The 253,203-nt window shown below is 48.6% G+C and overlaps 12 protein-coding genes and 1 long non-coding RNA gene across 31 annotated transcripts; 6 read left to right on the top strand and 7 right to left on the bottom strand.

The window, feature by feature from the left end:
* Positions 1-17,827: 17,827 nt before the first annotated feature.
* On the top strand, positions 17,828-20,653 carry MORN4 (MORN repeat containing 4; the record flags this gene model as incomplete). The annotated part of the gene is made up of 4 exons (XM_079700731.1): positions 17,828-17,894; positions 19,623-19,737; positions 20,148-20,257; positions 20,505-20,653. The coding sequence occupies 4 exons, from the start codon at positions 17,828-17,830 to the stop codon at positions 20,651-20,653; spliced, it is 441 nt and encodes a 146-aa protein (XP_079556857.1).
* A 3,447-nt stretch (positions 20,654-24,100) lies between these two features.
* Positions 24,101-45,201, bottom strand: HOGA1 (4-hydroxy-2-oxoglutarate aldolase 1; the record flags this gene model as incomplete). Of its 2 annotated transcripts, XM_079705314.1 has the most annotated exons (7): positions 24,101-24,250; positions 31,103-31,236; positions 32,946-33,042; positions 33,301-33,435; positions 33,929-34,056; positions 34,265-34,393; positions 44,991-45,201. In XM_079705314.1, 7 exons carry the CDS (start codon positions 45,199-45,201, stop codon positions 24,101-24,103), a joined length of 984 nt encoding a protein of 327 aa, XP_079561440.1. The 2 variants fall into 2 exon arrangements, with proteins under 2 accessions (XP_079561440.1, XP_079561441.1); XM_079705315.1 differs by lacking the exons at positions 32,946-33,042; positions 33,301-33,435; positions 33,929-34,056; positions 34,265-34,393.
* Positions 40,622-41,506, bottom strand: LOC307070151 (uncharacterized protein C10orf62; the record flags this gene model as incomplete). Its single annotated transcript, XM_079728383.1, has 1 exon — positions 40,622-41,506. One exon carries the CDS (start codon positions 41,504-41,506, stop codon positions 40,622-40,624), a length of 885 nt encoding a protein of 294 aa, XP_079584509.1.
* Positions 45,202-46,146: 945 nt separating the features above from the next.
* Positions 46,147-55,864, bottom strand: ANKRD2 (ankyrin repeat domain 2; the record flags this gene model as incomplete). The annotated part of the gene is given in 10 exon segments (XM_079709819.1): positions 46,147-46,296; positions 47,343-47,441; positions 47,552-47,650; positions 48,477-48,575; positions 48,924-49,022; positions 50,519-50,626; positions 50,734-50,892; positions 52,384-52,485; positions 55,681-55,770; positions 55,772-55,864. Coding segments are annotated over 10 exon segments (1,083 nt in total). The 5' UTR covers positions 55,850-55,864.
* A 1,534-nt stretch (positions 55,865-57,398) lies between these two features.
* On the bottom strand, positions 57,399-109,532 carry UBTD1 (ubiquitin domain containing 1). 2 transcript variants are annotated; one of them, XM_079701912.1, is made up of 4 exons: positions 109,389-109,474; positions 104,359-104,397; positions 59,876-60,103; positions 57,399-58,503 (listed from the first exon to the last, which is right to left on the bottom strand). In XM_079701912.1, exons 3-4 carry the CDS (start codon positions 60,048-60,050, stop codon positions 58,118-58,120), a joined length of 561 nt encoding a protein of 186 aa, XP_079558038.1. In that variant the 5' UTR covers positions 60,051-60,103; positions 104,359-104,397; positions 109,389-109,474; the 3' UTR covers positions 57,399-58,117. The 2 variants fall into 2 exon arrangements, with proteins under 2 accessions (XP_079558038.1, XP_079558037.1); XM_079701911.1 differs by lacking the exon at positions 104,359-104,397 and having other exon boundaries at positions 109,389-109,532.
* LOC307066886 lies at positions 108,405-108,886 on the top strand. The gene is made up of 2 exons (XR_013811396.1): positions 108,405-108,518; positions 108,594-108,886. It is a non-coding gene; the product is annotated as an uncharacterized lncRNA (long non-coding RNA).
* A 784-nt stretch (positions 109,533-110,316) lies between the features above and the next one.
* MMS19 (MMS19 homolog, cytosolic iron-sulfur assembly component) lies at positions 110,317-143,661 on the top strand (the record flags this gene model as incomplete). 5 transcript variants are annotated; one of them, XM_079696354.1, is made up of 31 exons in its annotated part: positions 110,317-110,428; positions 122,078-122,126; positions 124,090-124,190; positions 124,944-125,029; positions 125,410-125,484; positions 125,894-125,963; positions 126,343-126,471; positions 126,557-126,618; positions 132,914-133,000; positions 133,427-133,501; positions 133,910-133,987; positions 134,506-134,644; positions 134,896-135,050; positions 135,315-135,393; positions 135,792-135,917; positions 136,113-136,194; positions 136,503-136,600; positions 136,705-136,854; positions 138,624-138,779; positions 139,601-139,700; positions 140,192-140,294; positions 140,439-140,507; positions 140,735-140,861; positions 141,336-141,436; positions 141,576-141,632; positions 141,765-141,951; positions 142,272-142,354; positions 142,480-142,644; positions 142,727-142,786; positions 143,080-143,180; positions 143,260-143,661. In XM_079696354.1, the coding sequence occupies 31 exons, from the start codon at positions 110,317-110,319 to the stop codon at positions 143,285-143,287; spliced, it is 3,090 nt and encodes a 1,029-aa protein (XP_079552480.1). In that variant the 3' UTR covers positions 143,288-143,661. The 5 variants fall into 5 exon arrangements, with proteins under 5 accessions (XP_079552480.1, XP_079552479.1, XP_079552478.1 ...); XM_079696353.1 differs by having other exon boundaries at positions 136,500-136,600; XM_079696352.1 differs by having other exon boundaries at positions 124,090-124,233; positions 124,882-125,029; positions 136,500-136,600.
* Positions 143,662-143,892: 231 nt separating this feature from the next.
* Positions 143,893-149,410, bottom strand: ZDHHC16 (zDHHC palmitoyltransferase 16; the record flags this gene model as incomplete). 6 transcript variants are annotated; one of them, XM_079714271.1, is made up of 10 exons in its annotated part: positions 143,893-144,478; positions 145,211-145,281; positions 145,467-145,590; positions 146,247-146,332; positions 147,179-147,226; positions 147,366-147,499; positions 148,118-148,146; positions 148,549-148,637; positions 148,788-148,982; positions 149,163-149,410. In XM_079714271.1, the coding sequence occupies 10 exons, from the start codon at positions 149,403-149,405 to the stop codon at positions 144,364-144,366; spliced, it is 1,134 nt and encodes a 377-aa protein (XP_079570397.1). In that variant the 3' UTR covers positions 143,893-144,363. The 6 variants fall into 6 exon arrangements, with proteins under 6 accessions (XP_079570397.1, XP_079570399.1, XP_079570398.1 ...); XM_079714273.1 differs by having other exon boundaries at positions 145,467-145,536; positions 149,163-149,405; XM_079714272.1 differs by lacking the exon at positions 147,179-147,226 and having other exon boundaries at positions 149,163-149,405.
* Positions 149,411-152,946: 3,536 nt separating this feature from the next.
* On the top strand, positions 152,947-159,146 carry EXOSC1 (exosome component 1; the record flags this gene model as incomplete). Of its 6 annotated transcripts, XM_079706635.1 has the most annotated exons (8): positions 152,947-152,992; positions 153,100-153,215; positions 155,380-155,454; positions 156,905-156,993; positions 157,776-157,809; positions 158,314-158,364; positions 158,494-158,578; positions 158,914-159,146. In XM_079706635.1, 8 exons carry the CDS (start codon positions 152,962-152,964, stop codon positions 159,018-159,020), a joined length of 588 nt encoding a protein of 195 aa, XP_079562761.1. In that variant the 3' UTR covers positions 159,021-159,146. The 6 variants fall into 6 exon arrangements, with proteins under 6 accessions (XP_079562761.1, XP_079562763.1, XP_079562762.1 ...); XM_079706637.1 differs by lacking the exon at positions 155,380-155,454 and having other exon boundaries at positions 152,962-152,992; XM_079706636.1 differs by lacking the exon at positions 158,314-158,364 and having other exon boundaries at positions 152,962-152,992.
* Positions 159,147-163,614: 4,468 nt separating this feature from the next.
* PGAM1 (phosphoglycerate mutase 1) lies at positions 163,615-170,659 on the bottom strand (the record flags this gene model as incomplete). Its single annotated transcript, XM_079709336.1, has 4 exons — positions 163,615-164,704; positions 165,494-165,674; positions 166,353-166,627; positions 170,521-170,659. 4 exons carry the CDS (start codon positions 170,657-170,659, stop codon positions 164,535-164,537), a joined length of 765 nt encoding a protein of 254 aa, XP_079565462.1. The 3' UTR covers positions 163,615-164,534.
* A 12,685-nt stretch (positions 170,660-183,344) lies between these two features.
* RRP12 (ribosomal RNA processing 12 homolog) lies at positions 183,345-212,184 on the top strand (the record flags this gene model as incomplete). Of its 3 annotated transcripts, XM_079712644.1 has the most annotated exons (34): positions 183,345-183,483; positions 184,024-184,256; positions 185,996-186,079; positions 187,186-187,262; positions 187,794-187,899; positions 188,103-188,219; positions 189,298-189,436; positions 189,525-189,652; positions 190,592-190,690; positions 191,320-191,411; positions 193,303-193,414; positions 193,624-193,721; positions 194,937-195,051; positions 196,061-196,203; positions 196,421-196,542; positions 197,488-197,552; positions 197,639-197,801; positions 198,231-198,385; positions 198,652-198,719; positions 199,279-199,372; positions 200,219-200,377; positions 200,513-200,593; positions 200,792-200,897; positions 201,122-201,229; positions 201,747-201,904; positions 202,917-203,008; positions 203,183-203,341; positions 203,461-203,633; positions 203,828-203,956; positions 206,893-206,942; positions 208,967-209,036; positions 210,576-210,643; positions 210,956-211,038; positions 211,665-212,184. In XM_079712644.1, the coding sequence occupies 34 exons, from the start codon at positions 183,345-183,347 to the stop codon at positions 211,765-211,767; spliced, it is 3,888 nt and encodes a 1,295-aa protein (XP_079568770.1). In that variant the 3' UTR covers positions 211,768-212,184. The 3 variants fall into 3 exon arrangements, with proteins under 3 accessions (XP_079568770.1, XP_079568771.1, XP_079568772.1); XM_079712645.1 differs by lacking the exons at positions 187,186-187,262; positions 187,794-187,899; XM_079712646.1 differs by lacking the exons at positions 187,186-187,262; positions 187,794-187,899; positions 188,103-188,219.
* Positions 212,185-233,765: 21,581 nt separating this feature from the next.
* On the top strand, positions 233,766-234,458 carry FRAT2 (FRAT regulator of WNT signaling pathway 2; the record flags this gene model as incomplete). The annotated part of the gene is made up of 1 exon (XM_079699088.1): positions 233,766-234,458. The coding sequence occupies one exon, from the start codon at positions 233,766-233,768 to the stop codon at positions 234,456-234,458; it is 693 nt and encodes a 230-aa protein (XP_079555214.1).
* Positions 234,459-245,159: 10,701 nt separating this feature from the next.
* Positions 245,160-245,993, bottom strand: FRAT1 (FRAT regulator of WNT signaling pathway 1; the record flags this gene model as incomplete). The annotated part of the gene is made up of 1 exon (XM_079720964.1): positions 245,160-245,993. The coding sequence occupies one exon, from the start codon at positions 245,991-245,993 to the stop codon at positions 245,160-245,162; it is 834 nt and encodes a 277-aa protein (XP_079577090.1).
* Positions 245,994-253,203: the final 7,210 nt, after the last annotated feature.

Raw genomic sequence — 253,203 nt, 5'->3', positions numbered from 1 at the left:
TTTATTTCATCATTGGGAAAAGAGTGCATCAAAGACATTTGAGTTTGAACTCCAGCTCCACACTTATTATTTTGTATGTTACTTAACTTTCTAAGCCTCAGTGTCTTCCTCTATAAAATGAGAATAATCATCCCTTCCTCAACTAGTTAAATAAGAATCAAGATAATGTACATAAAAACTTAGCATAGTGTTTAGTACATAAAAAGCACTCAACAAATGGTAGCTTTTTATCACTGCTCAGGTTATTGGTTTTAAAAAAATATTTATTTATTATTTATTTATTTGTTTTTGGCTGCGTTGGGTCTTAGTTGCGGCATGTGGGAAACTTCATTTGGGCATGTGGCCTTCTCTCTAGTTGTGGCACACGGGCTCCAGAGCATGTGGGCTCTGTAGTTGCAGCACTCAGGCTTAGTTGCCCCTCAGCATGTGGGATCTTAGTTCCCCCACCAGGGATCGAACCCGAGTCCCCTACATTGGAAGGCTGATTGTTGACCACTGGACCTGAGGTTATTGTTGATGTTGTTTTTGTTTTTATGTTTAAAGTAACGAACAGACTAGAGGCATGGGTTTTCTCAAAAGATGACCAGACCCCTAGTAACCAATATTTAAAAATCATTCTTTCTTGAATCTAATTATTGCCACAACTAAGTGGGAGTACTGAACTGAAAGAATTGTTTAATTGTACGTATGGTGTTAAAAAACAAAATTCAACTGGATAAATTTTAAAGATCTTACGGGCTTTATTCGATGATTCATGAATTGGGCAGCATCCCACGTAGCAGATAGAAAGGAGCTCTGAGGAGCTGTACAACGTGAAAGACCTTTATAGGCAGCGGGTCAAGGAAGTTATAGCTGAAAGCAGATTGGCTGTGGCAACGTTCACCATCCTTTCGGGCCAGGATGCAGGGGTCTATCAGAAAGATTACCTCACTAGTGCTGACCAGGTGGGTCCAGATTGCCTCGTTTAAGATTCCATGTCTGGGAGAGGCTGAAACTGTAATTAAGTAAAGTATTAAGTTTGGGTTTAGTGACATAGGGCTTAGCATAAGTGACTCCCTTTGGGGCCTGTTGTCTTGTTTTTAACAATGGGAATATCTTAAACATTTTTTTGCCAAATAAACCATTCTAGGCAAAGGTCCATACAGATGGTTCAATTTCTCCTTTCAGTTACAAGACATGTTATTTCATTTTCCTAACAAGACATCAAATAATTAACTAATACTTGCCTCTTATGTCCCAGAGGCCATAGCCACAGAGATGACCTCTTAGTATTATTCATCTCATTTAGCCCTTAAGCTTCAAATTATGGTCAAGGAAAGCTCCAAGATTCAGAGTTCTCCCTTGAATTCTGAGTTTTCTCTATGGAAAACCCTCAGAAATTATTTCTGTATTTACTTCTTAGAACTTGATTCTCCTTTTACTGAAAAGTGTCAATACATTCTCTGTTGCCTTTTAAGAGCTAGCACCTACCAAATGCTAAGCATGTGGCAAATATTGTTTTTTGTCCACTACACAGATTAAGCCATGTAACCGGCATTGCAGCCCCTATGATGTTGGAAACTGAGTAAAGTAACTTGTTTGTGGTCATGCAGCTGGTAAGTGGCAGAACTGGATCAAAATCCAGGAAGACTAGCTCCATGCTTTTAACACTATATTGCTTCTTATTAATTATTTCTGCAAAATGTGTCTCATGTTTACCCCTTTCTTTCCATCCTCACTGATACCGCATTAGTTTTGAGACTCTCAGGATGTCTTAGCTACATTATTGCAATAGCTTCTGAGTTTCTCTGCTTCCAATCTCTCTCTGATCATCTCTGGGTATCACTGCCAGATTAATTTTCTTAAAACACTGGTTTTATTGTGTCACTGCTCTGATCAAGAAACTACATTTTTTTTATTGTGGTAAAATATATGTAATATTTATCATTTTAACCATTCATAAGTGTCCAATTCAGTGACATTAAATACATTCACAATGTTGTGTAACCATCACCACTATCTATACCCAAAGCTTTTTCATCATCCCAACAAAAACTCTGTACCTGTTAAACAATAACATCCTCTTCCCCTGGCTCTTGGTAACCTCTAGTCTACTTTCTGTGTGTACAAATTTGCAGATACAAGAAACTACATTTTGCAAACTGTATCTTCTACTTTTTCAGGTCTATCCATAATTTGACCACAATCTATTTAACCTTATTTCTTCATATTTTCTAAATACACATTCTCCAATCTAATATCTGTTTTCTCGACATTCCGTTCCTCAACTATTGTAATTATATCCATAGTTAACACCACACAGTTCAGCATGTTGAACCAGTGAGTTAGAGCTGGATTGAATCTTATAGGTTTGCTAGTGCAATCTCATTTCACAGGCTAGAGAGCTTACCACCTTTCTTGAAGTCACACACAGTTGGTGGCAGAGATGGGATTTGAAAACAGAATCCAAATCTTTTAAAACTACAGTTTATTGAGCACTTACAATGTCAGACACAGTACTGAGCACTTTACATTGTATTTTCATACAAGTCTTGGGGAGACTATCATTATTACTATTATCATCCTTTCTACAGATTAGGAAATCCAAATTCAGAGAAGCAATTTGCTTACTCTCTTCATTCGCCTGCCTTCTCTTAATAATTAAGTACATAATAATTAAATATAGACTTGGATTTTTCCATGTACATGAACCTTTTCTTCTCCACATCGAGGCCATAAATCCTATGAGAGCAGTGTTCATGTCTATTCTAGCCCGGCAGAACCTAGCATCATGCTGTATTTACATTGTTAGGTAAATAAACATATGGATAAACCGGTTGGTGTGCATGGTATTCGAGAGGATTTGTCCCAATCTTGGCACTATATTTTAAATACAAAGGATATGAGTCATGACAACGGCAACACAAATCCGGATAATGAATGCAAAAGTGCCCTGATATCATCACAATGCTGGCACAGGGCTGACACTCATGAAACTGCAGTTGCCCCATCCTGCGCTTCACAATTTACAAAGCCGCACCTCAAAAGTCAGTTTTGGGCTCTGTCCTTTAGCTCCGCGTCGGTGCCATTGACAACTGTGGAGATCGGAGCAGGATCGGAGCCGCTTGTGTAGGTGGTGACTGTTGCTTCTGACGCAGGTTTGGTTTTTGTTTGGTTTGGAGTTGACATTTCAGCTAGGCTACCTCTTGGTAGGCGAGACCTGAGTTCTCTGGGTGGCTGAAGTGGCACGGTGGGTCAGCCCCACCCCTCCTTCTGGTATTTGGCCCAGGGCTCCCTTAACACTCAGCCCCGCACAAAGATGGCGTAGAACCCAGGCTGGGCCAATGGGGAGTGGCGTTGCTCCCGGTTGCCTAGGTAACAGCCAATGGGCTGCGGGAATTGTGCCCAGTGCGGCTGCCCAGGATGGCGGCGTCAAGTGCGGCAGGCACTGGAGGTGGTGGCGGGGAGGCAGGTGGCAGGGGCGAGCCAGGCGGAGCGGAGGTCCGCCCCGCGTCAGGGCGAGACGGTCATCCTGGAAGGCCGAGCCCAGGTTGGGTGGCAGCGCGGGTGGGAGGGGGCCGGGAGAGTGTGGTCTGGGAGGAAGGGACTGAGGAGGCCAGCCCGAAATGACGGGGGCTGCGGGAGCGCTGCTCCATCCGAGGGTTGCTGCCCCGGAGGTCCCAAACCCGGGCCTCCCGTCTCTACCGCGGGGTCCGAGGCCCGAGCCCATGGCCTCCAGGATAGAGATCGGGGTACGTGGGCGCTGTGTGCAGAGGAGATCGCAGACCAGTGTGAGCAGAAGACCCCTCCCACCCTGGAGAGCGGACCCGGGGTGAGGGAAGTAGCGTGCTGGAAAGCCAGAACCGGGTGGGAGAAGGAATGGGGAGGTCGACGAGTAAGTGTTGTCTTGTTGCGGTCTAGGGCTTTGTTTGCTCTGGGTCCGCCTCTATCACACTCTGGTGGAGAGACGTCCCTCACACACATCCTTGGGAAGTAGGATGCTTAAATTAGTTGATGGTGGCATCCCTACTGTCTAGCATCTCCAAACTGCTTAGGTACCACCGGGAGTCACTCGGTTGTATTAGAACCCAGCCCAGGAATTTTACTTTCTCATGAAATAGAATAGTATGCTGGCAGTCCCCATCACCCCAAGGCGTCTGGGGTTTTTCTGTTTGTTTTGTTTTGTTTTGACCTTCTTTCTGGTGTCAGGATTTTCTTCCCACTTTCTTCAGTCTAGCTGTCCCACAGTCTTCCTAAATAAAACCTTTATCTAGTAGCGGTACATTTGTTTACTTTTCCAGTGGAAGGAAGAATTATAGTGAAAGAGACTTACAGACTTAAAACAAAGACCGTTATTTTAAGCTCACTTAAAATACTTTGAAAAGAACATTTGACTTTTTGTTCTAGGTCCATTACAAGCCTGATTTTTGTTCATCAAAGCCTTCATTTTCATCTCTTTAGGATTCTAAATGCCTAAGAGCTGCTTTCTTTATAACTGAAAGAACTTTCAAGACTGTCATACCCTGGGGAGGGTGGCTTTAGGGGGACAATGTGAAGCTATATGTAGATAGTTAAGGTGGATGCCTCCAAAAAATATTCTTAAACTGAAAATCTATTCTCTTTTATGTTAGTTTTTTTTTTTTAATCCTCTGGATTTGGACACAGGTTATTGTGGATGCATAAATATTTTTTAACCAGTTTGATTTCTGAAATTAAAAAAAAAAAGACAAATGGAATGGAAACAAAAGTTCTCATTCCTGTCTTCGAGTTCTGTTTGGAAATGTCTGGGGTGGGAGAAAATAAAGATAGCAAGGATATAGTCTATTGTGCAGACTAATAGTGTGTTGGTTTATAGGCACAAAATAGTCATTATCTTTTAGATAAATGTTTGGATTGATCCTTTGCAACCCATCTATCAAGAGAGAGGAAGGGTGGGCACCTGTTAAGAAACGTGAATCGTCTTGGCTTTGTAACTAGATTCCACATGTAAATCTGAAGCCTAAACTCCTAGGCCATCTGTTCTCTTTTAAAAGATTTCTTGGGGCTCGCCTGGTGGCGCAGTGGTTGAGAGTCCGCCTGCTGATGCAGGGAACACGAGTTCGTGCCCCGGTCCGGGAAGATCCCATATGCTGCGGAGTGGTGGGGCCCGTGTGCCACGGCCGCTGAGCCTGCGCGTCCGGAGCCTGTGCTCCGCAACGGGAGAGGCCACAGCAGTGAGAGGCCCGCGTACCGCAAAAAAAAAAAAAAAAAAGATTTTTTGAATAGCTGATACAAATACTAATTTGCATTCCTTATTTTTTTTAATATACATTTATTTATTTTTGGCTGTGTTGGGTCTTTCTTGCTGCGTGTGGGCTTTCTTTTCTCTAGTTGCGGGCAGGCTTCTCATTGCAATGGCTCCTCTTGTTGCAGAGCATGGGCTTAGTTGCTCTGCGGCATATGGGATCTTCCTGGACCAGGGCTCGAATCTGTGTCTCCTGCATTGGCAGGCAGATTCTTAACCACTGTGCCACCAGGGAAGTCCCTGCATTCCTTTAAAGTATTGGTTTTTTTAGCCTGCATCAGCACTGGCTCTACTTTATTAAACTAGATTTGTCCCAAGGACCCTGGTTACTGGTAGAGTTCTTTTTGGGGTCAGTAGCTATACAGCTATTAATTAGTATGGCTAACTACAGAAGTCATAAATGAAAACCCTGATTCTGCCTCAGACAGTGACAATATCAATTATTTGGACACATATAGAAGTTTCAAGTCAAGTGTGTTCAACCATGGCCTGAGACACATGGAGTGTACATGTGTTTCCTTTAATTAGCACTTCTAATTGTGTTCTTGGGAATGGACATCATTTTGACAAGCAGCTATTGAAGTTTGCTATATCTCCCTAGAACAAAAAGGAATGGGAATTTGTAGTATGTGTGTTTGAAAACAAATGGGAGAGGATGGTGGCAGGGATAGGTTGAGGGATGATGTTCCCATTACAATTGCTGTATAACCAATTACCCCAAACTTAGCTGCTTAAAACAACCATAGGATGCTCACAGATTCTGTGACTCAGGAATCGGGAGATAATCTCTCTCTGCTCCATGATACATCAGCTGGGATGTGGGCTCAGTGGCTGGGGACTGGAATCATCCTGAAGGCTCCTTCACTCACTCCTGGTGCCTGGGCTAGGATGATTCAGAGATGAGGACTGCCAACTGGAAGCACCAGCACATGTGACTTTTTATGTGGCTCGGCCTCCGCTGAGCATGGTAGCCTCAGGATAATCAGACTACTTATGTGGTGGCTCAGGTCTCCAAGCTCAAGTTTACCAGTTAGCAAGATGGAAATTGCATTACCTTGTATGATCTAACCTCAGAACACACCATCGCTTCCATCACGTTCTATTGGTTGAAGCAATCACAAGCCTAGCCAGATTCATAAATGAGGAGTTAGACACTACTTTTTTTTTTTGCGGTACGCGGGCCTCTCACTGTTGTGGCCTTTCCCGTTGCGGAGCACAGGCTCTGGACGCGCAGGCTCAGTGGCCATGGCTCACGGGCCCAGCCGCTCCACGGCATGTGGGATCTTCCCGGACTGGGGCACGAACCCGTGTCCCCTGCATCGGCAGGCGGACTCTCAACCACTGTGCCACCAGGGAAGCCCCTAGACATTACTTTTTTTATTTTTTATTTTATTTTTTTTACAATGACAGCTCACTCAAAATTTTTTTTTATTGAAGTATAGTTGATTTACAATGTTTCAGGTATACAGCAAAGTGATTCAGTTAGATAGATAGATAGATAGATAGATAACTTTTTCAGATTCTTTTCCATTATAGGTTATTACAAGATATTGAATATAGTTTCCTGTGCTATACAGTAGGTCCTTGTTGTTTATCTGTTATATATATAGTAGTGTATATCTGTTAATCCCAAATTCCTAATTTATCCCTCCCCCCGCTTTCCCCGTTGGTAAGTTTGTTTTCTATGTCTGTGAGTCTGTTTCTGTTTTGTAAATAAGTTCATTTGTATCATTATTTTTTACGATTCCACATATAGATGATATCATATGTTATTTGTCTTTCTCTTTCTGACTTATTTCACTTAGTATGATAATCTCTTGTCCATCCATGTTGCTGCAAATGGCATTATTTCATTCTTTTTTTTTTTAACATATTTATTGGAGTATAATTGCTTAACAATGGTGTGTTAGTTTCTGCTTTATAACAAAATTAATCAGTTATACATATACATATGTTCCCATATCCCCTCCCTCTTGCGTCTCCCACCCACCCTCCCTATCCCACCCCTCCAGGTGGTCACAAAGCACCGAGCTGATCTCCCTGTGCTATGCGGCTGCTTCCCACTAGCTATCTACCTTACGTTTGGTTGTGTATATATGTCCATGCCTCTCTCTCGCTTTGTCACAGCTTACCCTTCCCCCTCCCCATATCCTCAAGTCCATTCTCTAGTAGGTCTGTGTCTTTATTCCTGTCTTACCCCTATGTTCTTCATGACTTTTTCTTTCTTAAATTCCATATATATGTGTCAGCATACAGTATTTGTCTTTCTCTTTCTGACATACTTCACTCTGTATGACAGACTCTAGGTCCATCCACCTCATTACAAATAGCTCAATTTCGTTTCTTTTTATGGCTGAGTAATATTCCATTGTATATATGTGCCACATCTTCTTTATCCATTCATCTGATGATGGGCACTTAGGTTGTTTCCATCTCTGGGCTATTGTAAATAGGGCTGCTATGAACATTTTGGTACATGACTCTTTTTGAATTATGGTTTTCTCAGGGTATATGCCCAGTAGTGGGATTGCTGGGTCATATGGTAGTTCTATTTGTAGTTTTTTAAGGAACCTCCATACCATTCTCCATAGTGGCTGTACCAATTCACATTCCCACCAGCAGTGCAAGAGTGTTCCCTTTTTTCCACAGCCTCTCCAGCATTTACTGTTTCTAGATTTTTTGATGATGGCCATTCTGACTGGTGTGAGATGATATCTCATTGTAGTTTTGATTTGTATTTCTCTAATGATTAAAGATGTTGAGCATCTTTTCATGTGTTTGTTGGCAGTCTGTATATCTTCTGTGGAGAAATGTCTATTTAGGTCTTCTGCCCATTTTTGGATTGGGTTGTTTGTTTTTTTGTTATTGAGCTGCATGAGCTGCTTATAAATTTTGGAGATTAATCCTTTGTCAGTTGCTTCATTTGCAAATATTTTCTCCCATTCTAAGGGTTGTCTTTTGGTCTTGTTTATGGTTTCCTTTGCTGTGCAAAAGCTTTTAAGTTTCATTAGGTCCCATGTGTTTATTTTTGTCTTTATTTCCATTTCTCTAGGAGGTGGGTCAAAAAGGATCTTGGTGTGATTTATGTCATAGAGTGTTCTGCCTATGTTTTCCTCTAAGAGTTTGATAGTGTCTGGCCTTACATTTAGGTCTTTAATCCATTTTGAGCTTATTTTTGTGTATGGTGTTAGGGAGTGATCTAATCTCATACTTTTACATGTCCCTGTCCAGTTTTCCCAGCACCACTTATTGAAGAGACTGTCCTTTCTCCACTGTACATTCCTGCCTCCTTTATCAAAGATAAGGTGACCATATGTGCGTGGGTTTATCTCTGGGCTTTCTATACTGTTCCATTGATCTATCTTTCTGTTTTTGTGCCAGTACCATACTGTCTTGATTACTGTAGCTTTGTAGTATAGTCTGAAGTCAGGGAGCCTGATTCCTCCAGCTCCATTTTTCGTTCTCAAGATTGCTTTGGCTATTCAGGGTCTTTTGTGTTTCCATACAAATTGTGAAATTTTTTGTTCTAGTTCTGTGAAAAATGCCAGTGGTAGTTTGATAGGGATTGCATTGAATCTGTAGATTGCTTTGGGTAGTAGAGTCATTTTCACAATGTTGATTCTTCCAATCCAAGAACATGGTACATCTCTCCATCTATTTGTATCATCTTTAATTTCGTTCATCAGTGTCTTATAATTTTCTGCATACAGGTCTTTTGTCTCCTTAGGTAGATTTATTCCTAGATATTTTATTCTTTTTGTTGCAATGGTAAATGGGAGTGTTTTCTTGATTTCACTTTTAGATTTTTCATCATTAGTGTATAAGAATGCCAGACATTTCTGTGCATTAATTTTGTATCCTGCTACTTTACCAAATTCATTGATTAGCTCTAGTAGTTTTCTGGTAGCATCTTTAGGATTCTCTATGTATAGTATCATGTCATCTGCAAACAGTGACAGCTTTACTTCTTCTTTTCCGATTTGGATTCCTTTTATTCCCTTTTCTTCTCTGATTGCTGTGGCTAAAACTTCCAAAACTAGGTTAAATAAGAGTGGTGAGAGTGGGCAACCTTGTCTTGTTCCTGATCTTAGTGGAAATGCTCTCAGTTTTTCACCATTGAGGACGATGTTGGCTGTGGGTTTGTCATATATGGCCTTTATTATGTTGAGGAAAGTTCCCTCTATGCCTACTTTCTGGAGGGTTTTTATCATAAATGAGTGTTGAATTTTGTCGAAAGCTTTCTCTGCATCTATTGAGATGATCATATGGTTTTTCTCCTTCAATTTGTTTATATGGTGTATCACGTTGATTGATTTGCGTATATTGAAGAATCCTTGCATTCATGGAATAAACCCCACTTGATCATGGTGTATGATCCTTTTAATGTGTTGTTGGATTCTGTTTGCTAGTATTTTGTTGAGGATTTTTGCATCTATGTTCATCAGTGATATTGGCCTGTAGTTTTCTTTCTTTGTGACATCCTTGTCTGGTTTTGGTATCAAGGTGATGGTGGCCTCGTAGAATGAGTTTGGGAGTGTTCCTCCCTCTGCTATATTTTGGAAGAGTTTGAGAAGGATAGGTGTTAGCTCTTCTCTAAATGTTTGATAGAATTCGCCTGTGAAGCCATCTGGTCCTGGGCTTTTGTTTGTTGGAAGATTTTTTATCACAGTTTCAATTTCAGTGCTTGTGATTGGTCTGTTCATATTTTCTATTTCTTCCTGATTCAGTCTTGGCAGGTTGTGCATTTCTAAGAATTTGTCCATTTCTTCCAGGTTGTCCATTTTATTGGCATAGAGTTGCTTGTAGTAATCTCTCATGATCTTTTGTATTTCTGCAGTGTCAGTTGTTACTTCTCCTTTTTCATTTCTAATTCTATTGATTTGAGTCTTCTCCCTTTTTTTCTTGATGAGTCTGGCTAATGGTTTATCAATTTTGTTTATCTTCTCAAAGAACCAGCTTTTAGTTTTATTGATCTTTGCTATCGTTTCCTTCATTTCTTTTTCATTTATCTCTGATCTGATCTTTATGATTTCTTTCCTTCTGCTAACTGTGGGGGATTTTTGTTCTTCTTTCTCTAATTGCTTTAGGTGCAGGGTCAGGTTGTTTACTTGAGATGTTTCCTGTTTCTTAAGGTGGGATTGTATTGCTATAAACTTCCCCCTTAGAACTGCTTTTGCTGCGTCCCATAGGTTTTGGGTCGTCCTGTCTCCATTGTCATTTGTTTCTAGGTATTTTTTTATTTCCTCTTTGATTTCTTCAGTGATCACTTCGTTATTGAGTAGTGTATTGTTTAGCCTCCATGTGTTTGTATTTTTTACAGATCTTTTCCTGTAAATGATGTCTAGTCTCATAGCATTGTGGTCGGAAAAGATACTTGATACAATTTCAATTTTCTTAAATTTACCAAGGCTTGATTTGTGACCCAAGATATGATCTGTCCTGGAGAATGTTCCATGAGCACTTGAGAAAAATGTGTATTCTGTTGTTTTTGGATGGAATGTCCTATAAATATCAATTAAGTCCATCATGTTTAATGTATCATTTAAAGCTTGTGTTTCCTTATTTATTTTCATTTTGGATGATCTGTCCATTGGTGAAAGTGGGGTGTCAAAGTCCCCTACTATGAATGTGTTACTGTCGATTTCCCCTTTTATGGCTGTTAGTATTTGCCTTATGTATTGAGGTGCTCCTATGTTGGGTGCATAAATATTTACAATTGTTATATCTTCTTCTTGGATCGATCCCTTGATCATTATGTAGTGTCCTTCTTTGTCTCTTCTAGTAGCCTTTATTTTAAAGTCTATTTTGTCTGATATGAGAATTGCTACTCCAGCTTTCTTTTGGTTTCCATTTGCATGGAATATCTTTTTCCATCCCCTACTTTCAGTCTGTATGTGTCTCTAGGTCTGAAGTGGGTCTCTTGTAGACAGCATATATATGGGTCTTGTTTTTGTATCCATTCAGCCAATCTGTGTCTTTTGGTGGGAGCATTTAGTCCATTTACATTTAAGGTAATTATTGATATGTATGTTCCTATTCCCATTTTCTTAATTGTTTTGGGTTCGTTATTGTAGGTCTTTTCCTTCTGTTGTGTTTCTTGCCTAGAGAAGTTCCTTTAGCATTTGTTGTAAAGCTGGTTTGGTGGTGCTGAACTCTCTCAGCTTTTGCTTGTCTGTAAACGTTTTAATTTCTCCATCAAATCTGAATGAGATCCTTGCTGGGTAGAGTAATCTTGGTTGCAGGTTTTTCTCCTTCATCACTTTAAATATGTCCTGCCAGTTCCTTCTGGCTTGCAGAGTTTCTGCTGAAAGATCAGCTGTTAACCTTATGGGGATTCCCTTGTGTGTTATTTGTTGTTTTTCCCTTGCTGCTTTTAATATGCTTTCTTTGTATTTAATTTTTGACAGTTTGATTAATATGTGTCTTGGCATATTTCTGCTTGGATTTATCCTGTATGGGACTCTCTGTTCCTCCTGGACTTGACTGACTATTTCCTTTTCCATATTAGGGAAGTTTTCAACTATAATCTCTTCAAATATTTTCTCAGTCCCTTTCTTTCTCTCTTCTTCTTCTGGAACCCCTATAATTCGAATGTTGGTGCGTTTAATGTTGTCCCAGAGGTCTCTGAGACTGTCCTCAGTTCTTTTCATTCTTTTTTCTTTCTTCTGCTCTGCAGTAGTTATTTCCACAATTTTATCTTCCACCTCACTTATCCGTTCTTCTGCCTCAGTTATTCTGCTATTGATCCCATCTAGAGTATTTTTCATTACATTTATTGTGTTTTTAATCGTTGCTTGATTCATCTTTAGTTCTTCTAGGTCCTTGTTAACTGTTTCTCGCATTTTGTCTATTCTGTTTCCAAGATTTTGGATCTTGGAAATAGAATCTTGGATCATCTTTACTATCATTATTCTGAATTCTTTTTCAGGTAGACTGCCTATTACCTCTTCATTTGTTTGGTCTGGTGGGTTTTTATCTTGCTCCTTCTCCTGCTGTGTGTTTTTCTGCCTTCTCATTTTGCTTATCTTACTGTGTTTGGGGTCTCCTTTTTGCAGGCTGCAGGTTCGTAGTTCCCGTTGTTTTTGGTGTCTGTCCCCAGTGGCTAAGGTTGGTTCAGTGGGTTGTGTAGGCTTCCTGGTGGAGGGGACTAGTGCCTGTGTTCTGGTGGATGAGGCTGGATCTTGTCTTTCTGGTGGGCAGGTCCACGTCTGGTGGTGTGTTTTGGGGTGTCTGCGGACTTTTTATGATTTTAGGCAGCCTCTCTGCTAATGGGTGGCGTTGTGTTCCTGTCTTGCTAGTTGTTTGGCATAGAGTGTCCAGCACTGTAGCTTGCTGGTCGTTGAGTGAAGCTGGGTGCTGGTGTTGAGATGGAGATCTCTGGAAGATTTTCGCCGTTTGATATTATGTGGAGCTGGGAGGTCTCTTGTGGACCAGTTAGACACTACTTTTTGATGGGGCAGTGGCAAGGTCAAATTGTAGAAGAATGTATAAGACAGGAGATATGATCGCGAATATCTTTGGAAAATACAGTCCACTCTATTTGGTAATGAGAAGCTAATCTTTGAAGTTTCATTGGCTTCTTTGAAATATTTAGGATGCATTGCCCAAGAGCTAACAGCATACCAAAAGAGTGGCTAGGTTTACAGTTGGAAGGGCTGGGTAGTACTCGGTCCCTAGATAATCCACAAACTGGAGAAGAACAGTTCCCTTTCTTTCAAGTTCCTTCTACTGGTGGGATGCCACTGTTTGGAAGTTTCACATAGCCTTGAGAAGAAGTAAACACACAAGAGGCTGAGCCCCTCTGTAGTCAGTCTGGCTCCTCAAATTGCACTGAAATAACTCCTTCCAAAACTTCGAGTGAAGACAAGTTAGTCAGCTGCTGCTGAACATTGAAAGGAAATGTCCTTACCTTATCATCTTCCTGTGGAAATAATGATTTTGCATTTATGTGTCAGAACGGTTGTTTAGTTTTAAGATTTAGTAGAAGATGTAACCATTCATATTCTGACTTGTTTTGAAAGAATGAAATAGCTCAGATTTGTGCCATAAGCTGACTTTTAGTTCTCTGATGTAATTAGTTCTCAGAAGAGCTGATGGTGACCTCTAGCTATCAACATGCCTATCTGGACTGGAAAGCGTTTTCCTCTGTACTTTCGATGGAAAACTGCTTCTCTTCCTCTCATTAATGTTGTATTTGCAATGGAGTCATGTTGACCTCTACCCCAGGCATACTCTGATGCTGGGCTGATGATAAGAGGCTCATGAGCCTGAAATTAGATGCTGACCTTGTGGAAAGTGGATGGGACAGAGATGGCACACCAGGTGCCAGCCACTGAGAAAATAGCCCCCCAGAGGTACTGAGGGGCATTAAGACAAGAAAATGATCCTGGTCTTGGGATATCTTCTATAATGTGAGAGACCCTGAACATGGAGCTCCTGAGTAACTAGAAAAGTGAGAAAATCCCTGTTGTACCTATGGGAGTGACTCCAAACATCACCAAAAGAGCTTCCACAAAGCTGGCCTTCATTATGGGGGTAGAAATGAATGTCTCTCCATGTTTGGGTGAGAACACAGGGCTTCTGCTCTGTTCAGACCAGGCTGTCTTCACATCAGACCATTTCTGAGCTTTCAGCATCTGCATCAAAATCATTATGACATAGGCCAAAATTAGAATGTCCCATAGGGTGCTGATAAAGAACAGATGAGTGGCTATAATTTACTTTTCCCCTACTTAGTACTTACTTCATTAGTCAAAATTGCTGATATTTTTTCAAAATGTCATTTGAATTTGTAAGGAAACACAAAAGGTCCTGAATAGCCAAAGCAACCTTGAGAAAGAACAACAAAGCTGGAAGTATCATGCTCCCTGATTTCAAACTATACTACAAAGTTACAGAAATCAAAATAGTATGGTACTGGCACAAAAACAGGCACATAGATCAATGGAATACAATAGACAGCCCAGAAATGAACCCACACTCATATGGGCAATTAGTCTACCACAGAGGAGGCAAGAATATACCATAAGGAAAACATACTCTTCAATAAATGGTGTTGGGAAAACTGGACAGCTACATGCAAAAGAATCAAATTGGACTACTTTCTCACACTATATACAAACAAACAAACCCTCAAAATGGAGTAAAGATTTAAATGTAAGTCAAGACACCATAAAACTCCTAGAAGAAAACGTAAGCAGTATGCTCTTTGACATCAGTCTTAGCAATATTTTTATGGATATGTCTCCTCAGGCAAGGGAAACAAAAGCAAAAATAAACAAATGGGACTTAGTCAAACTAAAAAGCTTTTGCACAGTGGAGGAAACTGTCAACAAAATGAAAAGGCCACCTACTAAATGGAAGAAGATATTTGCAAACAATGTATTTGATAAGGGGTTAATATCCAAAATATACAAAGAACTCGTAAAACTCAACATCAAAAAATCACACAGCCTGATTTAAAAACGGGCAGAGGTCCTGAATAGACATTTTTCCAGAGAAGACATACAGATAGCCAAGAGGCACATGAAGAGATGTTCAACATCACTAACCATCAGGGAAATGCAAATCAAAACCACAATGAGATATCACCTCACACCTGTCAGAATGGCTGTTATCAAAAAGACAACAAGGGGCTTCCCTGGTGGCACAGTGGTTGAGAGTCCGCCTGCCGATGCAGGGGACACGGGTTCGTGCCCCAGTCTGGGAAGATCCCACATGCCGCAGAGCGGCTGGGCCCGTGAGCCATGGCCGCTGAGCCTGCGCGTCCGGAGCCTGTGCTTCACAATGGGAGAGGCCACAACAGTGAGAGGCCCGCGTACAGCACACACACAAAAAAAAACACAACAAAAAGACAACAAATTACAGGTGTTGGGGAGGATGTGGAGAAAAGGGAAGCCTCGTGCACTGTTGGTGGGGATGTAAATTGGTGCAGCCACTGTGGAAAACAGTATGGTGGTTCCTCAAAAAATTAAAAACAGAACTACCATATGAGTGGAAGTGGAGCACTTCCACTCCCGGGTATTTATCTGAAGAAAATGAAAACAGTACTTAGAAAAGATACATGCACCCCTATATTCATTGCAGCATTGTTTACAGTAGCCAAAATATGGAAGCAATCTAAGTGCCCATCAATAAATGAATGGGTAAAGAAGATATGGTATGTGTGTATATATTCCATATATATATATACACACACACACACACACACACACACACACAATGGATATATATATATATATATGAATACTACTCAGCCATAAAAAAGAAAAAGAATGAAATCTTGCCATTTGTGACAATATAGGTGGACATAGAGGGTATTATGCTAAATGAAATAAATCAGAGAAAGACAAATGCCATATGATTTCACTTATACGTGGAATGTAAAAAACAAAAAAAATGAATAAACATAACAAAACAAACAGAGTCATAGATACAGAGAACAAACAGGTGTTTGCCAGAGGGGAGGGGGTGGAGAGATCAGAGAAATAAGTGAGGGAGATTAGGAGGTACAAACTTCCAGTTACCAAAAAAAAAAAAAAAGGAAAGAAAGAGAAATAGGGATTGCATTTAAAAAAATATGTCAAATGATTCTATTTGTCTCTGTTTATATTTATTGATGTTTTGGGTATCTTAACTCCTTTCTTATAGAATATCCTTGAGTATAAATATTCTTTTACCACTCATATGAAGCTATACCTAGCCAGTCTCCAAATGTTACCAGGTTGTTTTTGTTTATCCTGTGATATATCTGTGATAATCATTCCTGCTCCCATTACCCTGTTATCTCCCTAGTTCAGGCTTTATGATCTCATACCTGGGTATATCAGTTAGCTTTTGCTAGGTGTGTTATTACACACCATCCCCAAAACATAGTGGTTACAACAACCATTTCTTTAATCCGTGATTCTGTGGGTCGGTAATTTGGGGCTGGGCTCAGGAGGGCAGCTCTTCTAGTCTTGCCTGAGCTCACCCATGCATCTGTGGTAGGCTGGGACAGCTGCTACACGTGGCCTCTCACCATCTGGCAGACTAGCCTGGGCTCATTCACATGGAGGCAGAACAGTTCCAAGTGCAATAAGAGAGCAAGCCCAACAAACAAGCGCTTTTCAAACCTCTGCTACATCACCTTTGCTAATGTTCCATTAGCGAAAGCAAGTCAGATAACCCACCCAGATCCAACAGGCAGAGGAATAAATAAGCTGCCTCTTAATGGAGGATCTGCCATGTCTGCAAGGGCATGGATGGAGGGAGAACACTTTGTGCCCATTTTTACAATCGACTAAATGATCACATCTCCTGTCTTGCAGCTTCTCTGGCTGTAGGCTTTTGCTGTTCCAGCCCATCCTGCTTCCTTCTGCCACATTCATTTTCCTTAGACTCTGCTTTCATATTTCATATTATAACCCCCAGAAGTTTCTTCTTTTCCATACCTTATCAGCTATCAACCCTTCTGCCTAGCTTTCAAAGGTCTCCTTAAGCTGGCCTGACCCTAAAAGCAGAGCACATGGTACAGGGGAAAAAGAACTAGCAGCAGTCAGGGGAGGCATGGGCACGAGTTCCATCATCATCATTGTTCACTAACTAGTTTTTAACCTCTTCGGGCTTCTGTTTTCTCCAAATGTTTCTCCCTCCAAAATGAGGGAGTTTGCATTAAATCTGAGAGGTTCTTTTCAGATTTAAGATTTAGGCCGGGTGTACGTGGATGAATTTGTTTCCTGTTACTCCCTAAATAAACCTTCAACGCGAATAAGACCTGGCTTCCTAATTCCCACTGCACATGTCGTGTTTATATTGCTCTTTGTGCTTTCACCCCCCGCGTTTTCTCAGTCTGGCATTGCCCTTTGCGTTCTTCACTGCTTGTTTTACGTTCTGCTCATCCCTTGTCTTTGTCATCTCTGCCATCCAGTTTGGCACTTCATTATATTATCTCTCGTATTATTCAGTGTTTCAGTTGTTAGTCTTATCAGGTAGCTTATAAACTCATCGAGGAACGAGACTATATTTTATACATTGACTAAGCACATAGTAGGTATCAAGCAAATATTTACAGAGAAATCCTAAATTTCCATCCCAGGTCTTAGAAAATTGGAACCGGCTGAAGACTTTTTTTCCTTTTTTTTTTTGCGGTACGCGGGCCTCTCACTGTCGTGGCCTCTCCCGTTGCGGAGCACAGGCTCCGGACGCGAAGCCTCAGCGGCCATGGCTCACGGGCCCAGCCGCTCCGCAGCATGTGGGATCCTCCCAGACCAGGGCACGAACCCACGTCCCCTGCATCAGCAGGCGGACTCTCAACCACTGCGCCACCAGGGAAGCCCTGGCTGAAGACTTTTAAGACAAGTAGGAGGATAAGACTGCTTGGGCAGAGGTGGCGATGATGGTGGTGGTGGTTGGACGGGGGGGGATTTTTGTTAAATGTACTCAAGGTAGTTTACACTTACCAGGCTGGTAGCCTTTAGGAGGTATCTATAAAATTGCTTTACAGGCCTTTCCTCCAGCCATCCTATGACACTGGTTCTCCTCTGCTTATTTCTTGCAGTTTTCATCCTTCTGTAAGCTGCCACCATGACCCTGACAAAAGGTTCCTTCACCTACTCCAGTGGGGAGGAATATCGTGGCGACTGGAAGGAGGGTGAGAGGACCCATGGGGAACATCCAGTGATGAACACTTCATTTGGCTGAAGGACAAATACATGAGGATATATATAAGACAACTTTATGAGTCTTCATTTCTAACTTCTAAAGCCAAAGAGTGCCTTTCCTTTATTTGATTTTAGGATTATAAATAAAGGAATTGGAAAATGCTATTGTTACTCCAATCTCCAGAAATAAGTTAAATCTTCCCACTTTTAAATTTAAAGTGTTTTAACACTTTTTTTTTTTTCTTTTTTTTTTTTGCCACGCCTCGTGGCTTGCAGGATCTTAGTTCCCCGACCAGGGATTGAACCTGGGCCTATGTCAGTGAAAGTGCCGAGTCCTAACCACTGGCCTGCCAGGAGACCCCCCCCAACACTCTTTTATCCTTTAGTGGTATTACTTGGGAATTGTTTTTATAAATGCTAACGTACTCAGCAGAACAAAATGAATTATTTTTAGGGCCCATAAATTGCAAAGTACAGATTCATTGTAATGACTTGATTCTAGTGAATCTTAAGGAAGAAATTAGGGCAGACACTCAAAAGCAGATGACATTCATTGCCTTGAATTTCCTGTGACAGCTCATTACATTTGGAAGTATCTATTCATAGGAAGGGCAGAATTCCTCCAAGCCTGAGGCTATACAGGAAGCACTTTAATGATGTTCAGTTTGGAAACAGTCTGGCCACTTAAAAGTCTCATGCGTCCAGCCCTAGCAAACCCGGAACTGCCCCGAGGAGACTTGACTCTTTATAGTTGTGCCCAGAAGAGCAGTTCACGCCCTTTCCAGACGCTTCATTCTTTTCATGGTAGATCCCTGCAGCTGATGAATTTTTGAGCCTTGAGAGGAGAAATTGTGCACATGGGACGTGACCTTGCCTCCGTATATCCCCAGCCTTTTCTCCTGCCTCCCAAACACCTACTGTCCCCTTTAACGTGACCTTTCAGAGGAGAGTCTTCTCGAGGCTCTGCTGGGCAGTCTCTATCCACCAAAAGAACGCCCTTGTACCCGGAATGGCATTGCAGCTTCTCCAGTATCTTGCTCTGTTCTCTGGTCAGTTCAGTGGGTAAGCACAGCCCTATTGATGGAGCAAAGCTCAAACTAGTATTGCCAGTCAGGCTGTTAGGTTTGCCCAGCAGCTTCATGGTGTCGGAGGGTACTTTAATTTTTTTCTCAGAGTGTCAAGGCAGTTAAGTGTCAAGGGCTCCAGAGTCAGTCTGCCGGCTGCATTTGCTGTCTTGCTGTACCACTTAGTTGCTCTGTGATCTTGAGTAAGTTTTTTATCTTCTCCTTGCCTTGGTTTCTGCATCTGTTAATGGGAATAATAGTAGTATTGGGCCTACCTCCTAAGGTTGTTGTGAGGATTAAATAAGATGATAAATACAAAGTGCTTAGAAGAGTGCATGGCACATAGTGAAGGCCCTGTGAAGTTAGCTATTGTGATTTTTATTTAAAATTTTTTTTAAGCTGTTGTGATTTTTCAGTGCTCTCTTATCTTCATACTTGGAGAGACCTGCTCCAAATCTGATGGTTGTGACTTAAGAAGGGAAGATCTTAGTAGCCAGCTTATTACTCTGGGTAATAGTTCTCTGCCCTGCTAGTGTCACTGCTTTTCTTCCTTCCTTTGTGGGTGGGGTGATGCGAGGCAAGGGATGTTGGACTGTGAGAGGGGACCCTGAAGCTGCCCCATCCCAACCTGACACCTGTCTTCTCTTTGCTCAGGCCGCAGACATGGTTTTGGTCAACTGATGTTTGCAGATGGTGGCACCTACCTGGGCCATTTTGAGAATGGGCTCTTTAATGGCTTCGGGGTACTAACCTTCTCAGATGGCTCGAGGTGGGTACTGGGTCATCATTCCTTTCTCAGCCTTAAACTAGGGAAGGGAAGTTCTGTTCTAAAAGGGATAGTGAGAAACATCTGGTCAAACCTGAGCTTGTCCCGGGCCCTCTGAAAACAGGCAAGGAGTAGCGTTTGTTCTTTTATTGTTTACTTCATAAATACATCTAAAATTTGAAATGGCAAGGAGATCAGTGACCTCCCACCCCACCACTGTTCTCTTAGGTTATTTCCTTGCGATTAGAGCCTCGTATCATACACACTCACTGACCCTTCTCTGCTGGCTGGGTGGGTGGGAGCTCTGGAAGAGTGGAATCAGCTTTGCTCCTTGGCATTGCTAAACCACACATTTGGTGTTGGCAGCTGCCTGACTGAGTTATCCTGAAGGCTGACATCTCGTGTTTCTGCAGGTATGAGGGGGAGTTTGCCCAGGGCAAGTTCAACGGCGTCGGGGTCTTCATTCGACATGACAACATGACCTTTGAGGGGGAATTTAAAAACGGCAGAGTGGATGGTTTGGGTAAGTTGTGGGCCAGCAGGACAGGGGACTGACGAGCATAAATGGGTGGAAGGACACCTTTGCAGCTTTAATCCTCCTGTGGATGCCCAGCAATGCATAGGGACCAGGCGCTGATGCCGGGTCATCGGACTCACCAAGAGTACCCAAGGGCTGCAAACTTTTCTCTCCCTCCACCTCTACGTAGCAAGCAGACCTCCCAGCCACTAATGCCACTGTCACACCCATATTTTCTCTGTCCCCCTCAAAGGCCTGCTGACTTTCCCTGATGGTTCTCACGGAATACCCCGCAACGAAGGTCTGTTCGAGAACAACAAGCTTTTGCGGCGCGAGAAGTGCTCGGCGGTGGTTCAGCGGGCCCAGAGCGCCTCCAAGTCAGCCCGGAGCCTCACCGCCTGACTCGGCGCTGCGCCCAGCTGACAGCAACGCCCCGCCACCCGCTGGGGGTGAACAAAAGAATCTGATGTGAGAGGAGATGAGAATGACCACGGAGCAGAAGTCCTGGGAGAGGCCCCGTCACCTGCCAGGCAGGGCTTCGGTCACAGAAGGTCTGAGGCTCGGGCCGCTGGCCTTGCAGCAGTGGTACCCGGTGTGCCCTGCCCTTGTCTCGCTCGTTGGCACTCTCTGTCCCTAACACCGTGGGTCACCCGGTGCGGACCTGCTGCTGCCTTCTACTTCATTTTCTGCCAAGTGATACAGAGTCTCTTCCTTCTGCCTCTATTTGGGGCGGATGATCCCAGCCCCAGATTAGGGCCAGTGCTCTGTGCTGCCCTGGAGAAATAAGGGAAACGATAGGAGTGGCTTAGACAGTACAGCGGTCCTGAGAAAGTCAAGGCCAGAGCTTTTCTGTATGTTACCCCTGCATTCGCTTCTGGTTGGCACCATGGCCCCAGGCCTTCCACGTTGTCTGACCAGACTGGTCCTCGTGTCTGTTTATTGCTCCTGTGAAGGGTTCAGTGAATGCTATTTCCCTCTCCCTTGACTTTACAAGCAGATAATTTGTGCTCCTCTCTCCTTCCTTAGACACGGGAAAGGATCCCTTTTGTCAGAAGGAAACCGATATAAACAGTCATCTTATAACTTGTATTTATAACTAACTCCAGGGCAAGGGCGGATATCTGTGGGTCCCATCAGGCCCTGTCATGGAGTGAACTAAATCCTTAAGGATAGCTTGGGCTGACACAGCTTCTTCCCAGTGGACCAGTAGGTCAGACCCACCTTAACCCCTTGGGGTTCAGGTAGAATTGGACCCATCTTGGGATGGCAGTGAACTAAAAGAGCATTTGGTTCACTGTAACTCTTCCATCATGAGCCTTGGCCATCAGGCCTAGGGATCAGATCTTGATCGACTGGATCCCTGCACAGTTCATCACAGAGGCCTCCAGTTACCCTGTGACCCAAACCTGCCCCTCCCCGTCAGCCCCTTATCCTCACACTGAATGTCTCCTCAACAGCAGATTGTGGTGGAAATTAGAGCCGTGTGCCTCTATTTATTCTCTGAATTGTACTGTAGAAACAAGTGTTTATGAGGAATCAACAAATCACCAGAACTGCCTATACTTAGTTTTCTTGACTCTCTTGCTGTACACCCTTATGAATATTGACCCATTTGCTATTTCTAAAAGTTAATTATAGATGGGGGCTTGAAACTGACACTGCACACTTTACTACATAATATCATCTAATTCTGCAAGGTAGGAACATTAAAAACACACACACACACAAAAAAAAGCCAGGCAGGGCTTCCCCGGTGGCGCAGTGGTTGAGAGTCCGCCTGCCGATGCAAGGGACATGGGTTCGTGCCCCGGTCCAGGAAGATCCCACATGCCATGGAGCGGCTGGGCCCGTGGGCCGTGGCCGCTGGGCCTGCGCGTCTGGAGCCTGTGCTCCGCAGCGGGAGAGGCCACAACAGTGAGAGGCCCGCGTACTGCAAAAAAAAAAAAAAAAGCCAAGCAGGCTCAGGTTGCCCAAACTAGTAAGTGGCAGAGCTGCGTGGGATTTGTATCTGGGACTTTTTGACTCCAAAGCAGTTTCCACTGAACTCCTCATCACCTTGAATGTCAGGGTGCCCAAGTCCTGAGACCATTTATTGTCACACCTGTTGGGTTACCTCAGGCAAGTCTTTCTCTGAACATTCACCTTCCATGCTAACCCATTCACTTGCATGATCTTACAAGCCCTGAGAGGAAGGTACCATTATTATCCCTGTATTACAGATGAGGTTCAGGGCAGTTAAATAGTTTTCCAAGGTCTTGTAGACACTAAGGCGCAAATCCAAGAATGGAAATCCCAGAGACTGAGCTCTTCACCAGTATACTAGGCTGCCTCCCTAGCCCTAACTTTTTGCCCCATCCTTAAACCTGATTCTCCTCTGAGCCCAGATCTTCCAGAAGTTGCCTGTGAGAAGAGCCCAGGTGCTAAGCCTCAAGTTTCAGTGCCAACCAGATGCCCAGTTTCTGCTGAAGATTGATACCTTTTATATTTGCTCCTTTAGCCCTTGCCCTAAACAGAGATCTGTTTACCTTTCTTTTAAACGAGAGTAGTTTTTAAAAAATTCATCTCAGGTTTTCTGCCACTAGTCAGATATCACTGAATACGGTTAAACTTTTTTTTTTTTTTTTTTTTTTTTTTTTTTGCCGCATTGCTTGTGGGATCTTAATTCCCTGACTAGGGATTCAACGCAGGCCCTCAGAAGTGAGAGCCGGATTGCTACCACTGGACCGCTAGGGAATTCCCAAGGTTGAACATTTTAGAGAAAGCAGCCTTTTAAATGAATGTGCTAAGTGTTTCTAAATATCTCACTTGAACCTTTATGCCTCTTACCTCTCTCATTTAAAACTTCAATAACTTTTTCCCTAGGCCTCCAATAATCTAATGGTTATGTTTGCTTAGTATTCTCAGGGCCTCTCTCAGAGCTGGGAAAACGCAGACCTTGGGAGCTAAATTGCCTCTGGGAAGGTTCTTGATATCTGGGCTGGAAACCTAAGATCTGCATAGCAGTGGAGTGTTAATCTGTACATAGCCACACTAATTTAACTTATTCAACTTTATTGCAGTAACAAAGTAATTGTTCCTAACAGTAAAAGCAGAGTGTGTATAGGCAAGGGGCTGGTCCTATCTCAGGCCAGGTCCCCTTTCCTAATGTTTCAGACCTGGGTTGGCTAGAATAGCCTTCTAGAATGTAATATTTATCCACCAGGTGTCATTATTTACCAGTCTGGCAAGCCACTGGGCTGTCTCACTGGTGCACATGATGGTTGGGATCAAGGCTAGAGACAATATGAGATCAATCAAAATAGATTTAGGAAAGGATTAGAATGCAGCTTGGAGGGGGGGTGGGTGCCTCTGAAAGACCAGTGACACCTTTCTGATCAGGTTTCCCAACCTATTGCTTCCCCTGGAAGGAGTCAGAACTTGGGTTCTCAGGAGTCACCCTGGCTTCCTGCTGCACTGTGCTGGACTCAGGTTTGTACCCCCAAGTCTAAGCAGTCTTCCTTTCAGTAAAACATGGCCTTTCTGTACCCAACTGCCCCCCTGACTTTCCCCTCTGGCTCCTGGTTCACGTGTCTCAGGGGATAGAAAAGCACAGTAGAAAGACAAGTAAGTCATTGCTCCTTCCCAGACTGAAGGTCTCTAGAGACCCAGAGTTCAGGATACAAATGCGAGAGGTCATGGGGCCGGGAGAACAGGAAACGAGCGTGCATGGCAGCGCCTGGAGACAGGCTACCTGGATGACTGAAGTAAGAAGAGGGGCCTTGAACCCTCGTCCCCCCGCGTTCCTCTTCAGGCTGCTACCGCAAGGCAGGAGGCTGAGATGGGCGCGGTCCGGCCGTCCCGTCCTCACGCTCAGAGCCAGCCGTTGCTGGTGAAATCCAGGCGCAGCGCCTCCTCCTGGGCGGCGCTCAGCTCCCGCAAGGGGGCGCGGCAGGGACCTCCGTAGTAGCCAAACCAGTCCATGGTTTTCTTCAGCCCCGGGATTCCGAAGCGCCGGGTCACCTGAGGAGCAGGGCCTGTTAGAAGAGACTGGGGAGTCCCCTGCACACTCACATCTGGGACCCAGACATGTGTCACTTTCAGAAAGTTAGGGTTCCCACCCTTCCCTCCCGGTAAACTAACTACCAAATCTATGACACCCAGGGTAGATTGGGAACTCAGAAGGCAGGTCGGCAGTAGAGAACACAATGCCAAAACCTAGAATGAAGGAAGGCACCTGCTTTGGTTTTAGGAGAGAAATCCGCCCCATCGGGGAGGAGAGTGGCATTCGGTCCTCAAACTGGGATGGGAGAAGGCAGTAGCGCTGTGGGTCTGGGCGGTAGAGCCTCACTGGTCTGCAGCCCAGTTCCCTGGAACCTGACCCAGGGCACACCAGGAGTGGGGAATCGGAACAGCCCAGACCTCTACTGCCCCCGCAGCAGGGTCCCTCCCCATGCACCCATAGCTCCTCCCTGACCCCAACTCCAAAGGCTCTCACAGGGAAAACAATGCATCCTTGTCCGAAGAAGTTTCACTCTGTAACCTTCTATCATCAACTTATCTCTGAGCAAGTTCACTTGCCTAAAACACGAGGGGGCCGGATAACACGATCTCTAAAGTCTTTTCCATTGTAGTGGGAGATCTAATTTAAAATCATGCATGGAGTTTTACAGAAAATGAAGAATCAATTTCTTTGTGTTTAGCATAGCAACGGGTTGTTTCATGCTGATGGGAAGTGTTAGATTAATCTTTGACTACCTAAAAACTAAGAAAGTAATTATTACTTAATAAAGTTTCATTTTGAGGGAAGTAAAACCTTAGAAATATGGGCTTCATGAAGGGTAAAACTAATAAAAGAGGTTGTTTGGGGTAAAGAGGTTGGGAACCACTGTTGAATGACTGACTAATAACTATTCACCACTAGAGGCCAGTAGACTTTAGCAAACCTCCTCCCAGGCCTGGCCCCCATCCTGTTCTAATAACCTGAGCATTTCACCCAAAACCTGACTAGGGTGGGAAAGACGATGGAAACAAGAAGTACCTAGAGGAAAGCTTTCTTCCACATAAGGGTCTGAAGATCTCTGATTTGCCCCTCTTCAGATGCTGAGAAAGGGTTGAACGCTTTGGAGGTAAAAACCAGGGAAAATCCTAAATATAGCCGGGGCAACAGGCCGGCTGGGTGGGAGGGCAGTGGACGCACATTGTGTTCAAGCAGGGCAGGGCAATAAGGTGACATCAAGCTGCTCTTGGGGTGGCTGAGCCTACAGCCCGGGCAGCAGAGAGGTGTTCCAGGCATTCCTGAGTGTGTGCCCAGAGTTGGCACAGGACGGGGCGCAGAGTGAATGGTAAGGCAGGATGGCATGCCAAGGGCTAGGAAGGCAGCAAGTATCCTCTCTTCCCAAAGGACAGCCCAAGCTGCTTCGTCTATCAAATTAGGAGGTAACAACATCTACCCCATGTCACAAGAATTGGATGAGAAAAATGCCACTATTAGGCCAGACCTCAAGCGGCCTGCAAACTCCTCCTCTTCCTATCCGGGTGGTCTGCAGGTTCTGGGACCTTCTCTCTCACAGGCAGATGGGAGTGGGAGAGCAGAGGTCCCACCCCAGTGGAATGTCAGAATGTATAGTACAGCCTGGGCCCTGATGGGGCTCAGCTGAAAGGCCCTCATTTCTGCAATTCTTACACCCTATCTGTAGCCTGTCCTATCCCAGGAGAACCTTCACATCCAGGGAAACTCGTGCTTGCCTCCTCAGCTGTCCTTTCTCTAAATCTGAGTTAATCTGTCCTTTTGAGGTAAAGATAAGCTGTGAGGGAAATCTAGAGCCCGCCCACCACTTTACCAAAGAAAACATTGCCAAGCTCTGTCTGGGACTATTGCCTCAGAGGCAAAACTCAGTCACAAGACAAATATTTCATGCAATATTTTTTTAAAAATGCAAAAAAAATCCATGATGAACAAAGTGTCAAAGCTTTAAATAAAGACAAGATCCAACAGAGCCGTGCCCTGTCATATTGTAGCCTGAGGCAAACTAATTATGTGTGCCCCTATATACATGTCTTGCATATTTTGAATGGTTAATTTTTTTCTAGAAGTAGATTTGGGGAAAAAAATTATTTTGATGTGTTTGCTTCCATTCAAGCCAGGGAAGTAAAATTCTAATAAGTTATGTTTTTGGTATAGATTAAATATATATATATATATATATATATATATATATATATATATATATATATATATATATATATATATATATATATTTTAGAATTTTTTTAAACAAATTTATTTATTTTTGGCTGTGTTGGGTCTTTAGTTGTGGCACACGGGCTTTGTTGCTCCGTGGCATGTGGGATCTTCCCAGCCCAGGGCTCGAACTCTTGTCCCCTGCATTGGCAGGCGGATTCTTAAACACTGCACCACCAGGGAAGCCCTAGATAAAATATTTTAAATGAAAAAAAATGCTACGAATTTTCATGTGCCTACTTTTAAATTTTTCAATATTTTTTTCCAGCTAATGTTCTAGGAGGGAAAAAAAAAATCACCATTTAGAAAACTGCTTAGAGCCTCCACTTCCAGGAAGATGGAATAGGTGTACTTTTCCTTATTCCTCCCAGTAAGTAGAACTAAAAAAACCCAGGACATTATATAAAAACCAATGTAAAATTCTGAAAGGCAGAGAGAAGGAAGACCAAGTAGGAACGCTGGGACCCAAGGAACAACACGGTGCTGAGTTCCCCGGTCCAGACTTGGAGCTGAAGGAACAGTGACCCTGAAATGTCAACGAGCAGAGACAAGAAAAGCCCCACAAACACCTGTTCTCTCCATCAGCTGAGCAAGATGGAGAACTTGTAGACAGTATTCACTCTACACTAGCCAAACCCCACAGGAGAAAGCTGTGGCTCCACCCCACGCAGGCCAGCAAAGGCTGAATTGGAAGCCAGAACTTCTACCCCACACTCAGCCGTAAAGAGTGCTCCTCCCCATCCATGAGGGATGTCTCAGAAGAGGCCTAATGAGGAGAGGCAGACCTTTGACCACTGCCCAGCCTTAAGGAGGCCACCCCACCAGACACACTCAAGATTCAGTGGAGGCCACACGGGTAGCAATAAGAAGGCACTTCTACCTCTTCCAGCTAGGGAGGTATCCGTAGAGGCCTAGTGTGGAGCCATTATTATTTCTAAACTCCCAAAAAAGAATTCTCCAGGCCCAGATGGTTTCACTGGAGAGTTGTTTTTCAATGTTTAAAGAAGACTTAACACCAATTCTCACAACCTCTTCTAGAAAACAGAAGAGGAGGGAACACTTCCCAATCAATTAATGAAGCTATTTTTACCCTGATACCAAAATCAGACAAAGACAGGAAAGAAAGAAAGAAAGAAAGAAAGAAAGAAAGAAAGAAAGAAAGAAAGAAAGAAAGAAAGAAAGAGGTGGGTGGGAGGAAGGAAGGAAGGAAGAAAGAAAAAGGACTACATATCAATATCTCTCATGAATATAGGCAGGAAAAACCCTTAATAAAATATTAGCAAATGGAATTTGGCAATATATAAAAAAGAGTTGGGCTTCCCTGGTGGCGCAGTGGTTGAGAGTCCGCCTGCCGATGCAGGGGACACGGGTTCGTGCCCCGGTCTGGGAAGATCCCACATGCCGCGGAGCGGCTGGGCCCGTGAGCCATGGCCACTGAGCCTGTGCTCCGGAGCCTGTGCTCCGCAAGGGGAGAGGCCACAACAGTGAGAGGCCCGCCTACCGCAAAAAAAAAAAAAAAAAAAAAAAAAAAAAAGAGTTATACACCATGTGCAAGTGGGTTTTATCCCAGGGATATAAGTCTGGTTCAATATTTGAAAATTATTAATGTAACTTACCATATTAACAGGCTAAAGAGGGGAAAAAATCACATGATCAAATCAATCAATGCAGAAAAATTTGACAAAAATTAAACACCCATTCATGATTTTTAAATACTCTCTGAAAACTAGAATGAGGGATAACTTCCGCAACTTGAAAAAGAGCATCTACAGAAACCTATAGCTAACATTGTCCTTAACAGTGAAAGGCTGAATGCTTTTCTTTAAGATCAGAAACAAGGCAAGGATGTCCACTCTTCCTACCTTATTCAACATAGTGCAGGAAGTTCTAGCCAGTGCAATAAGGCAGGAAAGGAAATAAAAGGTATGCAGATCAGAAAGGAAGAAATAAAACATCCCTATTTGTAGATGATATGATTGTCTATGTAGAAAATCCCAAGGAATATAGAAAAAACCTCATAGAACCCATAAGTGAGTTCAGCGAAGTCATATGATACAACATAAAGAAGCAAAAATCAACTGTTGTTCCTCTACATACTAGCAATGAACATATGAATAGTGAAATTAAAAATACAATATCATTTATAATCACTCAAAAAATATGAGCCACTTAGGTGTAAATCTCTCAAAACTTGTGTAGGACTGGTTTGCCAAAAACTGCAAAATGCTAATGAAATAAATCAAAGAAGGTCTACATAAATGGAGACATACCATATTCAAGGATTTGAAGACAACACAGTCAAAATGTCAATTGTTCCCAAATTGGTGTACAGGTTTAACACAATTCCTATCAAAATTCCAGCAAGTATTTGTAGACATACACAATATTTTTCTAAAATTTATATGGAAAGACAAAGGATTTAGATTAGTTAAAACAATTTGGGGGGAAAAAAACAAAGTGGGAGGAATCAGTCTAGCTTAAAATCTTAAAACCTGATTTTAAGATTTATTACACACCTACAATAATCAAGTCTGTATGGTACTGCAGAGGGATAGATCAATGGAGAGAATAGAGAATCCAGAAATAGACCCACACAAATACACCCAACTGATTTTTGACAAAAGTGCAAAAGTAATTCAGTAAAGGAAAGATCCATCTTTTCAGCAGATGGTGCTGGAGCAAGTGGATATCTACAGGCCAAAAAAGAACAGAAAAAAAATGAACCTTGATCTAAGTCTCATACATTTTACAAAAATTAACTCAAAATGGGTCACAGCCTTGTAAAATATAAACCTTTTAGGAAAAAAATAGAAAAACTTTACGATCTAGTGCTAGGCAAAGAGTTCTTAGACTTGCACCAAAAGCGTAAACATAAAAGAAAATATTGATAAATTGGACTTCCTCAAAATTAAAAACTTTTGCTCTGCAAAAGATCTGTTAAGAGAATGATAAGACAAGCTACAGACTGGGAGAAAATCTTTGCAAACCACATTTTTGACAAAGGACTAGTATCTAGAAGGTATAAAGAACTTCCAAAACACAACAGTAAAAAAAAAAAAAAATCCAATTGGAAAATGGGCAAGAGACATAAACAGACATTTCATCTAAGAGGATATATAGATGGTAAATAAATAAGTGACAAGATGTTCAATAGCATTAGCCAGCCATCAGAAAAATGTAAATTAAAACCACAATGAGATGTCACAGCATGCCTATCAGAATGGCAAAAAAAAAAAAAAAAGTCACAACACCAAATGCTGGTGAGGATGCAGAGAAACTGGGTCACGCATACATTTACACTGATGTAAATACAATATGGTACACTCACTCTGGAAAACAGTTTCTTAAAACACTAAACTTGCAAACATACGACCCACCAATTGTGTATTTATCCCAGAAAAATGAAAATTTATGGTCACACAAAAACCTGTTCGTAAATGTACACAGCAGCTTTTCAACCAGCTTTCCTTCACCAAGTGAAACGAGCTGTTTATGGCCACACCATGAACTACTATTCAGCAACAAAAAGGAACTATTGCTTACATGTGCCTGAATGAATCTCCAGAAAATTATGCTGAGTGAAAAAAGCAAATCTCAAAAGGTTACAGACTGAAAAAAAAAAAGATTTGTTCATAGAGTAAATAAAAAGGTTATAGGTTATCTGATTCCATTTATATAACAGTCTTGAACTGATAAAATTATAAAAATGAACATATTTGTGATTGCCAGGGGTTAAGGAGGGGGTGGGGGCAGAAGGTGAGTAGGTGTGGCTCTAAAAGGATAACACGAGGGATCCTCACGGTGCTGGAAATATTCTGTATCTTGACTGTATACATGTCAAAATCCTGGCTGTAATTTCATGCTATAGTTTTTTAAGATGTTACCATTGGGGGAAACAGGGTAATGGGTACATGGGATCTCCCTGTATTGTTTCTTATAATTTCATGTGAATCTACAATTATCCTAAAATTAAAAGTTTAATTTAAAATATGAATAAAAACATGTCTCCAGGGACACACGTTTTTCTTTATGCCTCAGACTCCAATATGGCTCAGCACACTGCCTGCAATTGACAAGCATTCCACCTTGCCTCTTCTCCTTGACTGGCCCAGCACAGAGTTGGGGTACACAGTCTGACTACAGAATGGATTATTTGAAGACAGGACTTTCCTGGGAAAGCTGCGCTCTGAATACCTCCAGCCTTCCCACTCCTTTATTACTTTCAATCATTCTATTTTTCAGGATCTGGCCCCTTATAAAGCTGACATAAAGGCCCACGGTTCCCTCTCTTCAGGCAGTGCATCTCTAAGTAAGGTTCCAGGATTCCTGATGTCACACTCACCCAGGATGCTTGTCTCAATGGCTGTTCCTGAGCCTAAAGGAGTAGAATTTTAACCAGCTCCCTAAATGAATTCTAATGCACACGTAAGTTTGAGAACCAATGTGGCTCGACTTTGTTCCTGAAGTCAAGATTCTCTGGGGAGGCACAAAGAGTTCCCACACTGGGATGTTCTCTAAAAGGACTTTCTGAAAGGGAAGAGACCAAGTGGGGACTCCTGTGCCAGCATTGGCTCCTGTTCCAATGAGGACACAGACCACCCCCACTCTGGGTCCATTGGCTGGGAACTCACCGCAGTGTTTGGCTCGATGAGGCGGTGCTGCAGCTTCTGGGCATCTTCCCATTGCCCTGTGAGGCAGAGTCGCTCCAGCTGGCACACCTGAGCCCCCAGGACATTGGCCAGGGCACACACGCCCCCCACAGCTCCTGCCACAGAGTAAGATGCAGAATACCAGCCAGAGCCTCTGCCTGCAGAGAATTCCAAATCCTGGTCCCCAGCACCTCTTTGTTCTGGGCAGACAGGCTGTGCATTTCTAGGCCACTGGTTAGCCACATCTGCGACATGCTCTGTGAGTTCACAGAGTACAGATTTCCAGAGAGAACATTTCCAGCATATTCAAAATAGACTCCCACAGGCTGAGGGGCAGGGAGCAGAGCCTGAAGGCTAACTCAAGGACAGTTCCTTCCCTGCACGCCCCCCGTCCCCGCAGAGTAAAGTCCCACCTGCCAGTTGACACCTCCAGGATCCTCCAATAGCCCCCTGACTCATCAGCCCTGGAAGGGGATGGAGTGGATGGGAAGCCTTTGCTCTACTGAAATTTTATTCCCCCCAGTGAATTCAGCCTGGGACAGCAGTGAGGGAGAGGTTAGGGGAGGGGAAAGAGCGCTAGACACAGTCAGGAGACCCGGCATTTCCTCCCACTGGCTGCATAAACTTGGACAAGTCATCACCCCTCTCTGGTTCTCTTTGTTCCCATATGGGCAATGAAAACGGGCTGGCTGAGATCTCAGAGGTTCCTGCCACTTCTGCTAGCCTGTGAGTGTGATTCCAAAGCTAGTTAGGGGTGACTCAAAGCAGAGTGGCCTCAAGACTGGAGAGAGAGTAGGCATTTCAAGCTAATGCTAATATAGCTCGAATGAGCTAATATAGATGCCATTTATTGAAAACCTACTATGTGCAGAGCACTATGGCAGACATAGGTCCAATGTTCTCTAATCTTCATAACACCTCCCTGCTTTGCAGAGTAGAAACTCAGGCCCAGAAAGGTCATGTACCTTGCCCTGTTGGTTCTCAGTGAATAAATGGCAGAGCTCAGATTCCAGCTCAGATCCGCAACTTCCAGAGCCTGTGATATTTCCATCTACCACACTCTCAGGAATGAAGCATAAATGGGTCCCTTCTACTCTCCCCTTTAGAGACTGTGACAAGGCAGAGGGGAGCTATGCAGGACCTATACTACAAGTCAAAGTCTGCAGAGACAAGAGAGAATAGGAACCAGCATTTCCCCCCGCATCGTTGGAAAAGTAACTCAAATCTACACTCACTGGGGCTTCAGCTGAAGGGAGCAGATGCTTCCCTCCCTTCCATGGCTCAAATCCAGTCTGAACCCAAGGACCCTGACCCCAAGCAGATAAGAGCAGTTGGTCTAATGGTGACATTCCTAGGATCCTGGACTGGAACAGAGTCTGATCAGGCAGCTGAAGATCCCCAGCCCAACCCCGCAGGCCTGACAATTCATTCTGGCCTGGACCCACGGAGAGAGGAAAATGCACTCCCAGACTAGTGGGAAGGGCCCCAAGGCCTCTTCCCTCAGAGAATGATTTACAAGGTAAGATTAAAGGAGCCAAATTTGTCACCTAAGCAGGGAGCTTGGGACTTAGAGCAAACTGTAGGCATCCCCCCTACAGGCCAGGGATTGTACTTGGCCACCCTCCTCTGCCCACAAGGTCACTCACAAGCACCCACTATTCAGATAAGTAAGCAGTGTGCCAGACCTCTGAGGTTTCTGAGCAGGCAGGCTGGCAAAGGCCCCCTCTACACCCAGTCCCGGCCCTCACTGTCTCTCCCAGCAGAACCCAGCTGCCTGCATATATCTTGGTCACTCATCACAGTTTGAGAGCAGTGAGAGGCCTACCCACGGCATAGCTGGCCAGCAGGAAGCCAGCCGATCCAGCCAACACCTGGAAATCCTGTCTCCTGGTCTTGTGGACAATCAGCCCGATCCTGGTCACCTGTAACGGCAAACCTGGTGTGAGAGCTGGGCCCACAGGCTCTGCCACCAGCCTGGATGGGGGCTGGGCAAGTGTGGGAGAATGAGAGCCCAGGTCCCAGAGAGATGCCTCAAAGTTCAGACGAACCCCAGAGAGCCCACAGGACAGAGGGAACCCACACAGGAGCCCAGGGCTGAAGCGGGTCCCACAGCTGCCCGGAAGTTGGTAGCAGAAGAGAAGAGGAGGAGGGCGCCCCAGCCGAGAGCTGCTGCCACTCACATCACCACCGCTGTCCTTGATGCCCACGATATTCGGGTGCTGGGAAAGCGTGATCACCGCATCCACAGGCAGGTCCAGCCCCGTGTTGGCTGGGACACTGTAGAGTACCACCGGAATTGGAGACAGGTCAGCAACCTGAGGGGCACAGAGGAGAGAGGAGAGGGCAGCTGCCCCAGGCCCGAGGCGGTCCGGGCTTGGGTCTCTGCAGGGCTACCCGGACTGGCCCACCTGCTGGGCTAGAAGTCACAGCGCTATGCACCCTGACTGCAAGCACTAGTCCTGGCTAATACTTAGGAGTGTTTTCCGTGTGCCAGGCACAGTTCTAAGTCCTTTATGTTTTGATTGAATTTAGTCCTCACAACCACCCTGGAGGGAGAGTCCATTATTCCTCCCGTTTGGGAGGGGAGGAGACAGCAATACAGCTTGGTTAGGTCAGCCACCCACTGTCACACAGCTGGTACCTGGTGGCATCCCTCCCCTTTCCCACAGCTGACGTTCATGGGAAGTAGGCTCACCACTCTGCTCCCAGCTTCTCTCATCTCCCCTCCCCTCCCCAGGCAGCATCTCTGCCTCACCCAGCTTCCTCTTGGCCCCAGACCTCAAGCCCACACCCACCCCTCACACCCACCTTGGTGTAGTGGTGAATGAGGGCGGCACTGTTCATGCGGCCGCGATAGTAGAAAGGTGTCACCACCATGGCGGCGTCAGCCCCGACCTGGGCCATGCTCACCGTCATCTCCACCGTGGCCTGAGTGGCTGCAGGAGGAAGGAGGCCGTCTCCCCTACAGGCCGCGGTGGGCGAGGGCAGGAGGCAGAGGACTGGGCTAGGACCCTGGGGCAAGCAAGGGGCGCAGCGCAGAAGAGACAGAGCAAGCGCTAGACCGGACCCAGCCCCAGGTCAGGGAGCCCGCCCCCGCCCCCGCCCCCAGCAGCTACCGCCAGGGCCGGGGCATTAAGGCCTCACACTCGCAGCCCGAGCCGGCTAGCAGGAGCTTGTCCCTGGGCAGGGCCTGGCGCACGCGGCTCACCACCTCCAGGCGCTCACTGCTGGTCAGGAAGGGGAACTCGCCATTGGAGCCCTGGACCACGAAGCCTGCAAGAGAGGCGACACCTTCCCACGTGCTTGTGAAAAAGCGGCTGTTGGACTTATGCTCACCCAGGCTCCTACCTCCCCGACACCACAGTTTATCACACATTTCCTTCCCATCTTTGTCCTGATGCAGGCAGAGCGTTCTACCCAGTTGCGGTGACAGTGTTCACACCATTTTTCTTTGTTTTAATGAGATATTTTAGGCATGCCAAAAAGAATAGTTAATAATAGAATCCACATCGGTGTACCCAGCACCCACGACACCCGCCCCCCACCCCGTCACCCTCCTCTTCCTCATCTCTGGCGTGTCTCAAGTGGTTATTGTTCCCATTCGTGTCTTTATACCCTTGAAACATACATCTGGACCCATAAACAATCTATAAGATGGCTTTTGCCATTTAAAACTTTATAGAAATGGAATCACGCTTACATAACATTCTGCAGTTTGCCATTTTTGCTCACCATTGTGTTTTGTACCTTGGCCACAGCAGTACAGGGAGCTCTGATTCATTCACTTTCATTGCTGTATAATATTCTCTTGTGAAGTTAGACCACAATTTACTTTTCATTCTCCCTTTGATGACATTTAGAATACATCCTAATTTTGCTATTACAGACAATGCTGAAACAAACACGTTTAAAAGTTTCTCTCAGTTTAGATACTTAGGCATGTAAAGGCTGAGTCGCATGTAAATGCATCTTCACGTGCCAAAATTCTAATTAGCTAGTTCATACCCCAGCAGCACATAGAAAAAACTGTTAGTGCTCATCCACACCAATACTGAGTATTGTCAGAACTAATTTTTGCCAATTTTCTGGGTGGAAAATGACATCTCATTATTTTATTTTGCATTTTCCGTTTTTAACCATCATCTGTGAGATTTTTAACTTTAGCAGTTAAAGGTGTCAACTCTTTTATATCCATGAGAGACCAGTAGAATTGATGCTCTTCAGCTGAATCTAAATGGAATGTTAAACCCTTTTCCTCTCAGCTTGTTTTGTTTTACTTTCTCTTTCCTGCTCTTTCTCCTCTCCATTCCATTTCAAATTTTTTTCTTAAATACAGCATACAATAAACGGAGATTATTAATAAATAGAAGACCGTTTGGGAGGAAGGAAAGAAAAGAAACCCAGGGGCAATGTTAGTATACAAAATCCCTGCCATACAGTTCTGATGGGCCAGAAATTTGATTTGGAGCTTCCTGACAGTCAAAGCTAAAAGGGAAATGTGGTCAGCTGACAGATATGTAGAAATCAAGATAAAGCAAAGCAGCTGCCCTGGAGAAACACAGAGTTTCCTGGCACTGGGACAAAGAGAGATTGTTCCTGTGAGTCATCCTTAAGGGGACACAGTGTGATGGGGAGACAACTTTACACCACAAACCTTTCTCTGTGCTGTTCACTCTACCATTAAAGTCCACTGAGTGGGTTGCCAGAAGAGCTCACCGGATACTTAGCATATTTCCCCCAGTTTTTTGCCTTGGTAACATTGCAGGGAACATCTTGAGGCAAATAGATTTTGGCTTCTGTTGGATTGCCTCCTCAGGATCAACTCCTCCGTGTCAGGCTAGGGGCCTATGGTAGGAGCCTCCTTCTGTCTTGCTCCATAAGGCCACAGTGATTTCCCAGTGCATCACCCCACTTGCAGAGTTGCCAACCCCAGAGGGGGCTCCAATCCAGCCACGATTGGACCAGCACCCTCTGGCTAAGAATTTAGAGATCAGGCTCTTGCCAGTGCCTCCGCAACATTTCCTGCCAGCCCCCTGGAAGGGGGCTTCTTGCTTCAGACATGTCTCCAGACGCAGTCACTCACTCCCAAGTCCCCTTTCATTCTGGTGGTCAGTTCCAGAAGCCTCCAGTCCCCACAGTTGGACTTGGCCTAAACAGCAGGACAGCTGGGTCTTGAGCTGTCCTGGGTGGGCAAAGCAGGCCCCTGTGCTCAAGACTCCTAGTGGCTTCTCCTCATTTCATTTAAGGCATCCGACCCAGGCCTGACTCCCAAGAAGGAACAGTTGCCAGGCTGGGGGAGAGGAAGTGTGATAGAGTCAGACAAGCGCTGGACTCCAGTCCCTCTGGCTACTGGGCAAGTCACATCACTCTCTGAGACCCCATTTCCTTTTCTTTGGGACGACAATAAAGCCACTTCAATCCTACCATATAGGGCTGTCTTAAAGGCTCAAATGAGAAAATGTACGAGAAAGAAAGCACTTTGAAGTCTGTGAACTGATACTGCCAAGACCCCCCTCCTTCTCCTTGACCAGACGTCCAGTTTCAGGCCTAATGTGCCACTGTGGTGTAGAGGTGGGGCTAAAGGAGAGGAAAAGGCCAGGGTTGCAGATGGGTGGGGAATGAGGAAAGTGAGCGGTGGGGAAGCAGGCAGCAGCACAGTAGGGTTGTCAGAGCCCGGGTTTAACTCCCAGTGTGGCCCCTCGCCAGCTCTGAGACCTTGGGCAAATGGTTTAACCAAACCTCAGCTTCCCCAACTGAAAAATGGGGGTAATATTGGTGCCCTTTTCAAGATTTGTGAAGTTTCAATGAGATACTATTTGTCAAGTGCTTAGAATAGCTAGAACCTGGCATTCAATATGTTAGCTGTAATCATTATATTAGTCAGAGGAGAGCTCAAGCCTTAAGTCAGGAGGGTGGCAACTTTCAGTCTGAGGAGGGGGAGGATGGCTGGTATGGGACGGGAGGCTGCACTCAGGAACCTCTCAGGCCCCCTCCAGCTCTAAGAGGTAAGAGGCTCATTTCAGAAGCTTCTTTCCCTTGCCCCCATGGTTATTCTGGCTGCTCTGGAGAACCAGAAAGGCATGGTAAGGGGAGTAGGTAGGGGCTGAGGACACACAAGCAACAGGGTGATTTACTGTGGCCAAAAGGAATCACAGTCTCTTTTATGTAAGGAGTATCCCCAGTCAGTGTTATGCCCCTTGGCCCATCATCATTGCCACCTCCTCTGAGAAGTCTTCCTGGGATCAAGCCTTCACTGGACATCTCTCCTCTGAACTTCCATTACCTATTCCTTGTCCTGTCCTGCTGCTCACTCAAAACTGCACAGAGATCCTCAGAACCCTTCAATCTGCCCAACCCCCACCTGTTGGGACTTGGCAAAATTTCTCAAACTGGCCTCTGCTGTGAAATGAGGAAATTGGATGGGACAGTCTCCTAAGTTCTCTTTGCCTTGAGGCTTTGGAGTCACTTTTCGGGCTTTTCCTCCTCCCTTTTGCCTATCTCTGAATGTTCCCCTCCAGCCAAACTGACTGTCAGAGTCCCCAGACACACTGCCATCATCCTGCCTCTACACCTTTGCTCCTGTACCTTTCTCTCTGCCCAGAACACCTCCCTAGTTGCAGCCCCTCAAATGCTGCAAGAACCACGAAGCCCTTCCCTAATCCCCCTCTCCCTTGTGCTCCATAGCATTTTGTCCTTGCCCGGCACTTGCCCTACCTTGTCTAGAAGCATCGAGATCAAAGATGGTGTCCTCCTCATTTTGGCCTCCTTCGTGATACCCAGCACACTGCCTGTTGACACGTGCGTTGACAATTTGTTGTATAAAAGAAAAATTGTCCCAAACCTGGTCTAGGGCAGAACTTTTTTGCATGATGTAATTCATAACCTCCCACTAGGAAGAAATGAAAGTTCCTGATGAAATGCTTAAGCAATTTCCTAATGAGCTTTAATGGAATTAAGCCTTGATCTGAGAAACCAGCCACTCTCCCAGCGGTCTCTCAGACAAGAGTCTAGTGACTGTTAACCTCTCTTCTTTCTATCTAGTCTAACAATGATTTAACCATTCTCTTTTCTTATAAAAATATCCTTACCAAGAGTATATACTTGAGTTGGCTGCTTAGAAGCAATTTTCCTTGCAGCACAACTGTAATAAAACTTTGATAGCACTCTTAACTAAATTGTCTGAAAACTTTTTTGACTTTTAATTTGAACTACTTTCCAATACAGGAAAGTTGCAAAAATGGTACAGGGCATTTCCATACATCCCTCCCCCAGCCCCCACTGATGACAACATCTTACCTAACTAGAGTACAATGATCAGAACCAGAGACTTAATATTGGTACAATACTAACTACAAACTTTATTTGAATTTTGCCAGTTTGAAACTTTTTAAAAGTTAAGATTCCAAAGTCATAATTAGCTAATCTGAAATTTTATGTAATAAGTTTTAAATAAGGGATTTAAGGTCTTCCAGATAAATGCATGCATTTTATGCATTTTAACAATCACTTGCAGAAGCCAAACCTCACTGCTCTCGCTTTCCGTCTAATTAGCAGCTTCCAACATTTTCCAGTATTATTGACCCCATTTTTTTCCAATTAAGATTTTTATTATGAAGTACTTTTTTTTTTTTTTTTTGGCTGCACTGTGCGGCATGGGGGATCCTAGTTCCCCAACCAGGGATCTTACCTGCGCCCCCTGCAGTGGAAGCGTGGAGTTTCAACCACTGGACCGCCAGGGAAGTCCCTATTATGAAGTCCCTATATTTAAATACACACACACACACACACACACACACACACACACACACATCAACATTTATATAAAGTCACTCATTATTAATGTCAAAAATATTCATATACTCCCAACTATGCTCCATAAAATCAATTGACAACATTTAGGGTGTTTATAGATTTACCCATCCTTTGCAATGATTCTGGACACCTTCTTCCTGGAGTTGGAGGCCCACAGATTGGGAACCACTGGTAAATCCATGAGAGATGCAAATGGTAAGAAATTTCTACGTAAAGGAGACACTGGAGGTTAGACAGTGCCATGTAGCTGACTTCTCTCAAGTTTCATGGGGGAGACAGCTGCCTCCCATTAACTGCCTAACTGGGGGTCACTGCTTGCTCCAGAAATGGCTTTGTGAAACCCAGGAAGAGGAGGCAAGGAGAGTCCCAGGCTTGCCGGAGGGCACAGTGAGTGTCAGGACATGTGGGAAGAGGACAGGGATAAGTATAAGAGAGATAGACCCATTGAGGGATGGTGGGCATTGGACTCAGGGGCAGCACAGGGCAGAGATTCGGGGTACAGGCTTTGGAGTCAGGCCAAGCTGGGCTCTGAGCCCAGCAACGTCACTTACTGTCTAGGCCGTCTCAGGAAAATTACACCTCTGAGCCTCACCTACAAAATGGAGATAACATAATACCTTCCTCATGGGGCTGTGCCGTAACACAACACAGAGCATGGCATATACTAAACACAAAAAAAGGCGGGCGGAGCTACTGGTAGTACCAATCCTACTACGGTTTAGCAGTACTGCAGCAGAGGCAGCCCCAGCAAGAGTAGCATGAACAAGAAGAGAGAGCAGGGCTTCCCTGGTGGCGCAGTGGTTGAGAGTCCGCCTGCCAATGCAGGGGACACGGGTTCGTGCCCCGGTCTGGGAGGATCCCACATGCCGCGGAGCGGCTGGGCCCGTGAGCCATGGCCGCTGAGCCTGCGCGTCCGGAGCCTGTGCTCCGCAATGGGTGGGGCCGCGACAGTGAGAGGCCCGCGTACCGCAAGAAAAAAAAAAAAAGAAGAGAGAGCATATCGCACAGTAGCTCTGAAGGTAGGCGGTGGGGAGGCACCAACACGGATCCCAGTGCGGGCAGGGAGAGGGCGGTAGTACACAGGGTGACCTACATCCCACCCCTGCTTACTTCCTGGCTTCTCAAAGCCTGTCTCTCCCCACTCCTCCCAACTCCCGGCTGCTCCCTCCTTCCTTGGCAGCCGCAGGTCGGTGGGGGTTGAGCCCCCTGGAGATTCCCCACGCCCAGAAACTGAGACCCGGGTGGCCGATTTATGGAGTCTCGAATCAGCCCGCACGAAGAGGACTGTGGGAGGAGGAACCCTTTCCCCAGAGGCCCGCCCAGACCTGGGGCTGGCCACAAAGCCCTCAGACTCAGAGTGACGGTATACAAGGCTTTATTGGCTCAGTTCCAGGCAGCTGGCATCAGTGTGGTGCTCTCATCTGCCTCGTGCATCTTCTCTTGGTGGGTCTTCCGTGGCCTGCGAGTCTGTCTCAGCTGCTTCCCCCAGCTCTCCCTCCATCAGGGGCCATCAGTGGCAGACCCCGCTCACAGAATCCAAGGGGCCTGGGACCCCTGTGAGGGCCTGACGAAGAAGGGATTTGAGCAGCATCTGGGCCACAGAGTTTGCCCCATCGGAGAGATGGACCACATAGGATGCCTGTGATTGTGTGCCAGCCCTGTGGGGGGAAGGGGCATCTCCATCTGTGGTTAGGTGGCTTTAAAGGGCTGGTAGGCCTGGCGGCTGCGGTTCAGCAGGCTGTGGCACAGGTGGCTCGGGTGGCTCGGATAACCCTGGTGGCCATGGTGGCAAGGGCTATGGAAGGTGTGCGTGTGGTTGGCACCAGCTGTGGTGGTTTCCTGCTGGGTGAGGAAATTCCCTTTCAGCTTCATCTCCACCTCCTCGAGAGCCTTCAGCTCCTCCTGGGTGATGTCCTTGGACTCCAGGTGGCCTGAGTTCTGGCAAGCCGTGGCACGCTGCAACATGGAGATAGCCAGCTGCTGCCCCTTGGTGTCAATCTCCTTGGTACAGGCAGCCACGGCGGCCCACGTGGCCTCATCTGTGGACGAGGATTTCCCAGACTCCTTGTGGGTCTCTTTGGTCACTGAGGTCCCAGACATCCTCTGCTTGCTGGTCAAGGGCTCCTGGTGAAGAGCCGTGCCCTCTTCTCCTTGCCTCGTGGTGAAGGTCTCTACACGAATCGTGATGCTGGCCTCCCCGCTGCCGCTCTCAGGCTGGGCAGCAGCACCGCTGCTGCAGGCCCCGGCACTGTGGCTGCAGGTGGGGTTGCTGCCGGCAGCCAGCTTCTCTTCGGAAAGACAGCTAAAGTGCGATTTGATCCAGCTCTCCTTCCTTGCTTTTTCGCTTTCTGGTGGCTGTTGCTCGTCTTGTGCAGTCTCAGAATCTGTCTTCCTTCTCCTCTTCCTCTGCATCCACAACAGGAGGCCTCCACCTCCAAATAAGAGGGCGGTCCCCAGCACCACCCTGCATGATGGTTGTTGGATGAGCTCCAAGAAGGTCTCCAGGACCCCACGCCAGGCGGGCAGAGCTAAGAGCACACTGGGAGTGGGGGAAGCCCAGATGGTATGGCTCATGCTTGAAAGGACAGGCTCCCCAAGGTTGTCTGGCAGGCAGGCCCCCCCCGCTGTGCCCTCCCTAGGATGCCCCTCCCACCTCAGCAATGAACCCCATTGTGAGGAAGGTGGTTGAGGGGCGGGGCGGGGAGAGGTCACAGGATCCTTGCTTTATCACTTCCTATCTTCCTATCCTATCTTTATCACTTCCACTTTCCAGCCCATTCCTGTCAGACTAGAGTCTGACAGGCATGGGCTGAGGCCTGGGACCTTTCTCCCACCCTGACAGCTGACCCCAAGGTCAGTGGAAGTGTAGCTTCCCCAATTCTGAGTCCCTTCTGCCTCCTGCTTGTGACCTATTCTGCAACTCAGGCCTTCTTATCCTCCAGTCTTTGGTTTCTCTTCCTCCCCATCTGATGGCACCCAAGGGACAGAAGCTGCTGGGTCAAGCTGGCCATGGTTGAAAGACCCCCTTGGCTGGGCTGGCATTCATTCCTGGCTGCCTAAGGCTAGTGTCTCCCTCCATGAAGGGCCTAGCCCCACTGCCAGCTCAGTGCATTCCATCCCCACTTACAGGCCCCAGCCCCATAACAGAGAGGGTCCAGAAGCCAAAGGGGTCCAGAAAGGAGCTCATTCTGGAATAACATGAGGTCACAATTGGGGGGAAGACAAGCAGTAGGCTGAGAAGGCAGAATACATAGGACAGGAGACTTCAGCCCGTCCCAGATCCCTGGGGCCATTGCAGGATGGGGGCTGCTACCTCTTGGCTTAGTGATGCACCTGCAAATCCAGAATTTGCCCCCAACTCCCCTGTAAGTGGGCACAGTTCAGGTTATGAGTGGGTGGGCCAGCTGGCCAGGCTCTCTGTGGGTACAGATACCTGAGAGTCTGACCGTCAATCCCAAGTTATACCCAGGGCCTCTCAGGGCAGAAACAGGCCTGGGCCACTCCCAGGGGCATATAACACATTTTTCATTGCCAAATAGGATTATAAAAATTGTGATATTTTAAACAAAATATTTTATTTAATGAACTAATGGCTTTAATATACACAAAATATTATACCTTATCACAAGAAACCATAGTCTTTCCTTCTTAATAAGGGAATAAGACAGTAGCTTAAGGTTTTCTGGGAAACATCATCTCCCTGATCCTGCTGGAGTAACTCCGGGGTCATCCACTAACCTCATTTGGAAATAACAATTCAAAGTTCATCTCTGAGGTTGTTTGTGGGTGTGAGTTCAGGGACCAATGGCCCTTCTGCAAAAACCCTTCTCTCTGGTCTCCGGTTATAAGTTTTATTTAAAAAGAATACTCTTTATTCAAATAATTAGTACAAATTAACTATGCTGGGAAAAAATAAGTAAATAATAAATAGAGCTGCACAGTTTCAGGCATTGCCTTTCAGAAGAATCTCTTAACTCTTCACTGATTCATCAAGGGCAGGTTCCCATCTCCTCTTTGGAGGACCTTTAACTCATTGCAGGAGGCCCTGGCAATGTGATATGTGATGGTTCCCTCCCCTGCCCCTGAGTCTGGGCTGCAAAAGGGGGTGAGGATCCAGCAAGAGAGACAATAGATTTTCGTGCTAGAGTGGCTCACTGGCTGCTCCCTTCCCAGGCATCCTGGCTGCATCCTGGGAGCTGTGACTGGGCGCTATGGCCCGATGTTATCTGTGCCAGGACCTCGGGTTTGGGTTCCTTGGGAGGACTAGGTTGAATGCTGTGGCCCAGTTGCCATTCTAAAATGAGGAAGCCGGATCAGAGAGGTTCAGTGATTTTTCCAAGGTCGCCGTAACTGGCAGAACCAGAACTCCTACAGGTCTTCTAACTCCAGGTGTTGGGCTCTTCTATACAGTGCCACACCCCGCCATGTGCGGGGGGGTAAGAGAGAGCTGAGGTAGGAGCTGGCGCCTGCGTAGTTTACCAGTGGCCAGCCTGCCAAACCCTCTGCAGCCTGTGCTCCTAGGCACCCCTGTCCCCACTGCAGCAGTGAGTTGGGGGGAGGGGGAAGGAAGGGTCCAGAGAAGAGCCTGGGGCGCAGGCAGACACTGGATGCAAAGTCTACCCTCCCCACCCCCGGCACTAGGGTGTCCTTCAACCTGGGAGGTGAAGCAGAGTCTTCGCTTAGAGATTCAAGGAGCTTCTCACTTTGCTTCAAGAGACCCGGGCCTCAGCCCAAACCTTTGGGCGCCAATGGGCTGAGCCCCAGCAGAAATGTACTTAGAGTTTGTGTCACTGCTCAGTGTGGACGTCCACAGGGCATTCACTGTCCGCTAGGGAAGGTTCACATCGCCTCAGCACTGAGATACGAATGGGGTCTCAGTCAGGCCAGCGGGCACTGTCACAATGCGGCTCTGCCCGCAGTGGCGATCATACTGCCATTCTAATCATCGTTATCATTGGAATCCACACCTTCTAATGTACATCGCCCTTCACAATTTACAGCATGCTTTCACTTGCATTCTCTCAGATGCTTCTCCCCACCCTCCTATGATGTGGCCATTGTTACATCCACGTGTCAGATGGGGAAACTGAGCTTTAGAGAGATTTATCTCACAGCTAAGTCAGTGGTCGAGCTGTGGTTTGAATCGAGAGTGCACGTTCCCAACTGCTCCACTGCATCACCCCAGTCGGAACCACTCCATTTCCAAGTAGGTGCCCATCAGGGTCTATTTATTAGAATCTGGCCTAGCGACTCATCAGTCAGTGCAGTGGAGTGAAACCAAGCATGGCTGTGCAGTCAGACCTGAGCTCAAATCCCAGCTCAGCCATTTATTAGCTGAGTGACCTTGGGCAAGTGACCTCATCACTCTGAGCCCCAGCTTCCCTTCTGTGAAATGGGGCTATTGAGAGCACTGCCTCAGTCAGGGAACGGTCACGGGTGATGGATGAGGTTGGGCAGGGCAGGATGGGCAGAATTTGCCACTTCTTTTATCTTCACTCATCGTGCCTGTGGCTGTGTCGTATGTTGAATGTCACAAATATGATCTGGTCCCTGATCTCAGAGAGGGGAGGCCCATGTGTAACAGGGGAAATGAGTCAGAGGATCCAGGACAGGAATTAATTTGGCCGAGGGAGGCTTTGCCCAGAAGAGAGTGTGCAAACAAGGCTTTGAGGGAGATGAGCCCGCTGGCAGGGCTGCCACGTGACACCCCGCTACCCTCACATCTGCACAAAGTGGCTGGTTGACAAAGGCTTTCACACCCATTATCTAGTTTGATCCTCACAATAACGCTGGGCTAAGAACTTCAACAGTTTACAGCTGGGGAAACTGAGGCAGAGGAGATTCAATCCAAGATCACAGGCCAGCAGTTAGCTTCCTGCCTGTCTCCTGACTCCAGACCAATGCCCCCTGTTCCTCTTCCGTAATAAAATGACTCCCAGGGTACCTGACTGACGAAGAGCACCTCAAAAGAGCCTGTGTACCCTCCTCTGGTTGCTGGCTGAGGAGACCAAGGTCATTCACATCTCCCCAACTCCCACAGCGGACAGACCCCACTTACCTCGGAAGGGAAGGGTGCCCAGTTTGTGCAGATTCTCCTCCAGTTTCCCATAGTCCACCTCGGCCGTGGCAGTGAAGGAGGTGGTCACAGGGGGGTAGATGCCTGAGATGTCCACCTTCCTCCCCTCCCTTGAGGCCCAGCCCCCCATGGGGCTGGACAAGGCCCTGCTCAGCCCCTGCCTCACAGAGGACCAGACTCGGGGGCCCAGCATCTCCACAGGAGGCTCAAAGCCCAGCTGGTCTCTGCCCCCGAGGGGTGCTGAGTTTGGACTCCTTCCTACCCCAGTTAATGATCAATGTGTCTGGTTAAAAATTTGCTGCTCCCTGACTTGTTGGCCTTCAGGCAGGCCTGGGCTGGGTGTTTCCAGGGTCGGAGGCTAGGCCTGTTGGCTCCAGGGAGGTCTTCCCTCCCCCTGGGGAGCAGCTGGAGAAATGCCACAACCCAGTGTCCCTGTGGCCAGACGGAGGACTGGTTCCTGGGGTTCTTACACAAAAGGGTGCCTCCAGTGGGGCCCGGCCCTCCTCCCACAATTCCCAGCCCCAAAGTCAGGAGCCAGGCTGGCTTCCCGGCTTCCGCTTGGCAGTTGCGAGCTTGGCGGAGCCGATTGGCTGAGCCGGCCCTTCCCTGTGGGAGGCGAGGCTGGCTGGATGAGGCCTGTAATCTGCTGCCCGCAACTGCCCCACTCCCCTGCCAAGCTCCTCCCACCAAGCCTGCCACGTGACAGGCCCCTGCTGGTCACACACAGCCCCACAGGACAGCTGTCGCCAGGAGGGGACCCCAGGACAAGTGCCCTGGGAAGCTGATCCACACTGGGACTTGGGAAGTGGGGTGGCAGGAAAGAAGCAAAAAGAGGCCTTGTTAGGAAAAGCAGCAGGGCTGGCTCAGGGGGGCCAAAGGGCTCCAAGTTCCCCTCTTGCCTGAGCCCGCCCTTGCCCCCAGTCTTCCTTCATTCCTAAATATTTCAGGCACAAATAAATAGAAATGAACATCACACACAGCAAAAATGACTTTTTTTTAAAAAATTGCGGTAGCTTGTGGGTGCACCCGGGGCGTACACAGAGGAATGGTGCGGCCCTCAGCTCTGGGGGCCGTTCTTATGACCCTCCGGCTGTACGCAGGGGACAGGCCAGGTGCCTGGCTGGGCTGGGACAGTCGTTTACTGGGCTGGCACAGGCTGGGGGGTCTCCCGCCCACTCTCGGCAGACCCCTCCAGCCCGTTCTGCTCTGACCCCGGCTCCGGGCTCTCCAGGGCGTGCCGGGTGTCAGCCTGCCACAGCTGCACCAGGTCCGTGGGGGTCTTTCCTTCCTGGGGGAAACAAGAGGATATCTAGTCACGGTTCAGAAGTCTGTACAAAGAGGTGCCCTCATCTACGCCAGTGGTTCCCAACTGGGAGCAACTGGCAATGTCTGGAGACATTTTTGGTTATGACACCAGAGGAGGGGATGCTACTGACATCTTGATTAGAGGCCAGGGATGCTGCTCAAACATCCGATAATGCATGGACCGTCCCCCCACGACAACGAATTATCCCACCCAAAACGTGGGAGGTTGAGAAGCCCTCATTTACACCTTCCCCTTATCTTCCTAACTATCCCATTATCTCCTCAGCCTCTCTTTTTTCTTTCATATAGCTAGCTTTTTTAAAAAAATTGAAGTATAGCTGATGTACAGTATTATATAAGTTACAGGTGCACAATACAGTGATTCATAATTGTTAAAGGTTATACTCCACTTAGAGTTATTATAAAATATTGGCTATATTCCGTGTTGTACAATATATCCTTGTAGCTTATATCATACATAACAGTTTGTACCTCTCAATCTCCTACCCCTGTGTTGCACCCCCAGCCTTTCTTGAGTCAAGGTCCCCCCTTACCCAATTCTCCTCTCTTTTGTGATTGCTCTGGGCCCCAAAGAAGAGCTTGGATGGGGGGACATAGGCTCCTAAAGGAACTGGAGGGCCACAGGAGCCAACACAGGGTGCTAGGAACAATCGTGCTGACTGAGTGCTTAGCTTCCTTCCGCCTCTGTCCCTCCACGATTTTGGCCTCCCTGAGCCTGGACATTAGGACCGCCTGTGGTCTACTTGGGGGCCTTTGGGAAATCCTCCTCCTGTCCCTCCTGGCTGTTTTCTCCACTAAGATTTTCTGGATGTAGAGAAGCACAGAGAGAGTTGGGAAGCCGGGTGGGCCCCCAATCTCCTGGGGCCCAGAGAAACCCTCCACTGTGAGACTGCCCCAAGGGCAGGCCGGCCGAGTCTTGCTCAGTTCTGTATTTCTTCCAAGTGCCCAGCACAGGGCCTAGGAGAGCAGTGCACACTGTTTACTGAATCAGGAAAGGAGTGAATTTACCAGGTTCTTGCTCATCATGTCAGCCCCGTGCAGGAGCAGCAGTTTGATGATTTTGTAGCGATTGAGCCTCACGGCGTCATGCAGGGCGCTGTCCCCTTCCTAGAACCAGTGAGACATTCAGTATGGCCCACGGGAGCATGTGGGAGCCCTCAGGGGGCATAGGGAGCCCCCTGTGGTGGGGCTGGGCATGAAGGAACCCAGACACTCACTCTGTCTTTGGCATTGATGTCCAGGCCCAGGGATAGAAAGTGTTCCACGATCTCCACGTGCCCCGTCCGGACTGCCACATGCAGGGGGGTGCTCAGCAGCTGGGTGGGGAGGAATCAGGAATTGCTGGCTGAAGGGACCTGGACTGTGATGCCTCTGGGAGGGGGCTGTCTTAACTCTAGCCTAACCCTTCTCCCAAGGAGGGGCAGGGAATGCTGTAATTTCCCATCACCCTATCTGATGATCAGCTCTAAGGCTTTACGTGCCACCTCCTCGGGGAAGCCTTCTATGATTCCCCTCTCACCGGGATGTGAGCAACTGCTCACTCCTCTGCCCTTTTAAAATAATTATAGTAGATGCCATTTATTGAGAAATGACTATGTGATGAGCACAGCAAAATCTTACAAAACATTAGCCTTATGTTGAATAAATAATTAATTTACATATATTTTCCCATCCAATCTATACAAGAACTCTGCAAGACGTTTTATAGATGAGCAACAGAGGCTCAGAGGCTGTCACTTGTTCAAGGTTATATACAAAGGATTGAGTGAATTAAAAATGGTGGATGAATAAATAAGTGAACAGATGAATAAATGAATGGATGGATGGATAGATAGATAGACAGATAGAAGGCTGATGAACGATGGCATGGGTGAACAAATCCTGCATCTTTAGGTGGTCCCAAAGCCGCCAAGCTAGTGGATCTCTTCTCCTCCCCTCTCCTCTGCTCTTCCTCCCATCCCCAGATGGTGGTCTCCAAGGGGCTGCAGCTGATGGCAAGGACCCATCCCTGGGCTCTGCAGCCACTCCAGAAACCAGACTAGCTCACTACCCTCCTGCTCTCTGCTTTTCTACCCTCTGCTTCTCTCCCCCCCCAACCTCTCCGCCCTGCTACCCCAACATCTGTGAACATTATGGCCTCACCTTATCCCTCACATTGGTGTCTGCTCCCCGGCTTTGCAGAAGCTTCACCACCTCCAAGTGGCCCCCACGGCAGGCCCAATGCATGGCTGTGCAGTCCAGCTAGAAAGGAAGGGTGGAGCCTAATTGCAGCGCTACAGGGAAGAAAGTGCCCTGGTGGAAACGACCCCAGCCAAGAGGGCAGGCAGATATCCAGGGAAGGATAGGGCCACTCCAATGACTGAGCAATGGATGGAGTGGTGACAAAGAACCCTCGGGGTCCATCTCGTCCAAGCCAGATTTACAGAGGAGGCTCAGGGAGGAGATGGGGCCCCCCCAAGGTCATACAACCTTGGCCTGGCCCCCGAGGCAGCTTGTTTATGTCCCAGTTTGGAGGTTTGCAGGGATAGGGAGTCTATGAGTGCTGGACCCACCTCCTGCCCCTCACTCAATACCTGCCCTCTTGCTCACCCGATCCTGGAAGTCCACAGTGACCCCACTCTCTAGAAGCTTCTCCAGGATCTCCATGTGGCCCTCCAGGGAAGCTCGGTGCAGTGCTGTCCGGTGGAACTGTCCCCAGAGAAACTGTCAGGGCCTAAACTCTGGCCCCAGGCCTGAGCCCATCGCCCACCCAAGTTGAGCCCAGGCCTTATCCCAGCCCAATTCTGACCCCTGTGCCCGGTCCCCATATCTTCCATGTTCCGCCAGCTCCTTCATGCTCTATCTGGACCAGCCTTGGAGGCCTCCTATGCACTGGGGACTCTGACCTTCTCACTGCCCCCTAAACACACAAGCTGTTGCCTGTGCCCAAATGCCCATTTTGCCCATACTCCCTGTGAGTGCTTGATGAATTCTTGTAACTCCATGAAGATGCAGCTCAAGTGTCATCGACTTCTTGAAACCTCTAGGCCATAGCTGTCCCAGGGGTCCAGACAACCCTCCACTGTGATAGACAGTCAAAGGCAAGCTGAGTCTTACTTGACTATTTCCCCTGAGTGCCTTGCCCAGGGCCAGGATGGGCAGGTGCACCCTGATTACTGATTCAAGGAGGGAATGAACTTCCTTTCCAATGCAGTCGGCTTTCTGCTTTGGTCTCTTGAAACACTCAGGCCAGAGGGCATATCTTTCCATATTCTAATGATCCAGTTGTGCATCAGTCTCCCAGCTACTGTCAACCCTGGTCTTTTTGGTTTTGTGCTCCTAGCACCTAGCACAACGCGCAGAGGCAGGAGATGCTCAGCTAGACCAAGAGGATTAAAACTCTGGAATCTAAAAAGTGGAAGGGACATGTAGTCTAAGCCTGCAGTAATGCAGGCTGAAGGGGGTGACCATTAATTTGCTCAATCCCAGGATATGGTCTCGAGAGAGCATCCTACAAAGTATGAAAGAGGCAGTTTCAGGGAAAACAAAAAGAAGTATGATGGGTGACGGAAACATTTTGAAAATCGTGGGGAATGGGTGCACAACATTATAAATGTAATTAATGCCACTGAGTTGTACACTTAAAATTGATTTGGCATCTCATGTTTTATATATCTATATTTTAACCTTAAGATAAAAATAATTGTTAAAAGTATGATATACAATGCAACACAAAATATCATATCCAAGCATGTGCTTTAATAGTTTTTTCATTGGATAAATATGTATTGAAGCACTAATATTCTATTTGATCCCCATAACATGCTCTGAGGGGAGGAGCCAGTTTTACGAAGGAGGAAACAGGCACAGAGAGGTGATGGGCCCAGCCACAGGTCCCAGAACTAGGGAATGGTACAGGTGGGATTAGAGTCCAGATCTCCTGGTCTTGGACTCTGTATTGGTTCCATTCCATTTTTTCCCCTAAAAATCCAGGTGTTTATTACTCTGGAGTTGGTTCAAGTTGGAAAGGGTCTAAGGATTTAGAAAAACTCCTGTGTGGGGAAGGGGGCATCCCACATCTTCTGAGGGGCCCCCTCCCAAAGGACACCCACGCCTCTTCTCAAAGAATGCACAAGCGGGCGGGGTGCGGGCGTCAGCTCTGAAAGGGAGGCCGGCACAGGTGCAGGGCCCGATGGGAACATCACCTGATCGCAGGTGTCGGGGGAACCCCCGTCCGCCAGGAACTTCTCAATGACCTTCATTTGCCCCTCCACCGCCGCTTTCAGGAATGTCTCCGCGTCCACAGGGCCGGTCTGGAGAGAGCGAATGCAGTCCCTGGGGGCCGCTCCGCTGTGATCTGAGCCATTCCCCCTCCCCTGGCTCCCCCTGCCCACACAGGTGTCCTCCCCAGGACCCTTACGATCTCCTCCGGCTCTGGAGGTGGCTCCTGGGAGGCTGCCAGGGCTTCCCGCTTCTTCTGCTTGCGTTTTTTCCGCAGCTGGATGAGGTTCTGGATCCCACCCACGTCGATGATCTCCCTCCGCAGGTCTAGGGATGTTTTACGCACGCGCTCTTGACCCTGCGTGGGGATAGCCAATCAAGCCCCGCACTGGGGCACAGAATGTGGGGCTTGGGGACCTCTGAGCTATGCTGGAGGTGGAGGACAGGGGGAGCCTCTCAAGGGAGAAAGAATCCAGGTCTAGCTCTGCCGCCTAGGACTAGGTGAAGCCAATGAGACTGAGACACAGATGCACGGGGTGGGGGGGCTTGAGGGGGCTGCCTGGGAGCTGCCCAGCTTCAAGGCTCCACATAGGGTGGGGAGTTGATGAGGAAATCTCAAGGGCAGTTCTTAGCCCAGGCCTCCAGAACAGGGTACGAATTCTCATCTCTCCATGCAACTCTCTCTCTCTCTGGCCATAAAAGTAATACAGAAACATAAAAGCTCTGAAGAGAAAGCCCTTCTCTCCCAGAGGAACTTCTATCATAGCTCCGTTGATGCCCTTTCAGACATGCATCCTACGGGATCATCCTCCACACAGTGGTCTGGAAACTCTGCTTTTCTCTTATCAGCGTGCAGATGTCTCCTGTCAGCACACACAGCCTCCCCCAGCCCATTAACACCTGCATCATGCCCTGTTGTATGGCTGCCCCAACACTGCCGCTTCCAAAATGAGTCCCGTAGGATCTTGTACACATGCAGATTCTGACTTAGCAGGCGTGGGGAGGAAAACTTCCCCCCTCTTCACTTCTAAGTTCTTTGGCTGGTCTAATAATTAAATTGATGTAAGACTGATTAATAGGAGAAAAACAAATTTAATTTCATATGTATGGTAGTCCATAAAAATATGAAACTCAAAGAAGTGACCAAAGCAGGCAGCTTTTACACATTTTAGACAAAGAAACAATAAATGTGTGCCATATTGAAAAGACAAAGGAGTTTGTTTTTGGAGGAACTAATTAGTGAAGAAACAAGTTTTGTTTATATAGCCTTCTCAGCCCTGAATTCCTGATATCTAGTGATAAGGAAGCTTTCTACTTTCCTGATATAGGGAGGGTAACTTCCCATGGCAGATTTATTTGCTACTTTCAGGGGAACAAAGGAGGGTCAGAGTGTCCTTCTTGCACTGGCTTTTTCTCAGATAACTTTAGTTAAAAATAATCAGTATGGGGCTTCCCTGGTGGCGCAGTGGTTGAGGGTCCGCCTGCCGATGCAGGGGACACGGGTTCGTGCCCCGGTCCGGGAGGATCCCACATGCCGTGGAGCGGCTGGGACCGTGAGCCATGGCTGCTGAGCCTGCGTGTCCGGAGCCTGTGCTCCGCAACGGGAGAGGCCACAGCAGTGAGAGGCCCGTGTACCGCAAAAAGAAAAAAAAAAATCAGTATGCCAAAGTGGTATATTTGGGGGTGGCATATTCTGCTCTCCTTCACACATATGAGATGGGGCTGAGATGCTGCATCGCTAACATCTCCCGGGGATGCTGAGCTGCTGGAGGAGCACCAGGAGGGGCAAGGCTGTAACTGCCTGGTCTGTCTCCTGAGAGCACAGATACTGAGTTCTCCTAGCACTTACCTTAACCTTTTGTAAGGATGGACTCTGAGGCCTGTGGTGCTTCTCATCCTCCAACACCAGCATCTCCATGGGCAGCTTCTGATGGGTGGTTCCTCGGAGTTTCTGGTGAGCCAAGGACAGGACGGGTTCCGGGCCTGCCTGCAGTGCCTGGGGGGCCAGATAGCCTAGCCCACAACAAATTCAAGGACCCCAAGGACCTCCTCCTGTGTGACCTCCCAGCCCGTCATCTGCCCCACTCCTCTCTGGTCCAGAAGGCCCCAGGTCAGAGCCAGGCTCCCCGGCCCCAACCCCAGTTCAAACACCTGTGTACTGACTGCCCTGGGTCCCCAGCAAAACAGGATTAAGGGCTACTGGAATGAGTTTTCATGAAATTAAACATACTCACTTTTTTCAAGCACTGAGGTTTTGGGGTTTTTTTGGTGTTTAATATTCACTTTGATGAAATACTTGAGATGAGATGATAGTTTTGTTTTTTGTTGTTGTTTTTTAGTGGGCTTACTTGACAATACAAAAATTTGGCAACGCTGTCAGTTACCAACTTCTTTCCCTCAGATTTTACTGATCCGTGAAATCCTAGAGCATGGAAACTGTTGCTTTCAGGGAACCTGAGGGGTGGGACCCGCAGCTCCCCAGCTCTCAGCTTGATGTGAACTCTAAGTATTAACCTTATTCTCGTTTCAATAATATGGGGGAAACTCTGTCCAAGTCTCCTCCCCACTTGTAGCTCCAACTTGCCTGGACTACTTCCTCATGGCCGCTTCCTCTCTTCTAAAGGAAAGCACTCTTTGTTAAGTGCTGGCGCCCCTATCTCTGAAGTCCCCATGTACCAGGGACATTTGTCCAGGCTGGAGGGTGCTGAGTCCAGGTGGCAGCTGGGGAGGAATGACCTCCCTTACAGAGCTCTCAGCTGCCTTTGTCGTTCGACACCGAGCTCCGGTGTTATGCTCTTCAAGTGTCAGTTGAGGGCTGATTTTCCAGGTCTTTATTTCGAATGTTCTGTTGTCCACTGGCACCTCCCTTCCATGTCAGGCTTGCATGGTTTGAGGTCTCCCCAGTGCCGGCCTTGCCTGAAATGCTGCATCCTCACCCAGGGACAAGATCACCTAGGGCTTCAGCTACTACTGCATGTGGGGCCCTGGCTGGGCTCCTGGAGCATCTAGAGTGGGCTTGGTCTTAATCATCTTGGCATCCCCAGCACCGATGACAAGAGTTAGCACGTAGTAGGTGCTCAGCAAATGTTTGGAGAATAAATGAATGAATGAGTTCACGGATGGTGGCAGGCGGGCTCAGCAGCTCTGCACACCTCCGAGTCCTCAGTGATGACCTAGCCCAGTAAGGCCCCCGCAAGAGAGCCTCAGCCCCTGGGCTGGTCTCCAAGACCCTCCTTCCCTACCCACCCCATGAAGAGGGTGCAGGCTGAACAGAGGTTCTCCTCTAAGAATGCTGCTGGGCTGGGGCCTGGTGGGAACAACTGGGGACTCTAACGCCTGCCCACGCCTTACCCAGACTCCATAGCGCCTCGCTTCAGATTTGTCTCTGTAGGTTGGCATACAGTAGGTGCTCAAGAAATGTTTATTGAATTGGGTGTTTGTCGGTGAAACACAACCCAACAAAACTTCCACCTTACTTCATAGATGGCTGCACAGAGGAAATGAGAGAATGTCTGTCCAATGCGTAGCACGGTGCCCGGCATGTAGGAGGCACCAGTGGTGAGGCTGGCTCTGTGGGCACCTGGGGCCCTGAAAGCCCTGCTGCTATATTTGTTGGATGAATGAATGGATGAGGACTGCTCCGTGTCCCCTTGCTGAAGGTCTCTGTGTCCAGTGGCGGCACTCCAGAAATGGCTCAGCAACATGACTCACCTGCCTGGCCCTGGTGCACTTGCCCTGGGGGAATGAGAAATGGCATTCCTGGAGATCCAGGGATGCCCTGGCGGGGACTCAGCAGGCTCAGTCCAGGTCCTTCCCAGCCAAACCTCTCCTCCCTTCCCTAGTCCTCATCTCTTCTTCCACCAGAGTCCTGACCCTTCCCTCTTCCTCACCTCCATTCAGTCACTCTTCCTTTTTAGAATGGAGTCTACATCTACACTGATTTATCTCTTCCCTCCCATTCCTGTTAGGGCCAGTCTTTCCCCCTCCAAGTCCTTCTCAGGGCTGTCAGAGCTGCCTTCCCAAAACAGGTCAGGTGGCACCACTATGCCTCACTCAACAACATGCAGTGGCTCCCCACTGCCCACAGAGTATCTTTGAGTATCTTCTAAGTATCTTCTAAGTATCTTTCATGTGGTCCTCACTGTCTGGTTTGTGCCCTGTCTCCCTTCCCAGCCTCAGCCCCTCCTGCCAGACTTTCTCCTGACAATCATGCATCCACTCACCCCAACGACAGGCACCTGTTGTTTCCTTAGCCTGGAATACTCTCCCCCCTCCTGACCTCCATCCTTCAAGGGCCATCCTTGAAGGCCTGGCTCAAATGCCCTCCTGTCTACAGAGAAGTCCTCGAGGGCCCACGGTCGGCATGCCTCACCCACCCTTTGTGCTCCTTCACTTCTGAGTTACACCTCTATTTCACCCTTTTCCACTCTGCCTTGTTTCTTAGTTGACCGTGCACCTGACAGATGTCAGCTAAAATGAACACAGAGCTGGTAAAGAGGAGGCAGGGGCTGACCTTCCTGAGCCTCTCATTCCTCCCAGCACTGGGCTCTTGGAAGAGTAGACTCTAGGTCAAGTATTCATTTCCATAAAATGAAGAGTAGGACCAGCCCGCACCCTCCTCCCTGACTTCTTTATTCCAGAGAAAATACAATTGCCCAGAGCCCCATGCTCAGACGCCTCCCCGGGTGTGGCTGGCGGTCCTAGAAAACCCATGCTTCCTTTGCCAGCATCCCTTTCTCACTCTGCTCCCCGTCTTTATCCTTCCTCAGGAACCAAACACTGGAGTTTTTCCTGTCCCAGCCTCCCAGCCGGCAGCTGGGGGATCTCAGGGCCCCAATCCGCAGGCAGCATCCCAGCTGTCCTGCTCTGTGCAGCTCAGCCTGTCTCCTCGAGGCCCAGGTGGGTGGACGTGGTCTCAGGGAACCCAGCTTGGCTCGCCCACTCCACTGTCTCTCAATTTGGGGGCTGAAGCCTCCGTCTCCCACTGACAGCAGCCCCCTCTCAGGAGCACCCTGCAGTAGAGCCAGCTGGGCCCCTGGGGACACCTGTCCTCCTTCCTGCCAGGTACAGCAGCCAGGCTCTTCCTTCCCTTGACAGCAGAGCTGGGTCTCCTCAGCACCCCCTTGGGCCCCACACCCCGCCCTACCTCTTTCTCCTCCTCCTGTGCCAGCCGCTCCTCGATGAGCGCCGCGGCCCTCTGCACCTCCTCGGAGCCCGCCATGGCACCACGCGCAACCCGCCCCTGCAGGCTCCGGGGCCCCAGGGGCTTTATATGCCAGGGCTCCCACCCCCGCCCCGCTAGGCGCCTTTGTCATGAGCTCACCGACCCAATTCTCCAGCTGCCTCCCGACCTGTCACCTTCACCCCAGGCAGCCCCAAGGAGCAGGAGGCGGCAGGGACAGTTGCCACCCCCCAAACCCTGGCCTATTGGAGCCGGAGGGCCCAGTGCCCCGGGACCGAGAGCAGGGACTGCGGGAAGGAGCCTGCCCAGCCTCTGTCCTGAATGCTGAGGCCCAGATGGGCCGGGCAGCCGCTCTGCACAACGGATCGCTGGCTGCTCTTAGCCCTGATGGCAGTGCCACCTGCTGGATGCCTGGAAACCCTGCCCAGCCAGTGCCAGTGAGGGAGCCTAAAGGCCAAATGTGGGGACCCAAGATAAGCCCACATCCCCAGGCCGTCCCGTGAAAAGGCCCTGCCTGCTCTGGGAAGGGGCAAGACTCTGCCTCATCTGGGCTGGAGTGCCAGGCGGTGGGTGGAGGTAACAGCAGCCGCCTCCCTCTTTGCCCGCAGCTCACGCAGGCCTTTGCCTCTCTGGGGTCCCACAGTGCCCCCTAGTGAAGCATCGCTGCATTTGGCTGCAAGTCCACTTGTCCCTGACAAACCTCACCCATCAGTCTGTCGCAGGGGTCCTCTGTGGGACTTACATGGTCTTGTTTCAGTGAGCCACTGGAAGGGCTGGAACACAGCGCCAAGCCCCGCTGACGAAGACACCAGCTCTGACTGATCATCCTTCCCTCCCCGGTTTCCCAGGCAGGCCACCCTGACCGGTGGTCACTGAGAAAGAAAAATACTCTCAACTGGAGAAGAAGCAGACCTGTACTGCTCAGTTCCACACCTGGAACTGTGGGAGCGAGGCCTGGGTCACCACGACCCAGGTTGAACCTGCCAGTGAACCACAGACACCACAGCCTTGTGGTTCTGTGACACTCACGTGGCCTGCCCTTAGCTAAACCACCTTATCTAAGGTCCCCCTCTCTGCTTACGTGCACATTTTCCCCTAAGGAAGCACAAGACCCGGCTCCTTCTTCCCTCTGGTTCCCTTGCTGGCAAGCCGACAGGCTCATCATCAAAATTTATCAGAGATTTTGCTTTCACGCCGCCAAGGGTGCATGCAGCATCTGCAGGACATCCGCACACGTCTCAGTCCTGAGGGCCCGGCTCAGGGGGCCGGAGCCGGAAGCCAGCACCCTCGTGCTGCAGGACCAGAGCAGCAGGTAACTAACGCCGCCTTCCCGGGGGGCTGCCTTCGCTTTCAAAGCGACTTCACACCTGTTATCCCATGTAATCCTGCCAGCAGCTGAGAGGGGAGGCAGGGCAGGCGGCATCACCTCCACTTTAAAGACAAGCAACCCGGGTTCGGAGGTTAAGTGGCTTTTCCGGAGGACCCACGAGAACACAGGCCCGCATACTGGCAGTTCACAGTTCGCTCCACTGTACTCTCTGCGGTGGAGAGTACGGAGCAGTAGCTGCTCTACCCGGAGCAGCTGGGGAGGCTGTGCACCCACCTGCTCCCACCCCAGAACTGGCTCCAGGGCTCCAGAGAGCTACAGGAGAACCCAAAGTCAAAGCCAGGCAAGAGAGAAGGAAGGAGCAAAAGGCTTTATTGATAAATATGCAGACATGTCTGCACACAGGGACCTGCTGCGGGGCCGTGAGCAGACTGCAGACCCCCCACCGCCGGGGTTACAGCCAGGAGATGGCCCTGTGCAGGCCTCTGCCACGACAGCCCAGCCATCGGGACCACCTCATCTCTGCCAGCTGTGCTGGGGGCTGGGAGAGGCAGAGGCCGTCCTCAGGCTCCCCACCCCCGGGGCTCACGAGTGGTCCCCTCCCCTCTGGGGGGCTGGCACTGGGCCCAGGGCAGAGTCAGGGGGTAGGGGCAAGGGAGGGAGACAGCAGCTGCTTCAGACCCTGAGCAGAAAACCGGAGTGAGCACAGCCGGCAGCACCAGATGACAGACCTGGGCTCCAGGGGCCTCCGGGCTGGCCCTCGTGGCTTGAACCTGCCGCGGGAGAGAGGCAGGGTGGAGGGCCCTGGTTTGCCTTTTCTCTGACGAGGTTGGCAAGGCCTGTGTGTGGCAGCACACTGTTTCCTGGGTGCTGGGCACTGGTGGCCCATGGAGTCCCTGGGAAGCAGGGTCCCCTCAGGGCTCGCCCAGCAGCCATACACGAGAGGCTCCCCTGGAGAAAAGAGCGGCTCTCAAAGGCAGCGGCAGGGTGGGGGTGACTAGTGCTCCAGCCGGGAGGCCTCTCAGCCCTGCAGAGGCCTTCCCTGGTCTCTCTGCCCAGGGGTCCGTGGGGTCCTCAGTCCTGGGGCGGCGGGGGCTGGTTAATGATGACCTGGATGACAAAATCTTTCTGGATCTTGGTTTCCTGGAGCCGCGTGCGATCTGTGAGCAGCTTTCCAGAGAAGAACCATCGCTGCCAGGATGGCTCGATGCCCTCCTGGGTGTGCAGCTGCCTCTTGAGCTGCCCCACCGTGTCAGGCAGGCTGGCGCTGAGCCTCACGTCCTTGCCCGTGGAGAGGCGTACCTTCAGTGGGAACTCTCGGCGCACGCTGGGGGTGGGCTCGGGGGGCTCCAGGCTCTCCTCCTCAGTGTGCTCCAGAAGCAGGTTCACGGGTGGCGACAGGCAGTAGATGGGCAGCTGGTAGCGATTGCCCAGCTCATCGTAGCATTCACAGAGGGTGCCTGTGGGAAAGGCAGGGTGGTCAGAGTCGGCTTGGGGACCAACTGATATGGATTAACTTGTGTCCCCTCCACCAATTTCATGTATTGAAGCCCTAACCCCACCCCCCCAAGTGTCACTGTATTTGGAGACAGGGGCCTATATGGGAGTAATTAAGGTTAAATGAGGTCATATACGTGGGGCCCTGATCCAGTAAGGGTTGGTGCCCTTACAAGAAGAGACACCAGAAAGCTCAAGCTCTCTCTCTTCTCCCACAATGAGGACATAGAGAGCAGGTGGCCATCTACAAGCCAGGAAGAGAGCTCTCACCAAAAACCAAATCAGCTGCCACCTTGATCTTGGGCTTCTCGGACTCCAGAACTAAATTTCTGTTGTTTAATAAGCTACCCAGTCTGCAGTATTTTGCTATAGCAGCCTGAGCAGACTGATACACCTGTCATTGTCATCCCACAGTCCTCAAACCCACCCTACAGGTCTTCCTGGGACAGCTGGTGGGAGCTCGAGGTAGAGGCAGGAAGACCTGGGCTGACATTCTGGCTCCAACAGGTACTGGCTCGTTCAACCCTAGAAAATTACTTAACTTTTCATTTGTTCATTCAACAACTCCTTCCTGAGCATATGTGCTGGGTGCCGGAGTTACAAGGATGAATGAAATAGCATAGGCCCTGCTTTTCATGACTTATACCCAGTGGGCCTCAATCTTCTTACTTGTACAATGTATTACATGTAGTTATATATTGATATTTACTGTATCTTGAGCACCTACTAAGTGCTGGGACTGGACTAAATGATGTTATGTGTATCTTGTTGAATCCTAACAGCCATCCGATGAGGTTGGTATCACCACTTTATAATTGTTTAGTCACTGAGGCTTTAAATTCAAGAAGCTCACGGTCACATAGCTAGGAAAAAGACATTCAGTTAAAACCCAGTCTCTGACTCTATAGAGTTTCCACTGTTGCCCTCTGCTTTACATAGTCCCAGGGGCCATTATGAAATTAAATGAGATAATGCAGTAGAAGCTTCTAGCTCGGTGCCCAGCACATAATAATACTCAACAGAAGGTTGTTACCTGAGATGTGCTGGGATCTCAAAGGGCCCTGAGCAATCTTTAGCTTGCTCTCATCACACTGCCTTGAGGTTTGCTGGTGTCTTTCCATGCCCTCGTCAGGCAAGCGGGGACTGTGTCTCATTTTTCTTGGTGTCCCACTCCTGGACCATGTTCATGAGGGCTGCTTGAATGAACAAGCGACTAGCCACACCTGCCACCCACCAGCCTGGATGGAAGCTCCTGACATGGGGCTGGCCACTGGCTCTCCTCCACCCTGACGGCCCCCTTGCTCCGGTGGGGAAAGCCCTGCCCTGCCCGCTCACCATGAGGCAAGGTGATGCTGGCTCCGTCCAGGATGGCCTGAGCCAGCTCGTGGTCGTTGGCCTCGGCTGCGTAGGCGGCAGCCTTGAGGGCGTCCCAGATCTCCTTGCGGCCCTCGAAGGCGGGCGCTGTGTCCCAGAACTCATCCCTCTTGCTCCGCAGCTGCCCATCGGTCATTGGGTAGTCGCTCTTCCACTTCAGACGCTCCTTCTTCAGGGGCTCGTTGCGTCCTGGGCAGGACAGAAGGGAGAAGCTCAGCATCTAGAAAGCCAGGGCTGTGGTCCACCCTCTCCCAGCCCTGCCTCCCTGGCCCTCACTGCAGTGGCTCCTGAGCGTTCGGGTCTCCGGGCCCTTTGCTGGAGTCAGGGAAGAGTCTGGAAACTGCACACACCCAACCTGGGGGTGTAAACCACTTCTGTTAGCAAACGCAGCATATACTGCCTTTATTGTTGTTGCTGCTGCTGTTTAAGTCTTAATTTTACTCTCTTTCTTTGATAATAAAGTAGGATGTGTTCAGTATTTTTAAAATCTGTAAAGAATGTAAAAAATTTTAAATCTGAAAAAAATAACTGCCACTGTTCACAGAGCCAGCTTGTGCCAGATCACAGGCTACGCATTTTAGCCTCAAAATGACCCAGCAGATGGGGAGACTAAGACCCAAAGAACTTGTCATTGGTCTAAAGCCACACAGGTACCAATTTAATGCCAGGCTTTCTGACTCAGAAGGCCACCCTCTGACCACTGTCTGTACTGTGCTGCCATTGGGGAAAACTTACTTAAGAATTCCACCATTCAGAGGTAACCACTGCTGACACTTAGACATATTTCCTTCCAGCTTTCTTTCCCCCATTTTTCTCAGTAGAGTTGGGCTCATATCATACGATTTATTTTAAAAATATTCCTTGTTATAAAGAGGATTTAAAATGTTTTCATGCCAATATACAACTTTCTGTTTATTTCACACTTATATACTGTCCATGTATATTCCCATGACTAAAAATTATAAACGTTTTTAATGTCTTGTTATTAATGTTCCACTATAAAGTTACAAAGCATGTTTTTAGAACCATAACCAACCAACCAAGAAATCCCTGCAGCCTCTGAAGAAGAAAACAATTCTGTTAAATGTCATGATTCTTGTTACCCAGCTCCAAGACAACTCCAGACCTCAGTCAAGATTGAGGGAAGAAGCATCTCTCAAAGGCTTTAGGAAGCTCAGTCACCTCAAAGCTGAAGGCAGAATGAGCCACAGGAGTGAGGTCTAAAGTACTTGGCTCCCGCTCTAACTCAGGTCCTGGGTGAGATGCGGAACTAAAGCTGAGGACTGCCCCCATGGGCTGGGGCAGGAGTGGCGGCTCCTCAGGGGAAGAGAAGGACATTCACTGTCTACCAACTGTGTGAAAGAAAACCGTGTAAGCACTTTACTTATATATATCATCCCATTTCACCCTTCCAGTGGCTTTAGGTGGTAGGTGTTATTATTACTACTTCACAGATGATGGGACAGGCAGAGAGATTAAATGACTTGCCCGAGGTCACACAGTAAGTGACAGAGTGAGAGTTCCACCTCAGGTCAGACTGAATCCACAAACGGCCCTCCTGTGGGTTTGCCGCTACCAGTGCAGACAGAAAACTCTCAAGCCAGACATTGAATCTGAAGTGTTCCTGGGTTAGCCGAAGGAAATGCAAATCCTCTTTGTAGGAAAGTAACTTCAGACCAGGCCTCAAAGAATTCCTGAGATGAAGTTCCAAGAAAAATTAATAATAAGGTCATAGTTTTTTTGTTTTTGTTTTTGTTTTTTAATCACAGCATACAAAGAAACAAGGCAATATGAGTCTGAGCCAGCAAAAACAACAGGCAAAAGAATCAGACCCACAAAGGCTTCAGATATGGGATTTATCAGACACAGATTACAAAATAACTGAGTTTAAGAAATGAGAGCCTTAAAAATATGAAGAGCGTATGGGAAAAACACCCACATAACTGTCATCAGAAGTAGTCTGTGTGAACAGTAGAGGAGAAACACTAGAGATTTTTCTTTATAATGGGCTACTGATAAATGATGTTGGGACTACAGGTTCTCCATAGAGAAAAACATGCAACAGGAGCCCTACCTCACGCCAGCCACAAAAATCAAAGCCAGGTGGCTCAGGACTTCCGTGGTGGTGCAGTGGTTAAGAATCCGCCTGCCAATGCAGGGGACATGGGTTCGAGCCCTGGTCCGGGAAGATCCCACATGCCGTGGAGCAACTAAGCCCGTGCGCCACAACTACTGAGCCTGTGCTCTAGAGTCGACGAGCCACAACTACTAAGCCCACGTGCTGCAACTCCTGAAGCCTGCGTGCTGCAACTCCTGAAGCCCGTGAGCCTAGAGCCCATGCTCCGCAACAAGCCCGCGCACCTCAACGAAGAGTAGCCCCAGTTCACCACAACCAGAGAAAGCCTGCACGTCGCAATGAAGACCCAACACAGCCAAAAATAAATTAAAGGAAAGAAAAAGAAAAAAAAGCCAGATGGCTCAAAGGCTTAAGTGTGAACGACGGAAAGGAGGCAGAAAGGCAGCACAGAAAATGACAGTATTGTCCATGTGCTTTTTTGAAAAGGTTTGGTCTGGAGGTGTTTCTGCCTGGATCAATCAAGTAGCTCTGCATCATGATTTCTACCCCCTTTCTCTTTGGTCCTTTAGCATTGATGACTCCCTGACAAGAGCTTTGATCCATCAGGACTCACGGGCATTATGCAGTGACACCCTCAGGACCTCTGGGGTGCGGCATTTCTGCCCCTCCACTCAAGGACCCAGACGTCGGGGCTTTTTAACTTCTTGAGCTGTTTTCTAAAGCTTTCCTTTCTCCTTCCTCTTTGCCAGATGTCACTTCTTACTGGTCTCCATCTAACTGCTGCTCCTATGGGGTAGAGGTCAGGCCCAGCTAATGGGCCACTCCTAATCTGCTGAGAGTTGAGAAAGCTTTGTCAGCACTGTCAAAATTGAGAACATATGGCTCTAGGAAAGAGGCTTCCTAAAGAAGAAACTAGGCTTCGGGACATGTGTTGTTCCTGCTCAGATGCCCCACCACCCCCTTACTTAAATGGTCAGGTTTTGGTTCTGTCCCTGACAATCAAGTCTGCTGGACTGGTGGCCTCAGGACACCTAACGTGTAACTGTGTATGCATGTATCTCACTCTTTCTTTAATATGAACACAGCCCCATGGTGTCACCTTTCAAAGCTGTCACCTCAGGAGGCCCCCAGTACCTGAGGGATGCTTTGCTCGAATACCTGGCCTTCAGAGTCCCCTCCCCTCCACACGGAGAACAGCATGCTTTCCTGTCTGCGCTGTCAGAGACACACTTCTCACCCCAGGATGGACACGATGCCGGTGAGCCTCCCCAAGTATTAACTGCATCTCCATCACCCAAGACACAAGGGCTTAAAAGTTCTTCGCCCTGCACGCTGGTCCTTTCAGGCTGAAAATATGAGAAAATATTAGAATGGGGTGGGGGTGGGGGTGGGAAGGGGGAGGGTTGATGTAAGAAAAGGGCAGCAGGAGCCCAGCCGTCTCAGCTGTCACTGCACTTCTTCGCCAGCAGGGGGCAGGCGCAGCACCTCTGGGCCAGGGGCTGGCTCCCTTCACAGTGAGTCAAACACAGCACAAAAATATCCAGCAAAGTTCCCCGGGCCCAAGGCAAGCATGCATAAGAGACATGCCAAAATGTCCAGATCCCTACACACTAATGCTTACAATTTTAGGCACAAATACAGACAAAACAGAAAAGGAAGTTTTTACTCCAAACATAAAAAAAAAGCAAATTGATGATGAGTATTTTAAATTTCATTTACTTAAAAAAAATGATTTTTAAAGTTAGTTGAGTCAAAAAATATTGGGCAGTGGAAGGGGTGTGAACACTTTTATATGCTGTACACATTGCTACAAACTTTCTGGAGGGTATTTGCTATGATACCAAAAAACTTAAAAGTGTGCATCCCTTTGGCTCACCGATTTGGTTTCTAAGAAAGTATTCTAAGAAAATAATCACAAGCGTGTGGGGAAAGTTCATCTACAAAGCTATTTAGCTCAGCCCGGTTTTCTAGAAATAAACTAAACGCACAGGAGAAAGGCTACATTAACATCTGTGCATCTCCAGCAGCCATTCTGTAATGGGGCAGAAGGAGGCTGAGTAACACGGGGAAATGTGCATCATACAGCGAGAAAGGTTAGAGAACGGCCAGCGCACCGTGCTCCAGTTTTTATTTCTAAAAACGTATGCAGGGCTTCCCTGGTGGCGCAGTGGTTGAGAGTCCACCCCTGCCGATGCAGGGGACACGGGTTCGTGCCCTGGTCCAGGAAGATCCCACATGCCGCGGAGCGGCTGGGCCCGTGAGCCATGGCCGCTGAGCCTGCGCATCCGGAGCCTGTGCTCCGCAACGGGAGAGGCCACAACAGTGAGAGGCCCGCGTACAGCAAAAAACAAACAAAAAAACAAAAAAACCAGAGTAACAGAAATGGTCCTTATCCCCAGTGAAGTTGACAAAAGAGAGATTTAAAAAACGAAATAAAAGATCAAGGTACACACCTGTATGGGGAGGGACAAAACACCCATGACAATCATGGGTCTCTGTGATTGTGGTGGGAAGGGAACTGAGCAGAGAATGTATGTTTCTGAGTAGACGCAAAAGCTGGGGTGTTGAGGGTTGCCTGAAACACCACTTGTGTTAGGACCTGCTGAGGTGCTGGTTAAAAAGGCAGATTTGGACTTCCCTGGTGGCGCAGTGGTTAAGAATCCGCCTGCCAATGCAGGGGAAATGGGTTCGATCCCTGGTCCAGGAAGATCCCACGTTCCGCGGAGCAACTACGCCCGTGCGCCACAACTACTGAGCCTGTGCTCTAGAGCTCACGAGCCACAACTACTGAGCCCACACGCTGCAACTACTGAAGCCCGCACGCTCTAGGGCCTGTGTGCCACAACTACTGAGCCTGTGTGCCACAACCACTGAAGCCCATGTGCCTAGAGCCCTTGCTCCACAACAAGAGAAGCCACCGCAATGAGAAGCCCGTGTATCACAATGAAGAGTAGCCCTCGCTTGCTGCAACTAGAGAAAGCCTGCGTGCAGCAACAAAGACCCAACGCAGCCAAAAAAAAAAACACACACACAAAAAACAAAAACAGAAAGGCAGCTTCCCAGGGCCCACCTCAGACCCACTGAGCCAGAGTTGCAGGGCTAGGCTGGAGTAGGTACTCGATTCTGATTGAAGAACGCCACTTGTGAGCACAGCAACACAAAGTGGAAATGGCCCGCTCATCCACATGTTAACATCAGCTAGTCCAATGGATCGCCTCCAAAGTTGCTGCTGAGAGGAGATTCGGAGGGTAAAGGGGGAAGAGAGTGAGAGGGCACGATGTCTGGGTTGGGGGAGGATAATGATGGTGGACGCTGTGGTTTGGCCTGGATAATGAATGGTGTCTGGCAATACCACCCCCAAGGGACGGTGGTGAAAGGAGAGTGAGAGAGAGAACACTAAAGATCCTTTCCAATTTGCATAGAGCTGGAGTGCATCTATGAGTGTGTGTGCATATGTGTGTGATTCACACTGCTTAACTCAGAATAACTACACAAGAGGGGATCCTCAAGAACCCAAGGAAGGGCAGTGGGCCTGGCTGCTTCCCTCTGAATATCCCTGGCCCAGTGCAGGTTCTCAGCAAGTGTCTGCTGAGTTGAAAATGGAACTGACAAATGCACAGTGAACGGTGTGGGAGCATGGTGGAGGAATCACAGCTGACAGCAGCAGTGGGCAGGCAGGGGAAAGCGGGAGAAGGGTCTGCTGTGAGGGAAAAGTCAGGCAGTCGCTTTGCTTGTTGATCTCAGACCCCAAGAGATCCTTATTGTGGCTTCGGGGACTGGCACATCTGAGTCACTGGGAAGTGACACCAAGTCTGAGACCAGCCAAGGGAACCAGAGATTTCCCAGGAGAGTCAGTCCACCCAAGCCAGGCCCTATTTATACCTGTGGCAATCCCCAAGCTCTATTTCCACACTCGGTTACCAAGCTGCATACCCAGGTCCCTGCTCCAGGGATGGGGCCAGCCATGTTCTCCCCAGAAGTACTGATTATGTGACAAGCCTGGGCTTGCTCTGGCTGGTGGGAGAGATGAGGCTTCAGGCAGAAGAAGGGACAAGGGCCTTCCCATCCCAACAGCCTGAGCTGCAATGGCCCTTTGACCAGGATGCAGACTCCAGTCTCTCCTGCCCTCCCCTTCCTCCCTGGCAGTCACAGCTGGGCTGCAGGGGGCTGGAGAGATGTGGCTGAAGTATGGCACCTGGCAGAGGGGATAAGAGATTCAAGAGAACAGCAGGCCCAGAAAAGGATCAGCCCAGCCAAGGAGGGTGCAGGCAGGGGAAGCAGAACGCAGGTAATCCCTTCAGGAAGCACAGTATTTATAGTTAGACTTAGCCCAGGATGACCCTCAGAGCCTGGGTAACCTTCGAAAGGAAAGTGCTAGCCCAGCTCTGCTCAGCTGGGGCCTCCCCACCTGGCCTCTTTACAGCCTGGGCCCATCTTCCCCATTCATTCCCTCTGGCCCACCTCTAGGGTTCAGGGAGGGAAAGGGGTGGAGCCAGTTGCTAAGTGACAGCCCAGGTTTCCTAAACTGCATCCCTTCCTAGGGCACGTTGGGTCCCAGGGGTCCTGGGCAGGGTTGAAGGACTCGAGGCTCCTCTGGGAGCCCTGAACTCAGCTCTGTGATGGCGCCCAGCCTGGGGCAACTGCAGTTCCCTGAAATGGTCCAGTTTGTCCCCCTGAGGCTGGGACCACCTCCAGTTCATCACTCTCATCCTGGGGACAGGCCCCGGTCTGGCACACAGCAGGTCTCAACCACCGTTTGCCCAATGAATGAGTGAATGAAGTGAACGAGCCATCTGGGAAAAGTGGGAGGAGCTGGAGAGGGCAGAGACCAGATCAGAGACGGGGAGCAGAAGAAATCTGCTGGAAGAAATCCCAGCAAGGGAGAGAGGCGAAAGACAGGGGGTGGCAGAAGTGGCAGTCCAGGAGGGACAAAACCAGTTCCGGAGGTGTACAGTGAGGAAACCCGCTGGAGAATGAGGGCCTGGGTGTCAGAAACCACGCCCAGTGAGGGCCTGGAAGCTTCATGGCAACGGGAGAGACGAAAGTGCAGCCAAGAAAAATAACCCTACCCAGAGCCCCCCTGCTTGGGCGGCTGTGAGTGTGGACAAGGGGGCACACAGAACCGTGGAGACAGTGTGCGCTTTCACTGTGCTTGCACACAACGCACACATTTACTGGGGCGGACTCAGCGGAGCAGGCCTTTTATCTGTTCCCTGCTCTGTGCCCCCAGCCCGGGGCCCCCGGCTGAGAGGCCAGGCAGGGCGAAAGGTGGCATCCCAGGCTGGGCTCTGACCAACTCTCCCGCTCACCCAAGCTGACTTCCCCCAGCCGTCCCCCTGTCCCATTTCCTGAGGGAAAACTGGAAAACTGGCCTTTCTGATCTCTACAGACAGAACCCCCAAATCCCCAGGGCCTACTCTGGGATCCAGCCTGCTATACAACCAACAGCTCCTTTTCTGGGGCTGGCTGGGAAAGAACGATGTATTTCCTAAGCAGAGTTATAAAACATCAGGTGTTTGGGAAATGACGGTGATTCTTCTTGTTTTAAGTTCATATGAATTTTAAACAAAAACAAAACCCCAGCCTGTTCCTTTCCTGTAGTGAATATGTTCCCATCTTCTTCATGTGCTGATTTTTGTTCCCAGGTGTAACAAAGTCCCGGCCTGAATGTGAACAGTTCCAGGACTACCAGCTCTAGAAAGAACCTAGATTACAGATAACTATGACTTGAGACACATTAGCATAGGCTGTCTCTCCAATCTGGCTACTTACTTATGCATGGGCTTCAGAGCTGGATGGGGTGGGGGTGGGGGCTGCTTTGGCTCCTGACCACCTGTGTGAGTGCAGGGGCCCAACTCATCATTCCAAGCCTCAGTGCTCCTATCTGTAAAGAGGACGTGACTCCCACCTCATGGGACTGCTGTAAGGATTACAGAGACCACTCTGCCCAGTACTTAAAAGACGGTAGCTATTGTAATTAGTGAGCAAGCCGAGTCAATCGTGCTCGTTATCATTACGCAATTAACAGAATGAAAGGTTACCATCTTTTTTTCCTTTTCCATAAAGTTGCTGTGATTTTGAAAACTGTGAAAACCCCTGCTGTAGTGAACGCTTGGTCTCTACCTCCCCCAGTGCAGGAGGATGCAGGGGCTAAATGAGGTTAAGTTTGACAGGGACAAAGAGCGGGCTTGATGGTTGCCCGCTTCCCTGTTCGGCTGCACAGCGTAGGGTCAGCACTTTTCCTGGGGCAGAAGAGTGAGGATGGCGGCTACTAAGTAAAACAGGGACTCCCCAGAGGTTGCTAGAAAGGTCTCCGGTATCTGGCCAGCTCCCCTTGCTACCTCAGGACTCTAGGGAGGAGAGACAGGCCATCTCTACCACTGCTTTCTACAGCCCTGCTGTCAAGGAGGGTCCCCACAGGGAGGATCCAGACCAGCACCAGCTTGGCAGCCAGGTGCCTAGAGGCCTGACTTCTGACACCCAAGACTCTGTCCCCCTGGCTGTCAAGCGCCACCTGTGCTTCACTCAGACATGCGCCACTCCATCAGGGCAGGTCCCCCGGAGCATGGCAGAATCCTGAAGCCAGGAGTGACCTTAAAGTCATTTACTCTAGCCCCTTCATTTTACAGATGAGGAAACCGAGGCTCTGAGAAGTGATGTGACCTGTCCCAAAACCCACAGCTTTTGCCCGTGTGTGTGTCGGGGTGGGGGGATGGTAAGTTGTTTCTATCAAACCACTCCACTGCCAGTGAAAGCTCAATGATAACTAGAACATTAAAACGATAGGCCTTTGACCCAAAGATGATGAAAACTCCAACAGGAAAAGCAGGAAGCAGAATACGCTTCAAGAGCAAGAGTGGAAGAGTTACGAGTCAGTCTGTTCCCGCTAGGAAAGAACGAAATCTAAGAGCGGGGCCTTCTCAGGACTCCAGGGCCTGACTGTGCATCCAGGTCTCCGGTGGGCTAGACAGAAACACAGACTCAGGCACTAGCCCAAGACTCTACTTCCGCATGGCTGGTTTGGGGCTCAGTGATGGAGACCAACCTCCCACCCATATGACACTCCTGCGGGGGGCAATTCAGCCTCTGTGGGCACTTCTGGAGACACTCACTATGCCAGGAGGAAACCTATCCCATTGTTGGATGGGTCAAATGGTTAGAAAGTTAAGTGTTATAGTCACCCTTCACTGAGCACTAACTATGTAGCAGGCAGTAGGACAGAGAAACACAGAGACCGAAGGTCCAGATTTTGGAGTCAGACAGACCAGGGTTTTAACATCAGCCCCATCATCAATTAGCTAAGTGACCTTGGGTAAATGTCTTAAGCTTTCTAGTCTCCTCTTCTGAGAAGCAGGGAGTTAGTAACGGCCCACTTCTTTTTTTTTTTTTTTTTTTACAACTTTATTGGAGTATAATTGCTTCACAATGGTGTATTAGTTTCTGCTGCTTTATAACAAAGTGAATCAGTTATACATATACATCTGTTCCCATATCCCTTCCCTCTTGCGTCTCCCTCCCTCCCACCCTCCCTACGGCCCACTTCTTAGGGAGGTTGGGAGGATTGAAAATCTACACATATATATTACATTAGCTAATAGGATCAAGAAGATTATATATAATAAATCAACTCACCTAACACCCCACACCCTAGGTGCAGTCTCCCTAGCACCATAGCTCTTGTTTCCTCAACCTGAAGACAGACAGACAGACAGACACACACACACACACACAAACACAAACACACACACACACACCCCAGCACCGTACTTGCTACAGAGGAGGCACTATTATTGTCACTGAAATTGTTTTTGCCATTATTAAGATTATTATTTTGACCTGGAATCCACTGGCTCTGCTCTCTGGAATGACACAGAACAAGTCACCATGACTGTCACAGGGTGACATTTTGCTCTTCTCCAGACTGAAGATCCCTGTTCCCTCTACTGTTACTCCAGCTTCTTTACCATCCCGTCCACCCTCCTCTCAACTAACCAACTCACCTAACAGCCCACGTGAGATCTGCCCAGCACCAAGCCTCCCTGGGCTCTGGCTTCCTCTGCCTGAGTGCCAGCCCCTCTGCCTCCATAGCAAACACAACAGCGAGTCTGCCCAGCACTGCTGGGGCTAGAAAAGACCCCACAACCCTTCCCCTGGCTGTGCCTCTATACTCTCTCTGGCCTGGTGTTAATTTACAGTCCACACCCTGTCTTTCTTTCCGGCCTGTCTTAAGTGGGTGAACTTGGAGTGAGAAGGCCTGAGTCTGTTTCCATCACGGCCTGTGCCAGGTGACCTGGGGCATGGTCCTTCACTCTCCAAACACATCTGCCCAATTCTGTGTACCTCAGAGACACTGAAATACTCCAGGGAGCTTCTGTGAGAAGTGCCTTGGTCAAGTGTGAGGTGTACACAGATGCCTGACATCCCTGAGATCTGGAACCCCACCTTTTTTAGGCTCACCCACTTCTTCACATGCCACAGCTCAGAGCCTGCAACATTCTGTTTGTGGATCAACAGAGAACTCCTCGTCTGAGCACGTTCATTCTCCTCCAAAGCCAGGCTTGGGCCTTGCAGGCAGCTAGCTGTGCCTGACTCATTCTTTCCCCTTCTTCCTCTACAGCCCGTGAATCACTGGCCCTGTCAGGCCAGCATCCTCCTTGTTTCCTTCCCATGCTTTGCCTGGTCCTGACCTCCATCCATCAGGATGCAGGCCAGAAGCGTCTTCCCTCCGGGGCCCACATGTACCTCACCCCTGGCCCCGTGGGGTGTGACTGTCCCACACCACCCTGAGTCACGTGCTGACATGTGTGCACGTCCCCTGCGCATTGTGCTGTCCCTTCAACTTGACCGTCAGCTCCTGGAGGGCAGGCTCTCGAGAGGCAATACAGTGTGTTGCATCAAAAACACAGCTGCCTGGGACCCAGCCCCAGGGATTCTGATTTAATTGCTCTGGGGTATGGCCTGAGCATCAGAGGGGTTTAAAAGCTCTCCAGATGATTCTAATATGTGGCCAGGACTGACAAGCACTGATCTGGAACTAGGCTGGCTGCTTTGACTGTTTAATGAGGCCTCTGAGAGGGCCTGGCAGGGGGTACTCAGGGAGAACCCCAGGCCTGCGTGAGGCTGACCATCTGGACAGTCCTCTCAAGGCTCGCAGCCAGACTGGTCATAAGGCAAGGAGTGGATAGCTCAGGGGACCCTGTGCCTTGGGAAATCCGGCTGCACTGTCCAGAGGATACAGGGCTAGGGCCCTCTTTGCAGATAGGAGTGGGTAAGCCAAAACGAGAGGCCAAGAGCAGGGCTTTGGAGTCAGACAGCCCTGGACTAGCTACCTTACTCTTCTTACTAATAAGGAGGGCCCCTTCTCTCTCCACTCTACTCAGCCTGGGGCCTGCTCTCTCGAGCCTGTGCAGCCAGCACCCAGATACCCTTTTCTGTAGGGACACAGGCTGAGCCACAGACTTTTGGAGAGAAAATATGTAGCTCCAAGGCATTGGGGGAGAGTGGAGAGCAGAGGGAGGGAGGTCCTGTTTCCTAACAAAACCCCCACCCTCTCCTCAGCTGCTCTGGGCAAGGAGAAGGGAAAAACCTGACTCATCAGTGCTGTGTGACTCATAGGCCAACAAAACTGACTTGCCAGACCGGCAGGGAGGAGAGCCTACTGCTCCCACCACAACCGGGGGGCCGGGGGCAGGTAAAGCCCATCCCTCCATCCCTGCCCACCACCAGCTGCCAGGCCTGAGTGGCAGCCTGGCAGGAGTGCGTTGCTCAGCTTGGCCCCCTGACAGCCACACCCTCCCGTGGCTGGCTCAGTAACTTACCAGCAAGAGGTGGCGCGGGGCTGGGAAGGGGAGAGAACTCAGAAGGTCTGGAACATAGAGAGGTGGCTTAGGGATCAGAGAGGACCTGGGTCTGACTCTCATGTCCACCCCCTCACAGGTGTGAGCCCAGGCAGCTGAGCCTCTGGACCTCAGTTTCCACATCCATAAAATGGGAGCAATGATATCCACCTTAAAGAACTAGTGTAAGGATTAAACAAGGTACTGGCGCTTCCCTGGTGGCGCAGTGGTTAAGAATCCCCCTGCCAATGCAGGGGACATGGATTCGAGCCCTGGTCCGGGAAGATCCCACATGCTGCGGAACAGCTAAGCCCTTGCACCACAACTACTGAGCCTGCGCTCTAGAGCCCGCGAGCCACAACTACTGAAGCCTGCACGCCTAGAGCCCGTGCTCCGCAACAAAAGAAGCCACCACAATGAGAAGTCCACACACCGCAAGGAAGAGTAGCCCCCACTCGCCGCCACTAGAGAAAGCCCATGCGTAGCAACGAAGACCCAACGCAGCCAAAAAAAATAAAAAATAAAATAAAATAAATTTTTAAAAAAACAAAACAAGGTACTGTGTGTAGTCTAGTATTGTGTGAGGCACCAAGTAGGGGCTCAAAAACGGTAGTGATTATTATTAGTCATGTAAGTACTAGACTTAGGATTATAGAGAGATTTTTTTACATCATTTCACTTAATCCTTACAACAACCCTGGATGGCAAATAATGTTACTCCCATCTTACAGATGAGGACGCTGAGGTTCAGGGACCCTGGAACAGTGGCAGGAATCCAGTGAGTGTGGTTTCAGATCCTCTCACTCTCAGCCCTCTCAGTGCTTGTCCCAGGCCCTGTCCTGCATGCCATCTCCCCAGGGCAGTGAGAAGAACACCCTGGCTGGGGCTGGGAGGAGGGTAGGAGAGGAGGTGACGCCCTCTCCCCTCCAACACACACCGTTTTTTTGTTTGTTTGTTTTTTTAACATCTTTATTGGAGTATAATTGCTTTACAATGGTGTGCTAGTTTCTGTTTTATGACACACACAGTTGACAGGCACAGAAGCAGTTCTGCCTCTAGCCCAAAAGGGGAGGCCTAGCTGGCGGCACCACTGACCAGTCCTGTGTGTAGTGCGGCATTGCTGTCAGTCCTGCCCTGCCTCTCACTCAGCCTGGCTTGACTCTAACCCGTGTGGTGCCTCCGGAAATTCACTCAGTGATGCCTGTGTGCGTGTTGGCCTCCATGCCAGGTGATGAGCTCTTCAAGGCAGCACCTGGTCTCGTTCGTGTTGGCACCTGAATGCCTAGCCCCTAGCCTGGGGCCAGCTAAGCAGCTCAGTCGGGCTGCCAAAAGCCTCAGACTCCAGGCCTGAGATGGAACCCTGGCTCTGCCACTTACGTGCATGACTTGGGCATGTTATTTAACCTTTGAGAATCTCAGTTTCCTCATCTGGAAAATGGGAACAATAACCGTCACTACCTTACAGGGTTACGATGAGCACTATGGTAAATACCAGGACATTAATAATCATGGCTAACATGTATTAAGTTCTTATCATATGTCAGACACTGTTCTAAGCCCTTTACATGTATTAAGTCACCTAATCCAAAGGTCACACAGCTAGGTGGCGGGCTGGCTCTGAAACCCCCATAAGATACAGCCTCTTGGACTCCCCTAGTGGTCTGGTGGTTACGACTCTTTACTCCCAATGCAGGGGGCCTGGGTTGGATCCCTGGTCAGGGAACTACGTTCCGGCATGCCGCAACTAACACCTGGTACAGCCAAATAAATAAATAAATAAATGTTTAAAAAAAAAAAAAAGATACGGCCTCTGCTGAGTGTCAAGTGCTTGGTAGGTCATGAATGCTCATCACATGGGAGCTAGTCTAGCAAATGCTCGGAAAGCATTTCTGAGCTGAATCAATGAATGAACCTCCTTAGGTCTAATTTCCTTTCCACCAGCAAGCATTTATCACTGAGTCCTATTTTGTGTACAAGCGAACTGGCTTATTTGAAGTTCCTGTGAAATATAAAGCAAAAAAAGAGAAACAAGTTTTTTAAAAAGCAAGGCCTCCTCACCCCTCTCAGGAGGGTAATGGGATCCAGATTGCTGGAGCGAGAGGCAGGGATCCCAACCCGGGAAGTTCCCCAGGTCCCTCCTCCTTCCTCAGAGAACATTCCAGATGGAAGGCGCCAGCCCTCAGGAGGAGAGGGAACAGAAATGCCCAAAGGTGCTGGCTGCGGTGGCCCTCCAGCGTGCCTCTGAGGAAGGGCCTCTGGGCGCCCAGGCACCTTGTGCTGTTTGTTTTGGCAACGCCTGAGGAGGCGGTGGGTTGGGAGGGCAGGGAGCTCACAGGGGCTGGGCGGCCTCCAGGAGTGGGCCTGGTGTCTGTATGGAGCGCAGGGCCCCGTCTTGCTACCAGCCAGGCCGCAAGGGCAGGCCCCCAAGCTAAACAAGGAGAGGTCTCCCCAGCCAGCCCTAGGGCAGCTCTTCTCTAAGCAGCAAAACCCTTGTTTCAGAGAAAAGAGGGAACGGTTTTCAGAGAAGCCCACCTACCATGGGAGGCAGGTAAAGTGGACCCGATCAGGGAAGGCGGGGAGAACACGGACACAACACACTGCCCACCCCTCCCGACACCTCCCCAGTGGCCCCCAGAAACCCCAGGCTCCTAAGGCATAAGTGAGCTTCAGCTCCCACCCACACTGCCCACCGGGCCTCTCGGGGACACACCCCTTCTTCCCCTCCAGGGCAGCTCCCGACTCAGCTCTGAAGGCTGCACACTTCAGCCCCAGGACCACCTGGTTCATTCAGCCCCCGTGACCTGGGGCAGGTCATCTCCCTGCAGGCCCTCTTCTGGGCCCCTATCTGGTAAATGAGGCAGCTGGACTAACAGATCCAGGGCCCCTTCTGGCTCTAAGACTCAACTCAAATCTACTTGTGGAGAGACCTATGCGGGGCCAGTGAGGGGCACAAAGACAACTAAAGCAAGATCTCTTCCTTCAAAAACTCAGGGGTCCCGCCCAAAACCACAAGGCAAACCATACGTGTGATCTTGCATGCACGCAAAGAGCTATGACATTCTGTGCACAAAAATGCTGCAAGACTGGCAAGAGAGAGAGAGAGAGAGACTCTCAAACACCCATGGGATCCCTGCTGAAGTGGAAATGGCTCGGATCTCACACAGCCATCCACCAGCACCGGGCACCGTGCAACCCAGGAGAACATGACACGTCCCAACCAGATGAGCTTCTAACGTCGCCTGCGCCGGGGCTGAATCGCGCAAGTGATGCATGATGGTCCTTTCTGGTTTTGTGATACATTATGTTCATGCTCCCTATTTTGAAAATACTTGAATGCATAATTTAGGAAACCCTTGTAGTGTGTTACTCTGCAGCACATTTTTAAAAAATAAACAAATGCATAATAAGTAAATGATATGCCCCCCCACACAAGCAGGCAAACTGCCGCGTGCTAGAGCAGAGGAACCTGGAAAGCATATCGGGAACCACACCCTGACAACCAGGCCTCATTTACGCAACTGTCAAAGGGGCAGGCAGGAGCTGGGTTAGAGCATCTCCACAGCTGGCAGCTTCCACCTACGACCCTGTGTGACAAGGACTCTGGAAATAAGCAGGCTCCAGTGGGCTAGGAGGGCAGGCTGGAGGAAGCCTCTCCCTCATCCTCACATTTCAGACTTCCCATTTCTCCTTCTCCAGCACAGTGACCCACTCTGGCCTCTGCTGCTGCTAGAGGAAGAGGCAGCTTCTGAGCTCTGGGCCTCAGTTTCCCTCTGGGGTTATGGGGGTGGCAGGGGAGGGGAAGCATCCCTGATGGAGGATCCAGATGCAAGAGGCCCAGTCACATGTAGAGCCTCCAGGCTGTCTGGAGGTCGTCAGCCCCTGCTCATGCTCTCTCTCTCTCTCCTGCCCCTGATGCTGCCGGGCTTGGCCTGGGAGCAGCCTTGCTGGCCCACACCCAAGTTCACAGGACCCTGCCACCCCACCCCCAAAGTAACCCAATTCTTCTCGGTCAAATGACAGCTGGAGGTGGGGCTAGGGAGCCCTAAGGAGGGAGAGGGCTACGGTTACTGGCTCCCAGGGTGCTGACACCCAGACAAAAGGGTCATGGCCTAGATTCATTTCAACACAATTCTGAACACCCACTGTGTTCAAGATCTTACCAGGCACTCAAGGGGCCTGGGACTGTGAGGACGTCATTTGAATTACCTTAAGGTTTAAACAGCACCTGCTCAGAGAGGCTTTCCCTGCCGACCTAGCTAAGGTGGGCTCCCCCGTTCCCCATCCCAGCCCCTTTCCTCCTAAGTAGTGTCGATCCCAATTCTGCTGTGGTTAGTTTACTCATTTTTCTGTCTGTCTCCCCATCAGAATGCCAGCTGCTCATAGGCAGGGCCCTGGTCTCTCCTTCACAGTGGCACCTGGCACCCTACACAGAGTAGGTCCTCAGTATTAGTTGAATGAATGAATGAATGAATGGACAAATGAATGAATGACTACACCACCAGACAAGCCAGAAGTGACATAAAAAAGATTCAGAAGGCTGTGGGGACAGAAGATATACAGACTGCCAACAAACACATGAAAGGATGCTCAACATCTTTACTCATTAGAGAAATGCAAATCAAAACTACAATGAGATCATCTCACACCAGTCAGAATGGCCATCATCAAAAAATCTAGAAACAATAAATGCTGGAGAGGGTGTGGAAAAAAGGGAACACTCTTGCACTGCTGGTGGGAATGTGAATTGGTACAGCCACTATGGAGAACGGTATGGAGGTTCCTTAAAAAACTACAAATAGAACTACCATATGACCCAGCAATCCCACTACTGGGCATATACCCTGAGAAAACCATAATTCAAAAAGAGACATGTACCAAAATGTTCATAGCAGCCCTATTTACAATAGCCCGGAGATGGAAACAACCTAAGTGTCCATCATCGGATGAATGGGTAAAGAAGATGTGGCACATATATACAATGGAATATTACTCAGCCATAAAAAGAAATGAAATTGAGCTATTTGTAATGAGGTGGATGGACCTAGAGTCTGTCATACAGAGTGAAGTAAGTCAGAAAGAGAAAGACAAATACTGTATGCTGACACATATATATGGAATTTAAGAAAAAAAAATGTCATGAAGAACATAGGGGTAAGACAGGAATAAAGACACAGACCTACTAGAGAATGGACTTGAGGATATGGGGAGAGGGAAGGGTAAGCTGTGACAAAGTGAAAGAGCGGCATGGACATATATACACTACCAAACGTAAGGTAGATAGCTAGTGGGAAGCAGCCGCATAGCACAGGGAGATCAGCTCGGTGCTTTGTGACCGCCTGGAGGGGTGGGATAGGGAGGGTGGGAGGGAGACGCAAAAGGGAGGGGATATGGGAACATATGTATATGTATAACTGATTAAATTTGTTATAAAGCAAAAAAAAAAAAAAAAAAAAAGAAGGCTGTGGGGAAACAAATGAGGGAGGGAGCACATCTGTGAGGCTCCATGGAGGAGGAATAACATTGTGAACTTGGCCTTGAAGTGGGTGACGGAGGAGGCGTTACAGGTAGAAGGTACAGAAGCAGCAAAGGCCTGGAGTCAGGCTGGGACAGTGAGTGCCGGGCAGCAAGATGGGCTGAAGTGTGATGAGTCCGCCGGGCCCTGATGGGTGCCCTTTCTCCGGCCCACTGGCCTCCTACTCAACGTTGCTCTTCACTCTTCATTGACAAGGTCAGGACTATAGGAATATCTGAACAAAAGTCTGCAGTGCGGTGAGCAGGGGTCATTTCTAAATCAAACTCTCGCTGTGGCATCCAGGCTGCGCCCCGCTTTCTTCTTTTCTAGTGTTCATCCCTGGCTGACTGGCTCTGGTTCTACACAGCTATGCCACCATTGGGGGACAGCGGGGCAACTCCCAACCTGGTCGTGACAAAGCCCTTTTATTACCCTCCCCTCACAAGTCTCGAAAGAATTTCTCTCCAACTACATTTAGATTATAATTTTTCTAATGGAAATGCTAAGACATCTGTCCACTAAAGCTTCTGATCAGCATATGGAAACTAGTGGCTCACAGAGCTCATAGAATTCCAGCCCAGAAAAGATGCTTTGGTCAATTCTGGAAGGTTGTGATGCTTCTGTGACTCAATTTCTTGAGGTCAGGAGATGGGGGAAGAACAAAGGAGGTGAGAGACGTGGTCAGAAGGAGGAGGAATGGGCAGAAAAACCCAGAGGTCCCACTTCTAGATCCAGGTGGGATCTCCCCACTGCCCACACGCTCCTCTTCAAGGGGAGAGGAGTCTGGGGTGCAAGCGGTGAAGGGGAGGTTGGCAAATGAAATTCTAGCCAATCAAAGGCTCGCCACAGAGCTTTAGATCCTGACTTGGTGCACAGTGGGGAGGGTCGGGGGAGGGAGCAAGGAGGACTGTGAGCTTGACGCCGTTTTTCTGGGTAGAGGTCTAGGGCTGGAGTAACTGCCAGGGGTAGGTGGTGGCCCTTGGAGGCTGTGTGCTCCCCAAGAAAACAGGCAGCTCCAAAGGAGCCCGAGTTTATAACGACAGCGTTAGCATCAGCGAGCAAAAGAATCTGGGGGATACACACCAGTCTTTCCACTGGAGGGGTGTGGTGATGGGCCTTTAACTTTCTAGAATATATATTTGTATATGGATTGACTTCTTAAAAAATAAGGTCTCGTGTGTGTGTGTGTGTGTGTGTGTGTGTGTGTGTGTGTGTGTTAAGCTTTTGTTTAAGTGTAGTTTGGTAGAAAACTTTATAAGCCTTACGGGGAAAGGCAATAAAAGATCCTTGTCATGACAAGGTGGAAACAGCTCAGTCAGGACTTTGAGTGTCTTCTGCCCACAAGGCACCTCTAAGGAAAGATTCTTCCTCACTGTCCTGGATCTGATAAAACTCCCATTTAAGCCACTCTGTAGGAGTTGCACCGCAAACAAATTGTAAGGGCAGGGTTGGGCCTTACCCATCTCAGGAGCTCTAGGGCTCAGGCCAGTGCCTGGCACACAGTAGGTGCTCAATAAAGGCTGAGAGAAGGATCGAGGGAGAGGATCACATGGTGGGGTGGTGGGAGCCCAGGTCTCCTGGACAGAGATGAGGGTGAGAGGGGAAAGGGGACAACGGAGGGGAAAACACCTGACCTCCTGGTGGAGCCGCCCTCAGGCCTTCGTCTCCGGGAAAGGCAGCCGGCTGTGTGGCTAGGAAAGATGCAGCTGGCCCTGCCTGCGGGGTTTCCCAGAGTAGAAGGCTGCAGGGCCCAGCCCGTCTCGGGCAGCTCGGCCGTGGCCCACATCACCTGCCCTCCCTGAGACAGTCTGATGAGAACTGAAGATCTGTGTCGAGCAAGAGCTGAGTCAGACTTGAGGGGACAGGTCAGGCCTCATCCTCTCAGGTGTGCTCCACCAGCCCGAGGCCAGGCAGGAGCAGCCTCTTCATCCTCCCCTCAATCCACCTCTGGGGCAGAGGAGAAAGGCAGGCTCCCAGGGTGCTAAAACCCAGGAGAAAGCAAGGCCCTGGAAAGGCCCCCTGGCAGACAGGATGCAGCTGGTAGCTGTGTGCTAGGAGACCACCTGTTTTGTCCCAAGCCTCCTCCCCGCTGTGGATTGTGTAGACAGGCTCTGGCAGTGGGGAGAAGGAGGCGGCAAACCCCAGGCAGCAGGAGGTATCTGTTTTCAGCACAGCCACTAAAGGGACAGGGAGGGAGCCCTGTGGGCTGGGCTCTCGGCTGCTGGAAAAGGCATCCTCTCAGTTTCAACTCAGTTGGGGTCAAGAACTGCTGAGACCGGCAGCCCTGCACGGGGGATGCTATTTACTTGCGTGCGAGCACCCTGTCGCCGTGGCGACCCTGAGAAGCACCAGGCAGGAGCCAGCCACAAGGCCAGGAGCAGAGCCCTCCCTGCTGTAGCCCTGGCCTTGACCTTTCCAGCTAGGAAAGCAGGTTCGAAGCACTCCTCCACCTTCCCTGGACCTGACCACGGCCTGTGTGGACCGCAAAGATTCATGAGACTTCATCCTGCCCTCAGGAGGGCCCAAGACACGCCCAGAAACAAGAACACAAAATCAGAAAGTGACGAAGGCCATAAGAAGCATGAACAAGGACCATCGGGGCTTTAAAAGAAAGAAAGAGCTCACCTTGATGGGGGACATAAAGGGAAAAAGACTCAAAAAGGTTGCTGGGAGGAAGACGGCATTAGATAACAAGCAAACACACCCCACCCCTACCCCGTGGACAATCCCAGCTGCCTGGTTAGCTCCAGAGCCAAGAGACTACAAGCCAAGAGCCCCTTGCTTCAGGGGTGCTCCCTCAATGGGCTGCTGTCCTCAAGCCAGTCAGTCCCCTGCTACCTGCTCCCCACCTGCCCCCCTTTTCTAACCCGCAGTGTCCCACTTGGCTGCCCCTGCCCTTCCTCATACCTATCAGGTGGCTCTCTACCCAGCCCCCAGTATCACAGTGAACCTACTGGTCTTGGCCCTCAGATCCGGGCCCCACCCCCATCCCATCCCAGCTCAGCTTTTCTGTTCTGGACCCATTTGGAGACTACCCTGGGGTGGCAAATTCTTACCAAATTCCCACCACATTCCTCACCTGGAGACCTGGAATGACAAGGCAGCCTGCTTCGGACCTAGGAATCATCTACGGCAGTTTCCAAGGTCCCCGGTCACTGGGCAGTTTCTCAGAGCACCAGGATGCTGGAGCTCAGAAAGGGTAAAGGGTCGGGTTCTAGACCCAGTGCCGGAATCAGTCGCAGGAGCCAGTGAAAGGCTGTGGCCCAGGGCCGACCCCAGGACCCGCCATGCCAAGCACGATCAGGACTCCTCTGTCTGACTGACCTTCTTTTCATTTTTTTTTGTTGTTTAAAAGGTGACATATACTAAATAGAGAAAAAGCACACAATAAAACACAAAAAGAAAAAAAATTATAGTCACCCAAATCCTGACACCCAACAAGAACCAGCAATAACATGCTGAGCAATTGTCTTTCTGTTTCTCCCAATGCACGCATGTATTGCTGGGATCACACAGTGTGTACAATCCAAACTCCCACCATTAGTATGTCCTCGATCCTGCTTTTATTTTAATCTGCTAAGCCAGTGATTTGCAGCCCTTGCTGCTCATCAGATTCGCCTGTGGAAGCTCTGTAAAAATGCAGATGCCCAGGTTGTACCCCAAAAGGTCAACTCAGGAAATAAAGGAAATCCAGAATAAATAAGACACTTCCAAAAAATCCTGTTGTTTTTTGCCTCACATAGAATCATTCAATAAATATTTACTGGGTACTTACTACATGTTTAGCACTGTACAGGATGTACTTTTTCATAACAAAAAGCTTACATCATTCTCCATTCATTCCTTCACTCATTCAAGAAAATGTATTGAGCTTCTCCTATGTACCAGACCCCATGCTGGGGAACAGAGGCACAAAGCCAAGAAGACAGGCTCTCAAGGTCAGAGCTGGTAAGGGAGACAGACACATAAGGAGATAGTAGAAAACGACGTACAAACGCAAGGACTGCGATCACACAGGATCAGGGGAACACAGGAGACGGGGTCTCACTCAGTCTATGAGAGGTCCTGAAGTCCGCTCCGAGCCTAGGGATGAGCAGGGGTTAGCCAGGCAGTGGAAAGAAGGGGAGCAGGGGCCTGGAGGTGAGCAGGGGAAGCACAAGCAGTGCTGCCAGAGTGTGACATGCAAGGCAGGAGGCGGCTGGAAACTAAGCCAAAGCAGAGGTGAGAGCAGGTTATGGAAGGTGTGAGGCCAGTGTGGACATTACCCCCAAGAGCTGGAAGAACCCAGAAAAGATGCTGCAGAAGAAGGACATGCATTTTTTTAAAAAACAAATTTATTTATTTATTATTTATTTATTTTTGGCTGTGTCGGGTCTTCGTTGCTGCGCACGGGCTTTCTCTAGTTGCAGCGAGTGGGGCTACTCTTCATGGAGGTGCACGGGCTTCTCATTGCGGTGGCCTCTCTTGTTGCGGAGCACGGGCTCTAGGCGCATGGGCTTCGGTAGTTCTGGCACACAGGCTCAGTAGTTGTGGCTCGTGGGCTCTAGAGCACAGGCTCAGTAGCTGTGGCACATGGGCTTAGTTGCTCCACGGCTTGTGGGATCTTCCCAGACCAGGGCTCGAACCCGTGTCCCCTGCATTGGCAGGCAGATTCTCAACCACTGCGCCACCAGGGAAGCCCAGGACACGCATTTTTGATCATTCATTCTGGAATCCATGCATAGGGTGGGTTTGAGGGGACTAGACTGGCAGCAGGAAGACCAGTTAGGAGGCTGCTGCATTAGCTCAGGAGAGAAAACAAGGGCCCGGACTCCGACTGCATTGAGTGCCTATTATGTGGCAGGCAGAGTTTTAGTGGGATGGAGATGAGAGGTACTTGAGTCACACATTTAGATAATTGCTAATTTTTCACACTGGGATGGAAGTCTTCATACATAAAACTTTGCACATACTTTGGCTTACTTTCCTGTGACAGAGTCCTCGTGGAATTTCTAGGTTAAAGGTATCTTTAACAATATCTTTAAGGTACTTGGTTACCTTTTGCCAAACTGCTTTCCAGAAAGACTGTATCAATTTTCACTTTCACCAGTGAAGTGCACAAGAGTGGCTGTTAGACCTTCTTTGGCCTCCAAAAAGAAAAGCAGAGGTCAGCTTACATCCACCCCACTGCTAGGAATGAAGACTTGCCAGAGACTGAATCTCTGCTCGGCCCCGAACAAAATGACCGTGCCCACGAAAAGGTTTCCAGGCTGCACAAATGGGGCACTAGGCTGAACAGTATATTGCTGCGGAGCTGGGGTAGGACCAGGGAAGGGGCACTTTCTCCCTGCTCCAACCCATCTTCCTGCTGCCAATAACCTTCCCTACAGTGATTGTGTCACTCCCCTGCTCAAAAACTTTCCGTGGCTTCCCACTGCCTACAAAGCCCAACTCTTTAGCATAGAAATCAAGGTTTTCCAAGAATGTGATCTTCAACACACATTTCTATTCATTCATTTATTCATTCAACAAACATCTGAGTACCTGCTATTTGCCAGGTACTGTAGAAAACAAAATCCTTGCTCTCATGGAACTTTAATGGGAGAGACAGATGATGCACAGGTCAATATAGATGTGCCAGGTATTTATGTGTTATGCTCAAAACAAAGCAGAAAAATAAAGTCATGAGGGGGGCACAATTGTAGAAAGGGTGGCCAGGGAAGGCAGGTGCAAGGAGCAGGTGCAGAGGCCAGAACGGAGCAAGGAATGAGCCACACAGACATCTGGACTCGCTCCCACTATGCCCAGACCACACCTGGGCCGGCAACCCTGCATGGGTTTGCAAGTCTGCATGCCTTCGCTGTTGGTCTTCTCTCCTGAAGATTCCCTCCTCTACCTGTTGAAACTGAACGCTTCTGTGCCTGGCTCCAGTGTCACCTCTTCTGTGAAGCCCTCCTCATTCCCCAAGCCAGCCCTGCTCCCAGCACTTCACTTCCATCTCCTAGACCACACGACTGCGCGCATATGGAGGCCATGTGTGGTCCTGTAGTTCTGTATCTGCAGTGCCTTGCACACAAGAACAAGAGGATCTCTGTGTTGGCACTTACAGACTCTCTGGCCTCCACACTTGCCCTCTCCAGACCACACTGAGTTGCTAAAAGGCAGGAATTGCCTTACTCAGCTTCTGGTTCACCCAGTTTGTGCAGCATTGAGTCTGATGCACAGATGTTTGCCAAGGAGGGAGGCATGTGTGCAAGTTATCAAAGAGAGTGGGCACATTACAGGCAGGGAAACATTCTTCATATCAGCACATGCAAAGGAAAATACTCTCCATCTTTTGTGCTAAGACTGGCAGTTGTCTACCCAAGTCCATTCTCCCCTCCTTCTTGGCAAGCAGCAGCCCAGCTGGACCACATTTCCCAGCCTCCCTTGCAGTCAGGGAAGTCCCTGTAATTACATTCTTTTTCTTGCCAATGGAATGTGAGCTGTAGGGACATGAGTCACAGAGGACCTGGGCCTAAGGTCAACAGGCTTGCCTCCTCCACCTCCTCTTTTCCATTCCCCTGCTTGGAAACCAAGCTTCAGCCATGCGGACAATGATGTCCTGTGATGGAGCAGCACTTCCAAAGGAAATGGATCCCAGAATGACCACGAGCAGCAGAGGTGCCCCTCTCACCAGGTCTGTTCACATCAGGGAGAATCAGGGCCACTACATGAGACAGAAAAATAAATTTCTCTTCAAGCCATTGTATCATTAGGCCCCTTTCATACGGCAGAACAGCTTTAACGTGAATAAACGCACTTGCCTTCACAGGGTGAGCCAAGTACCAATGGGACATAAATCTTCATCATCGTCAAATACCTTTCTCGGTGCCTACTGGGGAAGGGTGAGTCCTAACCCCCAGACAAGCCTCTAAGGTCTAGGAGTGTCAGGAGAGGAGGCAAGGTGAAAAGAGTGTACAAGTGAGAGCAAACACTCTGTGAGGCACCCATAAGGAGGCACGAACAGGGGAGAAGAGCTCTGTGGTGAGAGCAGGAAAAAGGCAGCATCAGAGCCAATGGAGGGGACCAGAAAAACAAAGCTGGTCCCCAAAGGTTTGAAAGCCTGACTCCTGCTGTTAAGAAAGGGTTAAGGTGGGCTTCCCTGGTGGCGCAGTGGTTGAGAGTCCGCCTGCCGATGCAGGGGACATGGGTTCGTGCCCCGGTCCAGGAGGATCCCACATGCCGCGGAGCAGCTGGGCCCGTGAGCCATGGCCGCTGAGCCTGCGCGTCCGGAGCCTGTGCTCCGCAATGGGAGAGGCCACAGCGGTGCGAGGCCTGTGTACCGCAAAAAAAAAAAAAAAAAAAGAAAGGGTTAAGGGATGCAAAACCAAATGCACACCAACATTTATTCTAGTCCTTAGATGGGTCCCCTCACACTCAACCTGCTGGCTGTCATGGGGCAGAAGGTGCGGAGAACCAGAGAAATGGGGAAGAAGTTGGCGCAGGAGATGGTGGACATAATCTCACCAATACCACCTCTCACAGAGGTACCAGGAAGCTGGTCTTCGTCAGCCTTGGGAGCCCGCCGAGATCAATGGCCCTGACATAACTCTGGGTCTGCTACACCCAGCACCACCGCTCCTTATTCCACTCCTGGATGCTCTCAACCGTGAGCTTGGGTGCCCACTAAGTCACGCCCAAACAGAAGGTACAAGGACCGAGGACAGCCACTGCCTTCCCCCAGCCCACAGGTGCCTCAGGCATCTGCCCAACCAACCCAGGTCTACCCAGCTCACCAGGCCCCAACCTGACAGCCCTATCCCACCTTCTACGACCACCATCACATGTTCATGTTCACGCCAGGTGCTGGGCTCGGCGCTAGTAGGAAACACTGAAGACAGACGCCCTGTGGAGAGGCAGCACAGACCAGGGGAAGGAGCTTGGGCTCTGGAGTCAAGCAGAAGAGGATTCACACTCTGACCCCACCCATTAACTGGCCCTGGGACCCTAAGCAAGCTTGAGTTCTCGAATGTATAAAACAGAGATGATGGTGCCACCTCACAGGCTCACTGGAAGGAGAAGCTCATCCTGTTCCTGGCACGTGGAAGGTACTCCACAAATTACTCATTTCCTTCTACTGCCCCCAAACGTCCTCTTGTTGGCATGCCACGATACATCAAATTCTTACCACCGGACCTGTCCTTCAGCATTAAGGCACTGTCGTGAAATGTCGCTGTGGAATAAGATGTCACCTGCAGGAGGTAATTAAATGTTCTGGGCAGGCTGTCAGCCAAGCATCCAGACTGTCTGGTTGAGGCTCAGTGTTAAAGCTCCCAGGTACAGACAGGAGTTGCTCTGAAGTGGCAGGTATGGCTGCAGAGCCCTGAAGGAGAAGACGTTATAAAGAAATATGATGTGTCAAGGATGCTAAATCTTAAGATCGGGAATCTCCAGGTAGACAGAAGAGAAGATGCTAAAGAGCTGGAAGGCAGAACAGCTCAGGGCTGCCTCACAAGAAGAGAAAAAGGAGAAAAGCCGAAAGAAAAAGGAGGCAGGGAGATGAAAGACCTCTGAAGGAGAAAAGGAGGGAGTTACCAGGGTGGCCCCAGCCTCCCGTGGTGGCGGCCCTTCTCTGAGGCACTCAGCCATCACACCCTGGCCCCCCTCCAGATCCCTCCTCCTTGCTGCTATGTCCTGTTCCTGGTACCATGTGGCTCCTACATGTCCATCCCCATACTCACCCCACCAGCCAGGTACATTCTAAAGAAGGAAGCCAAAAGCTTTAACCTTGCTGTTTGGAAATCTAAATCTTGCCCATAAAACGTGCTAGAGATCAGAAAGGAGGCAGACTGTGCCTGAGCAGCAAAGGACAAGACTGAGCATCTCGGGCGTTGCGGTCCTTGCCTGGCCACACGTGTGGGATGACTTGGGCAAGGCCTATGCCTTATCTTTGATCCTCACCATGCTGTAAGACAGGTCACCAATGCTTACCCTGGATTCGTATCCCAGGAGTGGTAACAGGAAAACTTCACCAAAGGGAAGCAGACGTGCTCATGCAGAACCAGTGGGTGGGAGACACAAAGAAGGCCTGCCCAGGATCACGCAAGCTCATTGAATACAGACCCCCTCACAAGGCCACGGTGAGAGGTAATAAGGCAGTGCATAGGAACACACTCTGCGGAGGGCCAGAAAGGAGTTCCTCCTCATTAGAGCCATCCAAAATTAGCCTTGTCGAAGGAAAGCCTGGCCGACTGCCTGGCAGGGGTGCTGAGTGGAGCAACTCCACGCTGGGTGTGTAGCTGGACAATATCACCTTTAGGGCCTTTCCAACTCTAATTTCTGGTCAAAATGCTCTGGAGTTGAAAAGGCGATCTCATCCATGTCTTGCAATTCCAATTGGTTGTCCCCTGCTCCTGCAGCCTCCTGTGTAAACCACTGATATCAACTCACTCCATGTGTGGCAGGGGCTCAAGAGCCAACCCATGCCCTTCTGCATCCTGGAGCCAGCCACATGGCCACCAGAAGTCAGTGGGGCAAAGTGAAAGGCACAGGACAATCAATGCATCCATGTAAACATCTGTAGCCCTAAAGAGCCCAGAATAGGTGCGTCCACTCCAATCTGCCCTCCCCTGAAGCCCAAACAAGTGCCAGCTTCCATGCCAGGGTCCAGAGACCTGGCCATGTGGTTGTGTGGCCCATTCCAAAGGGGGTCAGGTGCACATTGCTGCCCAGCTCCTTTTGGAAGAAACCTGAACCCAGCCTTATAGCTTGGGCTTCAGGGAGAACAGGGACCAGAACACAGAGTCCGGGCTGGGCTGACCCAGGAAGTCTGAGTACTGCTGCTCATGTCAGCTCAGCTCAGAAAAAGCCCCTACCAGGCTAAGGCAGGAGAGCTTCAGCTTTTGTAGAACCAGATCCCATTGAAGTTGAAGATCCTGGGAGGTCCTGCAGTGTTAGCTGGGCTCCAGAAGGCAGCCCATTCTAATTTCAGACTGCTCTCCTTTAGAAAGAGAAATCACCCTATGGGGAACAGGAAACTACCTTCCTGGAGCTCCTACCCACGAGTGCCAGCTCTAGTTTCTGAAACCACATGACAAAATCTCTAGGCAGTGCTGTTGTGTTGGTTAAAATCTCTCAGCAATTATGGGTCTGGGAGTCAGAGAGACCCATTCTAAATCTCAGGAAGACGATCTTGGGTGGGTCATTTAATCTAAGCCCCAGTTCCCTCCCTTATCAAATATAGATAATAATATTCTCCTTTTTGGATTATTGTGAGGATTAAACGAGATTGCGTATGTGAAGCCCCTAGCACAGCGCCTGGCACATAGGAAGGACTCAGTAACTGGTAACCATATCATGACAACAGTTCTTGGAGGATTTAAAGACCACGTTCCTGATCCCCCTGTGCCTTTGTGTTTTCTTGCCAAGCAGTCCCAGTTCCCCAAGACATGATTTCAAGTTCCTCAAACATCCCTTAGTTTTTCTGTCACTAGGTAGCTGTGGCCCAGTGGCAGGCCTCGGGCAAAGGGACAGAAACCTGGGTTCGAATTTGGACAGCCTTCCTGGAAAGATGTTGAATCTCCAAATAAATCTCTATATCATACTGAGCACCTGTGATGAGCCAGGCATCATGCTAAGCACTGCAGATTCACCATCAACAACAGGATCCCTCCCTCCAAGAGCTTAGAGTTTAGTCCACTCCATAAATTAATGGTCCATGTGCATCCATGCACCTAGGACTGAACTCAAATGCCACCTCCTTCCCCAAGGCGAGCAGAGCTCTCCACCCAGCAGCCATCATTCACATTTGAGTCCATCATCCCTACCTGTGGAATGAAAGGTTGTGTGTCCCAGGTAAGACAAGAAAAAGGTTAAAGGTTCATGATATTCCAAATTGGCAAGATTAGCACAGAACTTGGCACAGAGTAGGTACTTGTCCTGGGGTGGCTGAATAGAAGCTGGCAGGCCCTGGGCTTTGGTATCTGTCCTGGCTTCCCCAGAACTCCCTCCTAAGGGTCCTTCTCTCTTCCTAGGACACTGTGGAAGGGACACCTGCTGTGGGAAGAAGGTCGGAGCATACGTTCACCAACTAACTATGGCCCCATGGAAGCCAGAATCCAACTGCTTGTTGGACAGCCTCGCAGCTCTGGACAGTGCCCCAGACGCGGCCTCTCTCTCCTTGAAAGGGAAAATACCTCCTTACCAGGGGAGAAAAGCTGAGGTGGCAACTTGCTTCTTCCAATGGCTTCTTGGAAGGCATCAAGCTGTTTGCTGTCCAAGGGCCTTCACTCATGCACTTCCTCCTATCTAGCTTGGGTAATCCTCCCCCCACACCTCCCCACCTTGGATTGTACCCAGCACATAAGCACCAGGACCAGGGGCCAGCTCACGTTCAATCATCAGCAATGGGCCCTAGCAGGACTGCCTCTGCCCAAAAGCATCTTCTTCTAATTTATCTAGAGGTGTCTCGTGGGCCAGCAAGTAGCCCTGGTCAAAGTGGAGTGTGGTCACATGAGACAAACGTGGCTCCCTCAGTCTCAGCCTTCAGGTGTCAGCTTAGGTATCTTTGTCAGGGAAGTGTTTTTGATCGTCCACCCCAAAATAATTCATTCCCCCTACCCCACAGTTCTCTCCCAACACCCTCTTCTCCCCTTTGTCATATGCATTTTGATTATTTGGGCATAATCTGTTTCCCCACTACTCTGTGGGTTCTATGAGGGCAGGACCATACCTGTTTTGTTCAGTTGCATACCCAGGACCAAGCATGGGGCCAGGCATATACAAACTCAATGCACGCCTGAGCTTTATGAAGGTATGTACTTCAGATTAGCTTTGAACTCTCCAGGACCAGGCCTCCACACTAGATATCACCTTCATTTGGCATACAACAAAGCCATCGGGTAGGCCACCCAGAGCCCCAAGAGGGTTTGGTCCAACCGAGACAAGGCAGGCAGGATGCCCCCGTATACTGCAAGCCATCCTGAGGCACCTCCAGTAAATACTTGTAGGGCCGCAGGACACAGAATGACAAGACAATACAGTCTCCTGTTGGAAAACCACGTTTCCCAGCCTTTTTAAGCACACACCCTTTTGATAAATACAGACTTCACACACACACCCCCCACCCAAAACTGTGCCATGCCCGACTTGAGAATTACTGTAACATCAGGCAAGATTTTTGCCAAACTCTACCTTTCATAGTTTACATTTTAAAAATGGTTTATTTTCCAAACCTAAGATGTGATTACGATACTAAATATGCTCTTTCAAACTTCCTATATGCCCCAATCCCCAGAGATTTTGATTCAATCTCTCTCCCACTGATGATCACCACTCACAGACAAGAATAGAACACAGAGGGCCGACTGCAAAGAGCAGAAGTGTTCTCAACAGAATGTGTGGAAGAGGCAACCTCTGGGGCATATTTCTAGCACACTCAGAACAGAATGGCAACATGATCTCAGTGGGAAGAGTATCGGATGGAAGTCAAAGAGATTAGACTATTATTTCTAGTTCTGAAGTTCCTTTGTCAGGATAATGTCAAATTAAGTTCTTAAGACTAGGAGGATGTAGAAAACAAACTGATGGTTACCGGGGTTAAGGGTCGGGGGGAGAGGGATAAATTGGAAGATTGGGATTGAGATATACACACTACTGTATATAAAATAGATAACTAATAAGAACCTACTCTATAGCACAGGGAACTCTACTCAATGCTCTCTAATGGCCTATATGGGAAAAGAACCTAAAAAAGAGTGGATATATGTATATGTATAACTGATTCACTTTGCTGTACACCTGAAACTAACACAACACTGTTAATCAATTATACTCCAATAAGAATTAAAAAAAAAAAAAGATTAGGAGGCATTTTCCCATCTGTAAAATGGGACACTGGTATGGGGGAGTCCACAGCAAAGAGAAATACTATGAGCCCTGCCACCTGAAGGTCTTTCCATTGTTTGGCGTACGGAGAAAAGAGAAACAAAGCACAGCTCTGAGAAGGACACCGTAAGGGTTCCTTATCTGGGCTAGTTACTCGTTTCAACAGGCAACTGGGGGAAAGGTGAACTTGGAAGTTTAAGTGGGCTGAGGAGATGCCTGGCCCTGTGGCAACTGTCCTCCAGTGGAAAGCAGATAGGTCGCCAAAGTTAGGAGATGGGCATGGGAGTCAGCCCCACACGAGTTCTAGTCTTATTCTGCCGCTTTCTCGCAGGTAATGTCAGACAACTTACATAACCTCTGGAGCCTCAGTTTCCCTCAGCTGTGAGAGGATGACTATACAACTTATGTCTCTGGGTTATTATGAAGATTAAATGTAATAAGGCATGTAAAATATTTAGCAGAGCATCTGGAAAATGATAAGTGAAAATGCAGAGTATATGCATGAGCTTTATTATTTTTATTACTATTGCCGTTTCCCAGTAGGATTGCAGGCAGCTGGAAGGGGAGCCCAGAGGCACCGGGCAACCCTCTCATTCTCATTTTCTATTTATTGTCACAAATGACATGACCTCTGTGGTCAAGGACAAGAACAGCTGGGTAGGCCAGCAAGATGCACAGCTGCTGCGATTTAGGAAAAGTAATACTCCAAGGGGCCCGAGTTTGGAAAGGAGCTGGCAGGAGAATACAAAGTCTCGCTCGGGCTGGGAGGGGCAGAGGCTCTGCAGGAGCGAAACAGACAGAAACAGCCAAAGCGGGTGGAGGGGGGAAGAAGAGAAAGCACCGGGGAAAGACCCAAACCAAAGACAGGAGGGCACAGGAAGCTGCAGGTGAGCCAGAAGGAAGCCAGGAAGCACAGGATGTGGGCACAGGGGAAAGCCGGGCCACATGCTGAGGGAGGGTCGGCTGGGGAAAACGAAGCAGGCTATCAGGCTGCCGGATGCTACTAAATGCAGCAAGGTGGGGACAGAACGGGAAGGAGGGCCACACGCTCTCCCCTCATTGACCTTGGGTCCCCCCCTCAAGCCTCTGTTGCCCCAACTCTGCAGGCCCCAGGATTTCACCAGTACTCCTGTCACTGCCACCATCTGTTGTCCCCACCTGGGTCCTTCTCGCTAGGCCGGTGGCAAAACAGGATGCAGGTTTCATCATTTCCCTTTTTCCTGGGAACTTTGAAACAAGTGCTCCGTGGTTTTCTCTGTGGGGAACAGGCCAAGGAGGCCCACGCGTGGGAGAAATCACCTTCCAGCTCCACTCTGAAATGTACATGGTTCAGCCTGCCCACATCCGGCCCTTCCCCAGCTGCCTCTTCTCCTTCTCCCGGAGGGAGAGCTCAGCCTCAGTTGGCCCACTGGGCTCCACACACACACAGCACCCATCAGGAGAATGCTGGAAGTTGGTGAGGGGTGACTGATCTTAGACCTAATCGGCCATCCAGGTACCCCCAGGCTCAAGTTCCAGAAGGGTGCTGATCTCAACATGACCCCAGGTAACATGGAGCTGGCAGTGACATCATCCGGGAGGGAGTCGGGGGTGGCTACGGGAAGGAATGCTCCCTGACCCTGCAGAGGGGGTCACCATGCAGGCCGGCACACCAACAGCCACAGTAACAAGGCTGCCCGCATCTGTACAAGCTTTTCCTGTGCACAAAGCATCGTCGTGTGTGTGACCTTTGACCTTCCTCACATCGCTAGGAGGAAGATTGGGCAGATATTGTTCCCATTTTGAAGATGAGGAAGCTGAGCGCCTTGGGCAGGATCACAGTTCCTGAGAAGCAGAGCTGGTGGGCCCAGGACCCATTCTCCAGAAGTCTCCTTCCTTTAGCCTGGGACTTCCCTTTCCCTGTTAACTCCGCTCACTTCTCCCAACATAAAACAACAAGCACTCCAGCAGCTCTGCTGCTCTGTAAGGCTAACGATCTCTCTCCTTCGACGAGCCACCCTTCCCCAAGTTCCCAGTGTCGCCAGGCCCTCCCCCATGTTCCCACCCCTCCCCCACGCCTCTGGCCCTCCTTCTGCTTCCGACAACCTGTCACCCAATCCTGTGGATTCTTTCTTCAAAGGGACTTCCACTCCCAACATGTCAGGGCAGACCTTTCCCCTCCTCCTCCCAGTTGGCCTGGCTGTCTTCAGCCCTGCTCCATCCCTTCCCCAGCCATCCTTCTCAGCCTCTGAGTCCAGGGTACCCTTTCAAGTCCCTGGCAGCGCCCTGGCCACACGTTCCCAGTGGCTCCCCATGCCCTCCACACCCCTGGCCCACAGCTCAGCTCTCAAGGTGCCTTTCAGGCCTTGCCTCTTACTGTCACCACCCCGAAGCACGCACCGGCCCCCCAGCCCCTCCCTGCACCCTTGCTTCAGTTCAGGCTTGTCCCCCTTCCTGAGCCCCCTCCTCTCTTCCATCTTCCAGGCTCCCCTGACTGCAGGAGGTATGAGGAGGCCATTTCTTAACACCTGCCCTGCCCAGAGTCCTGAAAGGGGCAGCCCAGCATCCTGCAGGATCAGGCGCCCGCCTGCTGCTTGTACCTGGGTGGTCCCTGGCCACAGAGTAGCCAATCTACTCGCTGCCAGAACTTGGCACTGGTGTGCTCAGTCACGGAACAAGCCAATGAGTAAGAAGAGAAGGCTGGGTCTACAGAGGGGGAAGCCAGGAGCAGACGCTCAGACACAAGCAGAGAGGCCAAGAGCCCCCAAAAGACAGAGCCGCCTCCATTCCTGACTGCTCTTCAGGCCCAGCTCCCATGAGGCCGGCTGCCTCGCTGTAATCCTGCCAACAAACCCTTTCCCCCTGAGCTACCGCGGAGGGGCCCCTGCTCTGTGGGGAACACTGCCAACACCAGTCCGGGGAGCCCCGTCGCCTCCATCTGACAGCCCCAACTGGAGGAGCCGTGTACTCAGCAACAAGCAGGCTCTACCAAGGGTCACTTCTCTTCCTGTCTCCCTGTGTGCCTAGTAAGTGCTCCTCTTACACCTGCTCCTGCCCTGGGACTGGAGCTCCTCACTGAGGGCTGGAGGAGCAGACAGCTTTGGAGCTGTCTGTGCGGCTCACAAGTGCCCCTCTTCTGGAGCTGCCCCCCATCCGCACGGGGTCAGAAGTGGCCCCCACGAGACAGGTTTTGCTTCATGTGACCCCATCCCCTGGCTGGAGCTGAGTGGACCAAGCTGGGCCAATTGGACCCACAGCTCTGGGAATCTGGACTTTGGGCTGGGAGAGCTAAGCCCCCCTGAGTGTGGCTGGAGCTGCAGCAGGAACACTGGGGCCGTGTGGCCTGAAGGAGGAGGAAGCCCGGCTGCAGAGACAGGAGGAAGCCCGAGGAGTAGCCGAGTTGAGGGAAAGAGGGAGAATCTGACAAGGTTTTTCCAATCCCTGCTTAAGGCCAGGCAGCAATCTTGCCGTGGGGTCCTGCGCAACCCCTGAAACCCTGCAATTAATCACCTTTTGTGCTTAAGCTAGATTCAGCTGGTTTCTGTTAACTCGAAATCAAGGGGTCCTAACAAAGCTGGGATCTCCCTTATGCTTCTCCAGGAATACAAAGCAGGTGCCTGACAAACAAACTTGCTGAATGAAGAAGACTGGCCCCAGATCCTGGCTTTCTGATTTCTGCCAAAGGTACCACCATGCTCTACAAATACTCCACATATCAAGTATGTAACTCAGCCCCAGGCAACTTAAGTTAAATGCACGTTCCTTGCCTGAAGTGCATTATATCCTCATTTTCATCTCATCTTTGGGACAAACCAGCACTCAAAGGAAAGGCAAGCGGGAGCAGGCTGGAGAAAAATAGCCCATGGCAGTGTGGGCCAGCATGTCCAACTGGATCTGCAAACTGTGCTCCCCTGGGCTGCCCCCACTACAGAAACCTCTGCCCCGAGATTTCTGTCCCTGTACCATTCTCCCCTCCCCCAAGATGACCATCAAAGTCACCAAGAGGTCACAAAGTTTCCACCCCTATTGATGGGTCATTTATGCCAGAGGCCATCGCAAGGCCAGACCATGAATCCTACGGCTAGAAGAAGAAACCTCAGAGGGTTGTCTCACCTAGTGGTTTTCAAATTGTGCACTCTGCGGGACCCTGAGACTTCAATGGAACCTCTTGGGGCTCCAGTCTCCCCAGCCTCAACCAGTGGCGTACCCATTTGGTTGTATATATCAGGCTACCTTGTAAGCTTGCATCTGAAAGGGTTCCAGTGGCTTAAAACAATAGTACAAAGCTCCTGGGCTTCCCCGGTGGCCCAGTGGTTGAGAGTCCGCCTGCCAATGCAGGGGACACGGGTTCGTGCCCCGGTCTGGGAGGATCCCACATGCCGCGGAGCGGCTGGGCCCGTGAGCCATGGCCGCTGAGCCTGCGCGTCCAGAGCCTGTGCTCCGCAACGGGAGAGGCCACAACAGTGAGAGGCCCGCGTACAGCAAAAAACAAAAAAACAAACAAACAAAAAAACTCCTGTTCCAGACCAATTCCTTTATCATTCAGATGAGGAGCCAGAGATTTATAGGCATAAGGCCACACAGGTGCCAAGTGGCTGAGCAGGAAGAAAACTCTGGGCTCTGAACTCTCTCTACTGCCCCTTTCCCTAGGCAGCTCCTTTAAAGGCTCTCTTGGAACTGGGAGGGGTCAGAACCCCGGTCCTGTGTGGGTGAGCACTGGCTGGGGAACACAGAGAGCGCGCTGAAGATACAACGCAGAGCCCATCTGACGGGCGCTGAGTCCCAGGTGACCCTGTCTGCATCAGCCGAAGGGCAATGCTAAACGGTCAGAACAATATGGAGATGTCCTGATGCTAGTCCTCTGCTATATATAGTTTCTCCCCTGAAATGACCTCAGGTAGCAGCACAGCTTTGTGGTGTGGCAAAATCGGCTGTGTGGCCCCAGGGGAGGAGAACTCTGCTGGAGAAACCGGATGGTAAGTAAGAAAGAGAGGTGTCTGTGGGATAGGGGTGTGTCGGGGGGAGCGAGCTTTTGAGACGACTCAGGACAAATTCTTTCCCTTGACCCCCTGGGCAGCAGCAGTGAGGAGTAAACCTGAGACTCTTCTGCAGTGGGCGATGAAATCTGAGTCCCAGCTCTGGGTGGAGGAGCCCCTGCTTCCTCACAGGCTCTGGTCCCATCTGCTCACGGATGTTGGGTGCCTCTTCCTGAAGCACTTCATTCATTGCACTCCATGCGTAAGGAACCAGCAGAGGCTTGCTCTGACCTACGCTCCCCATTTGCTATTCGAGACCTTCCCTTAACCTTGGTGTACACAGCCAATTTGATTCTACTGCCTAAAAACTAAAAAAGAAAGAAAGGCTAGAAGAAGAAACACCAAATGGGAATGGAGACTCTCTCTGGGTGGTGGGAATATGAAGGAGATTTTCTTCTTTGGGCTTTCTGGTATTGCTCACATTTTTTACATAAACACAGACTGCTTTTACAATAAAGAAAATTGTATTACTTGCTTCTCTCCAACCTGCACCCCTTACTCAAATCACTAACCCTTCTGTAAACTCTCCTCACTTACCCCTAATATCTGCCCTATCCAACCTCAATTCTTTCTCAAGTGTCTACACGTTGCCTTTGTCTCTACCTGTCTACACCGCATGATTCAGCACCTGTCTACACATTATCTTGCTTGAAATTGTATCACACCTCTATTTGTCTTTGCTCCTTCCCCCAGATAGACTGTAAGCCATCATGGATGATGAGACATACATGTATAATATGCATACAGAGGAATGAGGCAGGATGTACAGAAAAGACAGAGGAAATGGAGTCAGATTCCCTGGGTCAGGTACCAGCTCCACTTCTGACTGCACAGGACAGACCACAGACCAGGGGCTTGACCTTTCTGAACCAGTTCCTCCAGCCGAATTCCTTATTAATGCCAATTCTCTTCTAAAAGGTAAGGGTAGATTCTGAGCAGCCCCACAGCTTTTGGATCATTTCACCTCTAAAAACTAAGGCCCCAGGCCCAGCCTACAAAAGGGGTCCCCATCAATCCATATCCAAACCAGCATCGGGTGGTGAGCCAGACACATGCAGAACAGGGCCCATAGGCTGAAGTCTCTCCTTTGATACTTCCCCTGGGCCTAGGCCCCTGGCACAGATGAATGCCCAAGGAGTGGTGCTGTCAACAGTAGCAGACTGAGAATCTCTGTCCGTGGCTGCAGGAAAACGTGCTTAATGGCCAAGGATGGACCAGACATCCAGGCCCTGGATCTTCCATGGGACATATGTCAAAGCAGGGCAATGCTAGGCTCAGCTTCAGATAGGAGGGGTCAGCTACAGATTAAAGGGTCCAATGTAGCTTTCCTTCTGCCTATGGACTCCAAAGACTAGCCCACTCTGCTCCTCAGGGAGCGGGACCAAATAACAGCGCATACAGCATGTTTCAAAAAATAATTTGGGGCCTTATAAAAAGCCATAATAGCAGCAAGTTTCCAGTCAAATAAGGCCTCCCTTGTCCTCGCCAGCCAGCCCTGCATTGGGCCACAAACAGGAATATCACACTGGGCCAGACCCGGATGAACTCTGGGTTCTATGAACCTGATGTGAGAGCCCAGAGGGATGAAGGGCAAATAGCAAACGGAGAAGTAAACCTGGGGCATAAACACAGACGTACAGAGCACTGCCAGCTCGCCAGGGACTGTCCCCTCAGCTCACCCTGCAACCTCGGAGCTGTGTTTCATGAATCTGCACACCTGGGTGTGCCCACATGGAAATGGAATAAATAAAAACAGATCACAGAAGCTCAGTATTATTCAGCCCACCACACCGTGAGCTCCTTGAGGAAAGGAACTGACTCTTCACGCTGCGCCCTGTGCTAACACCATGGCCGGGACAAGGCAGTTATGGTGAATATTTAGGGGCAGTTTCCCATAGCGGTTAAGATACAGGCCCCTGGGGTACAACTACTAGGATTCAAACAGCAGTTCCCCCACTTTTGTGGACAAGGGTCTTAACCTCCCTGAGCCTCAGCTTCCTCATCTGTAAAGTGGAGGTAATTATGCCTACCTCCTGGGGCTGACATGAACACTGAAGACAGTGATGTCAAACATGTAGTAGGGTGCCTAATGCACGTGGTAATCACCACATAAACGGGGCTGATTCAGGGGTGATTCCTGGAGCTGCTGTGAGGGTTCGTGAAAGGAAATGCTCCGGCCACGTGACAATCTATTTTGGGGGAACAGAGGGCATTGCATAAGTGAAAAAAATCAATGCCATGTGTGATATCCCATGTTACAGAGGACAGTGTGGTCTGTTTAGCAGACACTCAGTAGGGGTAGGTGGGGAGAGGTGGAAGGGGGGACAAACCCATGAAGGCTGTCGCAAAGTGCACTTTCTAACATACTCGGGATACATAGTGCAAGAACTGGCAGAAGCAGACTATTTGATAGTCATGGGTGGCAATGACGTCAGTAAACCAGCTATACCTGTTTAGGGCCCGGTGAGCCCTCAGCTGAAACTGACAGTGAGGCAGGTGTTTCATGGAAGGAATGCAGGGCTGAAAATTGAAAACTAATCTGGGATCGGAAATCTTCCATTTCTCACCATGCGACCCTGGGCACAATAGTTAGTAACACGGAGCCTCTCCCCTAATATGAGGACAACATGACTCGCAGTGAATTAACAGGAGGATTAGAGGAGATGTGTATGAAGTACCTACTGCAGGGCCTGCCACACAGTTGGTACTCAATAAACAGCAGTATATAATAACTATAAAACAATTGTTTTTGAATCCAGTTGCAGGGAGTTGTGTATCAAGTGTGGAAAAGTGGCCCTGCTGTGGATGTTTATCACTGCTTTCTTGGAAGTTCATGGAGGAGGTGCCAGGCTCCAGGAAGGAAGCCCCAGCAGACCCAGACATGTTCTGCCAAGCTGAGGATGAGCACACTGAGGGCACTCCCGAGCCCTGACCTACCAGGCAAGAAGTGTTTGCATCTGTTCCAAGAGAGCCCAGAAAAGTAGCTACTAGTTGTTGCTGGAATCGGCAAGAATATGCGAGACATTGCAAGAGATCTGTAACTAACAAGAGTTGAAGTTCTCAAGTTTTTGTGAATGATTCACATTTTTTAAAAAATGAAGCTAGGGGCTTCCCTGGGGGCGCAGTGGTTGAGAGTCCGCCTGCCGATGCAGGGGACACGGGTTCGTGCCCCGGTCCGGGAAGATCCCACATGCCGCGGAGCAGCTGGGCCCATGAGCCATGGCCGCTGAGCCTGCGCGTCCGGAGCCTGTGCTCCGCAACGGGAGAGGCCACAACAGTGAGAGGCCCGCGTACCGCAAAAAAAAAAAAAAAAAAAGAAGCTAGATTCAAGGCTATCTCTACAATAATATCACTCTTGTGCAACTTGCTTCCCGTTTGCTTTCCTGAATGAGTGGAGTTACAAGAATGATAAATAGCCAGGGTACATACAGAGCAGAAGTTAGGTCTTGTATATGAACTTCACTGGCCATATATCTTAACTTGGGAGGAAGAAGAAGGCTGGGGACAGCTGGCTTAAATACAGTGCCAAGTATGCTGATAATAATGAAAAAAAAACCTACTATTTACTGAATATTTTAATATGCCCCAGGCACCAGTCTAAGGATTTACGTGCTTTAACTCATTTCATCCTCAAGACAACCCTATGAGTAGATACTGTTATCTCCATTTTACAGGTGAGGAAGGTGAGGCCCCCAAATCCAAAACAACTTGCCCAGATTACACAGCTAATGAGCTGGAGGAGCTAGGATAAAAAAATGCAAATGGATACTAAGTGAATAAAATATTTGTCATAATTGTCATAATTACCTGTTACCAAAAGAAAAACTCTACCTTATAAACGTCCTCTTTGAAAGACCTCAGATTTTGCAAATCAAAAGAAATTCAGGGTCAGCCCTTGCTATGCACTCTGAGTGCAGGGGAAGGGCCAGGGGGTGGCCAGAGTCGGACTTCCCACGTCAAGGTAAGGGAGGCTACACTCTGTGCTTCCCAATACACTGAGCTGAGCAAGAGTCAGTAGAATACAAGTCCCCAAAGAAACAATGAACTTAGCCTAGGTTATTGTCATTAATGGCCCACTGCCATCATTTGCTAAGCATCTCCCGTGTGTGAGCACTGCACTGATCACTTCACACAAATCATCACATTTAATCCCTGAATACCTGAAGTGGTCTACTCTTGTCCTTATTTCACAGATGCAGAAACGGAGGCTCTGACCTGAGGCTTTCTCACCACATGAGAAAGCAGAGGGGCCACTGCCTCCCATGTCTTCTGCCTAACTTACTTGTCAACAACCTTGGGCAGCTCTTAACATCCTAAGTCTCAGTATCCTCATCGGTAAAACAGGAAAAATGATTCCTGCCCTGATCACCTAACAGGATGGTTGTGGGGATCAAATGATACATAATATTTGAGAAGGTACTTTGAAAACGGCAAAATGAACAGAGCAAGGGATCATTAGTCTTATTCATTACAAAGAATGACACCCGATCCTGCAAGCACTTTGCTAACGTGACTCTGTTGCCTCTTTTCCCTTGGAAATTTGGGGATAATTCAAAGTCTGCAGAGCCAAGGCACTCTTTTCTTCAAGTCCCTGGCATCTGGGCATTGGGAAGTGGAGGTTCCTTCGGGGAGAAGGGGGAGGAAACAACGCTGTTTGCATTCTGCTGGTGTTCCTCTTCAGGAACAATTTGGCTGAGATTCTACTGCTTCCACCACACTCAGCCCTCAAACATGCAATGCACATTTACTGAGCACCTACTATGTGCCAAAGTGCCAAGTACTAGATGCATAATGATGGACTCATGGGACCCCGAGATATAGTCTGGGGGTGAGGAAATGAGAGGAGGAGGAGACAGCAATGGGAAGGGAGCGGAGTGACTCCAGTCCTTGCAGCTTTGCAGACTTCACAGCCACCTCCTGATCCTTCTCATGGGGATGGGGGGAGGCAACACAGTTGAATGAGCTCATCAGAGCACTGAAATTCGAGTCAAAGTATTAAAGTGAGTCCCAGCTCTGCCTCTGCTCAGCCTGTGACCACCAGAAATCAATTTACTTTCCCCTATGTAAATGGGGTAGGAATGTTCTCATAAGGCAAAATGAGGAGAATCAAAAGAGATGATTGAACAAGGTGAGCAGGGTGCCTGAAGGGACTCAATAATAAACTCTTGTTTAAACAAAACAAAAAAACCCTGTGCTCTCTTCCTCCCATTCCTGGGAAGGTAAACTATACAGGGGCCAAAAGCTCAGGCTCTGAGATCAGGCCCTGCTGTTTACAAGCTGCATGGCCTTAGAGAGGAGACATTACCTTTCTAAGGCCCAATTTCTTCCTCTGTGAAAAGGTGATAATAGTATCCACCCATAGGATGGATGTGAAGATTAATCAAGATACTGCACAGGAGGCTCCGGGCACATGGTACACACCCAGCAAAGGTGAGCTGTTGCTAATTTCATCTCTACAAGCCCTTAAAAACAACAAAATTCCAAGTCCATAGGCTCGCCTCTAAGATCCAGGCTGCCTGGTAACTGGCTGGCTGCCTAGGTTTGGGCTCTGGTGGCAGCCTCCCAGAGGAGACAGGTACAAATGAGGAGCCATTCCCATCCCCCTACTCCCCCCACCCCATACCCTGCGCCAGCCCTTTTCCTGACAGGTTCCCCTTTCCGAGGGCAATAAGGGACACAAGTTGAGGGCCTGGGGCTGGTCAGAGGTGTGAGGGCACACTAAGCTTGGTCCCCCTTCCCTGTGGGTTCAGAAAGCAGGGAGATCTTGTCCCCAACAGCTTAGAGAGAAGCACATGGCCTGGAGCAGCAGACAAGTTCACCAGGATGCCATGTCATTATAATACTCCCTGCCTTTTACCCATCCCAAGTGCTCCCACCTGAACCACAGTGCTGCATCTCTTGTGCAAAAGGGAGCGCTCAATATGAGTAAGGCAGCATTAACGTTCTTTGGGAGCCACATGAATTGTAACAACAAAGAACTGCTTTGCTTAACTGGAAGCCACTGTCCACCCATCCCAGCCATCGACCACATTATTAGAAACCCAGAAGCAAGCCAGATTCTGACTGACCAGAAAAGATGTCACAGAATCTACCTGCCCAAACTCCTGTACTTCCCTTACTGGAGGGCCCCTCGGGCTTCACTTTGAGCCCATCTACTCTCTCTCTAGGTACGAGTCTAACAATCTCAGCCATATGTTCCCCCAGGAAACTGGAGGGGCTGCTATTTGAGCCTGGTAGTCAGGATCTCAAGAAGTGACCACTATGGTGAGATGCCACTGCACACCCATCGGGATGGCTATTAACAAAAAGACAGAAAATAACAAGCATTGGTTAGGATGTGGAGAAATCAGAACCCTTGTGCATTGTTGGTGGGAATGTAAAATGGTGCAGCCACTGAGGAAAACAGTATGGCAGTTCCTCAAAAAATTAAACACAGAATTAACATATCATCCAGCAATCCCACTTCTAGACATATACATAAAAGAACTGAAAGCAGGGACTCGAACAGATATTTGTACACCCATGTTCATAGAAGCATTATTCACAATAACCAAAAGGTGGAAGCAACCCAAGTGTCCCTCAACAGATGAATGGATAAGCAAAATGTGGTATAGACATACAATAGAATTCACCCCTAAAAAGCAAGGCAAGTGACACATGTACAATGTGGATGAACCTTGAAGATATTATGCTAAGTGAAATAAACCTGACACAAAAGGACTAATATTGCCTGATTCCACTTCTGTGTGGTACTCAGAGTAGTCAAATTCATAGAGACAGAAAGTAGAACGGTGGTTGCCAGGGGCTGGGGAAGGGGAGAATGGGGAGCCTGTGTTTAATAGGTACAGATTTTTAGCTGGGAAGATGAAAAAACTGTGAAGATGGATGGTGGTGATGGCTGCACAACAGTGTGAATATACTTAATGCCACAGAACTGTACACTTAAAAGTTGTTAAAATGGTATATTTTATCTTGTGTATATTTAACCACAAGTTTTTTAATGAGGAAAAAAAAAGTGACACTGACTACCAGAGAGAAGACAGAGCAACAATTATAGGTGGAAACCTGAACCCCGTGAACCCCAAAAGCACAGCAGCTGGGAACCATTTAGTTTGGGACCCAGTGCCCTACATTCTGAAAAGCCTGGGGGCCTCACACTGTCGTGAGTACAGTAACTGATCAGGCAGGACCCGCTATTCTCATTCAGAGCCCAGAACAGGGTTCAAGAGGCTACCCACACCAGTACTGCTTGGGACCTCGAGGCAGGCCACTGTGTAATGGGCTCTTCCTCAACAATTTACCTTCCACCTGCCACAAGTTCACCCTCACCTTCTTTCAGAGATAAAGGCTTTTGAGAGAAAGAGGCTTTTGTGGTCCCCATCTCCACCAAGCAGGGCTTTGTACATACAGGTCCAAACTCAACACCACCAAGTTGCAAAGAAGAGGTTATTCATGCTCAGTATACTTTGTTGGGAAGCATATCATCCGTTTCAGAAAGATTCCCATCCAAAAATAGTTTTTAAACATTTCTTTTATAGTTTTGCTCTTTAAAAAAGAGTAAGCTTCAATAATCTGGGGAAAATCGCTGGCTATGGTTTTTGTGTGTAAAAATCCTCTACCTTTGAATAATGGGAACTTCATAAGTTCACAAAGTCTCTTTTCATCCAGGATCGCACTTGATTCTTACAATCCCTCTGGGAGGTGAGCAGGGCAGCAGTCATCCCATTGTACAAATGGAGAAACTGAGGCTCAAAGAGATCAAGAGGCCTGTCCAAAGTTGCACACACAACTAAGAAGGAGCAGAGAACCAAGGCCTTATTTCCCATCAATGGCAGATGACACTCTGGATTGGGACCTCATATTTGAGCAGACCATTAAGCCGTGAAAGTAATTTTAAAAACAATGTTAGTTTATTTTATCCCCACAACATCTCTCTGAAGTAAACTGGAAATATCTTTTTTTTTTAAAGAGATGATTAACTGAGCAAACAAATGACTTGCCCAAGATCACCATTCAAGAAAGTGGCAAAGAGACCACACCCCCTCCCTTTTGAATACGCTCAACCTTGACCACAATTTCTTGACCTTAGCATACTCAAAACTTAAAGGAGCTTATGCAGTTTTTATATAGGTTGCACCATATTTCTGTGAACTTGGCAGGGAGTAGACATACTTTTATTCCCTTTTTAATAGCTGGAAAAGAAAAAGAGGTTAAAGAAATCTTTAAGTTCCTTTTCAGCTTTAAAATTCTATGATTCTAAAAATTCCCCAGCAAGTCAATGTGATGGGTAGAGAGGCCTGGAGTCCACATCACCCGCCTTCCTGCCTCACACTCTGTCAGACCACCCCACACCCACCTCTTGAGTTAATGACCACAAATACCATGTGTGCCTGGGAGAAAGGTCCACTCTTACATAGTTCCACACGTAAAATAACAAGAAAGTGCTAACTGCTTGGTTGGGACCCTAGTAAGGGGCTTCACTCTGTCCTCCTGCTTCAGCCCCAGCATCTCCTAGCAAGAGGCTCCCAAACCACGGGACATTACATCCCAGGTATTTGAGACCTTACCCAGGCCTGGGGCGAGAGAGAAGCCAGTTCCAGGAACAGAACACCACTTTGAGGTTGCAGTTAAATCCGTCCATTAGGATACATCCACCCACCTAAGATGAGACAGCAATCAGGGCTGCTCATTCCTGCTCTTCTACAGACTTTACCCACTCTGTTCTACACACTAGCTTCATCCACAAATATTTATTATGCACCTACTACATGCCAGGCGCTGCTCTAGGTGCCATGGAACGAACAAATTAAAATCTCAGGTCACACGTAGTAGGGGAGATAGCCAATGTCAGGTGGTGGTGAGTGCCAGGGATAAAAATAAAATAGGGAAAAGGTGGTAGATAATGCTGAGAGCAGGTAGTGGAAGGAAGGGGATCAGTTTCTAAAAGGACGGCCTGGGAGGCCTTGACTGACAAGAAGGGAGGAGCCTTGGAGGAGGAGAGAGAGGGACCCATTCAGATTTCAGGGGGTGGAACAAGGGATAAAGAACAAGAGATGGCTGAGGAAAGGCAAGGTGCTGAAAATCCTATCGTGTCTTGTAGGCCAACACAAGGACTCTGAATGAGATGGGGAGCAAAGGAGTAACAAAGTCTGACTTACAGTTTACAGCATCTCTCTGGCTGCTGTGATGAAAATAGTCTGTCGGGAGACAAGGGAGGAAGCAGGAAGGTCAGTTAAAAGGCGGATGGTAGCTTAAACCAGGGTGAAAGTGGTGAAGATGGTGAGAGTCAGGTTCTGGATACATTTAAGGCAAAGACAACAGGATCTATTGATTAAGCAGAGGTGGGATTAAAAGGGAGGAGTCAGGGATGATATTAGAGTTTTGGGGGCCTGAGCAACTGGAAGGATGAAATCACCATTAGCTGACTTTGGGAGGACAGGGGGTGGGGTGGGCCTTCATTCTGTTTTGGAAATGTTAAACTGAGAAGGCTTTTAGACATTAGGTGTGTTGAGCAGGCAGCAAAATATACAAGGCTGGAGTTGGAGAAACTGGGCTGAAATTATACATGTGGGAGTCACCAGCATATGTAATAATACAAAATTGTATGTATTATCATACAGGATTTCTATGTATGATCACACACACTTTGCATGTTTACTGTCTGCGCCCCCCCAAAACTATAAGCTCCATGTGGCTAAGGACCCTGTCTGTTCACAGCCAGCAACGTGCCTGGCACTCAGTGAATATTTACTGAGCAAATGGAGAAGTTGCCCAATTACTCCCTCAAGAATAGCCACAGCAGCCCACACAATGAGAAGTAGGCTCTCTTGCCACCACAGAGCCAAGCCCAGCCAGCCCAAAACAGGGCTCTGGGTCTGTCCACCCCGAGCTTGAGATTCCAGAACGTAAGTGGATATGCTTGGCACATCACAGATAGCTGGGTTTCAGCCCTGCCACATTCTCAAAGGGTGGAACTGGGCAAGACACCTGCCTGTTCTACCACCTCTATTTCTCCCCAGGATGGGCCTGGGAGGGGCTGCCTCACCCACTTCATGGGCAGAGATATCAGATCTATCCAGGGTATATGCATGGGTTGGTGGGAGCCCCCCAAAGGAGTAATTTCCCACGTATTCTCTGGAGCATGCAAAGACCACCCAGAACTCAGACCTACTGAGAATGTGTTAAGAGTAATAGGTTAAAAAAAAAAGAGTGACAACCACAAATCTTGACGAGATGAGAGTACTGCCTAATCCTTCTAGCTCTTGGAAGACTCCCCGACCGGTAGGCCTTGTGTCTCTGCTTCACCCATCAGGTGACTAGGAAGACAGAACAAAGGCCAAAGAATGACATAAGAATGCGTAAGATTTCAGCTCATTAACTTTCCAGTGTAGAACAGCTGCCTTTGTGAAGAGGATAAAAACAGCTCTAGGGCTTCCCTGGTGTCGCAGTGGTTGAGAGTCCGCCTGCCAATGCAGGGGACACGGGTTCGTGCCCCGGTCCGGGAAGATCCCACATGCCGTGTTGTGGCTGGGCCCGTGAGCCATGGCCGCTGAGCCTGTGCGTCCGGAGCCTGTGCGTCCGGAGCCTGTGCTCCGCAATGGGAGACGCCACAACAGTGAGAGGCCCTAGTACCGCCAAAAAAAAAAACAGCTCAAATGAGCTGGTATAGCCCCCTCCCTTTCTGAGATATTGCAAGTGTGACCCAGACAGGGTTAATGACTTGCCCAGGGTTACCCAGCTGCAGGCCTAGACCTAGAAGTCAGGTTTTAGCTCTCTGTTGAGGGTTTCTTCCCACTACGGCAGTAGCGAAGGAAAGATAAGAGTTATGGTGGGAGGCAGGGGGAGTTTTAGGCATTAGTCTTACAACATGAAACTATGTCCTTGTCAAAGGGTAAATTGCAGATGTCACAGGAATGTCAGGTGCACGCTGTGAAGTTAAGAAAGAGTCCATCCCGGGCTTCCCTGGTGGCGCAGTGGTTAAGAATCCGCCTGCCAATGCAGAGGACATGGGTTCCGAGCCCTGGTCCAGGAAGACCCCACATGTCGTGGAGCAACGAAGCCCAAGCACCACAAATACTAAGCCTGCGCTCTAGAGCCCGTGAGACACAACTACCGAGCCTGCATGCTGCAACTACTGAAGCCCGTGTGCCTAGAGCCTGTGCTCTGCAACAAGAGAAGCCACCACAATGAGAAGCCTGTGCACTGCAACGAAGAGTAGCCCCCACTCACTGCAACCAGAGAAAGTCCACGTGCAGCCACGAAGACCCAACACAGCCAAAAATAAATAAATAAATAAATAAATTACTTGAAAGGAAAAGAAAGAGTCCGTCCCTTATACCAAACTTGTCATCCTCCAGAGTTCCCCTTGGCTTTGAACTGTATGAATAAAGCTATTCATAGTAGGACCCACAGAAGTGAAATAAAGATACACTAGCAGATTTTTTTTAAATGCAGATATATACCTCAGTAAAACATTTAGGTGAAAATTTTATTTATTTATTTAATCTATTTTTTTAATTTTTTTTTTTTTTTTTTGGCTGCGCCACATGGCTTGTGGAATCTTAGTTCCCCGACAGGGACTGAACCCAGGCCACGGCAGTGAAAGAGCCAAGTCCTAATCACTGGACTGCCAGGGAATTCCCGTGTAAGCCTTTTAAAATCAACAAATATTGAGTGCTTCCTCTGTACAAGTCATTGTGCTAAGTGCCTAGTGTGTGTGTGTGTGTGTGTGTGTGTGTGTGTATGACTATATGAATGAGTGAGACAGAGAGACAGACACACACATACACACACACAAGGCCTTCAAGGCTTGCAATGCAGTCGCTGATATGACTGTAACATCAAAGAAATGACTAATAATATGGAGTAGATAATTGTTAAGTAAGTGGTATAATGGGACTGCAGGAGTTCTCAGAAAGAGCAATCATGGTTGCTGGGAGGTGGGGGGGACTTGTCAGGCAAGGTGCTTCCAGAAAGATAAGGGATTTGAGGTGGACCTTGAAGAGAAGAAAGGCTCTTGATAAGAAGGGGGAAAGGGCATGAGCAAACACAGGTGACATTAATGTCAAAGAAGAGAAAGAAATCACGCCTTAAAAGGTAGGACTGGACCAGACTTGAACAGCCTTGAAAGTTAAAGTTCTTGTAGGAGTGGGAGGGGCAGAAAGATTTCTGAACATAGAACTTACAGGGTTCAGACACGTTAATTTAACAAATGCCTTCTGGGACACTACCATGTGCAGGCACTGGATGAATAACTGAAGATGTATTTGCCTTTGGTGGGGAACTAACTTCAGTCTGGGAGATGAGCTGGCCCTGAGGTGACAAGGGGCAGGTTTGTAAGACCTGCTGAAGGAAGAACCAGCAGGGCCCAGTGAATGACTCCTCCAGGACGTGGAGACAAAGACAGCAGAGAGAATTCTTCAAAGTATACATTTAGGCAGCTGGAAGAATGGAAGAGTAAAGGGAAGCTAGTTGAGGAGAGATGCAGAGCTGGTTTTAGAACTGTTGAACCTGAGGTTAACTACATCTGTGTCCAGTGGGCATTTAGATATATGAGTCTGGGGTTGGAGAGGCAATAGTTGAAGATACAGCGTAGGGGCCTTCCCAATGGACGAGTTGGGGGGCTGAGTAAGATTCCTCCGGGAGGGAGCATGATGAGAGAAACAAACGGAATGTCAGACTGAACCATGGGGGTCCCACACTAGGAGGTGATGGCGGGCGGGAGCGATCAGAGACAAAAAACAATGCCAAGGAGGGAAAAGTTGGGGGAGGTGTTGGAGTTTCAAATGGAAGAGGGTTATCAACAATTAAAAATGCTACAAATCAACTATGTGGGCTGAGCACATAAATAATAAGTATTTGTTGAATAAGTGAATGAATGAAAGGAAGAAAGCCTTTGGATTTGAGAATCAACTTTCCTCAGTCCGAAGAATGGCCAGGGTTGCCCTCAGACAAGAGGACTTCAACGCTAAATTTTACGTCGTCCTCCCTATAAACACATGTTGCTTCTTGCACAAGTCATCCTGTCCACCACACAGACATCCTTCCCTGCTTCCCCCATGTTTCCCCTCATCTTCCGTCCCAGTTTCCGGAACTCAAGCAACACAAACCTTCGGTGTCAAAGGAGACAGGAAACTCCAACTAGAGTTTCTACTTCATTAACAACTCTGCCTGTGGCTCCTCTTACATAGAGGGATATGTGGCAATTGAGTGGAACAGGAGACTGCATTCTAGCCCCAGCTGTACTACTGACTAGCTGTGTGGCTGGGGACAAGCTGCTCAACCTCTCTGGATCTGGGCTTTTCATAGACAAGAGGAGGTAGGTCTATCTGGACTCTAGACAAGTTTCGAAGGTCTCTTTCAGCTCTAAAGTCTGCGATTTTATCATTCTCAGAAGGCCCTCGCAACACCCTCAGAGAAGGAAGTGAAGTGAGTACAAGACCCGGGGAAACGACCGCCAGACCTCTTACCCAGGCGAAGCGCCAGGATAGGAGGAGTGTACCCAGAAAGTGAGAAGGAGCTGCCGGCCCTCGCGGATCACCAGGGAGCAGATCCCATTCCCAAGGCTGGGAAGGATCCCAACAACCCGAGTGCGATTCCCACCCCGCACCCCACCTTTCCTAGACTCTCAGACGACCGGGAGGCTCTAAAAAGCCCTGCGGGAAAAATAAAGATTTCTTTCCCAGAGTCCTGCGCTGCTTTTGCAAGTCGGATTCCGGCAGACACGATCTGCAGCCCGATAATGACACGGTCTTTGGAAGGAGCGACTGTTCTCGTTTCGCTCGCCCCGAGTTCTGGGGACGCCTGGCCGTCCGCGCCATGCCCCGACGGGCGGGCGTCCGACCCCGGCACCGCTGACGGGCCAGCGGCGCCCCCGCCCGGGGCTCTCCTCCCCGCCGCCGGCCCAGCTGCGGTCTGCAAACATTTCCTGCCCCCGCCCCCACCCCCACCCGGAGCTTCCCAGTTGGAGCGAGTTGGGCTCGCAGCCGGGTCAGCGCTCGCGGTTGCCCCAACTCGGCTCCCCCGGCCCGCGGGGCTGGGCAGGGGGACCCCGTCTGGCTCCGGAGCAGCCATCGGGGAAACCCAGGCGCCAGGAGCCGTGGGAGGTCGCTCGGGAAGCCCAAGTCTCGGGCAAGAAGGAGGGCAACTGGCAGGGCGCCGACGACCCTGCTCCCTTCCCTGTCGTTACCTGCTCGCTTGCGGGGGTGTCCTGGGGCGGTCGGCCTCTCCCGTCGCTGTCTCCCCACGCAGTTGCCCATGCTGGCTCCTCAGCCGGGCCCCATGCACCGGAGGCGGCGGGGTGGTCGGCTGCTCCGCGCTCCTGCCCCGGACGGCGGCGTCCCGGGTCAACGGCTCCTGCCGCCCGGCATCCGGCGCTCCCCGATCTCCCCCGGGGGCGTGCTCTACCCCTGCACCGGCTTCGCCACAAACTTTGCGGGCGAGGGGAGAGAGGGAGGTGGCCGACTACCCAGCACAGTCCCAGGTGGCCGGGCCAGGGGGGCCCGCGACGGTGCCCGGCCGGAGACCAGCTCCGCTGGAGGGGCGGAGAGAGGGGGCGGGCACCGCCGCAGCTACTCCCGGTTCGCTCGGGGCTCCCAGCTGCGGCCGGCCCCCCGGAGCCTGTCACTCACCTGCCTAACCCCGCCCCAGCCCGGCCCCGCTCCCGGCCATCGGCTCTCGGTGCCCGCGCCGGCGGCACCGCCCCCCCAGGTGCGCATGTGACCGACGACACCGCCCCCTTGGGCCGGCCTTGTTTTCTCATTGGTTTCCCCCAGGGTGCGTACCGCCCCTCGGCCCCACCCAGCCAGGTGCCCGCCCCACCGCCCCTCTCCCAGGGAGCTGGGCTGGGAATTATTCGCCCTCAAAGGCCCCCGGCTGCGTGCCCATCAGCAGCCCTCCCTCCCTGCGCCACCGCCCCGACTCCAGGCCCCGCCCCTTGGGGAGGGACCGTCCCATCCCTCCCTGGAACTGCCGGGCCTGGAGCCGGCAGGCACGTAATCCAGAGAGCGCCCCGCCCCCTCAGCTTTCGCCAGGCAATTGGCTCAGGAGGCGCGTGCGCGGAGAGGCCCGTCCCATGCCACCTCCCACTTCCCCTCCCACGGTTTCCAGTTCGCGTCATGGCCGCCGCCGCCGCTCTGGAGGCGGTGGCGCCTACGGGCGCCCTGTGGGGCCTCGTGCAAGACTTCGTCATGGGTCAGCAGGAGGGCCCCGCTGACCAAGTGGCTGCAGGTACGGCCGACGGCGCCGCACGGCTTCCGCTTGGGGGCCTCCAGGAGGGAGCGGCCTCAGCACAGGCGCCGGGAGGGAAGGGAGTGAGGGACAGCGGTGACTTTGAGAGATTGATCCGGGGCTGGTTGTGAACACCGCGTGCTTAAGAGCCATAACAAATTGCGAGTCGCTTGCAGTCTTCCGTAAAGCGCCCTTATGCCCCTTGTCTCGGTTTATAGCCATCCTGTGCGCCGGCCGGGGTTAGGAGATTAATTACCATTTCACAGATGAGGAAACAGGCCCAGCGAGGGCAAGAGACTCTCAGATCAGGCCGGTGGGGCAGCTGGGACTCGGACCCAGGTCCTGCAGTTCAGAATCACGGGCTCACGCCGCGAAAGCACGTTGTTTCTAGGAAGTTGACGTGACAAGAAGCATCTTCAGCGGCATCAGCTCCAGTCGCGTGGCATGCTGGGACTGGCCGGGCGGCCGGATATCTGACTGGCTGTAGTTGGAGAGAGGAGGAGAGAAACCAGTCTAGGGGGAGTTTGAGAAGTTCTGCGTATCTTCCTTAAGGCTTTCCCTCCGTTTCTTGGTAAAGTTCTTGATTAATTTGCTTTGTGACTTTTTAACGTGGAGTTTGTTTTTATCTTTTCCCCAGAACTCCACTTTCCTGCTTTTGATCAGTTTAGGGATCTCTTAGTTCTGACAGCTTATGTAAGATTTGAATAAAACAAATTACAGATTTCCTTGGAATTCTGAGACTTCACTCTTTTAGGAAAAAAAATCTAAAAAGTTATTGAACGTTAGGAGGCCTTCAGACCTTGTGTTTAAGTAATAGAATACAAAATAATCTTGTCAGTACAGATGATTTTTGTCTCTATTTTTGGAAATTTTGCGTGTTTGGGGAGAAGTAAAGGATACATTTCTCTTGAAAATTGAACATATTCACTATTAGAATATGTGAGAAATGAATAATGTGAATCTGCCAGAAGTATAATACTTTGATCCTTAGCAATATTTCAATTTAATTCAATCCTTCCACCATTATTAAACATATTAGTCTTGAAACACAATGCAAAGTAATAGGGATATAAATACAAATTACGCTAGATCTGTGCCTGCCAGGGACTTATAATGTAGTGGGAGAGACTGCCATGCAAACGGATAGTACACCATGAAAAGGGCTGTAAGAGGTATGTGCAGGGTGACATGGAAGCATCAAGGAGCAAATAAATGCCTGATGTAGCCTTTCCACTAAGTTAACTTCTTACAGCTTTGTACAGTATAGTGTGTCGTCAGTGCTTATGATTAATAACTACAGTGTATTATCAATGTCATTTTTCCCATTGTTTTATTATGAAAATTTTCAAACATACAGCAAAGTCTAAGTAATTTTTTCATAAGAAAAACACACATACACCCACCACTTAGATTCTACCATTAACATTTCAATATAGTTTGCTTTATCATGTATCTATCCGTCATTTAAATTGCAGATAGCAGTACACTTCCCTCTAACTGCTTTGGTATGCATATCATTAACTAGGGTTTGTTTATAGTTTAATACAAATTTTGGTGTAAAACTTGTATTCAATGAAGTGTACAAATCTTAAGCATCCATTCACTGATTTTGAAAAATGCTTACACCTACCCACTATCAAGATAAAGAACAGGGCTTCCCTGGTGGCGCAGTGGTTGAGAGTCAGCCTGCTGATGCAGGGGACACGGGTTCATGCCCCGGTCCAGGAGGATCCCACATGCCTTGGAGCGGCTGGGCCCGTGAGCCATGGCCGCTGAGCCTGCGCGTCTGGAGCCTGTGCTCTGCGACGGGAGAGGCCACAACAGTGAGAGGCCTGTGTACCACAAAAAAATAAATAAATAAATAAAAAGATAAAGAACATTACTATAAAAAGTGTTATTTGTAACTATTTTTTCACATTTATACATTATGAACACATTAATTTAGGGTTCTTCAAATTCAGAACACACTTGAGAAGTCAGCATGAGTAAAGACCGCCAAGTTCTTATAAATATTTTTGTAGAATTTATATTTTTTGTGCCTGAAAAAAAAGTGGCCTAAACTGTTGTCTAGTTTAAATTTAGCTCAGCTAAGACTGTAACACTAGCCCTGTTGTAATTTAGCTCTCCTGATTAGGAAAGGAGGTTGGTAATAACAGATAACTAACAGAGGGGTAATAACAGATAAGGTTGAAAAGGTTTGGTGGGGTTGGATGATGCCTAACCTTGGATTCTAAACAGAGGGATTTAAATGACCTATTGTAGGTAATTGGGATCAATGTAGATCCTTGAGCAAGGGAGTCATATAGTGAAGATGAATTTGAGAAGGATTAAATCGGTATTCTCAATCTTAGATCACAGCCTTAGTTAAGGTTGTTGAAGGCTGACAAGAGTTTTGAAGCATCCCCAGAATAAGATGTGCTTTCTAATCCTCCAGCCTAAGTCAAGCTTTGTTGGTGCTGAAGGGACCAGCTTTCTATTCAGCCACTCATAGCAGCAGCCTCTCCTACAAATTGTAACTGCAGAAGGAACATCCTGTGATCACAAAGGCAGCTACCACCAACTTTGTTTTGCACCTGGGTTCCTGATGAGAGTAGGTGTCAGATGTAAAGGTGCAAATGATGGAAGAGAAGTGACCTGGCAGCCTAAGAGTTAAAGGCTGCTCAGCCAGGCATTCAATGGCTACCACTCCCCTCCTGGATCTTTAGTTCCAGGCAGCCAGTTGATTTGCTGTTCCCCTGATTGCTTTGCTTCCCAGATCCCTCCACTGGCTCCATCTAATTAAAGTTAGGCCTGGGATTAAAGGCCCAGCTTGAGGGCTCACTGCCTGCCCCCAAGTGTCTCCTGATTACTCCAGCCAGACATCATCTCACAGTTCAGAATCTTTGTGGTACTTATTTCTCAACCACTCATACTTATTCGCAGACTGTTTAGTAGCTACTTCTGTACACATCTCCACATCCTACCTGCCTGCTTCTACCACCATAGTCTCCTGGAGACTAGCATAAGTAGGTGGTATAAATGAATGAAATAAAAGATGCTGAAGGAAGAATCTGGAATTTGAGGGCTAATTAGTTATAGGGCTTGGAGGAGAGGGAGGACTCTAAGATGACCTCAAGCTTTTGAGCCTGAAGATGAGCAAAAGAAAAGTACTATGTCCAAAAATTGGGAAGGGAGCTGATTTTGAACATGTTGGATTTATAGGTGATGGATATAAATTTTCTTCCTCTTGGTTATTTGGATTTGCCTTCATTTCAGTCTTTATTGTATTTTCCTACATTTGTAATTCCATGAGGAGACCACGATTCTTGAAACCAGAAAACTGTTAAAGAAAAGTAAAATATAGTTCTGAGAAATGTCTGTGGCATTCTCAGCAGAAAGGGCGTTTTGAGCGCTTGATTGGAACTGAGTCCTGATTGGGATTTTTCTCTCTCCTGTTCCTTCACATCCTCCTCCCTCTCGCCTTCCCCCTTGGCTGCTACTCCAGATTCTCAAGAGGCTGCAACTCCATCAGACAGAGGTCTGATTGTGCATTCTATGTCAGTGCTCATATAAATACTCCTTTGACGACTCCTCAGTGCCCCACACGGACTGGTGCCCTGCTGAGGAAAGAGTGGGTATTTAGCAGGTGCTAGTAGGTCCATTTTTAGAGAACAAATCTTGGACACATTGGAAAAACTTAGACCAACCTATATAGGGAAAGGAACTTAGCATTTATTTTTCTTATGCCAGTGAGACTACCCCTAGGAAAATTAACTTTTTATTAGCTTCTTTCATCCCTAGAGTCCAAGTGCATAATTAACAGTACTTCCAGGTATTTTTCATTTGGAAGAACTTTTATTGTTAAGAGAACTAATCACTTAAAGTTAGTGATGGACGGTCCCATACACCCAAGAATTTTACTCCTTTCCTATGTTACCCCAGGCTCTGTTTATACCACTGTGGTAACACTGTACTTGTTGTTCTTTGATTGTTTTAAATGTCTTTCTGCCCCAACAGACTGGGCTCCTTAAAAGCTCCCTGTCTATATTTCTCTCTCCAGTCCTAACACAGTAATTGATTTATAATAGGTATTCAATAAATGTTGAATGGATAAATGAAACCAAACGTACATGACAATTTTTTTAAAGAATGATTCAAGGGGGCTTCCCTGGTGGCGCAGTGGTTGAGAGTCCGCCTGCCGAAGCAGGGGACGCGGGTTCGTGCCCCAGTCCGGGAAAATCACACATGCCGCGGAGCGGCTGGACCCGTGAGCCATGGCCGCTGAGCCTGCGCGTCCGGAGCCTGTGCTCCGCAATGGGAGAGGCCACAACAGTGAGAGGCCCGCTTACCGCAAAAAAAAAAAGAAAAAAAGAATGATTCAAGGAACGTGTAAGAGGGAGTAATTCTGTTTTGGGAATCAAGGAAGGCTTCACAGAACAGTTGCCATTTGAGCTGGGTCTTGAGGAGTTGAAGTTTCTCAGACTGACAAGGGCAGGAAAGAGGCATTCCAAACCAAGGGAATGTGTTTCCAGGCTTAAGGATATGGAAGAGCTTGACATGTTGAGATTTCATGCGACTGAATGATAGGAGTTATGATCAAAGGTGAGGCTGGAGGGGATTAAGAGCTAAATCGTGAATGACATCAAGCCAAGGAGTCAGGTCTTAGGCAATGAGGGGCAAAGGGAGATTGGTGAGCAGGGAAGTAATTGTGCATTTTAGATAGATTAGGGATGGATCAGAAGGCTTTTTTTTTAATTGAGATAAAATTCACCACTGTAACCTTTTTAAGTGTATAAATAAGTGGCTTTTAGTACATTCACAGTGTTCTACAACTACCACCACTATCTAAAAATTACAGAACCTTTTCATTACACTAACAAGTTGAAGGCTATTTTGACAGCTGTCCCTGTATAGTCTGGTTATCAGGGATGAAAAGGAAAAGATGAAAATTTGAAAGACATTTCTAAGATAGGCTCAACAGAACTAGAAAAAGATGTTAGATTTAGTCACCTTTGTGAAAACATCTTCAAAATACTGATTCTAGTTCTTTGCCACCTTATTTGCCATTTTCCTTACTCTTATTTACTGTTACAATAGCTTTATTATTTCTTCATTTTTTCCTAATTTTGTATGACTTTTGTACTTCACTTTTATGTTTGTGCTGCATTAATTCAAGATGGATTCTTTGTGAAAGTATGAAGACTAAAGGGCTTTGCCAGGAGAATTCACCCATGTACTGGGATTCAAGAAATCACATGCAAATGGATGTTTCTTTAATTGTAAAACAGCCAGTTTCATAATGATGTATACTGAATGCTGAAGAACTCTTTTTCATTTATAAAATTTGAGGCAACCTATAGCAATGAGATTGACTAGTAGAGAGTGTGAGGGAAACTTTCTCTGGTGGTGGAAATATTCTATATCTTGATTGGGGTGTTGATTACTGTGGGTATACTTTTGTTAAAACTAATCAAATTATACGTTCACTGTGCATTCCACTGTATGTAAATTATACCTCACTTTTTTTTTTAATGAAAAAATTAGAGGTGACTGAGTGAGGCCTAATAGTGAGGTACTTTGTCTTAACAGCACTTGAGGTACTTCCAAAGAGAGTCCCTAGCCCAGCATACACAGAGGACCTTGATGGTGTTGCTGAAGAAGGATGGTTCAGTTCAGCTCAGTAACAGTTAGCAGTCCCCTGTGGCTTCCTATGTGCTAACACCCTTGTGGCCGCTACTGAAATTATTATTATTATTTATTTATTTATTTATTTATTTTTGCGGTACACAGGCCTCTCACTGTTGTGGCCTCTCCCATTGCGGAGCACAGGCTCCGGACGCACAGGCTCAGCGGCCATGGCTCACGGGCCCAGCCACTCCACAGCATGTGGGATCTTCCCAGACCGGGGCACGAACCCGTGTCCCCTGCATCGGCAGGTGGACTCTCAACCACTGCGCCACCAGGGAAGCCCTGAAATTATTTTTTAGATGGGTTTTTCAGCAGAGTTTCCTGGGTTCTGTCCAGGAGGTTCCAGAAAAGTACCCTTTTCCACCCTCCCAAATGGTGCAGCTTTGTAACCCAGAAATGGGTATCTCTCTTAAGTACTGACGTTAAGAAATTGGGTGTAGAACAACTGTCAGTGCCTTGGTTTGTCCTTTTAGTCTAGCTGCTGCCCCTTCCCCCACCCCGCAGCTTGCGCATTTTTCCCTTTGGCTCTTTCTCAGGAGCAGGGGCAGCACTGGGCCTTCCACATCCTGGCACGAGTAAGGCTAAGAGTGCCTGATGTCTAAATTGGTGCCAGTCACAAGCTATGAATCCCAACTAGAGCACTCCCTTCCTCAGTCAGATTGGACTTCTTACTCTAGTACCAGATTGCGCCTGAGCTCAGTTCACAGCTATTGTTCAGAGACCACAGACTTAAGGGGGACTGGAAGTTTAGGAGTTTTCTCAAGCCTGTTTTTCACCTAGCCAAAGTCTGGTGTTGGCGAGAGCTGACTAATTAGGTCTTGCATTTAGAAGTAGGTGGGTTGGGGACCCAGAACAGGCTGCGAAAGTAATTCCCTGATTGCCACACCTTATTGAGCTAAAACTCCTCTACGTTAATCAAACGCTTAGGAAGATGGCTAACCTTTTGTTCTTCGTTTCTCCTTTGAATATTTATCCCAAAATGATTCTGTTAGATCTATGTGAATTACCATTGTGCTGTTAAAATTGCATTTTCAAAAATAAGTAATACACTCACATGGTGCAACATTCAAAAGGTGCAAAAGGATACACAGTGAGAAGTCTCCCTTCCATCCCAAGATAGCATGCAGACTGTGACAAATGAATTTACTATATTACTAGTGTATGGTATATCCTTGCAAAAGGGGGTGGGGGGAAAAGCTGATCTAAGTGACTTTGGAAAACAGTATTTTGTCTGGAGACTATAAGGCTAAAGACAAAACTGTACATAAATACTGTACTCTGCTTATAAATTTGTTTCTCACAGAGGCTGACAATTCTGAAAGTAGTTTATTAGCTACACTAGTGTTGAAAAGAATAATAAATGGTATAATAGATCATGGGAACCAGGTTTCTCACTGTCAGAAAAACAAATTACAAATAAGCAAGGGGGAAGGCTAGAATGAACCCTGTGTCACTAGATTAGAGAGGAGACTAATATGATCTTATGTTTAGTTTAATATATATGGTTAGATACAGACATAATGATAATATGTGTGTATACATGGGTTAGAGTACATACATATATTTCCCAGCTCTCTCTGCTGAGGAGGGCCTAGAAGCAGTGACACCCCAATAGCAATGAGCACAGTTACACCCAGATCTTGGTTTTTAATACTATTCTCCAATAAAAGGAACCAGGGCTTCTTGGAGAAAAGGCTGATTCAAGGGTTGGGGCAGGGAAGTTACAAGATGAGCCTGAAGTATTTTGTAGTGCCAGAAAATAAGAAAGCACTTAAAAAAATAAAAGGATGGGGCATGTCAAAGGGACACTGGTGCCAACCTAAAAAAGCTCCCCACGGCCAAAGTTAGAAAATTTTAGCAACAAAATAACCTAGTATTGGGGCTTCCCTGGTGGCGCAGTGGTTGAGAGTCCGCCTGCCGATGCAGGGGACACAGGTTCGTGCCCCGGTCCGGGAAGATCCCATATGCCGCGGAGCGGGTAGGCCCGTGAACCATGGCCACTGAGCCTGCGCGTCTGGAGCCTGTGCTCCTCAATGGGAGAGGCCACAACAGTGAGAGGCCCGTGTACCGCAAAAAATAAAAAAAATTAAAAATAACCTATAGTATTGGATTATAACCCAAGGCATAAAATATACATGAGCTTATGCTGATGTAAACAACTGAATAAATGAAGAAAAGAGAAGAGATGAATCTTCCTTAGAATAACTCCAAATAACATAGATAGATAAATACTCTCCTAGGAAATGAAGCTTAATCTCCCCTTTCCCCTTGACTGTGGACTGGACTTAGTGACTCCCTTCCAAAGGAAAGAGTGTGGGAAAAGAAAAAATAGTAACAGTATGTATGGTGCAGAGACCTGCTGACACTACCTTAACCAAGTGATCAAAGTTAAAACCACCAGTGATAAGTCATGTTGATATACTGTACCTATGATATGATGTTATGAGAAAGGCACCTCACCTCTATGCTATTCTTTCTCCAAATCCATACCCCCAGGCTAAACATGAGGAAAACATCAAAGAAACCCATATCAAGGGACATTCTATAAAGTACTTCTTTAAAATACCAAGGTCATGAAAAGCAAGGAAGACTGAGAAACTTTCACAGACTAGAGGAGACTAAGGATTCATGATGGCTAGTTGCAATGTGGTGTCCTTAATTGGATCCTGAAACAGGAAAATTACATTAGTGGAAAAACTGGTAAAATCTGAATAAAGTCTAGAGTTTAATTAAAAGTAATATACAAATGCTAATCTCTCTTAGTTTCGACAGATGTACTATGTAAGATGGTAACATTCAGGGAAACTGGGTGAGGGGTATACAGGAACTCTGTACTGTCTTTACAACCTTTTTTTAAATCTAAAATTATTCCAAAGTGTAAAACATTTTTTTAAGTCTACCTCTCAACCCCCAGCTACCCGTCTCCCTCCCTAGAGACAACCAGTGTTACTAATTCCTTTCATCTTCTAGAGATATAAATAAATACAAATAGAAATAATTCTCCCTCCCTTTAAAAACAATGCTATCTACATACTATATACTATTTATGTACACTCTACTTATGTTCTGCTTTTAAATCTCGTCCCACTATCTGTATAAATATAAAGGTTCCTCAGTCTTTTTTCAATTTTTTTCCTAAGTAGTTACAGAGAATTCCATTATGGACATACTATAACTTATTTAACTTGTTTCTTTTTTTTTGAATTTTATTTATTTATTGTTTATACAGCAGGTTCTTATTAGTTATCTATTTTATACATATTAGTGTATACATGTCAATCCCAATCTCCCAGTTCATACCACCACCACCACCACCCTCCCTGCCACTTTCCCCCCTTGGTGTCCGTAGGTTTGTTCTCTACATCCGTGTCTCTATTTCTGCCTTGCAAACTGGTTCATCTGTACCATTTTTCTAGATTCCACATGTATGTGTCAATATATGACATTTGTTTTTCTCTTTCTGACTTACTTCACTCTGTAGTTTCTAGGTCCATCCACCTCTCTACAGATGACCCACTTTCGTTCCTTTCTACGGTTGAGTAATATTCCGTTGTATATATGTGCCACATCTTTATCCATTCATCTGTCGGTGGACACAGGTTGCTTCCATGTCCCAGCCATTTGTTGTTTGCAGTCATTTGCTATTATAAATCATTCTGAAATGAAAAAACTTGTACATGCATTATTTTGCACTTTTACAAGTATATAGGATAAATTCTGAGAAGATTCCCTGGGTTAAAGCCTACATACATTTGTAATTTAAAAAGTATTTTCAAGTTGCCTTCCATAGGGACTTCTCTGGTGGTCCAGTGGTGAAGACTCCGCGCTTCCACTGCAGGGGGCACAGGTTCAATCCCTGGTCAAGCAGTTAAAATCCTCCATGCCCCACAGGCGTGGCCAAAAAAGGTGGGGGGGTGCTCCATAAAAGGGCTGTACCAATTTTTACTGCACCTACAGTGTTTAAGAGTGCCTTAATTCCACGCACCATCACCAAACATAAGCGTGATACAAAATGTTTGATCTTTGCCAGTCTAGTATGTTAAAAACCAACGTTTTGGGGAGTTGAATTTGCATTCCTGTTAATATGGTTGAGCATCTTTTTAAATTGGTTGTTGGTCTTTTTTCTCAATGGCTTGTGGAAGTGCTTTTTATATTGGTAAAATAGCCCTTTGTTATAAGAATTGCAGGGCTTCCCTGGTGGCGCAGTGGTTGAGAGCCTTCCTGCCGATGCAGGGGACGCGGGTTTGTGCCCCAGTCCAGGAATATCCCACATGCCGCGGAGCGGCTGGGCCTGTGAACCATGGCCACTGAGCCTGCGCGTCCGGAGCCTGTGCTCCGCAACGGGAGAGGCCACAACAGTGAGAGGCGCACGTACCGCAAAAAAAAAAAAAAAAGAATTGCAAATATTTTTTCCCAGTTTGTCTTATGATGTTTGTTTTTGCCTTGCAGAAAATTCAATTTTTTTTAAATGTAGCTGATTTTAACCAATCTTTTCTTTTATGGCTAAATATAACTATGTTATACTTAGAAATGTTCTCTTGTGTTTTTTTCTTTAATCCATTTGAAATTTACTTTGGTGAAAGATTCCGAGCCATTGGTTTGTTTGTTTGTTTGTTTGTTTCAAATATTTACCGAATCATGCCAACACCATTTATTGAATAGTCTGTTTTTCATTAATTGAAATATGATTTTTAAAATCATATTCTCATGTATTTGTGTCTCTTTCTGTATTTTCTGTTCTATTTCTGTACCATTGATTTCTTTGAATATGAACTCACACTACACTAGTTATTTTTTGTTTTTTACTTTTATTATTATTATTTTTTTTTGCGGTACACGGGCCTCTCACTGTTGTGGCCTCTCCCATTGCAGAGCACAGGCTCCGGACGCGCAGGCTCAGCGGCCATGGCTCACAGGCCTAGCCACTCTGTGGCATGTGGGATCTTCCCGGACCGGGGCACGAACACGTGTCCCCTGCATCGGCAGGCGGACTCTCAACCACTGCGCCACCAGGGAAGCCCTAATTATGTATTATTTTTTACACAGTAACTTTCTCACTGGTTCTTTAAAGTTTTCACCATTCAGATATTCACATATATATATATATATATATATATATATATATATATATATATTTTTTTTTTTTTTTGGCTGCGTTGGGTCTTTGTTGCTGCTTGCAGGCTTTCTCTAGTTGTGGCGAGCAGGGGCTACTCTTCGTTGCAGTGCGTGGGCTTCTCATTGTGGTGGCTTCTCTTGTTGTGGAGCACAGGCTGTAGGCGCGTGGGCTACAGTAGTTGTGGCATGCAGGCCATAGAGCGCACGGGCTTCAGTAGTTTTGGCATATGGGCTCAGTAGTGTGGCTCCCAGGCTCTAGAGTGCAGGCTCAGTAGTTGTGGCACATGGGTTCAGTTGCTCCACGGCACGTGGGATCTTCCCGGAGCAGGGATTGAACCTGTGTCCCCTGCATTGGCAGGCAGATTCTTAACCACTGAGCCACCAGAGAAGTCCCCAAATATTCACATTTTTTGTTAAGTTTATATCTAGGTATTTTTCTCTCTCTTTCTCTCTTTTTAAATTTTTATTTGTTGCTATTGTAAATAGGCTCTTTTTTCCTTTATATAATTTTTTAGGCTATTGTATGTGTGTATGTGAAAGTTCTTAATTTCATATTAATTTTGTACCTAGCCACCCTAATGAATTATTTTGTTTGTAGCATTTTTTTCATTTATTTCTCTTGGATTTTCTAGATAAACAGGTTACCTGCAAATGATATATTGACTTTCTTTTCAATTTTTATACTTGGAGCTACACACTTGAAGTGTTACAGAAATGCCTTTCATGTAGGAGAGGCTCTTGGCAAGCACGGCGGGCCCCATGGTGTAAGCCCTAGGGTAGGCAAAAACATTGGTAATTAGAGCCATTGAACCTTGGGATGGAGTTTTATTTTTGTTTTTTCAGATTTCTTTTTCTTCTTTCCTTTAGATGTGAAATCCGGAAGCTATACGGTGTTACAAGTGGTGGAAGCCCTTGGGTAAGAGCCTCTGCTCTAGAATACCCGTCTCCAGCCCTGGCGCTGCACTCTGAAAAAGTTATTTTGTCCTGAATTTCTCCTACTGTAGCCCAACACCCTCCTCCCCCTCCCATATCAGTGCCTCAGGTTAAGCCAGTGTTTCTCCTGAAAAATGATTCTTGCCACCTGACTGAGGCCCCTAAGGAAGTGTTGGGAACACCGCCTGTGGGTCACATTAGCTCCTGAGTCAGCCCGCAGGTTTAGGCTGAGATGGGTGGTTGAAAGCCATCAACTGTTAGTTAATTAGAGCTGGGACTCCTCTTCTGCTTCTTTAGACCCACCCTCCCCGATAGGATTCTAGTCAGCCTACATCTGACTCAGACCTGCTGTGAGCCCAGCCTGGGGAGTGGTCAAGAGGCTGACCTTGCACCAGGTTCCCCACTATAGGAAAAGGCTTGGAAAAACAGCTGGAAGACCAGTGTTACCACCAGATATTCCAAGCTCCAGAGGAACTATATGCTTGTAGTCTAATGTCTGCTTTCCTCATATTTCGTACTTGGTAGACCATTTAAATTGACAAGTCTTAGTAGTGAAGGTTGTTAACTGTCGTGGCTAGCATGTCTTCTAAAACAGAAAAAACTAGAAAATTGGGGAGAGGGTGGGGGAGTAGGTCACTATTATGCATTTTTCCCACATAAGAGACCTTTTGGCCTTTCTCCTCATGTGGTTGTGGCCTTGGTCCATTTTTTTTTAAATAACAGCTTTATCGAGATACAATTTATCTATCATAAAGTTCACCATTTTAAAGTGTGTATTCACAGATTTGTACAACCCTTATCACAGTCAATTTTAAGACATTTTCATCACCCCAAAGAGAAACCCCACGCCCATTAGCAATCACTCCCCATTCCTTTCTCTTCCTAGCCTCTGGCAACCACTAATCTACTCTGTCTCTGTAGATTTGCCTATGCTGAAAATTTCATATAAATGGAATTATACAGTAATATGTAACCTTCGTGATTGGCTTCTTTCACTTAGCATAATGTTTTCAAAGTTCATCCCTGTTGTAGCAAGTATCAGTACTTCATTTCTTGCTGAACAATATTCTGTTATATGGATATACCACATTTTGTTTAACCATTCATCAGTTGAGGGATATCTGAGTTGTTTCCACATTTTGGCTATTCTGAATAATGCTGCTATGAGCATTTGTGTGCCTTGGTCCATTTTTAAATGCACAGTTTTCTACTTCTACCTTTCTATAAGTTCCTATCCTAAGGATCCTGTCAAGAGTGAGCTTCTTTTTGCCCCATTACCCCTAGCTATAGATACTCTTAACCTTGAGGTTTCATTCATGTATCCTGGCCAGTTCTCTTTCAGAAGTCTTCTACCTCCGGCATTTACTTAGATTCCTTCTGGTATGTCTAAATGTGATTTGTTTTGAAGATAAATCACCTCCTTGTTGCTTCAGCCTAGGTCCTCCCATATCAATAATCCTAAATAGTTAAAACCTTTACTCTGACCATCTTACTTTGTAAACTTCCAGTTATAAAGACCATAATGGTCTTCCAGTTATAAAGACGATATGGTCCCTAAGACTATAGTGGTTGCTTTAACAGTGGTATATTTATTCTCCTCCTGTTTTGGTAGAAGCTGCAGCTGCCAGTCATCTCTTGAGCCCTGTGGTTAGCTGCTAAGCTCTGTTTCAGAGGAATGTCACAGTTGTATGAGAAGGAGTAAGCCCCATGCCCAGTCAGTGCCTGGAGATGGACACTTCTGTTGGCTGTGGTGTCACATATGCCTCTAATGATGCCAGGTCAATCTGGGGATTGGCCTTAGTGTTGTCTGTAATGCTAAGCACCTCCAGAATACCTTCCTGGGCTGCCTTCCATGCCCAGGGGGTGAGTATGACTAATTGCAAAATATTTACTTCGAAAGTTTGAACTGGGTAATGTCAGGCTGTCTCTATCTTACTTTACCCCAGGTCCTCTCTAGAGAATCCAGAACCCCGAACTCGGGCACGAGGAATCCAGCTCTTGTCACAGGTGCTACTGCAGTGTCACTCCTTGCTCCTGGAGAAGGAAGGTACTGGCATCGCTAGTAGGAGTGCTGAGCCAAGGCCTTGCTTGTCTCTTCAAGCCAACTTTACAGGGAGGGAGGGAGGGAGGACATAAGGTGTCTATGAACTCCTAATTCAGGGTCTTCATTCCTCACTGGTATATGTGGCAGAGAAGATAAGAATTGAGACACAAGACACATGGATTTCAAATGTAGCCTTAGACAGTTTTTTTCAGTATATCTTCCCCTCTTTGTAAAATGGACAAAGTAGTGTTTCATAGATGGAGTGGAAAAGTAATGAAATATCAAAGTGTTTTGAAGTCCTGAGGAAAAAAGCCAACAACTTATTTATCTTCTATAAAACTTTATTAGCATCTAGCCATGCCCATTTATTTACCTATTGTGTATGCTGCTTTTATGTTACAGTGGCCCAAGTTGAGTAGTTTTGACATACTATGTCCTACAAGCCTAAAATATTTACTGTCTGGCCCTTTGAGAAAAGTTGCCAACCCAAGTTCTGTAGAAAGGCAGTTCTCGGCTTGAGAATGGGTTTGATTGTGACCTAGTGAGAATGGATAATAAAAGATGTTCACCTATTTTCCTGACAGATCAAGGAAGTCACCCTCAAATGGGAGGGCTTGGGACATATCTCTCGGTGAAGGAGAAAATTTGTAGTGAAGCCCAAGCAGGAACAGCCCTTATAAACTTTGGGAAGGAGCAAAACCGGTGGGCTCTCCTCCAGCCTGTGTAAATTAACAGCTGAATTTCTGGTCTGTGCAGTGGTACACTTGATCCTATTCTATGAGAACCGGCTGAAGGACCATCATCTTGTGATCCCGTCTGTCCTGCAGGGTTTGAGGGCACTTGTGAGTTCTTTTTTGTATTACATACCATGTTTGCAGGAACCTATTTCCAGTTAATTCTCTCCTTCCCCTAAGAGGGTGAGACTTCAGGTGCTTCAAAGCAGATGCCCAGGTGTGGGACTAAACTAGTCTCAGCCAGCTCCACTTCTGTTTTTAGTTTGTAGAGTAAAAGTATCCTTTGGGGACTGGAATTCAAAGCCAAACTGGAAGGAGCTGCAGAGACCTAATCAACTTAAGAAAACGGACCATGTTTCTCACTGTTAGCACTTCTTCCCAAACCTGGATGTTGTGATTCCCACTGTAGCTAAATAGCCCTGTTTAGGCTTGTGTCTTGAAGGCTGTGCTAGAATTCCCTCTGTGCTCACACTTCTCTTCTCCCCCAGAGCCTGTGTGTGGCCCTGCCCCCAGGGCTGGCTGTCTCCGTGCTTAAAGCCATCTTCCAGGAGGTCCACGTACAGGTGAGTGATAACAGTCACCTTGGTATTCTCCTCTATCTCCCAGCCATTGACATAACTAGAATTAGATGGCAAAAAAATTGCCTTCTAAGTTCTGAACTCTTTCAGGTCTTTGACCATGTTCACATGCTATCCCTTGCTACTGTATAAAGAGAGCGAGGCATGCCATTATGTCTGACCTGTGTCCTCTTACACTTAAAGTAAGGCATACAGCAGACAGGTTTTGGTTATCGGTTCCACTGCTGGACTGCTGGGCAATAGCCATATCCTTTCTCTACATTTCCTCTGAGGTTCATCTTATACTGGTGTAAAGAACACTGTCCACTTAGAGATTGTGAAGCAGGAAGTAGTTTTGTCAGCTGAAGTATTCCTTGGGCACTTTCTTTACTTAGTTCCTGTCTCTCCTACCAAGTCCCTGCCACAGGTGGACCGACACACAGTCTACAGTATCATCACCAACTTCATGCGAACCCGGGAAGAAGGTAAGAGGCAAGGCTCTCTGGAAAATCTGAAAAGTGAGCACATCTTTTTTTTCCCCCCATTACCAGGACTCATTTTAGCCCAGGGGTGATATAGAAGAGCCAGTACTTCGAGAGGATGATAAAGGGAAACTGGGAGCCACTCACTCCCCAGGAAAGTAAAGAAAGGGTGGAGTTTGAGCTGATGTTTTAAATTCTTACCTCTGTAACAGTTATGTATCGTTGCACATCTTCTCTTCACTGAGAACTCTCTTGGAATAGGAAAACAGGGCCTGCTCTGGTAGGCAGGAAAGGCAGCGATAGCAGAGGGAGAACAAAGGCCAGAAGAAAGCCCAGCTTTCTATCCCATGGGACAGTAATGATCTTGTTCTCTCCTCCGCAGAGCTGAAGGGCCTAGGAGCTGATTTCACCTTTGGCTTCATCCAGGTGATGGATGGGGAAAAGGATCCCCGTAATCTTCTGGTGGCCTTCCGCATCGTCCATGACCTCATCTCCAGAGACTATAGCCTGGGTACACCCTTGTAGCCTTGAATTAGCTGGTTGGGGCTTGTCAGATGAGAGGCTTATAAGTCCTCATTCTTTCTCTGTTGCCTTAGGACCCTTTGTGGAGGAGTTGTTTGAAGTGACATCCTGTTACTTCCCTATTGATTTTACCCCTGTAAGTAGTACCTTTCATTCATTCACTAATTCAAATATTTGTTGAGTGTCTGTTATGTGCCAGGCCCAGTTCTAGGCCCTGAGGGTGCAGCGGTGAACAAAAGAAACAATCCCTGCCCTTAAGAACTTAACGTTTTAGTAAACTGGGAAGTGGAAAAACATTTGCCATGGGAGGAAAGGTTCAATTCGGCAGGTATTTGGGAGACTCCTTGACAAAGTATGTAGTGCTTAGAACTACAGGATTGTATAACATGATTCATGTCCTTGAAAGTTGAAACATTTAAGTAACAGAGATTGTGGACCAAAACAAGTGGTGTTATAATTGTTCAAAGAAGACAGAGTTTAGTGTGAGCTAGAGTAGGCAGGAACTGACTTCACAGATAAGATAGGATTTCAGTTGGTTTCTGAAGGATGTGTAGGATATGACCCTGGATGCTGAGGGTGCATCTCAGGCAGTAGAAACAAATTGACTAAACAAAGACGACACAGTTGAGCATAGTGTGTACAGGAGGTGTTTGCTCTGATGCCCTCGGACCTTCCTCCCACTCTGCATCTTGATTTTCCTTCTTTTTCCGAATTCTCAGGGTCTCATCACTATATGGGTATGCATGGGTATGTGTACTGCAAGCATTAGTGATTTGGAAAAAATGAAAGGAGTTAATACCACAGCATACCAAACTACATTGGAGCATTGACTCTCACTGCCTTTAAAGATACACAGCGGGCTTCCCTGGTGGCGCAGTGGTTGCGAGTCCGCCTGCCGATGCAGGGGACACGGGTTCGTGCCCCAGTCCAGGAAGATCCCACATGCCATGGAGCAGCTGGGCCCGTGAGCCATGGCCACTGAGCCTGAGCGTCCGGAGCCTGTGCTCCGCAACGGGAGAGGCCACAACAGTGAGAGGCCCGCGTACCACAAAAAAAAAAAAATAAAGATACACAGCCATTTTTGCCATAGGGAATTTCTTAACCAGCTTATTCTAGTTGACATCAATTGCTTGGGACCACCTCTCTGATATTCTTTTCATCTCTTTTGTAATCAGTTCCCTGTTTCTTCTCAGAAGAACTTAAGCCTTTTAAATAGGGACACCTGGCTTTTAGTGTAACAATTTATGTTAGAAATATTCTTTATGGTCTTACCTGTCTGTTTTGGCCATTTGCCATCCTCATAGTGGATCACATCAGTATAAGTGATGGTTCCTATCCTGTGTGTAGGGGTCAGCAAACTTTTTCTGTTAGGGCCAGATAGTTACTATTTTAGAGTTTGGAGGCCATATGGTCTCTGTTGAAACTCCTCACCTCTGCTGTTCTAGCACAAAAACGGCCATGGACACTGGAATGTGGTACAGTGGCTATATTGCAATAAAACTTTATTTATGGACACGGAAGTTTAAATTTCATATAATTTTCATGTGTCACAAGATACTATAGTTTTGATTTTTTTTCAACGACTTAAAAATGTAAAAACCATTCTTAACTTGGCCATACAGTCTTAACTGGTTGCTTCCTACTCTTAATGCAAAGTAGACAATCTTCCTTTACCATCATCTAGGGATTCCTTTGTCTTTTCTCTTGGATCGGATCTCTTATCTCCTGGGTTTATGTACTTCCTCTTTTATAGTTTACTCCCTCATTTTGGTGGTGCACATCCCTTATTAGCTTCCCCAGTGTGTAAAAAGAGTGAAACATTTTTAGATTTTTGTAAATCTAGAATGTCTTCATTCTTTCCTCCCACTTATTGACAATATGGGTATGAAATTGAAGGCATTGCTACATTTACCTCGAATTTTCAGTTGCTGTGAAGAAGTCTAAATTCTTTTTGATTTGCAAAACTTTATGGTCACTTTTTTTCCTCTTTTCTGGAAGCTTTTAAGTTTTGATTATTTTCCCCCAATATATTGAAAATTCACAATTATGTGCCTTAGTATGGGTCTGTTTTCATGCATTGTATTGGGTACTTGGTAGGTCCCATCAATCTGGAAACTCATGTCCTTCAGTCCTGGGAAATTTTCTTGCATTCTTTCATTGATGATTTCTTTCCCTCTGTTTTCTCTGTTCCTTCCTTTTGGAACTCCTATCAATCTTCCGTTAGACCTCTGAATCTCCTACTTTTCTTTCATATTTCTTTTTTTTTTTTTTGCGGTACGCGGGCCTCTCACTGTTGTGGCCTCTCCCATTGCGGAGCACAGGCTCCGGATGCGCAGGCTCAGCAGCCATGGCTCACGGGCCTAGCCGCTCCGCGGCACGTGGGATCTTCCAGGACCGGGGCACAAACCCGTGTCCCCTGCATCAGCAGGCGGACTCTCAACCACTGCGCCACCAGGGAAGCCCCCCTTTCATATTTCTTACCTCTACCTTTTTGTTAGTTTATAAGAAAATTCTATAATTTTATCTTTTCTGTCAGTCAAAGTCCAGGCATGAAAACAGAAACCACTTTGGTATTTAAAACAGAAATAATTTAATGCAGGAAATTGTTTATACAAGTTGCGGGAAAGCTGAGAGGCCAAACGGGATAGTGAGGCAACCTGTCAATAGCAGGAAGCCATTACCACCCCTAGGCTGGAGGGACAAAGGGAAGAGTTGATGTTACTGGACCTCAGGGGCTGAGAGTATGACAAAAACATAGGCCTATCAGTAGGAGCTGGAGCCATGGAGGAGATGCTGCCAATGCTGAAAGCGCCCACTAAACTGGAGAAATGGGAAGAAATGCCCTGGGTTTTCCTTTCCTTCTGACCTGCATTCTTCTACAAGTGCTTCCCGTTGGCTGAACCCAGGCCATTATGGGAGCCTGGGAAATGTAGCCTGCAGTGGTCAGCCCAAGGAATGGCTCTGAGGGCAGAAAGGCCCAGGACTAGCACATCTCCTGTTAACCCCTTCTATTAATTTTGTTTCTCATTTCTGCACTCGTGCTTTGAATTTCCCAGGACCTTTTTTTTAAAAATTAATTTTTATTGGAGTATGGTTGTTTTACAATGTTGTGTTAGCCTCCACTGCACAACAAAATTAATCAGCCATACACATACAGATATCTCCTTCCTTTTGGACTTCCCTCCCATTTAGGTTACCACAATGCATTAGGTAGAGTTCCCTGTGCTATACAGTATGTTCCCATCAGCTGTCTATTTTATACATAGTATCATTAATATATATGTGTCAATCCAATCTCCCAATTCCTCCCACTCCACCCCTTTCCCCCTTTGTATCCATATGTTTGTTCTCTACATCTGTGTCTCTATATCTGCTTTGCAAATAAGATCATCTGTACCATTTTTCTAAATTCCACATATATGCGTTATTATACGATATTTGCTTTTCTCTTTCTGACTTACTTCACTCTGTATGACACTCTCTAGGTCCATCCACGTCTCTACAAATGACCCAATTTCATTCCTTTTTATGACTGAGCAATATTCCTTTGTATATGTGTACCACATTTTCTTTATCCATTCCTCTGTTGATGGACATTTTCCCAGGGCCTTTTATTGTCATTTTTGATGATCTCTTGAACGTCTTTTGTTTTGTTTTTTTTTAATATTTATTTATTTGGCTGTGCTGGGTCTTAGTCACAGCACGCAGGATCTTTGTTGCCACACGCGGGATCTTTAGTTGCACCATGCAGGATCTTTTAGTTGTGGCATGCAGGCTCTTAGTTGCGGCATGCAGGATCTCGTTCCCTGACCAGGGATCGAACCCGGGCCCCCTGCATTGGGAGCTCGGAGTCTTAACTGCCGGACCACCAGGTTAAGACTGGTGGTCTTTTTTTCTTTAGCATTCTGTTCTTATTTAATCCACGAATGAATTACTTTCTTACTGTTTTTGAAAACTCTCCCCACATATGTGGTCTTTGTTTCCTTGAAGTTTTTTTGTTTGTTTTTTTGTTTTTGTTCTCTATTTCCAGGTTAGAGGCTTTCTTCAGATATCTGGTAATCCTTGGGAGTTTGCACATGTTTCAAAGTGAGAATTATAAAGTTGAGTGGAAGCTCTGAGCACAGGGAATGGGCTGGCTGAGGATGAACTTCCCTGTATAGTGGCTTACATGGACAGCTTGGGAACCCCCAGTGTATTCTTCCTCTTGGGCTAGTCAGGTTCTTCTAGAAAAAGACCTTAGATCAGCCTAGAGGGAGAAGTCTGGCTACAAGCAAATAGGGCTGGAAGGGGTTGGAAAATCTCAATACTCAAAACTGTATCACTTAGACCTCTTTTTTTTTTTTTTTTCCTGCCGTGCTGTTCCCCAGTCAGGGATTGAACCCGGGTGGGCCCTGGTAGTGAAAGCACTGAGTCCTAACTACTGGACCACCAGGGAATTCCCACTTAGACCTCTTTTGATTCAGCACCCAGGCCCTCAGCTGCACCTACGTCTCTAAGACTAGACCTCTGTCTTACCCTCTCGAAAGAATTAAACCTCCAGATTCTACTGCAGCTAGGGAGGACTTGAGAAGCAATCTCGGAGGTCAGATTGCTTCTCCAACCCCACTCCCAATCCCAAAGGTACCTGGTACTTCTGGTTGCGAAGCTTTTTGAGGAGACTGGTGTATATGGGAGTTCAGCATTCCCCAAGCCTACTGAGGATTCTGTTGTCTTGGCTCTGCTAAGTCATTTTCTTCTTATCCATCTACTTTTCACCTTCTACAGTTTTGTTGCTAACATCCCTCATCCTGTTCTCTTCAACCTTTAGCTTTATAGCTTTTAAAAAAAAAGAAAAGAAAGGAAAATCCCTTTACTGTATTTTTGGTGGGGTTTCTAAAGAGAAAAGGAAAATCTGATGTATGTTTTCATTGTGCCTTGTTGACATACACGTGGCCAACAGGCACATGAAAAGATGCAAATCAAAACTACAATGAGCTATCACCTCACACCTGTCAGAATGGCCATCATCAAAAAGTCTACAAATAATAAATGCTGGAGAAGGTGTGGAGAAAAGGGAACTCTGCTGCACTGTTGGTGGGAATGTAAATTGGTGCAGCCACTATGGAAAACAGTATGGAGGTTCCTTAAAAAACTGAAAATAGAGCTACCATATGATCCAGCAATCCCACTCCTGGGCGTATATCCAGAAAAGATGAAAACTCTAATTTGAAAAGATACATGCACCCCAGTGTTCATAGCAGCACTATTTACAAGAGCCAAGACATGGAAGCAACCTAAACATTAATCAACAGATGAATGGATAAAGATATTGGGGGGGGGGTGCGTGTGTGTGTGTGTACATACACACACACACACACACACACAAATACACAGTGGAATACTACTCAGCCATAAAAAAGAATGAAATAATGCCATTTGCGGCAACATGGATGGACCTAGAGATTATCATACTGAGTAAAGTAAGACAGAGAAAGACAAATATTATATGATATCACTTATATGTGGAATCTAAAAGTGATATAAATGAATTTATTTACAAAACAGAAACAGACTCAAAGATATAGAAAACAAACTTTATGGTTATCAAAGGGGAAAGAAGGTGAGGAGGAATAAATTAGGAGTATGGGATTAACAGATACATACCACTATATATAAAATAGATGAACAACAAGGATTTACTGTATAACACAGGGAACTATGTTCAGTATCTTATAATAACCTATAATGGAAAAGAATCTGAAAAATATATATATGTATATAAGTGAATCACTTTGCTGTACACCTGAAACTAACACAATATTGTGTCAACTATATACTTCAATAAAATAAATCTGCCTTCTTGATGCAGAAATCATGAATGTTTTTATAATGCCAGGATTACAGCTTTTTATAATGGTGAAAAAATAGAAATGTCCATCAAAGGGTGATTATCCAAATAAACTGTGACTCAACCACACAATGAAATAGTATCAGCCACTAAAACTAATGCTATGAAAAAATAATTTAATAACATGAAAAAATGTACCTAGTATTAAGTGAAAAAGTAGATTGCAGAAAATATATTCAAAAGATCACATTTTTTAAAAGTGTATATATTTTAAAGGGAAACAGTGTCTTATCAATTACATAGTCATAATACTATATATACAGAGAAGAAAGTTGCACCAGAAAGTTAAGGGTGCTTATCTCTGAGTGGTGAGATGATAGATCAGATGGAAACTGTATAATCAGATAGAAAATAAATGCCCAACAGACAAAAATTCCCAAGGAACATGTAAGAGCAAGCAGTCTTCCTGCTGGGGCCTCATACCATACTTCTGCCAGATTGGGTGTAAATCTCAGCCTATTCTGCAGGGTTGCCGGGTTCACTCCTGTGTCCAGGGGTGGTCTGAAGAGTTATACAAACCCACGCCCCCTTCTCCCTTTTCCAGCCACCTAATGATCCCCACGGTATCCAGAGAGAAGATCTCATCCTGAGTCTTCGAGCTGTGCTGGCTTCTACACCGCGATTTGCTGAGGTGGGTCTAGCCAAAGTTAGGATATATAGCCTCAACCCACAGAAGGGTCTGAAGAAAGAACAGTAAAAGCATGGGGGAAAAGAAAGTTCCAGTATACATTTTAGGGTATGGCATCCTGCAAGTGTCTTCAGACCTTCGAAGTAAAAAACTTCACCATCTCTTCATTTAAAATAGTAAACCAATCCCTATTTGGTGCTATCTTTTGAAATTCTTTAGCTTTGCCAGCTAGCCCACTTTTCAGGTCACTGGGAGTCTGGCCATGGATTGAGAGGGAGGTTGGTTTACAGTCACAACTCTCGACTCAAGTATAGCTCCTTGATGTAACACCTGCCCCTGGGAAGTGGTGGCAGTGAGGACATGGTTGGCCTTGGTGTGGCTGCAACACTACCCACATCTCACCCCTTAGTTCTTCCTTCTCTCCCACAGTTCCTGCTCCCCCTGCTGATTGAGAAAGTGGATTCCGAGATTCTGAGTGCCAAGCTGGATTCTCTGCAGACTCTGGTGAGTGATCTCTTTTGAGGATCCAGCTGTCTTTAGACAATTTAGGGGTGCTAAAGGATTATGAATTGATTCTTGGAGAGCCAGGGGATAGTTCATTGGCCTCAAGAGAGGGATACCCAGAATCTGGGCCTATATGTTGACCTAAAGCCCCCAGTTGCATTTTGTCTTGTTCTGTAGTAACTGAGTGGCAGCTGAGGAAAAGGCTGACCAGGGCTCCCTCTTCATGCTTGTTTTTCATCAGTCAGGACAAGCTTCTATTTTTCAGTGACCTGGGCAGGATGGTTATGAAATCCTGCTGGTTTTACTGCTGAGAGCCGGGGTCTTTCAGGTGCCATTATGCTGAGGGGCCTGCATATCCTAGGAAGTCTTGAGTGTGTAGATAGCCATTACCTGTGCTTTCCTTGGCAGAATGCTTGCTGTGCTGTGTACGGACAGAAAGAACTAAAGGACTTCCTCCCCAGCCTTTGGGCTTCTATCCGCAGAGAGGTGAGTGTTACTTAGATAAACTCACTACCATTAACTCCTGGTTGTCAGGCACGAGGGGAAATAACACACCGTATCCTTTTCCCTCTGTTGCTGTGCTTGGTGATTCAGCAAGAGAGCAAGGGGCATACTTCTGGTTGAATGACAAGGGTAGGGTCAGCTGCTTGGTGGTGGCACATGATCAGTCTCGCACAGTGCCCAATTCCTGTCCTTCCGTGGTAAGGAGCATAGGTCATGCTGAGTAGAGGGGGAGAGGAAGAGACTTAGGAAAGGGGTTCCCAACAACCACTGCTCAAAGTCGGTATTCAGTTCCTCAAAAAGTATGTGTATCAATCCTAGTGGGACTGAGGACTTAGTGAGAATACACCAATTGAGAAGAAACTCATTTGGGGGGTTAATTTCCATTGCTGTGCCCCAAAGGTTCTCACCACCCCCTCCCCGCAAAGGAAGTAGGCAGTAGGTGGGTGGGGTCTCACCTGGTGCAGGCTCACCTCAGTAGCCATGGGATCCCTCCCTGACAGGTGTTCCAGACGGCAAGTGAGCGGGTAGAGGCCGAGGGCCTGGCGGCCCTTAACTCCCTGACTGCGTGTTTGTCTCGCTCTGTGCTGAGGGCTGATGCTGAGGACCTCCTTGACTCCTTCCTTAGCAACATTCTACAGGGTAATGGGGCCATGGCAGCTAGAAAGGGGAGTGAGCACAACAGAGAGAAATTCCTTAAGGCCAGTGACCTTTCATGAGTGGCCCCCATGTTCAGTGTTTTGGGTGCTGGAGCCCTGCTTTAAATTGAAAGCAATTTAAGTGGTAACTGCTAGCCAACTGTCCCAGGGCTCAGCCTCCAACTTCTATGGCCTGCAGGGGAACCAGGCAACATTCAGCCTACTCCCTAGGTCTGTGATGTGCTGCCTCTCTAGACTGCAGGCACCATCTGTGTGAACCAGACATGAAACTGGTGTGGCCTAGTGCCAAACTGTTGCAGGCGGCTGCAGGTGCGTCTGCCCGGGCCTGTGACCACATCACCAGCAACGTGCTGCCCCTACTGCTGGAACAGTTCCACAAGCACAGTCAGGTAAGGAAGCAGAATCTGTTGGGGAAATGATGGAACCCCTTGCCAGAATCGCTGTCTCACAGAGAGAGCGCTAAGCATTGAGCTTGGGCCTAGATATAGTGGATCTCGGGTTTTGCCCCCATTAGCTGCTGCTGGTTCCCTTGTTCATTCTTTTCCTGACACTCTTATGTACAAGGATAATTCTCCCCAATTCTGCAGTAGCAGGACTGAAATCCTTTAAAAATAAAGTATTTTTTGACTTGAATACCCCTTAAAACATTACAGAGCAACCAGCGGCGGACAATCCTTGAAATGATCCTGGGTTTCTTGAAGCTGCAACAGAAATGGAGCTATGAAGACAAGGGTGAGGCCATCTTCTAGATGTGGTATCCTGGGGGCTGCTGAGCGCTATAGCCCTATAAAGGATGGCAGGCAAGGAGCGCTACAGAGAAGTAGTCTAGAACAGTGGACCTGTTGTTCTGAGGATGTAGCCCAAGAGAACACTTGTTGATTTCTTTCCTAGTGTACTTCCCAGATACCCAATGGATTAAATTCTTTAAATCTGCCCCGGGAATTCCGTGGCGGTCCAGTGCTTAAGACTCTGTGCTTCCACCGCAGGAGGCATGGGTTCAATCCCTGGTCAGGGAATTAAGATCCCACATGCCACGCAGCGTGGCAAAAAAAAAAAAATTCTGTCCCAGGTTATCTTTGCATCACTTCTGAATAGGGTTTCCCTCTAACCTGGACTCTGTCTCTTCCTAGATGAAAGGCCTCTGAGTGGCTTCAAGGACCAGCTGTGCTCACTGGTATTCATGGCCCTGACGGACCCCAGCACCCAGCTTCAGCTTGTTGGCATCCGTACACTCACAGTCTTGGGTGCCCAGCCAGGTACGCTTAAGGGAAAGAGAAAAGATAGGAGTATTGGTCCCTTTCTTGTGATTTTCTGTCTTAAGTGAAGAGCAATCTTAATTCCCTGGTTCTCACTACAACTCTGGATGATTTGGGACTTCTTATAGGACTTTAGGAAGGGTTGTGATGGCTGCAGGGGAAGAAAGATGAGGTTCGTGTTTCCTTCCTGCACAGATCTCCTGTCTTCTGGGGACTTGGAGCTGGCAGTGGGTCACCTATACAGACTGAGCTTCCTGGAGGAGGATTCCCAGAGTTGGTGAGAATATAAGGCAGTGAGATCGAGCAAGCTGGTCCAGGGCTCTGTGCTTCTGACCCTTGGCTTTCCGTAGGGGAGGTGGGCCCTGTGCTTGGCTCTGGCTGCTACCCGGTTGGAGGTGTGGGAATGCTCTCTTTTCTTGGGCATTAAGAAGCCCGGTCCAACTTAGTGGTGTAAGTACTGGAATCCTACTCTTCAGCAAGGTGGCCTCAGAAGCCCACACTCCTGAATCTGCCTAATGGCAGGCCTAGGCAAGAGAGCCATGGATCAAGGCTCAGCGAATGCTCATTTGCCTTGTGCCCCAGCAGGGTGGCAGCACTGGAAGCATCAGGAACCCTGGCCACTCTCTACCCTGTGGCCTTCAGCAGCCACCTAGTGCCCAAGCTTGCTGGGGAGCTGTGTATAGGTATGTGTCTCTGATCTTCCGTGGCTTACCCCTTCCCAGGGAGGCTTGGGGGCCTTCCTGCTTGCCATCACACAGTGAAACCTTGTCTCCTGGGTTGCTTTCAGAGGAGTCAGATTTGGCTAGAGGGGATGGGCCCACCAAATGCTCCCGGCATCGGCGCTGTCTGCAGGCCTTGTCAGCTATATCCACACATGCCAGTATTGTCAAGGAGACCCTGCCTCTTCTGCTGCAGCATCTCCGCCAGATGAACAAAGGTAACTACCAGGAACAGTCATCAAGGAACTGGGCTGAAGGGGAACCATAGTCAGGTTTGGAGTTGATGCCTCTAAAGCAGTGGTTCCAGTGGTGGCTATAGTAAGAGTCACATGGGAACTTTTAAAAAGTGCTGAATGCGTGGGTCTTCATCCAACTGATTCAGCCTCTGAGGAGGGACGAGACGTGGGCAACAGTTATTAAGAATGCCCACAGAGTCCATTGAAAAGCACCACTGGGGACTTCCCTGGTGGAGCAGTGGTTAAGAATCGCCTGCCAATGCAGGGGACACGGGTTCGAGCCCTGGTCCAGGAAGATCCCACATGCCGCCGAGCAACTAAGCCCGTGCACCACAACTACTGAGCCTGCACTCTAGAGCCTATGAGCCACAACTGCTGAGCCCACACGCCACAACTACTGAAGCCCACACACCTAGAGCCTGTGCTCTACAACAAGAGAAGCCACTGCAATGAGAAGCCCATGCACCGCAACAAAGAGTAGCCCCCGCTCGCCGCAACTAGAGTAAGCCTGCGTGCAGCAACGAAGACCTAACGCAGCCAAAAATAAAAACATAAAAGTTTTAAGAAAAGAAAAGCACCACTGTAAGGCCATGCTACTCAAAATAGGGTTCATCAACCAGCAGCACGGGTATTATCTGGGAGTTTATTAGAAATGCAGAATCTCGGGCTTCCCTGGTGGCGCAGTGGTTGACAGTCTGCCTGCTAATGCAGGGGACACGGGTTCGAGCCCTGGTCTGGGAAGATCCCACATGCCGCGGAGCAACTGGGCCCGTGAGCCACAACTACTGAGCCTGCCCGTCTGGAGCCTGTGCTCCGCAGCAAGAGAGGCCACGACAGTGAGAGGCCCGCGCACCACGATGAAGAGTGGCCCCCGCTCGCTGCAACTAGAGAAAGCCCTTGCACAGAAATGAAGACCCAACCCAACCAAAATAAATAAATAAATAGAAATGCAGAATCTCAAGCGCCACTGATCAGAATCTGCATTTTAACTGGATCTCCAAGTAACCTGTACGTACCCTGGAGTTTGAGAAGCACTGCTCCTCATAAGTGACAGCAGCTATTGCTATTGTGAACCTGTGCATGCACACCATGGAACCTCACTAATTCCCTAAGTGCCCCACTCTGCACTGCCCGGCCCTTTGTGGATGATCCAGCACCTGATGTAAAGTAGAAAGAACACTGGACTCAGAGCGTGGCCTGGGTTTGATTCCTGACTTTTTCACTGTTAACCCTGGAAAAAGCACTCGTAATTTATTGAGCCTCCACATCCCTCTATAAAATGGGGGAAATGATATTTCTAGGAGAGTTGTTATGAAAACTAAATGAGAACGTACAGCTGACCCTTGAACAAAACAAGTCTGAACAGCACGGGTCCACGTATACAGATTTTTTTCAGTAGTAAAAACTGTAGTACGACATGCTTGTGGTTGGTTGAGTCCACAGATGCAGAACTGCAGATATGGAGGAACTGTGTAAATAGGGACCATTATAACTTGCACATGGATTTTCGACTGTACAGGAGGGTTGGCTCCCCACACCCCCGCCTTGTTCAACGATCAGCTGTGTATGAATGCTTCTGTTGCAGAGCTGGCTGGGCAGGTCTCAGCTCCTGGATAAAATGACTTGGCTCTTTATAAGACACTCCTGGTCTCTTTAGTTACTCGTCTTTGATTATTCTTCCCATATTCTGTATGTGACAGACCTGGAAGTGCTTTTAAGAAAACCTTACAGAGAACTTTCTCACCACACAGGGAATACGGTTGCAGGAACAAGTGAAGTTATTGCTGTATGTCAGAGTCTCCAGCAGGTGGCAGAAAAATGCCAGCAAGACCCTGAGAGCTGCTGGTATTTCCATCAGACAGCTATACCTTGCCTGCTTGCCTTGGCTGTGCAGGCTTCCATGCCAGGTAACTTCCTCCACCTCACCCCTCCCTCCTCCCGACTCAGCCTTCCACTAGTGTTGAACAGCACTGCCCCCCCTCGGGATATTACTGGTATTGCATTTTGTACCAGCAGAGGCTTCTTTTGAATCCTGTGTCCACATAATGAGATTTCACTTCAAGCAGAGGGTGCCAAGCTGACCTTCGGCAGGAACCAAAATCTACTAGTGTTAGCAACACTCAAAAGGCTGCACACTTTTTCCCCCTTTAGTTGCTGTGTAATTAGATTAGTTAGAATTAGGCTCTGGAGTCAAGCAAACCTGGTTGGGTTTCATGGTCAGCTCTACCACTTGCCAACTTAGATGAAGATAGCCTTTCTAAGCTTCTGTTTCCTCACTTTATGGGGTTGATAGAGAGTAATATCTATATCACAGGGTAGTTGGTAAGGATTAAATAAGTTAATGTGCAGTGCTTGGCAACAGTAATGTATGTATGTGTGGTAGCTGCTGTATAAAAGGACCCATGAAGATAAATCCATGTTACCTTTAAGTTTTTGAAAAGACTAACATTTCTGATGTTAAGAATGTTCATATTAGCTAGCCTTATCTTCCACTGTTGCCCAGTCAAAGGACTGCACAGAGCTCTCGGGAGCTCCCTGTGGCCTGCATTACACACTCCTACTTCTGGTGCCTTGCTGCTTCTCAGGGCTACAGCACTACTAGAGGACAGTTTAAAAACTGCTCCTCTTGTAACTAGAGTCAAGGCCCAGAGTCACGATGATGACAGGACCTAATCGTCTGAGCCATAGTCATGGCCTGTGATTGTGTGTGTGTGTTTTGATTTTGCAGAGAAGGAGCACTCAGTTCTGAAAAAAGTGCTATTGCAGGATGAGGTCTTGGCCGCCATGGTGTCTGTCATTGGCACTGCCACCACCCACTTGAGCCCTGAGTGAGTATAATCATGGATGTGACTTGATCCCAGGGAGGACAGAATTCTTGGGAAGAAGCAGCAAATAACTTCCTTTTGAGCTGTCCTTTTACTCACATTGAAACATGGAGGCAGCTTTTGTTTTGTTAAGTCTTGCTGGCAAAGTAAGAAGGGGCCTTTTAGCATCATGGACTGGGGGCCACAGACTAATGGTTCTTAGCTGCAGATGTGCATGAGAGTCACCTGTGGAGCACTTCTGAAATACACATTGAGTTCTCTCGCTAGATCGTAAGGTCCAGGAGAACAGGGATTTGATCTGTCTTGTTCACTGCTGTAGCACCAAGGCCTAGAACAGGAATGGTTCCTGGCATATAATATGTGCTGAATTGAATTAGTATTTGTTGAAGGTGTGAATGATCGTGCTCTGGCCCACGGACTCAGTGACTACCAGGAACCCCAGGGCTGCTGTAGAGCCCTGGCTCCTCGGTGACACCTAGTGCTCTCCCCCCCAGCTTGGCTGCCCAGAGTGTCGCCCACATTGTGCCCCTCTTCTTGGATGGCAACACCTCCTTCCTGCCTGAAAACAGCTTCCCTGGCAGATTCCAACCATTCCAGGTAAGGGTCTGATGGATCAGATGGGGGAGAATCTTGGGACTTCTGTCCTTCAGATTTTTAGGGCTAACCTGGGATGGGTATCCTCAGGGCAGACAAGCCTCTTGCTAGCAGGACAGGCTTGACAGGGCTCTTCTTCCTCTGTAGGATGGCTCCTCAGGGCAGAGGCGGCTGGTCGCACTGCTTATGGCCTTTGTCTGCTCCCTGCCTCGAAATGTAAGTGAGCACAACATTTGGGGAGTACCCTAGTTTAACCCTGACCAGAGGAGGTGGATCCTGGGTGACTTCTGGGCTGAAATTTGTCACAAGCTAAGCTGATTTTCTGCTTTTCCCACTGGAGAATGTATTTCCCATCCACCCTGGCCCCTGCTGCCACTCTCTCCTGGGTGTCTCTTAGAGTTCAAGTGTTCTCTGGGTCCATGACATGGCCAGGTTTTCTATAGGTGGACATCCCTCAGCTGAACCAACTCATGCGGGAACTTTTAGAGCTGAGCTGCTGCCACAGCTGCCCCTTCTCCTCCACTGCTGCTGCCAAGTGCTTTGCAGGACTTCTGAACAAGCATCCTGCAGGTACTGGAGTGAGGCTGTGGGTTGGGAGCCTCCCTGAATCAACTTCTGATGAAATCTTGACGTTTAGTTCTCATGCTCTTCTTAAAGGAAGTTAGCTAATATATCAATAATAGGGCTTTCCAAGGGACAGCCCGTGGGACAAGAGTCAAGACCAGAGTTGGGCAGAGCTTTGTAGGACATAAGATAAGGGCTTCAAGCAGAGTGCTCTATCGAGTTCTGTCATCCTAGTCCCTACGAAGAGCTATGAGGGGTAATTCTTTCTTAGAAGTAGACAACTGTTTCTCGAATGCCAGCACCCCTACATTATGAGAATACCAGGCTCTCATGCTGGTGTCCTAGAGCTGAGTGGGCCAAATCCACAACCAAAACAATATTGTTTTTTTCTAATGGCTTCTACATTTAAATGATTTACACCTTTGTTGGTAAAATGGACGTGTGTAGCGTCTGCATCAGCATTTCCTCCCTCCTTTTTAGGGCAACAGCTGGATGAATTCCTACAGCTGGCTGTGGGCAAAGTGGAGGCTGGGCTGAGCTCTGGGCCCTATCGTAGTCAGGCCTTCACACTGCTTCTCTGGGTAAGGAGTCGGAATGGATTCCAGTTAGACAGAGCAGTTGGTCTGGTTAAATAGAATTTCACCATTTAACCCTGAAGCGCATGCATGCTTCTCAGTGTTTGAGTGTCATGCCCTGACTGTTCTTTCTCTCTGATAACAGGTCACAAAGGCCCTAGTGCTTAGATATCATCCTCTCAGCTCCTGCCTTACAGACCGGGTGAGTCCTTGCTGAAGACAGCAGAACCTAGGACCTAAACAGGAACTTCTTCCCAAAAATGACTACTGTCCTCCTGTTGGGTATTTAAGATTCTTCCCCGCTGATGTACCTCAAACGCTCTCTTTTCTCCAGCTCATGGGCCTCCTGAGTGATCCAGAACTAGGCCCAGCAGCAGCTGATGGCTTCTCTCTGCTCATGTCTGACTGCACTGATGTGCTGACTCGTGCTGGCCATGCTGAAGTGCGGATCATGTTTCGCCAGCGGTTCTTCACGGATAACGTGCCTGCTTTGGTCCGGGGTTTCCACGCTGCTCCTCGAGGTGAGGAGAGTCTAAAGGAAAGCCCTCAAATATATAGACCTCTCCATTGGTCACGCCACAGTCTCTCAAATAATTTAGGACCTGAGTGCTTCTTTAGAGCTGTAGTGTGACCTCTACCTGAAGGGCTGAACATCTAGATTCTTGACCCACTCTTTTCCTTTGATTGGCATATCTTGGCTATTCTGAGCTTGTGGGGCTTTTTTTAAAAAAAAAAAAACTTTTTGTAGGCTCATGTCCCAGCTTCACCAGAGATTAGAATTGAATTCTTAAGCTCTATGTCTGAGCCCAGTTTTTCCCCTAAGCTTTTCCATTTTTTACAGATGTGAAGCCAAATTACCTGAAGGGTCTGTCTCATGTACTTAACAGGCTGCCAAAGCCTGTGCTCTTGCCAGAGCTGCCCACGGTAAGCCTTGCGGTCACAGCCGCTAAGCAGGGACCAAGCCATTGTCCCCCAGCTGGGGCTAGAAAGGGGAGGAGAAGCAGGCTCATCAAAGATATGGTCATCCCACCTTTCCTGTGGCCCCTTAGCTGCTTTCCTTGCTGCTGGAGGCCCTGTCCTGCCCAGACTCTGTGGTACAGCTCTCCACCCTCAGCTGCCTTCAGCCTCTTCTACTGGAAGCACCCCAAGTCATGAGTCTTCACGTTGACACCCTCGTCACCAAGTTCCTAAACCTCAGCTCCAGCCCTTCCATGGTGCGTTGAGCCTGAACAACTCTTTGGCCTGTACATCTCCCATCCGTGGGTCTCCCCTCACCTCCTTACGGTTGTGTTCCAGGCTGTCCGGATCGCTGCACTGCAGTGTATGCACGCTGTTACTCACCTGCCCACCCCCGTGGTGAGTACCGCAGATGTCCCTCTCTGGCTTGGAAGCTTCTTAGAAGAGCCAGAGGTACCTTTCTGCCTTAGTCAAGAGGGACTGGCCACCCTGCTGTGTGACTGAGATATGCACTGTAGGGTACAGATAGGCAAGGACTTCCTGACTACCCTAAAATACAGTGGCCAGCCTGCCACATAGCATTCTCTGGAGTCACTAAAGAAGAATAGGAAGAGTATTAGTTGTAGAGTCAGAGCAGCTTTTTTGGTTGTCTTGGTTGAACAAGGCTAAGATTAGCTCCTCTAACTCCACAGCTGCTTCCGTACAAACCACAGGTGATCCGGGCCTTAGCCAAACCCCTGGATGACAAGAAGAGACTGGTGCGTAAGGAAGCAGTGTCAGCCAGGGGAGAATGGTGAGTTTTTAGCTCGTGGGGAGAGAGGGCACTGAAATGAGCCTCACCATAATGCTGTCAACATTCTTTTTGCCTACAGGTTTCTGCTGGGGAGCCCTGGCAGCTGAGCCCTCCATCCTGGCCTACACTGTTCTGACAGACAGTCTAACCTGAAATTACTAACTATCAAGCCATCTTGCCCAAAGCAGGGAGATGACTGGCTTCTGATTGCCTTTCCCATAGACACCGCACAAATGCTGGGCCTCTTCGCATGGCTGTACAAGAAACATAGGAATCCTGACTTCTGATGGATTTGTGAAGTAACTTGAGTGTGAGACTACTTGTGTTTGAAGAATGATCTTGGTCTTGGGGCTCTTTCATTTATATGTCAGAAAAAGTGAGATATGCTGCTGAGGGTGAATACAGATGAGCGTGGCCCTGAGGACCAGGGATGGTGGCGTGTGTGTACCTGCTGGAGAATAAAGATTTTTTTGGTAATGGGGCCATCAGTTATTTCCCTCTCTCCACTTGTGCCTCAGCAGTACATAACCAGAAGCAACACTGCATAAGCTAGAGGAACAGTAGTGATAGGAATTGGCCAGGAATTCTTCAGGACATCCAACCCCCTCCAAGTGGGGCAGAGGTGGCAGGACCATAACACCCACTCACTAGGCCTTGACCCTGACTTTCCCCTTCCCCACCCCACAAGAAAGGCAAAGAGTGAAAAACTACCTATCTTTAAAAAATCAAATACCTTTATTTTTGCTCCCTTCAGCACATGAGAAGTGGCAGTGACCTCAGCAGTAGGCCTGGTATCTTTGCCCTGTTGAGAAGCCAGGATCTCAGCTCTACCATTCAGGTGTTTTCTCAGACGGCAAGTGGAAGAGGTGGTAGCCAACCCCAGTGCTGTAAGCTGGAGGAGGTCGGGGTCAGTACCCGGTAAGGTTGCTAGCTGCCTGATCTCCAGTCTGGGGCTGGAACTTCTGTTTGCCTGAGTAAAGGGACATCAGTCCTAGGGTTTTTCCACATCATGCCTTGCTTCTGCCATGGCGGGGAGACTGGTCCTTGAGCTGTCCCTGCATGGTACCGTAAGGCAGGCCCACTGGCTCTTTTTGCTCAAGGATTCCAAGAAGCTATCGTTGGAGGCCCTTGAGGCAATGGAGGAAGCAGGGTGGTGCTCAAGTTGTGGCTGACACACTCCAGCTCACACTGCCATCACAGAGGCTGAGTGAGCAGTCACCCAGGGAGGGGGATCCCAGCTCATTCCGTTCCCATGGGGCAGGTGACTGGAAGGTAACAACACCCGAGTCAGCCAATGCCTGTAAGAGAAGACAGAAATACTTGTGAGATCTAAGATTTCCTAGTCTACCTTCCTGAGCCTCATTCCTCAGCAAAGATATATCAAGGAAGTCTGAAGCTACCCTGGCATTCATCACAAAAGCAATAAAAGTTCCAATTTTGTCCAATAAATGTGCCCTCTGGCATCTTGAAGGCCTTTAGAGGTTTTGAACTACTTCTAAGGGGCCACTGTAAGCACAGTGACAGGCAGGAATAATAGGATGGGAGAAGGAAGAGGGCAGGTACTTACAGTCACCTACTTATTACTGCCTCAGTAGTTGCAATTTGAAGAATAATTTGCCTTTGTCTCTTGGGCTGAGGGAGCTAGCTTCATTTCTTGTCTTGGGGACCTCTGTCACAAATAGATGACTTCAATCCCACAAATTATGTGCTTGAAATCCAGACACTGCCATACAAATGAAAGGTGACTGGTGGCCAGCATACCCTAACTAGAGGTCCCTTCTCGAGAACAGCTTTCTAAGGATTCTGTCGTAGTCACCTGCTATCGTACCAATATGGGGCCACTAGCCACACATGCCTATTTAAATTGGTGAAGATGAAATTAAATTTAAAATTCAATTCACTGATATATTAGCCACATTTCAAGCGCTCAAAAGCCGTATGTGACTAATGGCTAGACAGCAGAGGTATAGAATATTTTTCTCATCACAGAAAGTTCAATGAACAGTGCTGGTCTAAATATTTTACTTTACCTTCCTGTGTCCACACCCAGGAATACCTTCCAGTTGTCCAAGCAGCCATAGTTGTAATGATTCCTAAAAACCTAGAGCAAAGAAAAACGTGTTTCTACGAACCCTTTTCCTTAAACCAATTTTGAGCCTAAATTGGCCAGGCAAGTTCTGGCTTTCATGATGCCTGCCTTAGTTGGCCCTGACCATGGCCTCTGTTTATAGGAAGGCAGGTTCAGTTACCTACCCATCCCCCTGCCCCAGTCCCAGCCCCACTCACTCTGCCCTTGGCCTGCAGCCGACGTCGCTCCTTCTTGTTGATGTGCCGTTCGATACTAGTCTCACCTCGACTGATGAGAACAGCGTGCCAGACAGTTAGGGCACCCAGGGCAAGTGCCACGGAACTGAGGAAAGAGGGGCAAAGATTGTGGGGTAGTGTGGAGGGAGTTAGAGGCCATGCGTAGGTCTGAAATTGAGCTGAGCAACAGCGACTGCCTAGGGACTTATGTCTAAGTCTGCCTTAACTCCCAGCGTACGTGTCCTAGACGAACTTTTACTTCACTGCATCCATGAAAAAGCATCAATGTGGGCTAAGAATAAATGATGTGGAAAGCAAGATGGGGAAATAAGTCTATTACTAATGAAAATGTTACATATTTCCTAAAATACCCATGCTTGGCAGACAGAAGAGGTAGTAAAAGCACTAACGATTAGAATAAAATGGCACAACATTCAGATTCCAGCTCTACCTTTCCTAGCTGTGTATCATGGAACAAATCACCTCACCCCTCAGATCTGCAATTTTCCTCATCTATGAAATGCACCTACCCTTTAAGTAGGAGTTTAACTTCCCTTGGCACATACCAAATACTCAATGCCAAATCTTTAATGTTCCCTGCCCCCAAATGCTGAAGAAAATTAAGCCCTACTCTTTGCCAACCTAAGTGAGAATAAGAACAGCAGCAGTTTACACAGGGGTGGGTTCCTGCCTGGGTGTGGGCACCGAAAAAGGTTTTTCTGAAGCTGCCCCTCAAACTGTCAAAAATGAGAGTTAAGATACCTGCACAGGAACCAGAGGTAGACAAGACTCTTGTGAGTCACCCTTTCTCGGAAGGAGAAGGTGGGTGGTGGGGTCTGGTGATAAGTCTAGAAAAAGAAAACAGCAAAGTCTGGATCATTTGCTCCACTGGTCTCCACCAGAGCCCAACACCTGCAGGCAGGGAAGTGATCCAAGCCCATGATGAGAAAATAGGGGGTTAAGCCACAGAGGAGTCAAGGCAGCAGCCAGATGGGTGGACCAAGCTGGCGGCATCATCGTGGACAAACACGGGGCAGAGCAGGTCTGGACAGGATGGTAAAGCACAGGAGGGACCAACCCTGGGCCTTTAGCTCTGACAACACAAATGGGGCTCCAGGGGAAGCCACTCCACTCCCCAGCTAGAACTGTGTGGCTGTAATCCCCAAGAGGGGACGAGACCCATACCCAGAATGGAATAACTGGAGGGGGAGAACTGTGAGCCCCACTAAGAGCCAAAAGGGCAGCAGAGACACGATCACAAGCCCAAGATCTGCTCAGAATAAGGAGTCCTAAAAGGCCAGGGGAGAAGGGACGATCCTGCTGCGGACGCAGACAGACCAGGAACAAAGGCTGGTCAGACTGGCCCAGCCCGACCTCTGTCCCCTGGAACCCCATTACACAGACTAACATAGACTCCTTGCTGCTCAGGCCATCACCAAGGCAGAGCCCTTGCTCAGCCCAAAGAAGGTGATAATGGAATAGCCAAAAACTGTCACGTACCAGGGACCCCCAGCTTGCCCCTAGGCCACTTAGTCTGCCCACGGCCGACAGTGCCCAGAAACACCCCGATCCAGTCTCGACTGGCCCCTTACCCCAGCCTCTACAACTTGACTAAACAGGTGGGCCCCAGTTGCCTCAGCAACTCTACACCCCTGGCCTGAGCAGCAGGAGGCAGTGGGGTGGGGACAGCCCACCTGGTTGGCAACCGCCTGTAGTTTGTTCTTGTCGAGCTGTTTCATTTTCTAAGGGGGTGGAAAACAGTGCTGGTTATACTCCCAGGCCTCTAGGATGGGGGGTGCTACCAGCCCCTCTCCTTAGGGATGGATTCCACACCCCAAAGCGCTCTCCATTGAGCTGCCCTGCTCCTAACTACAGGCTCACCTCGATAGCAGCATAAGCCTCCCGGAAAAGGTCCCAACTTCCGTAGCTGCAGTAGACACAGCCCAGAGTCATGAAAAAGCAGAAAGAGAAGAAGTACCGATGGTTATAGTGGCCTACACAGTTGTTTAGCCAGGCTGATGGAGACAGGATTAAGGACAAGACCAAACACAGCTTCAGGGGGTGTCCAGGTTTCTCTGGTTCATCCTGGTTCCTGACAACATCATCCAAGCCCAAGGCTTCCTGTCACCAAAGGCAGGAAAATATGGGACTTCCTTGAAGTTGAGCTGAAAGTGTTAAAGCTTTTCAAAGCCCTCACAAGTCCCATCAGGAGATCATGAAAACTGAAATCCTTCAGTAAAATGAGTCTGCCAAGACTTCAACCTAACGGGTTAACCAGACATCTGTGTGGGACAGCAGCAAGGGACCAATGGTTCTATCTGGACACCTACTGGACAACCCACTGAACCAAACATCTCTTTCCATCCAATACATGTTAGCACGACAGTCTACAAAAGAAAGAGCTGTTAGGGATGGGAGCCTTGCTCCAAGAAGATCCATCCCAGAGAGCATGTAAGCCTCCTGCTTTTCCCAGGAGATGTCAGCCCCGAAAACTGCTCTTCTACAAACTTCTCATGAGCCCAGTGTTCTCTGCAGGGTGATGCTAGAAGCCTTGGGTTTGTGGCCCTTAAACCTCTGCAGTGCTCTGGAGCTAAAGAAGGAGGCCTCAGGCAGAAGAGATAATAAAAGGATACGGCAGTGATGATCCATCTTCAGCACACACCTGTGAGGGAGGGACACAGGCTCTGTTACGGTGGCCAAGGATCTTGAGATGTCAGTGCCAATCCTTTCCTATAAGGACCAGCATCCTGCTGAGGTGGAAAGGGCACAGACTTTGAGGAGAGCCAGGCCTTGCTTCAAACCCTGCTTCACTGGCTACATGACACTGGACAAGCTAACTCGGGGTCTCTTGCCTACCCTGGCCCATCTCTCTGAATCTCACTTTCCACAAGTGGTGAAAATGCGGAACTTGGCAGGACCATCCTGAGGACCAGGTGTCCCGATATAGAGGGCACACTCCCTGGCACATGACGGGTGCCTCATAAATGTCCTGTCAAATTCCAGGTCTAGGTTCTGCCCTAGAGCTACAGCAAAAGGGCCACAGCTGGGGTTCCCAGAGACCCACCTATTGCAGATGCTGCAGTGGTGTGTTCGGGCTGGCTTGGGGTTAATGCACTTCTTACAGATGGAGACCGTTGTGATATCATTCCTGCCCTGTGCAGAGGGAGAAAAGCACCATGACAACTGTGGCAGCACCGGTTTCAGACCTCCAAAATACCAAGGCACTCTCCCTCCACACTCCTGGGACTGGCTCCAATAGCCTGCAGTTCTCTCCCTCCCCCATGCCCCTGAGGGGGGACCCACCGGGGGTGGGTATCCAGGTGGAGTGGTGATAGCCTGGTAGTAATGGAAGACAATGAGGATCAGATTCCAGTGACTATAGAAGAAATGCCAGCAGAGTCGTGGCACTGAGTAGGTCTGAAGGATGAGGGGCAGGACACACAGGTAGGCGATGGCCACAATGGAGCTGGTCAGCACGATCACCAGGACCACGAACACCTGCCGACACCAAGGGGGTCAAGAAGACGCAGTGAGAGAGCTCGCCAACACCCAGGGTACACTCGGGAGTTTCCCCAGGGTAGGAGGCCAGTGTGGGTCCAAACCCAGTGTAGGTCCATCAGACACATGTCCCTCTGCTACCCCCAAACATCCCTTTTCCTGTCCCCAGGCATCACTCACCACCCCACACCAGCGGATCACATTGTCCACCAGCCAGTAGATAGGCTCAAAGGCAGCATCCACAGCGGTGTCACTGCCCGCAAAGGAGTTGTAGAGCAGGGAGCGCAGGCAGACCTTGCCGTAGCGCCAGCGCTGAACCAGGCCGCGGAGCAGAGGTGGGCAGCGGCGCCTGTAGCCCAGGAGCAGAAGCAGGCGCAGGCAGAGGCGGGCAGGGCCCAGCAGCAGGCTCCGCTGGCCCCGCATGGCTCCTAGGAGAGCACACAACTGTGAGGGGCCAGCCTGGGCCCTGTCCCTCCCTGCCCCACCAGTGGGGAGCTTGGAGGCAAAGACCTAAGACCGAGGCCCGCTGGGCCAGTCAGTAGGTGTGGGAAGTAGGGAGGTGACTCGAAGCCAAAGCAGGGTCTCTGGAGTTGTCTGTGTAGACAGACCACTGGGTGGAGCCCGATCAATGTGCACAAAGCCATCCATGTGCCTCTGAGGGCCTGGCCACCGTAGCAGAGGTGTCCCGGTGTCTCCTGCCTGCCCTGGCCCATTGGCCTACCTCCTAACAATTGTCTTCACCAGGAACAGTCAGTGGGGGAATGAGTTCACAGCATGTGGATCCTGCACCTAGATCTTCCCTGGTGCTACCTGAGTCTTGGCAAAAGATACTCATCCTTCCTGCTGACGTTACAGGCCTGGTGGCATGAGAGTCCCTGTCTCCTGTCAAGACAGCTCAGCTACCCCTTGTATGACATAAGATGTTTTGTCTCCAATTCTAGTCCCAGCCCCACCCCAAGCTTACTGAAGCCAAGACAATTTCTGGTGTTCAGAGCAGAACACCACCACAGGCCAGGAGACACGGACAGTGGGAGGAGGGCTGGTGGCTCCTGAAGACCACAGGGCCTGCCCTCTGAGTGGTGAGTCTCCCCTGCCCTGTTCTAGTTGGACACTCAAGAGCTTTCTCTGCGGCTGCTGCCATTGGCCCAAGCTTCCCAACCAACCTTCCCAGCTCTTTAGCCCTGTGCATGGCTCCTCTGCAAGTGCCTTCACCTCCCCCATGTGGTTTTTACCTCATCTAGTAGCCACAGGAGGTCAGCTGCCCAGGCAATGCCCAGAACAGAAGACACAGATTCCTTCTATGACAGTCTCATCAATTCTGCAGATTAAAGGCTTTACCAGAAAGGAAATTATCTGATTTTCTCCTACGGCTACTTTGCCCTCAGCAACTCCACTGACTTATTTAACAGGCAGCTCAAAACCCAGCAGAAACTGGAGGAGGCTGCTCCGCTGTAGGGGTGGTTTCATTTCAGTAACTGGAGCAAGGTACTCTCCTTGCACCCTGGCTCATCCCCACAAGAGGCCTTTCAAAGAAAACTTAATTACCTCCTTCCACAGGCCCTCTAAGACCTAAGGCAAAAAGAAATCCAGCAGACAAGGCCAGCAAAGAGAAGACAGACAATTCAGTAGGGACCTACTCTCTGTACCAGGATAAAGTAAGTGGCCATTCCCATCACCTCCGAGGGTCTAAGAGTATTAAGGGGCAGTGTAGAAAGAAGAAAAAGGAAAAGCTCAAACTTCTTCCTACCTCCTTTGAGTTGGACTCCTATTGTGTGGAATCATGATTTGGCTTGAAGCATGAATTTTCGAATAGTATACAGCTAAAATCTAACGTAAGAGTGGGACAAAACATTTTACCCCATAGCAAATCCAGGTAATTTAGGTCATCCGCACATTGTTCATTCCCTTTCTATGGCTAATGGAGAGTTTCCTATTTACTAAAATACTTTTTATAACAATAGCTTGCAAATGAGGTGCATTCTTCATCCGTAATAAACATGAATTATATGCCATCTCTCCTGTCTACAAAAAAAATCTTCCTTCTCTGATTCTCCACTTTTCAGCTTGTTCTCAACCACTTCCAGAATTACTGAGCTCTACAGAAAATGCCTGCCTCAAGGACTAGACTTATCAACTCTCATCTGCCCCATAACTCGACTACTTAGGGTTCAATTCTGCCCTTAAGCAGTTCTGTGGCCTTGGGCAAATCACCAAACCCTGTTGGGACTCAATTTTCTTGGGTTCCCATTCAGTGAGAGGGTAGGATTAGATACTAAGGTCCCTTCCTGCTCTACCCCTTTATGATTCTATATATACACTTGGTGAGATGTTTAAACGAAATGTTTATAAAGTGCTTAGCGCAATACCTGGATCATGGAAGTGCTCAATGAATGAATGAACTGGAGGGATGCTGAAGTGGAAAGGCTGGTCAGATGTCTATCTGTCCTACAAATAACAGCAAGGACACTCCTGCCAACATGATAACACTAAGTAAGTGTCCGCTGAGAAATGAAAACCATTGTTAGAATCATAGCACTTAAGAGCCAGAAGTCATTTTTAAAAACTAGTCCAACCAGAAATCAACCCAAACATGTAAGCCAAAAGCTTGTAGGTGCAGAGCTAACGATCAGATTTGTGTAAAAGAAACCTGAAGCCAAGCCCGCCACACCCCTTATCTTAGCTAGTGGGGTTTGGGGGGTATGGGAATGCCACGGAAGAGATATGTAGTCCATGGGGCCACAACTGAACATTTCATCTCAGGAAATTGAGGTAAAGCACAGCTCAGAAAATTGTGTGTGGTAGGGGCGAGGGGTGGTGACGGAAGTGAACAGGGCAGGAAATAGAGCACGCACGGTTTCGCCATCACCCCCAGCACAAGCTCTGAGCACTCTGATCCCTCGGTGGTAGCCACTTAGTGACATCTGCCACCAGATCAGAGGGGACTGCAGGCCACAGCACTCCCCTCTTCCCAAGGGTCTAAGTCACCATCTCTTTCCCAAGGGAAAACCGTATATGAGAGACATAGGGGTGGGGGTGGGAGTACTTCCAAAGCCACCAGAAGGCAGAGGAAACTGAGAAGAAGGTCGACAAATCTCATTTGGACAAAGGCTGTTCTCAGGATGTTTACAGCCTCAAGCAGCAGATGTCAATCATCAGTAAGAGCAGCATTTTATTCATGTGCAGACTTCCCTTCCAGACTAACATGCTCCGCTTGACAGGATCCGACAGCAAGATCGGAAAGCTGCAGTTACAGAAACCGGGGAAAGGTTTTATTTCTCAAAAAGGCTGGCGTGGCCAAAGTATGATGGGCAGGAAGTAAAATAACTTGGGTACTGGTTTGGTCTCTGGAGACACTGTACAAGTCAAATCCTATCTCTGGGGCTGAGTTTCCAAATCTGTGAAATGGGAGAGCTGGGTGGGCTGACCTTCCAGTTCCGCGCCTTAAGGCTGCCCGGAGGGTGCACTCCGCCCGGTTCTAGGGCAAGGCCGTGCAGAGCAGGAACTCACAAGGCCCCAGAACAGGGCCCGACCCTAGAAAAAGGGAAAGGACCGGGCAGCAAAGGCCGCGGCTTCGCTCTTACCTGCCACCGGCCGACTCCCCAGTCAGCCAAATCGAACCCTGCAGCCTCCGCCGCCGCTCAATGCCACCCCCTCCAGCTCGGCGCCCCGGCCCGACCTGGCTCAATCCAACCAACCATGGCCCACGGCCCACTGCTTCAGCCTCCAGACCCTGACCCGCCGCCCGCCCATCCTTATCCGCAAGCGCAAGCGCAAGCGCAAGCGCATGCGGGCCGGAGCTCCGCCCCCGGGCTCGTCCCGGGGTAACCTGGGAAATGGAGTTTACACCTCAAGGAGGTGCTCCCTGTGATCACGTGATAAAGCTCACCAATTGGCACGTTTCTTACTGCGGAACTGCACCTGGATGTTGGCCAATGAGAGATCGGCTTCATTTTCCTCCGGACTTAGGACAGGGGCAGTCATGGCGCCACCCGTGAGGTACTGCATCCCCGGTAAGTCAGCGGTGCCCAGAGCGAATCCTGGGCAGGGACGGAGGCAGGAAGGCCCGACGACCAACAGCTTCAGCGGACCCGTGGCTGATGCAGCGTTTTTTCCGCAGGCGAACGTCTGTGTAACTTGGAAGAGGGCAGCCCGGGCAGCGGCACCTACACCCGGCATGGCTACATCTTTTCGTCGCTTGCTGGCTGCCTGATAAAGAGCAGCGAGAACGGCGCGGTAAAGGGGGCGGCTTCCCCTCTTCTCCGTCTCTACCTTTCTCTTAGGCTGCCTTTGATTTCGCAGTTCTTAGGCTGCCTTTGATTTCGCAGTTCTTAGGCAGGGGACTTGCGGGCGCGTCTTCAGTGCCTCGTTCAGTAGAAGAAGTTGGTCTCTTAAGTTTTAACAGCTCTGGTCCCCGCTGCCGGGCACTTAGCCATAACAGAACAGTTTTGTTGGTCCGGCTTGGTTGTGTTGCTGACACTCGGGGAAGCAAGTGGGGGAAGAGTGGAGGCGAGCTTAGCCCTGCAGTGAGCTGAATCCTGTCCGAATGTCGCCTACCTCTCCGGCTTTATCTCGCTCCGCTACCCGAGCCTCACTCTCTGCTGTCTAGTACTGCTGGCTTCTTTCAGTGTTGCCAGTGCGCCACAGAGCCTTTGTACACACGCCGACGGGAACACGCTCCTCTCTTCCTTAGCCTATTCAATTCCTACCTACCCTTCAGATAGCCTCACTAGTATCACTTTCTCAGAGAGTCTGTCCTAGACACCACTAGTCGAAAAAAGCTTTGTTTTTGTGAACACTCACAAAGAGCTGTATTCTTCCCTTTCTAAGCACTTAGCTCAGCATGTAATTAAACACTCAGTTATATCAATAAGTTCCCCATTAGACCCTTCTCCCGTAGACTCCATGAAAACAGGCCTCACTCCCATAACCTCCGAGCCCAGCACAAGATAAATGCTCAGTAGATGTTTGTTGAATGCATGAGTAATATTATTCTCCCTGGTTCCAGAGGCTGATCCACGATTAGCTCAGGATCAGATAAGCAGTTTGTTTTTTGTTTTGTTTTGTTTTGCGGTACGCGGGCCTCTCACTGTTGTGGCCTCTCCCGTCGCGGAGCACAGGCTCCGGACGTGCAGGCTCAGTGGCCATGGCTCACGGGCCCAGCCACTCCGCGGCATGCGGGATCTTCCCAGACCGGGGCACGAACCCGTGTCCCCTTCATCGGCAGGCGGACTCCCAAGCACTGCGCCACCAGGGAAGCCCAGATAAGCAGTTTTTGAAGGAGCAGCTTAAAGACAGGGAGCGGAGTAGAAAGAGGATTCAGAGTTAGAACACTTCAGTATTGACTAAACCTTGATTCTGCTTTAGATAAGAAACTTAAACCCTCTGGTTTTAGGTTCTTCCTCATCTATAAAATAAGAGACTTTTTATTTGATAAATTTGGGAATTTCCTTAGGATTTGAAAGTTTGTTCATTTCATAGCTATACATATAGCTAGCTATGGAGCATTTTCATGTGCCAGGCACAGTGCTGACCTCTAGGGATGTCGTAATGAGCCAAATACACATGGTCCCTTATCGGGGGCACAAACACAAACTGTAAGCAAATATATGCTCAAATGAATGTATGCTTACAAATGTGATTCCTGCTCTGAAAGAATATTACGGGGTACCATGAGAACATGTAATAGGCAAACCCACCCTAGTCAGAAGTGACATTTAACCTGAATCTTTATCCTGAATATTTATATTTATCCTGAATAAAGGAAAACTAAGAGTTGAGTGGGTGAGCATAAAGAACAGGTTGAATAGAGAACCTGAGATGGGAAGAAATTTAGTGAATTCGTGAAACTGAAAAAAGGCCAGGAAAGCTGAGGCATAGTGAACAAGGGAGAGATTAATAAAAAAATGAGGCTCAAAAATATCTTGCCTACTTCAATAGCCAGTACCATGCTCAAGAGGAAACTCTGTTAAGTATTCCCTTAAAATAGAAGTAAACAAGTATGGCCACTATTATATAACATTTATTTGGAAATTCTAGCCTGTCCAATAAAATGACAAACAGAAAGAAAGGTATACCGTTGGAGGAAAGAGTCACATTATCCATGATTACAGGCAATATAGTTGTATGCCAGAAAACTCTAAGAAAATCACCAGAAAGCTTAGAACTCATCTGAAATGGTTAGATTATGTCTTCTAGCAGCTTTCTTCCTGTGGACCCTTGGCCATCCTATAGCCTAAAATTTCTAAGGCTTTCTGCTCTGGGCTGCAAATGAAGCTGTGGTCCACCTGCCTTTGTGACCTCAACTGTGGCCCAAGGCATTCCTATATTATTCTCAAGCCACAGACACTTTTACCCAAGACTTAGTGAGGATATTCATGTTTTATTGTTCTCTTTGTAGCTTCCTGTCATATCTGTGATGAGAGAAACAGAGTCCCAATTACTGCCAGATGTGGGAGCTATTGTAACCTGTAAGGTAAGTTGGTCCTAACCTCCATGCTTAGGATACTGTCCAATGCTGAAATAATGATCATTGTAGAGCTGCACTGTTCAATATGGTAACCAGTAGCCACATATGGCCATTTAAATTTAAACAAAATTTAAAATTTATTTTCTCAGTTCCACTAGGTACATTTCAAGTGCTCAATAGCCACAGGTGGTTGGTGGCTGCCATATTGGTCAACACAGAATATTTCTATCATCACAGAAAGTTTTACTGGACTATGCTGGTCTAGAGATTTCTAGGATAATGATCAATGAGGTCAAGTTCAAGCTTGCATAGTTCTTTCACAGAGCTGATTCCCTGAGTTTGTAATTTTTTACTTTTGTCTGAGAGGGGCACCACAGGGTGATAAGGAAGCCCTTTTTTTTTTTTAATATTTATTTATTTGGTTGTACTGGGTCTTAGTTGCAGTAGGTGGGCTTCTTAGTTGCAGCATGTGGACTCCTTAGTTGCAGCTTGAGGACTCCTTTAGTTGTGGCTCACCAGCTCCTTAGTTGTGGCAGGCAGGCTCTTTAGTTGCAGCATGCGGGCTTCTTAGTTGTGGCATGCAAACTCTTAGTTGCGGCATGCATGTGGGATCTAGTTCCCCAACCAGGGATTGAACGCGGGCCTCCTGCACTGGGAGCACGGAGTCTCAACCACTGTGCCACCAGGGAAGTCCCAGAAGGCCCATTTTTGAACATCTGAAGCAAAACTCTTTCTGCAGAGAAACAAAAGATTTGATAAAGTCTTTGAGGGGAAGTACAGATTAATGCAGTACTGGTCAGTAAGTATAATATATCAGTACTCCCTGCCCATCCCCACTCTCTGCCAGTTAAATTAACTTGCAGCTCTTAGTTTTTCTCTATAAATTTCTCCAGCAGAAAATCTATGTGGGGATTCCCTGGCGATCCAGTGGTTCGGACTCTGAGCTTTCACTGCTGAGGACGTGGGTTCAATCCCTGGTCAGGTAGCTAAGATCCCGCAAGCTGCGAAGCGTGGCCAAATTTTAAAAAAAACAAAGGGAGAGAGAATGTATGTGTTATTTTGAAAATAACTGGAGAGGCAGTGATCTAAATATTATGCAGCAGCTGAAATGGAGACTTAAATTCTGTTCACACTACAGGGCTCATAGTAAGATCTGTTAAAGGTCTAGCTAGATTTGCTGTACACTATAAATACCCTTGAGTGTTTATGTTAGACTTGTATATTTTTCAAAATCTATTCCATATTATTTGATTTCCACAGTAACTCTATTAAGTGGCCAGAGTGGCTCTTATTCCACTTTACGAGTATGACTTATACAGGGATAAGTAGGAGTTAACTTGTCTTAAATTCTATACTTAGTAGGGTTGCTTGGACCAAAATCCTAGTTTATTCCTGCCTCCTTCAGCTGCCAACGACTAATACTCACTCTAATGCTGCTCTTTTCTCTATTGCACAGGTCTCTAGCATCAATTCACGCTTTGCCAAAGTACACATCCTATATGTGGGGTCCACGCCACTTAAGAACTCTTTTCGAGGAACTATCCGGTAAGAAGTATTTTTGTCTTCATATTTGCCTCAGCACCTGGAATGAGATTAGGATAGAATGGGAGCCTGGATTTTTTAGGAACAATTACATTCTCTATTCCTGCCCATTTCTCTCTTCTTTTGTGCTTTGATTCTCCCCAGGTAGTAGCCAAAGAAAACGTTAAAACATGTGAGTTAGGACAAAAGGAAAATATTAATGAGATAGGGCTTTAAATAAAACAAAAAGAGTTGAGCTAAGCTGGAGATTAGCATTGTAGGGATGATTCATATCAAACAAAGTAGAAAGCATTTTAGGAAGTACCTTTCTTTCTTGAATTTAATATCAGTTAAACCCAAGGACTGTAAAACAATAAAAAGGGTAGTGGGTGAAATGGTAAATTTTTTTCCTATGGGTTCTTGAGAAGGGACAAACAATTCTCGTGAGCTAGATAATTTAACGTCTGAGGCTCTTTCCACCCTCAGGATTCTGTGTTCTGTGGTGCTTCTGTTCAAGCTCTCCTAAGGCAGTGAAGTTCCTTATCCTTCCCTGCTAAATCTGATCCACTTTTCTCTAGTGGGAGGTATTGATACTGCTGCTCTGTGTGATCCAAGAATGGGAAATGTGGTTTTCTCCTCCAGGAGAGGACTAGGGATACATCTTCACCCTGCTCCTCTGGGTGGCAGCTGGGTCCCCATTAGGACTTGTTCTCTCTGCTGTTGTAGCTCTTTGTCTGCCAGGAGTCTGCAGGATAATTCTTTCTCACAGATAATTAACCTTTCTGTTAATTCTTTTTTCTTTATAGCAAGGAAGACGTCCGAGCTACTGAAAAAGACAAGGTTGTTGGTTGGTTCTTTTTTTTTTTTCATGGCTTTAGGAATCTCAATCCTTTTAAATTATTCCAGTGAATTTGAAAGGTCTGTGGAAATGTGGAGTCCAAGGAATTTGAAGGTGTTCCCTTCTGGAAGGTGTGGAATTCACTTCACTGTACCTTTCCTCTTCATATCATTTTTGTTCACTTTGTTGACCAGAGAGGGGCTAGTTTACTCTTTGCCTTGGAAGCCACGTATTTATTCATTGCTGTTTCCTCAGACTTACTCTGGAGCCTTTCAGAGCAGCTATAGTACTTTTGTCCAAGTCAGATTCCTGATTAGGTTACTGAGTTCAAAATCTTTCATTTATGTGATGATGCCACAGAAACAATAAAAGTTGTTGATTGACTTGAGTAGTGATGACTTCTACCCTCTGAGATTAGAAGTAGACTGGTTCTGCCAGGGGTGTTAATAGTTTCCTGTAGACCTGATTCGGAGCTTTCACTTAACACTCCTGTTCTTTCTTTACAGGTTGAAATTTATAAGAGTTTCCGCCCAGGGGACATTGTCTTGGCCAAAGTGGTATCCTTTATTCCCCTCAGACTTGTGGTCCTTTGTCAAAAGAAGAAATGGAAGTGGAGAAACCATTCAAGTGGCTATGGGAGGGATGGCTTATAACTCTGTTTTCCTTTACCAATGTGATGTGACTAGATCTCCCTAGGTGACGCGCAGTCCAACTACCTCCTAACCACTGCCGAAAATGAGCTGGGAGTGGTGGTGGCCCACAGTGAATCGGGTGAGTTTGTCCATGCTTCCACATGCTTACCTTTACCTGGGAGCTAGGGTTTGGGATTAGTCCATTGTTTTCCCTCATTTCCCGTGTTTTTTAATTATCTAAAAAGCAATGCTAGTGTAGATACTTACTACTGAGATTAGAATGATTCTCCTTATATAATCTAAGGAAAAGAGGCACTCACTCCATACATCAGTGGGATAAACAAGGTTTTTTTCTGTATGAGGTGAGGTTCACTAGGCAGCTTGGTGACACTTCAGTTCATACCCAGCTGAAAAGAGAAGGGTCTCAAGCAAATATTTGGGGTCCCATCTCCAACTCCACCTTTTCCCTTCCAGGTGTCCAGATGGTTCCCATCAGCTGGTGTGAGATGCAGTGCCCTAAGACCCACACTAAAGAATTCCGGAAAGTGGCCCGAGTACAGCCTGAATTCTTACAAACCTAAGAAGCCACACTTTACCCCATGCATGGGAGTAAGCTCTTTCCAAGAGTACATGTGTGAAAGTGACATCAGGATGCCGTTGTCTTCATTCAGGCACCTGGGGCTGGCCAGCAGCCACCTCTAGAAAAATCTTACTCTGTAGGCAGAACATTTTTCCTGTGAATCATTCAGTGGATTTCATTCTCTTGAGTGATAAATTTCTCTTATGGAGGCACCAGCAAACCAACTGTATGATGGTGGAAATAGCCTGCTCTTTCTGACAGTCTTATAAATATGTATTTTTTGCTGTGACAAAGAAAACATTTTTACGAAAAGAATTTTATGGTTTCTGTTATATTGAGTAGGGAAAAGAATCTAAACAGTGTCATGACATTTAAAGCAGGGTCTTTCCTGGTGGCACCGATTAACAGACATGTGTTATGTGCATTCTTGCTCTAGACAACGCCTAATTGCCAATCTTCTTTGTATATTCTGTTGTACATACTTTTGCTTATTGAGTACTTGCTATGTGTCAGGCGCTAGGTTAAGTACTTTATATGCATTCCCTCATTTAGAGAGATTATGGTTTAGTGAAAATTATGGGGCACATGTGGTGATTCAGGTAGCATGTGAGTAATTCTGAAAGTAATTTGGTAAACAAAGTATTACTGATACAGTAGATACTCCAGGAAATGTTAAATCCGAATTGAAGAGGTGCAGAACACTATCCTGTGAAGTGGCCAGGAAAGGATTTGTAACATGAAGTGAGAGGAATTAAAGAACTAAGATAAGTGAGGTGAAGATATTCAGAGCAGAGCGAGAAGCCCAAGCAAAGTGCAGAATCAGGAATGTACACACAAGCTTGAGGACAAGCAAAGGATGAGGGTTAAGCCTGGGGAGGTTGCAGAGAGAATGAAAGGAGAGATGAATTATGTCACTTCTTGAGATGTTATTAGGGAGCCCATGTCTTCTCTGTGAAGTGAGAATGGTTGGGGTAAGCTTTGGAGTCATCCCACTTGGGTTTGTGTCCTCTCATTGCCTTAAGCCAGGTTATATGTTGCTTTTTTTTTTTTTTTTTTTTTTTGCGGTACGTGGGCCTCTCACCGTTGTGGCCTCTCCCGTTGCGGAGCACAGGCTCCGGACGCGCAGGCTCAGCGGCCATGGCTCACAGGCCCAGCCGCTCCACAGCATGTGGGATCTTCCCGGACCGGGGCACGAACCCGTGTCCCCTGCATTGGCAGGCAGACTCTCAACCACTCTGCCACCAGGGATGCCCTGTTTTTTTTTAATTGAAATTTTTATTGACATAATTGTAAGTAATTGCAGTTTTAAGAAATAGTACAGAGATCCCTTATGCACTTTTCCCAGTTTCCGCCAGTGGTGACATTTTGCAAAATAATATGCTGTACTATAACAATCAGGATGTTGAACTGATACTTGAGCAAATTATTTTTATTTCTTTAAGTCTGTTTCCTCATCTGGAATAGTATGACCTCATAGGATTATTATAAGGAAATGTATAAAAGTGGTTAGTACAAGCCAATATTACTGTTATATATTGTTGTTATTATATAACTGATTGCCTTCTATCAGGTATCTACTAAATGCCAGGACTTAATGCTAGATACTTCAGTGTAGTTTGTATTGATATAATCAATCTCCTATTGATAGATATTTTTAAACTTTTTTTCTTTTACAGACAATGCTGCAGAGAAAATCCCTATACCATATATCTTTGTGCATGCCTATGATTCTTTTGCAAAACAGATTCCTAGCAGTGTAATGCTGAGTAAAAGAATATGCACATTTAAACTTTTGGTTAGATTTTCCCTTACTGCCTTGCAGAAAGGTGCTACCAATTGATTTTCTCAACAGTGTTAGCCATTCAGTTATCTCTGAACTTCACAGTGACCCGGAAAAGTAGCAATTATTTCCACATGTTACAGATAAGTAAACTAAGGCTTAGAAAAATTAATAAATCTCAGACATCAAGAGGCAGAACAGTGTTCAAACTCAGATCTGTTTTACTGTAAAGCCTAGACCCTTCCTTCTATACCATGGTGCCTCATTTTTCCAAGTATTGAACAGAAACCTCAGGCATGCAATTAGAGGCTCTCCAAACTGACATTGGTTAATTAATTATAAGTGCTTGTTGGACATCATTCATTCATTATATAAATGTATTTGAGCAACTCCTCTGCCCACCACTGCTCCAGGAACTAGGGAGTAAAGCAGTGAACGTGATAGAATCCTTTCCTTGTGGAGCTTACATTCTAGTCGGGGGGACCATTGGTGGGAGGGGAGACAAATGAAAGTAAACAAATACGGAAATGTTATAATTTCAAACAGTAATTTTAAAAAGTGTCATAAAGAAGAACATTTGAAACAACTGGGTAATGGCCTTCTGATTTGCTGCGAACCAGGTTAGATTTTCTCACCCTTAACCATGCAATATTGTATCACATGTTAGTTGTGTGCCTGTCTCCCCTACTTACCTTAGCTTTTAGGGCAGCATGCTATCTATCTTCGAATCTCCAGTACCTGGTACTGTGATTAACACGTAGCAAATGCTGAATAAAAATGTTTTGAGTGTACTCATAGCTGACTGAATAGCTATGCCCAAAGAGTGATTGATATGTAGTAATGATGATATTTGCTAATCTAGAGACAGGGAGAATATACTTTCTGTGCCTTGGAAAAGTGGTTCTCAGCCTGGGTTAGGTGAACTTCAAAATTGCCTGTAAGTGGTAAAGGGGTAGCAGGGGGAGTGCAGGGGAAAAAAAGACTGCAGGCGCCCTGGCTCTGCTCACGAATCTCATGGTTGAACCTGTGGGTGTTTAGGGTTTGTTCAGCTCCACAGGTGATTCTGATGTGCTACCCTGGCTAAGAAACACTGTCTTGGAGGGATAGTAGTTGTTGGCCTCCTAGCCATAATGGTAAATGAGGCTGGCTTTCTGTTATTTTCCTGCCCATAAGGCAGGAGTTCTAGCCAGGAGTCTAGGTTGCAAGGAATGGAGACTGCTGTAAACTCAAGTGATGCCGGGACATAGCGTAGTAGTAATCAAAGCTGATCCAACCTGATTTGGGTGAAGAGCACTTGATCAAGCAAAATCACCAACTTCTGGTCTAAGATTCAGTACAAGCTAAGTAAACTCACATCCCACCAGGCTACTGGAGACTTAAGTTACTAAAGGTCTTCCTAGGATTAATGTGTAGATCAAATAAAAAACTAAACTTGAAAAGCAAGATGCTTAAAAGTACTTAAATTTTAGAATAAGAATCTTGATTTAGTTGCAGTAACATTCATCTGGGTTCCAGTACTTAGCAGTGTACCTTCTGGCAAGTTTCTGTTATCGTTTTCAGCATGTTTCCTCTTCTGTAAACTGGGGATACCAGCCCTTTCAGAGGTTGTCAAGATTGGAGATTATGTAGGTAACCCAGTGGCTAGCATAGAGGTACTTCATAAGAGCTTTATAGATGGTGTTACTTGCTCCTACTAGAAGAAAGGCATTATGGGCTTTCTCACGTTCCAGTGATCTTTTAAAAGACCTTAGAGAAAAGGTAAATGTGAGCAGTGCCCCTTCCCTATTACGTATATAATTAGTCGGCCCTCCCTATTCATGGATGTGAAACCTGTGAATATGGAGGGCCAACTGTACTACCCAGGATTTTTTTGTTTTTGCGGTACGCGGGCCTCTCACTGTTGTGGCCTCTCCCGTTGTGGAGCACAGGCTCCGGACGCGCAGGCTCAGCAGCCATGGCTTACGGGCCCAGCTGCTCCGCGGCATGTGGGATCCTCGCGGACCGGGGCACGAACCCGCGTCCCCTGCATCGGCAGGCGGACTCAACCACTGCGCCACCAGGGAAGCCCTACTATTCAGTTTTATATAAGGCACCTTAGCTTCTGTTAATTTTGGTATCCACAGGAATCCTAGAACCAGTCCCCCGCTGCAGATACCAAGGGATGACTGTATATCCCTTTTCTCCTGCATGTGTAACTTTTGAGGATGTTAATTAGTTGACTGACAGGGTTAAAATTTTAGGGGCCGGGCTTCCCTGGTGGCGCAGTGGTTAAGAGCCTGCCTGCCGATGCAGGGGACATGGGTTTGTGCCCCGGTCTGGGAAGATCCCACATGCCGCAGAGCGGCTGGGCCTGCGCGTCTGGAGCCTGTGCTCCGCAGCGGGAGAGGCCACAACAGTGAGAGGCCCGCGTACCGCCAAAAAAAAAAAAAAAAATTTAGGGCCCAAAAAGAAAGGTGTGAATCAAGTTTTAAAGTTACTAATAAAAAAAAGATTGGCTTTTTTAAGTCTAGTAAACAAGCATTTACCTTACTCTAAAGAGGGCATAATAGAGTTTCAGAATTTGATTTTCCAGTGTTCAGTAACCAGCACCACTGAGCAAGAGCTGTAGAGAGGCAACAGGAATGCAGAGTTCAGCTCTCCAACACTGAAAACCCAGTGAGATACATGATACTTGGACTAGGCTATGTAAAGTTGTGACTGGTTGTCCTAAAAGTTCTTAATCTGTCATACAAGGACTTGGGTAATGAGAGACATTTCAAGTTGAATGTTCGAGTTGATTTCCTCAGATAAGACATACCACACATGACACAGAAAATATTGCACATCACTCCTTTATCATACTGACTTGGAAAAAAGATTTACTACAGTTATGCTCAAATGAGTACTGGGCCTAAGTGGTGGGCCAAGCAACGGGAACATGATTCAGAAATCAGGCACAGTGAAAGACACACTTGGATGTGATCAAGAGGCATTCCGCTGCCATAAAACAATAAGGCGGGGGAGGGATTCTAAAACACACAGCAGGATGAACTCCTACACCTTAGAAGTCAAGAAGCTTATCCCATGACGGTGTAAGGAATGGCTCATTTTCTGATGACCACATGTGGGAATATTTCAACCGCCACTAGAAACCCCAGAAGGGGTTTTTTTTTATTTATATATACATATAAATTTTTCTTTTGTAAAAGTAAATGCAACACATAAACATTCAGGATTGATCCCAATTTTTTGGAGTCAGGGAGGAAGTGTTTGATTGAATCACCATGCAGGTTACATTCATCTTCCACTGGAATGACTAGAGCCCCCAGTCACCTGAACAGAACAGTGCCCAGCTAGCCTCTGGGAACACAAATAGGCTCTCTTGCTTCTCCTCATTGGTCACACCTTGGCATGGTTCCTCCCTATCCCCTACTCAAGCAGGTCCTTAGTAATAAACCAACCACTAGCAACGCCCCGCCCCAGTTACTACCTCTCAGCGCTCTTGGATAAGTCTTCCCTTGGCTTGGACTGAGGACCATGTCCCAGAGGTGCCATTCTGACTAGACTGTATGAAGGGAGTGGGTGCAAGAGATAAAATGGCTAAAATGAAATTGGGAGCCGCTGCTCCCCATCCGCAGCTACAGCCTAAGATGCCTACAGATGTCGTCAGTGTGACGTGTGCAGGGGAGAGGTGCAGAGGAATGGATGGGCTTGGGAGGAAAGGTAATCCTTGGGAAAGTACTCTGCTGCCCGACCTCACTTCTTGGCCTTGCCCTGGGCAGCCACAGCCTCCATGGCTTTACGCACGGTCTCTTCATCACCCAGGAACTGCATTGGCTTGATGGGCTTCAAGTTCTTGTCCAATTCATAGACAATGGGAATGCCAGTCGGCAGGTTCAGCTCCATGATAGCCTCCTCGGAGAGACCTGAAAATACACCCCCCTATGATCAGTCAAGCAAGATATGAATCCACGACCTCTCCAGCGTTGCTACTCATTCTCCAGGTGGGGAAACACGTCCTCCAAAGACTTTCGTAGGAATTAAAACAAGACACCCTTTCTGGTATTTGTCATAACAGTAATGATCTGTGTTGTAGTAGATCACTCACCCAAGGAACGCCCCTGTAACTTATTTCTCAGTCACCGAAAAGCAAGAAAAAAGGATGAAAGGTATCTCTCCCAAAGTGAGATCTGGAAGCCCACAGTAAAGCAGGACTATACATATCTCAAATGTCCTATGTAGTCCATCCAGGCTGCCAAAACTCAGCACATCTGGGCCTCTAGGCCCTTGGGTGAAACAATTTAAGATGCAAATTGAGATTCATCTGTGGAGTTGTACCAGGTTGTGATTAAGAAGGATTTTTATCAGCAGTTTCGACTGGTAATCCTAGTCTAGAGGTGGGAATCTCAAACTTCCACGTGTATCTGAATTACCTGGGTGATAGATGCATCTTCTCAATCAGGTCTGAAGTGGGACCTGAGGCTCTGCATATGTAACAAGCACCCAGTGGGGTCTGGCCGCCTCTGCTTCTGCAGAGGATGCTTTGAGAAACAAGGATAGAGAGTGTGTTTCTACTAGGAGACAATCTGGACTGTCTCTAAGGCTATCAACATGTCCAGCCCTTTCCTGAAGGTCTCCTTTGTACTAAATAAGTCCAGATTAGCGACAGTTCTGCTTTAGCCCTCTTTGAGGGCCCCTCTGAAAAACGTACATACCCTCCAGATGCTTGACAATGCCCCGAAGGCTGTTGCCATGGGCTGCAATCAGTACTCGTTTCCCCTCCTTGATCTGGGGAACTATTTCTTCATTCCAAAAGGGCAGAGCTCTGGCAATAGTGTCCTTCAGACTCTCACAGGAGGGCAGCTGATCTTCAGTGAGGTCTGCATACCTACGATCCTAAACAACAAAAAATCCAAGCTTCTCAGTTATTACCAGTTGCATCCGTTCTGCCTACTTCTCATCCCCTAAGGGATCAAAGTGATGGGTGAAAGTCTCTCACCAGGGCACTGAGAGCTTGGGAAAGGGGATAATTATTATCCTGCCCCTCCCTCCCCCATTACCCTCTATAGGGAAGACTGACAGTTCAAAAGAAACATAACTTAGGAAAGAAGAAAAAAAAGGTAGGCTACAAGGCTCTAACCAATTCACTTTATCTTGCAATTGGCTTAGGAAGGCCCTATCAGCTATGGATGGGTTTTTTTAAAACACGGCAGTAGATGTAAAAAAGATATATTCTTTTTAGATAAACAACATAAACTCTTAACTAAATCTTTTAACAAGTGGAGGTCACTCCTTGGAGAAAGGGGATCACAATTAACTATTTTAGGGAATTCCCTGGTGGTCCAGTGGTTGGGACTCTGTGCTTTCACTGCCGAGGGCCCAGGTTTGATCCCTGGCTGGGGAACTAAGATCCCACAAACCCCACAGCCAAAAAAAAAAAAACAAGTAACTATTTTATCATAAATTAGAAACTCAGTGGATCTAGGCAGACCCTAATAAAAGCTAAAAGAGTGAAGCCCAGATTCTAATACCCTGGTCCTGGGTGGAGCAAGCCAAACCTCCATTTGTCCATACCTTACTGATGTTGCTATAGAAGGGATGGTCGGGCTCCATCGGAGGTGGTGGGACATCATAGGAGCGCCTCCAGATCTTTACCTGGGCCTCACCGTGCTTGGCAGCAGTTTCTGCCTTATTGAGGCCAGTCAGACCCCCATAGTGTCGCTCATTAAGGCGCCAAGTCCTCACCACTGGCAGCCACATTTGGTCAATGGCATCCAGCACTGTCCAGAGGGTCCGAATTGCTCTCTTCTGCACTGAGGTGAAGCAGATGTCAAACTCATAGCCAGCATCTGGAAATTATAAGTTCAAAGTGATAAGCTAATCAGGTCCACTCTAGAGCAAGAATTTTCTTTCTTTTTGGCCACACCATATGGCTTGTGGGATCTTAGTTCCCCAACCAGGGATTCAACCCAGACCCTCGGCAGTGGGAGTTGTAACCAGTGGACCACCAGGGAATTCCCTAGAGCCAGAATTTTCTTACATATAAATTTCATCACGTACAGACAACCCAAATGAAAATTATTTGGCTAAATATTTTATTTTGTACACCTTAGCAGGAAAAACAATATTCTGCCTTCGGGGAAGATAAAATTTGTTGACTTATGTTGCAGTTGACAATATACTTCCCAGTGGTTCCCCAATAATTCATCTAACCCAAGGCCCAAATGTACTGTCAACCAGCTAACCTGAGATCTGGGCTACTTTTCCTAATCCCCAGAGTGCTGTGCTTAAGCACATTTTAAGAATTTATTTGCTTTAATTCTTTCAAGATAAGGATTCAAAAAACTTGGAATCTTTTAATAAATATAATAGCTAATACTTATAGAGAGCTTACCATCTGTCAGGTACTGGACTGAGTACTTTGTATGTGCTTTACTTAGTCTTCAGAACAATCCTATAAGGTTACATCATTACAACCCATCTTACCAGGTGAAAATAGAAACTAGAGGAGTTAAGCAAATTATCCGAGCTCACAGCTATTACACAAAAGAGATTAAAACCCAGGTTGTATGACTCTAAAATCTAACTCACAGGGGACTTCCCTGGTGGTGCAGTGGTTAAGAATCCGCCTGCCAAGGCAGGGGTAAACGGGTTCGAGCCCCTGTCTGGGAACATCCCACATGCAGCGGAGCAGCTAAGCCTGCGAGCTACAACTACTAAGCCTGCGCTCTAAAGCCCGCGAGCCGCAACTGCAAAGCCCGTGTGCTGCAACTACTGAAGCCCGTGCGCCTAGAGCCCGTGCTCCGCAACAAGAGAAGCCTGTGCACTGCAGCAAAGAGTTAGCCCCCGCTCGCCGCAACTAAATAAAGCCCGAGCCCAGCAACGAAGACTCAACGCAGCCAAAAATAAATACATCAATAAATTTATTTTTAAAAAATCTAACTCATAACCACCATCTCTAGCTATCTCCATAGTTTGCTAATTTCTAAGGATCCTGATGTTTGTATTTTAGTTAGAACTGTCACTTCTGTTGATAATTATTAACCTACTTCAGTCCTCTCTAACCTCTGGTCTAGGAGAAATGGGATTTTGAACTCTCAACAACCAGGACACAGCAAGAGCTCTTAGAGGATGCTGATAAAACTAGTTTGTTGCATGAAATTATACCTTCCCTAGAGTACGGAAATCACATCACAATCTCTTCATCCACAGTTCCTTTTCTGCTATCGTCAAATTACCTCACTACCCTGAGAATATAATCTACCCACGTCAATAGTTAAACCAAGTTGAAGCCATTCATTGGAGAAAGAGCAAATGCTGTGCGCTGTCTGATGCATTTGTAAAGGAACCTCTCCTCCATACACAGCAGTTACTGAGGGGTGGTATCAAGTTATGTTGGCCCAACCAGTAAGTTACAACTATTCGTCTTACTTCATGTTTCACAAACGATTATTCTCCCTCCCACTTTAATGGGGAGATGGCCCTTTCCTTACGTAGTGGGCCAGGAAAACATTCCTATTTTCTTCCATGAGGCTACAAGGCCCTCTGAAATTCAGCACAAACTTTCCTGCGTATTGCCCCATGTTGAGGTTGCCAACAGTAATTAACGAAACGTGAAGTAAATTTTCCTGCCAGCCGTTCAACTGAGAATAAGGCCAGTAAGAAGAACTACACTGATGGGGGAAGGGAGAATTAATCACCAAGAAACTCACCACAACCCACAAGGGAAAAGACACAGATTTCATCACTGAGCCTCACTGACAAGTCCGAGTAGACGCACTTACCATCCCCTCCCTAATCTTATGGGGAGGAATGGCTCCCCAATGAAAGGCTGAGTCACTGGGAAGTGACTATCCACAGTGCAAGCCTCAGCTCCCATGCTGAAAAGCTATTGGTTGTTTCACTGCATTTTCCACTTGCAATGGAGTGCTGCACATTGGATACACAAGTCAGTCCCCGAGGAAAAGAGCAGTTCCCCTTACAACTCTTAACAGAGAACTCTAAAGTCTCTTCCTTCAACTTGGCCATCAAACAAAAGCATAGTCTAGGACACTCCCAGGGATGGGGTTAGCTGGTGTGCAGTGTGGACTCCATCCGCCCCCAGGAGCAAGACGGATGGGGAAACTCAGTTCTTGGTAGCTTCCTCCTGAAATCATTCAAGATTTTATAAACCCTATAATACTTAAAGCCCTGGTGAATTTAATGTTATTTTAGGTCTTTTACAGTATTAGATTATTCATATGGTCTTCATCATTCCGTTTTTGCTTTTGGTCTTTCACTTTTTATTTAATCATCTGTGATGCCCCTAAACAGTTATTAAAATTTTAAATGGGATTTCTTTTGAAACTAATGCTACTAACATTTACTTAAAAACTGAAATAGGGTCTGTTATTTTAAGATATTACAAGTTAAGGCATTTGATCAGTCTTAGAGGGCAGCTGCAATTTGCTTTGTCCTAGGCTAGTCATCAGCAAACCACCACAGACCCATACAGTTCTTCCTGCCAGACAGCAGGAGAGAAAATGGCCTCCTTTACCAGCACTTTCCCTATCCTGGCCTCTCCTAACCGGTATGAGGTCACACCAGGCCATCCCAAAGTATTCACACACATCCCCAGCAGGATTACATTTCCCAGACTTTCCGAACCTTTAGCTTCATTTCTAAAGGATCTACAGTGAAGGCAAGAAGCTAGAGAGAGCAAACTGGGGCCAAATACCTGATTCACATCAGCCAGGCAACAGTGACCCTTTTTAATGGCTGCTGCTTTGTCCAGAGGTTAAAAGGGAGCAGGGAAGGATCGGTGGAAGCACCTCCTCAGTCCAGAGACGCTTTGAATTGCTGGCAGCAGGGAATGCTTCCTTATTAGCGTTTCAAAATCACAAAGAGCTGTGTGCCAGCGGGGGCAAGCCTGGGTAAGCCAGCTTATCTCACTGCCACTTCCACCTTTGCCCGTAACAGCCTACCAGTTCCTCGCACCTACCCGGTACTCAACCCCAGAACAGAGGCCAGGGTGGCAGACTAGGAATAAGATGTGACCTTGGACAAGTCATCTTTCCAATCCTCACTTTCCCAACTAGGAAAGAGGGCCAGGGAGGGATGGGAAGGAGGGGAATAAAACCTGTATAATTTATAGGGCTGTGAAGAGGATCTACTCAAATCCTTCATTCATTCATTCATTCACTCAGTTACATTTGTGGACGCATTTTGGACACAGGATTTGCGGAATGCTGGTAAACGGCATTCTACATAAGCACGTGGATGTCTTTGTACCTAGAACCCTGCTGGTCGCCCCCTGCCCCCCCCCCGGCCCCGGGTGCCGCGTCACTCCCCCGCAGCGGGGAGAAGCATGTGGCCTGCCGCTTCACCAGGATCCCCAGCATCCTCTTGAGTAGGCTTGGTTATAGCTGCCGGAAGACACCAGGCATCCCATTTAGCAACCCGTCCCCGAGTTACTAAGTGCTCGGACTAGGAAGAGGGGGAATTTCTCAAGGCGGTGTCGTGGAGAGCGCAGTAAGCTGCGGGGCTACCGCCCGGGTCCTCTTCCTGGCATGGCCCCTCACACTCCTCTGGGTGACCTTGAGCAAGTCGATCCCCCAACCTGGGACCATTTTTTCAACTGCAAAATAAACTGTTGGAGAGAAGGCGCTCTCCGGGGGTCGCGGGGGAGGTCAAGCGGCCCTCACCCAGCGGCGCCTGCCCGAGACTTCGCAGCCCCCACCCACTGCCCCGGCCCGCTCCGCACCTCGCAGCGCCTGCCCACCGCGCTTCGCCTCCTCGTGCCCGGCCGGGCTCAGGTCGGCGTCGTACCAACCGCTGAAGCGATTCTCCAGGTTCCACGCGCTCTCGCCGTGCCGGATCAGCACCAGCTTGTAGGCGGCCATGGCTGCGGCTCGGAGTGCGGCGCAGGCTGGGGCTCACCGAGATTCCGGAGTCGCGGCCCTACCCCGGCCGCGCCTGCGCGCTCGCGCTCCACTGGCCGGCTCCCGCTCACTTGCTCGGCCAAATCTTTCCACTGGCTCGGGGCCGCCCTCGGCCCGCCGGGTGTACGCATGCGCCCCGTGCGGGCGCTGCAGCCGCCAGGGGGAGGGGGAGCCCTCCAGGACGCCAGGGCGCATGCGGCCTCCGTCGCCGGCCCCGCGTCCGCCGCGGTAGTCACGGAGCGCACGTAAGTGCCGAAGGGAGGTGGGACCTTCGGGCTGTTCCCGGGTGTGCTCGCAGGCCGGAGTGTGGTCGTATTGCCGTTATTCTCAAGCCCTTCGTTGTAATAAAATGGTCTTTATCATTTGAATCGCGCTTGGCTCGGCCAGGTCACTTTCCCATCCGTACGCAGGGTGTGATTCACACACCTGTGTTCCAATCTTCACTCTTCCATTTTATTCGCTTTGTATCTCGCTTAACCTCTCGCTCAGCCCCATCTGTAAATGGACGTAGTAAATACTTAGCTGGTGCCTATCTACCTGGAAGGTGCTCAGTAAATGGTGGTTGTTTCTATCTCATTTCCATGGACACTGATCTCCATAACGACACGGGTTCCTGCTGGTTCGAAAGCCATGCTCTTTATCTAACACAGGGCCTTTTGTTCCACCTTCTAGTTTCTCACAGCCTCCGGCCAGTGCTTCCTGGACCAACCACAGTGAAGCAAATTCTAGGCCGATCAAACACTCCTGGAAGAGAAGAGTTACTGCCTGTGCCTGCCCTACACCCAATCAGCAGTTTCAGTACCTGCTTTATCTGGACATCTCTCTGGTGCCCATGCCCCTTCTCCTGGTTTATTTCGATCTAGCCACTTTATTGAGCACCAAACATGAATCAGGCAGTGGGCTAGGGTCAAAGATGGGTTGAATGTGTTTTCTACCCTTCATAGCAGGTGGAGTGCAAATAAGACCCACATGGAAACAGCTAACAATGAAATTGTGCCGTGTGCTATATTTTGACAGATTATAGAAAAAATTTTAGCATGCACTCATAAAGCACCTACTACATGCCAGGCAGTGTTATGAGTGCTTTACAAACACTAACTCATTTAATCCTCATATCCTCATGATGATCTTATGAGGCTAGTACTATTGTGTCCCTATTTACTGATGAAGAAACTGAGGGATGAAGTAATTTGTCTAAGGTTATAGGAACCAAGATTCATGCCTAGTATGGCTGGCTCCCAAGTCCACGCTTATCTGACCTACTACTCTCTGCGGCCTCCATATATTTGTTGCATTTTAGGCATTTATTGACTTTGAAGAGTGGGAAGGGTTTGAGAGGCAGAGAAAAGGCACTTTGGGAATGACATGAACCAAAATACATAAGACTGGCTTTTAGATATGTCATCTACTGTTTGTGAAAGTTTAGCGTGTCAAGTGTTTTAATGTATTATCTCAACCTTCCAGCAATTCATATAATATAGGTACTATTATAGCTCCATTCCACAGATGAGGAAACTGAGGCCCGGGGAAATAATTTGTCCAAAGTCACAGCTTGGAGCAGAAGTGAAGAAGAAACCAAGACTCAAACCCAGGCAGTCCAGTGGCCTAGCGTGCACTCTAGGTACAGTGCTCCACTGCCTTCCTCCTCTGCAGCTGGGAGAAGATGGAATTCAGTGACCAGGGAGGTGACGGGGATGAGGTCCAGCACTAAAAGCTGTACTTGGAGCTTACAGTCTCCCAGGGCTGCAAAGCAAGAACCGTCCTGGAAGGCTTCCTTGTTCAAGCTCCTGGCATGGCCCACATGGGGGACCTTGGAAGAATCCCTCTTTGGAAGTTCTCCCTCTGGACATTCCTTCTGCTTGGTCATCCCAGTACTGATGCCCAGGCCCTCCCAGGGCTTTTCACTCCAGCAAATAGCCATAAATAATAATAATGTATTATTAACATATTAATAATAAATACTATTAGCAATGTGATCAAGAATACAAAAAATATTTAATGAGGTACCGATTTAGAGCATATGAATCTGAGGGTCTATGGACAGATTTCCTCTCCAGGAGGATGCCTGGTAAGGGATCCCTTGCCCACTGGGATTGGAACTGAGCAGATAACTAGGATACTTTGGGCAGGAGGCCAAGGGCTTCTGTGCCACCAGCCTTGGGAAAGAGCCCGGGAAGTCCTGCTTTATTGCTTTCACCAACTCCCTCTGCCTCCAGAAGGGATCTCTCATCTCCTTGGAATTCTGAGGAGCTCTGATTAACTCACAGCATATCTACCTTGGAGCATCAGAGATTTTTTTATGTATGTGTCAGATCCACTCAACTAGAAACTTCTTGAGGGTGGGTACCGCATCTCTATTTTATACACCCATACTCAAGCACTAAGCATGATGTCTTTGCCCATGGCTAACTCCCTGAGTGTCCTTGAGTGTCAGAGCTAGGAGAGACCTTGATAATTCTCCACTGCAAGTCCCCACCTCCAGCCACCTCCAGTCCACATGTAACAGATGAGGAAAGTGAGGTGAGCCTTTCAAAAGCACAGGAGATGAGCAGGGGACTGGGTTCATAAGTGAGAAGTCAGAGGTGATCCATGGAGAAGGGCCCCAAAGTTGGGGCTTGCTGTGTCAGGGAAAGGCAGGAGCCCGGAGAAATCTGGAAAAGAAGGGGGCTGCGGGGAGCCACGTGAGTACTGTGAAGGCTTTGCAGCTGGAAGCCAGAATTCCTGGGCAGAGATTGGGATTCATTCAGCATCTACCACAGCATCACAAATCTGGGAAGAAGCTTAAAGCCTATCAAACCAAGATTTCTCAAATGACAGTAAAGGGTAAGGATAAAGCAGTGTATGTTGCCCTCTACTACTTCTTTTTTTTTTTTAATCTTAATTGTTATCTCTCCTGAACACAAGACACACAGACATTTGTCAGGGCTGATTCCTGGGCCCTTCTAAAGAAGTGGGTGAATACAGGAGCGCATTCACATAACCTGAGAACCGAGCAGTGTGAAGGCTCTGATCACAGCTGGGGGGCAGCTTGGGGGGCAGCCTGAGGGACCCACTGCACAGCTCCCAAACAGGTCACCTCCTTCCCTCCCTGCCCGGCAGGGAGCAACTATGGCCAAATAAGCCCTCCTTCCTGCATGGTGCATGGGGGTGGGGGCCTGTGCTCCAGAGCCTTCTTTACTCTCATCTCCTGGTCAGGGACATTCATCAGTGACAGCTCTCATCTCTTCCTGGGGCCCCCAGCCAATCTCTAATCCCTGAACTCTTTTTTTTTTTTTTTTTTTTTTTTTTTTTTTTTTTTTTTTTTTTTTTTTTTTTTTTTTTTTTTTTTCCCTGAACTCTTAAGGCAGACAGCCTCCCTTCTAGCTCTAATTCCTCAGGCCTCAGGGAAATTCCCAGGACTCGAACAGCTTCCAACCACCAAGCTTGTTGGTTCAGCTGCTTCAAAAACTCAGATAATCAATGATCACAGCCCTATTGCCCTCGCTTGTCCCTTAAAATAATAAAGGCCTCTCTCAAGCTTCCCTTCCCATTTATTTTTTTTCTGCAGAAGGTTAACGCCCTTATCAAGTACCAAACATTCAGTGAAGGACCCGATTTAGAATCCCAGTAGGGCGAACCGCGTTTTCTGCTGGGTGGAAGGTGGGGCGGGCGGTTGCCGTACAGCCCACAGGACTCCCCATCAGGACACCACGTCTTTATTTGTTCAACATCTTGCAAACTCATCGCGTGATGCTCAGATATCCCCAGCTCAGCTGGTGCCTCAGGAGGAGAGGACTCCTGCCTTGGAAAGTGAGCCCAGATGGTTGTGGCTAACGTCTCAAGACTGTGAGCTTCTAAGAGAGGAAGCAGGGCTTCAAGGAAGGGTGAAACACATGCTTCACAGCCTTTTACAGTTGCCATCTGAAGATAGAGCTGGAACTGGCTGAAAGTGGCTTCCTACAGATCCCCTCACAAAACCCTTTCTTCTCCAACCTCAAAACCCAGCTTCAGACTTGAGTGTCCAGCCCAGCCATAGTAAAAACCCCTCTCCCCGGATTATGGAACTCTCAGTCTCTGGAAAGAAACCACTAGGAGTGCACGAGGTCCTCTGCCTCTAGGCCCTGCGTGTGAGAACTATTGATGATAAAAATGCTCAAAACAGGGCAATAAGCCAACCCGTCTATTCTCCTTCACATCAAACTGTTTTCCTAGTCTATGTTTCTTTGGATTAAATTCTAAGTGTAAAACAGATATCTCATTTATTTGAGATGTCTGTTTTTTGTGATTAGCAGTAAACTTTTTTTTTTTTTTAGCAGTAAACTTTTGATGTTTGACTACATGGGGTTTTTTTGGGGGGGTTGTGTTTTTTTGTTTTGTCTTTTCAGCAAACACGATGATGTATCCTGGCCCCTCCCTTACCTTCCCAGAGCAGTTCCTCAGAGCTATCTGAGAGGCTGTCTCCCTGGCTATAGTCCTCAGTAAGGTGCCCAGATAAAATTTCATTCACTCCTAGGTCCTATTTTTGATTTGATACGTGACGTTCCCCTACGCCAGGACCTTCCCCTGCTATACAACTAATTTCCCTTTTCCCTTATTGGGATCACCCCAGGCCCAGGATTTGGAGGGAGATGACAGAAACTGGACCTTATTGCCGCTGCCTGGACCAGGCAGGTGTCTCGCCCCAAACAGCCCCTAAATCTCTCTGGAGATTTAACCCCTTGAGAAACATGGTCCATCGTTAAAGTAAAACACCCCTGTGGGGGAGGGGTGAATGGCTTAAGCCAGCTCTCACTTGAGGAAAAAAAAGTTCTCATACCCCAAAGACTGTCTTGTTGCCATGGCAACAAGTAACCACCCCAAAGTGTGTTAAACCATTCAAGCAATGATAACTCATCTCCCTTTAATTGAACAATGACAGCTTGCCTCAGTGACCACTCTTCTGTAAGCCAGCCGATCAGCAACAGCCACACTTCAGTTCACCAACCGACCCCCAAACTCTCCCTCTCTAAGCACGCCCATCACTGACCTTCACACCTCCCAGCACCGCACAGAGGGTCACTTCCCTGCTCCACTCAAGGAGATGGCCCCACAGACAGTGCTCTGTCTTCCTGAAGTAAGTCAGAGATTCAGCTTTTTGTTTCAGCTACTGGGCGGTGGTGTCTTCCATAGACACCCTCCACTCATATTCTGGAATGTCACCTCTCTGGGAGTAATTTTTCCTCCCTTCTAGGGCTATTGCTAGTCTCTATGATGTCTTGGTTAATTAAAAAAGACCAACCCTTCTTCTAGACAAGGTTCCAAAGAGGCTGGGATTTCAGATCCCTCAGCTGGGAAACTGAGCAGTCCACAGTCTGCACCACTGCACACTGCAACCCTGCCCGTCCCTCATAACTGGTCAGTCAGTGAGTGCTGCCCATTCCACCTCCTAAATATATTTTTCAATCTGTCCTCTCCTCTTTGCTCCCACTGCTGCTGCTTTGGTGTCAGACCTCATTGTTTGTTGCCTGTACTGGTGCAGTAGTCTCTAACTGGCATCCACCTCTAGAGCAAACATGTTATGCTACCCCTAGCCTCTGTGCCTTTGCAGCTGCTGTTCCCTCGGCTGTTCCCTCGGCCTCTAACTTTCCTTTCAGGTCAACTTCAAGTCACTGTGCAGCTCCAATGTCACTGCAATGGACTGAATGTTTATGTCCTCCCTAAATTCATCTGTTGAAATCCTAACCCTCAATGTGATGGCAGTAGGAGGTGGAGGCTATAGGAGGTGATTAGGTGATGAGGGCTCATGGGATTAGAACCTTATAAAAGAAAGCCCACAGTGTTCCCTTGCCCTTTTTGCCGTGTGAGGACACAGCAAGAAGACAGCAGTCTATGGATCAGGAAGTGGCCCTCACCTGACCACTGAATCTGCCTGTACCTTGATCTTGGGCTTCCCAGCCTCCAGAACTGTGAAAAACAAACTTCTGCTGCTTATAAGCCACCAAGTTTATGGTATTCTGTTATAGCAGACCGAATAGACCAAGGCTGTCACCTTTTACTTGAAAGCTGTCCCTGACTCTCCTCTGAGGCCTGCCCACACCCAGCCGGGCTCAGGGCTCCTGTCCTCCTGGGTGTACCTGGATGATGGCACTGATCATCACCCCCAGGTTTTTTTCTGCCACCCCAACCAGCCTGTGAGTGCTAGATGTGAGAACTAGGCTACTTTCATCTCTTTGTAACCAGCTGGTCATGAGGAAAAGGACTTGAGAGAAAAGTAAGTTACAATTCCAACTCTACCATTTAACGCTGTTGGGAACTTAAGCAAGTTACTTGACTTTCCACAGCTTTGGTTTCTCCATCTGTAAAATGTGGATAATGATGTGAAAGGAAAATCAAAATGGAGTCAGTGTTGCTAAGACAGCACTCTGAAATGGAGCTGGGAGGCCTTTGAGGAAGTGTGACTTATGCATGTCTCAGCCTGGATAGAAATCTGACCTTCTGAGCACTTATTACCTTAATGCAGGCATCCAGGACATCTGCCCAATGTTCCAGAAACTCAAGATATTTATCAGACCCTTGCCCTAAAACACTTGTGACAGCCTATCCCTTAAGGACAAACATTTCCTTTCTTGTGCCAGAGTGCAGCCTGTGGCTTTTGCCTTCAAAAGCCCCTGACTCCCTTCCCTGGAACACTCTTTAGGTTTCACCCAAATTTGTGTCTCCAGAATTGCAATTCTTTTTTTTTTTTTTTTTTTTAAATTTGGGGGTCATGTGGTATTTTATTTTATTATTATTTTTTAATGATATTCATTCATTTAGCAAGTATATTTATTTATTTATTTATTTATTAGATGTTGGGGTAGGAGTTTATTAATTTATTTATTTTTGCTGTGTTGGGTCTTCGTTTCTGTACGAGGGCTTTCTCCAGTTGTGGTAAGCGGGGGCCACTCCTCATCGCTGTGCGTGAGCCTCTCACTATCGCGGCCTCTCTTGTTGCAGAGCACAGGCTCCAGATGCTCAGGCTCAGCAGTTGTGGCTCACGGGCCTAGTTGCTCCACGGCATGTGGGATCCTCCCAGACCAGGGCCTGAACCCGTGTTGCCTGCATTAGCAGGCAGATTCTCAACCACTGCGCCACCAGGGAAGCCCCAGAATTGCAATTCTTAAGAACAAAATAAACTCTTCTCTTATTTGCAGCCTTGTATGTGTGTGTGTATGTGTGTGTTTATTGTTGTTATTGTTGTTTGGTTGACAACAATAACACCTCCTGCACAGCCTGGTTGTGAGGACTCAGCAGGATCATGAGTGTAAGATGCTTCCGAAACTTCCTATTAAAATTCAGACCCCTGGGACTTCCCTGATGGCACAGTGGTTAAGAATCCGCCTGCCAATGCAGGGGACATGATTCGAGCCCCGGTCCAGGAAGATCCCACATGCCGCGGAGCAACTAAGACTGTGTGCCACAACTACTGAGCCTGTGTACCACAACTACTGAAGTGCATGTGCCTAGAGCCTGTGCCTAGAGCCTGTGCTCCACAGCAAGAGAAGCTACCGCAATGAGAAGCCCGCACACACACACACAAAAAAGAAAGAGTGGACCAGAATGGTCCCTGTCCTCAGGGGGTTCACAGTCAGCGGGAGGCAGAGAAGCAAAATGCAATTCTTTTTTTTTTGACTGTGTTGGGTCTTCATTGCTGCGTGCAGGCTTTCTCTAGTTGCAGTGAGCGGGGGCTACTCTTCGTTGCGGTGCACGGGCTTCTCATTGCAGTGGCTTCTCTTGTTGCGGAGCACGGGCTCTAGGCATGCAGGCTTCAGTAGTTGTGGCACGCGGGCTCAGTAGTTGTGGCTCGCAGGTTCTAGAGCTCAGGCTCAGTAGTTGTGGCGCATGGGCTTAGTTGCTTCGCGGCGTGTGGGATCTTCCCAGACCAGGGATCGAACCTGTGTCCCCTGCATTGGCAGGAGGGTTCTTAACCACTGCACCACCAGGGAAGTCCAAGATTGACTTTATGGGAATCAGGATGCCAGGTAGTGGTGATCACACTGTCTCTCCTTACCCAGACTCCCTTCTGCCAGCCATGGACACCTGCTGTCAGGTGGGAAGAAAGGGTGGACTCCACCTTGGAGACAGTTCTCCCTTTGAGCAAGAGCGCATCTGCCATGCCCAGACACCGGTCCTCTCTACACCAGAAGGGAAACACACTTCTTAGTACACCCGGCCATTCACTCATGCCCCTGTGCCAGGCACGGTGCTAAGCGTTTGGCACATGTGATCTCATTTCAGCCTCCAAAGAGCAGCCCCATTTTCAGATGAGGAAACTGTGGCTTAGAAAGGTCAGCTGCCTGCCCCCAGGCACACCTAGGATGTGGCTCCAAATGCAAGCTTGCCTAAGCCCAAAGCCTGGTTGTTGACACAGTTCCAGCAGTTAGGAACGGCTCTGGAGCCGTTGCAACTCCACTGCCTGGGTCATGATAGGCTGCCCAGGGTGACAAAGCCCTTCTCCCCCAACCAGAGCTTGAGCCCTAAGTCAAACATCCAAACCATCGCTTCCTTTTTGTTTAGAGCAAGAGGCTAAGCATCAACTTCCGTTTCCTCTTGCCTATTGTCATAGCAGATTACAGCCCCAATGACCTAAAAAAGGCCTTCCTGCTGGCCCTGGGCTCAGTGCTTTGGACGCAGAAGCCCTGTTCCTTCCACATGAGCCTCAAAGAGGCTTTTAAGAGCAGTGGCTACAGGGGGTGCTCCTTGGCTAAGAGTTGGATCTCCCAGCTTTTGCCCATTGATCGCCTGTGTGACCTTAGGGGTGTCACGCAACTCCTTAGACCCATGTTTCCCCATCTGTGAAGTGAGGACACGTGCTCTGTCCTCCTCACTTAGATAGTAGCTGAGAAGCTGTTTTGTTAGTCAAGAAGAGTGTTTTGGATTATAATAATGAGCTCACATTTATTGCCTTCTCATTATGTGCAAGGCGGTGTTAAGCACTTTCACATGTGTTACCTTATTTAGTTCTCATAAACCCTATGGGTAGGGTAGGCATTCTTATCTCCATTTTACAGATGAGGAAAACTGAGGCTCAGAGAGTAAGGCGACTTGCTCAAGGTCAGACAGCAAGTGGTAGTACTTGAATTCTAATCCTGAGGGTCTGACTACAGGACCCATCCTACAAACGTGAGTGGTCCTTATTAGCCATATATATGTGGCTAGTCATGGAGATGGCTAATGCCTCTGGGTGGAAGACGTTGCTGGAATTCAGGGTCGAGGTGGTTAGTGCTTCACCAAAAAGGTGAACCCTGGGGTGCAGGGTGGGAAAGAGTATGCTCAGGCCATCTGGATGCCTCTTGTCCCCTCTCCTGGCACCACATGCCTTCTTTTTTTTTTTTTTTTTTTTTGCATTACGCGGGCCCCTCACTGTTGTGGCCTCTGCCGTTGCGGAGCACAGGCTCCAGACATGCAGGCTCAGCGGCCACAGCTCACGGGCCCAGCCACTCCACGGCAGGTGGGATCTTCCCGGGCTGGGGCACGAACCCGTGTCCGCTGCATCGGCAGACGGACTCTCAACCACTGCGCCACCAGGGAAGCCCCCACATTCCTTCTTAAGGAGGCTCTGAGCAGATGCCTCAGGGTGGAGGGCCGGCAGGGAGGCTGTGGACCTCCAGCGCTCATTCTAGAGTGATGGTTCATCCAGGGGCTGTATCCAGTCATGACGCAGACTCGGTTTGCGGGCCCGCAGTGTCTGCTGTCTAGGAAAAGGATAGGAAGGCTGCCACTACCCAGGGCCTTTTCATCTCCGCATCTGATTTGCAAAACCCCAGCGGCTCAGCCATTGCTGCTGTTTGCAGCTGTCTCTGGTAGGGTTTTGGCTTTAACTGCTTGTTTGCAGAGCTCCCTCTGGTGGCAAAAGTGCACCATGGCACCCTTTACAAGGTACCACTAACAACATTACGGAGCTGTACGCATTTTGACAAACATACCTTTCGCATTGAAACCACAGAGAGAGTAGCCCAGTGGGTTCAGTAGTATTATTACCACTTTACGGAATATGAAACGCAGACTCAGAGAGGTTAAATCCTTGCTCCATGTCATGTGGAACGTAAGTCCAGACTCGAACCCAACACTTAACATCTGTCTTCTCTCAAGTAACTGTCTCCACATCTAGGCCTCTGGTTGTGAGCACCGGCTTGCTTACAATAGTTCCCAGACTTGTCTTCCTCTTCCTCTTCAGGCCAACAGTTCCTTTTTCTCAGACTTACAATCCAGCTCTCAGCCTGTGTCCCGGGAATGAGGCCCGATGGGAGGAGTTGGTGGTGACCCGTGCAGCTGAGTCAACGCTCAGCTGCCTTTGCTGCCTTTGCTGCAGTGACGCTTTCTCATGTTAACAGTCTGGATGCTCCCTCTGCTCTGTGTGCAAGGACGACTTTTTATTTTTAGTAAACCAGTGAAGACTAATATATGCACAGAAAGGTGCACAAATTATAAGTGTACAGCTCAATGAGCTATCACGCAGTGAATACATCCATGTAAACTCCCTTCTGATAAAAAATTCGAATATTACCACTGTGCCCACTCTCAGCTGTTACCACCATGAAAAGTGCTATCCTGACTTCTAATACTGTAGATTAGTTATGGCTGGTTTCGAGCTTCAGGGGAGCCAGTGTGGCTGGTGAGGCCCCTGGTTCATAGCTAGTGCCTTCTTGCTTTGTCTTCATATGGTGGAAAGGGCTAGACATCTCTTTCATAAGGCACCAATTCCTTTCATGAGGGTCCACCCTCACGACTTAAACACCTCTCAAAACTCCACCTCCTAATACCATCATCTATGGGGGTTAGGATTTTAACATTTGAATTTGTGGGGGACGCAAACTGTCATTTCATCATTTTGTAACAAGGGGGAAAATTCACACTGTATCAAGTGAAGGAAGCAGAATGCAAAATCTTTGTCAGCTTCTGGTTCATTTACAAGATTGACTCATTGAAGTGTCTTACTCAGTGGGAGCTAAAAAAAAATGTTTGTAAAATGAATGTTTAAAGCCTAATCAGCCAAAAGCCCCAGGATCAAGCCTTAGTCTGACAAAATCATATTTACTGACTTGAATTGAGGGAGGGAATTCTGGAGGAATCTTGGAGTGCTGCTCTGCAAGAGAGGGGAGGGAAGCTCTTTTGTAAAGTTTGGGCTCTGGCTAAAGGATTCTGGGCAGGGTCTCAGGGGAGTGGGAATGTGGATTGCTTTCTGGTTCTGAAGTGGAATTAGAAGAGGATATTAAGTAGGTGGGATTGAGTGCTGTCATGAGGCAAGGGTGGTTTAGCAAGTGGGTATCCACAGTAATAAATGAAAATAGCTAAGCGGGTTTAGACCATCACTGCCTGCTTTTTTCTCTTTCCAGCCCAAACTAGTTTTCACTCCTCAGGTCTGGCCAGGTCTTAACTCTTTTTTTTTTTTTTTTAATGGAAGTATAGTTGATTTACAATGTTGTGCCAATCTTTCAAAGTGATTCAGTTATACACATATATACATTTTTAAAAATTAATTAATTAATTTGGCTGCGTTGGGTCTTCTTTGCTGCACGCAGGCTTTCTCTAGTTGGCAGCGAGGGGGGGCTACTCTTTGTTGCAGAGCACGGGCTCTAGGCACGCAGGCTTCAGTAGCTGTGGCACACGGGCTCAGTAGTTGTGGTTCACAGGCTCTAGAGCACAGGCTCAGTAGTTGTGGTACATGGGCTTAGTTGCTCTGCGGCATGTGGGATCTTCCTGGACCAGGGCTCGAACCCGTGTCCCCTGCATTGGCAGGTGGATTCTTAACCACTGTGCCACCAAGGAAGTCCCCCTTTTTTAAAAAAAATATTCTTTTCCATTATGGATTTTCCCAGGAGATTGGATATAGTTCCCTTTGCTATACAGTAGGATTAACTCTTTCAAATAAATTTGTCTCTACGCTTAAGTTTTGAAATTAGATTTTAAAAAAATAATATAAATGTACGTTTGTTTTTTAACCTGCAAAGGAAATCCAGTTTTTTGTTTTTTGTTTTTTTTTTCTGCTGTACGCGGGCCTCTCACTCTCACGGCCTCTCCTGTTGCGGAGCACAGGCTCCGGACGCACAGGCTCAGCGGCCATGGCTCACAGGCCCAGCCGCTCTGCAGCGTGTGGGATTTTCACGGACCGGGGCACGAACCCGTGTTCCCTGCATCGGCAGGCAGACTCTCAACCACTGCGCCACCAGGGAAGCCCGGAAATCCAGTTTTATAAGACTCACTCCTGGGTGGGATAAGAAGGGTGGGAGGGAGATGCAAGAGGGAGGAGATATGGGGATATATGTATATGTATAGCTGATTCACTTTATTATAAAGCAGAAACTAACACACCATTGTAAAGTAATTATACTCCAATAAAGATGTAAAAAAAAAAAAAAAAAAAGACACTCCTGTGGCCAAAAACCCTAGCCCTGGAGTAAGAGCCCCAGCGACTCCCTAACACCAGCACTTCTTCCCTAGGAACCGATCTCCTCGGAGCCCCTCCCAGATCGGAGCCTGGAGAATACGTAAACCGGATGTTGACTCTTTTGCCATGGTAACGGACGTGAATACGGAAGTTACGCCAGAGGAAGAGGAAGTGGAGCGGGTTGGGAATCCACGTGGGTCTTGCGTGTGTTTCTAGGTCCTTGGACCCCGGTCCTTTAAACTCACCCCCGGCTTAGTAGACATGGGTCGTTCGGGGAAGTTGCCCTCCGGGGTCTCGGCCAAGTTGAAACGCTGGAAGAAAGGCCACAGCAGCGACAGCAACCCGGCCATCTCCCGCCACCGCCAGGCCGCCCGCAGCCGCTTCTTCAGCCGGCCCTCAGGTAGCAGGGTCGCGACCCAGGCGCAGCCGGCGGCGGGGTTCTGGGCGGGTCTGGGTCTCAATGGATTTGAGTCTCTCTGCAGGCTCTGGGGCCCAAGCATCGGACCTTTCGTCTCCTAAAATGTCCGATCTGGAGCCTGTTGTAAAGGTCCACCCTCCCCATTTAAGAGATGCAGAAACCGACTCCACAGGAGGGTGATGACTTGGCTAGGGTACCACGAGTATCAGTCAGTACTCACGCCTATAGTTAACCGTGGTGGCGCTTTACAAAGCGCTTTCACCCTCATCTCTTTCCCAGGCCCCTCACTGCAGCCCTCACCCGACTCCCACCGGCGAAACTTTTACCTGGAGGGTTCCCTCTCTGAATCTGATAAGTTCTAGGTGTACAGTGGACTGCTGAGGCAGACCGCGTTCAGAATTTAGCCTCTCTGGTTGGGGGTCTGGACTCCGCCTGTTTGTTTCCTAGGGGTAGTTCTTGTTCTCAGCCAAAAGGAGGTTCGGGTAAGAAGTGGGGTCCTTACCCTTTGCCTCCGGTTCTCAGGAAAGAGCGACTTGACAGTTGATGCGGTAAAGTTGCATAATGAGCTGCAGTCAGGATCCCTGCGTCTGGGTAAAAGCGAAGCCCCTGAGACTGCCATGGAAGAGGAAGAGGTGGCGCCAGCTCTCACCGAGAAGTCCTCGGGCACCTTCCTGAGCGGCCTCTCCGACTGCACAAACGTCACCTTCAGCAAAGTGCAGCGCTTCTGGGAGTCCAGCTCGGCTGCCCACAAGGAGGTAGGGGGGAGTCTCAGGACAGCCAGAGGCTAGTGAGGGGAGGCCAGCTGACTGCTGTCCAGTGACAACAGGTGGAATCTCTGGATGATGTGTCACCCCTCCTACCCTTTGTGTCTGCTACTTATTACCCCTCCTAGGGCAGGTTCCACTTTCTGCTTTTTCTAAGAACATCTTCCTGGCTCAAGTGTCAAGTCCCTCAGGGTATTTTCCTGACAATTTTCAAATGTCCGAAACATTTTTTGCAAACATTTATCTCTTCAACTGTACTTAACACAGGCCTTTTTATATATTGATAGAATGTTTTCAGGAAACATTTGTTGAATAAATTAATACTGAATAACAGTGGTTAAAAAATGTTTTATCTAACAAGACCTAAATATTATTTTTTTTGTTTTTAAATTATATATACATATATTTTCATTGTTTAAATGAAAAATGTCAAAACTATAAATGATAACAAAGTGAGGTGAGTAGAATAAAATATGAAAGTTGTTCTCCCAGCTTAACTCCTTTGTGGTAGTTACTGTTAATTGTAACAGTACTTTTCTAGACCAGCGCTGTCGAAAAGAAATGTAATATGAGCCACATACATAATTTAAAATTTTCTAGTAGCTATGTTAAATAAAAGTAAAAAAGATGCAAGTGAAATTAACCTTAATTATATATCTCATTTAACCTGGTGTGCCCAAAATATTGTTGTTTCAACTTATAATCAATATTTTTACAAGTGAGGTGTTTTTGCATTATTTTTATCATACTAAGTCTTCAAAATCTAGTCTGACACCTCCATTTGGAGGCTAAATCTTCATTGGCAATACTTGATATTTATTTAAAGTTCATAAAACTTACAGTTGCAAAAGTAGATTCATATACCCAAGTAGTTCTAAATCTGTTTCCCAATAACTGGATAAAGTATTTGTTTGTTTGTTTGTTTGTTTGTTTTGCGGTACGTGGGCCTCTCACTGTTGTGGCCTCTCCCGTTGCGGAGCACAGGCTCCGGACGCGCAGGCTCAGCGGCCGTGGCTCACGGGCCTAGCTGCTCTGCGGCATGTGGGATCTTCCCGGACCGGGGCACGAACCCGTGTCCCCTGCATCGGCAGGCAGACTCTCAACCACTGCGCCACCAGGGGAGCCCGAAGTATTTGTTTTTAAATATAAATAATATAAAAATTTTAAGATGCAGTTCCTCAGTCATACTAGCCACATCTCAAGTGCTCAGTGGCCTCTTGTCAAATTACCATTGTAGACTTTTTTACCCACATTTTGTTCAGGTTTACTGAAATGCCATTATATTTTATATATACTGTTCTACAACTTTTTTCGCCACTGATCAGTGTTTCTGAGTTAATCTATGTAGTTGTTCACTATTCTTTTCAATAGTTACATAGTGTTTGAATTTGTCATTATTATACAATGAGTACATTATTAATCCCTTGTTGATGGCTGCTTTATTGTTCCAGTTGGTTGCGGCAGTGAACACTTGTGCATGAATGTTTACACATTTGTGCAGGTATTTCCATATATAAGGGGTAGAGCCTTAGAGGTGGGTTTTGGGCAGATGTGTGAGTTTTCCTGTTGCTGGGCCCTGTGTGTGTTCCCCTGGCTCTGGGTGCTGCTCATCTTGTCTGCTCTGGGCTTTGTCAGGAGAATAATTTGTGAAGGAGGAAGGAGAAGAGGCTACCCTGCGGTGGGGTTTGATCGGAAATAGATGTCATAGGTACCTTCTCCCTCATGTGCAGATCTGTGCTGTCTTGGCTGCTGTCACCGAGGTGATACGCTCCCAGGGTGGGAAGGAGACGGAGACTGAGTACTTTGCTGCCCTGGTGAGTGGGTGTGACTTGCAGGTGGGCGGGCTTTCGGAGTAGCAGGTTATTCAGGCTATAAGGAGAAGGCAGGGGCCCCTGCATGCGGGGATGAGAAGGACAACCTTAAACAGGTGAAAGCGCTTCAGTTATTCTCAGGTGGCTTGGTAAGCCTGGTGGGATTTGCTACATTATTCTTGTAAAACAAAATCCACTACTCTCTTTTATTTTTTTCTCCTAATCCATGAAACTGAGTTACACCCAGGGGATTCTCTAGTAAAATTGTTTTCAAAGTGTAGTCTGGGGGTTCCCAAGACCCTTTTGGTGGTTGGTTAAGTCAAAATTATTTCCATAATAATGCTAAACCATCACTTACCTTTTTCACTCCCATTCTCTCATGACTGTACCCTGGAGTTTTCCAGAAGTTACGTGATGTCTGATGACATTTTGACAGCTCATGGAATTGTGCTTGCATATTTGTGTGTTTTAAAAAATTCTCAGTTTTAATTTTTAATATGATAAATATCAATAGATATAACTTGTGTAAACAAAGTCTCTTTGGGGAAATCATCAGTACTTTTTAAGGGTGTAAAAGTATGAGAACCACTACTGTGGAACAGGGGCCGGCAAACTATATAGCCCATGGGCATAATCTGACTCGTGCCCTGTTTTTGTATAGCCCTAGGGCTGGGAATGGTTTTTACATTTTTACAAGATAGTTAAAATACACAAAGAAGAATACGCAGCAGAGACCATATGTGGCCTGCAAAATCTAAAGTATTTATTATCTGGCTCTTTACAGACAAAGCTTTCTAACCTCTGCTCTAGACTAATGAAGTAGATTAAATAGCACTATGTGGTTTTCATAATGTGTCAGGTAGTGTTCTAAATGTCTGATGTATATTAATTCAATTAAACCTCACAAGAACTTATGATCCCTATTTTACAAATAAGGAAACCGAGTCACAGAAAAGTTAAGTTGCTAGTCCAAAGTCACAGTGGTGGAGCTGGGATTTGAACCTCTGACACCAGCATTCTCAGTCATAACCGTCCTGCTGGGCACACCCCCATACCCCATTTGCCCAGCGTGACACATTTCCCACTCACACCCCATGGTCTGGCCTCAGATGACAACAATGGAAGCGGTGGAGTCCACAGAGTCTCTGGCCGCTGTTGCTTACCTGCTGAACCTCGTCCTGAAGCGGTGAGTCCTGGCTCCTTATACGGGGAAGAAGGGAGTGGGGGTGGAAGGGAGGAGGAGGATCAGGGAATTATTCAAGGGAACAAAAAGATGCTAAGTATCAGGTGGCATTCCACTGGCTCAGGCTCCAGGGTGGCCTGGGATGTTACAGGGCAGAGTGTGAGTGCTGGTGCCTGGCCAGGGGCAGCCCTGTGCAGCGAGTGGGGCAGGAGGGACAGGGTGGAGTGTGGAGCCACGATGTCTGGGCATGTGGAGCCACGATGTCTGGGCATCTGCAGCCAGGGGGCAGGTGGGGAGAGGACTTGGGGGAGTTTATAAGGGCCCGTCTGGTGGGTAGTGGAGAGCGGGTGGTGGAGAAGGTGGGGCAGGCAGGGAGCTCAGGTGCCATGGAAACGCACTGAACCGGGCGTCAGGAAGGGTGGGCTCGCCGAGTGACTGGGCCAGCGCTGCCCCGCTCCGTCCAGCTTCTCCTCCAGACCAGCTGCTCTCGGAGGCCCCTCTAGTCTTCTGACCTTCTTTCTTCTCTCCCTGTAGCGTGCCCAGCCCTGTGCTCATTAAGAAGTTCTCTGATACCTCCAAAGCCTTCATGGATATCCTGTCAGCCCAGGCCAGCAGTGGCTCCACCTCTGCCCTCCGATGGGTCAGTGTTTGGGTCTCAGTGACCCCCTGCCGTCTTCCAGAGCCCATCTGATTTGGCTACAGCTTGGACACTCCCTGGGAGGGGTATAGGCACTCTGTGGACCCTCAGAAAGCCCTTTGGTGCTTTCTGGAGTTGGTGAGAAGCTGGGCTCTTTCCCACCTGGGTGAAGCAGGTGGAGCTGAGAGACCGCCTCTCCTCTGAAGGTCCTCTCCTGCCTGGCCACCCTTCTGCGGAAGCAGGACCTGGAGGCCTGGAGCTACCCCGTGACCCTGCAGGTGTACCATGGGCTGCTGAGCTTCACTGTGCACACCAAGCCCAAGGTGAGGCCGTGGGGCACCAGGTCGTGGGAGCGGGCAGCCACTCTAGTAACCGGGCTGGGCCTGGCCTGCTGAGTGGACTGGGGAGGTCACCTTGAGCTCTGGGCTCTTGTCCGGAGGTTCTCCTCCTGCCTGAAGCCCTATCTGCTAGCTCCTCCTACAGGAGGGAGGGTCACGGTCAGGCCCATTTGAGTCTCTGCTGCCTCATTGGTCAGTGACTTGTTTAGTTACAGTGGCAGGAGAGAGGGCTGGAGGGGGGCTTTGAGTCACACAGACCTGAGTTGAATACTGGACTCACTGGTTGTGCTGTGACCTTGGGCAAGTTACTTAACCTCTCTGAGTCTTGGTTTTTAAGCTGTAAAATAGGGATGATAATAACAACTTTGCTGCAAGGTCGCGGTGACACTCTGGTGTTCCCCACGGGCCTGGTGCAGGTCCTGGCTTGTAGTAGGTGCCCAGTACGTTGTGCTTGGCCACTCTGCTTCCTCCTGAAATTTAGCGCGGGGAACATGTAACAGTCGTAAGAGTCACTCCCTGTGCTAAGCGCTCTGATCCCAGGCAGGCTCATGCCTCCTTCCCTGTGTATCCCTGCAGTGGTTCCCTCACTTGCTTCAGATCTCTGCTGAAACGTCATGTCACTGAAGTGACACTTTCCTGATCGCCGTATAAAAAGTAACAGCCCCTGTTTTATTGTCTGCAAGGTACTTTTACCTTCTGGTGTACATTTCTTTATTTCCTACCTCCCAATGAGTTGCTGGTTCACCGCTGAACTGGTGGACACTCCATATTGCTGGACGATTGCATGAATGAAGGAATCCGTGTTGTAAAGATGAGACACTGAAGCTCAGAGACTAAGTGGTCTGGTTTGCTCAAGGCCAGTTGGTGAGTTAGCAGAAGAGCAGGAATGGAAAGCGAGGTCTGTCTTACTCGGCAACCCAGGAGTCCACACACACGCAGCCCCAGGCGTGGCCTTGGCCCTGTAGGAGGTGTGCGATCAATGCTCACTGCTGGTGGTCATGCGAAGCACACACACTGCTGGTTGAACACTGACCCGGCCCTGTCCCCCTTCCTTGCCCCTCAGATCCGGAAGGCTGCCCAGCATGGAGTGTGCTCCGTCCTCAAGGGCAGTGAATTCATGTTTGGTGAAAAGGCCCCTGCACACCACCCTGCTGCCATGTCCACTGCCAAGTTCTGCATCCAGGAGATCGAGAAGTCTGGAGGTGGGGAAACGCAGTTGAGAGTGGGCGGCGGGGGACAGGGCCTGCTGCAGAGAGTGGGCTGGAGTCTCAGCTGCCCTCTGTCCACCAGGCTCCAAGGAGGCCACCACCACGCTGCACATGCTCACCCTGCTGAAGGATGTGCTGCCCTGCTTCCCGGACGGCCTGGTGAAGAGCTGCAGTGAGACTCTCCTCCGGGTCATGACCTTGAGCCACGTGGTGAGCTTGGGCCCCGGCGCGTGGGGACGCGCCGAGGAGGAGGGAGGGCAGAGCTTCAGACCCCAGGCCCGTGGTGCTGGCACTCGGGAAACTCACTGTTTAGGCCAAAAGCACCCCGGCCCCCGCACTGCTCTTAGCTACACCCAGGGACAACATCTCATCCCCGGTGTTGGATAGACTGGGCATCTTCAGTTGGGAGATGAGGTGAGGGAGAGGGTGGAACCCTGGCGGGGCCGGTAAAGCGTCAGTCCTCCCCCTACGTTGAGCTCTACCCCAGCCACGGACACGGTTATTTCTCTCTCTCTTTTTTTTTTTTTTTGCTTACTTAATAACGTCAGTATGACGACTTTAAAGATACATAAAAACGATCCCTTGCGTTTGATATGCTAGCACAATTCTGTTAATCTCTATATATTCTCTTATACTGTTTGTTCACATACATATTTTAAAGCATTCATTATATAAATAACATCATTGTTTAAAAGGAAAAAAAAAACATTCTGAAGTATATAAAGTAAAAAAATAAAAGTCTCTTTTTCCCTCCAAGTCTCATTTCCTAAGATAAATAGTACACAGACAACTTGCTGTGTATCCTTTCAGACATTTTCTTTTTAGGTAAGCAAACACATAAAAACGTGAAGATACAGCTATAATTATAGTATGCCAACCATCTGTAGCCTGCTTTTTTAGCCCATTACGTTAAAAAAACATTTTCTTCACATTTCTCCATTGTCCTTGTTTAAATCATTTTTTTTTCCTGGTGGCTGCCAAGACTTACTAAAACAGCAGTCCTCTGAGTGTCCAGGTGTAGGAGGCATGTTTGAGGTTCAGGGGGCCCAAGCCCCCACAAGCCCACCGGCTGGAGTGGGATATTGAGGGGTGCAGGGCCACCGTGGGCTTTGCGGTGGGTTCCCCACTAAGCCTCCCTGTCCTCTCCAGCTGGTGACAGCCTGTGCCATGCAGGCCTTTCACAGCCTCTTCCATGCCAAGCCAAGCCCGGGTACCCTGCCAGCAGAGCTCAACGCCCAGATCATCACGGTGAGGCCTGATGGGGGGACAGGCACATGGCTGTGCTGGGGGGCGGCCCTGTTACTTGTCTGCAGAGCGAGGTTGGATGGGCTGGGTTGGGCTGCCCCAGTGTAGGAGTCAGGTAGACGGGCAGCCAGGAGACTGGCCACCAAAGCCACATCGGTGTCCATGGGAGCTGGGGGCCCTGACTCTTGACTTTGTGGTAGTTAACCTAAAAAACCATTCAGCGTGGTCTCATGGTATTAACAGGTACCTTGAACAATGTTAGGGATCTCTGGGTGGATTTGGGGAAGGGGGCACAAACCCCCCCCAAATTGCAAAATGTGTGTATATGCTCACGTACATTTTTCCGGAGAAGGGTTCTGGCTTTTGTCAGGTTCACAAAGGGTTGTGTGACCCAAGTTATTCTTGACTGCTCCTAGAGATTTTTTTCCCATAGAAGCAGAGGCGGAAGGGCTTCATTGAGCAGGGAAAGGAAGGCCAAGGGGGCTGTGAGTGCAGAGGGCCCCGTGTGCAGGCCCTGGGACAGGACAGTCACAGGGACGTGCTGTTGCCTAGGGATGGGAAGGGGTCCTGTCATTGGGCTGCTGCTGAACACACTTGCTCAGTCACCTGCTTATTCCCTGTCTCGCCCCTAGGCCTTGTACGACTACGTTCCCAGCGAGAATGACTTACAACCCCTGCTGGCCTGGCTGAAGGTCATGGAGAAAGCCCACATCAACCTGGTTAGGTAGGGATGCGGTGGAGGGCGGTCCCTTGGCCTCCAGCCAGGACCCCTGCGCTGCGGTACAGATGAGAGGGACATGAACCCGAAGCTGGAGGGGATTCGGCTTTCTGGGGGCGGTGGCGGTTCTGCACTAAGTGTGTGCAGACCAGCTCTTGTGTTCCTGAAGGCGGGGCCGGGTAGCACAGCCTGTGTTAGCCAGGGCTGCTGCCTTTCCTGCCAGAGCTGCGGGGAGCTGAGGAGCAGCAAGGCGGCTGAGAGCACCTTCCCCACCGAGAGGTGGGGCCCGAGTGCCATCCTGATTCCTGTCACCCCCGGCCGGCTGTCACCCTGTGCAGCTGGTTTACTTCTCAGAGGATATCATCCCCTTTCTGCGGCTCCACCCTACTCCCCACCTGGGTTAATGGTCCCCTCCTCTGGGATCCTCAGTCCTGCGAACCCAGTTTCTGTTTTGTGTCTCCGTCATAACAGTCACTTTTTTTTTTTTTTTTTTTTTTTTTGCGGTACGCGGGCCTCTTACCGTTGCGGCCCCTCCCGTCGCGGAGCACGGGCTCCAGACGCACAGGCTCACGGGCCCAGCCGCTCCGCGGCATGTGGGATCTTCCCAGACTGGGGCACGAACCCGTGTCCCCTGCATCGGCAGGTGGACTCTCAACCTCTGCGCCACCAGGGAAGCCCATAACAGTCACTCTTATAGTAGCCACTAGATGGCTCCACTTTTCCCGAATAAGGCTGAGAATGAAGTAGAATATCAGTTGGTGATTGCATTTTGCCTGGAGGCAGGGTCCACCGTGTCATCCTCCCCTCCGCTGAAGGCTTTCTGTCGGCTTGCTCTCCCTTAGGCACCATGCTGGGTGCTTTGCATCCATGTTTCATCTCACTGATCACAGCACCCCGTGAGGAAGGTCTTAGCCCACTTCATAAACCAGAAAGTGAAACACTGCGAGTTAGCTAGTCATGCAGCTGCAGGGGAGCAAAGCCGGGTCTCCAGCGCAGGTCTGCCAGGCCCGTGTCTTCTTTTCTGCACCAAATCACCTTTTACCTGGAGGTGCCAGCAAATGGCCAAATCATTTTGTTCTCCACTTCTCAGGGTTTATCCTGCAGGAGGACTCCCACAGTTGTAGGATGTTTGTAGTAGCATTCTAGGTAATGGCAAAAACACCTAGGAGCAACCTAGATGTGGCCCCGGGGGGGACTGGTTAAATGCAAACAGTGGAATACTAGGCAGCTGTTAGAAATAATTGAGGTAAATGTGTGCATGCTGATGTGGGAAGACCTCCAAGATATACTGAGCAAAAGCGAGGTGCGTAATTATCTGTATTTTTGAGCCAAACTACCAGGCTGTGAATCCTGACCACCCCCACCCCCCACTAGCTGGGCAGCCTTGGGCAAGTTATTCAACTTCTCCGAGCCTCAGTTTCCTCATGTATAAAATGGGAATTGTAATAGGATTTAATCTCAGTTTTAAGGTTTTTATTTGTTTTTATTTTTTGCAAGGTTTAAATGAATTAATTCTTATTGTTACACCAGTGCTTGGTATGTGATAATTGTTACATAAATGTTAGCAACTATTATTGTTTTGTGTGTTTGTGTATGCATAAAAACTTCTGGAAGAGTATTTGAGAAACTTAAGCTTGAATTTCCCCTGGGAAGTGCATCCGAGAGTCAGTCTGGGAGAAAGGTGTGGTGAGGAAGGCATGCTCTTCGTTTTATACCCTGGAGACCTGTTTGCATTTTTGTACCACATGTAGCTGTCACCTGCATGACGGCACTTTTTGCAGTTGCCCACCAGCAGGGCCCTGTAGAGCCCCACAGATCCATGACTGCTGTCAGACCTGGGCCATCTGAGTCCCCGAGGCCCAGGGCCAGGCCCCACAGAAGCCTTTTGTGTTGACAGGCTGCATCGGGACCTGGGGCTGGGCCACCTCCCTCGCTTGTTTGGAACTGCGACAACCTGCCTCCTCTCCCCCCACTCGCAGGTGGTGACAGCTGCCACCCAGTGCCTTCAGGTACCTCAGCCCCCAGCCCAGCTTTAGCGAGGGAAGCAGAGAGCCGTAGAGCTCCCAGAGCTCACCCCAGGCCTCCAGCTGCGTCCTGGGGAGGAAGTTCTCAGGGTGGGGGTGAGCTTCCTAGAAGCTTCAGGAAGCAGTCACCTGGGAAGGCTGAGTGGCACTGGGGGGCTGTCTTGGGCCCAAACAGCTGTGGCCTCTTTTTGCAGGAGATCCTGAAGGAGTGTGTTGCTCCCCACATGGCTGACATCGGCTCCGTGACCTCCTCGGCCTCAGGCCCTGCCCAGTATGTCGCCAAGATGTTCAGGTGAGAACACAGCCTTTGCGTGAGGAGGGAATAAGGTGTGCCTGTAGAAAGTTCCTCATGATGACAGGTACTCCTCTTGTCACTGTGGTGGGCCTTGCGCACACTGCCAGAGCAGCTGCTGTCGGTTTGAGCACTGGCCACACTCCAGGTGCCATAGCGTCATGCTCATGAGTGTGGACTTGGGGGCCCGTCATCTGGGGCTAGTTCCTCCGCCTCTCAACACCTCAGGGTCCGCATCAGTCTAATGGAGGTGTGGATTGAATGAGGTCATATGTGTAAAGTTCTCAGAACAGTACCTGGTGTGTAGTTAAGTTCCAATAAATAGAAACTACTGGTAGTCCTTACAGTTCTAGGAGATAGGTGCTGACTCCATTTTACAGACTGGGAAAGCTGAGGTCACTCAACTAGTAAGTGGCAGCCTGACCGCAGAGTCCACTCTTACTCATGTGCTGTGCTGCCCTCCATGCCTACAAGAGAAGCCATTCACAGACACGGCCTCCAACCACCCAGGCCCTTCCAGCCGCCAGTGAGGAGCCTCAGAGCACCAAGAGGCTAGGATCTTTGGTGTTTCCTCTGGGTCTGTCTGCTCAGCTCCAAGGTGTGATGCTTTGGGTTCTGTTCCTTGTGGGGACATAGGCCTGTTTCTTCTGGATACACCTGGAATGAAGTTTCTGGAAAACTGAGGAATAGAACTGCTCCACCCCCAGCTCACCCCTTTCCCCACACTAACCCCTGTTGGCCATTCTTGCCTAAAGCCTCTGGGGCTCGACTTCAAGAGATGAGCTGACCGCAGCGTGCCTGGGCCGGAAGGGGCTAGCAGCCGGCCGGGCTTCCCCACTGCTGTGGCTTTCCTCCCTCTGCCCAGGCCACCTGTACCTACCCCATCTTCCCACCTCTGGTCAGACCGAGAAAGCATGGGACAGTGACAACACGGGCTTTGGAGGCCCAGTTTGGCCACTAGCAGTGTGACACTGCTGGGTTACTTAGTCCCTCTGAGCCTCAGTTTCCCCATCTGAGGATGGAACAGATAACCTAGCTCACAGCTTTTTTTTGAAGTGTGAGGATTATATAAATGAAACTCTTAGCACAGGGGGTACTTGGTAAACACTAGCTCTCCCCCCTTGGCCTTTCCTGGGGCCTCACCCTTGCCGTGGTCTGTAGTTCCTGGTGCCGGCCATGGACTTCCACGGCCCTGACTGCCCACTCCCTTGGCAGGGCAGTGGAGGAGGGCCTGACATACAGATTCCACGCATCATGGAGCTCCGTGCTGCAGCTGCTGTGTGTCTTCTTCGAGGCGTGTGGGAGACAGGCCCATCCCGTGATGAGGAAGGTGACTGGGGCAGCGGCTGGGCCGGGGCAGGAGGTGGCTGGGGCTGCTAGAGGGGCACGGGTCTCCGTTACCTCTGCGCTTTACTCCCCCACTGCCAGGGTCCACTGCGGGTGCCCAGTACTGTGTCCCCAGGAAGGCGACTGGGCCAACGTGGGAGGACCGAGAAGAGGGCTGAAACCACCCCTCCCCCCACCGCCTAATGCCTTCTCACTAGTCTTAGCTGGAGTTGATGGTTTTGAAACTCACAGGGAACCAGTGTGATTCTCCCTCAACCCTATCTATTATCTTTTAATTTTTAATTCTCTAAATTTTCTGTAACAGGTGAGCATAGTATTTTAAGCAGCCTTAGGTCCCAGGGGGGTTACCAAAGCCCACAGTAAACCATTTAAGGCTCAGGGATCACCCGGAGATCCTCCCTGGCTCCAGGAGCAGGTGGGAGCCTGAGGACAGGCCACAGACCCCTCTCCAGCAGGCGGAGCAGCTCCCGGCCTCGTGGGGCCTTCCCCAGGGGTAGGGCCTTCCTTGAGAGGCCTGGCCCGGGCCCCGCTAGATTAGGTTGGCAACACCTGGCTCCTGTGAGACGTCCTCAAGGAATGAGGCTCGCAGAGGGGCTCTGAGGGGCTGTAGTGAACCAGAGGGGGCAGCTCTGGTCTCGAGGGGCAGCTGCTCCGCAGTGCCTGCTAATTTATAGTAATTGTACTGTGGGTCTGCGTTTCCCATACCTTCCCGGTTTTCAAGATAAACCGGAAATCTACATTTGTATATGAAATCTCCTGATTTTTACCCGTTACTGACAAATACAGAATTTCTTTTTAAATCCTGGGGCATTGAGGAGGGCTCAAACACATCCAAGAGTTGAATTTGGTTAATGGTCTGTGACCTCCGACGAGAGCATAACCTGACCCCACGCTCCTGACCTCGTCCTCTTGGAGACTTTAGCCCAGCCTCAGCCATGGGTACCTGCGCCGCAGGCCCGTCTGAATGTCTGACCCGCGTCTCTTTGCTCCAGTGCCTCCAGTCCCTGTGTGACCTGCGCCTCTCCCCCTACTCCCCCCACATGGCAGCTCTGGACCGCGCAGTGGGCGCTGCCGTGGCCAGCATGGGCCCCGAGGTGGTGTTAGAGGCTGTGCCTTTGGAAATTGATGGCTCTGAGTAAGTGCAGCCCTGCTTGGCTTCCATTCCAGCCCCAGGAGAGCCACGTGGCTTGTTCTCCGCTGGGAGGGTGTCCACACCTTCGGCTGACGTCTCCACGTGCCGTGCGGGTCAGTGGGGGTGGCCAGAGCAGGACCTGTCCTGTTCCTCGGCTCCGTGGGGAGACAGCTCCAGGCCGTCACCCCTTCCTCACCGCGCCTCCCCTCCCTCCTCCCAGAGAGACTCTGGATTTCCCTCGGAGCTGGCTGCTGCCCGTCATCCGAGACCACGTCCGGGAAACTCGACTTGGTTTCTTTACTGCTTACTTCCTACCTCTGGCTACCACCCTGAAGAGGAAAGGTACGGGCCCACCACAGTCCTGGAGCCTCACTGGAAGAGTCAGGAAGGGCTCCTGGTCCAGCGCCCCAGCCTTAGGACTTTCGGCAGCCTCCCTGGGCCAAGCAGGTGGTCAGCCAGTGCTTGAGCGCCGTCATCAGTGGGGTCCGAGGCGTGGCCAGGCACCCCTGCCCCGAGGCAGGCAGACAGGGGCCTTTTCTCCCACCAGAGGAACAATTAGACAAGTACACACCGATTTATATATACAAAGATGTTCCAAGTAAAAATCCCGACACAGCCCACACATCCCTCATTGGGGCTCCAGTGAAGTCAGTCATAATAAAGCCCCTCCGTGGACACAGAGTGCTCACTGTACAGAAGGAAAGAGACCGACAGGGGAATGGACGGGTTTAGTCCATGGTGAGCTGAGTAGATTAGATTGAAATCTCAGCTCAGCCGCTCCACAGTTTGGTGACTTCGGGCAGGTTTATTCAACTCCCCTGGGTCTGCTCATCATCTGTAAAATGAGGGCGATAATTGCGATGGTGTGAGGATTAAATGCAATAATCACGTAAGTGCACATTACACAGGCTGCCATGTAGAAACTGCCTGATAAATGTTACCAGCTTTATTCTCAAGTAAAACCAGGTTTCAGAACAATATATTTATAAGACAATCCTTTTTACGTCTTTAAAAGTGTGCACGTGCTTGGAGAAATACAAGGTCAGAAATGGGAAGGAAGATTTGGGGGGGAGATTGTGGGGAGATACCGCTTTCTGTTTTACATAGGTCTTTTCATTTTTTTAGAACAAACGAGTGTTTGTTTGATAATAAGTGTTATGTTTCGTCTGTGGAGCAGGGGAATCGCCCATATTCCTGTCCTCATCATTGGGCTTTTGGTTTGGGTAAACCTGAGGCCTGTCAGTCAGGAGTGTGCCCAGGGTCACACTGTGTCCTGTGTCACTCTAGCAATGGACCTGGCCCAGGCAGGCAGCACAGTGGAGTCCAAGATCTACGACACGCTCCAGTGGCAGGTAAGGGGTCAGCTGGGGGGTGTGGGGGGACAGGCTGGCACAGGTTGCTGGGTGTCACTCTCCTCTATCATCCCCTCCCTCCCCAGATCTGGACCCTCCTGCCTGGGTTCTGCACGAGGCCCACGGACGTGGCCACCGCCTTCAAAGGGCTGGCGCGGACGCTGGGCACGGCCATCAGCGAGCGCCCAGACCTGAGGGTCACTGTGTGCCAGGCCCTGCGCACCCTCATCACCAAGGGCTGTGAGGCGGGTACGTGTGGGCTCTGGGGTCGGGGCTGGTGGAAGATGGCTGTGATGGTGCGAGTCCCCCGACCCTGCCTGTCCAGCTCATTGCTTGAGCCACCGCTAAGCCTTTTCAAGGACCTGAGTGTCTGCGGGGGACCCGAGGAGCTAGTAGGATGCTGAAAACAGCCCCTTCTCTTTCTTTACTCTCAGCGTACTGACAGCTGCTGGGAGTTGTCCAGCCTTTACATGGGGCTAGCACTTGGCTGGCCCCGTAGACTGTGGTGGCCCCTCGTCCTCTGTGCTCTGGCTTCAGCCTCTCCTGTCCCAGAAAAGCCCCAAACCCATGACCCTGTCACAGGTCCCCCAAAAGAATGCCTCTGGGCTGCAACCACAGTGGCCTTTGAGGCAGGGTCATCTCCTGGCCCTTTTGTGCAAACTTTGGTCCTCCTGCCAGAGGCCGACCGTGCTGAAGTGAGCCGCTTTGCGAAGAACTTTCTGCCAATCCTGTTCAACCTGTACGGGCAGCCCGTTGCAGCTGGAGACACCCCAGCCCCTCGCCGGGCTGTGCTGGAAACCATCAAAACTTACCTCACCATTACTGAGCCTCAGGTGACCTGGTAGAGGAGGGGGAGGAACAGTCTCCGGTGGGTGAGTGTTGGGTTGGGGTGTTGGAAAGGTCAAGACCCTACCTACCATGGCTCACTTGGCCCTCTGCCCCCAGAAGAACAGGGGACCATATGCCAGCAGTAGGCTGGGCTCGAGCCTCCTCCAAAGGGAGGAGAGGAGGGGGAAGAGACGAGGGTGCAATTCTGTGACCTGCTGCTGCTCTGTATTTTCTCTTGAACAACTCCCTCCTTATCCCTTTGGGCTGCCAGTTGGTGAATGGTTTCCTGGAAAAAGCCAGTGAGAAGGTGCTGGACCCTGCTAGCTCTGACTTTACCAGGTAAGTGCCCCACTTGAGCTGGGGCAGCCCAGGGAGCTAGAGAGTATGTCTAGCAGAAGCTCTGTGTTTCTGTCTGGAATTATTTAGGAAAGTCTTGAGATATTGAATGTCCCAGCTCTACCCTGAGGCCTGACCAGTTCCTCCATCCTGGAGCACCATTGTAGTCTGCTAGGGAAGGGTGAGGACCCTGGAGACATGCTGCCCGGACTCAAATCCCAGCTCTGCCCCTTATAAGCTGTGACCTTGGTTGAGTTATTTATCTACTCTACTCTGTGCCCTCATCTGTAAAATGGGCATGATGATAATACCTGCAGTAGAGTTGCTGTGAGGATTGAAGGGGTTAAGACATGTAAAGCGCTGGGAACAGTGCTGGTACCTTATGAGTGCTGAGTTAGGTTATAGGCAGTGATTATTGTTCATGGGCTCCTTCGAGGCCCCTTGTCCTCCTCACCCTGACCTTTCCCACCTCCCCCGTACCCAGTAGACATGAGGGCACTGATAGTCCATGCCCTTCCCCAGCCTCCACTAAGCTCCTCCCTGGTCTCCTGTCGCTGAGCAGATTGTCCGTCTTGGACCTGGTCGTGGCCTTGGCTCCCCACGCTGATGAAGCCGCCATCAGCAAGCTGTACTCCACCATCCGGCCCTACCTAGAGGTGAGCCATGGAGACCAGGAGCCCCACACGCCCACACCTGGGCGGGCGTGGGCCCTGTCTCCATGCCTTGCTGCTGCCCAAGATCGGGTTTTAATCTGCTTTCTCATGGCGTGGCTGCCCTTTGTATCTGTCTAGCCCTGTACTCTATCATGTAGGTGCCAGAGTGACAGAAATGCACGGCCATGCTTGGGCCTCACCTGCTAAGATGCCTCTTGTAGAGCCGAGGCCTGACTCACTCACTAGGCCCATCCCCGCCTGGCCTGATCTTCATCCTACCCAGCCTCATCCCCCTGCTGCCACTCCGGCCTCATGAGGCTGCGTTTAAGGGTTCCAGATATAACAGCCCCTCTGTGCATTTGCACGTGCTGGGTCCCCTGCCTGACATGCTTGCCCCTGCCCGCTGTGGCTAACCACCGGGCAAAAGTCAGGCCAGCGTGACCTTCTGAAAACTGTCACCACTGCAACAGTATAATAAGCAGTTACCCAACAGCATGAGAAGTGCTCTGGTGGAACATACAGGCAGACACACAAGTCCAGGGCAGAGTCACCTAACCTCGGGAGAGGTGTCCCGGAGGGGAGCGGAAGGGATGGAGGGAGGGCTGGGTAGGCTTCATTCCCCTTGGCGTCCCCTGCCTGGCCCAGAGTCAGCCTCTCACTAACCTGTGTTCTCCCTGCCCTCCCATTGGATGTCACGAGCTCCAGAGGGCAGGGCCAGCTTCTCTGAGTCCCCACCAGGGCCAGTCACAGCTCACGTGGCTGCTCTGTGGATGTTACTGGACGGGGTGAGGGTGGGGGGACCCCCAGCCCCCTCTCTCACCCACCCCTGTCTACCATACGCCCTCCCAGAGCAAGGCCCATGGGGTACAGAAGAAGGCCTACCGCGTGCTGGAGGAGGTGTGCGCCAGCCCCCAGGGTCCTGGCGCCCGCTTCGTGCAGAGCCACCTGGACGACCTGAAGAAGACCCTTCTGGACTCGCTACGGAGCACCTCCTCGCCTGCCAAGAGGGTGCGGACTCCAGGGGCCCCGCTCTGCCCGAGGGGGGACGAGCAACACCAGGAGAGGACCAGCGTGGAGACGCTCAGGGACTTCAGGGGCAGAGGTGGCACTGAGGGCCCTGACTGTCGTCCCCCTGTCCCGCAGCCCCGTTTGAAGTGCCTCATACATATCGTGAGGAAGCTCTCAGCCGAGCACGAGGAGTTCATCAGTGCCCTCGTCCCGGAGGTGCGGGGTGCAGGAGGGGAGTGTGCTGTGATTTGGGGCTCCTTGGAATGGGGCTCCTGAAGGCCTACCCGGATCAGGGGAGGGCAGTAGTGGGAGCGGGGTGGGCTGGATTCACTGCCTGGGAGCATGAGTGCCTCAGGCTGCCAGCCCTGGGGTGGCCGGCTCGGGGAGCCCGTGCTAACGGGGCTGTCTGGGCAGGTGATCCTCTGCACTAAGGAGGTGTCGGTGGGAGCTCGGAAGAATGCTTTTGCGCTGCTGGTGGAGATGGGCCACGCCTTCCTTCGGTTTGGCCCAGACCCGGCAGGTGAGGCCCGGGTGGCATGGGGCTGAGGTGGGCGCTGTGCTCCCGGCCTGGGTGAGGAGGCACCCCGCACTCGCCCGTCAGAGAGAAAAGATAGGGGGAGCTGCCTGGCCCTGGCCCTGGGTGGGCTGCTCCTCTCTGGCAGGAGCCCCCGCTCCCGTTGGGCCCGCGATGCAGCACGCAGGGTGGGTTCTTCCCTGGGCAGCTCCTGCTCTCTGCCCTCCCAGAGGCCCTGCAGCGCTACCTCGTCCTGATCTACCCCGGTCTCGTGGGCGCTGTGACCATGGTCAGCTGCAGTATCCTGGCCCTGACCCACGTCCTTTTCGAGTTTAAAGGTAAACGCTATTTCCTTGAAGGCCTGGGAAGCCCTCGGGGTAGGAAAATGCCCAGGAGGTCAGGACAGGGTGGCTTCCGAAACAGGGAAAGGTCCTGGGAGGGAGGACGAAGAGCTGGAGCCAGGCCTGCCCGCCTCCCGCCTCCTCTCCTGCCCAGCTCGGCTTTCCTCATCCCACAGCTGCCCGCATCCCGATCTCAGAGTGGGTCGGAGGAGGTTAGGCTCCACGCCTAGATTTTCGTCCCGGTTCTGCCTCTTACCAGCCATGTGACACCTTGAACAAACTTAGGAACCTCCTGGAACCTTACTCTCTCATCTCTAAAATGGAGGAGAAAACCAGCACCTGTTCACAGGGTGTCTGAAGGACTAAAGGAGATGCTGGCAGAAAGTGACTAGATGCGTGCCAGGCACCTGGAAGTGTCCCCCAGGTGTCAGCTCCCACTCTTGTGATGCGGCAGGGGTCTTGGGTCTGGGTGGGGTTCCAGGAGTCTCTGACAGTGGCCCTCTGGCCACCACAGGTCTGATGGGGACCAGCACGATGGAGCAGCTGCTGGAGAATGTGTGCCTGCTCCTGGCCTCCCGTACCCGCGACGTGGTCAGATCAGCACTGGGCTTCATCAAGGTGGCAATGGTCGTCATGGACATGGCACACCTGGCCAAGCACGTGCAGCTGGTGGTGAGTGTCCCTTTCCCCTCGGCCAGTGGCATCGTGGCCCGAGAGCTGCTGGCAGAGACCCAGTGAGCCTTGAGGCCAGCCAGCTTCAAACACTTTTCCAGCTACACACTGTCTTGTGCAGCAGCAGGTCATGCATGAGCCCTGGAAGAGACCAGTGGTGGAGGTAAAGGGGCACAGCGCCCAGGCTGCCACTTGTCACCCCCCGTGGCCCCTCCACAGCAGCAGGGGCTCTGCAGGGCAGAGGCTGGTGGGTAGGGCCACCGCTTGTTTTACGGATAGCAAACTGAGGCCAGAGATTTTCCCAGGTCACCGTGCTAGTGAGAGCAGTCCTGGGAACAGAACTGCAACTCTGGGCTGTCCCTCGGAAGGGACCCAAACCTCCCTTTTTATTTTCCCTCTTGCACTGTGACCTTCTGGGTTTGAGAAGGCTTCTCTGGATGCCCCTGCTGGGCTGCAGAAGGGCCTGAAGAGCCCTCTGGTATTGGGTCCCTGGCCCCCTCCTGCTGGGCATAAGGCGTGCAGCAAGCTGGGACTGTCCTCTGAGCCCTCCGTCCACTGCACCCACCGCCTCAGTTTCCCACTTCCAGCTGGGTTGAATCGCATCAGGGCTCTAGGTCCAGCTTGCCTGTCATCTTTGCATCTGGCCTTGGGTTGGGTCAAAGCGAGAAGGGGCAAATGAGATTCAGGATGCCTGCCAAACCCTGCCGCCTAACTGGGGCCAGCGATGGGCAGGGGAGGACGGCCTGAGCGGTGACCTGTCCTGGAGTGACTAGGGTTTATACGAGCCTTCAAAGGATCGAGGGGGCCCTGCACCACCAGCCTCACTGAGGGACACTGCAGATGATACCTGCTGGCCACACGTTTCTCACGAAGGCTGGAGAGCGGTCCAGCCAGAGATTCATGCGGGGCAATAGGAGGGACTCGTGGAACCAGGAGAAACCCGTGGTGGTGGGGGGGCAGACAGGGTGGGGGGCGCATCCTCCCCCTGAAGCCCCGCCGCTCTGCCCCGCAGATGGGAGCCATCGGGAAGCTCTCGGACGACATGCGGCGGCACTTCCGCATGAAGCTTCGGAACCTGTTTACCAAGTTCATCCGCAAGTTCGGGTCTGTGTCCTGACGGGGAGGGGGTAGGGGAGGAGTCGAGGGGTTTCCAGTCCCACCAGGACCGCTGCTGAGAAGGGGCCAGGCCGGGGGGCTGGAAGGGCTCTGGCTGGACACCTTGCTCTGGATAGCGCTCTCTGGCCCGGGCACCTCACCGGCCCGTCTCTACGGCCTCAGGTTCGAGCTGGTGAGGAAGCTCCTGCCAGAGGAGTACCAGAAAGTCCTGGTGAACATCCGGAAAGCAGAGGCCCGGGCCAGGAAACAGCGGGCCCTGAGCCAGGCCGCAGCGGAAGAGGAGGTGGAGGAGGAGGAGCCCTTCCAGGGCAAAGGCGACAGGTGAGACCCGTGGCGGGACGCTGGGGGCCTGGTCGCCCCCGGCCCGAAGCCTGCCCAGGCCATGCCCAGCTGCCCTCCCTCTCCTGGAGCGCCCTGACTTGGGGCTTGTCTGTCCTTAGCATCGAGGAGATTTTGGCTGACTCAGAGGATGAGGAGGACGAGCAGAAGGAGAGGAGTCGGGGCAAGGAGCAGCAGAGGCTGGCCCGCCAGAGGGCCCGGGCGTGGCTGAAAGAGGGTGGCGGGGACGAGCCCCTCAACTTCTTGGATCCCAAGGTGGCCCAGCGAGTCCTGGGTGAGCAAGAAGCGGCTGGCCTGTGAGCACAGGGGACGGGCTTGCCCTGGGCCGGCTTTAGGAGTGGAGTGGCCCCTGGGGAGGCCCGCGGGCACTCCTCCAAGTCACAGACCTGGGCTCGTCGGTTCTGATGAGGGTGTGAGCGGGCTAGGACGGGCCTTCCACCTCCTCACCTCCCGACTCTGCCCCGCCAGCCACCCAGCCTGGGCCGGGTCGGGGCAAGAGGAAGGACCACGGCTTCAAGGTGAGCGCTGACGGCCGGCTGATCATCCGTGAGGAGGAGGATGACGACGCCAAGGTGGAGGAAGAGGAAGGCGCTAAAGGTGGGGCCACCTGCCCATTCGGGAGCTGCAGCTGGCCTGGGCCAGGGCTGCACTTGTTTGCTCGTTCATCCACTCATTTGTCTGTTCACTCATTCACTCAGCGACCATTCTGGGGGGAAACATAGGTAAAAACATATAAGGAGCTTGTATCTTGGGCAACTTTCTCAAATTTTTTGAGTTTCTCAAACTTTTTTGACCACATTGAGAAATCTTTCTATGGTGTAACCCAGCCATTTATACAGTACTTCCATAATTCAAACAGAACTTTCAAAAGGCAGTAGTACTTCCTCTTACCATCTGTGATACACTCTGTTCATCTCTCTTCTATTGTATTCTGTTCTGTTCTGGTTATTTGCTTGTCCTCCTCCTTTTTGAAAATTTTTGTGTTTTTTTATTCCAAGCGTAAGCTTGGCTGAGGCCTGGAAGCTCATTTATTGGTGAAAAGAGCCAGACTCTCCCGAGTCATTGTCTCCTGTTGTCCAGGGGCTGCTCAGGTGTAACCTCTCCAAGTCCCGTTTCATCTTTTCTGTTCCCTCTGCATGTATCTCTGTATTCACGTATCTCTGTACATATCATGTAAGATCACAAAAGCCTGGGTCTTCTAAGTTTTATGTCTTCCTCTTTATTTTGGTTCTCACCGCCTGCTCACTGCAGCCACTCAACCAGTGCTGTCACTGCTGCCCCTGCAACCCGACTTACCGGTTGTGTGACTGTGGACAGTCATTTAACCTCTCTGTGCCTCAGTTTCCTCACTCCAAAGCGGGTGTAATACCAATACCTACTTCAGAGGGTTGTTGTGAAGATGAAATGGTGACCTGAACAGCATATAGAGGTGCTGGGGGTAAATGTGGTGACACTGTGTCCAGATCTGGCCTCGTCATTGTCCCCTTCTCACCCTCAGTGTATCCCGTCTCCTTGGTCCCTTCTTGCACATGGAACCCTGACACTAGAAATGCCCACCCGCCCCCTGCCCCCCACCTTCCCAGCCCCTCTCCACTCTTTCAGATCCAGTGCAAGTCCTTCTTTTTGGCCTTTGCACGGGCCCTTGGCTTCAGCCGTGTTCCCTCGGAACTCCCGACAAGCCCAGGGACTGCCAGGCTTCCGTACTTAGTCACACGCTTCTTATGACGTTTGGTTGTTGATTGACTTCACTTCAGTTTGTCTTCCCTCCAGCGGATCAGTTTCAAAGTTCTTTTTTTTTTTTAAATATACTGGTAGATTTTTTTTAAAAAATGGTAAAATATGCATAACATGTAATTTACTATATTAACCATTTTTAAGTGTACGGTTCACCAGTGTGAAGTACATTCACATTGTTGTACCACCTATCACCAGAACTCTTCATCTTGCAAAACTGAAACTCTGTACGCATTAAACAGCAACTCCTCATTTCCCCCTCTTCCAGCCCCTGACAGCCACCATTCTGCTTTCTGTCTGTATGAATGTGAATTTGAATATGAGTCGAGGTTCCTCATATAAGTGGAATCATTCGGTATTTGTGCTTTTGTGTCTGGTTTATTTCACTTAGCATAATGTCCTCAAGGTTGATCCATGTTGTAGCTTGTGTCAGAATTTCCTTCCTTTTTAAGGCTTGCCTTATTCTGTTGTATATCTAGACCACATTTTGTTTGTCCATCATCCATCAGTGGACATTTGGGTTGCTTCCACTTTTTTTTGTTTTTTTTCTTCCACTTTTGACTATTGTGAATAGTGCTGCTATGAACATAAATATACAAATACCTCTTCAAGATCTTGCTTTCAGTTCGTTTGGGTATATGCCCAGAAGTGGAATTGCTGGATCATATGGTAGTTCTGTCTTTAATTTTTTGAGGAACTGCCCTACTGTTTTCCATGGTGGCTGCACTATTTTACATTCCCACCAGCAGGACACAAGGGTTTCAATTTCTCCACACCCTCTCCAACCCTTGGTGTTTTCTGTTTCATTGATAGTAGCCATCCTAATGTGTGTAAAGTGATATTTCATGGTAGTTTTGTTTGCATTTCCCTAATGATTAGTTGTGTTTAGCGTCTTTTCATGTTTGTTGTCTATCTTTTTGGAGAAATGTCTACTCAGGTCCTTTGCCCATTTTTGAATTGGGTGTTTTTTTTTTAACATCTTTATTGGAGTATAATTGCTTTACATATGTCGCCATATCCCCTCCCTCTTGCGTCTCAGGTTGTTTCTTTTTGTTGTTGAGTTATAGGAGTTCTGTCTATTCTGGATATTAACTTTTTATCAGATGTATGATTTGCGAATACTTTCTCCTATCCTGTAGGCTGCGTTTTCATCCTGTTGATGTGTCCTTTGACACACACAAGTTTAACATTTTTAATGGAGTCTAATTTATCTATCTTTTGTTTATCTATCTTTTGAAAGTATTTTGCAAATACCTTCTCCTATCCTGTAGGCTGCCTTTTCATCCTGTTGGTGTGTCCTTTGACATACACAAGTTTAACGTTTTTAATGGAGTCTAATCTGTCTATCTTTTGTTTATCTACCTTTTGTTGCCTGTGCTTTTTGTTGGTTCATACTTCTTTATATCGCCACACAATGCCTAGCACAGATGCGGGGAAAGGTTTTTAAGCAGGGGAATAGGGCAGTCTTCCCAGCAAAGTGGAGTGTATGTGGGGCTGCGGGAATGCCTGGCTCCCCAGGAAACCTGGGGCTTTCTTAGAGTCTCAACAAAAGCTGTATTCACTTTAGAAGTCAGGTCACCACTTCCTTGAGGGGCTGTCGTCCGTGGGGCCCAGGATGGGAAGGAGGAAGGGGCAGGGTCCGGGGGTCTTATCTTCCACGGGATAGGTCTTCTGGGGCTGGAGTTGGCACCCCTTGCACCCTGATGAGCCGGGAGGAGGCAGGTTGAAATTTGTGTGGGCTTTGGGAGGACAGGGGTGCTCCCTGAGTGTTCACAGGTCTCTCTTCTTTTTGGCTCCAGGGGAGGATGAAGAGATGGCTGACCTGATGGAAGATGGGGGCATCAGGAGTGTGAGTAATTGCTGCTGCTGGAGGGCCGGGGCCCTTAGACCTAAACCTTGGGCCTCATAGCTTCTCGCCGTCTCCCCGCTCCCACACACTCATTGCCCTGCTTCCTCACTGCCCAGTGGAGCCTCGGGGTGGCACACAGCAGGCAGTCCGGGGCATGCAATGTCACGGCTGACCCCTCTGTGGGGCGCGGAGAGGGCTTGGCTCCCTCTGAAGCACCCAGTGCCTCCTTCGGTGTTGGCTGTATTGTCCAGCTGAAGGAAGAAAGAGACGGTCCCTTGTCTTTCCACTGAGGGCATGTGCTGTGCAGGCAGCAGGGGCAACAGCCGGCCTGCATGCTGCCACGGGCTGGCTCCACTTGGGGGAGGGGCACCCACCACTGAGGAGTGCTGAGGGCCCCATGTGTCACCTCACTAATCCTCCCAGGAGGTGGGGACTCTTTATCATCTGCAGCCTGCCTGAGGCCACAGGGGTGGTTAAAAGTGCATGTCTCCGGCCCCAGACTGAACTCAAATCCCAGCTTATATGTAAAGCGTATGGCACTTAGTGACACTAAGGAAGTGGTGGCTGTTCATCGTGGTCATCATCATCATCATCATTACATTTTTCCTGGAAATCTTTTTCTGGCCGAAGCCTGCCTGATTCCTTGAGCAACATCCTCACAGGTGGCTTTGCAGTCCCTCTGCAGCCTACGCTTGTTCCTGGCCAGGGGAACTGACTGCGGCTGTGGAAGGATGGCCCCCAGGTCAGCAGAACAGGGCTGGGGCACCTTGTCTCATGGCACCGAGAGGGTCCCAGGGTGGCCACGCTCCCGGCTGGCTCATGGCATCCATCACCTGCCATTGGGATCCCTGGGGGCTTTTTTGCATAACAGTTGCTTAGTCTCACTCCTCTGCCCTCAGTTGTGGGAGCATAAAATGCCAGGGAGCAACTGACAGCTGCAGTTGCCAGCGGGCAGAACTGTTGCCAGGTGCCAGCTGAACCAAGAACAAACTGAGCCATCACCTCCATGATGCAGCCAAAGCCACATTTCCAGCCGGTTTCTGTTTCTCCACGAGGAGCCCCCTCTCCTAGGTCTCAACTAACAAAACTGGGTGTCCTGGTTCCCCAGACACACTTGTGTATGCTGCAGCCTCATTCCCTTTACCTGACACACCTTCCGTTCTATCTGGCCCCTAAGCCAGTGAATGCCCCTCAGGTGCCTTGGGCCCCTGGGGAGCTTTAGCCTCAGGAATCTGTAGTTTGAACAGGCTTCCCGGGCAGTATGGGAGAGACACTGTGGGGCAGCCAGCCCCGCGAGCTCAGGTCTCCCCACACAAAGGCCCTCTGCCTTGCCTGGCTGTCAGTTTCCGGGCTCAGATCTCCTGGTGGGCTGGGCTGCTGTCAGGCCCACCTCTCCCTCTTGGCGCGCCCAGCACGGTGCCTGGCAGGTAGCATGTGCCTCGTGCTTACAACTCCGGGGACGGTAGCATTGTTGAGGGACTGGGATGACTGACTTGAGCAGGGGTCTCCCACCTGCCTGAGGGCCCCGGGAGCACAGGAAGGGGGTCTTGCCCCCTGTATCCCCAGGGCCTGGCACTTAGTCAGAGATTAGTGAGTCTGACTAATGGGGAGGGTGCAGTGGAGATCATGTGAGACGAAGTACCGGTGAAGCTGTTCTCCCCAAAGAGGCTGAGGACCTCATTATCCCCGTTAGGAAGGCTGGGCTAAACTGAGGTCAAGGTGCCCAGACAGGCAGCTGTAGCCCTGTTGGGGGAGTTCAGTGTGGAGAGGCCTAGCAGTGGAGCAGCCGACATGAGCTCTGCAGTGAGGACCTGGGCTGGAAGCCACGCCTCTGCTGCCTAGCAGTGTGGCCTTGCCTGGTTACTTGCCCTTTCTGAGCTTTAGTGTCCTCATCTGTATGGGGGATTGAGTGCTTGGCAGAGAACCTTTTCTACTGATGCAGGTTACAATTCCTTTTGCGGCTACCGTTAGTGAGGACCATCATGTCCTCTTGTTTATGAACTTTGCTTGTTACCTCTTTATAGAGAAAGCACCAGAAGCTCAAGCAGAAAGAGGCTGACAGTGAGGAGCTGGAGGTGCCCCCTCAGTACCAAGGTGAGGCTTCCTCTCTCCTCTCTTGCAGCAGGTTCCCTGTCACCTGCACTAGGCAGGGTGTGTTGCAGGCAGGGCCAAGAGGTTGCATGGCCTGGTTGTACTCAGTTGGCACCAGCAAAGATTGGCTGATATGTCCCATAAGGCTGGGCTGGGGACCAAGGGGGTCTGTGGGTGAGGGAGAGCCTGGGGGTTAGGAGATCTGTGCACAGAACCCCCAGCCCTTCTGGGGAGCCCCTGAGCCCCATCTCTTCCCCACCCACCCAGGCTTTCCTGAGGCTTTTGCAGCCCACCCTTCTCCTGGGAGATGTCTGCCTCTCTGTTCTGGCTTTGAGTCAGGCCAGATTTGATCTATGTTGAGGGTGGCAGTTGGGAGGGCTGCCCAGGGAGTTCCCCTGTACAGTTGTTTCTGGGCTCCCAGGCTGTTCCTTTCCCCAGAGTAGCTGCTAGAGGTACCAAGGTGGCTGCCCAAAGCCAGGAGAGGCCTCTGTTGCCTCACCTTTGCCTCCTTTCCCCCAAGGCAGCCCCTGCAGGGCCCCTGCCCCCAGGCCCTTGAAGCAGAGCCCTTGCTCTGCATCTGGAGGTCCAGGGGCTCCTGCGGGAGGTCCCTGATCCCAGTAGCAGGTATGCTCTCAGAGCCCCACGACATCCTCACCCAGCTGGAGCGCCTCCGGGCTCCTTCTCGTTCTGTGGCCCCCCAGGCCAGGGCCCAGCTCACCTCCTCTGCTCTGAGATGGTGTGGTGCAGAAGCAGTAGTACCACACGATGCAGCAGGAGGCCTGGGTTCGGGACTGCTTGGCCAGCTGCTCTTAGCAGTGTGACCTTGGCCTGGTCACACTGCCTCTCTGACCTTCTAGTTTCTCACCTTGAAAGGAGATTCATCTGGGTCATCTAAGAGAGCCCTCCCTAGTCGGCACTGTGGGATTCCATCCATGACTGTGTGGAAGTCCGGGCTGGAAATGACACCAGCCTTGGAAGCACTTCGATCTCTCGAAGCCGCAGTTTTCACGTCTGTACGATGGGATAAGAGCTGCCTTTCTAACTCTCAGTTTTGGTGTGAAGCCTGAATGAGATCAAGGCTTAGTGCCTCATTTTACAGATGAGCTTAAGAGGCTCCAGAAAGTTCAGAGCCTTGCCTACGGTTAGAGCTGGGAGTTGAACCCCAGTCTGTCTGGCTTCAAAGCCTATGTTCTTTTCCCCAGAACAAATGGAGCAGATTCAGTTTGGAGAGGGTGAGGTATTTTATGTTGGTCCAGGATATATGTGTTCCCAGAGGTCACTGGTAGGTCTCTGGATTCAGGTCAGTCTGAGGAGCTCAGTGGTCTAATTGTCAAGTCGCTGGACAGTCCCTTCTCGAGGAAGGTCTTTGTCCTTTGTTGGTAGGGGACAGCCATTCATTCGGTCCTGGCTGTGACTCATCTCCCCAGCAGCTCTCTGGGGAGAAGGTGCCCATTGCCTTCTCCCACTGCCTGCTCTCCGGGGAGAAGGCTGCCCGATTGCCCTGGCCTTGCCTGACTCATGGCCTCTGTGTTCCCCCTCTAGCGGGAGGCTCTGGCATCCATCGCCCTGTGGCCAAGAAGGCTACCCCCGGGGCCGAATACAAGGCCAAGGTAAGAGCTGCCGGTGGGGCAAGGACTCTCCTGGCAGAGTCTCTGGGGAAGTGCGGGGCAGCTGTGCCCATCACTGCCCTGGAGAGGCACCTTTGTGGAGCCAGCCTGAGGCCACACTGAGGGGCACACAGAGGTCTTGTTAGCACCTGAAGTCCAGGCCTTTGTTGGATGGCTGTCCAGGGCTGCAGAAGCTCTTTGGCACCACCTGAGGCAGAGGATGAAGGGAAGGGAGGATGCAGCCTGGCAGGTCAGGGGCAAGGGTGGAAAGAGAAGCCCACCCTCCTGGCTGACTCTGTTTCTCTGGGTGAGCAGAAAGCAAAGGGTGACGTGAAGAAGAAAGGTCGGCTCGACCCCTATGCCTACATCCCCCTCAGTAAAGCCAAGCTCAACCGCAGGTACGGCGTGTGCAGGGTCGGGGGTGAGGGCTGTGCTCGTTACACTCTCCACTCGATTGCTCAAGTCTCTTCTGTTTTTTTTATTAACTAATTTTATTTATTTCTTTTTGGCTGCGTTGGGTCTTTTGTTGCTGTGCATGGGCTTTCTCTAGTTGTGGTGAGCGGGGGCTACTTTTCATTGTGGTGCGCGGGCTTCTCTTGTTGCGGAGCACGGGCTCTAGGCACACGGGCTTCAGTAGTTGTGGCTCACGGTCTCTAGAGCACAGGCTCAGTAGTTGTGGCGCACGGGCTTAGTTGCTCTGCAGCATGTGGGATCTTCCCGGTCCAGGGCTCGAACCCATGTCCCCTGCATTGGCAGGCGGATTCTTAACCACTGCGCCACGAGGGAAGTCCCAGTTTTTTATTTTTACTTTTTCGCATGCACCTTCAAGTATCATTGACTTGAACTGCTCGTTTAAACATGATGGGTGTGGTCTGCGCGGATCACGTGCCGCCCACCACCTGGCAGCGCCCCTTCTCCCCTGTTGCTGCTGGTGCTGGGGTGGGGACATCACCCTTTGATGTTATGGGGAGGGGGGCTGCCTTTTCTCGGCGAGATGTGACCCTTCTGATCCTTGTCCCTGCAGGAAGAAGGTGAAGCTGCAGGGACAGTTCAAAGGCCTGGTGAGAGCTGCCCAGCGGGGCTCCCAGGTGGGACACAAGCTCCGCAGAAAGGATCAACGGCCCTGAGCCCCGGGACCCCCCTGGCTGCTCTGTGGTCTAGCCTGAGGCCCCTTTTTAGCCCCCAAGCTGCCTTGACGCCAGCTCCAGATGCAGCAGTCAGTGGGAGAACCTGGACTCAGAATGACTTGTTGGAACCAGGATTGGTTCCCGGAGGTGCCCTGGATTTTGGAAGCTCCAAATGGGAGTCACCCTTTAGAGGTGCCCCTGGGGCCTGGAGATGGGAATGTGGCCTCAGTGCCTCTGGGTAGGCTAGCGAGGCAGCTGTGCTTTCCGTCCAGAGTGTTTGCAACAGAAGAGACGGTCTTCCTTTCCTCTGGCTCCCTGTCGCCACGTGGCACTCTGCCTGGCTGCAGTCTGGCTGTGTGAGATTTGCTGTGATCAGACGTAGAATAAAGATGCAACACCATGTGTTGTACCTAGAAACACTGTGCTTTATCACCTGCCCCCCCACCCCAAGTACAAGAACAGTCTCTGGTCATTGGCAACAGTGGCTTGACCACTTCCTCTCCTGTCCCAGCGTGCTGTCGGGGGCGCGTAGCGTGATAGCCCTGGGTCAGGCTTTGGATCTTGCCCTTGGTATCTTTTTTTTTTTAACATCTTTATTGGAGTATAATTGCTTTACAGTGGTGTGTTAGTTTCTGCTGTATAACAAAGTGAATCAGCTACACCTATACATATATCCCCATATCCCCTCCCTCTTGCGTCTCCCTCCCTGCCTCCCTATCCCACCCCTCTAGGTGGACACAAAGCACCGAGCTGACCTCCCTGTGCTATGTGGCTGCTTCCCACTAGCCATCAGTTTTACATTTGGTAGTGTATATATGTCCATGCCACTCTCTCACTTTGTCCCAGCTTACCCTTCCCACTCCACGTGTCCTCAAGTCCATTCTCTACGTCTGCGTCTTTATTCCTGTCCTGCCTCTAGGTTCTTCAGAAGCATTTTTGTTTGTTTGTTTTTAGATTCCATATATATGTGTTAGCATACGGTATTTGTTTTTCTCTTTGTGACTTACTTCACTTTGTATGACAGACTCTGGGTTCATCCACCTCACTACAAATAACTCAATTTCATTTCTTTTTATGGCTGAGTAATATTCCATTGTATATATGTGCCACATCTTCTTTATGCCCTTTGGATCTTGACCCACCTTCGTCAGGAGGTCTCCCTGACTTCACAGGCCCAGTTAGAAGGTGATGTTTGTAGCACCAGAAGGGGCAGCGAATGCTCTGGGGCTGGTCTGTGGAGCTGTGGTTGAGCACCAGGGACTCGGACTAAAAAGGGGAGGCAGGACATCCCTGGTGGCGCAGTGGTTAAGAATCTGCCTGCCAATGCAGGGGACACGGGTTCGGGCCCTGGTCTGGGAAGCTCCCATATGCCCGTGCGCCACAACTACTGAGCCTGGGCTCTAGAGCCCGCGAGCACAACTACTGAGCCCACGCACCACAACTACTGAAACCCGTGTGCCTAGAGCCCGTGCTCCACAGCAAGGGAAGCCACCGCAGTGAGAAGCCCGTGCACCGCAACGAAGAGTAGCCCCTGCTCACCACAACTGGAGAAAGCCTGAGTGCAGCAGTGAAAACCCAACGCAGCCAAAAATAAATTTTTTTTTAATAAAAATAAAAATGGGAGACAGCCGGCTGAGAGCTGCAGCGCTAGCTGCCCCAGGGCACAAGTTTCTCCCAGCAGCTTTGTTCACTGATTCAACGGACTGTTTACTGAGCCCCTCTGTGTGCCAAGTGCAGCCTGATCACCCAACTTCCTGACGTTCACATTCTCTTTTTTCCCAGACAAGTTGTGGTACAAAGAGCAATGTGATTCCTACTGTCCAGCTTTCATTGGTCTGGAGCAGAGAAGGGATTGGTGTATTGCTCCCATTGCTCCTAAGGTCATTTGTCCCATCAGCCCAGGGAACCCCTTGTGTGTGCTTTCCCAGCAAGAATCAAGAAGCAAAGAACCACAGGGCTATTTCCCACCCCCAGGTATGCTTGTCCCCTGGCACTGGATTGATAATTTTTATTATCTCAAAATCTCCCCATTTGAAATGGCTCCCAGGAGGCCCTGTGCACCATTCCACTCATCCTCTAAGGGGACACAAGTCAACTTGATCAGTTGCCCCCAAATTAGGGCATTTTCTCCTGCTGATTTTGGGCTAGGAAGCTGAGAGGAACCACACTCCGCCCAGAGGTGGCGCTGTTGACATGCCTTGTTCGCAGAAAGTCTGAAATTTGAGAGCAAGCAAGAAAAGTCAAAAGAGGTGGCTATTAGATTCGCAAAGGTGGTGCAACAATGACCCCCTGCCGTTACACTTCTGGACACAAGGTAGGTCAAATTAAGCTAGTCCAGCCCTTTCCTGTTTCTTTTCTCAGGAAATGTAAGCATATGCAGTAGGAAGCTTCATGTAAAATAAGTATGGGTGGGAGTCAACTGCCCAGGGTCGATGTCTTAAAAATTTGAAGCAACTTGCTTATTATTTTCCGAGGAGCTTTGTTTCTTTCAAAGGTGGGAGGGGCGGGTGACCTAGAAAGGTTTGTGTTAGTGATGTGTTGAACTCCATATCCTTTGGGAAGTAGGTTTCAAATGCAAATTATCTTGATGCACAGGCAAGAATTAATCTGCTCTAGAAACTTGCAGGTGCTTGAAACATCTGTTAGGAAAGTCAGTGCCGCTTCTGTTTCTACAGTGGGATGGAGGGAAATTGGGCGTATTCATCAGCGCGAGACTCATTTGATTTCAGGGCAACTAGAATGGTGGAGGGCCTCCACCAAGATCCAGATTTACTACTTTAATTTCGTTATGCTTTTGGCAGTGTCAGAATCTGAGACTTCAGGCTTTCTTTTCTGGGGTCCTCCTCAGAAATGGAAGACAAAGCATACCCGCCCTGGCTGCACCAAAACAGCAACCCTTGTTCTGGCCGAGGATTTGGCATCATGCTGGGGATTTTTTTTTTTTTTTTTTTTTTTTTTCTCGGTACGCGGGCCTCTCACTGTTGTGACCTCTCCCGTTGCGGAGCACAGGCTCCCGACGCGCAGGCTCGGCGGCCATGGCTCACGGGCCCAGCCGCTCCGCGGCATGTGGGATCTTCCTGGACCAGGGCACGAACCCGTGTCCCCTGCATTGGCAGGCGGACTCTCAACCACTGCGCCACCAGCGAAGCCCCATGCTGGGGATTTGCAAAGGCAATCTGCTCATGTCCCCCATCATCATGACGCTTCTGGACACAGGTGGGTCAGGTTAAGCCAACCCTCCCCCTCCTTGGGAAATGTTGCTTCTCAAGATGGCGTCAGCAGGCCTGATGGTGGCTGTCCCCACAGTTCATTCCTGGCATTGGCTGTCTTATTAGGTCTTTGGCTCATTTGCAAGCCTGGCGGTCCAGTGGTTAGGATTCCACGCTTTCACTGCTGAGAGCCTGGGTTCAATCCATGGTCATGGAACTGAGATCCCACAAGCCGCGCGGCGTGGCCAAAAAAATAAGTAAATAAAAATAAAGTTTCACAGAACGTTTGAAAAAAAAACAGAAAAGTGAAAAACGGTCTAGAATCCTTCCACCAAATTCCCACTGTTAATCCTATATATTTCATCCCTGTTTCCTTTTTCTATACACAGGGCTTTTTTGGATACAAAAATAGAGTTTTAAATTACAAGATTATATTCTAAATTTGCACTTGGCTCTCACAAAATTTTTACCCTACTGATGTATAAACACTTCATAAACATGTTTTCAATGTCCTGGCTTAAACATCTGCCCAGTAGATGTAGCTCAGTTTACTTAGAAAGGATCTTTGAGTCCATAAGTATGTTGCTCTTTGATGTATGCAGGAGTTTAATGCCATCACTAGATGCTGGATCATGTGCAAAGCAACATTTAGAAAATGACAGGATGACTGCTCTTTGTCTGTTTTTTGGTATACATTATTATGAATGGGTCGATGACTGTACTCCAGAAAAGCACCCTGATTTGGGGCAATGTAAGCTGGCTCGCCATTTCCTGAAATTGCGCTTAATGTCACTGCTGCCATTAGAAATATTTACCAGGCTCCCAATGAAGGGGGCCTAGTTTCGACCCCTGGTTGGGGAACTAGATCCTCCATGCCGCAACTGAGACCCGGCGCAACCAAAATAAAATAAATAAATAAATGTTTTAAAAAGAAAGAAAAAAAATATATATATATATATATTTAGCAGGTTGTTAGAGGCTGGCTGAGTCATCCAGGCCCAGGGTTGCAGTGCCGGAAGGTTTCCTCCCATTTGGGGCTGTGGTCAGTAATCTGTAAGTATTGATTAAGAAAGTAGGTGAAGGTGTGGTGGCCTGCCACTGCATGTGCAGGCTGCATGCACATCCCCAGGTGAGGTCTGGATATCAGCTCTGCAAACCTAAAATCAGAGTTGATCGTGTTCAGAGAAGAAAAAATAGACTCACAAGAGGCCCAGTCAAATTTGCCATTTATTAATTCGTAATGAGAAATATAAGTGCTACAGGGCCAGAGACTTGGTGTCATGGTGACTGCTCCATTCGTGCGGTCCCCTGCAAAGGGAGTCAAAATCAGAGGCTTTAGTGAGCATGAAACTGGGCAAAGGGAATCACGTGAGTAATATGTAAGTAATGTCATTGTGGTAGGATGGCTGTCCTTGGTGTATGGGATATACCTTGCCCACTGGGTCCCTCTCTGTTCTGGTTACTGTTGCAGAACAGGACTAAGGTCTGTGGTACCTTCTAGGTTCTTTGGAGCCACTTACTTGCTGTCCAGAAGCTTTTCTGAGATTTCATTTGGCTCCTGCTTTCTTCATGTGCAGGCATGCCTGGATCGCATTTCCAAGCCCAAGCAGGGAGGCATCCTGTTCCCTCTGGGGCTTTGTGCAGATAACTTATCCTGTCCATCATGTGTGGACCTGAAGGGTTTGACTTCTAGAGGGCAGCTTGATTTCCAGATTCCAGGGATGTCACCCTGTAGGTCCATAGGTACCAATTACAGAGCTGATACAAGTTTAGGCCAGAATTTCAGAGAGGCACCGCTGACAGGCAGATGGATTTGTGAACCATGCCAGGAATAGTCCATACAGTCCTTATGGCTCCTCTGTAGGTCTTGCAAGATCTTGAAAAGTCTTGCTTTGCACCAGAATGGTTGCTATGCCGTAGATCTTGGACTTGAGGCAACTGTGCCTGAAGTACATCCACAGACAATAACCCCGGGACCAGCCCTCCGTTTTAAGTATGCTCATAAAAATGAGGCACAGTGTTACCCGAGCAGATGTTACACGGTTGCCTGTATGCGTGTATTGATTGGATCGTTGTGTGATAACACTTATCTAAAAATGCCTTACTTAATCATTCCGGCAGCTAGTTCAACTCCTTCCGAGTAGGTGGGGTACACCTCCAAAACAAATAATAATCAGCTAGCAAAGCTGACATCTAGTATTTATTCTGAAGAAAGCCCCTCCCTCTCCACAGGAGGGTCATTAGAGGGAATCACATGGATCCCCTCCCTTGGGACTTCACACAGGGACATAGTCACACCTGATCCACAGTTGCCAGATTCAGATCTGCTGTGCAGGTACAGAGGCAGTTACAACTGTGCAGAGCCTCATCACGGTAAGGTGATTACCATCATGATTCCCACTTTACAGCTGAGACCCCAAAGGTAACGTTAAGCAGGGGGCGTTAGGGAGCACCCAGGCCTCCAGAGTTCAAGCCCACACTGCCCGAGACAGAAGTAGCTTAGCCCTGGGTGAGCACGGTGTTGCAAAGAGGCTTGGCTGCGAATTTCAAAACACCGCGTGCGATTGGGACACCAGAGTCTGTTCTTCCCATACGTCATCTTGCAGGCTCTTCACCCCCAAAGCCCTGCAACTCAGACTAAAACTAATTGCAGAGGAGGTTTCTTTGTACTTGGTGAGGGGAGGGTGGAGCTGTACCAGGACTAGGTTCTTGAGGACTGGGAGGGCCGGGAGGGGAGGGGAGGGGTGGGGTGGGGTGGGGTGGGGTGGGGTGGGGCAGGCAGCGCTGCTTGCTGGGTATTCATTCCTCTTCCTTGTACCCTTTCAAAGAGGGGGTGGAGTCTCTTCTTTCTTCCTTTCCATCATTTTCTTCATACACCTGCACTGTGCATTTACTCTGAGCAAAGGACTTCCTTCCTTCTACAAAAACATTTTGGGAAGCGTGGGAGATACAGTAGTATGCAAAGCAGACAGGAACTTTGCCTTCACAAAGTTTATGAGGAGGGGACAGACAAAATAAATATAATGCACACGGGGACTTCCCTGGTGGTGCAGTGGTTAAGAATCCGCCTGCCAATGCAGGGGACATGGGTTCGAGCCCTGGACCAGGAAGATCCCACATGCCAGGGAGCAACTAAGCCCGTGCGCCACAACTACTGAGCCTGCGCTCTAGAGCCCGAGAGCCACAACTATTGAGCCCACGTGCCACAACTACTGAAGCCCGCGTGCCTAGAGCCCGTGCTCCGCAACAAGAGAAGCCACCGCAATGAGCAGCCCCCACACCGCAACAAAACGTAAGCCCTGCTCGCCGCAACTAGAGAAAGCCCGTGCACAGCGACGAACACCCAACACAGCCAAAAATGAAATAAATTTTTTTTAAAAAAGAGGAAATGGGCAGACCTGCTGGGAAGTTGCTGTTAATCCAGACAAGAGGGGATGGTGCATTACGCTGGGGTGGGGAGTGGTGGCGTCAGTGGTGGAGACGGTGAGAAATGGCTCTAAGTGGTATGAAAACTGCCACATGAAGTTCAGTGCTGTTCGTGGAGGGATCTTCAGCCACAGTAGAGGGAAGCTGGGCCCCTTGTTTTCTGGACCACGAGGCCTGGACATATTTCATCCATTCCATCATTCAATCCTTTTTTATCATTGCTCCCCATATGTCTGGCACTGTCCTAGGTACTAGGGATACATCAGAGAACAAAACAGGGCTTCCCTGGTGGCTCAGTGGTTGAGAGCCCGCCTGCCGATTCAGGGGACACGGGTTCGTGCCCCGGTCCGGGAAGATCCCACATGCCGCGGAGCGGCTGGGCCTGTGAGCCATGGCCACTGAGCTTGTGCGTCCGGAGCCTGTGTTCCGCAACGGGAGAGGCCGCAACGGTGAGAGGCCCGCGTACCGCAAAAAAAAAAAAAAAAAAAAAAAAAAGAACAAAACAAACAGAACTCCTAGCCTCCATGGGGTAACCCAAAAAATAAATATGGGATTCAAGTATGTTAGCTGGCGATAAGTGTTACAGAGAATTATAAAGCAGGAAAGGGGACAGGGAGTATTGGAAGGGAAGGAGGGGTGATTTCAACTTTAAATTGGGCAATTAACTTTAAATTGGCTAAGGATTTGAATAATTGAGCCTTTAGATAACTCCTCTAGATGGAGGAAGCAGCAAGAGCAAAGGCCCTGAGGTAGGCATGTGCTCTGGTTATTCAAAGAAAAGTGGTTGGAGTTGAGAGTAAGAGGGAGATGAGCTGGCGTAGTGTCTTATATGCCACTGTAAGGACTTTGACTTTTTCCTCACAGTGGAAAGGGGAGCCATTGGAAGATGGTGAACATAGGGGTCACATGATCTGGAGTGGCCATCAACTGAGATGGGAAAGACTACAGATGAAGCATTTGGGAGCTGGAGAGTCAGGAGTTCAGTTTTAGACATAATTGAGTTTGAGTTGGCTATTAGATGTCCAAATGGAGATGGAGCTGCTAGAGCAACTAGATAATGAATCTGGAACTCAGATGAGAGCTTCCAGGGTAGGTGTATTCATTTGGGAACATGTGTGTGTCTGTCTGTTTCAAGTAAATAAACTGGGATATCAACAAGTGGGTGAGTATAGATAGAGAAAACACATCTAAGGCTAAGCTTGGAACACTTCAACATTAAGGGCAGATAAGAACAGCCAGTGAGGTAGAAAAAAACAAACAAGACAAAACAAAATAAAACACAAAACAGGAGAACCTGGTATCCTAAGTGAAGATAACATTTCAAGGAAAAAGAGGTTATTAGCTGCATCAAATCTGCTGAAAGTTCAAGTAAGGTGAGGATTATTGGATTTAGTAATATGAAGGTCATTGGTGAGGAGGTCTGTAGCAATTCAGTCCAAAATCCTCTGACGTTCAACTAAAAAAAGTAGGATGCGGTGTATAAGATAAATGAGCTACAAGGACATATTGTACAGCACAGGGAATATGGTCAATGTTTTATAATAACTTTAAATGGAGTATAATCTATAAAAATGTTGAATTGCAAAAAAAATTCTGAATAGCTTTATAACTATTTAAAAAGTTGGAACTCCACAAAGAAAACTCCTGGTCCAGATGGCTTCACCAGCAAATATTTAAAAATAAAACTACATCAACCTTGCACAAATTCCTTCATACGGTAGATAAAAAGGAACGTTCCAACCCATTTTATGAGACTAGTATGACCCTGATTTCAAACTCTGTCAAGAACATTATAGGCATACCTTGGAGATATTTCAGGTTTGGTTCCAGACCACCACAATAAAGCAAATACTATTGCAATAAAGGGAGTAACACAGGGGAATTCCCTGGCTGTCCAGCGGTTAGGACTCCACGCTTTCACTTGCCAAGGGCCAGGGTTCAATCCCTGGTCGGGGAGCTGAGATCCCACAAGCCATGCGGTGGGGTCAGAGGAAAAGGGGAGTGGCGGGGGGAGTAACATGAAATTTCTGGTTTCCCAGTGCATAAAAGTTATGTTTATGCTATGTTGTAGTCTAAGTGTGCAATATCATTATGTCTAAAAAAAACAACGTATATACCTTAATTTAAAAGTACTTTATTGGGGCTTCCCTGGTGGCTCAGTGGTTAAGAATCCGCTTGCCAATGCAGGGGACATGGGTTCGAGCCCTGGGCCGGGAAGACCCCACATGCCGAGGAGCAGCTAAGCCCGTGTGCCACAGCCACTGAGCCTGCGCTCTAGTGCCTGTGAGCCACAACTACTGAACCTGCACTCCTAAAGCCGGTGCTCCACAAGAGAAGCCACTGCAATGAGAAGCCCGCACACCGCAGCGAAGAGTAGCCCCCACCCCCCCGCTGCAACCAAAGAAAGCCCATGCACAACAACGAAGACCTAAATAAATAAATAAGTTTATTTTTAAAAAAGTACTTTATTGCTAAAAATAAAGGAAGTAGGATGAAACATTTAAAAAGACAAAACTTTTTTTTGAATTTTTGAATTTTATTTTATTTATTTTTTTATACAGCAGGTTCTTATTAGTTATCCATTTTATATATATTAGTGTATATATGTCAGTCCCAATCTCCCAATTCATCACACCACCACTTTCCCACTTTGGTGTAAAAAGACAAAACTTTTAAAAGCAACAAAAAGCTAACAGTATAGTGAGGAATTACCTGACCAAGCCTCAGGAGTAGATAGGACTCAGAGAGCCCAGCAAAAGGGAAACTTTTGTTTCGGTGGATGGGTGGTGGTGCAAATTACAAAGAGTCTGTTGTGAGGCTGAAATGCACTTTTAGGGGCCTCATGAGGTTAAGGGGATAAAAGTTTGAGTTTAGGGGCTTCCCTGGTGGCGCAGTGGTTGAGAGTCCGCCTGCCGATGCAGGGGACATGGGTTCGAGCCCCGGTTCGGGAAGATCCCACGTGCCGCAGAGAGGCTGGCCCCGTGAGCCATGGCAGCTGAGTCTGCACATCTGGAGCCTGTGCTCCACGACGGGAGAGGCCACAACAGTGAGAGGCCCGCGTACCGCAAACAAACAAACAAACAAAACAGAAAGATTCTGACATAACACCAGTTATTACTGGGAAATAGAAGAACATGCCTACAGTAAGAACCATGGAGCTCAAAGGGCAAATGCATTCAATTGAGTGAAACTAATAAATTATTAAAAAAAAAAAAAAAAAAAAAGTTTGAGTTTAGGAATCACCAAGAGTGGAGACCCAAATAAATTATACACACACCTTAAGCTGGGACCCTAACGGACTACAAACTGGGACTAAGGAAAAATCTGAGTTATGTCACATACACTTGCAAATTACCATCAAGTTGTCTGGGTGGCCCAGAGAATCTTGAGGCTAGGATTTGGAGTAAGGTGTTTCCAGACTCCTAGGGTCCCCAGGAATCTGATCGAAACAAACAAAAATCCTATGTGGAGGATGACATCATCCTAGCTCCCAAATTATTTGTATAAATAATTTTTCAAATACAATGTCCAGTATTCAATCAATGATAACCTCGCATACTAGGAGACAAGGTATGAGTAAGAAAAAGCAGAAACAATAGCAAGAACAGACCACAGGCAATCTGTTTATACCTCTATGACTTCACTCATCACACTGTGTTGTTGTTATTTATGTCTCTTTCTCATTGTGGAGATTTCTTGGTTGCTTCCCCAGCATTCATTCCATTCTTTTCCCTTCCCTACATTCTTGATTTCAGTTCTGGTAAAAATGTGATACTGGAGAAGTCGACTCTATCACCAGCTGTAGGAGTAGGGCATGTGAACTATCCACGGAGTCTCTCCTCCTGTCCACAAGATTGACCCAGGGGTGAGCATGTGAACTAAGCCAGTCCAATGCATGAATCCCAGACCTTCTGGGAAAGATTCTGATACACAGAGTCTCTACTCTTGGGCGAAGAAGCATGTCCCTCTAAGAGTTGCTGGCTGCAACACTGAGAGTAGCTAGTTACAGGATGAAACCAACACCATGGAAGAGCCAACTGGAAAGAAATCAGGCCTTTAGTGACATTGTTAAGCTGCTAGATCAAGGTTCATCTGAAGCTAGACCTGCTTCTAGAGCAGCACTGACCAATAGAAATATAATGCAAGTCACCTATGAAAATATTCCAGTAGCCACGTTTAAAAAGAAACAAAGGTGAAATTAATTTTACTAATATATTTAACCTAATATATCCAAATATTATCATTTAACATGTAATAATGTAAACAATTATTAATGAATAGCTTGCATTCTGTTATTGATGCTAAGTCTATGAAATCCAGTGTGTATTTTTTTTTTAATTTATTTATTTAATTTATTTATTTTTGGCTGCGTTGGGTCTTCGTTGCTGCGTGCAGGCTTTCTCTAGTCATGGCGAGCGGGGGCTGCTCTTCGCTGCGGTACACAGGCTTCTCATTGTGGTGGCTTCTCTTGTTGCGGAGCATGGGCTCTAGGTGCACAGGCTTCAGTAGTTGTGGCACATGGGCTCAGTAGTTGTGGCGTGCGGGCTCTAGAGCACAGGCTCAGTAGTTGTGGCGCATGGGCTTAGTTGCTCTGCAGCATGTGGGATCTTCCTGGACCAGGGCTCGAACTCGTGTCCCCTGAATTGTCAAGCAGATTCTTAACCACTGTGCCACCAGGGAAGCCCATCCAGTGTGTATTTTACACTAAACAGCACATCTCAGTTCAGACTAGCTACATTTCAAGTGCTGAATAGCCCTGTGTGGCTGGGGACCACAGCTCTAGAGTTTTCCTTTATTGACCATAAATTTCCTTAAAGCAACGTTTACCTGCTTTCCTGATATAGAATTTATATACCATAAACTTCACCCACTGTAAATGCACAGTTCTATGATTTTTAATATAACTTATCACCAGCCTCCAGTTCTAGAACATTGCCGTCACCCCCACCATTTCCCTTGTGCCCCTGTGTTGCTACTCTGCTCCCATCCACAACCCCAGGCTGGTCCGCCTTCTGTCTCTGTAAGTTTGCCTCTTCTGGATATTTCACATAAATGGAATCAAGTAATAGGTAGTGTTTTGCATCTGGCTTAACATAGTTCTTCTTTGACTTAACATAGTGTTTTTGAGGTTCCTCCATGTTTTAGCATGATTCAGTAGTTCATTTCTTTTTATTGCTGAATAGTGTTCCAGTGTATGGGTATACACACATTGTGTTTATCCATTCACCAGTTGGTAGACATTTGGATTGTTTCCACCTTTGGGTTATTATGACTAACGCTGCTAGGAACATTCACACCCAAGCCTTTTTATGGACTTGTTTCCATGTCTCTTGATAGAGTCTTAGGATTGGAATTCCTGGGTCATATGCTAAGTTTATGTTTAACCTCTTAAGAAAGTGCCAGACTGTTTCCTTTCTTTCTTTCTTTCTTTTTTTAAAATATTTATTTATTTATTTGGTTGTGCTGGGTCTTAGTTGCTGCATGTGGGCTCCTTAGTTGTGGCATGAGAACTGTTAGTTGCGACATGCATGTGGAATCTAGTTCTCTGGCCAGGGATTGAACCCAGACCCCCTGCATTGGGAGCACAGAGTCCTAGCCACTGCGCCACCAGGGAAGTCCCTCTTTCTTTCTTTCTTCCTTCCTTTCTTCTTTTCTTTTCTTCTCTTCTCTTCTCTTTTCTTTTCCTTTCTTTCTTTCTTCACCCTGCAGCTTGTGGGATCTTAGTTCCCAGACCAGGAATTGAACCCGGGCCCTCAGCACTGAAAGCACTGAAGGCACGGTGTCCTATCCACTGGACTGCCAGGGAATTCCCCAAAGTCACCTTTTTAAAGCACACAATTCAGTGTTTTACAACTGTCACCACTAATTCCAAAACATTTCCACCACCCCAAGAAGGAAACCTATACCCATTAAGCAGTCATTCCTCATGCCCTGCTTCCCTTCCTCCATCCCCTGGAAATCTACTTTCTGTCTCTAGGATTTGCCTATTCTGGACATTTTATATAAATGGCATTATATAACACGTGGCTTTTTGTGTCTGGCTTCTTCCATTGAGCATAATGCTCTCAAGTTTTATCCATGTTGTAGCATGTATCAGTACTTCATTCCTTTTTAAGGCTAAATAACATTCCATGTATGGATATACCATATTTTGTTTATTCATTCATCAGTTGATGGACATTTGGGTTTTTTCTATGTTTTTGGCTGCTATGAATTATGTTGCTATGAATATTTCTGTGCAAGTGTTTGTATGGACATATGCTTTCAGTTCTCTCGGATATATGCCCAGGAGTGGAATTGCTGGGTCATATGCTAAAGCCATGTTTAACTTTTTGAGGAACTGCCAAACTGTTGCAGTACTTCCCATTCCCGTCAGCAATGTATAAGGGCTCCAGTTTCTCCACATCTTTGCCAACACTTGTTATTGTCTGTCTTTTTTTTCCCCTTTTTCCAGGCAACAGGCACTTCTTCTTTCATTGTGATAAATTATACATAGCACAAAATGTACCATTTTAGCCATTTTAAGTGTACAGTTCAGTAGCATTAAGTACATTCACATTGTTGTGCAGCCATCACCACCATCCATCTCCAGAACGTTTTCATCATCCCAAACTGAAATTCTACCCATTAAACAACTCCCATTCCCCTGCTCCCCAGCCCCTTTTTGTCTTACTTTTTGTCCCTATGAGTTTGACTATTTCAGGTACTTCGTATAAGTGGAATCATGCAATATTTATTCTTTTGTGACTGGTTTATTTCACTTAGCATACTGTCCTCAGGGTTCATCCATGTGGTCATATGTGTCAGAATTCCCTTCCTTTTTATGGAGGAATGATAATCCATTGTATGACTATATCACACCTGTTTATCCATTCATAAATCAAGATGGACATTTGGGTTGTTTCTATCTTTGGCTATTGAGAATAATGCTGCTATGAATGTGGTGCTTTCAGTTCTTTCAATTTGGGTTGAAAGAATTGGAAGTGGAATTGCTGGATCATATAGTATTTCTGTTTAACTTTTTGAGGCTTAGAGCCACTTCTATAGGACAGGGGCCACTAATTAAGGACCCTTGGCACCCAAAGTTCCTACCTTACATTTGGTTGGGCTGTTTACCTTTTAGAGGATTTTCCCTTTGTGTAGAAACCACTAAGCAACCATGCTTTGAAACGATTTTATTTACAATGTACTCTCATTTTTCAGAAAAGAGAATAGGAAAGTCCCCGTTGAGGATCCAGGTTTGGAAGAAAGCACAAAACACAGCAGCAGCAGCTCAGGGGGGTTACTCATTGATGTATTCAGCTGCCTTTGCTCTTGCTCCGCAGCCAGCCTTCTTCTCCTGGCTGAAGGCTGCGCAGGATGGGGCAGGCTCGGAGCTCTCATTAAACACTGGCTGAGCCAGAAAAGTGGGTTCTGGTTTAAAAATTTTTTTAAAGTACGGACTTCCCTGGCAGTCCAGTGGTTAAGACGCTGCACTTCCCATGTAGGGGCGTGGGTTCGATCCCTGGTCGGGGAACTAAGATCCCACATGCTGCGCGGTGCGGCCAAAAAATATAAATAAATAAATAAAGAATAAAGAATTGCTCCAAAAGTAAGGGAAAAAAGAGTTTTAAAGAAGTAAAAGTAGGTGCCTTTCACTTTGGGTACTCCCAATCAACACCCTTCCTCCTCCTGCAAGCATGGGAAGTGGTTTGGTAGAGCTGATAATACTTTTGTAGGGATATCATGGTGGTAAGAAGAGGGAGGATGAGAAGTTAAAAAAATATATGTGGTAGTAATAGTAATACAAATAGTAATAACTACCATTACTATAACAACTACCATTGCAGAACGTCCCTTGAAGAGCCACGTTGCCCACAGTGTTGAGGACCACTGAGTTACGGCGACCAGCTATCCTGGTTGGCCTGAGATTAGGGCAATTTCCCAGGACAGCAGACTTTCAGGGCTAAAACCAGGAGGGTCCCAGGCAAATTGGGATGGTGGGTCACCCAAAGGCCAGTCCCCCACTTGCTAGCTGTGTAACCTTGGGCTGGTTACTTTACTTCTCTGTGCCTCAGTTTCCCTAGAGAGAATATCCTCTCTATATTATAGATCTCTATATTATATTATAGAGATGATCATATCTAACTCACACATTTGTTTTGAGGATAAAATAAAATGTATGTATAAGGCATTAAGCTCAGTACATGGCACAATAATAACTACAGATAAATGTTAGGAATTATTACCTAAATTCTTATCTAATTTAACCTTGAAGGTTTGTTTGTTCTTTGGGGGAGACAGCAATTTTATTTTACTTAAATGTATAGTCCATCTGTATCCACAGATTTATATAATAAAAGCCAAATAAAAGCCAAGACTGCTAGAAAAGAAAATATTAAAACCACATAGTAGTAGAGAGAAAAGAATGAACCCCAAATCAAGGCTAATAGGTTTCTAAAAGTGTGCATTCACAGGGCCTGGATTAAGAGGGAGGGGCCGTGGTTTACCTGGGGCTGTCAAGCTGAGCACCAGGTGCAACTGCCTCCTCCTTCTCTGCTTAGAACAGCTCCTAAATTAGATGGTTTTATTATGTCCATTTTACAGAATTGGAAACAGAGTAAAAAGCACAAAGTCTCCCAATGCCCTTGTCAGTTTTTTCGGCACTAGCTGCTGACCATCCTAATTTTGCAGGAGTATTACAAGGAAGGGTTAGAGATTATGGGCCTGGATATCACAGCCGAGCTGCTCACGCAGCATCCTGGAGCCAGGGCAGCCTCCAGGAGTTGAGTCCAAACCGCTTGCTTTGCAAATGGGACTGTGAGGTCCAGAGCTGGGACTGCTGTTCCCAGCATCCAGGTACTGGAGGAACCAAGACTACTACCCAAGTCACCCTACTCCGAACGTGGTGCCCCCTCTAAAGTTGGTCAGGACCAGAAGGCTGTGGGCCCTGGACAGCTCACTAGACCTAGGGGCACAGGCCTGTGACGGGTAAGAATGAATTTAGACAATGTTCTCAAGTCTGTATTTCCCAATGGGCTTATGTTTTCCCAAATGAAGTCATGTGCTTTTTCTGCGGAGGAGACCAGCACTGTCTCCAAGGAGGTCTGGTGTTTGCCTGCACGAGTCTGAAGCAGGAAAGAGAAGGCCTCAGTGCACTTGTGTGTCAGAGTCTGTAGATGCTGGACTCATCTGTGCTTTCCCTCTCCCAGGAAACCAGAAGCAAAGCTACTCCAGGAGGAAAATCCAGAATGGCCTACTTGAAGCGAATGGGGGGAGGTTACAGCCTCCCAAGCTGAGCTCAAGGCTGTGGTGACCCTGCCAGGACTTCCCTCGCCCCATGAGGCCTGGTCTGTCACACAACCAGCAGCCCATTTGTCATCTTTCCTACTTTCCCATATGATGTGATATATAGAGAATTTATAGAGCATATGTCTTTCATGTTCCAAGGCAATTTTTAAAAATTTTATTTATTTATTTATTTATTTTGGGCTGTGTTGGGTCTTCATTGCTGTGCGTGCGTTTTCTCTAGTTGCAGTGAGCGGGGGCTACTCTTCATTGTGGTGCACGGGCTTCTCATTGCGGTGGCTTCTCTTGTTGCGGAGCATGGGCTCTAGGTACGCGGGCTTCAGTAGTTGTGGCACATGGGGTCAGCAGTTGTGGCCCATGGACTTAGTTACTCTGCGACATGTGGGATCTTCCCAGACCAGGGATCAAACCCATGTCCCCTGAATTGGCAGGCGGATTCCTAACCACTGCGCCACCAGGGAAGTCCCCCCCAAGGCAAATTTTTGAAAATCCACTTTATTGCGTATAATTAATTTACCCATTTTAAGTGTCCACTGAGGTTTTTTTTAGGTTTTTAAAAATATTTATTTATTTAATTTATTTTTCTGGCTGCGTTGGGTCTTAGTTGCAGCATGTGGGATATTTCATAGTGGCACAGGCTTCTCTCTAGTTGTGGCACGAGGGCTCCAGGGCATGTGGGCTCTGTAGTTTGCAGCATGTGGGCTCTCTAGTTGAGGCGCGCGGACTCAGTAGTTGTGGCGTGCAGGCTTAGTTGCCCCACGGCATGTAGGATCTTAGTTCCCTGACCAGGGATCGAACCCGTGTCCCCTGCATTGCAGGACAGATTCTTTACCACTGGACCACGAGGGAAGTCCAAAGGGTCCATTGAGTTTTGACAAATATATACACCCATGCATCTGCCACCATGATGAATATATGGTGTGTGTGTTTACAGTTTGTTTTGTTGTTTGGGTGTACAGTTGTAAGTTTTAACACCGGTGTAGATGTGTGTAACCATTACCACAATCAGGACACTGAGCAGTTCCATTGCCCCCCCATTGCCCCCCAAAATTCTTGTGCTCATCTTTGTAGTCACAGCCTCCCCTCCACCAACTTAACCTTTGGCGACCACTGATCTGTGATTTGAACCTACAGTTTTGTCCAAGGCAAATTCTAATCATGATTACCTAGGTCATAATTTTATTAAAAATAACCCCTTTCCCTTTAGGCACTGTACTGTATCCACTTTCCCAACCAACACCCTTAGCACAAAGGAGAGAGGCAGGTAACCAGAAGAAAACTTTGGGATGGGAAGGATGACTGAAGATCTTTATCAGGCCCACCACGGTCCCCTGGCTGCCTCTGGACAAGCCTTTGCTTCCTTACCGAGGGAAGATAATGACCCAGTTCACCTTGGCCAGAAAATCATGCAACAGGAGTGAGGGAATCAGCTGATCTGACATCTTCAATGTGACTTCAAAGTCGAAAAAGAGCGGCGACCTGCATTGGAAGCATGATGAAGATGCAATGACTTCACATCCCCAAATAGATTGCCGTTACAATTATAGAAAAAGAAAGAACTAGATCAAATACCAGATACAGCACAGAATTTTTCTTACTGAGGTGAAATTCACATGCATAAAATTAGCCATTTTAAAGTGTACAATTCAGTGACATTTAGTACACCCACAGCACTGTGCAACCACCACCGCTATCAAGCTCCAAAACATTTTCAACACTCCAAAAGGAAACCTTGTACCCTTTAGCAGTCATTCCCCCGCCACCACCATTCTCGCTCCCCAGAACTAAGCAACCACCAATCTACTTTCTGCCTCTATGGGTTTATTTATTCTGGATATTTTCTGTAAGTGGAATCCCAATACATGCATGACCTTGTGTTTCTGGCTTCTCTCACTTAGCGTAATGTTTTTGAGCATCATGTTGTAGCACATCGGCATTTCATTTCTTTTTATGGCTGAGTAATATTCCATTGCATGGCTATATCCCAGCTTGTTTATTCATCTGTTCATGGACCACAGCATAGAATTCCCCTTTTTTTAGGCTTACACATCACTAAGACTATTTCTGCTTCTCAGAGCTTCACTCCAACATCACCCCTGCCAAGGTCATGTGATAAGTCTTCCCATACATATTCTTTTCTTTTTTTTTTGTGGTACACGGGCCTCTCACTGTTGCGGCCTCTCCCGTTGCGGAGCACAGGCTCCGGACGCGCAGGCTCAGCGGCCATGGCTCACAGGCCCAGCCGCTCCGCGGCATGTGGGATCTTCCCGGACCGGGGCACAAACCCGTGTCCCCTGCATCGGCAGGTGGACTCTCAACCACTGCGCCACCAGGGAAGCCCCCCATACATATTCTTATGTAATATAACAATTTTGTAAAGAAAGGATCACCCTCCATTTTACTGATTCAGGATCTGAGGCACAGAAGGATGACATGGCTGGATGCAGGTGGAATTCCAAGCCTAGAGTCCATCTCTTCATCCTCACTGGTGTCTCTGAGTACAGGTTACTGAAAACAAAGTCCAGGTGGAAAGCAAACTCCTTGCGAAGAATTTCAATGCAGTCCAAACAAATTCAGAAAATCCTTGAATTCTGTGTCCTTCCACGGGTGATGTTGAATACCCTCCATATCTCTTTCCAGGCAGGCGGCCAGCGTGCCAGGCACACAGCTCTCATTGCTTCCCTTTCTGATACCCTCTCATTATTATTATTATTATTATTATTTTTTGCAGTACGCGGGCCTCTCACTGTTGCGGCCTCTCCCGTTGCAGAGCACAGGCTCCGGACGCGCAGGCTCAGTGGCCATGGCTCAAGGGCCCAGCCACTCCGTGGCATGTGGGATCTTCTGGGACCGGGGCACGAACTCGTGTCCCCTGCATCGGCAGGCGGACTCCCAACCACTGCGCCACCAGGGAAGCCCCCCTCTCATTACTTTTAATTGCATCTGAGCCTCTCTAGCATCTTGTATTTTGATTCCTAATCCAGGGCATTTCTCTGCCTCCCACTGGTCCAGCACAGCACTTTCCTCTCTCAGAGCTCTCCAGAGAAGTGCCCCCAGAAAATGGAGCTGGTCTTCTGTAATGAATTCATCTTTATAATGAATAGTATAATATCCAAGTCCCGGCATATTTACATAGCAATCTCCACACAAAAGCAACATTACAAAGGGAAGATTTTTAAAAGAATGCCATCTCAGCTCCATTTCCTATAGTACTAAGAACACTATGGGAATTACCCTGACAAGAAAAGAAAAACGACTTCCAGGGATGCTGGGTTAGAGACAATAGCTACACCAGCTCCATTAATGTTTAAAGTCAATGGAGCATAAAACTGCTTTTCTCTACTTACAGGCAGGCATCATCTTACAGAGAGGAGGAAAAAAAATTACCATTTATTTAACCCTGCTGAAATCCATAAGCCCTCCCCTAATTTTCATTCCCCTTGAAATTCTCCAGTAAGTACCATCAGAATGAAAATGAAAATCACTGTCTCTGGGGGAAATGGCTTCCAGTCCTCATCAGTAAATCGTGTGAAGAGCCCTCCACAGAGATGCAGAAGGAAGGCTGCTTGTTGGGAAAGGATCTGTCAGCAAAACCTGTAGAACTAGTTGTAGGGGGTCACACCCTGGGATTTGGGAGCCTTTGGGCTGACTTCCAGAAGGTCTTAATCAATCCGAGGTCAGGGTGGTCCTGAGGCAGAATTCAGGGACAAGGCAGGTTCAAGGAAGTAATGCCTTGGGGGTACGTTTTACTTAGCGGGCTGTAAGGGGGAAACTTTATCATGAATATATTAGCTGATTCCCTCAGGGAATCGCTGGAATTAAGCCAGGCCTCTGTGAGTAAACCACTGGACCTAATCCCACGTTACATTTGTGTAATGCCTGACAAAGCCTGGTCCCATTATCTTATTTGATCCTGAAAGCAATCCTCAGAGGGAGGCAGGGCTGGGATTATTTTTTCCATTTTACATGTGTTTTCACTTGTAAACTTATTTGCCAGGAGCCACACACCCAGACGCGGCAGGAATGAGATGTGAATCTCTTTAGGTCTTGGTACAACGTGTTCAAGGTTTTTCTTGACTTCGCACACAGACTGATCATAATATTCCCAGCCCCACCCAGTCCTTACAACCTTCGGCTTAACCAGCAGCTGGGAGCTGCTCAGGGCTGAGCTTGTGTTTACAGAGCCCAAACACCTCTGTCCTGAAGAAGAACTACAGCCCTGCCTGACAAGCTCTGTGGTGGGAAAAAAATCGTATCATCTCCCTGCACCAGTGACCAAAATGAATCCAGATGGATTTGAAAAAAATCAAGGCACTAGAAAAATCTCAGGAAAATAGAACGTAATATTTAATAACTTTCTAGAGGCAAGAAGACTAAATTTGGCATTGTGTTAGAAGTTTCAAAGGAAGGTACTTTATGTAGATTTGACTATATTAAAGTTTAAGTTTTAGTGAAAAAAAAAACTCCACAGGGCCAACAAAAACCGAAGAAATATTCACAGCAAAATATGAAAGAAAAGAGTTAACTTCTGGCATGTAGAGGCGTCATGCAAATACAAAAGAAAAAATCAATAGGAAAAACTTATTAGAGAACTATTCACAAAAAAAGGAAGTACAGTTGGTTAACAAACATTTAGAAAACTACTCTACCTAACTAAAGGCAAAGAAATAAATACTGAAATGAGATCCATTTCACCTACAAAATCAGAAAAATAACTATAATACTCAAGTATTAATACTAGTGAAGGCGCAACGAATATTGTATGCTTACACATGAATGATGAGAGAGTAAATTTACCCAACTGTTAGAAAGCAATTTGGTACATTTATCAGAAACCTTAAAATATCCATATCCTTTGACTTGAATTTCCATTCCTGGGAAATATGTTCTTAGGAAAGAATCAACACGGAAAAAGTTTTACACACAAAAATGTTGGTCACGCACTTATTTACAACGGTGAAATTAGGTAAACCACAAACGTTAAAGGAATTATTTAGTAAGTTATGGTACAGCCAGTTAATGGAAACTTGCGTAATCATTACATGTTCTCAAAGCGCATGCAATAGCACGAACACCGTTTACGGGATAATGCTAGTGGAAAAGTGTATAACGTATACGAGTGGCTGTTTGTATAACACTTTTATAGAAAAAGGCTGGAAAAGAAAAACGTTTAATATGTGAACCATGTTTGAATCCTATGATTAGAGAGTTTTTTTTCATCGCCCTATATTTCTATTTAAATCTTTCTTTTTGGCCGCGCGGTTTTTTTTTTTTTTTTTTTTTAATGAACAAAGTCAGCTCTTCTTTAGCCAGGCGGTGGCGCGTCTTTCTCTCGCGCTGGGCCGTAGCGCTTGAGGACTAGGCGGAGGGAGCAGGCTCCGAGACTCCACCTCAGGGCGATTCCGCCCTCCATTACGAAGTCCCCCTCCCCGCCCCCAATTTCCCCAGCCCCACCCCTCCCAAGCCAGCTGGTCGCAGGGCCCACCCCTCCCCCACCACTCCCGGACCCCGGTGACTGCGGGTGCGCGGGAGGGGGAGCAGGGCCGCCCAAGTCTTGCTGACACGTGGGGAGGGAGAAAGCGTCGGAGGACGAGTGGTTGGGTGTGTGGGTGGGTGTGTCCGTGAGTGGGAGAATCCAATCGTGGCCACCTCAGAGTCTCCATAGTCCTGTGCTGCTAATCCGGCCGGGGAAGTACGAAGCTCTCCCCATGCCCCGGATCCCCTCCTAAGCAAACACCCAGCGCAGACACAAGAATGCTCCGGCCGCGGCCCGGCGCTGCCCGTGACGGCCCGCGCTGCGCCACCTCCTCGCTTGTCCCCCCCGCCCCGGAGCGGTGGTAGGGCCCGGCGGCAACGTCACCCATTGTTTACAAATCAACCCGAGCCGGTAGGATTCCGGCTCCCGCGGCTGCTGGCGCGCGGCGAGAGTGCCTGGCGGGCTGCGGCTTCCGCGTCTGCCCCGGCTCCGGCTTCGGCCTCAGCACCGCGCCCGGCTCCGCCGCGGCCCACCGAGCCCCGGGGGCAGCCGAGCCGCCGGCGACTCCCGCAGAGCTCCGGGTGCCCGCGCGAGGGGCCATGCCGTGCCGGAGGGAGGAGGAAGAGGAAGCCGGCGAGGAAGAGGAGGAGGAGGAGGAGGACAGCTTCCTCCTGCTGGAACAGTCGGTGACTCTGGGCGGTTCGGGCGAGGTGGACCGACTGGTGGCCCAGATCGGCGAGGCGCTGCAGCTGGACGCGGCGCAGGACCGCCCTGCCTCCCCGTGCGCGCCCCCGGGGCCGCCACTGCAGCCCCCGCGACCCCCGGCCGTGGTGCGGGCGGACAAGGCCCGAGCCCCGGCTCTGCCGTTGCTTCTGCCGCCCGCCTCGGCCGAGACTGGGGGTCCGGCGCCCCCGGGGGCCCTGCGCTGCGCCCTCGGGGACCGCGGCCGGGTGCGGGGCCGGGCTGCGCCCTACTTTGTGGCCGAGCTCGCTGCAAGCCCCAGCGCGCTGCCCGGGCCGTGCCGGCGAGGATGGCTGCGGGGCGCTGTCGCCTCCCGCCGCCTGCAACAGCGACGATGGCCCCCAGCCGGGGCGCGCGCCAACGACGACGACCCGCACAGGCTCCTGCAGCAGCTGGTGCTCTCGGGGAACCTCATCAAGGAGGCCGTGCGGAGGCTCCAGCGAGCCGTCGCCGCGGTGGCAGCCACGGGCCCCGCGGCACCCCCCGGACCCGGGGGCAGCCGCAGCCGACCGGATCCTGTCGCCCTTCAGCCCTCCGGCGCCTTGCACTGACCCAGGGCCCCTGGAGGAGGAAGAAGCCGTTGCGGGGACCCAACGGCGTCCTGTCCCTTCCCCAGCCTTGAGCTGAAGCCGCCGTTGCCGTCCTGGGAGCGACCGCCTAGGCTGCAAGGAGGCGCGTGGGGAGACCTCAAGCCGAGAAGTTACCCGCCCCGGCGAGGCTGTCGGCGAAAACTTGAGCGTGGAGAAATGCACGGGCCAAGGCGCGTCCGTGTCGCGTGAGAATTTCCCCGGCCACCTCGGGGACAGGAACCTGGGATAAAACTGGGAGAACTATGGCAGCTATTTGCATCAACTTGTACCTGACTTAACCCTTGGGGGTGTCGTGTGCTTGGATTGTTTAAAGATACGGCTCCAAGGGGCGAGAATCGCGAGGGCTTTGTAAGAATACTTGAAAACTGATGACACGAATACATTTTATTTTCCGGTGGAGGAACTTAGTGAAAATGGTGCTACAATTGCTGTGCAAAGAAATTCCGGAGGGAAGAAGAATGTAAAAGCTTGGTGGTGGGTGGGTTGGCATCGCCCGCCCCCTTTCTCGCACCTCATCGGTGACTGGTCGAGGTGGGAGATGTGAGCTCCAGTTGTCGGGGGTAGGGAGGTGGAGAATTTTGAAGGTGGGTCGAGGTGGATGTGGACTTTTAAATGACTTGACCTTGCCACCTGTGTTTCAAGGTCACGGTGTGCTTGGTCGGAAGGTTGTGGGCTTCCTGGGAGAGCTAACTGACCGCTGTGTCTTTTCTTTCTTTTGCTCCAAGAAGAGCCCTGTCTGTGCTTCGCCACCTCCTAGCGTCTCCAGAGGACACACAGGTGGAGAGGGCTGTGCAAGGAGAGTTAGTTTTTCTCTGTGCTCTCCTTCTGTCCAGAACTCCTCCTCCTCCTGTGAGGCCACTCTTGGCCATGCCATGAGCTTTCTCAGAAACAGGCATAAACAATGTCTTATGTCTCTCTCCTGTCCTCCCGGCTGGCCTTTCTTATTCCACCCTTTCTGATGTCTTCACTGCATGGATGAGACCCCGGCTGTTTTTCTGCTCTGTTCTGGCCCTCTGTGGAGCCATAGGCCTGAGCTTTCGTGGGTCTTCACCCCTCAGTTTCCTTCTGCCACCAGCTCTTTGTGAGTGACCGAAACCGTTTTTTAAATGGGACTCTCCAAGAGGAGAAACCGCAGGCTTTACCCGTATGAAACTTGACGGTGCTTTAAGTAAGGTGCCACCCCCAAACTTTAAAGGAGCTAAACTAATTTTTTAAAAAGATTCAATGGCTTGTTCATCCTTCAGATGTAGCTATTGACGTACACTTCGCACCGGAGTGTCTGAAATTGTGGTGGTCCTGATTTATAGGATTTCTTAATTAAAAGTGTCTGCTGAATAAATTTGGTTTTTGTTTTGGAGCATGCTTTGGCTTTTTGGTGGAAGGTGGGGGAAAGAAAAGCACAGAGGGGACACCTTTCATAATAAAGTCGTGATGGAGAGGGGACTTAGGGGTCGAGGTGTGAGATGGAGACCGGTGGAGCTGCAGTCGATGAGTGCTTCTGGGTCGATGTTCCACAAGATCAGAAAATTCAGTCCAGGTTTTTAAAAACATGCTAGGTGGGCTTTCACGCCCTTTGTGGAATAAGAACATAGTCCAGAAACTTTCTAGCCTGGAGGGCAGAGGCCAAGCGATTTGCTGTATCTGGAGGAGGGTGGAGGGAGGTGAATTTTCTGATTTTTTTGTGTTTGAAGAATGGTGAGGGTATAGACAGAGCCTGCCTATTTTCTCCTTTGAGACTGACCCAGTCTTGAGCTGTGGCCTAGGGAAAGGACAATAGGGTTTTATAGCAGTATATTTGGTAGTTGTAAAATGGGGTGTTTTGAGCAGATGGGGGTTCAGTTAATTAAGTGGCCCTCCTGGTTCCGCCCTCAGCCTTATCTTCCCCAGGCTTGGGGCCCTTTCCCACAAGGAAGCCTTTCTTGGTACAGCCCAGTTCTGCTAACCAGCCCCAGGGGCACCTGTCCTGCCCAGCACCTTCTCACACAGGCTGCAGGGGAAGGCTAATGCTCAGTGACTCAGTTTGACTCAGCCCCGCTGCTCAGCAGCTGTGTCATAGTAGGCAAGTCACAGCTCTGTGCGTTTTCCTCCTCTCATGTATAAAACAGTAATACTTAATAGGTTGGTTGGGAGGGTAAAACGAGGACCTGAGGTGTCTGGGACACTTAAGGGCTTAAAAAATGACAACTGCTGATTCTTGCTGCCACCACTGGCCCCTCTTCCTTCAGTGGCCCCCATCTGTCTCTTCAACGTGCCCCACGTGCCCTAACACTTCAGCCACCCCTTCCTTTCCACTGTGAGCACAAGTCGCTGCCACCTCTTTTGCTTCTGTATCATATAAGTCCCTTTTCCTGAACTTCCAGAAGGCCACCTCCACACACCTTCCAAATGGTCTGTCTCTGCTGTCATCATTCCGGGGGTTGGCACTTGACACACGTGCCAGATACTGTTCTGGGTGTTTTAAATCATTATCTCATTATGTCATGGCTTTATTCATCATGAGGTAGGCACTATTTTCTCCATTTTATAAAGGAGGACACCGAGGCCCAGGAGATTAAGTGATTTGCCTGAAGTCACCACCTTTTAAGTTAAGGAGCTGGGATTTGAACCCAGGCAGTGTGGCTCTAGTCTCTCCTGCTTTCCTCAACCAGAGCTTCTAGTCATACTCTACCACCTCCATGAGACTTTCTTGACACCATTTTCTCCCATGTTGGATTTATTAAAGTTCTTAAGAGCATCCCATAAAAACCTTGACCCAATAAATGCCTCAACACAGTAGCATCACCATTTTCAAACTTTTCTTGCAGGCCAGCCACATATGTGCAAGGTGCTGGGGATCCGGGATGAGGCAGGGTTTCAGACATCCTGGAAGAACCCACAAGCAGGTTTGGGGCCGAGACCTTCACATAAGGTAATAGGAATTGCATAAGAGAGGCACAGATAACAAATGGTAGATGGCTGCTTTTTTTAGAGCCTCAAGTCTGTAAGATGAGGGCATAGGGCCAAGATGGTGAGGTCTCACCCAATACAGCTGTCTTCTGGGTCTGCAACATGGCCAGGACAGCACTCAGGAATGAAATTAGAGTGGTGACTGTAGACTGGCAGGACCTGAAGATCTTCAGGAGCTGAGAAGCGAGGTGGAGAGAGGGAAAGGGGACTGAGCCCTGTTTGGGCAAGAACCCTCTTAGGCACCTTTTTTTTTTTTTTTTTTTTTTTTCGCAGTACGTGGGCCTCTCACTGTTGTGGCCTCTCCCGTTGCAGAGCACAGGCTCCGGACGCGCAGGCTCAGCGGCCATGGCTCACTGGCCCAGTCACTCCGCGGCATGTGGGATCTTCCCGGACTGGGGCACGAACCCGTGTCCCCTGCATCGGCAGGCGGACTCTCAACCACTGCGCCACCAGGGAAGCCCTGGTAGGCACCTTTTACAAGATGGCCCTTCACTCTTTACGATGGGGAGGGGTAGGAATTGTGGATGGTCGAACAGGATCTGAACTCATGGCTGTTAAGCTGAACCTCTTACCTCCTGTCTGAGCCTACCCACACATTTCCTCATGAACCTCAGCCCCAGCTACTGATCAGCCGTTTGCAGAGGCTGTAGAGAGCAGAGTCCTGGGCCTGGGGAAGTGTCTGTGCAAAGGAGGCATTGGCCATTTCCAAGGTGTTGCGGCTTGGGATAGCCCATTCCTGGTACTTGGCCCAGGGATGATTGTGGCTGGGATATCCCTAGTCCCTTGGAGTGGATGGGCACAGAACTGAGGACATGGGCATGGGCGGAGTTGAGACAACTCCATCTTCTGAAGGATCCAAGGCCTAGGTTTCCCTGGTAACATTCTGCAAGTCTTGAGTCCAGAAGGGCAAGAGTAATAGGGAAGTTGCAAGAAGCTGGTTGTGTGAGTGTGTGTGGTCAGGGAGGGGCTTGATTAGGAGTTTCATGTGGGAAGTTACAGGGACCGCAGCCTGGTGCCTCCTAAGTGATTAGGAGTTGGAAGAGAGATCAGGGCTGAAGATAAAGACTTGGCAGTTAGGGCTAAGAGGGGTGGACGGAGCCTGGGAGATGCTGTCAGTTGGGAAGGAAGAACACTAGCCAATGTACGTAGCACTTACCATGTGCCAGGCTCTGTGCTAAGCACTTTACAAAGACCAGTAGTAGAACCCAGAGAAGCCAAGGGAGGCTGAAGTGTGAACTGTAAGGGATGGTTGGGTATGTGTGTCTACATACATGCACAGGTGCACACACACAAACGCAGAGCTATAGCTATGTGATCACTATGTATACCCTCCGTGGTCAGGTCCGGGGTATATGGAATCAGAGCTTGCTCAGTGACATTCACTGTCTTTCTTTAATCCTGAAGTTATTCAGCTTCTCTTTATCAGCACCGTTAAGCAGTGTGTTTTGAACATCTGCACTGTGAGTTCTTGCCCTGCTTAACCCAGCTGAAGAGAAGAACTATTTATGGTGCATTTGGAGAAAGGTGATTATGACTCCGGTGTCTGGGGAGGATTTTCAGGAAAACCTAGGAAACCGAATCTAATTTAGACAGTAAAAAAAGAAACGGGCAAAAGGCAGGGCAAAGGTAACAAGATGATAACCAGTTTGTGATTCTTTTTTAACCCACCCAAATCAATAAGTCAAACAAACTCTCTGAACAGCCTATCAATTGGGGGTGGTGAATTTTACCTCCTGTGAGTCACTTAATTGATAAAGCGGAGCAGTTAATAAACCCCTTGGTATCAGATTTAGATTTCATTCTATTGTAGCATAAGGTACAGAGAAGAAGGATTCCTTCACACAAAAACATACCCAGCCATCTCAGGCGTGAAGGGTTGTTTCAACAGCCGACTGGTCCCTGGCCTCCCTGTGGTAGGACAGTTTGTGACTCAGAGTGCTGTCACAGGGGACATCCCCCTGTAAGGTCTCCCTGAGTCCTGCCCTTCAAACCTACCCAGACTGAGCGCCCCATCCCTTCATGCCCCCTCTAGGAGCCTTATCCTTTATAGCACCTTCCCTTCAATTCCACCCTTTGCCACTGTCCTCCAACCACAGTGGGACGAGCGCAGGTCTCTCCTGCTTGAGCAAACCTTCCTTTGGTTCTGTTTTCCCTTTTTAGTTGCTGTCCCTCCCTTCGCATCCTCTCCTCTAGGCACCACAATTCATCATCTGTGCCCCAAGCACTCTCTTAGCCTCCACAAGTCTGTTGAAGTTGCCCATTTGTTTGCTCTGCAAATATTTACTAAATGCCAATACCCAGGTGTTGTTACTAAATGCACCTATGTTTCAGGCAGTGGCCTAAGCATTTTTACTAGCATTAGCTCAATGAATCCTCACAACCTGATGAGGCAGGAACTTTATTATTATCAGACTTGGCGGACAAGGAATGGGAGGTGAGAGAGGTGAAGTAAGCTGCCCAAGGTCACAGGAAGGAGCTTTAAAGGAAAGAGCTGGGATTGCGACCTAGGCAGTCTGGCTCCAGAGCCTGCATTTTAACAGCTACCTGGTACTGTACTGAGGACTATGGGTTTTCTTTTCGAAATGTGTCCCTTCTTGTCTTTTTCTGTCTTTTTGTGCCGAGACCCTTATCACCTGGTGCCTAAACTCTTTGAGAAAAGAAGACATTCACATATGAGCCCCTGAGATAACCCTATAATGAGAGTAAATAAAATGAAGAGTGAGAACAAAATGAACTTGAAGATCACCTCCTGCGAAGAAATTTCGCAATTTTCTCAGTACAAATTATAGATGGGAGTGGACAGGGCAGGCATGAAGACCTACAGCTGAGCACTGAATTTGATTTAGAAGGATTTCTGATAGGAATGGGGGAGTTAAGAGCTGTGGCTTCAGAGTGCCCTCCCCACAAACCCTCTCCTTTTTTTTTTTTAGCTGTACGCGGGCCTCTCACCGTTGTGGCCTCTCCCATTGCGGAGCACAGGCTCCGGACGCGCAGGCTCAGTGGCCATGGCTCACGGGCCTAGCCGCTCCGCGGCACGTGGGATCCTCCCGGACCGGGGCACAAACCCATGTCCCCTGCATCGGCAGGTGGACTCTCAACCACTGCGCCACCAGGGAGGCCCCCGGTTTATGCCTTTTAAGAAACATATTGAAGAAGTCAATAAAAGGCAGGATTTTCCACAAAAGACTTAAAGTAGTGGCCTTAATGCAGTAGCTTCCAGGAATGATGTTTTGTTTTATAAAAGTGTTTATTGGCTATTTTGCTTCTCATACATGATCTAATTTCACCTTCACCGGATTCTTCAAGGTAGGTGCTATACTTATCCCCATTTAGAAGATGAGTTAATTGAGATTATTGAGGTTAAGGATCCTGTCCCAAATCACACAGCTAACAATGCAGGGCTGCCTGCAGAGCCCACGCTCTTATCTATTACACCTCCTGGGACGCATTGTTATGGGCAGGTCATTTGTTTTCCCTTCAGTTATGGATGGAAAACCAGGAGGAAGCGCTGCATGGGAGAATTTTGCTGCTTTGTCTGCACCAGCCTTCCTGGTGTTCAAATGGAGTGCACCTCAGAGTGGAAACCTCCCTGTGCTTCCATCTCTAAATGAGGGGGTAGCACTAGACCCCTGAAGGCTGAGCTCTCCCGGGGCTGACATTCTGTGATTACTGAGCATCAGTGGAAGAAGGGGGAGCTAATTGAGTGAGTTAGTAATTTGGTTGCCAGGGTAACTCTTTCCTGATTGGAAGGTAGGGATCACAGGGTTTGACACAGACTTTGCTGGATAGGAAAGTGGTGTCTGATGTGCACTCCATATTTCTGCTTCTGAGCTGGAAAAGGAAAGAGCAAAAAAGGGTAAAACAGAATTCAAATATTGTAGCATTTATGCCTAATTTAGAATGAAATCTTGGGGTGGCAGACTCTGGAGTTCTTTGTGAGGTGTGGCATTCTTTTCTCCAAATCACTTATTTGTCAATTTCTGTCTTTTAGTTTATTTAGTATTTTTTTCATTAAGTTTATAGCTTTGGTCTTTTATCTTACCCAGGCCATTTTCTTTGGCCAGCTGTCTTCATAGGATGCTGAACATAAGAAAATGGTTACTGCATACCTGGCTTTCCCTAGCTCAGCCTAGGGATCTGGGGCATGGTTTTCCAGGGTTCCAATGGCAGGTTCATCATGTTGGACAACTGCAGGGGTATCATTTACATTGTAGTATATGTGTGGACTTCTGCAGTGAACAATATTGGACTATGTATGATGGTATCAGGCTATTGGAAAGAGGCCTGAGCCGGATGACCGGAGACCTGGGTTCTAGGTTCTGTTAGGCCTTTGACTTCGTAAATGACTTTGTAGGTCACTCTGCACTGCCCCCTTCCTGGAATATTTTTCCACCTATAAAATAGTCTAATAACTTTTTCTTTTTTAATATTTATTTATTTGGCTGCACTGGGTCTTAGTTGCAGCACGCGGGATCTTTAGTTGTGGCATGCGGACTCTTAGTTGCGGCATGTGGGATCTAGTTCCTGGGGGCGCAGAGTCTTAGCCACTGGACCACCAAGGAAAAATGGTCTAATAACTTTTTAATAAAATCATTAATGTAAACCCTGACTTATTCCAAAAGATGTCTTGGGGGTGACTAGTAAGATCTTGTAGGATTTTTAAAGATGGATGGTTTATACCCTGTGACGGATACAGGGTTATAGTGCAGTTAAAGCACCTCATAATAGGCATTAGTTTTCTCCAGTCTTCCTTTTTGAAGGAGGGAGTTGTATTACATGAACCCTATGGTTGAGTCTAGCCTTAACCAATCATTACAAGAAGCCAGCACATTTGGGGCAGTGGCACTGAATCATAGCCATCTTGGCCCTGGATTGCTCCTAACTCTTTGACCTCCAGGAAATCCCACCTCATCTAAGAAGTGAGGACCTCAGGGCTCCTCCAGTGCCAGGGGAAGTCAGCACCTGACCACTTTCCTTTTGCTCAGAGCCCAGAGGTGGTAGCCCACTTCATTGTTAGAGGCCCCCCTTCCTCAGTTTGTGTTAGAGCCTCCATAGTCACCATTCCTTTGCTGGGTGGCACTGGACTGAGTCTTCCACAACCCTTCCTGGGCAGGTTGTGGGAAATGGCTGGCTTGGTGTGTTCTGGAGGTACTTCTCAGAGACCATCAGGGTCTGTGTGTGTATTTGAAGAGAGAGAATGGGGAGGTATAAACAACAGGCATTGAGTCCAAAAGGGAGTTAGAAAATCAGGTCTCTAAATCATACAGCACTCAATCCAGAAAGCACTTGTGGGATCACAGCATGCCCTTGTTTTATGAGAAACCGAGGACTCAGTCCATTGGCTACCAAGGGACAGTCCTGGGAAGGAAGGGGTAGGGACTGGACTATTCATCTCCAGGATGTGCCAGTCACAAGGAACCTTTTTCTCATCATCTCATGTCTCATCTGTTGTACAGATGAGGAAACCGAAGCTCACAGAGGTTGAGCAACTTGTCCAAAGTCCCCATTTAATAAGGGGACTTGAACCCTGGATATCCTGTTGCCAGCATGGCTCCTTGCTGGAGGAAACAGACCAAAGTAACTGAGAACAGGAGGGACAGGGATGGGTTGTTCCATCACTGCTTAGGGAGAGAATGGGAGTGAACGTGCCAAGGGCAAAGAGAGGAGAGGAGTCCTTTCATACCCTCCCAGTCGGTTTCCCACTGCAGGTTTGCATCCTGAGCAGTCCCTAAACAAGAGCTGCCCCAGCCTAAAGGGCCACCTTGTGGAACAAGTCCACTTAATGACCATAGTAGATAGAAAAAAGTGATAAGCCTCCCAGTCTGAAGTGACTGACTGATCTGATGTCCTTTGCTAATACAGTCAGAGGGAGCTTCTCCAGCACTGACTAGTAATCCAGAAGGCTCTAAGGCTTTAGTGAATGGGATTGGTCCAAAACCTGACCTCGCTTTCATTTAATTTCATGCCAGCATCAATACACACCCAGCCACGCAGACCCTGTCTAACTAGTGAGCTGCTCAGACACAAAGGCACTCTAATTACCATCCACAAGCCAGGCTGACAAGGATTTCAAGTGTTTTCATGTTTATGGAGATCAGAGAAACGTGTTCTGTGCATCTTTCCCACCGACGACAAGTATAAAATAAAACCCAACAAAAAACCCAACGCATTTATTAAAAACAGATATTTCAGTTAAGTTAACATCCTATAATCAGGATAGCCACAATTCCAGACACTTCGCTGCGAAGTGTAGGTATGTCAATAGCCACATCTGGATGATGAACGTGCCATTGAATCTTATAAAACTAAAACACCAACAATACCATGTTAGATCCTTCAGACTGAGTGAATGTTATGTTACAAGCACTTCACCAGATTCACAATGGCAAAGCCTGCAGCTTCTCCATTTGGAGGGTCACATTTTCTACTCGGTTTCCTTCACTTACAAAGGCGAGCTGGCATGGCTGGGGGAGGGGCAAAGGGAGGAAATCAACTCCATCTATCCAGGGAATTGCAGCTGTTATTGCAAAAGGCCCCGGAGAGCCCATTATAAGCTGCTGTGCTAGGCTGTGTGTCCCTGGAGTGCCCCATCACGTGGTGTCTCCTCAGCCCCCAGCTCGGGGCCCCCAGGAGCGCCAGCGCCACCCGCTAGAGTAGGACAGCAGAGCCGAGGGGAAGAGAAGGGACCCGAGGCCACTTCTCAGGGCAGTTTCCGTGAAAGCCCGGGACGCGGCCGCCCGCGGGAGGCACCGGCGCCCAGCACATCGCCGCCTCCTCACACCCGCGGTGGCAGCGGTGCGCGTGTCCTCAGGAGACTCCAGCACTTGCAAAACCCCGCGCTCTACTCCGAGTACAGGCGGAACCTGGCGACTCTACCCTGCTGGAGCCCCGCAATCTCGTGTGCTCTCAGGAAACAGTGATCTTGAACCCGAGAAGGGGCGGACAGGCTGTGAAAATACACTTTCGAGGGGACCGAGGGTTCACTTCGCGCCTTGCCCTCCCCTTTCCCCAGCACCTGTCGGCCCCACCTCCCATCAGCATCACAGGCGCACCGCCTTCCCCCGCCACTCAGAGAACTTCAGGCAGTTGCAAAGCGGGGGCAGAGAAAAGGCTACGTCTATTCAATTCCCCAAAAAGTCCTTTCCCGGTGCCGCGTGTTTTATATCAAGAACCAGCAACCCAAAATACACGAGATGGGTTTTTTTAAGTGTCGTAAAATTTCAAGTCTGGCAGTTTGAGGTACTCCCTGAAATGATCTACACAGGTTCCTCTCCCTCAAAGTGGATCAGGAACCAGCCCTGGAAAGGTAAAGCAAGTAACTGGGATCATGCTCGTCCTTTGGGCGTTCGGCGATCCTGAGAAGCGTGGACTGTGACCATATGGTCGTCAGGCTGGAGGGCCCGGAGAGGCTGCGTGGAACTGCACGCTGCGCCACCAGGACTGGTCACGCCAATGAGGAGTCCTTCTGACTGTGAGCTTGGGGTGCGCTCTGTAATCTGCCTTAAATAGGACCAACGAAGTCTTGTTTTTCAACCACATCGGGGCCCTCGACCTCAGTTCCCATGAAAACATTCGCGATTTTTCGATTCCTCGTCTTCATTAGCTATTTTCCCGCTTCCAAAAGCGCGAGTTCACCAGTCTGAGTAGAGACGCAGCCCTCAGGGGGAACCCCTTGCCCTCCAGGCAGAGGCTGGCGCTGTGGCCACTCTCGGGGTGTTAGCTGCCGGGGACTAGAACGCCGTCGCCAGTTCTGAGCTGCGCCCTCCTCCCAGACGAGCCAGGGTCGCTGCAGGCCGCGCGAGGGCTGCGGGGCAAAGGGGGCTCATGCACTGGGGCCGACAGAGGGCCCACGAGCTGGCGTCGGGGAAGTTTTGCGTGTAACTGCAGCCGTCGCGAATGAAGCCTCCGCACGGCCTCCTTGATGAGGTTCCCCGAGATCACGAGCTGCTGCAGAAGCCGGTGCGGGTCGTCGTCGCCGGTGCGGGCTTGAGGCTGTAGCCCGCGTCGCTGCTGCAGGCGGCGGGAGGCGGCGGCGTCCCGCAGCCATCCTCGCCGGCAAGGACCCGACAGCGGCTGCGGGGCGCCTCGCTTGTCAACTCCCGAAGGCCCATCAAGGCTGGGCTGAGGGGGCAATGGGGACAGCGCGCTGGGGCCTGCGGCGAGCTCGGCCACAAAGTAGGGCGCAGCCCGGCCCCGCACCCGGCCGCGGTCCCCGAGGGCGCAGCGCAGGGCCCCCGGGGGCGCAGGACCCCCAGTCTCGGCCGAGGCGGGCGGCAGAAGCAACGGCAGAGCCGGGGCTCGGGCCTTGTCCGCCCGCACCACGGCCGGGGGTCGCGGGGGCTGCAGTGGCGGCCCCGGGGGCGCGCACGGGGAGGCAGGGCGGTCCTGCGCCGCGTCCAGCTGCAGCGTCTCGCCGATCTGGGCCACCAGTCGGTCCACCTCGCCAGAGCCGCCCAGAGTCACCGACTGTTCCAGCAGGAGGAAGCTGTCCTCCTCCTCCTCCTCCTCTTCCTCGCCGGCTTCCTCTTCCTCCTCCCTCCGGCACGGCATGGCCCCTCGCGCGGGCACCCGGAGCTCTGCGGGAGTCGCCGGCGGCTCGGCTGCCCCCGGGGCTCGGTGGGCCGCGGCGGAGCCGGGCGCGGTGCTGAGGCCGAAGCCGGAGCCGGGGCGGACGCGGAAGCCGGAGCCCGCCAGGCACTCTCGCCGCGCGCCAGCAGCCGCGGGAGCCGGAATCCTACCGGCTCGGGTTGATTTGTAAACAATGGGTGACGTTGCAGCCGGCCCCTACCACCGCGCCGAGGAGGGGTTGCGCCTTACCGTTGAGGGGCGGGGCTCCCTCTGCGCAGGGGTCCCGGGTGAAGCCTTGATGCCTCTGAGCTCTACAGCCCTGAATGCTGTCTGCGGGGGGCACTGGGGAGCCGATCCTCGCTCTCTCGGCCGGGCGTGATCGGTATTTCCTGAAGATGGACACCGGCGTGGCCTCTGTTGGTTTCTTCCACACACAAGCAAGGACACTTACACCCACACACCCACACACTTCTCTCCCTTAGGCGCGTCATCTCATCTTGGTTTTGGCATTTGCACCTTTGAGGTCCGGGATGCCGGCAATTTGGGAAGTGATGGCAGAGCGAGTGAAGCGAGCGATGGAGAGGAGAAGGCGTCAGGCTAGGGATCTGTCTGGAGATTAGGCAAACGTAGCTGAAAGAGATGAAAAGGAAGAAGGAGACCTTGTGGTGCGATGGGGGTGGAGGATTGGGAATTGGCAAAGAAAAGGCCACTGATTAATGTTTTTTTGATCAGGAGTGTGGGTATGTGGGGACCTGGACTGGGGCTGTCATTACTGGAGAGGCGGTTGCTCGTCTTGGGAGGGGCGGCGAGCTAGAAAGTTCTTTTAAGAAGAATGCCTCAGCCCAGTTAGGGGAGTATCCTTTCTGAGGGGGTAGCAAGAGAAGAAAATGGTCAGCTCTTTGGATGGAAATGGAGATACGGCCGCCGTAACCCTTCATGATATCATGGTTGGCTTAATGATTAACCAAGACCTCATTTTTTAACAGAAAGAGGTAGAAAACGATCCTTTACCGTCACATTGCCTGGAGGTTTAAAATCTTTATTCAAGATCCCAAACCCTCAGGCCTAACTTCCAAACATTACACTTGTAGGTAGATTTTTGGTGGACCAACCTTTACAGGGAAGGGATAGTATCAGGGTGATGGAAATATTCTAAAACTGGATTATGGTAATGGTTGCACCATTAAGTTTTAAAAATCATTAAAATGAGTGAATTTTATGACATGTAAATTATATATCAATAAAGCTGTTTTAACAATTAGCTGCTAAGCATGCACACACAAACACAGAAACCAGGCAGTAGAGAGCTACTTTAAAATATGAGCAGGGGAGTAGCATGATTTAGAAAGAAAGAGACAAGCCTGGGGATCCAGATAAGTAGAAACAAGGGTCTTGGTGGGCAGTTCCAAGATGATAATTACAGGAGCAAACTTTTCGGGAAGAATGGGATGGAGGGAAGAGGTGGGAAGTTGTTAAAAAAAAGAGTTGGGCTTATTTTTGTCAAGTGTGGAGGGAAGAATGTGAGAATAAAAGAGGAAGAGGCGGTTTGAAGAAAGCAAATGAATTTTTTAAAAATTAATTTATTTTTGGCTGCACTGTGTCTTTAGTTGTGGCGGGCGGAATCTAGTTCCCTGACAAAGGATAACACCCCGGGCCCCCTGCATTGGGAGTGTGGAGTCTTAACCACTGGACCACCAGGGAAGTCCCCAGCAAATGAATTTTTAAATCTTGGCAATCGAGACTTCCACAGGGTGTCATAAAAATCATCACCTCCTTTTAGTGGATTCCTTAAGATTTTCTATATGTGAGATCACATCATCTGCAGACAGAGATGAAGTTTTACTTTTCCCTTTCTAATCGGGATGCCTTTTATTTTTCCTGCCTAATTGCCCTGGCTGAAACCCCTAGAACAACGATGAAGAGACGTGGTGAGGGCAGACATCCTTGTCTTATTCCTGATCTTAGGGGAAAGCATTCAGACTTTCACCATTAAGTTTGACGTTGACTTTGGTTTTTTTTAAATTTAATTAATTAATTAAATTTTGGCTGCGTTGGGTCTTCCTTGCTGGCTTTTTTTTTTTCTAGTTGCCGCGAGCAGGGGGCTACTCTTCGTGGTGGTGCAGGGGCTTCTCACTGCGGTGGCTTCTCCTGTTGCAGAGCACAGTCTCTAGGTGCGCAGGCTTCAGTAGTTGTGGCACGTGGCCTCAGTAGTTGTGTCTCATGGGCTCTAGAGCGCAGGCTCAGTAGTTGTGGCGCATGGGCTTAGTTGCTCTGCGGCATGTGGGATCTTCAGGGACCAGGACATGAACCCGTGTCCCCTGCATTGGCAGGCGGATTCATAACCACTGCACCCCCAGGGAAGTCCTTGGCTCTGGGTTTTCATAGATGGCCTTACTCAGGTTGGGGATGTTTCCTTCTTTTTCTGGTTTGTTGAGCATTTTTTATTATGAACGGGTCATCCTCTGTATTTCTTTATTTGAAATATATTTGCCACATAACCTTGTGTAAATTTAAGGCATCCCCTCATTTACAGTCATTCATTTGAGAGTGTGGTCAAAGCAGCACTTATTAGCTAGAATATTCTGAACCTAATTAGTTAAAATTTTTAAATGAAAATAATTAGCAGCAGTTTAGAATTTTTGTTTTTATTTTTTGATTCAAAATTTATAGGCCTCATGCATGCATCGTTTTGTGTGTGAAAATGGTACAACCACTTTGGGAAATGTTCTGGCAGTTTGTTTGTTTGTTTTTTGCGGTACGCGGGCCTCTCACTGCTGTGGTCTCTCCCGTTGCGGAGCACAGGCTCCGGACGCGCAGGCTCAGCGGCCACGGCTCACGGGCCCAGCCACTCCACGGCATGTGGGATCTTCCCAGACCAGGGCACGAACCCGTGTCCCCTGCATCGGCAGGCGGACTCTCAACCACTGCGCCACCAGGGAAGCCCTTTTTTTTTTTTTAAGAATTGATTTTAGGGCTTCCCTGGTGGCGCAGTGGTTAAGAATCCGCCTGCCAATGACTACTGAGCCTGCGCTCTAGAGCCCGCGAGCCACAACTACCGAGCCCACGCACCACAGCTACTGAAGCCTGTGTGCCTAGAGCCCGTGCACTGCAACAAGAGAAACCACCACAATGAGAAGTCCACGCACCGCAACGAAGAGTAGCCCCTGCTCTCCACAACTATTAAAAAAAAAAAAAAGAATTGATTTTTTTTTTTTTTTTTTTTTTTTTTGCAGTATGCGGGCCTCTCACTGTTGTGGCCTCTCCCATTGAGGAGCACAGGCTCCGGACGCGCAGGCTCAGCGGCCACGGCTCACGGGCCTAGCCGCTCCGCGGCATGTGGGATCTTCCCAAACCGGGGCACGAACCCGCATCCCCTGCATCGGCAGGCGGACTCTCAACCACTGCGCCACCAGGGAAGCCCAAAAGAATTGATTTTATTTTGTTGAGCGGATGCTTCCTCTTACAGTGATATGTGTTTATTGATATAGAATGATGTCATACTGTTTAAAAAATTTTTTTTAATTTATTTAATTTATTTTTGGCTGCATTGGGTCTTCCTTGCAGAGCAGGGTTCTAGGCACACAGGCTTCAGTAGCTGTGGTGCACGGGCTCTTCCCAGACCAGCGCTCAAACCCGTGTTCCCTGCATTGACAGATGGATTCTTAACCACTGCGCCACCAGGCAAGTCCTATATCTTGATATCTTGATTCCAGGTTTCAGGTGTATGCATGTGTTAAAAACTCATTGAATCGTACACTTAGAATTTACTGTATGTAAATTTTACATGAAAGGTAAAAACTACACAAATATTGATTTCTAGTTAATAGACATGCTGGGTGAAGTATACTGATGTTTGCAATTTATTCTCAAGTGCACAAAAATGTGAGATGGATTGACATATAGATAGAAGGATGGTTAGGACAGGTAGGTATATGATAAAGCATGTATAGTAGAATGTTAATGTCACTGTATAACCCAGCAATTCCACTCCTAGGTATATACATGAGAGATTTGGAAACATGTTCACACAAAAATTTGTACCCGAGTGTTTACAGCAGCATTATTCAGAATAACTCCAAACTAGAAGAACCTAAATATTCATTAGCAAATGAATGGATGATAAAATGTTATCTATTCATACAACGGAATATAATTCATCATAAAAAGGAACTAAATAGTGTTATATGTTACAGTATGAGTGAACCTTGGAGACATTATTCTAAGCAAAAGAAACTAGACACAAAAGGCCACCTATTGTATGATTCCATTTATATGAAATGTTCGGAATAGACAAATCTTTCTATCTACAGATAGAAAGTAGATTAGTGGCTGCCAGGGGTGGGAAGAGGGGAATTAAGACTAATTGATAATGGGCATGGGATTTCTCTTGGGGTGATGAAAATGTTCTGGAATTAGTGGTGATGTTTGCACAATATAGTGAATACACTTAAAACCACTGAAGCACACACTTCAAAAGTGTACACTTTAAAATTCACTTTAAAGTGAATTTTATGTTATGTGAAGTATAGCTTAATTTTTTAAATGCTAAAAAAAAATGTTAATGGTAGAATCTGGGTAGAATTAGGTGCTGGGTAATAGGGTAGTTCACTGTTAAATTCCTTCAATTTTGTTGACTAAAAAATTTAAGAAAAAAATAAATTAAATGTTAGAAAAAAATAAGCCACAGAAAGGGGGTGATTACTTTTGTGACTGCTTTTTAGAACTGCCCAGGGCACAGAGGGCTGGCTCCGGGCTGACTATTGGGAAGGAAGGGAGGAACTGTACACCCTGCTGGCATGTTACCTAATGCCTGACAGGGCAATCCTGTCGATTCACACTCCAGGGTTGAAAAGATGTAGACAATCTGCTGCGCATCGACTAAATTCTTGCCCAATGTGGAGGATTTCCAACTGTATGGCAGGATTGGGGCTTGCCACTGTTTTAGAGACCAGCAGCATCCCTGAGTGATGAGCCTTGGAAGCAGCAAAGCAGACACAGGCTTGCTCCTTTTCCCCTCCCTTCATTGCCTCCCAGCTCCCAGACAGGGAGGCTTTAGGAGCTGGGCTGGTTGGGGAGGAGGGATTTGTACTGAGAGAATTTAAGAGATTAGGGGATTCACACTGAGATGCAAAGAGGTGCTAATGAGTTATTAAACACCTCTCTGTACAGTAGCAGCTACAGAAAACTGGAAACACTGGGAAAGCAGAAGTTGAAAATGTCTTAGTGCAATAGTGTGGAGTATTTTGCCATTTATAAAAGTAGAAAGGACTCAAGATTGGAAAGAAGGTTTAGAGGGATGCAGCCCCAGAGGTGGAGACTGGAGTAATGTACTGAGTAGAATAGGGTCCCTTCCAAATTCGTGTCCACCAGGAATCTGTAAATGTGACTTTATTTGGAAATAGGGCCTTTGAAGATGTAATCAATGTAATGTGAGGTCGAACTGGATTAGGGTGGGCCCTCATCCAGTGGCTGGTATCCTTTTACAAGAGGGAAATTTGGACACAGAGACACACAGGGAGGATGCCATGTATGGACAGAGGCAGAGATTGGAGAGATGTTTGCCACAAGCCAAGAAACACCAAGGATTGCCAGCAATTACCAGAAGCTAAGAGAGAGCATGGAGCAGCTTCTCCTGCCAAGTCCCCAAGAAGGAACCGGCCCTGCCAACCGACACCTTATTTATATCAGACTTCTGGCCTCCAAAGCTGTGAGAAAATAGATTTCTGTTGTTTTAAGTCACCAGGTTTGTGGTAATTTGTTACAGCAGCCCTGGGAAACCTAGTGCAAGCAGTTTCAAGGAACTGTTTAAAATGTGTAAGCTATGGAGATTCAATGGAAAAACTGAAGGCCTGAGAGCCTCTCTGATGGATTTTGAGTTATCCTAGGCCCAGCCAGATCTACCATTAGAACAGGAAAAAAGAATGAAGAGATGAAAAGACAAGGGGCCACTACACCCTCATTATATATTTTTTTAAATATTTATTTATTTATTTGGTTGCACCGGGTCTTAGTTGTGGCAGACAGGCTCCTTAGTTGCGGCTCCAGGGCTCCTTAGTTGTGGCATGCGAACTCTTAGTTGCAGCATGCATGTGGGATCTAGTTCCCTGACCAGGGATAGAACCTGGGCCTCATGCATTGGGAGTGTGGAATCTTATCCACTGCGCCACCAGGGAAATCCCCCTCATTATTGTACATTTTTGTTTTTGTTTTTTAATCTGGTTGTGCTGAGTCTTAGTTGTGGCAGGCAGGCCCTTTTTAGTTGCAGCTCACAGGATCCTTAGTTGCGGCAGACAGGCTCCTTAATTATGGCATGTGAACTCTTAGTTGCGGCATGCATGTGAGATCTAGTTCCCTGACCAGGGATCGAACCTGGGCCCCATGTATTGGGAGTGCGGAGTCTCATCCACTGCACCACCAGGGAAGTACCCTGCCCCCACTCATTGTATGTTGATCATGTGTAAAAAAAATGGCCATGTCAGGAACACATTTCTACAGGGACTATTAGGATGATCCTACATAGGCTGATGCAGTTAACGCTCTTATTTCTGGGACTGTAGAAAAGATTGTACTGCCTTGGCCAAACCATGGCAGTGAGGATGGAAAAGTAGATGCTCGAACTTACAGAGTGATTGGCTATAGGTGTCAAGGGAAGGCAGTCTTGGATCTGCAGAGGCTTTGTGTCTGTCTGGATGCCTGGGTGTCAACAGAATCGGAAATCAGGAGACACATGGTCAGGTAGTATAATTCAGAATTTTTAAAAAAGACTTTAGTTTTATTTATTTGAATAGATAATACAGCCACGTGGTTCAAAATTCTAAAGGTCAAAATGAGTACAGTGAAAGAAAGCCCTCCCCCGATTCCTGTCCTCAGCCACCCAGTTTCCCTTCCTGGAGGCAAACTATACTAACATTTGTTGTATATTCTTTTCAAATATATTTTATGCATTTACATATATATTTTCTATATTCTGCCTTTGTTAAATAGTAGTTATAACAGAGGCTGCAGTTTGCCTCCCAGTTACTATCCTTCCCTTCAACACCAAGTTGTAGCAGCACCAGAGCCATAGACCACATTTTCTGGCTTCTCCTACAGCTAGATGGGGCCATGTGATTAAGTTCTGGCCAGTGAGGTGTAAGTGAGAAGTGTATGGTATTTTTGGTAAATCTCGCTATTAGGAAGGGGGCCAAGTGCC

This window comes from Hyperoodon ampullatus (assembly GCF_949752795.1).
Source record: "Hyperoodon ampullatus genome assembly, chromosome: 1".
Classification (NCBI taxonomy): Eukaryota; Metazoa; Chordata; class Mammalia; order Artiodactyla; family Ziphiidae; genus Hyperoodon; species Hyperoodon ampullatus.
The sequence above is the reverse complement of the archived record's forward strand: the minus strand, read 5'-3'. Positions and strand labels throughout refer to the sequence as shown.

What these genes read in the sequence shown, in the direction of transcription:
- UBTD1 (XM_079701911.1), bottom strand. Translation starts at nt 109,458, where the DNA reads ATGGGCAACTGCGTGGGGAGACAGCGACGGGAGAGGCCGACCGCCCCA. An exon ending in ACACCCCCGCAAGCGAGCAG is followed by an intron (nt 60,104 to 109,388) that starts GTAACGACAGGG and finishes TGTCCTGCCCAG; the next exon opens with GACGCAACGAGCCCCTGAAG. An exon ending in CAGCATCACCTTGCCTCATG is followed by an intron (nt 58,504 to 59,875) that starts GTGAGCGGGCAG and finishes CCTTTCCCACAG; the next exon opens with GCACCCTCTGTGAATGCTAC.